Here is a 288,358-nt window from a genome sequence, read left to right as displayed (position 1 = left end):
CAAAGCAGCCTGCTTGTTTGGTACCACATCCACCACCCTCAAAATCCACTCCCTTCACCACCGATGCTCAATACCCTCAATGTGTACAATTTTTTAAGATGCACTTTAGTGACCACCCAGATTTCCTCGACAATAGCTTCCAAACCCCTGGTGACTTCCATCCAGAAGGGCAAGGGCAGCAAATACATGGAAATATCATTACCCGCATGTTCCCCTTCAAGCCCCTCACCATCCTACCGTGGAAATATATTACCTTCCCTTCACTGTCATGGCATCAAAATCCTAAAACTCCCTCCCTAACAACATTGCCAGTCTGCCTACAGCACATGGGGTTGCAACAGTCCAAGTAGGCCCATAAAAATACCAACATCCTAAGAACGCGTTGTTTTAAAATATAACCTTTGTGCTATCAGTCTTTCTTCCATTTTTGGGTCAGGGGTTTCTCGGGAAAATTGAAGGTCTTATATTGACACCTCAGTACAAACTCTATCTCTTCATCATCGACCTCATTACTGTTCCCTGATGATTCACTCCAGCTGACCAGATTGTTGCTTGCCTCAACCTCAAGCTGAAATTGCGACCAGAGATCTTCTACTTTATCAAGGCCAGCTATTTCCACCTCCATGTCAGCTCCATCTCTGACCCGGCCTCAGTTCATTTGTTGCTAAAACCCTTTTTCACCTACAAGCTATCTTGTGCCGATGTTCTCCCTCAGTTGGCATCCCATCCTTCACAGTTGATAACTTCACTCAAAGCCTAGGTCACATCTCACACAATGACCCTGCTTCCGATCACCCCTGCTGACATTTATCTAAAATGGCTCCCATTCTCCATGGTGTCATATTTAAAAGTTTGATTATGTTCAAATCCGTCTATGGCCTCATCCTCTTCCTCATCTCCTCCAATTCTGGCCAACAACAACTTGCGTTTGGACACGTTGACTGAGTACATAACTGCATAGCGGATGAAGTTTTATGTAGACAAATGTGAAGTTATCCACTTTAGTTGTAAAAACAGAAACACAGATTATCTTGATTAGTGATATATTGGGAAAGGGGGAGGTGCAACGAGACTTGGGTGTTTCTGTACACCAGTCACTGGAAATAAACATGAAGATGCAGTAAACAGTAAAGAAGGCAAATAGCCTTAAATAAGGAGAGAATGAGAGTTCAGGAGCAGTGATGCTTTGCTGTAATTGTTTTTTGCCTTGATGAGACCACACCTGCAGTATTATGTGCAGTTTTGATCTTTTTATCTGAGGAAAGATGTTCTGGCTATGGAGAGAGAACAAAAAAGCTTTACTAGACTGAATCCTGGGATGGCATGGCTGACATATAAAGATAGGCTGGTTCAAATGAGGGAGATTCTCAGAGAAACCTATAAAATTGCAACAATTCCCAATGACCAGAATTCCAGAACCAGGGATCACAATCTAAGGATATAGGGTAGGCCATTTCGGATGAGATTGTATGATTGTAACAAGGTCAATCAGCTAGGTGTCATAGAATATGAGTTCACTGATTGGGGCTGTTAATCTGATCCAATGAGGGAGCCAATCGGTTGGGACGATAGGGCAGTGCAGGGTAGTGAGGAGGGTAAAAAGACATCAGGAACTCCAATGTCAGAGACAAAACACCACCAAGCGAGAGAGACAGTTTGATACAAGGGACAGTTTGATGTAAGAACCATGGAAATGGCCCCACATGTGTAGGAGGCATGATCGACACAAGGTCAGGACCAATGGTGCATTAACTTCGGGTAAGTGCAATGGTCCTGAACAAGCACGTGGACCGTATGAAAGTCACGCATGCACAAATGGTGTGGAAACAAAATGTGCCCTGCCCTTGGAACATTTGGAATTGCTGCCTAAATCCGTTCAGTCAAGTGGAGTCCTCTGAATCAGAGGTGGACATGACAAAAGTAGCCGCCTTGATGCCTTTGCTGCCGGAAGAACACAGTGAAATTCTACCAAGACACCCCTGGCACGAGAGGCAAGCACCCATGTGTTACATGCTGCCTGTATTGGACAGTAACTGAGAAGAACCTGACCTGGTGCTAAAACGGCCCAGGAGGCTCTCTAACAAAAACGAATAGCCTACGTCCACAGACTCGGAGAAGAAAGGTTATAGTAATTGTAATGCATTCACCCAACTGGGCCTCATAGAACATAAGTTCCTTGATTGGTGCTGTTAATTCGGTCCAGTCAGGGAGTCCTGGCTGACAGATATAAAGCACATGCCAGAGATACTCTGACAAGTGGCTCTAAACGAGGCAATACTAAAGGATTATTCATGTGTAAATAAAAAGATAAGTTGGTGATGGGATAGTGGTTTCTGAGGAGGTTTATTTCAGAGGTAAGGAGAAATGTCTTCATCCACAGAGTGGAGGACCTGTGGATTTCTCTGTCACAGAAAGCCATTGAAGCCAAAACATTGAATGTTTTCAAGAAAGAGTTAGATATAGCTCTTAGAGCTAAAGGAATAAAAAACAGTGGAGAGAAATTGGGAACAAGAGACTGAGTTGGATGTTCATCCATGATCATAATGAATGGCAGAGCAGGACTAAAGGACGAAATGGCCTATTTTACTGCTTTTTTTCTATATGATGTCCACATAATGAACTTAACATTATAAAATGTTCTTATGGTCTCATAATAATTAAAAAGTGGTATTTAATCTGCACCATTCATGACACGAGGGCAATGAAATAAGGGAAAGCGGCTGATTCAAGGTCAGAGGTCCCCTATAGCCAGGGTGAATTTTTAAAAATCTTCTTGCAGTTTTCTTGTGGGACAGGAGGATTGATCATCTCAGTGGAGAACTGAATTTTCCTCAGTGTGTTCTCTGCACTACATCCCCCACTGAGTACCCTCTTGCCTACTTTGATGAATGGTAGGCGAGCATTTCCTGCCCACCCATATCAAAGTCCTTCTGCCCCACCACATGGAAACTAGGATTCAGTCGAGTCCATGACGCGGTTGTGGCATGGAGGTGAATGTGGCTTAAAATGGCCCTGGTGTGTGAAGCCAACTTGCCTCTCATTTTGCCTTATATACACCACACCCAAACTGCAAGATAAAATGCAGGCTCACAATTAGGACAGTGATTAAAATCAAAGTCTAAAACGAGTTGGGAATATGTGGTGACTGTTGCCATCGGCACAGGGCACAGAAGCATTTCTTACTGTGGCTTCTCCTGGAACATAAAACATTTTAATTCCTCATGTCGTGCCCTCACATAATCACGTAAGTAATTGCTTCTCATTCACAACTAGTCTCATTGGAACCAGATTTTGTCCAGATCGCATACGAGGTTATAAATTGTTAGTCGGAGCTCACAGCTGCCGAGTTCCATGTCACACACTTCCTGTGTATCTTGGCAGATGCTTTACTCCTCTACCCCCCACCAAACACCCGCCCCGGCCCTTAATTGGAAATAGTTTCATGTGTTCAAAGTTCTGGGTTATTTTATCTCTTTTTTTGGGAATAAAAAGAACGGAGGAATGATTCATTAACTGACGAAGAAATCATGATATTCTGATGTCTCACAAGGAAACGCCTGCCAGATTTTGTGGAGTCTCGACAAACACTCATGTTAGTTTCTAAGCAAATTTAGGCTTAAGGCAGGTGAAGCTCCCTGTTCACTGAGGGCCAACCTGCAAGATGTCAGGGTTCAGTGGCTGCCCTGAGCTGCACGGGCTTCGTCACTAACAGGCTTCTTAGTCGTTAACAGGTTCTGCATCACAATGTTAATGGGTTCAAATCCCACTCCAGAGACTTAAGCACAAGAGATAATAGGAACTGCAGATGCTGGAGAATCCGAGATAACAAGGTGTGGAGCTGGATGAACACAGCAGGCCATGCAGCATTTAGGAGCAGGAAAGCTGATATTTCGGGCCTAGACCCTTCATCAAAAAAGCACAAGATCCAGGTTGACTCTCCCGTAGGAGCCCAGTACTATTGGAGGTGCTGTCGCTCCGGGTTGAGATGTGAAAGCAGGGGCCCCATCTGCCCTTTAACGTGGAGGCTAACAAGCATATGGGGTTGTCCCACACAACAACTTGCGATACTATTTTGAGCCCAGCTCAATGTTTGTCCCTGAATTGATCAGCTTATCTGACCACTCCCTTGTTGCTGTTTGTGGGAGGGACCAAGGACCAATTGGCTCTGTATTTCTCACATTGCTTATGCTTCAAAAGAACTTCATTAGCTGGTGGCTGACCTATCAATTATCTTTCCCTTGGTTAAACAGAAGTTTCAACTTGCCCAGTTGCTATGGAGGTTATTGGGAGATGAACTTTAGAGATGATAGCCAAGGTGCTTGGGAACCCTGTTTATAGTACTACCCACACTGCCATACACTCCTCCTCACCTGCTCCGGTTCACTAGACCAGGCTAATGTCAAACTCACTCCCTCAAATGATCCCTTTCCGGATCTCATTCTCATTAGTACAAGCATGGTCCTTCATTTTAGGGTGAGGTCTGTCAAGAAGTGTTCACTATTAACAGTGGTAGTGGCTCTGTACACAGGCAATAAGGACCTCACATACTGATAGGAGATCAAAGCTGAAGAACTGGCTCTGCTGCCTCAATCTGGGCCCACTGTTCACACTGGCTGGAACCATGTTGAAGGTGGAGAGGTCAGGGGCAAATTATATGGCAGGATCATGGCTCACTGCAAATTTAGAGGTGAAGGCATTTTGCAATAAACCAGTGGTTCACAGCTGCCCCAAGCAGAGGTCTGAAGGAGGTACAACGGATTATAAAGTGCAACAATGTTTTCCACCCATGACCCTGTCTCCCATTTTATGGGGGTCATGGAGGCCTAGGGCAGCTTAACTGGCCTTGGGCCTACTTTAGAGTCAGTGGGAGAGTGGTAATGTCATTGAACCCATAACTCAGAGGCTCAGGCAAATGTTCTAGGATGTGGGTTCAAATCCCTTCTTATTAGAGGGTAAAACTGAAATCTGACTTTAAAAAGATGAAATTAAAAGGCAACCAATGGTGACCAGTATCATAAAAACTCATCTGGTTCACTAATTCTATTTAAGGAGGCAAATCTGCCATCCTTATCTGGTCTGCCTAAAAGTGACTCCAGAATGACAGAAACATGATTGGTTCTTAACTGCCCACTGACATAGCCAGGCAAGCCACTCAGTTCAAGGACAATTCAGTACAGGTAATAAATGCTAGGACAGCCGGTGTCACTCATGTCCCACGATAAATTAAAACAAATGTGACCACCACACTCCTGCCACTACTTTGCTATTGAGTAGGGTAAGCCCACTTCACTAGATATGGACACAGATTTCAGAGGAACCCTAGGGGTGAGCATTAAAGAGCTAAAACACTCTGCTGCCCATGACAAGATTGGAAGTCATGACGATGACGATGACCATGTTCAAAGGATCAAACTTTCAGGGTGATAGGAATAGACTGGGGTGGAGGGGGCACTAGAAGAAAGAATTACTCTGCTGACAGCTGGAATGGACTCAATGGTTTCCTTCTGTGCCATAATGACTTTCTGACTCCCTTGAAGGGCAAAGATCAGGAGCTCAGAGGGCAGTAGGGGTGGTGCTGGTGTGATCTTAGCAAGCTAGTAGTGACATTTCTACTTATGAATTAATTGGAAATGTTTTTCAACAAAGTCAAGGAGATTTGTCATGAGACGTGGATGTGTGGGTCCCTCTCTTTTCTTTCCTGACTATTTGTAGGTTTTAACTATCATTCCATCATTTGGCTGACATTTATTCAACAATTTCCAAAATCGTCTCTGATCATAACACCTCCCTCTTTTGTGACTGAAGGAATGGCAGTAATCTTTCGTCATTTTCCAACCTTCCATATGTCAGGTGAATGGGTCTCAGAGTCAAACTTTGGGAGCCCTTCTCAGAAGCACAGAACAATGATATACTTGGTCCCATTGCTCTGGTGAGGAGCATTTACAGAGGCTGCTAAGGAGAGGAAAACATTCACATTCTTTAGGTAAACTTTGCATGAGAGACAGCAAGATGGGGGAGATGCAAGAGGACGCAAGATTATTAAGATGTAAGAATGAATAAGATAACGGGAATAGGTAAGAGAACCTGAGTTGATGCTCTCAGCTCCAGTAGCAATGCAGTGACAAACTGCCAGAGGTGCTGTCTTTCAAATGAGATGTCAGGTCTTCAGCATCCTCAGGGATATGTAAAGATGGAGACCTTATGGCACTATATCAAACAAAGTGTATCTGGCTATCCTTCTTTTATTGTTTGGGAGAAGTTGCTTAACGCAAAATGACTGCTGTGCTCCTCTAGCTAACAGGGTCTTTGAGTCTGCTCCACTATTCAATATGATCATCACTCAACATCCAACTCAGTACAGTGTTCCCGCTTTCTCTCCATGCCCTTTGATCCATTAAGACCTAAGAACTATACTTAACTCCTCCTTGAAAACATTCAACGTTTTGGTCTTAACCACTTTTGGTAGCAAAGAATTCCACAACTGACTACGATCTAGCTGAAGACATTTCTTCTTGCCTCCATCCTAATTGGCATACCCTGTAGCCTTAGATTCTGAACCCCCGTTCTGGATTCCCTGGTCATCAGAAATAGCCTTCTTCCGTTTACCCTGTCAAGTTCTGTTAGAATATTATAATTTTTAATGAGATTCCTCCCTCATTTTGATCAACTCCAGTGAATATTGTGCTAACCAATCCAGTCCTTCTTCATACGGCAGTCCTACCATCCCAGGAATCAATCAGGGACACTGTCAGCCAGCACAAAAGTCATGCATTCCATCTGCGTCATCTTGTAAACAGCAGAGCTGGGCACATTCTATTAACAGGTTACCGTGACGCCTGAATATCCTTTCCCACCGGCAGTTCCCTGTTGCACAAACATACGAATCATAAACAAGTAAGGAATGATTTGTCTTCCCTTGGAGTACACAGGAAATGGAGGCCAAGCTAATCTCACACTGAATCACGGAGTGGAGATCAGAGTTAAATCAGATTTCGGAATAAAACAGATTATGATTCACCCCAATAACACATGCCTGAGGCCACTCACTCTGTTCCAACTCTCTCATCTCACTACTGTCCCACATTATAAAAACAGGCCTTTGTTTGCTGTGGTGGCTCTGCTTTCTTGCTGTTCTGCCCAGTTGACGGCTTGCATGTAAAATTGTTCCAGCTTGCCAGGGTCTTGGAGAGGGTGGACAGAAGTCAGGAAGAAACGATTGACAGAGATTAGGGAGTTTCAGATGAGGCTGAGGCTGCAGTCAGACAATTACTCAGAGGAGATCCAGTTACAATGCTTAGGCACATTTCAGATTGGATGCTGAGTCAGCCTTGACCTGCCAGCTGCCCCAAGCTTGCAGGCCACTCTGAGGTGACAGCCTGTTCATTGGCAGAACTGCTGTTAACCCCTCACATTGCCCAGATGTCTCCTGTTATCGGGTTTGAGAAATCATACATGGTTACAAACATGCAATCCACAGCGGACCATTTGACCCTTCAAACCTACCCTGCCATTCAACAGCTGATCTCATTTTAACCTCAACTCCGCATTCCTGCATACCCAAGGATGACAAATACCAATCTTCATCCACCCCTCACTCCCTTTGTCACCCACAGCTCTGTTTGTTCTTCTTCTAGGATGTGAGCATGTTTAGCTGGGACAGCAATTGTTGACCATCCCTAATTGTCCCAGGAAATGTGCTGAGCTACCTTCTTGAACTGCTGCAACCTAGTTTTTTCTTTCCCTAGCAATAGTTTGACAAAGGTGAGTGGCTTGCTTGGCCATTCGTGAGGGCAGGTCTAGATTAGCTTCCCTACAGTGTAGAAACAGGCTCTTCGGCCCAACAAGTCCACACCGCCCCTTGAAGCATCCCACCCAGACCCATTCCCCTATAACCACACACCCCTGAACACTACGGGCAATTTAGCATGGCCAATCCACCTAACCTGCACATCTTTGGACTGTGAGAGGAAACCGGAGCACTTGGAGGAAACCCATGCAGACACGGGGAGAGGGTGCAAACTCCACAGACAGTCGCCCAAGGTGGGAATCGAACCCGGGTCCCTGGCGCTGTGAGGCTGCAGTGCTAACCACTGAGCCACCGTGCTGCCTCATCGGCAACCATATCATGGTGGGTTTGGAGTGACATGTAGGCCAGGCCATGAAGGTGTGCCTGATTTCCTTTTTTAAAGGCTGCCAGATTTCATGGTCCAATTTAAACTCATGCTTCCGGGCATCTTGTTTCCTCGTCCAGTGATAATACCACAGTGCTCCTACTCCCCAAATCTTCATCATAAGAGTCAGACTCAAATAAGTCTCCCTTTGTTGCCTCATTAGCATCACTTTTCCCACATCGTAATGAAGAAATGTGATCTTGATATTACTTTATAAATGGTTTGTGAACCCATAGAAATATATTTTGAATTTTTAAACAAAACACATTTTTCAATAGTCATTTGACAGGACAGAACCTGAGTACTGCTATGACCACATTTTGTCAAAGTTTTTCAGCTTGCACTCCTCAGGATAATTCACAAGAATATCATTTCACAGGGACAAGCAACATTTTACTGCAAGACAGGAGAGTGCTCTTTGGTTGGTGAGTGGGTTGGTACAGGCATTGTCATGGACAATGCACAAAAATGAATGATGATTGGCAGTCATCTTCCAAGCTTTGTTTTAATTTTAAACTGGGTATTAAATTTTAAACTCTGGTTAATCAGGGCATTGCCCTGAGAAATTAATCAGCTTGAGAAATGTCACCTATTTCATAGAATTGAAACAGTTGCAGTATTTATACATATTCTTTCTGTCCGGAAAGAACAGAACCCGAAGTATTAATACAGGGAGGTGGTGGGGTAGTGGTATTATTGCTGGACTGTTAATCCAGAGACCAAGGTAATTTTCTAGGTACCTGGATTCAAATCCTGCCATGGCAGATGGTGAAATTTGAATTTTCTAACGATGATCATGAATCTATTGTCAATTGTCAGAAAAATCATCAGATTCACGATTGTCCTTTAAGTGAGGGAAACTGCCTTCCTTACCTGGTCTGGACTACATGTGATTCCAGATCCACAGCAATGTGGTTGACTCTGGACTGCTCTCTGGGATGGGTAATAAATGCTGACCAAGCCAGAAACTCCCTCATCCTGTGAACAATTTTTTACAAAATGTAGTTTCCAGACCACACAAGTGCACCACTAAGAACCCAAGTGACAATCGTAAATTGGTTGTCAGTGTAACTATCTGCACAGTCAGGATTATCCTGTGAATGTGGGCCAAAAGGACACTATTCTGAGGAAAAAGCATTGGGTACAGTAATTGTACTGCAAAGACCAGACAGCTCCAATGGAATCATTCAGTCTGAAGGCATTTCAGAGAAAAGTCACAAACCCTAGTTTGTTAGTGGGATGTGGCTGTCATACTTTCAGTGTCAATTAAAATGTGGAGCTGAAGGAGCACAGCAGATCAGACAGCATCCAAGGAGCAGGAAAGTTGATGTTTTGGGTCGGGGCTGGAGAGGGGGAAGGGAGCCCAGAAACAAATAGAGGGAGGGGGTGGGGCTGTGGGAAGTTAGGTGGGATGGTGACAGGTGGATGCAAGTACGGAGTTGTAGAGATTGGTCAATGGAAAGGGTGGGGAGGCTAGGTAAGAAGGAAGATGGACAGCTTGTGACAGGTTAAGGTGGCAGGGATCAGCAAAAGGGTTGGATATGGGATGAGGTCTGGGTGGGGGGAATTTGAAGCTGGTAAATTCTGTGTTGAAGCCATTGGTCATATTTTTTAATGTAGTGACAGAGTTTAACCTGTCTGAAGAGCAACAGTCCATTGGTCCCTCTCTCTTTCTTTGTACTTTCACTCAGTAATGCTTATGAGCTGAAATCCCACTGAAACTCATTTTTACCACTCAAGGGAGATTACTGGAAAGGATTCAATGCAACCTACTTCATCAACTGAGACAAAAGAAATTCAGCTAACTTAGTGTTCCAGGAAGATAACTCAGTGCCAGCAGCTTGTGCATGCTGAATTACTTTAAAATTTAAAACTCTACTTGGGACTACTTGAATTTTTTTTTCACGAGTTCAACTATTACTTTGCAAAGTTCTTTAAAGTTAACAGAATTTTTATCTCTTTGTTTCTTGAAATTAAATGTGCATGTTAGATTTTTTGTACGAAGTGTAGGGCTACATATTTGCATGATGAAAACCATTTATCAGTAATCTTTATATCTTTTCTAAGTTTGTTTTTGGCAATAAACCAGTTATTGGTTGCTGACTCAAGAAACATGAATGTTGCCAATACTGAACCTGACACAGTCTGATACCTGAGATAACAAGGTGTAGAGCTGGATGAACACAGCAGGCCAAGCAGCATCAGAGGAGCAGGGAGGCTGATGTTTCAGGCCTAGACCCTTCTTCAGAAATGACCCTTTTCTGAAGAGGGGTCTAGGCCCGAAACATCAGCCTTTCTGCTCCTCTGATGCTGCTCGGCCTGCTGTGTTCATCCAGCTCTACATCTTGCTATCTCAGATTCTCCAGCATCTGTCCTACGATCTCTGAAACAGTCTGGTACCTATATAATTAATCATATCTCCAACCTGGCTACATTTGTTGTAATCAGTGAAAGAATAGGACTACCAAAAGAAACAATAGCCCCTCCAACTTTAGTTGTAACAACATTCCTTCTCCTCCCTCCAACCCATTGAAGATGGATCTTTCCTACCCTTCCCCTGCTTTCACCTCACCTAACTACAATCTCCCCACATTTGTCAGGCATTTCATCAATTCTCTTTCCAATCAGAGTTCTAATAAAACGTGGCTTTGAATCATTTCATTTAAATTTGGTGCAACCTCCACACAGACAGTCAGAACTCACCCCTACGTGCTTTAATAAGGAAAGCTTGGTCAGCCCAAGAGGGTGGCAAGTGTGAAAAATTTCACAACAGAGCAGACACTTTAGTGAGGTCAGAATTTAAAACATCACTGTGTGGCTTTACTCTGTATCTAATCCTGTGATGTACCTGTTCTGGGAGTGTTTAATGCAGACAGTGTAGGAAGAGCTTATTGCTAACCTCATGCTGTACCTGTACTTGGGAGTGTGTGATGGGGACAGTGTTCAGGAATCTTCACCCTATACCAAACCATTGGCTGTACCCATTCTGGAGCCTTACTCTGTACCTAATCATAGAATCCCTACAGTGTGGAAAGGCGCTTTTTGGTCCATTGAGTTTGTCCAACCCTCCAAACAGCACTCCACACAAACCTCTGTGATCCCTCATCTCCCATGGCTAATCACCCAACCTGCATACCTTTCGACTGTGAGAGAAAACTGGAGCACCTGATGGAAACTCAAGAACACATGCAAACTCTACAGAACCACCCAAGGCTGGAATCCAAATCAGGTCCCTGGTACCATAAGGCAGCAATGCTAACCACTGGCCCACTGTGCCACCCCTAGCTCCGTGCTGTACCCATCCTGGAGTGTTTGATGGAGACAGAATACCCCTGAAGAGGGTTATAACTTAATCTACAGACTCCGATTACAGAAAAGTGTTGGCAGAATTCTCCTGTTGAGAAGGCTGTTTAAACATTGCCTTTTTCTTTAAAGTGCATTTTATGATATTTTCAGTTGTGTCAGCCAGGAGACCAGTGGCCGCATGAATTTATATCCAATTTCAGTTTTGCAGACAGATTTCAGAAATAATTGTGTCATCAAAAAGAAGCTGACAAATCAGGTTCCCATCAAGACTGCATAACATGACTTGAACTTGTACCTCTGAGTTCCAGGAATTGATGTTGCCTAAATCATTACCTCCCATAAGTCAATAGGAGACTGGCAATACAGAGAAATGATCATACTCATCAACTGGTGCTCCACTTCTAAGTGTACAAGCTGAGACAGATCATTTGCAAAAAGATCAAGAATGCGAGGGCACGAATTTCAAGTAATTTGCAAATGTGATGCATGTCAATAAAACATTTTCACACTGAAAGTCTGGAATGCACTTCCTGAAGTGTCATGGAGTCAGGATTTTTTTTAATATTCATTCACAGTATGTGGCTATCACTGGCTAGGCCCAGCATTTATTGTCCATCCCAGTTGCCCAGAAAACTGTTGAGAATCAACCACATTGCTTTGAGCCTGTAACCAAACACAGGCCAGATCATGTAAGGATGGCAAATTTCCTTTCCTAAAAGACATTAGTCAAACAGAAGGACTTTCCCAGACAATCAACAATGCCTACATGATCATAATTAGACTCTTAATTCTAAATTTTTATTGAATTCAAATTCTACCATTTACCATGGCAAGATTTGTACCTGTCTCCCAGAACATTTCCTGGGTCTCTTGATTAATAGTCTAATAGTAATTCCACTAAACTATCAACCCCAATGCATTTAATAGGGCATTTGATGGTTATTCGGATAGGAACAATATGCAATGGTCATAGGGAAAAGGCTGGAAACTGGCACTATGTCATGATGCTGATTTGGGGAGACAGTGCAAACAAAATGGGCCAAATGGCTCCCTTGTACACCATAACACCTATGTGATTCTGCCAGTTTGATTTTTATTTCCTTTCTGGAGCATCAATTGTCTATTGAACAATCAACGGACATGGAGAGTAGGTAGGAATGTGGTTTTGAAGCCCGTGGTCAGCCATTATTGTATTGAATGGTGGAGCTGGCTCAATTGGGCTGGATGGTCTACCTCTTCCCCCATGTCTTACCTCCCCAATTTTACTCACTTCATTTGGTAGTCATATGCCCACAGCTTGATCCTAAGTTCTGGAAATCCCTCCCTAAAACTTTCTCTTAAAGAAGCTCCTTAAAACCTTTCTCTTTGACCAGATAATATTTGACTGGGTGACAAGATTTGTTTGATGAGCAACACCACCCTAAACCAACACAAAGAGACATTTGACATTTCTGGTACATTTCAACAATTTGCATTGCTATAGTACATTCAACGTAGTAAAATGCTCCATGTTGTAAGCAAAATAGCCTATGGCAGAGTGATCAAAGCCAAGAACCAAAACTGAAGAGGTGCTGTACTGATTTGCATGAGGACCAGGTGGATATCTGAGTACCAGATCTCTGAATGAGGTTGTTAACCTGGGCCAATCAAGGATCTCATATTCGATGAGATTGATCTGGCCCTTGTTTCAATCACTACAGGTGCAGAATCTCAGAAGGCTGTAGAAATGGGGGAGGAAAGAGGTGAGTTGGGGAGGGGGGAAGCTGTGAGTGGGTTGCATTTGAACACATTTACTTTAAGAATTTGAGACAAAGTCAGGCTGGGAGCCAATGTAGGTAGGCAAGTTCAGTGGGACAATGGATTTGGTACCAGTCATGACACTGGCAGCAAAGTTTCAGATGTGCTCAACTTTACCAAGGGTGCCAGGCAGATCTAAGGCTTCTTCAGGAATCTTCCTTCCAGCTTACAGATGTTTTCGGCTTTCTAGGCCCCATTTTGTTGATGTTTTTCATCCCTTCCGCTTTTCTTCTGTATTTTTGTACAGGATGGACTGCAGCAACAAAGCAATGGCTCAATCTGCTCTTTCACCTCTGACATGAACAAGACCATTTTTTCCAGGTTACTCACCAAGGGCATGAAGACGATCAAGACTAGACTTACTGGGGCTGTTTTCCTGATGGGAAGAGGAGGTTGAGGGGGAATATGATTGAGGTGTACAAAATTATGAAGACGGTAGATATGAACAAACATTTCCCTTTAATACAGGGATAAATAATGGGGGCTGGGGTCTCAGTTTTAAGGTAATGGGTGGAAGATTGAGAGGGGATTTAAGGTAGAGTTTTCTTTCCCCCAGGTGTGGTGTATCAGGAACTCACTGACTAAAGGGGTACAGGAGGCAGGAACCATCAGTGTATTTAAAAAGAGTTTATATGAGCACTTGAAATCCATTGCATATAAGGCATAGGCTGAGAGCTGGAAAATGTCACTACAATATATAAGAACGTGATGACTGGTATGAATATGATGGGCCAAAGGAAATCTTTCTGTGCTTCATCTGATCTATAAATATGGAACATTGGGATCTTCTCACTCAGGTCTTTCCTTTAGCATCTCTTCCTTCCCATTCTTTGCCTTGTCTCCTCCCTACCTTTCCATTCAGAAGGAAAAAATGTTTTAATAAAACAGCGATACTCGTTCCACCAATGATGCTCATGAGCAGCAACACGTACTATCTACAAGATGCACTGCAGAAATTTCCCAAAGATCCTCAGACAGTATCTTCCAAACCCACAAGCAATTCCATTTAGAAGGACAAGGGCAGCAGATCCATGAAAACGCCGCCTTCCAGTTCCCCTCCAAGCCACTCACCAACCTGAATTGCAAATATATCACTGCTCCTTCACAATCGTTGGGTCAAATCTTGAAATTCCCTTGGCATTGTGGGTCAACCCATAGCAGGTGAACTGCAGCAGTTCAAGAAGACAGCTCATCACCACCTTCTCAAGGGCAAGTAGGGACAGGCAATAAAGGGTGGCCCAGCTAAAAATGCCCACTTCATACAAATGAATAAAGAATAGAATGTACTTTCCACACGACACCTTTATTGGGACATTTATCAGACCAGTATGCAGGTGTCCTAAGGCAAGCTGAGGGAGGACAGAAACCTCCCATACAGCAGGAAGGCAAAAGCTCGCTTGATCTTGGTTTTCAGTACGAGTACAGACCGTGAAAGCGGGACCTCACGATCCTTCTGACCTTTTGGGTTTTAAGCAGGAGGTGTCAGAAAAGTTAGCACAGGGATAACTGCCATGTGACGGCCAAGCGTTCATAGCGACGTCGCTTTTTGATCCTTCGATGTCGGCTCTTCCTATCATTGTGAAGCAGAATTCACCAAGCATTGGATTGTTCACCCACTAATAGGGAACATGAGCTGGGATTAGACCATTGTGAAACAGGTTAGTTTTGCCCCACTGATGATGTGTTGTTGCAATAGTAATCCTGCTCAGTACGAGAGGAACTGCAGGTTCAGACATTTGGTGTATGTGCTTGGCTGAGGAGCCAATGGAGCGAAGCCACCACCTGTGGGATTATGACTGAACATCTCTAAGTGAGAATCCTGCTAAAACGTAACAACACCCTAGCGCCACGGATCTCTGGTTGGCCTGGGATAACCGACTCCGGTCGGTGCGTAGTGCCGCTCGATTCAGGGCAGGAGCATGGCCGTATGGGTGCCGCCTCTCTCCTTTAAACGCACAGCATGCTCGTGGGGAACCTGGTGCTAAATCATTTGTAGACGACCTTTGGGTTCATCACTGCTCTCTACTCCCCTCCACTATTCCAGTTCTCCAGTCCTACTTTGAGCTGCCCCTGCAGTGATGTGGAGACATACCTGAAGCATCACTGGCTTTGCCAGGAACCAGAGAGAGTTAACCCATTGGTGGTGTAGATAGATGATGATAGAGGATTCTGTGCATAACCTCTTAAGCTTTACCTCAGACAGCAGCTGGTGTGCAGATGGCGCTTGACTGCTGTGTGAGGAGGCAAACTGCACCCGCTCTAAGCTGTTGGGTATGGTGAGCCTGAGAAGTTATTGACTAAGACGACAGCCATACCATTTGCCTCTGAAAGATCATTTGATGTTTTCAGTCAACATCTTCCACTTGTGGTGAGGTAGCAATTTATATTCAGAAAAGAATCTGGTTATTTTGCAAACATGAGCTGAGGAGGTCTTGTTTACCTCAGAGTGGACCACATCAAAGACTCACACAGCCCAGTCATGGTCTCAAGTGGCCTCCTGGGACAAGGTGGAAATGCCTGAGATCTCAGCAGGATGGTGCAGCCCACTGTCTCATTGGGCTAACACATGAATGGCACATTACTTACAACCTGTGGAGAGACCCTAGTACCCTCGAGTCATGTTCCATGACATGGCTCCTGAAGCAGCCAAAATTGTCTGTTGTGCCTCTCTCCTCGACAAAGCATCAAAGCCCACAGAGCAGGGTTCGAAGTTGCAAGCCACATACTTGAGGTTTCACCACAACCCAGAAACAAATTTGGTTTCAAAGCATCAAACCAAGTCCCATATCACGAAAGGACAAGTAGTTGCAGAACAGACTTGAGGGGTTCAGCGGCTGACTGTTTCCAAAAATACATTCCTAACCCCTTCTTAACACCCTCCCGTGGTCAATACCTACATAGTCATATATTCAAACTCCTCTCCAGAGTCTTAACCATACAGTCTAGGCCAACACACCTAGTGCAGTGATTCAGATGAGATGTTGAGCTGTGGCCTCCCTGTATGTACTCTACCCCCGATCAACTCCTGTTTCCAATCTCCCAGCAGGCAAGTTCCCTTATCCCATGTCCCTGGCCAAAATCTACCCTCCCAACAAATACACATTACAGATAATCTGATAATTCATCACACTGTGGTTTGTGGAATCTTACTGTGTCTAGAACAATGACAATTTGGTGACTGAAAAACATTCTGGGACATTCTGCAGTGAGGCAGGTTTTATGGTCACAGTGTGGAGCTGGAGGAACACAGCAAGCCAGGCAGCAGAGGAGTAGGAAAATTGATGTTTCGGGTCAGGACCCTTCTTCGGAATTTGGCCAGTTCTGCAATCCTCAGGCCATGTTCTTGGAGGCCAGATGGGGAGGAGCAAGGCTTGCCTTCCACCCCATAAATGGGGGATAACCTTTAAAGCCACCTGAAAGCTCAAGGCCTGATCATAAACGCCTACTATTTTCATGTGGGCCTCCAGGCTCTTGTAGCTAATGCAGGCCTGGCTGGGTGTAAGAGTAGCCTCAGTCATGTCCTACAGAGGAGCGCTTCTCAATCCTCAGCCCCAATCCTTCTCAAATTTATAGCTTGGGTGCAATAAACAATTTTTCACAATTAAAAACATAAACAAAGTTGGAGAGAAGAGACACCTCCATCTTGAAGAATCCTCTCTCCTACATTGTATTCATGATATTTTTAATCAACCTATCCAAATGTGTTTCTGGAAGAGTGGGGCTTGAACGCAAGCTTCCTGGATCACAGATAAGGGCACCACAACAGACCCTTACTGTACATTACAACCTTGTGTTACTTCCAAAATCTGGCTTTGAGAGTCCACCTGCCACATTTTATTGAATGGTCTCCAGGTCAATGAAGGTGGGCGCGGTGGGGAAGGCTCTATGGAAATCCCCAAAGGCAGACACTTTTGACTCAGCCTTCTCCCAAGGCACCCCCTATCCATCCCAGACCCACTCAGGTATGTGATCCAGAAATGGGTCTAAACTCTGCTTATACACCATCCCCCAGAGGGAAAATCCAGTGTTTATGTGGCCATGGTAACCAAATCTAAACCATCTGTGTGCATGCACACCAAGACCGTAAGAGGACCTCCTCCCAAATGGGTTTCTTCTGCTTCTAGATTCTATGGTACTATGAGGATGGACTGTATAGAGTAGGCCCTTATTACCTCAAGTCTGAGAGATTAGCAATGAATTAATTGAGGTGAAAGGATTCCGTTGGGAAGAGAGGGAAAAATGATTCCCTCTGGTAAGGGGAGAGGAGGGCAGGAAGGTGTCCAAAATGATTAAAGCTTAGTTTTAAAAGAAGCTAATGTCAGGAAACACTTCTACAGATAAAAGGGAGAGGAACACTTCCCCAACCCCAATCCAGAACCCACAAAATAAAAGTGAGGTGAAAGGTCAATTGAAAATTACAAAACCAAGCCTGTTGCATTAGAGAATTCATGTTTATAAGAAGGCAGTCAATGTGACAAAGAGTAGTTGTAATTGAATTGAAACAGGGAACAGAAACAAGGGGCTGAATGGCCTCCTCCTGTTCCTTGTAGGGCAGTTTCCAAATTGGTCATCAACAACTGTGTGCTATAAATAAGGAGCTGTTAGTCATTATGATTTCAGTGGGAAAGCATGCTACAAACCCTAAACCTTCCCAGAAATCCCCATAAATGGCCACACACACACACACACACACACACACACACACACACCCCCACACACACACACACACACACACTCGCATAGTGTTTCCCTCAACCTTTCAGCCATCAGCTGACCACTTGCTGCTTTCAAAAAACAAAACACAAGTGCAGGAAGTGTACAAGGTCCATTTCCAAACTGCGTGCAGGGTCTAACAATAGTACAACAGGAAGCGGGAGAGCACATAGGCCCCACGTCTGTTCATGTGGCACATCCTGTCAGCTGACAGAGGCAGCGCTGCACCTGCATTAAATGATGTCTTTTACTCCCTCTTCTTTAACTCAACCAGAGTTAATGACAGGACAATGGTGAAGTCAATCCAGACTTATGCCCACAAGATGTAATTTTAAAATTACTTCATGGTTGACAAATGCTGGCCTAGACATTATTCTGTCTACTGGTCAATGCCAGTCCTAGATATTTTCTAATCAATTTGTTTAGGGATGTTATTACACACTATGGAGCAGATGAGACTTGAATCCAGGCCTTTCAGTCAAAGCTAAGGACATGACCACTGTGCCACATGAACCCTACAATACCACCCCTACATTACAAGTGAAAATTATGGCTAACATGCAAATTCACAAAGCTAACTGAAAAATGCCGTGATGTTGGGATAACTTCACTCATGAATTCAAATCCCACCATGGTAGTTGGCAATGTTTAGTATATTAATGCCTATGAGGAGCAGTGGTAATATCTCTGGGCCAAGAGGTCCAAGTTCAAGTCGCATCTGTCTCAGACATATGTTGTTACCTTCCAAACTAGTTGCTTAGACAGTCTCTTGTAGAAACCTCTTCTAGAAGCCTTTAAGAGATTGTCTCAAAAATAATATAGATGGAATAGTCTGCAAAAAGGTTTTGCGACACAGTAGTAACATAGCAATCTTGGGGCCACGTTCATGTCCCAGATGTGTGTGGGAATAGGTTGACTAAAAATAACTATAATACCATAATAGAAACAATCACAGAGATGCACATTCACCATCCATTACACAGTATATTCCCAGGTTCATGGTCAAACGCCCAGAAGTAAAGTCACAATCCCTAATGTACACTCACACTCCCGGATATACTGTCAAACTCCCAGAAGTAAAGTCACAATCCCTAATGTACACTCACACTCCCGGATATACTGTCAAACTCCCAGAATATACAATTTCAGACAAACTCTCTCCAGCAATTTTTTTTATTTCCCTTGTTCTTTCATTGAATATGGGGTCTACTGTTCAAGACAACATTGACTGCTGCCCCGAACTGACCACAGGGCTGTGAAGAGTCAATCTGCTGCTGTGGGTCTGAGAGGCATATGTAAGCCAAACAGGGAAAGAACAGCACATTTCCTTCCTTAAAGGACATTAGTGAACCAGATGGGCTTTTTACAACAATCAATGATAGCTGTCACATTCACCATTAATAAGACTAATATTTTGATCCCAACTTTTGGTCATGTCAGACAAGTCAAGCTCCAGAGTAGAGATAACAGTGTGGAGCTGGTGGAACACAGCAGCATTTTCAGAAATGGTCCCAACCCTAAACATCAACTTTCCTACTCCTCGGATGCTGCCTGGCTTGCTGTGTTCCTCCAGCTCCACACTGTTATATCTGACTCCAGCATCGGCAGCTCTTACCATCTCAGAGTGGAACTGGCTTGATAGACCATAGTTTAATTTTTTGTTTTCGTTTACTGAGGAGGTAACATCGCCTTAAGTCTTACCAGGCCATAGGACTACTCTCTTGTTGGAAAGATAGTTGGTGATAGTTTAACCTGAGGTTCACCATGCCTCAGGTGACAGCAGTGGTCAATAAGGATAATCCTTCACGGTAACCTGGGCCAGTATAAAAACTGAACTCACACTGTTGGAATCACGTACATTACAAACCAACTACCCAGCCAACTAAGCGAACTGACCCACTTTAGTCTACAGGTGAGTCACTGAACATAGTCATAAGAGATTGTCAGTATACTTTTAACGAGAAAAAGTAATTAATAACACAAAAGTAAAACATAAACCATATACATTAGAAAAGTACTATTAGAACAACTGAATTTCAGGCACTGGAAAGCTTCACTCCTTACTAACACGCATATTGCCACACAAACCTCAGTGAAGACTTATCCCTAATTACACGCTAAAACTCTTTGCTCAGCTACAATGACTACTGTCCGTTTCCTTTCAGCAAATCTCTTTGCATTCATTAAATCTATTTTCTCTCATTAATATCTCTCCCCGGACCATTAAAACAAGCTGCTAACTTGGCTCACTTATTAATATAAATTCCCTGAATCTGTATCTTCAACATCCTTGTAGGGTATCTTCCTCTCTGACAACTCCACAGCCTTCTGCTTCTGGAACTTTCTCCTCACAACTTTTCCCCCACCCTGACTGCTTGGAGACTATGGGCTTCTTCTTTGTGCACTAACCTGCTCGGAACCCCTCTCTCTCTAAGGCTTTTCAAACCCAAGTCAACAAACACCTTCACAATTACCTCCTCAAGTGGTCATTTAGTTGAAATCACATGACTTCTTATGGATGTTGCTTTGACCTCACTGTTCAAAATTAATCTCTATGTGTTAAACAAAAAAAATCAGATTTACACATAACTGAAAAACTGATCTCCTTCCACCTTTGAATCTAATTATCAAATGATAGATTATGAATTACCATCATAGAAGTTTTCAATTCCAGTTAATTTCATTTGCATCCTACCAGCTGTCTTTGTGGGAATCTGAACCTGTGGTTCCCTGCAGCATCAGCCTTCCCCTCTAGACTCCTAGTCTAAGCTCCTGACTCTAGATATTCTATGCAGCAATCACAGCCTTATCAGAACACTAAGTTCTAGTCCACTGTACAAAACCCAAGAGACTGGTGAAGCAGCCTCAGTCATCTTCCATTCTAAATCAGTTTGTTACACTTTCTAAAAAGCCCTTTAAATCAACAGGTTTCTACAATAAAAATTACTTAATTTAAACATTCAAAGATTCCATTTTGTGGGTTTCTGGCTTAGTTATGTTTCATAAGCGAGGACTCCATTCTTCCTCTTGGCTTAACGCCAATGTATTTGTCCAGTTGAAAGTCAACAATCAAAATAACATCAGTAGATTTTGGCTTTCTGTGATAATGTAACACAATAAGCATGAACCCATTCAATAATTCAGTCCACTTTTCTTTCCATTAACTTTGAAGTCAAGGTCGATCGCCATCATTCTTCCAACTTCCCCTCCCCACGCATTCAGAAAGTTAAGAAATTGTGCCCCACTCCAGGGACATGAAGGAATTATTAACCTATTGTCAATGAGTTATCATTGACATGTATAATAACATTTGGGCCAGCGCAGTGGCTCCGTGGTTAGCGCTACTGTCTCACAACACTCAGGAACTCAGGTTCAATCTCAGCCTAGGGTGACTGTCTGCATGAAGTTTGCACGTTCTCCCCATGTCTGCATGGGTTTCTTCCAGGTACTCTGGTTTCCTCCCATAGTCCAAAAATGTACAGGTTATGTGAATTGGCCATGCTAAATTGCCCATAGTGACTGTGATGTGCAGGCTAGGTGGATTAGCTGTGGGAAATGCATGGTTACAGGCATAAGGTGGGGGGGGTGGATCTGAATGGCATGCTGTTCAGACAGTCAGTGCAGACTTGATGAGTCAAATGGCCTGCTTCCACACTGCAGAGATTCTATGATTCATTTGTTCATGTATTATTGTTAACAGCATTATTACATTAAACTCAGTGACACCCACCTCCACCACGTCTGAGGAAGAGTTCCAAAATCAGTAAAGCCTCTCTGGGTCGGTGGTACCTTTAGGGGCAGAAATCTGCCATTCTTATCTGGTCTAACCTATACACGATTTCACAAGAAGACATTCTAGGAGTGTGAGAGGGGTTACAAAACAGCTGTGCTGGGAGTCCCACATAAGAGCAAAGTTGGGAGTATAAGAGTGGGGAGGAGGACATTGTAAGAGTGTAGGAAGGGGCAACATAATTGTGGGGGGGAGGGGTAAGAGTTCAGGAGGAGGGATGTCAGAGTCGGGGAGGTGGGGAGCCTGTAAGAACTGCAGAGGTAAGATCAGTAAAGACCACAAAGGAAGGGACATGTAGACTGGGAGACAGCAGACCTGTAAGAATGGTGGGAGGGACATCTATGTAAGTGGAGACGGCGTAAGGATCTCACATGTGGCTGGGAGCTGACAGGAGGACTAAGCTCATTCAATTTTTCTGGTTGTGTTAATAATATCCAGCAATTAGAACTGGCATGGCCTCTGCCACACTGAACTGTGTGCCCAGAAAACAAAAGGGCTACACCTTCCTATCAGAATTCCCAGTACAACACCCTCAGTCCTGTGCTGACTACCTTCTTTTTCATCATGTCCCATTATCTGTTATGCCTGAAGTTAGATTCCTGACCTTACCATACTCTCTGTTGTATTATTTGTTCTGGAAACTTTAATGATCTCTACCAATTAAACTTTTTCTGTAATCTTCCATGCAAGTGAATCCACCCCTCAACTATTTAGTTTAAAGCCCTATCCAGAGCCCTAATTATGTGATTCGCTAGGACTCTGGTTCCAACATGATTCAGGTGGAGCCCATCCCATCAGAACAGCTTCCCTAATTCTGGTGCCAATATCCCAAGAATTTGAACCAGTTTCTCCCACACCAATCTTTGATCCCAGTGTGAAAAGCAGAAAGCATGGGCCCTACATATTATTATGTATTAAAGATGTGTGTTAGGGTCACATTCTCTCTTTAAGTGAAGTCCTAACAGTGACATCACTTCTGACAAGTTGTCGAAGGGACAAAACTCCCACTTTCAAAGGTCTCCAACAGTGAGATTCCATCATCAAATGAATCCTGGAGCTTCTTTAAAGTGATCCACGACGTCAGACTGTCACTTTAAAGGGATCTCGTTGTTTGGGATATCATTCTGAAGGAATCTAGTTGTTTGGACTGTCATTTTAAAGGGGTCCAGGTGTTTGGCCTGTCACTTTGATGGGTGCCTGTGAGAGATTATACAGCAGAATCCCGACTGATGAAAGTGTTGCAAAATCATCAGCCAGAGGCAGACAGTAAAAATGATAATTAAAAGACAGGTTGGAATTATCTCTAATTATGATTATAATTATGAAAGTGATACTCTTGTGCACAAGATCCAATGTCACAGAAAACTGAATGATCTTTCAAGGAGTCAAACACTAGGAGATCCTGGGGTTTGTGTTGCGTCTTTCATTGTTGTGCGTGCGATTCCCATCAGGGCCTGTGGACAGATAAAGGCCTCTTTCATCAAAGCACCATCACTAGTGTCTCACAATAACACACCCTTGATCTGTAATCATTCACTTCTCTTGTGTTCCTTGATTCCCTCCTAGTTACATCCACATTCCTTTGGAGACATATGAAGGGATTCTAAGTACACAGGTTAATCATTGCCACTGTATTGGTGACTAGGGAGTGGTGGAGGAGGGACAATTTGCTGGGAGGTCAAGAACTAAGACAGGATTGCTTACCTCACAGATGCTTGAACACAGCTGTGACTACATAGTACAAAGGGGAATAGTCCATTTTTTATTCAATCATAGGATGTGGGCATTGATGTCTGGGACATCATTGATAGCCAGTCCCTAATTGCCGTTGAGAAAGTGGCGGTGCGCCACATTTTTGAACCATTGCAGTCTGTTTGGTGTAGGTAGATCCACAATGCTATTAGGGAAGAAACTACAGGATTTTGAGCCAGTAACACTGAAGGAATGGCAATATAGTTCCAAGTCAGGATGGTAAGTGGCTTGGAGGAGAACTCGCAGGTGGTGGTCTTTCCATGTATGTACTGCTCTTGTCCTTCTACATAAAAGTGGTTGGGGATTTGGAAATTCGAAAGACCATTGCTGAATTTTTGCAGTGCACCTTATTAATGGTACACAATACTGTGACAGAGTGTCAGCTGTGGAGGGAGTAAGTGGGTGTGAAAGATGGTGGATGGGCTGCCAAACAAGCAGGCTGCTTTGTCCTGCATGGTGTTGAGCTTGTTTAGTGTTGCTGGAGCTGCACTCTTCCAGGCAAGTTAGAAGTATTCTTTCACACTTCTAAGTTGTGCCTTGTCGATTGGTGGCAAAGTGGCTAGCACTGCTGCCTCACAAAGTCAGGAGTCCAAGATAAATTCCAGCCTTGGACAACTCTGTGTGGATTCTGCACATTCTCCCTGTGTCTGTATAGGTTTCCTCCAGGTGCTCCAGTTTCCTCCTAGAGTCTAAAGATGTATAGGTTTGGTGGATTGGCTACGGGGATAGAATGGAGGGATGGGTCTAGGTGGGATGCTCGTCGGAGGGCTGTAGTGGATTTGATGAGTCAAACGGCCTGTTAGCACACTTTAGGGATTCTATGATAGATGATGGACAGGCTTTGGGGAATCACAAGATGAATTACTTGCCACAGGATTCTTAGCCTCTGATAGGTTTTTTAAAAAATTCATTCATGGGATGAGGGCATCACTGTCTAGGCCAGCATTTATTGCCCATCCTTAAATCCCCAGAGGGCAATTAAGAGTCAACCACATTACTGTGGGGTTACATGAAGCTCAGACCAGGTAAGGATAGCAGTTTCCTTTCCTAAAGGGCCACAGCATTTACATAGCTGAATTACCTCCTGCAGGTATACTTCAAGCCACACACAATCCTTGGAAATATCTCACCATTTGTACACTGTCACTGGGTCAAATCACTGTACTTGCTCTTTAATGTCGCAATTGGTGAACCTGCAACTTGTACGCTGCAGAGGTTCAAAAAGATGGCTCACCACCACCTCCTCAAAGACATTTAGTAATGGGCAATAAATTCTGGTCCAGCCAGCGCATATCCCAGATTAAAAATAATTGTGCATTTGTATAATGCCTTTCACAACCTCACGCTATGTGAAAACACTCCCTCCTGATGGGAGAATCTAGAACGAATCGAATGGCTTTGTTCTGCATGGTATGTCCTTGATATAAAAAGCAGGACAAATCTAACCTGATCAATTACTGTTCCATTAAACTACTCTCGAGCATCAGTAAAGTGATGGAAAGTGTCATCAACAGCATTATTAAGCAACACCTGCTCAGCTATAACCTGCTTAATAATGCCCAGTTGGGGTTCCACCAGGACCACTCAGCTCCTGACCTCATTACACCTTGACATTGATTCAAACATGGACATAACAGCCAAATTCCAGACACAAGATGAGAGTCACAGCCCTTGATACCGAGGATTCGGGGTAGAACATTTAGGCCAGAGCCCTAGAAAAATTGGAATCAATGGGCATCAGGGGGAAACTCTCTGCTGGCTGGAGTCAACCTGCACGCAGGAAGATGGCTGTGGATTTTGGCGGTCAGTCATCTCAGCTCTGGGACATCCTTGTAAGAGTTCCTCAGGATAGTGTCCAAGGCAACCACCTGCAGCTGCTTCATCAATGACCTTCCCTCCAATATAAAGTCAGAGTGGGCATGTTCATCAATGACTGCACAATATATAGCACTATTCATAATTCCTCAGATACTGAAGCTGTCCAAATATCCAGACATGGGCTGAAAAGTGCAAATAATATTCGTGCCACACAAATGCCAGGTAATGACCACCTCAAACAACAGACAATCGAAGCACTGTCCTTGACATTTAATGGTGCTACCATCACAGAATCATCTTCCGTCAACAGCCTTTGGGTTGCCATTCACCAGAAACTCAAATTGATCTCACCACATAAACACAGTGGCTACAAGAGTATGTCAGAGGCTAGGGATGCTGCAGCAAGTAACTCACTGCCTGACTCCCCTGTCCACTATCTACAAGGCACAAGTCATGAGTGTGATGAATGTTCCTCACCAGCCTGGATGAGTGTATCTCCAACAATTCTCAAGAAGCTCGAATTCATCCAGGACAAAGAAGGTCAAGAGCAACAGATATATAGGAACCACCACCACTTTGAAGTTCCCCTCTAATCCACTCATCATTCTGACTTAGAAATATATCACCAGTCCTTCACTGTCACTGGGTCAAAATCTTAGCATTCCCTCCCTTACGGCATTGTTGGTCAACCTATGGCATGTGGATTACAGCAGTTCAAGAAGGCAGCTCATCACCACCTTCTCAAGGGCCACCAGGGATAAATGTTGGCCAATCAAGTACCACATGTGAATAAAAAAGCAATCATTTAATACAGACATGAAGAAGAATTTATTCACTTGAGGTTTGTGAATCTTTGGAAAACTCTATCCCCAGTGGGCAATGGATCATTTCAAAATACCCAAAATCTAGGTAGAATTCTAAGGGTATCAACAGCAATGGGGAACAAGTAGAAGTGGTAGAGGCCAAGATCAGATTGGTCATGATCATAAGGAATGGTGCTGCAGACTCGAGGGGTCAAATGGCCTACTCCTACTGTTATTTCAAATTTTCTTTTAAACCCTACATTGGGAATCACTTGTGGCTGATGCTGATGTAAATCCTCCTCTCTGATGACTGTTGAGCACACCACAACTCTCACATTTCTCACTTAATGGTACCCTCCCTGTTCCTTTACAATGATCTGGCCCTCAGGAGCCAGAGGAATCTTCACCTTGTCAAACCACAAAGGAAATGTAGGTAAAGGGTGAATAGTGAATTGGACACCACTGCTAACATTTTATCTTGATCAGAATCTTCAGCCCATTTATTTGAGCATTTGACAGCAGCAGCTGGATGTGAGCAGATACACAAGACGCTGCTTTGACTCAGCTGTGTCAGGTGTAGACAACTGATAAGGGACTATAGTTTACTGCTTTCGAAAGGCTTTTAAAACCAACACACCATGACAACTCAAATACAGGGTGTTCACCAATTCCCATCTTACTGAGGACATTTGGAAATTATTTCAAACTCAATTGAAGACCAGCTGCAGAATCAGAGGATTCTGTTACGGAACAAAGAGAGAAAGCAAGAAAGGAGAGAGAAAGTGAGAAAGACATTGAGAGACTGAGACAGAAAAAAAACAAAGCATTAAAGAGCAGGATAGACAGAGGTAAGAGACAGATAGAGATTTGAAGAGAGAAGCAAGGGAGCGGGAGGCAAATAAACATGTCGATAGATTTTTTAAAAAAATGCAGACAGAGAAACAGAACTAGAGAGAAAGGGACAGGAAAAGGTGGGGGGAGAGAGTGAAACAGAGAGAGACAGGGAGAGATAAAAAACTGAGACATAGATAAAGAAAACAGCAAGAGGAAAAGGATAGGAAAAGGGCAAGAGGGTAAGACAGGGAGAGTAAAAAGTTAAGACAGTTAAAGAAATAGAGAGAGAGAGAGATAAGCGGAGGTGGGAGAGTGAGAGGCAGAAAAAGACAGAGTCTGATGCAGTGAAGAGATAGAGAAAGGGGGATATAGAGAAAAGACAGACAGGAATATTGAAAAAATGATAGAAACAGAGATTAAAAGAAAAAATTCACATTTAATGCTGGAGGCAGAAAGTGAAATAGAAAAAAGTGACACAGTGAAAGAAAAGGAAGAGTAAACAGACAGAGGTAAGGCAGGAAAGAAAGAAAGAATCCTCATTTAAATTAAAAAAAAACAAATCGAACCATAAATATCCAATGGCACAAAGTCTTCAGGAAACTTTAGGCAGTCATGAGGTCCTGAAAAAGACTGGAAAAGATGTACTAAGGCTGACATACAGCTCATTCCAACGTTCAGACTCAATCCCCAGTGAGCAATGGATCATTGAAAATACCCAAGGTCTAGGTAGAATTCTAGGGGCATCAATTTTTTTCTGATATTGACCTCCACTTGTCCTATAAACTTCAACCCTGACCTGTTTTGGAAGTTGATTGGTCGATTGCTTGGTTTTTGAATCAGTGAGAAGTTGAGATTGCAGAGAGTTAGGGATGAGATGGTACCACTGATAAACACATGCCTTTCAGATTTTCATATCTTGATCAATATAATTTTTGGAAATCTACCAGGTCAAAGCGTGATCCATTTTAATAAAGACTCACCCTTACCCTGCTGAATAAACACCAACTCTGTACAGTTACACAGTGAGTAACTCTTACCCTGCAGAATAAACACCGACTCTGTACAATTACATAGTAACTGACTCTTACCCTGCTCAACAAACAGTGATAATGGGAACTGCAGGTGCTGGAGAATCCGAGACAGCAAAGTGTGCAGCTGGATGAACACAGCAGGCCAAGCAGCATCTTAGGAGCACAAAAGCTGACGTTTTGGGCCTAGGGTCCTTCCTCCCACCCCAAGCCGCACCTCCATCTCCTACCTACTAACCTCATCCCACCTCCTTGACCTGTCCTTCATCCCTGGACTGACCTATCCGCTCCCTACCTCCCCACATATACTCTCCTCTCCACCTATCTTCTTTTCTCTCCATCTTCGGTCCGCCTCCTCCTCTCTCCCTATTTATTCCAGAACCGTCACCCCATCCCCCTCTCTGATGAAGGGTCTAGGCCCGAAACGTCAGCTTTTGTGCTCCTGAGATGCTGCTGGGCCTGCTGTGTTCATCCAGCCTCACATTTCATTATCTTGGATTCTCCAGCTTCTGCAGTTCCCATTATCACTTGTCCTTTACTGATCTGTCCTGAAATCTGGCCACTCCTAATTTGTTGGTGCCTATATGGGAGGGATGCAGCGACACTAATCCAAGTCCGATGGTGAAGAGTGGATCCGGACACTAATCCTTTTCCCATTATATATGTCTGCCTTGCATGCACCAATTCAAACCCCCCCAAATCCACCGCGTAACCCATAAGTTTTTTTTATATGTGCTATGATACTTAATCAAACAGTACTCTCCACCTATTAACCCTTAACCTCAACTATACAGTTAACAAACATATGACCAAAACGTTCGAGAACACAAACTGGCTAAGCAGATACATATGCATACAAACATGCAAATATACATAAACACAAACATGTACACAGGTACACACACACATACACACACAGAAAATATTCTCACAAAGACACAACTCACATGTTCACACAACCATACACACCCACATAACATTTACACAAGCACTCCATTATTCTCACAGATATATATATATCTTCATACACAATCACTTACACATATAGACTAATAAACAAACACATCCATATCTACACACTCACTCACATAAAATGGAACACTTCTGCACTGACTTCAAACTGAACAGAGAGATGCACTCACATATGATCAGAAATAGGATAGGTGTTGTTCATCAAGTTCTGAAGTACATTTGATTCTTTGCTTGAATGAAAAAAATTCCAGAAATGTTTCATGATATGTGCAGTGGTGTCAATCCCCCTGCAGGAACTGTTAATGAAGTGTCTTTTGGAACACTGTGCACCAGAACAGATTGCACAGTGCCTGCCTTCGGCTAATTACACTCCTGGCGTGACTGTGCGTGACAGTGGCAGAGACCCCACTCTATCCCTTCTCTTTTCAAACTGGGGAATGCTGCCAAAAGCCAGCTACGCCTGGGCTGCTTTGTGAACCAATGAGCAGGTGGAGGTATTGGTTTAAAGAAATACCATTCAGTACCCAGAAATCCCACTTAGTTCTTCACAGTAGTGAAAGTACAAAACTCACCTCTAAGGAGGTGAGGGAATAGGGCATCAAGAGAGGAGCAAGTATCAAGAACGGATATGAAGAGGGGCGAATGGGTTGTGGATTGGGGATTTGTTGGAAGAATCCAGTAAGTGCATTTGGGGGAGAAGATGAAGAGTGGAGTTGGGAGGAGAGTGGATGGTATGAATACAGGAGAGAGTATGAGGATAGATATGGGGGAGAGAGGGTGGGCTGTGAATATGGGAGAGAGAGGATTGTTTTGGGTATGAAAGAATGAGTGGAGATAAGGGAAGAGTGGATAGAATGTGGATATGGGAGAGTGAATGGAGTGTGGATGGGGAAAAGATGGAAAGGGGGGAATGGATCGAGTGCGAATATGACAGAGAGAATGGAGCGTGGACATGGGAAAGAGGTCTGAGTGTGGAAATAGGAGAGAGGATGGAATATAGATTTGGGGGAGAGGACGGAATGTGAATGGTAAGGAGTGAATGGAGTGTGAGTAAAGAGGAAGAAGACTGAGTGTATTTATGGGAAAGAGGATAGAACATAGATATGGGGGAAGAGAATGGAGTGTAGATATGGGCTGAAGGTTATGGTGTAGAATCTGGAGAGTGCACAGTATCAGTCATCGACTGACAGAAGGCTAGCGGTGCATGTCAGTGAGAAAACAGCAGCCAACATGGACAACCTACCAAGGTAGAGAATCTGGCTTCACTCACTTGACCCTCAAATCAATTCAAACTCTCCACATCTGACTTTATCCCAGAGAAAGTCACAGAATGAGAGTGAATAAAAACAAACAATTGCCTTTGGTGAAAAAGTAAATACTTTAAACAAACCATCATGTAGCAATCGAACGGCCGGTGAAATAGCTGGTTGATTTGAGGCTGCAAACCACAACTCCTCCTGAATAATGAGTATGTAATTATCAGAGTTGGTAATAATACAAACAATATCCACAACGACCTACTCATGGTTTCCAAAGCATGAGGCAAGCCCAAACTGCTGGAGAACACCTCCTGGTGACTCATGGCTGATGACTAAGCTAGTTAGATCCTCGTAAACAGGAGATCGTCACAGAACGTTTTTATAACGTGTCACCCGAGAGCCTGAAATATAGTTCAGGAGGTGCATGGGTGGGAAGGAGAATAATCTTTTCCTGATGTTGCCATCCAACAGTTTGAACTTTGTGACACAGGCAGTGAGTGGCATAATGAGGGCTGTTCCAAATTTGGATTTTAGGATGTGGGCAAATGCGGACAAAACCAAAATTCATGACCCCACCCCATCACTGTGCTTGAGAAGGTTAGAAGTGAACCTCCTTCTGCAACACTAACCATTGACAGTACCCATAAGACAATAATTATGGTTAGTTTTGTTTACACGCTGAGGACAATTTGAACCATCTCCACAATCGAGTCCTGTCAGAGTGGTTACTCTGCTTAATTCATTTGTGGGATATGGGCATTACCGGCTGGGCCAGCATTTATTGTCTATCCCTTATTGCCCTTGAGAAGGTGGTGGTATGTTACCTTCTTGAACTGCTGCAGTCCATTTGCTGTAGGTAGACCCACAACGTCTTTAGGGAGGGAGTTCCAGAATTTTGACCCAGTGACACTAAAGGTGACCCAGTGACACCTGCAAGTCAGGATGGTGAGTGGCTTGGAGAGGAACTTGCAAGTCATGATACTTCCACGTATCTGCTGCCCTTGTGCTTCTAGATGGTAGAGTTTGTGGGTTTGAAAGGTACTGTTTAAGGAACCTTGGTGAATTTCTACTTTATCCTCGATGGTGTCAAGCTTCTTGAGTGTTGTTAAAGCTGTACTCATCCAGACAAGTTCCGTCACAATTCTGATTTGGGCCTTGTAGATGATAGACAGGTTATGGGGAGTCAGGCAATGAGTTACTCTCTGCAGGATTCTTAGCTTCTGATGTGCCTTCGTTGCCACGGTATTTATGTGGCTAGTCCTGTTCAGTTTCTGGTCAATGCTATTGAATGTCAAAAGGTGATGGTTAGATTCTCTCTCGTTTGAGACAGTCGTTGCCTGACATTTGTGTGGCACTTCTCTGACCAAGCTTGAATATAGTCAAGGCCTTGTTACATTTGGATATAGACTGCCTCAGTACCTAAGGGATGATGAATGGTGGTGAACATGGGGAAAATATTGGTAAACATTCCCACTTCTGACATTATGGCAAAGGGAAGGCCATTGATGAAGCAGCTGAAGATAGTCGGGCTGAGATAAGGGAAATTTTTATTTACTGAGAAGGTTAAGAATCTTTGGAATTCTCTATACAGTGGGCTGCGGAGGCTATGCCATTGAGTAGAGATTGTTAGAATTCAAGTTATCAATGGAGTACAGGTGATGGGGTGAGTGAAAGACACTGAACTGTTTGATCAGTCATGATTGTGTTGAATGGTGAGGTCGGTTTGCTGGGCTAAATGGCCTCCTCCTGTTCAACATTCCTATATACCACAGGCCAGAATTAAATAAAGATTTATATCTTGAAACATTCCACGTCTTGAGAAGGTTACAAAGGTAGGGAAATGGATGAAGTCGCAGAGAAATTTGAAAGCAAAGATGAGAATTTCAAAATGAAAGAGCAGGCAGACCAGGAGCCAATATAAAGTCAATGAGCCCTCTGAATATAAGGCACTCCTTCATTTAATCTAGTGTTCAAAAATCTTGAGGCACCTGGGCAGAGTGAAAAGGAAAAAGTTGATTGTACTCAAAGCACATGGAGTATAAAGACCATCAAGGACCAGATGGACAAAGATTTAGATCTAGGTTTTATTGTCACCTGTGCTCAAGTTTGAGGTACAAGAATACAATGAAAAAAGTGTACAATGTCACCACACATGGCGCCATCTTCAATAGAAAGTACGTAGGTACAAAGTCATAGTTACTGAAATACAGAAATAAAGAAATATGTTAAAATGTACAACACTGGAGTCTTTTAGCATAAAAGTACAAAAATAAAGAAATAATGTTAGAATGTCAAAGATTACAGTCCTTTCTTGAGCAACAGCCCTGCAGATGTTCCAAGCTGGGTTTCCCTAAGAGGATTCTCTCTCCCAACGCTGGGCATGCTTTCATCCTTGCTGGCTAAGACCCGTCCGGGCATGCCAGGCTTCATCGCTGATTGCCAAGATTCAGCTGCTGTCATCCCTCACATCAACGGCTGGTGCTGCCAACCTTTGCTGCCAATCGCAATCAAGGCTACGCTGGGCCCAAGCCAATATCACAATCTTGTCACTATCACTGGCTCCACAGTTCCAGTTTTACAAATGCTTGAGGTCCTCACACGGCGTCCTCTCCTCTGCACTGCTGTCACTCAAAGTCTGTATATAGCCAACTCTCCTCTGCAATGGGCTCACTTGGGGTCCGCGCTGGGCCTACCCTCCTCCACACCAATGTCACTCGAGATCTGTTCTCGACGTACTCTCCTCCACACTCAGCCTACTGTCCTCTGCGCTGGGTTCATTTGAGGTCTGCACTCGGTCCACTATCCTCTGGGCTCGCTCAAGGTCCGCCATCGATGCCATCAGAGCTCAAAACATAAGTAAGAAAAATAGAAGATAGAAAAGAAACGAGAAAGAGAAAGAAAAGCAGTCCGAGCAGACAATCTCCAGCTCAGGAACCCTACTTCGCTGCCATCTTGAAGTGGCCAAATGGCCTGCTGTAAATATTGATGTGTGGCCACAAGGGATAAAGAATTGGATTCTTAAGTCAGCAAAAGAAATATCTGTGGACAATCTTAGAAACAAAATCTGAGATCCCCATACATGGCCATTTGCTGCTGCATCAACTCAAAGAGTTAAAAAGCACAGAACACACCAAATTCTGAAACATGGGGTGGACAGCTGAGAGCATCAGATTGTGCAGAGTTGGTGTGAGACACACCAGCAATCCTATGATGACACCTCACGTCAATGAGTGAGCTTGGGGCAGGCAGCAGCTTGTTTTGGGAACAAGAGGGCCAGAATGTAACTTGTTGGCAGGGCTTGGAATGCATTGAGGGAACAGACAGATAACAAACAAGTTGAGAAAGAGCAAAAACAATTATAATTATATACATAATATATATAGCTATAAATACATACACAAGAGTTATGTGCGTCAATGTACATGTAATAAACATGTACCATAAATGCACTTAAACATCAAGCCATGAGAAAGCAAAACATCCCCCCCTCACCCCCTTTAACTTTTAGGTGGAGAGAAACCATTATCTTGGGTCCCTGCCAGAAAATCTAATCCCGAGGCATTGACTCCATCCCCCAGCAACTGTCTGATGCAAAAATCAACCTATTTGCAACCTTGGAGTCATATTTCATCCCATCATGAGCCTACATCCAAAAATACACACCATCACTAGGGCAGCTTGTACCAACCTGATGACATTCCACCCTCTCCTCAGCTCCTTCAGGCTTGATTATTCAAAAGTGCTGTGGTGCCCACGCTTCATAAACCTGAGCTCACTTGTGATCTGCGCTCAGTCGATTATCTTCTGCATTGGCCTTGCTCAAGGTCCGCCACCAATGCCATCCAAGCTCAAGGTTACCTGTGTCTTTGCTTATGCCATGTCCCATTCAGCTAAGTGTCCCTGAATTTGCAAATGTCCCTGAATTTGCAACTGTATATTGGTTCTTATGCCCGAGTTTCCTAATTTTTATAGACTCAGTCTGGCAACTTCTCCATTTACAGGATGGGAATTGGAAAGGATGTGGCAAAGGACCCAGGGATGAAGGATACGATTATGAATGCGAGTCATAGAATCCTACAGAACAGAATGAGGCCATTCAGTCCAGTGAGGCTGTAATGACCCTCCAAACAGCATCCCACCCAATTTACCACTGATAATCCACATAACCCGCATATTCCTGGACACTATGAGGCAATTTAGCATGGCCAGTCCACCTAAGCTGCACATCTTTGGACTGAGAGGGGAAACCGGAGCATGTAGGGGAAACCCACACAGACACAGGAAGAACATGCAAGCTCCACACACACATTTGTCCAAGGCTGGAATTGAACTGGCAAACAGCTGAGCCACCCTGCGACCCGTAGATATATCGGAGAATTTCAGACTGTTCTCCTTACAGAAGGGTGACAGATTTCATGTTTGAACATAGGACATAATAGCACTGGGCAAGAGTACAAAAGAAAACCATTTGCACTCATGAAAGACTGGGGAAAGAGAGGGCACAGGTTTAAATAATCAACAAAAGGGGCACCACAGAAATATTCTTCATACAGCAAGTGGCAAAGCACTGTTCGAGTATGTGAAGGAGGCAGGTTCCAATCGAGACTTTCAAAATGGAATTGCATTGTAATCTGAAAAGGAAGAACGTGCAGGGTTATGAAAGAGGCTGGGAGAATGGCTCCAGAAGAACTGCTCATTCAGAAAGCAAGCGCAGACGTGATGGGCCAAGCGGCTTGCTTCTACACTGTAAACAAGTCTGTATTCTTGTACTGGGGGATCTCTGCCTTGATCCATGATGAAGGTCAGTGCAAGATCCAAACCACTTCATGAACAAACTTCCATACCCAAAGATTGGAACTCACTGGCACAGAGGACAACTGATTTGGACTGACTTCGCGGAAAGCCAGACTAGCATTTGAGGGAAGATAGGAATATAGGTTCCGACGGTAAATTCAGACGGGCAAAATACAAGGCCCGGTTGGAACATGACACCAATATATAGGCTGGTTGGGCCGAAAGGCTTGTTGCCGTACCGTCTGTCCGAGGTAAAAATTTTCCACATTAATTAGATCCCCAACATGTAGATATAAACTAGCCGCTGGCTTATCTGCAGTAGCTGGCTCCAACTTTCACTCGAAATAATTCCCTCACCAACGGTCGGAAACGCACCCGGAGCGCGGCGGCCATTTTATTCACGTGACTCCTCCTCGTGTCGGCCAACCGTTAACGCCTTTGACAGCGAGGACAGGCTGAACAGTCTTCAATTCATCCTGCACCTGACTCGCATCGTCAAAAAGAATTCTCTCTGGGCCAGGAGGTGAGCTACCGCCCATGTTTAACAGTTTCTAGCGGGAAATCCTGTCCCACCCTTTTGTTTTCCCTCTCCGCACCACTGGATATGGCACTTCGGCGATGATGGGAACTGCAGATGCTGGAGAATCCAAGATAACAAAGTGTGGGGCTGGATGAACACAGCAGGCCAGGCAGCATCTCAGGAGCACAAAAGCTGACGTTTCGGGCCTAGACCCTTCATCAGAAAACGGGGAGGGGGAGAGGGTTCTGAAATAAAGGGGGAGGCGGACCGAAGGTGGATAGAGAAGAGAGGTGGAGAAGAGACAGACAAGTTAAAGGAGCGGGAATGGAGCCTGTAGAGGCGAGTGTGGGTGGGGAGGTAGGGAAGTGGTAGGTCAGTCCGGGGAGGATGGACAGATCAAGGGGACGGGATGAGGTTAGTAGGTAGGAAATGGAGGTGCGGCTTGAGCTGGGAGGAGGGGATAGTTGAGAGGAAGAACAGGTTAGGGAGACGAGGACGAGCCGGGCTGGTTTTGGGATGCACTTGGGGAAGGGGAGATTTTGAAGCTTGTGAAATCCACGTTGATACCTTTGGGTTGCAGGGTTCCCAAACGGAATATGAGTTGCTGTTTCTGCAACCAACGGGTGGCATTGTTGTGGCACTGCAGGAGGCCCATGATGGACATGTCGTACAAGGAATGGGAAGGGGAGTTGAAATGGTTTGCGACAGGGAGGTGCAGTTGTTTATTGCGAACCGAGCATAGGTGTTCTGCAAAGCGGCCCCCAAGCCTCCACTTGGTTTTCCCACATCTGCCATTGTCAACTCATATTCTGCTTGTAAACCCTGCACCCCGATGGTATCAATGTGGATTTCACAAGCTTCAAAATCTCCCTTCCTCCCACTGCATCCCAAAACCAGTCCAGCTTGTCTCCACCTCCCTAACCTGTTCTTCCTCTCACCTATCTCCTCCTCCCACCTCAAGCTGCGCCCCCATCCCCAACCTACTAACCTCATCCTGCCCCCTTGACCTGTGCATCCTCCCCGGACTGACCTATCCCCTTTCTACCTCCCCACCTACACTCACCTCTACAGGCTCCATCCTGGCCCCTTTTAACTTGTCTGTCTCCTCTCCACTTCTTCTCTATGCATCTTCTATCCACCTCCCCCCTCTCCCTATTTATTTCAGAACTCTCTCCCACTCCCCCTTTTCTGATGAAGGGTCTAGGCCCGAAATGTCAGCCTTCCTGCCCCTATGATGCTGCTTGGCCTGCTGTGTTCATCCAGCTCCACACTTTGTTATGCCATTTTGGCGGTGCGTTTCCTCCTTGGTTTCCACCTGATTCCACAACGGGCCAGATCTTATCAGGAAGGGCCATGTTTTTCATGCACTCGCCGTGATTTGATGTTTCGAATCAAGCGTTTGGGAATGCGAGCAGAGACTGATTCTCAATGAACACAATGGGTACACAGTCTGTCTGTTCAGAAAAAAGTATTTGTGGAGTTAATCCAAACTGAAGGGACTTCATTGCACCTTCCAGAGTGTCGAGCAGATGAGAATGCAGCTCACCACCATCTTCTCAAGGGTAATTCGGAACGGTATATAAATGCAGGCCCAGCTACCAACGCCCACATCCCATGAAAGATTTTTTGAAAATGTGATTACCATTTTCCTGAGCCAACACTTATTCCTCTGCATCATTGTAACAGTGCTGTTTGTGAGAGCTTGCTGAACACACATTGGTTTCCAGCATGAAAACAATGGCGACATTTCAAAAGCACTGTAGACTGCAAAGCACTTTGAGAGATTCTCAGATTGTGAGACCACTATAGAATGCAAAGCATTCATTCTTAAATTAGCTGGCCTCAAATACATCAAATCCTGTTAATTTTTGAAACTCATAATTTCATATCTGTAAAATCACTGGGCTCTGCTTCCCAGCGATGGTTCTGCCTCCAATCTCTTACACTGAAACACCTGAGATGTCTAACAGGGAGGAGTAACAACAGTAGATTGAAGTGGCTTTCTTCAAGATTTTGATCATCCCAGTCATACCTCCAAGGTGGGTTGCCACCAAAAGTAAATTCTTTGATTCTTCCATGAGAAGTTGGCATGGCTGACAAGGCCAGCACTTGCTGCCCATCTTTAAGGGTCTTGTTGAGGCACTACAGAAGGCAGTTAAGAGTCTGGAGCTCTGGTTGGTGACAGTAGTGGCTGCAAATTTTTTTCCATCCCTGGGACTGTCATTTAAGCCCCCATCCCAGCTGTCATTGACAATGATTTATGAAAGTGTTATGGGAGCTCTTCTGGTGCAGTGCTAGGGTCCCTACCTCTATGCCAGGAAGCTTGATTCAAGCTCCACCTTCTTAAGAGGTGTGTCATGATGTCTTGTTGGTTAGAAAATATCTATGTGGCACGGTGGCTCAGTGTTTAGCACTGCTGCCTCACAGCACCAGGGACCCGGATTTGATTCCACCGTAATACGACTGTCTGTGTGGAGTTTGCACATTCTCCCCATGTCTGCGTGGGTTTCCACCAGGTGCTCCGGTTTCCTCCCACAGTCCAAAGATATGCTAGTTAGGTGGATTAGCCATGCTAAATTGTCCATTGTGTTCCTGGATGTGCAGGCCAGGTGGGTTAGCCATGGGAAGTGCATGGAAAGGGTGTGGGTCTGGTTGGAATGCTCTTCAGATAGTTCAGTAAGGACCTGCTGGGCCGAGTGGCATTTTTCCACATTTTAGGGATTCTATGATATTTCTATGAACTTGCCATCTTAGGTTGTCAAATTCTAGAGTGGGATTCCATGTCAGAGTATCTGACTCAGAGGCAGGAACATTACTCAGTATACATCAATACCTCCTTCTGTTCGCAATTATAATTTAACATACTCATGCAAAGTTACCACATAGAAGGAGGCCATTCAGCTTATCATGTCTGCACCAAAAAGTTATCTTCAGGTCACTTGCCTACATTCTTCACTGCACATTATTCTTTTGCAAATAATGGCCCACATCCCTCATGGAATCCTTAACTAAACTTGCCACCATCACACTGGCAACAGTGCATTCTTGACGTAACCATTTGCTGCATGAGAATGTTTTTGCTTCTGTCTCCATTGCTTCTTTTGCAAACAACTTAAATCTCTGCCCCGAACCATTCCCACAATAGAAACAGTTTGTCCCTACCTCCTCTGCACAACCCCTTCATGATTTCAAACACTTCAATCAAATCTCCTCTCAGAATTCTCTTCTCCAAGGTGAATAGTCCCAGCTTCTCTAATATATCTTCAAAACTGGAGTATATCATCGCTGGAACCATTCTCAGAAATCTCTAATGCTGTCACATCCTCCCTAAAGCGAGGTGGCCACACTTTTTTTCATTCATGGATTGGGCATCATTGGCTTGGCCATGCCTAATTGCACAGTTAAAAGGCAGCTACATTGTTCTGGGTCTGGAGTCACATGAAGACCAGACCAGGTAAAGTTGGCAGCTTTCCTTCCCTAAAGGACACTAGTAAACTAGATGGATACATTAACAATCTGGATGAAGGAACTGAGGGTATTGTTGCTAAGTTTGCAGATGCCACAAAATTAGGTGGAGGGACAGGTAGTGTTGAGTAAGTGGAAAGTTTGCAGAGGGACTTGAACAGGCTTGGAGAGTGGACAAAGAAGTGGTAGATGGGATACTGTGTGGGAAAATGTGAGGTTATGCACTTTGGTAAGAAGAATAGAGATGTAGACTGTTTTGTAAACAGGAAAAAGCTTTGGAAATATGAAGCACAATGGGACAAGAGAGTCCTGTTTCAGAGTTCTCTTAAGGTTAATATGCAGGCTCAGCGGGCAGTTAGGAAGGCAAATGCAATATTAGCATTCATTTCAAGAGTGCTAGAATACAAGAGCAAAGATGTTCTGCTGAGGCTGTATAAAATTCTGGTTAAACCGCTTATGGAATATTGTGAGCAGTTTTAGGCCCCATTTCTAAGGAAGGATATGCTGGCATTGTAGGTGTTCTAGGGATGAAGGGCTTGTCATGTGATGAGTGTTGAGGATTCTGGATATGTACTCAATCGAGTTGAGAATGATGAGGGGGGATCTCATTGAAAATTACAGAATGCTGAGAGGCCTGGATAGACTGAATATGGAGAAAATGTTCCCAGTAGTAAGCGAGACTAGGACCAAAAGCACAGCCTCAGAGCTCGACTCTTTAGACCTGAGATGAGAACGAATTTCTTTGGCCAGAGGTTGGTGACTCTTTGGAACTCATTTCCACGAAGGGCTGTGAAGACCAAGTCATTGACTGTATTTAAGACAGAGATAGAGCAGTTCTTGAATAGTAAGGGACTCAAGGGTTACAGGGAGAAGACAGGAGAATGGGTTTAAGCAACATATCAGCCATGATTGATTGATGGAGCAGAGTTAAGGGGCCAGGTGGCCTGATTCTGCTCCTATATCTTATGGTCCTGTGGATTTTCCTGACAACTGACAATGGTTGACATTGGACTAACTTATTTTTCCAGGTTTTTATTGACTTGAGATTTCACCATCTGCTGAGGTGGAATTTGAACCATGTCCCCAGAACATTAACTAATTACCAGTCCAGTGACATTACCACTATCTTCTCTGACGGGATGCAATACTGCAGTTCATGCTAAAGTATTTATACAAGTTATACAAGTCTAGCATAAATTTCTTGCAATGGGACTCTGATTAGATCAGCTGTGTTATATTCAGTTCTGTTCTGGAAGGATTTGTGCGTTGGAGGAGGTGCAGTACAAATTCACCCACATAAAAACAGAATTACAGAAGTATTATGGTGGAGAGGAGGCCAGTCAGCCCGTCGCTTAAAATAGTTAAATCATGAAAATAAATTATGTGGACTTGGCTTGGGCCCTTTCAAGCATTAAAGATAATCTAAAGTTAAAGTAATCTAATCAATGTCTTAAAGATGAAGAAAAATTATTTCCTCTGGTAAGCACAGTCAAGAAGAGGAAATAAAATCAGAATTATTCTGCTCAGTGATACAAACAAAAGAACTAGTCACAGAAGTTAGCCATTTTGCTGCTGTAGCCTGCTCTGCCATTCAGTAAGATCATGGCTGGTTTGATTACTCCACATTCTTGCTTACCCCGATAACCTTTCACTCCCTCCTCCCCCTGCTGCAAATCAACAATCTATCTTTGCCTTAAAAAATATTCAAAGACTCTGCTTCCACCCTCCTTTTGAGGAAAAATTTCAAAAATTCATGACGCTCTGGGAAAATATTCACTTTATCTGTATTAAACGGCAACCCCTTCTCAGCATTGACTCCTCATTCTCAATTCTCTTACAAGAGGAAATTTCATTTCCACTTCTACCCTGTGGAGGCCCCTCATGATCTTGCATGTTTCAGTCAAATCACCTGTTCTTCTAAACTGCAGTGAAGATACGTCTAGCCTGTACAACCTTTTCTCAAAAGATAAGCCATTCATTCCAATCTTTCCAATCATAGATCTTTCCTTACCAGCTTCCAACATATTTATATCCTTCCTTAAATAAGGTGACCAATACCGTACTCCAGATGTGATCTCACTAATGCTCTATGGAACTAAAACAGAACCTCCCTACTTTTGTATTCAACTCAAATTAGAATATAGAATAATATTCTATTAGCTTTCCTGATTGATGTCAGAAGGAAAGAATGCTTACATAAAAGGTAGTAGGAATCTGGAACTCTGTCCCTTGAAAGAGTTACTGGATCTTTGAATCAATTGAAATTTCAAAGCAGTTGGTAAGGATTATTATAGAACCAAGGCTGTTAACTGGTATTAAGATACACAGCAAGCATGATCTTATTCCATTACAGAACAAACCTGATGGACTGAAAGGCCTATATGGCTCTGAGAACACATGGCCCACTTTAAGATCATATACTCTATGCTAATTTTGACATACTTGCATAATAAATTCTATTTCTGGAGATGGGTCACTGAACCTGAAACTTTAGCTCTGATTTCTCTCCGCAGATGATGCCAAGCTGCTGAGGTTTTCCAGCAATTTCTGTTTTTGTTTCTATTTACAAATGTGTTTTGAACTCACCCCATGTAAGTGTTATGCTCTTATTAACATCTACATGACAGTGTCCCCACTTGTTCAGAATATACAAGAACTGCGTGACAAGTTTACATGCATAAATGTTAATGTAAGAATCTATAATGAGAAATACCAATAGGATATATGTGCAGAATGAGATTGTGGATACTTTATCATAAACTATAGACACAGCCTTATGAAGTGTCAGGTAAAATATCTATAAAACTTTTACTCACAGAAAGTCAGTACACTGAGTGTAAGTGACAGGCGTGGTGTGTTTGGAGAATAAAGAGAGACGCAGGGTATCTGGACTCATTTGTAAAATTCTTTATTCACTATTTACAATTGTGGTTCTACACATTGCAAACATTCAAAACACAGAGGGCAATACCATTGATATGAGACAACAGGAGCTTTGGTAATACTGAACCAATGCACAACCTGAGGGATCAAAGATTGGTTACACTGTGTATCAAAACAAACTGGAGACTGTATTTGGTTAATCATGAAACACCACTTTGTGTATTCTTGGAAAATAAAAATCAAAAGTCAAAGTGTGCATGTTTGCAAAGAAACCGCCACATCTTAGATCAAGTTGCAGGTGGGTGGGGGCACCATTTTCAAAGTCTATAAACCTTCAGTAATCAACTATGCTGTTTGAACACAAACACAAATTGTTTTAATTTGGCAATGCAGATGAAAAAAGGCTGAAAGCTCACATGTGGGGTGTGATTTAAATACAGTAGATCAGCCTCTTCCTTGCAGTCACTGGCCGTCAAGATCCCCGTACGAGAGCCTCCCCCGACACACACACACACACACACAAAGGATTTCAGAATTCCGTCACTTCAAAAATATTAGGACATGTCAAAAATCTTAGTGCAATTCTAAAAGACTCAAAGTTTTGATCAGGTCAGAGACCCAATGAGGAATATTCCTTCTAACTCACCCTGCACAGTCAGATTAAGGAGAGGGACATTTGTACTTTCTTTCATTGGTGACTTTTTTAACCTTCCCCACTGCCGCCAACATCCACCACCCCCCACCCCCAACCACCACTAACCTTCCCTTTCCCAATGAGCTATGCACATTGAGCCTTCAGCCTGACTGTGTCCCATTGGCTTGTATGACTAACTTGGCCAGGAGAGTCCCAGATCTGTATATTAGGGAGTCTGACAACAAGAAGGAAAGCAACAAATTGCTTCATTGCTACTGTAGCACCTTGGGAAACACTGCTGAACTGATTGTCTGAAGAAGCACTTTCACAGCAAAGTTGACTCTCACCTTATCCTGTGTTTACACTGTCACACCAAGATGTATGAGCACAAAGAACAAATCATTCAAGAGGGCATTGGATGATTATTTAGATAGAAATAGTGTGCAACGGGAAAAAGCAATGGATTGCCACTAGGTAATGACGTTCATTTAATGGGCTGCTGCACGGCTTCCTTGTGCACTGTAATAATTCTGTAATTCTGAAAATCATTCACAGCTCTCAATACTTGGGTCAAACTTTGAACTTATTAAAGCTAAACAGTGAGGAAAAGGAAGAGTTGGATGGGCTCTGAGGGCAACTAGTCATCAACATCAACCCTCTTATCATAGCCCCAACACCAACCCAAACTCCTATTGCATGGATTTGAATCTTAAAATGATGCCTTAGATTTAAGAATTCTATGACTAAAAATGAATTTAATGTTGAGAACACACATTGAGTACAATGCTGCTGTTCCACACATTTTAGAAAATGGCCATATCAGAAAACCTCTTCCTAGGCCTTTTTAAAAATATTTTCTAATCAACCTGACCAGTGATATTACTATTCACCTCTGGGATTTGAAACTGACCTGCTGGCTCAGAGGGAGAGACTCTACTACTACTGTACTACAAGTCACTAATATGATCATTTTTTCCTTAAATATCCCTTTGTCTGTAGCTGTTTTTAATAGTTTCCTCTTTGAGTTCCTGTCTCAGTTATCATTATCAAATGGAACACCCTATAAATGGAATCTATCTTCAAATGGTGAAAAAGAGCCCAAGAAATAAAAATCTAGCCTGATCTGCTGTGCCCACTGATTGTCTCGCTCATGATCTTTTCAGGGTTCATGGTGTGGATGTTGATATGAAAAGGGGAGAATTTTCATTTAAATTGAATCCTGAAAGACCACTGAACTTCTCAAACCATTTTACAGAAACTGAGGTATGTTTTAGTGTAGCCTACCCCAAGAGCAATGGGGGTGGGATACAAATGCTGAAATGTTGAAATGTAGGATATAAGGCAGCTAATTTGTGCACAGCAAGCTCCCACAAACAGCAATGGGAGAATAACTGGATAATGCACTTTGGTAATGTTGCTCGAGGACAGATATTGGCCAGGAAACTGGGGAGAGCTGAAATATCTAGCCAAGCATGCAGGCAGATGCAGTTTCAGTTTAATCTCATCTGAAAGATGGTACCTCTGACAGTGCTGTGTTGCCTCAGTACTGTGCTGGAGAGACAGCATTAATTTTGCAAACTGAAATAGAACTTGAAACCAGAGATCTATGACTCAGAGGCAAGGTTGCTACCAACTGAACCACAGCTTATGCATCCTACTGAAAATATCAAGATATATAATTGTATTGTCAAACAATGAGGCCGTAGAGAAAGTTCATTGTGACCCATTGGAGAAGAAGGAAGGGTTCCATTATATCTACACAATTGCTGTTCCTTTGCGATGATAGTTGCACTGCATCATGGTAACCAGTTGATGGATGTGTACAGGTTTTGCCTATATACCACCAGTCCTCAATTTCTTAAAGTTATTTACCAAGGTGTCAGAGATTTTGTTTTAATAAGATTCAACAATAAAAGAAAGGTAATGCCTGTTTGCTGGCAATTATAATCAAGCTTTAGGTTACCTGGGAGTGTTTTTCACATTCCTCAAATGATCTGTCGACATTAGAACAAACCACACACCTTCTCCAACAGGACAGGCATTTGACAAGGTAAACAACACCAATACTGCTTTTAAAGTAAAACACTTCACCACTTTCCTCCACATACACTGCAGATGCTATGTACAAGTGAAGGTTTTGTGCAAGGTTTCCTAAAAACAGGGGAAGAGAATGGCTTAGTGGTAAGGTTATAACACTAGTAAATCTAAGGTTCAGATTATTATTTGGGGTCATGAGCTCAAATCCCAGCATAAACTGGTCTCAGTTTAAAATATTGCCAATCTTTGGGGGGGGCATATGCTTCATTCAGGGATAATTGAAGAGGAAATCCGCTGCCTTTATCTGGTCTGGCCTACATGTGACTCCAGATCCACAGAAACGTGGGTTACTCTTAACTGCATTCCAAAATGGCCCTTACAAAGCACTCAATTCAAGAGCAATGGCGTTGGGCTACAAATGCTAACCTTGCCAGTCAGTGATGGCTATGACAGAAATGTGAAAAAAACTTGACATCAGCATCAGTCATGGTCCTGAGCCACCAAACCATGGCTCATTAAACACTTGTTGTTCTTAGGCCATTAATAATTCAGTGCTGTCCTAGTAAACCCTATTCCAGCTGTTGATTGCTTGCTAAAGATACTGATTGAAAATAATCTAAGAACACAAGGACGACGAGGCAGCATCTCCTCTGGAAGTCCCTTGCTGTGATATAAGGAATCACTGCCCATGATTAACACGTCATTCGAACAACAAGTGTTAATGATCGTCAGTAACTGAAAAGACACACGTGGTTCACTGACATGGAATGGCGCTTTGTCAATGAGGTGATCTGAGACTATAATTTCGTCAGAAACAGGAAATGCCACTACACTGAACCCACTTTTGAATTTTTGCTGTTCTGTTAGGAGTTTAGCTTCCTTAGGTTGCAGATGGATAGTTGATATTTTGTCTTGAAATGGAAGTATAGCTGCAGAGCAATTATTGTTCAGTTACTAGAAGTGTCACCAGGGTTCTGTACATGTTAAAGTGTTGCAATCGTCTCTGAAACTTGCCCACTTCAACAGGCCCTGACCCTTGGGTTTGACACTTTTCATTTTGGTATCCTTGAGATCACACATAATAACAAACTGCATTCATACGGCCCTTTTTAAGCACAGTAAAACTGTCCTGAAGTGTTTCACTGAAGCAATAACAGAGCAACTTGGGGAGAAACAACATAGTAGCATAGTAGTGATATCACCAGAGCTGGTAATCCAGAGGTCTAGGCTAACGATCTGCAGACATAAGTACGAATGCCATAATAGCATCTGCTGGAATTTAAATTCAATTTCTTTAAATATCTGGAATTGAAAGCTAGTCTCAATAAGGATGACCATGGCAACAATTATTGTCATGAAAACCCATCCAGTTCACTAATGCCCATTAGGGAAGGAAATCTGCCATCCTTACCCGATCTGGTCTACAAGTGACTCTGCCATCCTTACCCGATCTGGTCTACAAGTGACTCCAGACCCATACCAATGTGGCTGACTCTTGAGCATCTTCAAAGGGCAGTTGGGGATGGGCAACAAATCCTGGCCTCACGAGTAATGCTCACATCCCATGAATTAATTTGGTTTAAAAACAAATGATTCCAAATCAGGGGGTGAGAAACTAGGTAAAATGACCAAAAGCTTGGTCAAAAAGGCGGATTTCAAGAAATATAGAGGGAGTTCTAGATTCTAGAATGTAGGCAGGCAAAGGTACAGCCGCAGTGCTAGACAGAACAAAATCCTCATGAGACTTGGAGGAATATCAAGATTCAAGAAGGTTCAACAGCTTAAGCAAGTACAGACATAGTGATGTCCCAAGTCTTGGGAGGGTTAAAGACCTAAACAAATCACCAAACAATGCCATTTTGCTCTTACAGTCACTTCAAACAACCAATTCTTGATCAAATCAAATGCTTGGGTACATTGTGTCAGTGTGGTGCCCAACAGGAACTAACTGCTGCATGTCGGATGGTAAAACAAAATGGGGGCAGGGTTGTAGTCTCTCCATACTTTGGTTGGCAAATCAAACTTCCTTCCTCTCAGTGAGATCTTGGCAACAGAAGCAACAAAGTCTGATTCAATAACTATAATAGCTAATCTCCAAGAGCTTGCGATTTCGAATAAACATGTTGGATTATAACCTGATATTGTGTGACTTCTGACTTTGTCCATCCCAGTCTAACACTGGCACTTCCACATCAGGATTCAATGGCAATACAAAGTAACATTGGGTTACCCACTGTAAAGTCATCACATTCCCTTACAATATCTGTACTCGGTTAGACTGAAAGGTGCGGGAATGGGCGGGGATGAGAGTCAAAGTAATTAAATCCTTTCTATTGCTGCACTAAATGATATGGCTGTTACTAAATGATCGCAGGTGGTTAGGGTGAAGTTCTGCAGTTGCATCATTCAATTATTTAACTCAAGAAGACAAGAAAAAGGAGGAGAAGTCTGTTCAGCCCTTTAAGCATGCTCTGACATTCAATCAGATCATGGCCTTAACTCTACTTTCCCATGTACAACTTAAGAAACTGGGACTCTCTTGTCAATCAACAATCTGTCGAAGTCAGTGTTGAACATATTCAATGACTCAGTCTCCACTGCTCTTTGGGGAAAAGAATTCCAAATGTGAATTTGGAGTAAAAGAATTCACGTCATCTCCATCTTGAACATTGGAGACGACCTATGTATCAGCTCCAATGACTTCAGATCTCAACACACACCAAACACAAAGCCATTAGTCAAATGTCCACCGTTCAACAACTGCCCAGAGGCTGTAGGAATCGATTATCAATCTCCAGGACACTGCTGTTGGCAAACCTGATGAGGTTTTGGTTGGGAGGGGGGGTGGTGGTGGTGTTCAAGGACAAGTCATGTAATGAAATCTCCAGGACTAATTTTAATCATTCTTGGTAACCCAAAAATTCATTAGTCAATGAGTTCATTTTTGCTGATCGAATAAACATTGCTTTTTTTTCTGGATTATTTACTTGCCTGTCTAAAGTCCTTTATGCTTCTCATGTCGTTGTTCTTGGAAGGCTCCTGCCCTCTGGTTTCTGACCTTTGACCATCCAGCAGGAGCAATGAGGTTTACACGTTCCTTGCTAGTGTCACTGCTGCCCATTGATAGCATATCAATGTGCAGCTGGTTCTGAGTGACAATGAGAAATTCATAGTACAAAAAGTGGCAAGATGGTGGTATAATTGTAACATCACTGGTTTGCAAATCCAGAGGCCGAGACCAATGCTGGGACGTAGCAACACATTCCCACTATACTGATTGGTGGAATTTAAATTCATTTCATAAAATTTGGAGTTGAAAGCTAATCATCAGTAATGTCAACAATGAATCATTGATTGTCATAAACACCCGTCAGGTTCACTAAGGTCGTCTAGGGAACAAAATCTCCCATCCTGACCTAATCTGGGCCCAGCATCACAAAGGCCAGATTCACTAAGAATGATAGATGCCCTTCCTTAAAGTGTTTGAATGAAACCAATAGGGTTTTTTTTTCACAACTTACAGTAGTTTTACAATCACTGTTGCTGAGGCCAGTTTTATTAATTGAATTTAAATGTCATCACTCGTAGTGGTGGGATTTGAACCTGTGACCCCAAATTGTTACAAAAACAGAAGTTAGAAAAGCTCAGCAGGTCTGGCAGCATCTGTGAAGAAAAAAATCAGAGTTAAGGTTTCAGGTCTGGTGACCCTTCCCCAGTCCTGACTGACATGCTAAGCATTTCTAGCAACTTCTGTTTTTAGTTTCTGTTGTACAGCATTCACAGTTCTTTTGGTTTTCCCCAAATAGTTAACCTGGGCTGGCTGGATTACTAACCCAGTAGCAGTGGCAGTATGCCACCATCTCCCCTCAAAGTTCCAACAGGGGAATAATCGTTTTAATTTGCCCCTACACATTGCCACACTAAAAGGACATGAAGCTCTGCAGATAAGATGGAGGACAACTTGTTAGGGGGGTGTTGTCCACACACCAGCTTAACCTTCTCAATGTTCGATACTACCAGAACATACAAGAATAAGAAGAATGGGAGAAAGTTAATCACAAACAAACGCTCTCCATCCTTCAACCCAAGAAATACTGTATAAAAGGTCAACTGATGCACAATGTCATCAAGAAACAATTTTTTAGAAACACATACGCTTATTTGGCAGCACATATTTCTTCAGTCAACATGCCAGACTGAGGCCTTTATCCTGTTTGGAGCCCAAGGCACAGAAATAAGTACTCAGAATGGACAGTGTTAACCAGGAGTTTGATCTTCAATCTTCCTGAATAGGCCTATCCCTTCTTATTAGGCCTTCATCCTCAAATGTTGTCTTGATGAAACCCCTTGTTTGATTTGTGTTGAATTGGCTTCATGGTCCTCTTCAAGTTAATGTTGGATGTATTTAGACCATCATGGCGTAACCATCTTTTTTAATGCTGTTATTTTTGCTTTTTGACTCTCCTCTCCTGTCAGGCTATGGCCGAAGGCCCAGTCTTGAAGCAACGCACTCCTCAAAATGCTGCCCAGTGAGCATTAGAAAGTTCACCTAAAGACTCTCTGCCCCATAATCAGCTGCCCAGAATTTTTGAACCAGTTTGGGAGGCAGCTGAATCATTTATTTTATGTCGAAGGACAATGGGACACTTCTATTGTGAAGAGTGCTGTAAGCTTCAAGAGAATTATTGGTCTATGATTCAATGCTGCTTTCAAGGCCAAGAGATCAGGGCCTAGTGTAGAAGGTGACAATTAACAGTACTACAGGATAAACCTGTTCAAAAAGACCCCTAGATTTATAAATTATAGGAATGTTGGTCATTTAAAAATATAAAAACACTGAAATGCAGTCTCCAACTTAGCTGGAGCTGGAATTCTGGAGCCCAGATCGACGTAGACATGAGTCAGACTGTCCAGTGTGGTCTGGCAGGAATTAGTGGACAACATTCTGAATAGAAAAAGACAAACAGAAAGCCTCTATTTTCACACATTAGACATGTGCTGAATATGTCCATGCAGATATAATCCACCTGAAGGCTTGAGTTGGTTCAACTTTGGCTCTAGATTTTGCTGGCACTGGACCGTCTTTGCTAAGTTGGACCTTCAACTGCACTTGCATGACTTCACAACCATGTTGGAGAGTTTCTCCACTTTGGGCTGCCGGCCCACATAATAGAGGATAGGCAGAGGTTCCAGGACATGGGGGACACAGCAAGGGGATGCAGAGCCTCCAGGGTTGTGCAAGTTGTACAGAGCCAAGACCTGTAAAAGAAAGGCGGGGGGGGGGGGGGGGGGGGGAAGAGGGAGAGAGAGAGAGGTGGGAACCTCATTAGTTTTATATGCACAAGCACTGGCATGGACACTCAGGGCCAAGTGGCCTCCAACATGTGGCTGAATGGCCTTTATCTGTGCTGCAATGATTCTATGTCGGGAAGATGTTTCCAATTGTGGAGAGTCTACAAATAGTAGCCTTGAACATCAACAGGAAAGTCAGTTGGGAATTCAGAACAAAATTCATCATGCAGAGAGTGGTGAGAATGTAGACCCACTTGCACAAGGAGCGGCTGTGGTGAAGTAGTATTGATTCATTTAAGAGGACACTGGAGAGACATGGGGCAAAAGGAATAGATTGGTCAGAAGTATGTGTGGAGTATAAACAGCAACATGGTGAATGGCCTGTTTCCTGGTAACGATATTAATAACAAACCCTATCACATTGTTAACAAGCTGTCACGGCTGTAAGAGCATTGTTTGAAATACTTTTGGGCAATCTTAGTCCTGATCTTAGTTCTCAGCTTTGTAAATGGTCTCATTTCTAACTCTGTGCGATATTTGACCTACGAGTGTTTGATAAGGGGTAGTATCACAATCCAAATCCACACCTTGTTATCTCAGAGTTTGATGAGGACAATATAGAGGGTAACAAAAGCAAAGTTGCTGGAAAAGCTCAGCAGGTCCGATTGCATCTATGAAAGAAAAAACCGAGTTAACGTTTCGGAACCGGTGACCCTTCCTCAGAACTGATGGTGGCTGGGAAAACGTCAGTTTACATGAAGAAAATATGGAGGTGGGTGGGGTAGGGCCAAAGAGAGAGAGAAAAACAGTTGAACAGACAAAGGTGTTGCTAACAATCAGGCTGTGAGGGTGAATAGTTATTAATGGGGACTGTTAGTGACTATCAACAGGGGGTGTGTAATGGCAGGTTATGTGATGACAAGGCCTGGTATGTGGGGTAGGTGGCTGGGACATGGGAGATTTTAGGACCTAAAATTATTGAACCAGTGGAGAGAGTACATCACTCTATCTCCCCCTATGTTGTCCATGTCCTGGGTATGTTTGATTGGGACAATGTAAAGAAAGGTTTAGCTTCAGTTTAAAACAATAGGGGATGTTTATGGTGTATCTAACCGTGCACTGTACTAGTCATAGAGTCATCTGACACACAAACAGACCCTTCTGTCCAGCTCATCTTCACCAACCAGATATCCCAAACTGATCTAGTCCCATTTGCCAGCAATTGGCCCATATCCCTCTAAAGCCTTGCGATTAATATACCCATCCAGATGCCTTCTAATTGTTGTAATTGTACCTGCTCCACCACCTCCTGTAGCAGCTTGTCCCATACATGTACCATGTGATACATGAAAAAGTTGCTCCTCAGGTCCTGTTTAAATCTTTCCCCTGTCATCTTGAACCTATGCCTTCTGGTTCTGGACTCCCCTACCCTGAGAAAAAGACCTTGGCTATTCACTCTATTCATGCCCCTCATGATTTTATAAACCTCTACAAAGTCACCCTTTACCCTCCAACACTCCAGGGAAAAAAAGCCCCAAACTATTCAGCCTCTCCCTATAGCTCAAACCCTCCAATTCTGGAAACATCCTTGTAAAACTCTTCTGAACCCTTTCAAGTTTAACAATATCCTTCCTATCTTCGGGTTGTCTGATGGGGACAATGTAGACATGGCTTTACTTTCAGTTTAAAGCAATAGATACTCTGTACCTAACACCAAACTGTTCCTGTCCTGACAGTGTTTGATAAGATAGTGTAGAGGGAATTTCACTCTGTATCCACCTCATGTTGTCCATATCCTGGGAGTGTTTGATGGCGACAGCATAGAGGAAGCTTCATGCAGTATTTAACCTTTTGCTGTATCTGTTCTGGGAGTTGGGCATAATTTTAAAATTAGAATTAGGACTCAATCAGGAAGCATTTCTTTGCATGTAGAGTAATAAGAATCTGGAACTCTGTCCCTCCAAAATCTGGGGCAATTGAAACTTTCAAGACTGATCCTGATAAATGTTGTCAGATCAGACAGTATATATCTACACGGGACAAGAAGATAAATGGAATGATAATGCAGATGAGCAATGATTTCTGTGGACAAAGTAAAATGCTTGAGCGTCTGAATGGCATTCTTCTGTTTCTGTGTAAATGTCTATCGAAGCTGGTGCCTGGCAACAGAAAGAAGCTCCTGATAAGCTGGAAAACCCCAGTTCCATCAGAAACAGAAGGCTGTTAAGTTCAAAGAGACTATACTAGGGAAAGTCAAATATGGTAATGATGTGTGAGGAAATTCCCAGAAATTTCAGCGTGGGGAAAGCCCCTTTATGATCTGCAGTATAAAGTTGGGGCACTTGTTAAATTTAGGCATATTCGAGTTTACGAAGACCAATCTGTCATTATCTGTTTCAAATTTGACTTGAACCATTGCTAACATTTAACTTGTAGTTTCAACTCCCAACATTCAGTTTCTAACCCACATAAAAGCCACATGCACACTAGATTTATGTAACTAAGGTCGCAATATTCTTTTCAATACAAACAAAAATGTCTCTGGACAGTTGTATTCATGAGCCTTTGTCAGAGTACTTATGTTTGTCTCTAACTATGTAATTCGAAATATTAAAGATAAAAGGATAATTTGGGAAAATGCATTGGGATAGCATAGCTAAGAACAGCACAGCAGATGTGATGGGCCAGATGAACTTAGCCTATTCCTATTTTTGATGCTCCAATGTATCAACGTCTATGAGTGCCTGTATGCCAGTGTATTCGCACATCTCTACTAGTGTATAGAGATAACAAGGTGTGTAGCTGGATGAACACAGCAGGCCAAGCAACATCTCAGGACCACAAAAGCTGACGTTTCAGGCCTAGACCCTTCATCAGAGAAAATTCAGAAGAGTCCAGACCCGAAACGTCAGCATTCCTGTTATCCTCCTCTATCTCTACTCAGCAGCTTCTCCTATCTCTACTCGTGTATACTTTTGCTTGTGCCACTGGGCACAGACATCGCTGTGCCAGTGTGTACAAGTGGCTCTGTTCAGTGTGTACAAGTGTCCCTGTGCCAGTGTGTACAGGTCTCTTTGACAGTGGGAACAGATGGCTCTGTGATTTTTGTGTGTCCATCCCATCACACTCAAAGAGTATCATCATTCCATACTAAATCAAACCGGTTCTTTCCCCCAAAAGAGCTATAATCAAAAAAGGTTTACAAACCCAAATCTTTATCGAAATCAAAGCATTCAGCAGATTGAGCTTTCTGAGTAGCATAATTTTGAATATTCAAAATGGAAGTTAATCAAGAAGGAATTTCTCTTCACCATAAGCCTTCTCTTTCAGATGCCTGGCTGCTCGCTGCCTAACCCCTAGTCAGCTCTAATCAGCCTTCAAAATTTTATCTGCAAGTTTCAGAATGAGCCCATCCTTCCTGTGCACAGCACTGGCCTGTTTGCACAACCGATTCATTGCCTTCTATCGCAGGATGAAGATGTCATATTGTCAATCAAAAATGCTGGGCATCAGTTAAATGTTGTATCATATCCATTTCATTCTCATCACTATCTGCAAAAGGCACAAGGGTTTGGATTAGGTGCAGAGGAGGACCTCAGAATTAATTCCCAAATTTAAAATTGCTAACTGAACCCAAAGGCCTGAATCTGACATCAGGTGATTTCATTGAGACTTAAGATAATGATGAGACAACATTATGTTGGTATGGATAAATTTTTCAACTTAATAGGTTGGAAAGGATTAGAGCAATATTTCTAAGCTGTGGAACAGCAGAACCATGTGCACATTTTAAGTGGATGTTCAAAACTTATGTGGAAATAAATGAGGTCTATGAGGTCACCTGGATCCAACTGGAACTTTACTCTGTATCTAACCCATGTTGTACCTATTCTAGGAATGTTTGACATAAGTGTCATGGGAGTGTGTACTGAAACTGCTGCCATTAACTACACTAAAGACAGAACAAAACTGATCTAGTGAGCTGCTGTGCAGTTGTATTTTACAGGTAAAGAGCGATTGTTTGAGACGCTCCTGATACTTACAGTGCTGTACTGGGTGTCCGAGCTCCATATGTATGGACAGGGTCCCATGCAGAAGTTTGCATAGTAGCCTTTGGGCTCATGGATCCACTTCCAGTTGAGATCCTTTCGGAAATCAATGTACATGCGCCGCACACAGCAGTTCTTCTCTTCAGCAGACCTATGATGGTGAATATTATGGAGGGTTTTAGTAAACGCTTCTCTCAGTTTCTCCTTCAGATCACCTGTGTGGTCGGAGAGTGATAGACTGTCCACACCCACAAAATCTCACCCCCTACCTCTCTCTGCAACTTCCACCAACCCTACAACCCTACAAGATCTCTGCACTCTGCCATTGCTGAACCTTTGTGCATCTTCAGTTTTCATTGCTCCACCATGGCTTCAGAGGAGGTGGTGGTGCTGTAGTTGTAATGTTACTGGATTAGTAATGTAGAACCCTAAACTAATGTTCTAGGAACAGGGGTTCAAATTCCATCATGGCAGATGATGAATCTTAACTCAATAAAATTCTGGAATGAAAAGTAGGTCTGATAGAGACTATGTAGCTACTTTTTTTTCTCCCTCAGAGATAGTAAGAACTGCAGATGCTGGAGTCAGAGATAACACAGTATGAAGCCGGAGGAACACAGCAGGCCAGGCAGCATCAAAGGAGCAGGAAAGTTGGCATTTAGGGTCAGGAACCTTCTTCAGAAATGGGGAAGGGGAAGAGAGCTCAGAAATAAATAGAGAGGTGGGGTGGGGCTGGAGAAGGTAGGCAGTGGTGGGGATTGGTCAGTGAGGTGGGAGGAGCAGATAGGTGGGAGAGAAGATGGACAGGTTTTGTCAGGTCAAGGAGACAGGGATGAGAGGGAGGGTTGGTCATCGGATGAGGCCAGGGCTGGGGAGATTTTGAAACTGGTAATATTCACATTTAGGCCATTTGGCTGTAGGCTTCCAAGGCAGAATATGAGGTGCTGCTCCTCCAGTTTGCAGGTGGTGTCGTTGTGACACTGAAGGAAGCCCAGGATGGACATTATCACCCAGGGAGTGGGAGGGGATGTTGAAATGGTTCACGAATGAGAGATGTTGTCGTTTTTTGCAAACAGAGCGCACATGCTCTACAAAGTGGTCTCCCAGCCTCCACTTGGTCTCACTGATGTAGAGGAGACCACAGCGGAAGCAGATGCAACAGACCATATGACGGATGTGCAGATGAACCCCTCTCTAATGTGTAAGGTTTGTGTGGTGCCTTGAATGGAGGTGAGGTGGGAGGTGTAGGGGCAGGTGTAGCACTTTCTGTGGTTGCAGAGAAAGGTGTTGGGGGTGGTGGCGCTAGTTGAGCAGACAAGGGCGTCGCAGAGAAAGCAGACCCTATGAAAGGCAGATAGTGGTGGAGAGCGAAATATATCTTTGGTTGTGGAGACAGATTGTAAGTGGCGGAAGTGGCAGAGAATGATACGTTGGATAGGGAGGTTGATGGGATGATATGTGAGGACAGGAGGATTCTGTCTTTGTTTCTGTTGGGGCAAGGGGATGTGAGGGCAGAGGTGCAGGAAACGCAAGAGATGCTGTTGAGAGCAGATTCAACCACTGAAGGGAGGGAAGTTGCGGTCCTTGAAATAAGACAACATCTGGGATGCTCGAGAGTAGTCCTTGAAATAACAGGACATCTGGGATGTTCGGGAGTGGCTTGAAATCTTCCTATTCATCTGTGGGATGTGGGCATTGGTTGGCTGGCCAGTATTTATTGCTTGTCTCCAGTTGCCCTTGAGAGGATGGTGATGAGTTGCCTTTTTGAACTGCTGCAGTCCACCTGCTGTAGATTGAACTATAATGCCTTTAGGGAGAGAATTCCAGGATTTTGACCCGTGACAATGAAGGAACGGCAATATCTTTCCAAGTCAGGATGGTGAGTGGCTTGGAGGGGAATCTGAAGGTGCCCTTGTCCTTCTAAATGGAAGTGGTCATGTGTTTGGAAGGTGTGGTCTGAGGATCTTTGGTGAATTTCTGCAGTGCATCTTGTAGATAGCACACACTGCTACTGAGCGTCAGTGGTGGAGGGAGTGGATGCAGTGCCAGTCAGGCGGTCTGTTTTGTCCTGGACGGTGTCAAACTTCTTGAGTATTGTTGGGGTTACACTCATCCACGCAAGTGGGGTGTATTCCATCACACTCCCGACTTTTGCCTTATAGATGGTGGACAGGCTTTGAGAAGTCAGGAGTCAGAAAGTTGCAGAAGATGCTCTGGTTCACTAATGCTCTTTAGGGAAGGAAATCCGCTGTCCTGACCCAGTCTGGCCCTACATGGGACTTCAAAGCAATGTTGTTGACTCTTCACAATGAAAGCTGGACTAGGCAGCAATATGCATATTCCATAAATTGAATTTAAAAAAACACTGCCTTCAGTGGCCTGGAGTTTAAACTTGGGATTCTGAACTGCCCTTGCTCCTTCCCTCTTTTTCTGTCCACCTTGAGTGTCTAGCCACTTATACTAATTTCTCCAAGTGTAGCATGGTGCGAAGGATCCAGGCCCGAAACATCAGCCTTCCTGCTCCTCTAATGCTGCTTGGCCTGCTGTGTTCATCCAGCTCTACACCTTGTTATCTGACATTGCCATGAAGTTTCTTCCAGAATTTGCACTGCACCAAAGCAGCTGTATAAATGTGAATTTTTGTTGTACTTACCAGTTGGCCCCTCTTTAACTCAGGTGCCAACTGTGGTCCTCAATTTGAGGCTTAGATCAGCTAATTGCGGGATCTGGAACTCTCGCTTCCAAAAGGCTTTGAATAGGAGGGAGAAGGGGGACAGAAAGATCAAATCCAATTTTCAACCATGAGACGTTTTCTTTAAAATGGTGGGCAACAGTCTCAAGGGATTACAGAGTCATAGATAGAGAAACACATCAGATACAATCCAGTTCACTCTCAGAACAGGATTGATGGGCTGACTGGCCTCCTGCAGCTCCAGGATCAGCAGAAGCTAGGGACTGGAGCTATGGCCTTGGCCTTCTGCCAGGCTTGAATGCAGCATCACGACCAGGAGGTGGCCACCATTGTTTGGACAGTTAAGGGACACCTACGCGAAGCAGTAGTCTGTGTCAAGGTCCCGTTTTCTCCTACTGTGAGTCTCAGCCCTGGTCGAAGGAGTGGACATGATGAGGATGTGTGCCATCTTCCGGTTCCGCTTTGCCAGGGCTTGCAAGTCCCCCCGTGGTGACTCTGCCAAACAGAAGAAAATGATGGAATCCTGAGAGTTCACACATCCTGCCCTATCCGCATCCCAATTTCTATTCCCATCCCCTATCCTCATCCCCATTCCCATCCCCCTTCCCCATCCCTGATTCCATTCCCAACCCTTTTCCCATTCCTATTCCCAAACCCATTTGTATAATTTAACCCCTTTCACTTCCTGGCGTTCCCGTTGCTCTGCCCCATCCAACCCTGCCCCAATAATTAATGCACCAACATGAAACCCAAATGGATTTAAACCAAAAATCAATTCTGTATCAAGTCTCATTTTTAAAATTAGATATTTTTCAAAAATGTTGACAACTTGTATACAACAAGTATCTGGGAATGAGGTACATACAGAAAGAAGTCTATTCAGAGGGGATTTATATCTAAAATAACCAATACCCAGGAGTGAGTTACAGACTGAAGTCTAATTAAGGATTTAATGACTTTACATAACGGGTACCTGGGAGGGAGTTGCAGACTGAAATCTAATTGACAGATTCAGGTTTATTATAGAACAGATATCCAGGAGGGAGTTGCAGATTGGAAGTTGCCACCCAGGTTGACAGGGCTGTTAAGAAGGCTTACAGTGTTTTAGCTTTTATTAATAGAGGGATCGAGTTCCAGAACCAAGAGGTTATGGTGAAGCTGTACACAACTCTGGTGCGGCCGCAGTTCTGGTCACCGCATTATAAGAAGGATGTGGAAGCTTTGGAAAGGGTGCAGAGGAGATTTACTAGGATGTTGCCTGGTATGGAGGGAAGGTCTTACGAGGAAAGACTGAGGGACTTGAGGCTGTTTTCATCAGAGAGAAGAAGGTTGAGAGGTGACTTAATTGAAACATATAAAATAATCAGAGGGTTAGACAGGGTGGATAGGGAGAGCCTTTTTCCTCGGATGGTGACGGCGAGCACGAGGGGGCATAGCTTTAAATTGAGGGGTGAAAGATATAGGAGAGATGTCAGACGTAGTTTCTTTACTCAGAGAGTAGTAAGGGAGTGCAACGCTTTGCCTGCAATGGTAGTAGATTCGCCAACTTTAGGGACATTTAAGTCATCATTGGATAAGCATATGGACATACATGGAATAGTGTAGGTTAGATGGGCTTGAGATCGGTATGACAGGTCGGCACAACATCGAGGGCTGAAGGGTGTGTACTGTGCTGTAATGTTCTATGTATGTAATTGAAGGTTTCAGAGGGTTTGTTATTGAATAACAGATAAGGAGGAGTGAGGTTAACTACCGAGATCTAATCAAGAGGATTTGAGTAGGGGTAGGGATTGGGATTTGAAGCATAGAATAACAAGCACCCCTCTACATTGTACCCATTAAATCACCCTCTACAACCTCTGTCTCACTCACTGTCACACACACATGCGCTCATAATGAATCAACCTCAACAGCTAGGCCACGGTCACTATTTGAGGAACACAACATTAGCTTTTTGGAAAAGTAAAATGATTCATATTATCATGGACAAAGCTGTATTACAGATAGATGGTCTTATTACCATAGAATTTCAGTTGAAGATCTTGATTCTGATTGGAATTCTCACAGGGGCAGTGGACACTGATCTTCAGCTGTTGGTCAGTCTCTGCAAGAAAAAACAGGGTGAGGAAGGAGGCAGTTGTTTGCTGTGTAGAGAGAGTAAAATTCATTGGATAAAAAGATTTTATTTGGGTCACAAATTCAAGATGAAAATTATTGTAGCGTAGCCGACAGCATAGAGGTGTTTCACAATCAATCCTGCTACAATTTAGGGCAAATAGGGTGTCAGCTGAAAAGTTGCATATGTGACAGTGCAGCAGTACCTCAGTACTGCAGTGGAGTGGGGGCTATCAGTCAATTCTGATCTGATCATCTGCTCCTGTGCACCTTTCACATTTGGATGTAAACTCTTGAATCTACAAAAGGGCCACTGGTTGATTTGAGAGTTCGGAATATTTAAATTTAAAGTAATATGGTTGGAAAGAATGTTCATCACACAATTTGTAGCTGCCCTGAGCAGATGGAAACTTGTAGTTCAATGACAGGGTTTCTAACATTCTATGGGAAGCAGAAATCCCAGGAATGAAACAAGAATTAATTAGCGTTATTGATGCACACAAACCACAGAATATATTAACTCACAAGTACGGCTTGGATTTGGAAGAAAGCAAACTCCCAAGCCAATATCCTCATCTGTGCTTGGAGGTGAACACAAGACCAGGAGAAATAGCAGGAGGCCATTCGGCCCCTCAAGTCAACTCCCCCAGTCAATGTGATTATGGCTGATCACCTACTTCAACACTTTTTCTGCACTTTCCCATATCCCTAGGATATCTAATATCTAGAAATCTATCTATCTTTATTTTGAACATACTCAATGATGGAGCCTCTGCAGGTCTCTGGGTTGCAGAATTCAAAAGATTCACTATCTTAAAATGAACAAATTCCTCTTTATCTCAGTCCTAAATGGCCTACCCCTTATTCTGAGACTGTGGCCTCTGATGCTAGCCACCCTGAGATTATTGGCCCAATCTATTTAGTCTTGCGTCATCAGACAACAGCTTCATTCCATATTGAGTTTGGTGAATCTTCATGAAGGCGCTGTGGAATACATGGATCATTAAGTGTAGCACCACACCCCTCAATGGCATCTCTTTATAGGTAGCCCCTCAGTCCTGCAAACCATTCTGGTAAATCCTTTCTGAACGTGGTCTAACTACTTCACACTCTGTCTAAAGTATGGGGCTCAGAATTCTTCATCAGACATTGGAGACCAAACCTGATCCTTTTTTTCCTCCCCAAATGTAAAACTCATACTTCAGGTGCAAAAACACATTTGTTTTTTGCCTGATTCCCAGGTGTGCCACCTCGTTCAAATGGTTTTCAGCTGAGTATTTGCTAAGACACTTCCAAGGGCAGTCCAGAATTAATCCTGATGTCATGAGACAGGAGTTACACATAAGATCAGGTGTGGTAACAATGGAAAACTTCTTCCTCATGGACATCAGTGAACCAGCGGATTTTTGTCTTGAATGACAAGCCAACAGCACCATGATTATGTTTATTGTTACCTGTGTGGTATCTATAACTTATACAAAATTATGTTTAAATCATTAATCTGATTTCAAATGGACTGCTACATCAGTGATATAACCAATAATCCACCATATCGTGTCATTGATTACCACAGAGTAAAGCCTCCACCACACTACTAAACGCCCAATTTCAGCACAAGTTCCCTCTGCATTGTTTAATCGAACAACCCCACTGCTGAGACAATGCAGGGTTAAATACAGAGTAAAGCTTCCTCTACATGGTCCTCATTGAATACTTCCACACAGGTACAGCATTGGGTTAGATACAAAGTAAAGTTCTGTCTACACTGCCCACATCAAACACTCCCAGGACAGGACCGCACAGGTTAGATATAGTGTAAAGTTCTCTCTATTCTGCACCAAACATTTCTGCTGATTTCCCCAATCTCTCAGGTACACCTCACACTGAACTTAATGTTAATGTGCTATGCTGGTCTTTCTTATTCTAGGGGAGATGTTGGTATGTTGTCAATTTCTAGCTAAGTACAGGCAGCCCATGATTATGATGCAAAAAACTTTCCAAACCCACTTCATGCTTGATTCACAGGATCAATGACTTTTTCTGAACTGAAATCTAGTGACTACTCTGTTTAAGACAAAAAAAACATGTCAAGTGAAAGCAGATTCTTCCTCCTATAAGTGTCTGGGTATGCTAAACATTTAGGAGCCTCTGCAGAGTAGTAGGTCAATTATGTGCTAAATACTACTTGATAACTGTGATTTACCTTAAAATAAATGCTACATTTGTCAACAAGTGTCTCAGCATGTGCTATGGTCATAAAATATGCAAATGAACATAAGTCTCCCCATTTTACTCTCTCTGGAAATTGATTTCATCTATGTCTCCTCTTACCTTTATTTAGCAGCCACTCTTTCACTGTCTCTGTCACATCGAACGAGATCCACTCTTCTTCTCCCTTGGTTTTCAGCAGGCGGTTGTCCAGGTATGTGTTGCCATGTGAACCAACCTGAGATAAACAGTACATATGCATCAAGAATAGTCTTGTCTGTGGCTTAAAGCCCACACAACCCCATTATCACCCTGATACCAAATAAACTCATTATACAATGGGAGTTGGTGGCAAAATGGTGATGATACAGTCGAGTCATCAGAAATACATAAGAGAATTGAAATTGAATTACTTAATAATTATAATTACTACAGATCTGAAATATAAAGTGAAACTCAGTAATAGTGCCATGAAGCCACAACTGATAGTAGGAACTACAGATGCTGGAGAATCTGAGATAACAAGCTGTAGAGCTGGATGAACACAGCAGGCCAAGCAGCAGAGGAGCAGGAAAGCTGACATTTTAGGCCTAGACCCTTGCCCGAAACGTCAGCTTTCCTGCTTCTCTGATGCTGCTTAGCCTGCTGTGTTCATGCAGCTCTACACTTTGTTATCTCATGATAAAAACCCATCTGGTTCACCAATGTCCTTCAGGAAGGGAAATCTATCATCTTTACCCAGCCTGCCCTACATATGACTCCAGCTCCACAGTGACATGCTTAATTTTTAACTGTCCTCTGAAATGGCTGAGCATGCCACTCAATTCAAGGTCACTTATTATTTACTTTCATGGCCCCTTCACTTCAGACACCTTCTCCCAATAGTAAAAGCAAGTTTTCTATATCCACCTCTTCTTCATTTAAAGGAACTCTATCACATTATTCCTTTTTCGAGGGTGAAGGGGTACTAACCTATTTTTTTTCTCATGAGAAGTGAATGCCACTGGCTGGACCAGCATTTACTGTTCATTTACTGAGCTTGCAGGTGGTGGTGTTCTCATATATCTGCTGCCTTATCCTTCTATAGAGGTAGAAGTGGCAGGTTTGGAAGGTGCTGTCAGAGGAATCTTGTGGAGTTGCGGCACTGCATCTTGTAGCTGACAAATCTTATTCAGATCTCTTCAGAAAATATTTTAAATGTTCATTGATGGGATGTGAGTGTTGCCGGCAAAGTCCTATGTTTGAAATTCAGCAGTTCTGGTTTGCTGTTGGTCACAAGCTCCCAAAACTGATATAAACAGAGAAACTACTGAGTTATCAACCTGTCCCAATCCCACAGAAAGATTTCAAGTTACAATCAGCATAAACAACTCAAGTTATCAAAGCTATCAAAATAATCTCACACCCAACTATCAGGATCTATGATTCTAGCTATCCCAACTCTATACACAGGTCAACATCACCTAGAGAAAGAAAAATCTTGTATTTTTCTAGAGTCTCTCATAACCTCAGGATGTCCAAAGACCTCTGCAGCCGATGAAGTAATTCAGAAATGTTGTCACTGCATTCAGTTTGCATGCAGCAAGCTTCACAAGCGATAGCCTGATCACAACCAGATGATCTCTGTTGTTGATACTGGTCAAGGGTTAATTATTGGCAAGTGCTTCCATAATCCTCATCAAAAGAATATCTTAGGATCTTTTCTATCTGCTGAGATGTTGCCTCAGTCGAACGTCACAGCTGAAAGATACTTCCAAACGATATACCATGCAATGTCTCATGGTAGCATTCTTGCCTCTGAATCTGAAATGTTCTGGGTTCAAATCTCACTTCAGAACTACAGCAGACAAATCCAGGTTAACAGTGCATTGTTGTAGATGTCATCTTTCGGAGGGCCTCTAAAACCGATGCTCCATCTGCTTTCTTATATGTCAACACAGATCCCATGAGACTACCCCAAAGAGGATCAACGGAGTTATTAAACAACAGATCACTATTGCATTGCTCATTGTGGGAGCTTGCTGTGTGAAGAGTGGCTACTGCATTTCCTACATTATAATGATGACTGTACTTCAAAGTGCTTTGATATGTTCAGTTGTCATGTATGGAGCTATACAAATTCAAATCTTTCTTTTCAATTACGCTGGAATGTTCACCTAAAAGATATGCTGATATCTTTGGGGGTGGGACCTGACCTGTTGACCTGTGCCTGAGAGGTGACAGCATGGGCCTCAGTGTCACAGTCCGGGATGAGAAACTCCTCAATCCATTCCCTCTCTATAACCACATCCAACTGCGCCTCAAATGCTCCCACACAGTCACTCCAATTTGCCCTGGAAAACTATCCTGGTGTGCTGGCTGGAATGTTCCTTGCAGTACCCTTTGTTCTTGCATTTATGAATAATATCTAGGCTGATACATCCTACTGCAGTGCTGAGAGTGTGCAACCACTGTCACAGGTTTCAGATGACGCATTAAACCAGGGTCGCCTGGACTTCTCGGATGGTAATAGATCCCATGGACCTCTTTAAAGAAATCTGTAGTCTGGGCAATTATCCTGCAAGGAGCATCACTAAAAATAGTGTACAAACACAAACCTTTTCTGCTCTAATTTCATCAACCTTACCTCATGGTTCGGAGTCTTCCCTGTGTTTAGTGTCTAAACGCAGAAATTCCACAGCAGAATGATTGACTCACAGCCCTCTGTGATATTAATGCTGGTGTGTTACATCATCACATGACACACAGAAAGATATTACGAAGGAAATGCCACAAATATGTGCTGCAGTGCTCAGTGCACCTCTCCAGGTCATTTACAGTAACAAGACTAAATGTGTACCAGTTTCTTTTGTGGGTGCCACTTCTATTTCATTTGGAATTCATATTGGCTATATTATGCTCAATGCATTTGGAACTGGTTAAGGATGATGAAGTTATCCACTAGTTGCAATACTGGATGAAGAATTCTTGCAATTGTGGTTGCTTTTGGTGGTTTCCTCACTTCATATTTTAATAATGTTTGCTGTCAGTAGATTTAGAAAGACCTCCAATGTCATGGTTTTTATTGCATATTCTACATTGGGTTTTTACCCAAAAATTCTTGGATGTAGTCATTGGGACACAAAAGGAGGAAGTTCGGCCCACTGACCCCATCTTAAATGGCTTCCTTTGGAGCTGTAATTACTTAATAAATTATACTGTAGTTACTTCAACATCTGTGGTTTCTAATTTCAGCCGGGGAAGGGTATTTAAGAGTAACAGCCTAGTTGCGTAGATGGGGTTACAATACATATCAGGAATGATCTAATGGCATGATGGAACAGGCTCGAGAGGCTGAATAGCCACCTACTACGTTTTATATTACCATGGCAACTGCTGTGGCTTCATAACGCTGGAGAGTTCTGTAAAGCAATGTCAAGATTCAGATACATGTCTGGATTCTGGATGCCCTTTGAATACTCGCAGTGGTCTATGTTCCAGTGAATGCAATCTATCACTCAGCAAACAGTCTACTTAAAAAGCACATGACATAGATTTTACAGACTGCTCAGTCTAAAAGGCAGCTATGTGGACTACAGTGAATGGGGCTCCAGACTGAAACTGCAGCAATCTCTCCTGATGAAGGCAAGCTTACTTAGTCATAGAGATCCACAGCATTGAAAAAGGCTCTTCAGCCCATCAAAAACAACTACTTAACTATTCAATACCCATTTTCCAGCTCTTGGCCTATAGTCTTGTAATGCCAAGACATACAAGGGCACATCTAATTATTTCTTAAATGTTGTGAGGGTTTCTATGTCTACCACCCTTACAGGCAGTGACTTTCAGATACCCACCATCCTCTGGATGAAAATATTTTCCTTACATCCCCTCTAAAACTCCTGCTCCCTTACCTTAAATCTATAACCTTGGTCATTGAACCCTCCAACAAGGGAAATGTTTCTTCGTGTCTACCCTGTCAACGCACCTCATAATTTTATACGTCTCTAATTATGCACCATTTCAGTCTCCCCTCCTCTAAGAAAAGCTGCCCCAGTCTATCCAATCTCTCTTCATAACTGAAACTCTCCAACCTGGTCATCCTCCGCAGCATCCTCTCCACTGCAATTACATCCCCGCTATAATATGGATTCCAGGACTGCACACAATACTCTAGCTGCAGCATATTCAACATTTAATCAGTTCCAGCATAACCTTCCCGTTCTTAAACTCTGTGCCTCAGCTAGTAAAAGCAAGTATATACCCATTTGCTTTCTTAACCACTTACTCTAGTTAAATGCAGTTAGTGCAGTACAGCAATATCAATTTTGGGGGTTCGAGTAATTCCAGCCACATTAGCAGGAAAATGATCTCTGTTCTAATCAAGAATTGTACTGTGACCCTGCATAGCAAACTTCGTCCCCATCCTCCTCTCTCCCACCTCTCCTGCTCATTTATCTACAAGCTGACTCCTCACTTTGAATGGGCTCCATTCCCGAAACTGTTCACAAGTCAATTTTTAGATAAGGCAGAGAACAATACAGGATAACATAAAATAGCCATTCATGAGTATGAGGAAATGTTCATATGTTGGATCATTAAAATTAATATTCATACACCCCGTTCGTAAGTATGAGCATTCTGAAGTTGAGTGTTCGTAAATCATGCACTGCTTGTAGTTGTTCTCAATTCTGATAATTGTTCACACCCTGAGCACAAAGTACTGATTGATCTGCTGTATTGTTCAGCATTTTCTCCCTGATAAAAAGTAGATGAAATTATTTATGATTAAAAATGTGTTTGAAATTTTCTGTATCATAATTTATGGCTAATACTGTAGGAATGAAGCTGAGCCTAACAATGGGGACGATTTATTCCTGTAACATTTGTGTGCGCCGAAAGAAAAGCAGTCCCATACTGAAATCTTTCTGAAACTTCTACAGTTCAAAGGATCTGAATCTAGATCTGCTGCAGATACCCAATAATATCATTGTTATCATTTTCATCAAACCACTAACCAACATTTACAGCATGGACTGCAGCGGTTCAAGAAGGCAGCTCACCAGCAACGTTTCAAGGGCAGCAAATGCCGGCCCAACAAGCAAGACCACCATCTGCATGCATATATTTTAAAAATGATCTAGCTGAACAGTGGAGCAGACTCAAGGTGCTAAGTGGCCCATTCCTGCTCCTAATTCCTATGTTCCAACGAGTAGGCAGAGATTTAAGGCCATTAACAAAAGAATTGCAGAGAAAATGAGAGAAATGTTTTTTTCCAGAGTGGCTCACTGTGATCTGGAATACAGATCTGAACAGGTGATGTGGAAGGAGTTTCATACAACTTTTTAAAGGAAATTGGATAAATGTTTGGAAAAAAAGGGGGAAAATTAATTACAACTTTTGGGAAAGGGCCAGCAAAGACACAATGGACCAAATGGACCTCTCTTGAGCTGCAGTGAATCCATGAATGAAAATAGCTTGTGTTGTTCCCAGCTGGGATCCAGCTAACTTTATACAGGCCAAGTGTTTAAACCTGGAATCTCCCTCCAGGATTGACATTTGGAGTTTGAGAGCCCAGGCTGTTCCAAGATGGAATGAGTGCCAACAGCTTCTGTGCAAAACTTCTCTGTATTGACAGAAGCTCGACTGAAGTCAAGAGGGATTGCAGAGGATGCACTCATAGTTCTGGGATTGCTGACAGCGCTTGGAACACTTTCTAACAAGACGTGCTGTGTAAGTTATAAATAGAACTTGGGCACAGAGCCTTCCCATCCTAGGGCTGGAGATGGCCGAGACTAGGGCTTGTGTCTGCCAGTTATCCTGTGTATGTTGGAGGCACAATGGATGAGTGTGTTGCACACTGGGTCTTGGCCTCCGAACTTTGTTTCAAAAGTCCTCTCCTTCGGTGAGCTAAATGATAACTTTCACCACCCGTCCCCTCCAACTCTGGGTGAATATTGCAGCCTGTCACCTCTCCACAGTGGGCACCAGATGTTTGCAAGTTGCAGTGTGTGTTACCATCACATGCAAGGATTGACACAAATGGACTTTGATGGTGGGTCTGCCAATCCACCTCCTCACTGCAACCCTTAATCATCCCGTGGCATAGTCCTGGAGCTGCAGCTCAGCAGGTAGCATCTCTAATGGGAGTCAGAATGTCAGGGGTTCAAGCTCCATGCTGGAGACCTGGGCGTAAAACCTGGGGCAGGTATAGCCAGCACTGTGCTGGGGGAGTTGGATGCTTGTTTTTCAGATATGCTGTTGAACGAGCTCAAAGTTGTCCGTCTGAGGTAGGCATAAAAAAAAATCCCCTGATGCTATTCTAACGATGAACAGGGAGATCTCTGAGGTCATTGCTTCATCCAACATCGAAAGCAAAATTGACAATTTGGTCATTTCCACATTGCTGATTGTGGGATCTTGCGGTGACTAAATCACATGTTACGTTCCCTCCATGACAACAGGGAATATGCATCAAAAGCGTTTAGTTGGCTGTAACGTGCTTTTGAATAAGGGCTCAGAAAAGGGCTCCTGTCCTCTTGTTTAGGACTATATTCACTTCCTGTGGCGGAGTGGGGGGAAAATCATCGAAACCTGTTAAAATCTAACAGAACTAAACAGAGTAAAGGCAGAAGATGTTCCTGATAACTAGGGAGTTCAAAATCATGGGTCACAGTCTAAGGTTATGGAGTAAGCCATTTAGAACTGAAATGAGGAGAAATTCCTTCATCCAGACAGTAGGGAACCTGTGGAATACTCTGCCACCGAATGCGGTCGAGGGCAAAATGTCAATATTTTCAAGAATGAGTTAAGTATATTTAATAGGGCTAAAGGATCAATGGGTATGGGTGGAAAGCAGGAACAGGATACCGATTGGATGATTGGTGGAGCAGGCTGAAAGGACCGAATGGCTCTTATTGCTCCTATTACTATATCTTTATGTTTAAATGAACAAATTTCCTCAGACAACCTCATGAAGTGTCTCCATGGTGGCTTCTTCAGCATCTCCTCTTCCCCAGTGGAGAAAAATTGAACTTCCAATGACCCAATGGGCCACAATGCATTTGAAGCAGAGTCTCAGAAGTCAAAAGGCAACAGCTGCTCCTGCTGTTAGAGATACCTGGTACATAAAAAGGTCACACAGCCCTTGGACCTGTCCCTGCTCTTAACACTGTTTAGTTTCATTTGCCTTGAACCTAAATTTCAATGCAACTAATCACAGGGCCTGTTGCTGGAAACTGAAGCTGCCATGGGTACAAAGTGCATTAACCAACACAGAGGGCACATACCATGAGCATTCAACCCTCTGCCAGCTTTGGGATAACACACAAACCCCCTGCCCAGTGTAGAAACATACCACTCTGTAAATGCTTTATTAGCCAGTCAACTACTCCCAAAGTCTAAATCAGAAAACAGTGTGAGGCAGTCAATGGTGGGTCCACCCAGTTTGGACAAGAGCCCTGAAGTGGGACGCCATTGCCAGATTTGGTAGCGGCTCATGTGGTAGCAACATGTGGGCCTTACCGCAGAGAGAAGGCCCCTTGTACGTCAGGGTCTGGTCAAGTTCCCACCTGTCCCTCTGAAATGCCATTCAGAGATCTCAATGCAGAGAGAGCTGAAGGGAAGATCCCAGAGCTCATTATATCACACAGAAAGTAAACACGACAAAACGTGACTCAGATAATAACCCTCTACTGGAAACTAAGCAATGAGTAACAGTAGCCAGGGGCAGTGGAAAACTCATTGCCATGTGTAGGTACACCTCCCTGTCAGCATCTCTATGTAAAACCACGCAATGAATATAAGAGAATGATTCACCCTGTCTGATCGAGTACAGCCCAAGTGTATCCAGGTTTCAGTTTTTGCAGAGCACCGTGCGGGAGAAATAAACAATTCACAGAATCATGGAAGTATTATGGTGCAAAAGGCAGCCATTTGGCCCATCGCACCTGCATGAGATTGTTAAATTAAAATCATTATCTATGAGGGGCACGGATAGGGTGAATTGCCAAGATCTTTTCCCCAAGGTAGGAGAATTGGAAGCTAGAGGGGCATAGGTTTAAGGTGAGGGGGGAAAAGATAGAAAAGGGATCTAAGGGGCAACTTTTTCAAGCAGGTGGTGGGTGTATGGAATGAGCTGCCGGAGGTGGTGGTGTTTGGTGGGTATAATTACAACATTTAAAAGACATCTGGAAGGGTATATGAACAGGAAATGTTTAAAGAACAAAGAAACCTACAGCACAGGAACAGGCCCTTTGGCCCTCCAAGCCTGCACCGATCAAGATCCTCTGTCTAACCTGTCATCTATTTTCTAACGGTCTGTGTCCATTTGCTCCCCGCCCATCCATGTACCTGTCCAAATATATCTGAAAAGACGCAAACGTGTCTGCGTCTACCACCTCCGCTGGCAACGCGTTCCAGGCACCCAGCACCCACTGTGTGAAGAACTTTCCTCCTCTCACTTTGAACTCATGACCCCTAGTAATTGAGTCCCCCACTCTGGGAAAAGGCTTTTTGCTATCTACCCTGTCTATACCCCTCATGATTTTGTAGACCTCAATCAGATCCCCCTCAATCTCCATCTTTCTAACGAAAATAATCCTAATCTACTCAACCTCTCTTCATAGCTAGCTCCCTCCATACCAGGCAACATCCTGGTGAACCTCCTCTGCACCCTCTCCAAAGCATCCACATCCTTTTGGTAATGTGGTGACCAGAACTGTACACAGTTTATGGGGGCATGAGCCAAATGCTGATTAATGGGACTAGATTAATTTAGGATATCTAGTCAGCATGGATGAGTTGGAGCAAAAGGCTTGTTTCCATGCTGTACATCTCTCTGACTCTATGATTCGAGTGCCAGTCTCCTGCTTTCCCCTTCTCTCCGTACCTTTGCACAATATTTTTATCAAAGTAATCATCCAATGCCTTCTTGAATGCTTGCATTAAATCTGCCTCCACCGCATTTCCTGGTGGTATTTCCATATCATAACTATTGGTGTGTAGAACTTATATTTTCCTCACTTCACCCTTCCTTCTTGTGCACATCATTTTAAACGCAATTTGAAGGCAAAACACAGATGTATTTCTTTTCTTAATCAATCTTAACTCTCTATCTTCTGACACCAGACACTCCATATATGACTCCCTGTCAGCTTTTTCCCCTCTGTATTCTTTGATAGGACGCAGTCTTCATCAACAAGGCCAGTACTTGTTGGCCACCTGAATGGTTTGCCGGCCCATTTTAGAGTTAAGAGTCAACCACATTGCTTTGCATCAGGAGTCACATGTCGGCCAGACTGGGTAAGGACAGCAGATTGCCCTCCCTGAAGGCCATTAGTGAACCAGACAATCGAGGATAGTTTCACAGTTACAATTAAGACTATACTCATGACAGACATAGGAGCAGGAGGCGACCATTCAGCCCTTCGAGCGTGCTCCACCATTCACTAGTTTCATGGCTCTTACTTAGACCAGCTTTTTAATTTCAAATTTAAGAAGTGAATTTAAATTCAACCAACTGCCATGGTGGGATTTGAATCCATGTTCTCCACTCCCAACCACCAGCAAAAGCTTCAGCCTGGGCCTCTGGATCAGCAGTCCAACGACAATACCACTGCATTACCATCTCCTCCCACACCTGTACCGCAAACAGGTAAGTGGGTCTGGCTCATTTCTGTCTGGTACCGTACAGCACCTGAGCATCTCAATGTCGGCTCCTGCACAATGCACCTATAGTGAAAGGGAGTTACTGACTCCACTATGGTATTCACTGTTTCCACTGCAGTCCTGAACCTGGCAATGTTTCATGCTCACAGCACAGTAAACAGAGGTGACAGCCTTGTCATGATTCCTATACAATGCACATACATATCCCCGGGATTTACCTGATAAAGTTCCACCCGCTGCTCTGGAGTAACCGCTACATCCCGGGGCATTCGATAGAGTCGGAACTCAGCTCGATGCAAGGAGGACTCACTGGAAATATCCAAGGAGATGTTGAACCGGTAGTTTTTGTGAGAGGAGTCAGCATCTACACAAAAGCACAGTCAGCAGGTCAGCAAAACATTTAAATAAGAACATTACTGCAGCTATGTTGCCCATTCAATAACAGGTAAAATAGCCAATGTAAACACAAATCATATCCAGGTGGAGCAAGACAGGTACAGGTCAGGGTTAGATACTCAATTAGGAATGTGAATGGAGGGTGATAAAGGGGCTTGGAACCTGTCAGAACAGGGTTCAGGGCCTGTTACAGTGAAGGATCTGAAACAGTTCTAGTAACTGGGCTACAATTCCATTGTGAACATTACTGCCTTAGAGCTCCAGGCCCCCTTTGAGACCCTGACCCCCACTTCAGGAAGCCCTGCTGTGGGTTCATTTATCAGCAGAGTGGATTCGGCAAGGATATTTCCTCTTGTGGGAGAATATAGAACTGGGGTTCATTGTTTTGACAATAAGGGGTCACCAAATTAAAACAGAAATGTGAATTACTTTCTCACAGAGGATCCTCAGAATCCCTACAATGTGGAAGCAGGCCCAAGGCTACACCAACTCTCTGAACAGCATCCCACCCCTACCCTATAACTTGTGTTTTCGCATGGCTGATGCACCTAACCTACACATCCCTGAACACTTTGGGTAATTTAGTATGGCCAATCCACCTAACCTGCACATCTTTGGGCTGTGGGAGGAAACCGGAGCATCCAGCGGAAACCTACACAGTCACAGGGAGAACATTCAAACTCCAACAGACAGTTGTCCAAGGGTGGAATCAGACCCAGGTCCCTGGCACATGGAGGCAGCAGTGCTAACCATTGAACTACTGTGCCACATTGTTGGAACTCTTCCTCAAAAACGGTGGAGGCAGACTCTGAATATTTTTAAGGCAGACATGGATTTTAAGGGTTCATTATTGATAAGCAACAGGGTGAAAGGTTATTGGGGGTAAGTGGGAATGTGGAGTAATCAGATCAGCCAGGATCTTATTGAACAGCTGAGCAGTTTCAAGCAGCCAAATGGCCTACACCTGCTAATTTGTAAAAATTTCTGGTGTTCTCTTCTAATTTATGTCCTAACTTTAAAAGAAAACAATAAAGAATAAATTGGATGGCTTTTGCAGGAAGGGTCACCAATATCCTGGGTGGAAGGTTTGCTAGAGCTCTTCAGGAGGGTTTAAACTAGTTTGGCAGGAGGATGAGAACCAGAGATACAGATCAGAGGATGGAGTAGCCGATGTACAGGCAGATACAGCATGCAGAGAGTCTGTGAGGAAGGACAGACAGTTGAGAAGGCAAAGTTGCAGTCAGTGCAATGGGTTGAAGTGTATCTATTTTAACGCAAGAAGTGTCAGGAATAAGGGTGACAAACTTAGAGCGTGGATCAGTACTTGGAACTACGATGTTGCGGCCACTGCGGAGACTTGGATTAATGGTTGTGGGATTTTCCGGGGTTTAGATGTTTCAAAAGGAGGGAGGTAAAAGAGGTGGGGGAGTGGCATTGCTAATCAGTGATGGCATCACAGCTGCGGAAAGGGAGGTCATCGAGGAGGGTGTGTCCACTGAGTCAGTTTGGGTGAAAATCAGAAACAGTAAAGGAGCAGTCACTTTATTGGGAGTTTTCTATGGAGCCCCCAATAGCAACAAAGACACTGAGGAACAGATTGGAGAAGCAGAATTTGGAAAGGTGCAGAAGTAATAGGGTTGTTGTCATGGGTGACTTCAACTTCCTTAATATAGACTGGAACCTCCTTAGTGCAAATAGTTTGGATGGAACAAATTTCATCAGGTGTGTCCAGGAAAGATTTCTGACTCAATATGTAGATATGCCAACTAGAGGGGTGGCTATATTGGATTTGGTGCTTGGCAATGAACCGGGCTGGGTGTGGGATCTCTCAGTGGGAGAGCATTTTGGTGACAGTGATCACAACTCCCTGACTTTACCATAGTCATGGAGAGGGATAGGAGCAGGCGGTATGGGAAATTATTTAATTGTAGAAGGGGGAATTACAATGTCATTAGGCAAGAACTGCGGAGCATAAAATGGGAACAGATGTTCTCAGGGAAGTGCACAACAGAAATGTGGAGGCTGTTTAGGGAGCAGTTGTTACAAGTACTGGATAAGTTTGTCCCACTAAGGCAAGGAAAGGATGGTAAGCTGAAGGAACCTTGAATAACAAGACATGTGGGACATCTAGTCAAGAGGAAGAAGGAAGCTTACTGAAGGCTGAAGAAGCAAGAGTCAGATATGGCTCTAGAGAGCTGCAAGGTAGCCAGGAAGGAACTCAAGAATGGACTTAGGAGAACGACAAGGGGGTATAAAAAGCCTTGGTGGGTAGGATTAAGGAAAACCCCAAGGTGCTCTATACTATGTGAGGCACAAGAGGATGGCCAGAGTGAGGGTAGGGCCAATCAGGGATAGTAGAGGGAACTTGTGTGCGGAGTCGGAGGAGGTAGGGAGGTCCTAAATGAATACTTTGCTTCAATATTCACCAGTGAGAGGGACCTTGACATTTGTGAGGTCAGCGTGTAACAGGCTGATTTGCTCCAACAGGTTGATGGTAGGAAGGAAGATGTGCTAGAAATTTTGAAAAACATACGAATAGATACATCCCCTGGGTCAGATGTGATATACCGATTACAATGGGAAGCGAGGGAAGAGATTGCTGCACTTTTGGCAGAGTAGTACCAGATGATTGGAGGGTGGCAAATGTTATTCCCTTGTTCAAGAAAGGGAATGGGGTAATCTGGGAATTACAGATCAGTCAGTCTTACTTCTGTAGTGGGCAAATCATTGAAGAGGATTCTGAGAGATAGTATTTATGATTATTTGGAAAAGCACAGTTTGATTCGAAATAGTCAGCATGGCTTCGTGAGGAGCAGGTCATGCCTCACAAGCCTTATTGAATTCTTTGAAGATGTGAGAAGGTCAAATTTGAATGCAGAATACAGGGTTAATGGCAGGATTCTCAGCATGTGGAGGAACAAATGGATCTGGGGTCCACATCCATGGATCCCTCAAAGTTGCTACCCATGTTGATGGGGACGTTAAGAATGTGTATGGCGTGTTGGCTTTCATTGGCAGGGGAATTGAGTTTCAGAGCTGTGAGGTTATACTGCAGCTCTATAAAAACCTGGTTAGACCACACTTGGAATATTGTGTTCAGTTCTGGTCGCCTCATTATAGGAAGGACATGGAAGCGTTAGAAAGGGTGCAGAGGAGATTTACCAGGATGCTGCCTGGACTGAAGGGCAGGTCTTATGAGGGAAAGTTGAGGCAGCTCAGGCTTTTCTCTTTGGAGCGAAGGATGAGAGGTGACTTGATAGAGGTGTACACGATGATGAGACGCATAGGTGGAGTGAATACTCAGACTTTTTCCCAGGGCAGAAATGACTATTACAAGGTGTCATAATTTTAAGGTGATTAGAGGAAGATATAGGTTCTTTACACAGAGTGATGGATGTGTGGCATGTGCTGCCTGCAGTGGTAGTGGAGTCAGATACTTTAGGGACATTTAAGCGACTCTTGGATAGGCACATGGATGATAGTAAAATGTAGGGTGAGCTGGGTAGTTTGACCTGAGAGTAGGATAATAGGTCAGTGCAAAATAGTAGGCTGAAGGGCCTGTACTGTGCTGTACTCTATGTTGTGTGTTCCATTAGCATTGTCAAGCAAAAGGCCTCTGTCTGTATACTGCACATTTGAAGTGAAAGCCTTGTTTCCTGTGCTCCCGGACATGCAGTGAAAGAGGAATAGCTGTAGATGATAAAGCAGGCGCTGTTTCTTTTTAAACTCCTTGCTGAAACAGGAAGCAGAATGACACATGATAACTTGGAGAGGCCGAGCTGTGTGTGGCTCTCAAGAGCCTGAATACGCAGGGTACATTTCACTCACACGTCTGCTGGCAAGGCAGTGATAGCAGGGAACAATGAACTGACTTGAGGATTGGTAATGGACTTACCCGATGGTTCAACACTCCAGTCATTTTATGACACTCATTTTTTAAAAAATCACGAGTTTCTCAGTCTCCAAATCTCCATTAAGGTTATGACTATGGAAAATTATTTCAAATTTACAACCTATGATGAGGCCAATCTGCCTAACTGGTCAATCATGGTCTTCATCCTCCACTTGAGCTCATGCTACAAAGATTCATTAGGCACTAAGACATTGCTCCCCCATCTGGAACAGGAGGCAGGGAGGGCCATAATCTCAGGAGGGGAGATAGTGACCATGTCACGGGACTGGTTGCCTAGAGACTCAAGGTCTAGGGATGTGGGTTCAAACCCCAAACAGCAGCTGATAGAATTTAAAATCAATGAATAAATCTAGGAATTTAAAGCAAGCCTCAATAATGCTGGCTATAACAACTATCATTTGTTGAAAAATCCATCTCACTCCACTAATGCCTTTTAGGGAAAGTAATGTGCTATGCTTACCCAGTCTGGTCTGTACATGACTCCAGACCTGCAGCAATGTGGGTAAATCTTGACTGCCCTCTGAAATGGCCAAGCAAATGACTCAGTACAAGGGGCAATTAGGAATGGGTGACATATCGTTGCCAGTGGCGCCCACATTCCGTGAAAGAATGAACAAAACAAAAAGGGCTGAAATTAGGAGAAATTTCTTCCCTCTAAGGCTTGCAAATTTTTAAAGTTTGCTGATATAGAGGGATGTTGAGCATATAAATGTGGGAAAATTTGATGTCTCAAGGATTCAACATCTATGGGAGTGGGATGGAAATGTGTTGTGGCAAAGGATCAGCCATGATCACAGCGAATGGTGCAAATGGCTTGGAGAGTGCAAGGGGAGCAAGATCTACCCTGCTCCAATTTTCTGCCCAGTTAACATAGAGATAAGCAGGAATTTCTTCCCTCAGAGGGTAGTGAACCTGTGGAATCTTTTACCACAGAAGGCTGTACAAGCTGGGTCATTAAGTATATTCAAGTCTGAGAAGGACAGATATTTAATTAGGAAGGGAATCAAGGGCTATGGGGTAAAGGCAGGAAAGTGGAGTTGAGATGTCATTGAATGGCACACCAGACTTGACAGGCAGAAAGACCTACTTCTGTTTTATCCTTCCAACCATATCAGCATGAACTTCGCTCCTTTTGTATTATTTTACTTCCCTTTATAAATGCATCCTTAAATAATCTTAGTTGAAGTAGATACCAGATAGGCAATGGCCCAGTGATATTTTTGCTAGACAATTAATCAAGAGACCCAAGTAAGGTTTTGGGGACCTGGTTTCGAAGCCTGGCACACAGGTCATGGAATTTGAATCCAATAATAATCTGGAAATAAAATTCCAATGATGACCATGAAACCATCACCAATTGTCAGGATAAACTGTTCTGGTTCACTAATGCCCTTTAGAGAAAGAAATCTGCCATCCTTACTTGATCTTGCCTACCTGTGACTCCAGACCCACAGCTGTGTGTTTGACTCTTAACTGCCCGCTAGGCAATTAGGAATAGGCAATAAATACTGATGCAGCCATGGACACCTACATCCCATGAACGAATTTTTTAAAATTAGCATGTACCAAGAGCCCTTTTGCACAATGGTGTACCTCTGCACTAGAAAGCCCAGATTAAATCCAACCTGCTCTAGAAGTGTCTTTGGTTGATTAGAAAACATCTAGACTAGTGCCCCAGTGAAACATCACAAGATATCACACTGGAGCATTAACAAACATAGTTTTAGGCACTGAGCCATCAAAGGCATTATTAAGGCAGGTGGCAGTTGTTTTATTTTGTGGGATATCTTAAAAGAAGTGGACTTTCAGAGCTTAGTCCCTCAGTAGTTGAAAGCAGAGCCACCAGTTGGAGGAATGATAGAAATCAGGATTATGCAAGAGGCCAAAAGTGGGAAGGAATACTGATGTTGGAGGGTCCTGGAGCTGAAGGGTGCTACGGGGAAAGAAGAAGAATATTGAGACAATGCAGAGTTTGAAGATGAGGGTGAGAATTTTTTGAAGTTGAAAACTTGGAAGTCCAGAAGCCAAGGCAGGTCAGTGACTAGAAGGGTGGCAAATGAAAGGGATTTGAGGGGGCCAAATTAGGACATGGCAGTCAAGTTTTTGATGTTCTTAAGGTTTTGGAAAATGGAAGAGAGGAGACTGGGCAAGAAAACCAACTCTACTTCACCTCTTCCTCATCAAATTTGGGATGGGGCCCAAAAACATCCTTGTTTGTTCAGCAATGAATGACATACAAACAGTGTGACCAAGCATAAGCAGTAGAGGGGGCAACAGAGAGCTGGCAGTTAGGGAGAGTGTTGTGCATACAGTAAATGCCAACTACTACAGTTTCAACTACTGAGGTACTAAGCTCTGAAAGTCCACTTCTTTTAAGATATCCCACAAAATAAAACAACTGCCGCCTGCCTTAATAATGCCTTTGATGGCTCGGTGCCTAAAACTATGTTTGTTAATGCTCCAGTGTGACGTCTTGTGATGTTTCACTGGGGCACTGGTCTAGATGTTTTCTAATCAACCAAAGACACTTCTAGAGCAGGTTGGATTTAAATCTGGGCTTTCTAGTGCAGAGTGTCAAATTTTGATTAATAATTACTCCCATGGAGTGCCTTGGTCGACTGTACAAATGCAAGTTACTGTCGTTGCCACTATGCAATTTCCCGAAATTGATCTACTTCTCCCGTTAAAAAAAGCAGGAAGACGTACTCAGAATAAAACCCAGAAGTTGTCACTCATTTACCAGCTGATTCATTGTCCTCCTGTTTTTGACTGGCCACAGAACACAAACAAAAAATTCCAAGTTAATTCACTGATTAGGTATCACACCAGCCACCCCCACCCCACCCCCAACTTCCCCAAAGTTAAAATTTCCTGCCATTCAATACAAATACTTCTATTCACACTAGCCAATGACCCCAGGCAATTTTATAAAGATGCCCTCATTAACAAGAGGTTCCTCTTGGACTGTTAAATCTCATGATTTTTCTGGATTGGCTCTAATTAATCTATAAATTTAAAAAGGAACATGTTCATTCACAGAGATAATGGGAACTGCAGATGCTGGAGAATCCAAGATAACAAAGTATGGAGCTGGATGAACACAGCAGGCCAAGCAGCATCTCAGGAGCACAAAAGCTCCTTAGATGCTGCTTGGCCTGCTGTGTTCATCCAGCTCCACACTTTGCTCATTCACAACATGGGCGTGAGGTCATCATTTCTACGGGCCGTTCCCATGCCAGATCTCTAGTCTGTCCTGACTTACAGGTAGGAACATCATACATAGGATCAGGAGGATACCGTTCAGCCACTGACCCTGCTCTATTCAATAAGATCAGAGCCAATCTGGTTGTAGTCTCAGCTCCACTTTCCTGCCTGTGTCCCCACCATAACCCTTGCCTTCCATGTCTATCAAAAATCTCACTCAGCCACAACTAAATTCAAGACACAGCTTCCACTGTTCTCTGGGCAAGAGAATTCCACAGACAGACAATCCTCTAATCGAAAAGAATTTCTCCTCATCTGCATGTTAAAAGTGAGGCCCCTTCCTCATAAATGGTGACCTTCTTGTTCCAGTCTCACCCACAAAGGGATCCTCTCAGCATCCATCCTAATGAGTCTCCTCAGGGTCATCTCTCACTCTTGGACACACTTTCCAACACGTGAAAAGTCCAACCTGCACAATCTTTCCCAGGAATGAGGTGAGACAACCTTTTCTTCACTGCTTCTAACACAATGATATCCTTTTCCAAAGAAACATAAACAAATAACACACAAGTACTTTGCCTTCCAAACCAGCCATAACACTTTACGAGCGTGCCATGAAGCGAAATTTGGCAGGTAGTCGCCGTTAATATGTAGAACCTGTAGCAATTGATTTGCACACAGTAAGATCCCAACAAGCAGCAAAGCGATAAACAGTTTTAGGGATGTCAGTTGATGGATAAGTATCATTCGGGACAATTCTGTTTCATTTCACTTTCCAAAGGTTGTGCACTTTGACATTCAACTGAAATGGGGGCCTTCAGTTTAACATGTTAACCCAAGGGGAGCACATCTGACAGGACAGCACTAGAATGCCACACTGGATTCTTGACCCACAATCCTCTGATCCAATGCTGGGAGCACTACCCAGCCATGGCGGAGGGGGGAAGGAGCTCTGTTTCCATTCTGTGGCCCTGGGACTAGGAGTGGAAAGAAAATTCTGCCTCAGCTGCATTAACAGTTCTGGGCATGCTGTACGCATGAATGTTTCATGGAGAAAAGATCAGACTCAGCTAGAATGGTCCCCACAGCTGAATAGCCAGATGATTCAACTAGATTCACAATAAAGAATGGCCAAAAAGGAACCCAAGTGGTTCATTTGGTAATGCTCCTGCCATTGAGATAGAAGATCCTGGGTTCAAGTCCCATTTCAGGACTTGACGGCTATATAAAATGGTACTGTCTGTGGCTTTGGCAGGGTTCTTGTGGCACAATGATAGCGTCCATGTCTCTGAGCCAGGAAGCCCCAGTTTAAACCCCACTTGCCCTTGAGGTACAGAATATTTCTTGAAGATGTTGTTTATAAAATATCTAAAAGGTGGTTTTCCATCTTTAAAGCAAAAAAAATGACTGAAGAAACCAGGGGGCTCTTAGGGAAATCACACGTAAATAGGAATAGAGAGATCAGCCAAGATCTCATCAAGTAACGAAGAAGACCCAAGAAGCTGCTGGACCAACTTCTGCTCCTAATTCTCAAGTGGGTATGGAGCCAGAAAGGCAGGTGGAATTATACCCAAGCTAGAGGGTGTGCCTGGACAGCAGATGAGGAAATTAGGAGGGGGAAGCTCCCTGGTCATTAAGGAACAGCCAGCTTTATTGCTTCAAATTCTCAGGGAACTCCTCATAGCAGGTGGGCAGAATATCAAGCAGCATGAATTCCTAAAAGCGCAGGACTGTAATCTCCTCGTGGACTGTCTTTGTTTCAGCCAATTCATCCACAAACATCCTCTAGTCAATTCAGATAACGTGACTCATCAGTGACTTCAAAGCAACATAGGAATTTGCAGGACAAGGTCAACCTAGCTACTGTTTTCCCGTTCTGATGGCCACATGATAAATTGTTCAGTGATCATGCTATTTAGCAATCAGCCTTACAACAGAAGCAGATATGAGGTAAGAAAAGTCCCAGTGGAGGGGAACTTTTGGAAAAGTTTGATCCAAAAATACCTGTTCCTCCTCTGTGCACTCCTTACACATTACACATCTCAAATTATTTAAACACAGTGTCCCAAATTATTTCACCTGAAATTAAGGTGTTAAACCAGGATTAAAACAGAAAGTGCTGGAGCTCTGCAGCTCCGGCCACATCTTTTGGCTCAGTTCTGAAGAGTGACACCAACCCTGAATTATTAACTGTTTCTCTCTCTACTGATACTGCCAGATCTGCTGAGTTTCTCCAGCATTGTTTTTGTTTTAATTTCAGGTCTCTAGTATCTGTGTTAATGTAAACCTGTGATTCTGTCTGCACTTTCAGGGAAAATGAGCAGGGACATTCACTGTACTCTCCTGGCCAATATCTACTCCTCAATCGACACCGCAACATATGTGGTCCTTTATTACATTCGCTGCTTGTGGGATCTCACTGTACACATTTTTAAAAAGTTATAGCTTTTGGAAAAACACAGTGCACAATTTTAAAGGGGATGCATAACAGAGGGATCTGGATGTATACATGCACAGATCATTAGTAGGACAGGTACAGTAGTTAACAAAGGATGGTGTTCTCAAATAAAAGCAAAATTTAGGAGGCAGCACAGTGGCTCAGTGGCTAGCACTGCTGCATCACAGCACCAGGGACCCGGGTTCGATTCCAGCTGTGAGTGACAGTCTGTGCAAACTCCAGACATTCTCTCACATGTCTGCGTGGTTATTCTTCCGGGTGATCCAGTTTCCTCCCACAATCCAAAGATGTGCAGGTTAGGTCGATCGGCCATGCTAAATTGCCCGTAGTGCCCATTGCAGTCTGGGTCGTATAGCCATGGGAAATAAAGAGTTACAGGAATTGGGTGGGATGCTCTTCAGAGGGTCGATATGAATTCAATGGGCCAAATGGCCTGCTTCAACACTGTAGAGATTCTATGACTCAAAATACATTGAGTCATAGAAATATACAGCACAGAAACAGATCCTTTCATACAATTTGTCCATGCTGACCAGATATCCTAAATAAATCTAGTCCCTAAATCGTTCCTGTTCATATTTAAAAGCTGTAATTGTACCAGCCTCCACCACTTCCTCTGGCAGCTCATTCCTTACACACACCACCCTCTGCATGAGAAAGTTGCCCCTTAGATCTCTTTAATATCTTTCCCCTTTTGCTTTAAGCCTATGTCATCTAGTTTTGAATTCCCCCACCCCAGGAAAAGTCCTGGTCAATTTAACCTATCCGTGATTCTCATGATTTTATAAACCTCAATAAGGACATCCCTCAGCCTTTGAAGCTCCAGGGAAAATCACCCCAGTCTATTCAACCTGTTCCTACAGCTCATATCCTCCAACCCTGGAAACATCCTTGTAAATCTCTTCTCAACCCTTTCACGTTTCACAACATCCTTCTAAGAGCAGGGAGACAAGGATCAGATTCAGTGTTCCAGTAGTGACCTAACCAACATCCTGCACAGCTGAAACGTGACCTCCCAACTCCTATACATAGGATGCTGGAAATGTGAAACAAACACAGAACACTGGAGCAACTCAGCAGCTCTGACAGCATCTGCGAAGAGAAAACAGTTAATGTTTCTAGTCTGGCACGACTCTTCTTCAGAACAAGTGTTCTCAGCTTTATTAAGTGGGGCATAGAGTAAAAGAACAAGGAGATCTTGCTGAATTTGAAAAAGATCCTTGCTAGCCTGCAGGTGGAATATTGTGTGTAGTTGCAGGTGCCACGTTATTAGAAAGATGCAAATGTATTAGTGCAGAAGTGGTTTATAAGATTGGTCCCAGGAATGAGAAATTTCACTTGTGAAGATAAGTTGAAGAAATTGGGACTGGTTTCCTTGGAGAGAAGATGGAGTGAAGTTTCAATAGAAGTTTTCAAAATAATCAGCAGGCTGGACAGATTAGATAGGGAGACGTTGCCACTCATAAAAGAAAAAAAGAAAGAATGAGATGGCATAGGTTTAAAGTGAAGTACAAACAAAACAAGAGTGATGTGAGAAAATATTTTTCCACTCAGTAGTTTTTCCATGAGTAGTTAGGGTCTAGAAAGCAGTGCCTTGAAATGCGATGGATGCAGTTTCAATTGAGGTATTCAAGACAGCATTGGACAATTACTCTAATGGAAATAATGTGCAAGGATATGTGGAAAAGGCAGAAAATTGGCACTAGGTAACAGAACCGGTGCACGCACAATGGGCTGAATGGCCTCCTTCAATTCTGGGATTGGTGTGCAGGTTGCAGGGGAAGGCAACAGACATTCTAACAGTGGATATTCTTCCTTTGTTGGCTCAGTGGCACTTTGGGACAGCTTGTGGTCATGACAGGCACCATATTAACACCATGTCTGGCTAACTCCATATCTGACAGGGATATAGAATGGGGGTCAAAGTGGAGTTGAGGTAGATTGTTAGAGCAGGTCAAGTGGCCTACTCTAGCTCCTAAAACTGATGTCCTTTTCTACCACAATGAGCCTCGATTTAGTGCAATATCCACCAGGCTTGTGATGTGAGAAACAATACACTGAGCCATGCATAATATCCCAAGCAGTTTCAAATATGATCCAAATGTTTATATTTCAAAAGGACGTCTTAACAGAGGAGAAGCTGAGGTATTTGGAGAGGTGGTTTCAGAGCATGGAGCCAAAAACATGGCTAACTAACAGAAATGAATGTATCAGAGCACAGAGTCCGAGTAACAGAGAACATGGGCTGTAGGTGTTACAGAATGAGCTGATGGTTACATGGAATCAGAATTATTTGCCTCACCTTGTTTTTTGTCATTATTTTGCTCTTAGAGAGAATCCATTTGCTCCTTTTCACGCCTTAATTTACACCCATTTTACATCTCTTTCTTCTTCACCATTTGCAACCCTTTTGTCTTTTGCACTGGTCTCTGCCTCTGTCAAAACTAGATTTTAAAAAAAAATTCCCAACACCTTTAGCTTCTGAAGAAGTCATGGTAGACAAACAGGAGGCTGGAAGAACACAGCAGACCAGGCAGCACCTGGAGGTAGGCAGCAGTAAATATTTCAGAAAAGGTTAATACTCGAAATGTTGACTGCTCCTTTCTTCTCGATGCTGCCTGGCCTGCTGTGTACTTTCAGCTTCCTGTCTACCTACCTTGGATTCCATCATCTGCAGTTTTTTTGTCTCTGAAGAAGAGTAATATTGGACTTGAAAGGTTAACTCAGATGCAACCAGACTGGCTGAGTTACTCCAGCATTCTGTGTTTGTATCAGTATTATTTATTTGGGACTAGATATTAATAGCCCATTGAACAACATTATAAACACCCCTTCCATCAGCTGTGGGACTTCAAACACAAAGCTTCAAACCCAGAAGGAAGGATGCGACCTCTGCACTACCAGACCTCCTCTACATAAATGAGGGCACAGTTATATTACTTGGAGCGACACCGGACTGCCTGCTGTCTCATGCCGTTATGACCCTGTGGGGAACAGGTTGTGGTGAGGAGGGCTGACTGGGACCCGTGCTGCCCAGCTGCTGGAATGGGTCTGAGCGCTGGGGCTTCACCTCTCAGGGACCTTGAAACACAACTCAGTCTCAACAAAACTGGCCAGTCGCACAAAGTGAATCGGGGAGGCAATGGCCTAGTGGTACTATCACTGGTCTGTTAATCCAGAGCCCTGGATTTGAATCCTGTCATGGCAGATGGTGGAATTTGAATTCAATAAAAATTATCTAATTATGACCATGAATCTATTGCTGATTTTTGGGAAAAAAATCTCATCTGGTTCACTAATGTCCTTCAGGGAAAGAAACTGCCATCGTTACCTGGTCTGACCTACATGTGATTTCAGACCCACAGCAAATGTGGCTGACTCTGAACTACACTCTGGGCATTTAGGGATGGACAATAAATGCTGCCCGGCCAAGGACACCTTCCTCCCGTTAACGAATAAAGGAAAAAAATTGGAGTCACTGGATAGAGAAATCCGACTGACATCCATCATCAGACAATTGCTGATACCAATCCACAATCGACAGGAGTAGTGGCTGTTAGCAAGCACGAGGGGAAGGGAGGAAAGGTAACCAAAGTAATGGGAATAAGAATCACTTCAAGTTCTTATATTTGGTTTTGAATCCCTTCGGGGTGTCATCCCTTCTCATCTCCTCCAGTACTGCAGCTTTTCTCCAATCATTGCCTCTTATATAAGTTCCATTGATGACTAGCCCTTTAACTGTCTCAGCCCTAAGCTCCAAAGTTTCCCCCTAGCCATCTCTGCCTACTTGGCACTGTCTGCTACTTTAAGAAATTTCTTAATACCTACAACTTGCCAAATGATAACACTTCAAAAATGAAGTATTTTGAAAAAAAGACAAATTTTATCAAAATGTTTTGTCTTATGTTCATCAGGACACTTAGCATGAAAAACAGTTCAAAGGGAAAACCAAAATTCATATTGCACATGAATTCTGTACTAATAAATGAGTACTTGAAAAAATATTTTGCTGTGTGCGCAGCATTTTGCAAAACACTAATTGTGAAAGATGTTACTTAAATGCAGAGGTATTTCTTTCAAGATTTTGATCACTGATGTCATATCTTCTTTCAAGTGTTAGTGTCAAATTTGGGCTGATTATGGTTCAGTGAAGATTTGATTCCATTAGAGAAAGGACTAGTGGTGCATCTAAAAATGTAAGCTCTCATTGAAACTTTCATGCAGGAATAACCTTAGCCCAGGCTTTGTGCCAGTGTCATTGGTGCTGAATATGACTGAGGGTGGGTAAATGGAATGAGGGTTAGTTAGAGCAGGCAGATTTGGGCTTTTAACAGAGATAAAGTTCTTATCCAACTATCACAAGAGAAAAATATACGCTATGAGGGTTGTGAGGAAAGAATTAATGTCTGACATCTTTGAAAGGAGAACAGCCATTGTCTGCGCTTCCAAGAGTGTGGGAGAGAAACATGGTAGCATCAAATGTTTAAGGAACAGATGCTGACCAAAGGGATGATTTGCTCCCAGAAGTGAGACAGAGAGATAGGGAGTTGTCAGACGAAGAGTAATGGAGAATTCCATTAATCACTCAGGGTTAAATGCAGAGTAAAGTGCTACTATTTTGAACTGTAAGTAAAGCTCTCTCTACTTCTTTTTAAAAGCCTCTGTGAAAAAATACAAATTAACAGTTAATGGAAACTTGTACAAGGAAGTGGAAACTTACTAAATTAAAGCACCCTCTGTTTTTTTTAAACACAGAAAATAAGGCTCCCTCTAAGCTTTCCCCATCAAACAATCCCAGGAGAGTTACAGCACAGGGTTAGATACAGAGTAAAGGTTCCTCTACACTGTCTGATTCAAACACTCTCAGGGCAGTTAAACCACAGGTTTGGCCACAAAGTAGAGCTTTTTCTACACTGTCTCTATCAAACAACCCAGGGACATACAGCTTGGGGTTACATATAGAATAAAGCTCCCTCTACAATGAGTCATCATACGCTCACAGAGGGAGTATAGCACAGATCAGACTAACAGTACTCTCTTCCCATGGCCCCTTATCAAATTAATGCCAAATCCTACAAAAGCTAAATTTAAAAATTCAAACACACAAACACTACTGTGTGTACATATAAACATGATGGTACACACAAATATAAACACTGATCATGCAAACACAAAGAATGGATATTGCATTTGCATGCAAACACCAAAGCCCAGAAAACTCAGAGAAGCATGGATAAACACTAACAGACACACGTACAAACAGAGATTTCTAAATGCCAGTCATGCCCGCATACCCCTCACCAGCTGCAGGATCCAGTTACAGTTCACGTGGAGCAGTTACTGAGTACTGTTTGGAATGTCATACCTTATGTACACAAATACATTTCATAAGATTACTGCTGATTGACCCAGACTGTTCGATGTAATGCATGTTTGCACACAACAAAACATCCTCGTCCAAGGCCGCTGCCATTCCAAATTCTACAGAATAAATAGCTGATTGGCAGTTTACACTTTTAAATTTGTGCGCCTGTGTTCAAATCCCTCCACAGCTTCATCTCTGTCTCTCTCTCTCTCTCTCTCTCTAACCTCCTCCAAACTTATAGTCGTGAATTCCTCCAACTTCAAACTCACTCTCACCCATAGCCCTTGCCTATCAGTGGTACCAAGCTCTGAACTTTACTCGTTAAACCATTCCATCTCTACTCATTTGAGACACTCCCTAAAACCTACCTCAAACTTTTAGTCATTTTCCCTAATATATCCAGAGTCATATACAGTGTTAGGCACAAAATAACCACAACAAATACATGTTGTGGTTTTATTGAGAAGAGTCTCCCTGAATTTCCAAATTATGGGTCAGGTCCAAAATGGTTCTGTCACCTTTATCTAACCACTAAGCCCAGAGTGCCAAAGGTAATGGGAAAAGATACAACCTCATCCAAAGAATGATTGTATTCATGCCAAACAGAGCCAGGATTTCTCACCATCAGCATTTCACAAATGTGACTAGGTGCAGTCCTTTTTGTTTCCAAACAACTAGCTCCCCCTAATGTGCTTCTGTGTCCTGTTTCACCCCCTACTAACCAATCAAACACAGCGAAAGGCCCAGCCAATCCAAGTTCTGGGAGACTGGATTGCACTACCAAATAGAGTAGTGAAGACTGTCGATGCATTGACCAGGAAGCTAGAGCAATGCACACAGGAGAAATGAATAGCATAAGCTGATGGGATCAGATGAAGAGGGGCGTGGGGGAAGCTGCTGAGGAGCAAAAACATTGGCATGAACCAGATGGGCAGAATGGCTCATTTCCCTGCAATAATTTTTAAGAAGTTTCATTTCCCTCACCAGTCACTGGGGATGTGGCAATGTCTCAGTCTAAAAGGAAGTTTGATCTACAATTTGCCCAGGAGCTATTTCAAATGTTCAATTTAGTGCAGGAGAGTTGTGCCCCTCCCTGAACAGTAAGGAAGTGTGTGTGTGTGTGTGTGTGTGTGTGTGTGTGTGTGTGTGTGTGTGTGTGTGTGTGAAAGAGAGAGAGAGAGATGGGGGTGGGGCACAGAGGGCATTTACTATCATAAAGGCTGTTATGTAAATACAAGTTCTTGCTGTATTAGTAAAAGGCCAGCTCAATTTTCCCTAACATTTTATATTCAAAAGGAAATAGGGGCTTGCTTTGTTACAACACCTTTCAGAACCACAGGATGTTCCAAAGCACTTTACAGCCAATAAAGGACATATGAAGTCTTGTCAGTGTTTTAATGCAGGAAACTCAGTGTCTAATTTGCACGCAACAAACTTCTACAAACTGTAATGTAATAATGGCCAGGTTTTTTTTTAAGTGAGCAGCATTGATTGAGGAATAAATGTTGTTCAGTGCTACAGGGAAGAACCTCCCCTCTGCTCTTATCCAACATGTTCCCTGGAGTGTTTTACAATCTGCCAAAGGGCAGACTGGGATTCCATTTAACACCTCAACCAAAAGAGGACATCCCTGACATCATCTTGATTTTTGTGCTCAAGTGGAACATAATCCCACAGACTTTCAGGACTAGAGTAGATAAGTGGTACACAGACATGATGGGCCATAGGGTTCTTTATCTGCTGTATACTCCTTGGCAAAGAGGGTTAGTGCTGAGTCACAGCTGACGCTTGATATCCGACACCAAAATTCTGGGCAATTACTTCAGTTGTTTGAGAATTCCCAGTGGAGTGATGTTGGAAGTTGGAACTGGCAACTGAACACTCACAGCAGAAACTGCAGGTGCATGTCTCGGAAATTACTGATAATGTGAATGCCTCGGGCTCACTGCCAGTACCACAGATCCAGAAAAATAACCAACCTGTCAAATTAGTTCTCCTTTCTGCTAGTGGTGGTTGGATATTTTCAAATGGTTTTAAGCCCTGGGCTCAAACAGGTATCAATCCCTACAACAAGCTGAGCAACACTGCTGATTCCAAAAAGATTCAGTTTGACTGCAAACTAATGGAGGAATGGTGGCACAGTGATAATGTCACTGGCCTAATCATCCAAAACCTACTTCTCCCTTCTCTGGAGGAAACACTGGTTCAAATCCCACCAAGGTAGCTAGTGGCAGGCATTAAAAAGAACAGGAGCAAGAAAAGGCTATCCTGCCTTTGAGCCTGCTCTACCATTCAACATCACGTTTGATCATCCAACTCAGTCCCCTTCGTATGCTTCCTCTCCGTTCCCTTTAGCCCTAAAAACTTCCTTCTTGAAAACATTCAATATTTTGCTTCAACTGCTTCTGTGGCAGTGAATTCCACAGGCTCACCACTCTCTGGGTGAAGAAGTTTCTGACACTTAAATTCGGTTCATAAATTCTGGAATATAAAGCTACTCCAGTTATAACCGTTGTTGATTGTGCTCTTCTGATTCACTAATGCCCCCGAGGGAAAGAAATCTGCTGTCCTTCACCTGGTCTGGCCTACATGTGACTCCACATCAACAGCATTGTTTTGTCTATCGTGTACTAACATTCCACTGAAATGGCTAAGCAAGCCATTCTGTTCGAGGGCAGTTAGGGATGAGCAACAAATCCTGGTTTTATCAGCAACACCCAGATCCCATAACCCTTTTCTTAAGAAAGGGATTTGCATTATTCTAAGAGGGAACATGTCAACATCCCCTCTCTTTCTGAAGCTGTAAACCTGGAGTCCCCATCAGTAATGTAGCAGTGGTGGGGTCAGGGAGGCTGGGTCATTTAAGGACAATGCCTTTATCAGCCGTGGACAGCTTTCCGTTTGAGTATTATCTTTGTAAAGGTTAAATGTACCTTTTCTGAGATTTGAAGCCAGAGTGAACCTCTGTAAGGGAAACCTGGGGCGACCATGGATGGGAAGAGTAGCTGATTTCAGCTGGGGGGGGGGAGGTAGAGTGGGGGCAGGGTTGCCAGAGTCAATGTCATGGAGTGGGATGGGGGCTGGGGGCGAATGCAAAAGATGAAATGAGAGGCAAAGGACGGGGGTGGCGGGGGCAGGGAAATAGTGTGACACCCACTGTCCCCTTTCCCACCGCTCGCTGCGTCTGGATTGGAGAGTAAGAGGATGGAGGGATGGGGCTGCGATGCCTCCCGTAGTCGAATAAAACGTACGTCATTCACGCCTGGGGCTGGCGTCTGGAAATACAAGGAGTTGGCTCCGAGCGTGTGGGATGAGCGCTGCTACCTGTGGTCCACGCTCCCGACCCTTCCCCCGGTATGTGTAACCTTTAAAATGCAACATTGTAGTCTCCTAATAAAGGCGAGACTCGCTGCAGATGTTGAAATGGAAGTGGGAGTGGAGACGGGGAGGTCAGAAACTGCTGGAAATACTCAGCAGGTAGCTGGAGAGAATGGAGTTCAAGGTCTACTAATGTCAGCTCTGCTGAATATTCCCAGCATTGTTTTTTTTCTCTCTGAACTCGGTCTGGTATCTGCCAAGGAGCAGACGCTAATGTGGATTCTCAGGGTACTAGAATAGCTGCGTTTGAGGGCCACTTACCCTGACCTCCTCGGTTTCCTGAGTTGTCCTCTAAAGTGTCAAAGCGGTGCACCTCTTTGGCATAATAGTCTGACTGAGTCGCAGCGGTTGCCTGCTGCTGCTCCTTGACCAGGTCACCCAGGAGCTCCTTGGTGCTGTTGTACAGAACCATTACCTCGTTGGTCACTGTCACCTGCTCGGCCTTGGGGGGGCTGGACATCTTGAGTTTGCTGAGGATCTGGCCCCGGATCGCTTCGATCCTCTTCTTCCGGATCTGTTCAATGTCGATGGTCTTGCAAGTGGAGAGGGAGAGAGCGACTGGCAGACTGTCCCACAGGAGAAGCAGGTTGAGAAGAACCGGGAGCTGCATCTTTTTTTTGCCCTGGAACTCAACCGTTGAACTTGGCAGCAGAAAGTGGCAAACTTCCTCTAATTTTCTTTTGCACAATAAATATTTTCTAAAAACAATCTTGTGGCTTGCTCGTAATTAATCAGTTACATTTATAACGGCAGTTCAAGAGGAAAGAGATAATAATGCCAGCTCCGAAGTCCAAACGAGAGTAGCAAATCAGATCTTCATTAGTTTTTCCAGGATGAAATGAGGAACCGGCTTCAAGCTCGCTGAAATACAAATGGATTAGAATCGATACCTTCCGATCTCATGCTAAACAATTCAGAAAACATGTAACTTTGCTGTTGCTTTGATTTACTTCGAAACTCACTTGAGACATTTAAAAAAAGTGATACTTTCTTTTCTATCTTCTTTGAATGTTGCCTCGGCGTTTTGTTAATTTAAATAAAGCACACACACTCCCGAAAGGTCACAGACTGGTGCCGAGGACTCGAAACTGTTGTGGCCAAGAAGTTGTGACTTTATAAAGCCTTACGGGTCTGAAACTCCTCCCAGGAAATAGGTGTGGTGTAACAGCTGTGGTTGACTTGGAGCGTCTCTATTTCAGAATATTTGTAAATTATTTCCTTCAACGGTTCAGAAGCAATAATGTTGTTAAAAAAAGGACACAATTTTCCGGACAGCTAGTCTAAAAGACTGACCTGCTTGCTGATAGAAGATCTGAACTCCTCTCTCCCTCCTCAAATGCTTGTCTGACTTATTCAGAATGTAATATGCCCTGTCACGGTAATGCATCTCCAGTCCACGCTCTGCAACTTTCCAGGGTATCCAAGCAGCTCCCAAATCTGCAATGGACCAGACATTAAGCTGGAGTCGGTACAGGCCCCTCAGATCAGAAAAGGGAGGGCAGGAAGCAGCTCAGCACTGCTGAGCCCAGCAGCCTCTCTCTACACAAATGACTGCATTTCCTTTACTTTTTAGCAACTTTAACGACTGCCCATTGCTACATGTTAACAATCAGTGAACATTCAGCAGTTCTGGTCCGCCTTTCACAAGCTCAGGACGATTGACAAACGATTAAGTGCTTATTTTTGCAGGGCAGCCACCTCCGCTCTAATACAGGAAACGCGGCTGTCAATTTGTGCACAGCAAGCTCCCACGAACAGCAATTATGGTGATCTGTTTTGAGCTATTGGCTGAGGCAAAACAGAACAGGGAGAATGTCCATGCTGCTTCCTCAGAACATTCTATGGGATCTTTTACAGCACCTGAGTGGCAGACAAATCCTTGATTGTAGTATCTCACCTTCTAAGCACTCCACACTCCCCGGCTACCATTCAGAACGGAGCGTGCACCCCATCAGGACTTATCTTTCATGCGAGGCATTAAAATCAAGGCCATTTCTACTTGCTGTGGTATTCCCATGCTTCATCTGGCCTGGGAGCATTTGGGGGGCATTGTAGAGAGAGCTTTCATCTGTATCTAACCCCATGCTGTCCCTGGCCACAGGGTGTTTGATGGGGACAGTATAGATGAAGCTTTACTTTCAGTAAGAGTAATTGAAGATAAGAGTAATTGAAGCTTTATACTGTATCTAACCCCAAATTGTCCCTGATCTGAGAGTGTTCAATGGAGACAGTGTAGAGGTAGCCTTACTCCCCATGCTGTAGCTGTCCTAACAATTGTGAATGAGTTCAACCTCACCCACACTGTCTTCACAGACATCGGGTAGGGCTTGTATAAACATGAAACCTCAGTCATCCACACTCAGCAGAAGTGAAAATCACTGCTCCAAAACAGGCTAACATTGAACAACATTGGAATAGAGTCATTTGCAGCTTAATGCAGTTTATGGGATCTTCCTGTGGGTAACAAATGTCTCATACCTACTTCCAGCCTCACCAGCACGATGTAAAATATGCCGCTGTATATTGCACGAATCAGAAGATGTCAAAATTCACATAATCCTGCTCCCTTTTTTCTCCCCACTTCTCCTCCATGCCCCTGAATGTTCCAGGAAGTTTGGTGTATTGAGGAGCCCTGGCTGCCAGCAAGCTGCTGATCCAACTCAGAGATTCTCTTGTGGTTGTTGAAAAGACACAGAACAAATTCAGAAGCAGAAGGTGCCTCCCAGTTAATGCTTCCAAATTGTTTTGAAACTCCTGACTGCTCACGTAATGAGGGGCTTTCCAACATCACACATTCGCCTATTACACACTATTTCTGCCACTTTCAACTCAGCTCCTGTGCGTTTGCAACTGGTTTCAAATATGAACTGAACCAACACTGGCAATATATTTTTAAATCAAATTTACTCTGCAAAATAATGGAATGTCAGAGTGGATAGCTTTTCAGTTTTGGACCCTGGTGTTAATATCAAACATTCCCAGGACAGATACAACACAGGTTTGGATAAATAGTAAAGCTCCACTATAATATCTTCATCAAACACTTCCAGTGCAGCATGAGGTTAGATACAGAGTAAAGCTCTCACTACACCGTCTCCATCAAACACTCCCAGGACACGTACAGCATGGATTTAGCTACACAGTAAAGCCCCTTTACACTGCCCCATCAAACACTCCCAGGAGAGACCTAGCACATGGTTAGATACAAATTAAAGCTCCTTTTACATTGTCACATTTAACATGGTCATCTACCATTATAGTGTTATACAGCATAGAAATGGACCCTTTGGTCCAACATGTCCATGCCAACCAGATATTATAAACTGATCTTGTCTCATTTGGCCTATATCCCTCTAATCCCTCCCTGTTCATGTACCCATCCAGATGCCTTTTAAATTTAATTGTACCTGCCTCCGCCCCTCCTCTGGCAGCTCTTTCTCTACACATACCACTCTCTGCATGAAAAAATTGCCTCTCAGGTCACTTTAAAACATTTCCCTTCTCACCTTAAACTTATGCCTTCTAGTTTTGGACTCTCCTATTCTGAGAATAAAAACCTTGGATATTCACCTTGTCCGCTCCCTTCATGATTTTATAAACCTCCATTAGGTCATCCCTCAGCCTCTGACACTCAAAGGAAAAAAGGTCCAGCCAATCAGCCTTTCCCAATAGCTCAATCCTGGCAACATTTTTGTACATCTTTTCTGAACCCTTTAAAGTTTAACAACATTTTTCTTATAGCAGGGAGAAAACATTACTTCAAAAGTGGCCTCACCAATGTCCTGTACAATCACAATATGACTTCCCAACTCCTATGCAAAATGCACTGACCAATAAAGGCAAACATGCTAAAAGCCTTCTTCACCACCCCGTCTATTTGCAATTCCACTTTCAAGGAACTGTGCACCTGCACCCCTAGGTCTCTTTATTTGGCAACATTCTCCAGGGCCTTACCACTAACTGTGCCAGTTGTGCCCTGGTTTGCCTTACCAAAATGCAACACCTCACATTTATATAAATTAAACTACATCTGCCACTCTTCAGGCATTCGGCCTATCTGATCAAGGTCCCGTTGTACTCTGAGATAATCGTCTTCACCATCCACCACAACACCAATTTTGGTGTTATCTGCGAACTTACTAACCAAATCTCCTAAACTCACATCTAAATCATTTATGCGTGAAGAGACAGATTGTATTTGACAGTATAGACGAAGCTTTACTTTCAGTTGATAAGAGTAATGGAAGCTTTATTCTGTATCTAACCCCAAATTGTCCCTGATCTGAGAGTGTTGAATGGAGACAGTGTAGAGGTAGCCTTGCTCCCCATGCTGTAGCTGTCCGAACAATTGTGAATGAGTTCAACCTCACCCACACTGTCCTCACAGAACATGGGGTAGGGTTTGTATAAACATGAATTAGCTTCTGCTCACATTCCTATCCACTTGATTTGAGAAGCAGTAGACTCAGCACTGATCCTTGCGGCAGACCATTGGTCACAGGCCTCTATTCAGAAAAACAAACCTCTATCAGCACCGTCTGTCTCCTACCTTCAAACAAATATTGCCACCAGATCCCATGTGATCTAACCTTGCTACTCAATCTACCATGCAGGACCTTGTTGAATGCCTTGCTGAAGTCCACGTAGACAATGTTTACTGGTCTGCATTTATCAGTCTTCTGTGTCATCTCTTCAAAAAACTCAATCAAGTCAGTGAGGCACAATTTCCCATGCACAAATCCATGTTGATTGTTCCTATCAGTCTGTGCCTTTCCAAGTGCAAGTAAACCCTAAGAAGCCTCTCCAACAACATACCCACCACTGACATCAGAGTCACCAGTCTATAGTTTCCTGGCTTTTCCTTACCACCTTTCTTAAATCATGGCACCACATTAGCAACCTTCTAGGCTTCTGGCACCTCATCGGTGGATCCAATATTGTACATGAGCATTAAAATTCCAGGTTTGTTCTGTTCCTCTGGCTTTTGATGGGAGACAAAGTGATTCACAACAGGTCAGAAAACGGCTAGAAAATTATCAACCTACACCACCTATAGTCCAAAAATTAAAACAATTTCAACTTAAGTCATTGAGCTGCAGTACACAGACTACTTTTTCTATGCACTCAATCAGAAACTGGGCTGCAGGTCATTATCAAATACTTCTCTGAAGCATCTGGGAAAATTTGCCTTTTACTAAATACCCAGAGAACTAAGGTCCTCTTCCAACCAGATCCCACAGCTGAATACCTTATTAAGGAGATCTTGGGAAATGTAGACCATTTGTTTGTATATCTTGTGAGATTCCTCATGACAAATGGAAAAATTAAATGACAAATGATAGTGCTGTAATGACATTGGGTTAGTAATCAAATGCAGCTATCTGTCTAACGTTGTGGGGTCATGGGTCCAATTTCCACAATGGTAGATGATGAAATTTGCATTTTAATAAATGTGGAATAAATTGTCTAATGGTAATCATGAAACAATCATTGATTTTGTTAAAATCCCATCCATAACAAAGGAAATTTGCTGTTCTTACCTGGTCTGGCCTACACGTGACTCCAGACCCACAGTAGTGTGGTTGACACTTAATTGTCATCTGGAATGGACAATAAATGCAGGCCTAGCCAGAGTCACCCATATCCTACAAATAACAAATCGTCGCTGAAATATTGTAGCTTAGATATCAGCTGATTGAGGAGATGGGTATTTAAGAATAAGGATCTCACACTGCAATCTAAGGACTTGGTTTACTGGGTAGTAGTGGTACTCACGCTCCTACATGTTTTGGAGAATTTAGCCTTGGCAGAGACCACCAGTGGCACTTCCACATGACCTCCAAATACAACGTTCTCAGTATTAAGGCACTAGTCAGTAAAAACTGGCATTGTTAGTATTCTTAGGTCTGACACCATTGCTCCCAAAGCAACAAATCCAATTGAAATTTTTTCCAGGCAGGAGACTCCCTGGAAGATGGTGGAAACAGTTTAGGGATGTGCTAAAAAGCTTCCCTGAGGAGGTCCTGGCTTGTGAATGAATGAAAAGGAAAAGTTTCAACTGAAATGATCACAAAAACTTCATTGGGAACAGGCAGAGGTGAAGTCTTGGCTTTGGAGCAAGTGCGTAAAACCTCCCAATAACTCCCCTAAGCACTACCACATGTTGCAGAGTCTGCAGATCTCATGTTGGATTTTATCAGCCATCCCAGAATCAAATGAGCCAGAGTGGAAGCAAGACGTCCTTGATCCCAAGGACATGGACAAATCTGCCACATATCAGTCCTCCCAACCCTATAAAATGCCAGTGTAGGTCATAGTGCCCCTACTATGTGGGGAATTCAGTAAATGGACAAGTGGAACTCTTGCAATTGTTGTCTATGGACAGTATTTTGTTCAGGTTGAAGAAACGCACATTCAGCATCAATTTCAGATTTCATGTGTGCAACAGCACCAGGAATCCTAGCACCGGTTGTGTGTTTGAAAGGACTAAGTGATCTGACATTGACTGTATCTAGCTTGTCGCATTTGTGTGCGTGAGAGAAAGAGCGCAAGTGAGAGAGACACATTGGCCATTGCCCATAGAATTACAAATTACCAAACCTTACCCAGCCTGCGACCTAGGCTGACTCCTTTAAAACTACTTCTCCCCCCATATTACCAACAGATCAAGTCAGGCATTATTCACAGGTAACAACATACTGTATCCTGTGACTCACCATATAACAAATGGAAGTGTTAACAGATTTACTGGGAGTGTCACTTGAGAGGTAGTGATGGTGACGGGGAGTTTTAGACTATACAGGAAGGTGTGTGTGCAATGTACAATATTTTTAATATTTTATAGATAGCTGAAGAAAATCAAGTCACGTAGTAAGGCCAAACATGCAAGGCAGCAAGGGCATCAAATGAACAAAAGACAGAAGACTGGATTCAGCCATCAGCGACTTGCATTTACATGCTCTTAATATTGATAAATTCCCCTTAGCAGTGCACAGAAACATAATCAGTCAGATACCTTCTGGCAGTCCCTTCACATGAGGAAGAGGTATGCCACGGAGTGCAGCTTGCAGTAGGCATTTGCAGGTAGACTCTTTTAAATGGGGTGGTTGTTAAGTAGCAGCTACAACACAGAATGACTGACCAGGAAACTCTCCACTCTTATCACCTGCTGATGGTACATCAGGACAATCTGCATTTTGTTCACTGACCTGTTGGCACCATCTGGAACTTATTTTCTGAGGACACCAAGTCCTGGAGTAAGATTCAATCCTGACACTTCTGGCTCAGGTTTCGGGACACCGCCACTGCACCACAAGAGGTCTAAACTGACAGCAAGCTAAAGGACGGGATGTTTTGATGAGTGATCATGAGCTGAGAGAGAAAGGTGGGTTTTAAGGAGCCTTTCAAATGCAGAAAGTAAGGCAGTATTGATAGTTGAATGCCATGAAATGTAGGCTTGAAAAACCCTGGAGAAAGTGGTCCACCTTTTTAAGTGGAGATGTATGAATTTGAAGAAACCATGCAACTTGAGCTCAACACAGGACACAAGAAGGAGCATCAGCCTGTCGGAAAGAGTGGGCGTAGGACACACAAGCAGAGAGAAATGGCCAGCATCACTGTAAATATTTTCCACAAACAGAAAACAGAAAACCAGCAGCTCAAACCATAAAGACTCCAGTGCAAAACTTAGTTCTGCAGACATCGAACCTCCATCCCATTTCAAGATTTTCCCCAGCGTGATCATTGCATTCCCACATGTTTAGCTAATACAACTGCTGACTTTAGAGGAGCTGCAAGATGCACAGCTGTTGTGTGCAACCCATGCACCACCTACAGTTTGTGCTGTGAAAAGTTGGGAACCAAACACTGGAACATAACAGCAGTAGATCATTCGACTATCAAGACTGCTTCACTATTCAATATGATCAGGTTGATCTGGTCTTCAATTTCACATTCCTGCCTGCCTGTTTTCTTTTATTATTCGCACGTGGGATGTTGGTCTTACTAGCTGGGTCAGCATTCATTGCCCATCCAAATTGCATAAACTACATGAACTGGAAAGCGATTCATTGCCAAAAGAGAGGTTGGCAATGAATCGCTTTCCAGTTCATGTAGTTTATTGACACCTAAATGCTGTTAGGGAGTTCCAGTATTTTGATCCAGAGACAGTGAAAAACAGCAATTATATTTCCAAGTTATTATGGTTTGTGGCTTGGAAGGGAGATGGGGGTGGTTGTATTCCCGCTGGCTGCCTTTTGGATGGCAGAAGTGCAGGCTTGGAAGGTGTTGTCAAAGGATGATCAAAAGGGATCCTTTGAGACACTAAAATTCACGATTCAATAGGTAATGGCTTATCCTCAGCCTTAGGTCTATCTTTCCAGCCTCTCCCCTTATCCCTTGCTTCCCTGAGAGCCCAAAAATTTACAACCCTCTGAATGAAGGAATTTCTCCTCGCCTCAGTCCTGAAGGGAACAACCTTTCAGTGCATACCGTGTCGAGCCCCATTGGAATTTGAAATAGACACTGGATTAATCAGAATCGGAGACAAAATGCACCTCAATGATACATAGAGAGATCTTTCCACATGATTCAAACATCAGGCAAGACTCTCTTTATGGGCTGGCCAAAACAAAAAGCACTACAGGATACAGGACAAGAACTGTAATAGGTCAAAGTGGGCCACAAATAGGAAAAAACTGTTAAAAATACTGCAGACAGCAGAAAGACAACATTCCAACAACTAAATTTTCAAAAAAAAACTTTATTGATTTCCTTCTCTTGTAGATTGTATAAGTGGTACATCATAATCAGCACAGAATGCAAACACAGACAAAGTAAGTGCAGGTTATATTCTACATGCTGTATTTAGGAACAGCATGTTATTGAAAGGGGCTTGAATCCAGTCAGTCACAACATACACTGGTTCCTGGTGTGTGACTGCCCCCTTCTGGGCCATTGGACTGGCTGCAATCAAAATCACATGGGGTAAACAAAGGACTTGCATTTATAGAATCATAGAATCCCTACAGTGTGGAAACAGGCCCTTTGGCCCAACAATCCACACCAACCTTCACAGCATCCCACCCAGACCCAGACCCCTAATCTACACATCCTTGAAAGCTATGGGCAATTTAGCATAGCCATTCCACCTAAACTGCTCATTTTTTGGACAGTGGGAGGAAACCCACGCAAACACAAGGAGAATGTGCAAACTCCAAACAGACAGTCGCCTGAGGGTGGAATTAAACCCGGGTCCCTGGCGCTGTGAGGTAGCATTGCTAACCACTCAGCCACCAACTTCTAGATATTTTACTAATTAGCCTACTCAGAGATGTTAGTAAATACCTCTGGCACCGGAGAAACTTGAACCCGGGACTCTGAGCCCAGACGGTGGGACACAATGACTGTTCTCCAAGAACCCCAGCAGTACTTGCATTTCTATTGCGCTTTTCGTCCCAAAGAACATTACAGCTAATAAAGTACTTCTGGAAGTATAGTCACCATTGTAATGTAGGCAATACCACAGCCAATTTTCACAGAACAAGCTCCCTCAAACAGCAGTATGATAAATGAGGAGATATTTTGGGTTTTGAAATGTTGACTGAGGAATAACCATTTGCCAGGACATTGGAGGTAACCCCCATCTCCTCTTTGAAATAGCATGATAGGATCTTTCACATGCATGAGAGGGCAGTAGGAGCCATGGTTTGATGTCTCATTCAAAATATGGCACCTCGGGCAGTGTAGCACTGCCTCGGTACAGCACTGGAATATCAGTCCAGATTTTGGCTCTCACGAACTGGATTGGTGAACGCACATAACAGGTGATAGCTAAACAAATCCAATAGAATTTTAAAAAAGGAGAGATGTAAAATGGACCGCTGAGTCACCTTCACACAGAGTCAAGTTCTTCCAGAATAGGTACAGCACAAGTCTGATGAACATTCAAATTCCTACAAACTAAAATGCACCTGCAGTACTGCATACAGTTTTGGTCTCCTGAGTTAAAAGATGGTTCACCAGACTGATTCTAAAAATTAGGAATTTGTCATTTTTTAAAATTTATTTGTGGATTGTGGGCATGGCAGACTGACTAGCATTTACTCCCTGTTCCTAATGACCCTTCTGAAGTGAGATTGAGCAGTTTTAGTTTATATTCTTTGGAGTTTAGAAGAATGAGAAATCTCACTGAGATATACCAAATGCTAAAGGAGATTGACATAGCAAATGTAAAGAGGAATTTTTCTCATGTTGTCCAGACCTAGCACTAAGCAGAAACTATGTCAAACCTCTTATCATGGATAATTGTAGTACCAGCAGAGTGAGACTTCCAAATCATCAGTCTGAGCCATGCTCAAATAGAATAGACAGTAGATTTATGAAATTAATTTTTCAGTAAGTTTTATAAATGAACAAATTGATTTATTGACTTTGAGTTATATATAATGCACATCACTCTTTCAACATATTATTTTTGCAGTCGATACAGAATAATACATTTCTGCTCAGATGGCAATCTATTTGGGTGTTTGATTATTGCCTGTTCTTAACAATCATTTTATATTGGTTCCCATTTTTACTCCCCACTGCAGTTCTGAGTCCCGATGAAGGGTTATAAACCTGAAACATCAACTTTCTTGCTCTTCTGATGCTGCCTGACCTCCTATGTTCCTCCAGCTTCGCACTGTATTGACCCTGACTCCAACATCTGCTGCTTCTTGCTATCTCCCAGGGAAAGACAGGGAGAGAGAGAGAAAAGACAGAGAAAGAGTCAGTTCCTGAAGGGGCTGAGTCTCACAGGAAACAGTTCTTGAAAAGGATGACTCTGACTCTCACTGGGGACAGTTTCTCAATGACATCAGAACAACAAAACCCTAAATAATTTGACCATAGAAGGTTTCAAACCCAGAACCTTTTAACCATTCCACTTCTTTGGTGGACATTCCGCAGCCACAGAGATAATTCCCAGTAACCCCAAAAAAGAACTGTTAGCTACACTGCACACCTCCGCGCCCCCCCTCGCCCCACCTCTCCACCATCCCCACATCAAATCCTTTAACCCAGGGGTAACCATACCACACAAGCTATGATCCCTCCCAGTATCAGCAGTCAAATGCAGGTTCCTCATTGAGCTTGACATTCCAGTCCACATAGCTGACAAATTGTCATCTGTTTTCATACAATCACAGGATTTAGACTTCACCTATACTGTACAGATTTTAGAAATGACATCCTTTAAATATATAAACTTGATGTGCTGCACCCAAATGGGAGAAACACCAACACAAGGTTACTATGTAAGTCATCAGGTCCAAATAATAACCAATATCAAGCCCACATTGGAAAGATATACAGGCGATTACCAAGAATCATCACAGGCCAGTCCAGCACTGTTATAAATGGAGCTGCCATATAGTGCGGGGAGCAAACACCAAGCTGGAGCCTGACAAAAATGTGCAACGGGAATTTGGTGTGCAATCCAAGGTGACAGAAACTTCTGCAAGGCACGAGGAAAGAAGTGGAGGAAGTCAGGAAGAAGACTGAGGAGAACTGATCAATATCCACCAACCATGACGGCGTCTCTCCCTTGACAATCCATTCAGTATTCCACACCATACTGGTCAAAGTTACGAAGAATGATGCTGAGCTGGAGGTGGACCTTGCCCATGGCCATGGTTTGGAGTCGATAGCGGTCAGCCCCGGTGTAAATGAGGTCACTGTGTTTCAGCTGGGGCCCGCCACCCACAAACATCTGGGAGAGCTGTTCCTGCCAGGTGCCCAGGGGCCGCCAGGTGACGCACTGGATATCATGAGTACCTGGGCTGCTGGGGATGTGGCAGAAACCATAGCCACACAGGTCATTCCTGCCAAAAGAATCCTGGTGCCAGACCTGCAAGTACAGTTTGGGCCAGCCTGAAGCAAAAGATAGGGACAGAATGAATTTGATTTGCTGATTGGAGGCAAGAATCATTATTATTGCTGTTACTGTTGTGAAGACATGATTTCTTCCTTCTCCAATTTATGAAAATACAATACAAAGATACTGGACAGTCTTTGTACCCAGTCAGGAAGCTATTCAACCACAAATTGGAAGTATCAGATAACTCACACACATACGAAATAGGAGCAGGAAGCCATTGGACCTCAAAGCTGCACATTTCAATAAGGGTTAATATTCTACTTTCCCACCCAAACCCTAAATCTCTCAGATCTCCTAGTGCCCAGAATTCTATCATTTCTGTTTCAAATACACTGAAGAACCAAGTTGCTACAATCCTCAGCTGAAGAGAATTCCAAAAGGTGTTCAACCCTCCAATCCATATCTCCTAATCTCAGTCCAAAATGTCTAACCCTCACTCTGAGGCCATGACACCTCTAGTTCTAAACTCATTGCAATAGGGGAAAAATAGCCTTTTGGCATGTGCTCCTGGAGTTTTAGATGTTTCAATGAGATAATATCTCATTCGTCTAAATGCCAGAGAACACAGGTTCAATCTACTCAACATTTCAGCAGGGAATGTGGAGGATGGCGATCAGTAGCAAAGGCCCAGGCACAACTAATGTGCACTGAAGTCAGTTTCAGCCAGTCCAGTCCAACAGACAAGATGGGCTACCCAGACACACAAGATCAGACCTTGAGAGAGATGAATTCTCTGGCCTGGGTGGTTCAGCTACTTTCCAAATAAAGCTGCATCAGCAGAACCAGATTCTCAAAAGTAAACAGTAAGTGATGACATTGGAAACTGAAACAAAAAAAGAGACATCATACTGAAAGCAGGCACTAACGAATGACAGACCATAGAAAGCTGAAGCTGAAACATGGAGTGCCAGACACTCTCAGCAGATTAAGCAGCAGCTAAAAGGGATATTGCAGTATCAGACTCTTGCACTTCATCATCAGAATATCAACTTGAACAGAACAGATGAGACAATGGCGTGGTGGTAATGGCACTGGATGAATAATCCAGAAGCCCAGGCAAATGCTTATGGGTCAGGGGTTCAAATCCCACCACCTCACTGGTTTAATTTGAATTCTTTTAACATTCTATAATATGAAAAGCTTATCTCAATCATGATCACTAGTACTTTCAAAAACAAAACACTCACGGTTGGTGAAGTTTCAATTTAATTAATAAATCTGGAATTTCAAAATACTAAACACTAATCTCAGTGATAACAATCATTAATTGTTGTAAAAGTCCATCTGGTTTATTCATGTCTTTATGGCAAGGAAATCTGCTGTTCTGTCAGCTTCAGTGGGGCAGCACCCACTAGAAATCAAGCCCCATTTTCCCCAGAATTAATAAATATAATAGAAGAGATTCCAGTTATAGGTAAATAGTTTGACAAATAACTTTAGTCAAAACTCTAAAACGTTTACAAACCTCATCCCACGTAGACAGAAAAAAAAAATGGTGTTATTGGTGGAGGGAAAAACTGGGAAAGCAGCTCAATAGTTCCTGATTTGCTAAGATTACTTTTTTGACCTGTCAGGACTTGCTGCTTCTTGACTTCTTCTCTAGGTACTTTTAGGCACAGAGCAACTGGTTCACAAGTTTTAATAAAAGCATCAGCTTAAAGCAATTTGTGCGGCAAAATAAACTGGCTTTCTTCAGGCTTAGGTTTTTTATAAACTGCAGTGGCAAGCACATTTCTATACCTTCCAGAGGTCTGAAACTTCTGGCTATCTCATTCACACACACAAGCTATTCAGCTACCTGGGAGCCAATCACATAATTTTTGGCAGGCAGAAGGTCTTTGTCATCAACAATTAGTCAACGCTGCATAAACCAATCAGACACTTGTTGCCAGATGAATTCACCCTATGCACAAACACTGGTGTCAGTTGCTCTGCAAACTAACTTGCCCCACTGGTTGAATGAACAACAGTGTAAATAGCACATACAGTAAGTGCTTGTAGCTTGCTTTAAAACAAAGTGCAGGAATTCCTTCCATAATTCTTGTCTTCCTTTTCAAAAAAAAAGTGGCCTTGCCAGTGATGCCCATATCCCATGTATTTTAAAAATATGGGTCAATAACCAAGGAACACTGATTTTAAATCATTGGCACAGAAGTTAGGACAAAAGAGCCTCTTTCTATTGTTTAAAAAAAAATGAGTTGTTGTAATCTAGAACTCAGCCTGAAAGGGTAGTGGAGGCAAGTTCAACAGTATTCATATGGGCATCAGAGGTCAGCTCCAAAAGAAGATATTTGCTGCGCTGTGAGGTAAGGGCAGGTGGATTGGGACCAGCTAACCAGTATTAACGAGTGAGTTGCATGGCCTCCTTTTCTACAGCAAGATTCCACAAGATACCCATCAATTTTGATTAATTTCTCTGCCGTTTTCCTTTTCAAACCACAGGCACTCCTTTTTTACCCAAGTAATTGTATCAGCTTGATACAGTTACAAGAACAGACAAAGACCTAAACTACAAAGCTCCAGACTCAGTGAAAGCCTTTCTTGTTTTATGTTTCCTTTAATTAATATTCTTTTTGTGCTTTTGGAATTTGTAACCAAAAAAAAGTGCCGATAATTGCAAACTTACTCGCAGGCAATCTGAACAAAGCACAAAAGCCCATTAACCTCAATTTAGTTATAGAAGGTGACAAGTTTAATTGAGCTTACAGTCCTGGCTCCTTTTCCTGCTGGCAACACAGAACCTGCAAAGGTTAGGACACAAATCTTGAAGCAACATGATAAAATCACTGCTGCTTTGTAGCTAAAAGTTGTCAGTTTTCATTAAAAAAAACACAAATGTTCAGTCAATGAACATTATTAAGGTTGAGTTAGATGCATCTTTTGACACTGAGGGAATCAAAGAGTATTAGGCCAAAACAAGAAAGTGGAACTAATGTGGCAGTTCAACATGAACTTATGAAATAAAGTAAGAAATCTTGCCTATTCCTGCTCCTGTTTGTGTTATTAATTGATTCAATTCTCAATGCAGAAATTCTGGCTCTTTTTACCTCAAGTGTTTTGGATCAGACTACACAGAAACAGACAGGGGGACACATAGAAGTGTGTGTGTGTGCGCATGTGAGAGAGAGAAGAACACACCCACAAAGCCATTGACAGCCAGACACAATTTAACCAACTCTTCAACCACTGATTTCACACAGAGTGAAGGGTCAAACTATACACTGGCTGCAAGAAGGCAGTCCCTGTCCTGACACACAGTACCACTTATCCTTGACACAGTGATAACATATACATTGAAGTTGGCAGATTGTAGGCTCAAATCCCATTCCAGGAACACAAGCACAGGTAGTCTAGACTACAATAACTTAGGATGTCTATAAAATAGACAGCAGATACAGAATAAGGTCAGCATACAGGATTCAAGGAGGGTAATGCCAGGTAAAGAATCCTAAGTTACTTCCCCAGTCCATTATTAACGAACCAGGGATTTTCTTTTTTTGGTATTTTGGGGATGTGAGCATCACTGGCAAGGTCAGTACCATTTTTGACTGCCCTCGGACTGAGCAGCTTGCTAGGCTCTTATTTCTTATCTACTTAATGCACTGATAACACCTAGCTCTAATCAAGGGCATGTTTCTCAATTCCTGTATTGTTCGGTCCTCACGCTCTTTTTCGGACGTTCTGTAACAGGAGCAGAAACCTCCACCAGTTGAACTTTAGAAACATTGAAGCCTGCTTCAAACTCCAACTTGAAGTTACTCACAACAGAAACTAAACCAGACTGTTTCGTGAGCGATAGTTGGAACTGCAGATGCAGGAGAATCTGAGATAACAAGGTGTGGAGCTGGATGAATACAGCAGGCCAAGCAGCATCAGAGGAGCAGGAAGGCTGACTTTTCCGGCCTAGACCCTTCTTCAGAAAAAGGGCCTTCCTGCTCCTCTGATGCTGCTTGGCCTGCTGTGTTCATCCAGCTCCACACCTTGTTATCTCAGACTGTTTGGCATTTGGTGTCCCATTTTACCTCAAGATGAGTTTATGGCTTCACCCCGGTGCTCATTCACCTACTTTGACTCCTGGTCGAGCAATGTAGTGAGTTTAAAATTTTCAAATTTGTTGTCAAATTCCTACATGGCCTTGCCCTTCTTGATCTCTGTAACCTCACTTGCTTTATCTTTGGAGGAGGTCGTGTCACTGGACTAGTAACCCAGAGGACTAAATGTACAACTTAAGAAGACTAGAGTGCATTGTGATTACCTTGAAGGCCTTTGGTTGCATAATGTACATCAACAGGATGTGACCAGTAGGCCATCTCCTGGATTACTGGGTTGTCCACTTGTGTTTGTCCTTCTTTTAAGCCAGAAAGTAGCTTCCAAGCACAGCCTGTAAACATGGGACAGGGAAAGAAAACAGACAATAAATCCAGTAATCTACTGTTACAAAAGAGAAAGGTATTGGTTCATGAAAGCGAAGGATTTATATAACATTTTTTGTTCATGTGGGATGTGGGTACCACTGGCAAGGCTACATTTATTGCTCATTCCTAACTGCCCTTGAACTGAGTGGGTTGCCAAGCCATTTAAGAGGGCAGTTCACAGTTAACCACATTGCTGTGGGTCTGGAGTCATGTGTAGGCCAGCCTACGACGGAAATTTCCTTCCCTAAGGGACATTATTGAACCAAACACAGAGCACTGGAGGAACTCAACAGGTCTTGCCGCATCTGTGGAGACAGAAACGGAGAAAATGTTTTGAGTCTGGAATGACTCTTCTTTAGAATTGGTCTGAATTAATTGAGTTTTTACAACAATCAATGATAGATCATTTTCATGGCTACAATTACAGTAATCAGCATTATTTTGAAGATTTTTATATTTCAGTTTCACTAAATGATTCAAATTTCACAGACTACCATGATGGGACTTGAGCCAGAGTCCCCAAAGCAGTAACCTGTGTCTATGGCATCCTGGCCCAGTGACATTACCACACTTCCACATTTCTTCCTGCTGAACAATTTAAAAAAAAACTTCAATTATCATGGTGGCCAAATGATACAACAGTAACAGAATTGTAGACTAATCTTTCCAGTTGATCATGATGAATTAGTTTAGCAAGCACCTGACATGACAAGGAAAAACTGAGATGGTTCCACTCAAGCAAGCTTACCATATTTAAAGATAACACAGTGTGGAGCTGGAGGAACACAGCAGGCCAGGCAGCATCAGAACAGCAGGACAGCTGACATTTTGGGTTGGGATCCTTCTTCAAATCTGAAGAAGGATTCCAATCCAAAACGTCAGTTCTCCTGCTCCCCTGATGCTGCCTGGCCTGCTGGGTTCCTCCAGCTCCACACTGTGTTATCTCAGACTCCAGCAATGGCAGTTCTTACTATCTCTCACCATATTTAAAGTTTTGGCAAATATCTGTAGCTTGGGTTGTGGATGAGGTTGTTGACTTGCTCACTGAGCTGACTTGTTTTTGTTCATACTTTTTGTCACGATGAGCAACGGACCAGACAGTTTAAATTCCAAGTGGAGTAGAATAACATCGCTTCATCGGTGACTCCACTGATGATGTCACCTAGCATGGTGACAAAACGTCTGAACAAAAAGAAGTCAGCTCAAGTTGGCTTGGTGAGCAAGTCAACAATCTCAAGCTTACCACATCTCTCAAAAGTACTCCTATAACCTAATACAGAACATTATTTTCTCAAAGACATTTTTCTAATTTACACATGGACATCACAAGGCTATGAAAGACAATTTAATGAAGATAAAATATGTTTCTGAGATGTGTTGATTGGAAATTTAAAAAAAAAATCTGCTTGTGGAAAATTTAAACAGACTAGAGCTAATAAATCTGGAAATATAAAGCTAGTGTCAAAAACAGTGACCATGACTACTATTATGCATGGTCATACAAGCCCAGTGATTCTCTATAATGTCCCTTATTGAACAGAATCCTTACTTGGTCTGAACTATAAACCATTTTAAGTCCACGTCTCTAACAGGAATCAAGCAGAGCAGATGCCAGCACCCCTGCTGTACTACCAGGAAATGCAGTTTAGCAGGGAGGTGCTAACAACAGTAATGTTGTAACTTGCGATCCAAAGTATCCCCATACACACTTTGGGGACGTGGTTTCGATCCCATCACAGCAGCTGGTGGAATTTAAATTCCATTAATAAATTTGGACAGTAAATCTAAATAACCCATGATGGTGATTATGAAACTATCATTTTTTGGGGAAGAAAATCTGTTATCCTTACCCATCTGGCCTACATGTGTTTCCAGACCGACAACAACATATTTAACTCTTAACAGCCTTGCAAAATGGTCCGAGCAAGCCCCTCAGTCAAGGGCAATTGGGGATGGGAAACTAATTCTGGCCTTGGCAGATAAACGTAGAAGAAATTAAATGTGGCACATGATACTCATGTTTCTCAACATCCTCCATTCCTCTCCCAACACACACATCAGCAAGAGTCTCACCTGTCTGCAGCCCCCATTTACAGAACAGGCTGTTATGCGGGAAACCACTTGCTCCAACAATCTGTCCGATAATATGCAGCTCAGCCATCTTCCTGCAAAAAAAGAATATTAGGCTATGTACAAACTGCACCCTCAGCCAAACAGAGAGCAATCACACTCCCTGGTATCAAACATTACTTCCATTCTTCTGGCTAAACAGATTTCAGGTCAAGCACCCAACGAACCAGGGAAACATACCCACAGATAAAAATTGTCAAAAATGATTTTTAAAATTGCAAACTCTAAAAGGTATTGTTGAGGGTTAACTCAAATTCCTTCATTCCTTTCAATTCTTTCATTCCTACTCCAAGGTTTTCAGAGCAGGCAAAGCTCAGGAACTCTCAGTTCCTCAAACTACAAATATGCTTTATAAAGTATTTTGAATATGGTTGACATAGGAGGTCATTTGTGTCAGTGCCATCTCTTTCCAACAGCAACTTAGCATGTCCCATTCTCACATAGGCATACAAAGCTTTTCAAATAATTATCCAATTCCAAAGCCTTAAGTGAGTTTGCCTCCACGAAACCGTAGTGCATTCCCGACACTCAGCATGAAAAAAAAATTTTCCTTATGTTTCTTTTGATTCCTTGAAATGCCGGGAGTAGAGGCAATGCCATACAGCAAACTGATTTTTGTTTACAAGTGCTTCAGCACAAATAAGGTCAACAAAAACATAACAAGAGAGGAGTAGGCCATATGGCCTTTCAAACTTGCTCCATCATTCAATATGATCCTGGCCGATGATCCATCTCAGTCCCGTGTTCCTGCTTTCTCCTCATACCCTTTGATCCTTACAGCCCCAAGAACTACATGAAATAATCAATGCAATCAGTTCTTAGGATGGGCCACTCAACTCGAAACGTTAACTCTGGCTTCTCTCCACAGATGCAGCCAGATCTGCTGAGCTTGACAAGCAAATTCTACTTTTGTAATCAATACAATCCATTGTTTCAATGCTGTCCCTGACCTGGGAATGTTTGATTGACACAGTGTTGAGGCTTCAGTTTAATAAGTAAAGGCCGATTTACTCTGCGATTAACCCCAAACTGTTGCCCATATCGTTTTCTGATGGAGAGTAGTGAGTGAAGAAAAGAAACTCAGCAGGTCTCGAAGAATCGGTGGGCAGAGAAACAGTTAACATTTGAATCCAGTGATCTTGCTGGATGTTTTATATTAGCTGTTCTTGTTAATTTAGTTATTCTGGTTATTTTAAACAGACTCCTGCCAGATGTAGGCCCGGTCCTAACCATGATTGACATGCTGACCCACCAATCGGAACGTAGCCACTCGACGGATCAACCAATCAGCATCAAGAAGAGGGGCACTGCGTTTCGCGTGACATCCGTGAAATGTCCCCGTTCCCTTCGTCTTCCTTAATTCTTTATCTCTTGCCCGTAGTCTCGATCTATCTCTCTCTTTCGCTCTCTCCTCCTCTCCCAGTCTTCTTATTCGCTAACTATTTCTCCGCTACCGCCATCGATGCCTCAGCTCTTGGCAACCAAGTATTGTGCTCGCCTATTGGCTGGAACGCAACGGCATTCAGCCAATTGGATATGTATGGGGCGGGGCGAGGTCAAGCATCGGCTGAAAACCCACCCCCATTCCAGAGCTTTTCAACATTCCCCCTCCACCGCCCCCAAACCTCCTCTCACCCCCCAACGTACCCCCTCCACCGCCCCCAAACCTCCTCTCACCCCCCAACGTACCCCCTCCACCGCCCCCAAACCTCCTCTCACCCCCCAACGTACCCCCTCCACCGCCCCCAAACCTCCTCTCACCCCCCAACATTCACCCTCCACCGCCCCCACACCTCCCAACGTACCCCCTCCACCGCCCCCAAACCTCCTCTCACCCCCCAACATTCACCCTCCACCGCCCCCACACCTCCCAACGTACCCCCTCCACCGCCCCCAAACCTCCTCTCACCCCCCAACATTCACCCTCCACCGCCCCCACACCTCCCAACGTACCCCCTCCACCGCCCCCAAACCTCCTCTCACCCCCCAACATTCCCCCTCCACCGCCCCCACACCTCTCGCCACCCCCCAACATTCCCCCTCCACCACCCCCTCTCCTCACCCCCCAATACTCCCCCTCCACCGACCCCTCCTCTCACCCCCAACATTCCCCCTCCAATGCCCCCTCTCACCCCCCAACACTCCCCCTCCACCGACCTATCCTCTCACCCCCAACACTCCCCCTCCACCGTCCCCTCTCCTCTCACCCCCAAACATTTCCCCTCCAACGCCCCCTCTCCTCCTATCACCCCCCAACATCCCCCCTGCACTGACCTATCCTCTCACCCCCAACACTCCCCCTCAATCACCCCTGTCCTCTCTCATCCCAACACTCCCCATCCACCGCCCCCACACCTCCTCTCACTCCCCAACATAACCCCTCCACCGCCCCCGCTCACCCTCCGGCATTTCCCCTCCACCGCCCCCACACCTCCTCTCACCTCCCAACAGTCCCATTCCACTGCCCCACACTTCCTCTCAAACCCCAATACTCCCCCTCCACCACCCCCACTCCTCCTCTAACCCCCCAGCATTTCCGCTCCACTGCCCCACACCTCCTCTCAAACCCCAATACTCCCCATCCACTGCCCGCACACCTCCTCTCATTCCCCCACGACCACCCCCTCTCCTACTCTCACCCCCCAACACTCCGCCTCCACCGCCCCCTCTCCTCTCACCCCCCAACATTCCCCCTCCACCGCCCCCAAACCTCCTCACACCCCCCAACACTTCCCATCCACCGCCGCCACACCTCCTCTCACTCCCAACACTCACCCTCCACCGCCCCCACTCCTCTCACCCCCAACATGCCCCCTCTCCTCCTCAAAAACCCCAACATTCCCCCTCCACCGCCCCCACTCATCCTCTCACAGCCCAACATTCCCGTTCCACCTTTTGTCCTTCACTGCCCCCGCTCCTCCTGTCACACCCCAACATTCCTCCTCCACCTTTAATCCTTCACCACCCCCTCTCCTCTCAGACCCCAACATTCCCCCTCCACTCTTTATCCTTCACCGCCCCCACTCCTCCTCTCACACTCAAACATTCCCCCTCCACTCTTTATCCTTCACCGCCCCCACTCCTCCTCTCACACTCAAACATTCCCGCTCCAGCCTTTATCCTTCACCGCCCCCGCTCCTCCTCTCACACCCCAACATTCCCGCTCCACCCTTTATCCTTCACCACCCCCACTCCTCCTCTCACACCCCAACATTCCCGCTCCAGCCTTTATCCTTCAGCGCCCCTGCTCCTCCTCTCACACCCCAACATACCCCCTCCGCCTTTTAACCTTCACCGCCTCCGCTCCTCCTCTGTCACCCTAACATTCCCACTCCACCCTTTATCCTTCACGGCCCCCGCTCCTCCTCTCACACCCCAACAATCCCCCTTCATCCTCTGTGCTTCACTGCCTCTGCTCCTCCTCTCACACCCCAACATTCCCGCTCCACTCTTTATCCTTCAGCGCCCGCGCTCCTTCTCTCACACCCCAACATTCCCGCTCCACCTTTTATCCTTCACCATCCCCGCTCCTCCTCTCACAGCCCTACATTCCCCATCCACCACCCCCACTCCTCCTCTCGCATCCCGACATTCCTGCTCAACTCTTTATCCTTCACTGCCCCCACTCCTCCTCTCACACTCAAACATTCCCGCTCCAGCCTTTATCCTTCACCACCCCTGCTCCTCCTCTCACACCCCAACATTCCCCCTCCACCGCCCCCGCTCCTCCTCTCACACCCCAACATTCCCCCTCCACCGCCCCTGCTCCTCCTCTCACACCCCAACATTCCCCATCCACTGCCCCCGCTCCTCCTCTCTCACGCCAACATTCCCACTCCACCTTATATCCTTCACCGTCCCCGTTCCTCCTCTCACAGCCCAACATTCCCGCTCCACTCTTTATCCTTCAGCGCCCCCACACCTCCTCTCACACCCAAACATTCCCGCTCCACCCTTTATCCTTCACTGTCCCCGCTCCTCCTCTCACTCCCCAACATTCCCCTTTCCACCTTTTATCCTTCAGCGCCCCCACACCTACTCTCACACCCCAGCATTCCCGTTCCACCCTTTATCTTTCACCGGCCCCATTCCTCCTTTCACTCCAAACATTCCAGCACCCTTTATCCTTCACCGACCCGCTCCTCCTCTTACTCCCCAACATTCCCCTTTCCACCTTTTATCTTTCACCACCCCCGCTCCTTCTCTCACACAGCAACATTCCCACTCCACCTTTTATCCTTCACCATCCCCGCTCCTCCTCTCACAGCCCTACATTCCCCATCCACCACCCCCACTCCTCCTCTCGCACCCCAACATTCCTGCTCAACTCTTTATCCTTCACCACCCGGACTCCTCCTCTCGCACTCCAACATTCCTGCTCCACCCTTTATCCTTCAGCACCCCCACTCCTCCTCTCACACCCCAACATTCCTGCTCCACCCTGTATCCTTCAGCACCCCCACTCCTCCTCTCACACCCCAACATTCCTGCTCCACCCTTTATCCTTCAGCACCCCTGCTCCTCCTCTCTCACCACAACGTTCACTCTTCACCTTTTATCCTTCACCGCCCCCGCTGCTCCTCTCACTCCCCAACATTCCCCTTTCCACCTTTTATCCTTCAGCGCCCCCACACCTCCTCTCACACCCCAGCATTCCCGCTCCACCCTTTATCTTTCACCGGCCCCATTCCTCCTTTCACTCCAAACATTCCAGCACCCTTTATCCTTCACTGACCCGCTCCTCCTCTCACTCCCCAACAATCCCCTTTCCACCTTTTATCTTTCACCGCCCCCACTCCTTCTCTCACACCGCAACATTCCCGCTCCACCTTTTATCCTTCACCATCCCCGTTCCTCCTCTCACAGCCCTACATTCCCCATCCACCACCCCCACTCCTCCTCTCGCACCCCAACATTCCTGCTCAACTCTTTATCCTTCACTGCCCCCACACCTCCTCTCACACCCAACATTCCTGCTCAACTCTTTATCCTTCACCGCCCCCGCTCCTCCTCTCACACCCCAACATTCCCACTCCAGCCTTGATCCTTCACCGCCCTGCTCCTCCTCTGTCACCCCAACATTCCTGCTCCACCCTTTATCCTTCAGCACCCTCGCTCCTCCTCTCTCACCACAACGTTCACTCTTCACCTTTTATCCTTCACCACCCCCGCTGCTCCTCTCACACCCCAACATTCCCGCTCCATCCTTTATCCTTCACCGCCCCCGCTGCTCCTCTCACACCCAAACATCCCGCTCCACCCTTTATCCTTCACCGCCCCCGCTGCTCCTCTCACACCCAAACATTCCTGCTCCACCCTTTATCCTTCACTGCCCTCGCTCCTCCTCTCACACCCCAACATTCCCCCTCCACCTTTTATTGTTCACCACCCCCGCTCCTCCTTTCACACCCCAACATTCCCCCGCCACCCTTTATCCTTCACCGTCCCCGCTCCTCCTCTCACACCCCAATGTTCCCCCTTCCACTTTTTATTCCTCACCGCCCCCACTCCTCGTCTCACATCCCAACATCCCCTCTCCACCTCCCCCATTCTTCCTCCCTGTCTTTTGGGGTGGTTGGTTCTGCTGCCTTATAGTTCCACGGACGCGGGTTCAGTTCCCACCTTCAGGTGACTGTCTGGAGTTTACATACCCGCCCACTCCGTGTCTGTGTGTGTTTTTACTCAGTGTTCCAATTTCCTCCCACGGTCCAAACGTGCAGATTAGCTGGATTGGCCATAGTGTCCCAGGATGTGTAGGCTCAGCGATTAGCTGTTGTTAATGCAGGGTTATGGGAGAAGGGCTGCATCTGGGTGCTATGTTGTTTGGAGAGTCGATGCAGGCTGAACGACTTCTTTCTGCACTGTTGGGATTCTGTGATTCTCCTACATCCCTCTATTTAACCCGTCCGTCTACCCAACCCCATTCTCCCTGTTCCCTCTGCCCTCACCTGTAACCCTCTTCCTGCTTCTCCTCCGTGTCCAAACTATTTTCAAAACTTCTGCCAACCCTTTTCGCATCATGATCTGATCCGAAAATACTTTAAAGGACATCAAGGCTTCCGGTGTGAAACAGATTACAAGAATGCTAGCAGGGATGAGAGGAGTACATTATAAACTAAGAACATGCAATTATAGAGCATCTTCCTTGATCTCTGGACATCCCAATATGCTTTACAGCCAATGAAATAATTTTGGAAGTGTCATCTGTGGTGTGGTAGGGAAATGCACTGGGCACTTTGCATACACGGAATGATAAATAGATCATTGAGCCCGTAGACCCTGTGCCACCACTGAATAGGACCATCTCCAGGTATTCCCAGTTAGCCAAGAAAGAAAGAGCTGCAGGGAAGCATGTAGCCACTCTTTGTCTGCCTCCAGTCATGGGGATGGTTGGGGAAGCATGATGGGTGTCTGTAAAGATACTTTAACCAAGGAGAGAGGGAAGATAGAGATTGTGATTTTTTTTTAAATGTAATGAGCCTGCAACATTTTACTGTAAATTCGTAGATTGTCACTGTACAGAACGTTAGGCTGTCATGTCTGTGTTGGTCAATAAAGATCTGACTACACTAGTACCACATTTCCCTCTCTTTGCCCACAGCCCTGGAGCCATGGCAACATAAGTGAGCACTAAAATACTACTTAAATATTACAAAAGTTTCTGACTCAACTATACTTTCAGGCAGTGAGTTCCAGACTCCCACTCTCTTCCCTCTGGGGAATGTTTCCTCTGTAAATTACTAAACCAGCAGAGTATTAATATCTGTTTCAAAAAATGGAAAGACTCTGAACTATTTTTGTATTTTTGCAAACCTATTTCACTAACAAAATTATTCTTTGAGAAACGTGCAAGAATTCTCTCACAGCCCAACATTCCCGCTCAACTCTCCTCCTAGCTTTCTATCTCTCATATTCAATATATAGCCCATGGTTATTGACCTCTGTACTAATGGAAAAATTACCACCCTTTCTATGCCCTTTATCATCTTATAATCCAATAGCAGATTCCCTCTCAACTTCCACTGCTCCAATGAACAACCCCAGCCTACCCAATCTTTCCTTGTAGCTAAGAATCTCCAGCCCAGCCTGCATTTGGATAACAACAAAAACAAAGTTGCTGGAAAAGCTCAGCAGGTCTGGCAGCATCTGTGAAGGAAGAAACAGAATTAACATTTCAGGTCTGGTGACCCTTCCTCAAAACGGCATCTGGATAAATCTTCTTTCTATCCTATCTACTGCAATCACGTCTGGTAGGTCTCAACAATGAGATCCTTGATTGGGATTGTTATGGGCCAAACAGGAAGGCTGGCTGACAAAGATAAACAGGGGATTCAGAATCTCCTGAGTTCACTGACTTACTTCGAGCTGGCTGGCCGCAGTATACTGTGCACATGTAAACGAGGGGTGACTTGGTGACTGCATACTGACCTCTGTCTTTATTTCGACATCTTTCCTATAATGTGGTGAGCAGAACTGCGCACAGTTCTCCAGCTATTGAGTAACCAGCATTTTATACAGTTTCAGTATAACCTCCTTGCTGATGTATTCAGAGAGGAATGCTCAGCATTGTAGGAACAAGGTTAATAACTTTCTCTACTCCACCAGTGTAAATACCATTGTTTCCTTTCTTATACCTCACACTCATTCTGTCTCTGCTAATGCACCCACATCCCACAAAGACCTGTGCTCTATCACTTTTACTATTACATGGGCATATTCCCTCACTTGCTTTCACCCACCCCATATGTCTGATGCCAAAAGTCCTGCATGCTCTCAGCGCTGCCTAATCAGTCAATTCACCTCACCACCTGCATTACAAATAACAGTGGTGCCACCCATTTTCATCATCTGTAGGATTCTTAGAGAAGAGAAACGAGCTAACACCACCATCTTGGAGAAGGCCAACATACCCAGCATCACCACCACCATCATTAAACAGCAACTCCAATGGATGATCAATGGCCCAACGTGTGCCTCCCATGTGCTCCCAGCTAAAGGAAGGTGAGCACACCCCTGGTGGCCAAAAGAAATGCTTCAAAGATAACATTCAGACCAACCTCAAGAAATTCCATATTATCATCACCAATTGGAAGGACCTGACTACAAACCAGAATCACTGGCGAAACATTGTCCAGTAGGAAGCTATACACCATGAGAACAATATCCGCATGCCGCTGAACAGAAGCGACTATTACGTAAGAAAAGAACGTATCAGTTCGGCCCACCCGCCACAACCTCTAACCACCATGCCCACAATGCAATAGAATCTGTTAATCCCAGATTGGTGTCCAACGTAGAGATCCTTTGGAGTAAGTGCTGAGCTCAAGTTACCAAGGTGCCCACTCTGATTTCCATGTTCCACGGTGCAGTTAGTAAGATGAAGCTAAATGTTATTGAGACGTAATCTTCTTTTATATTACCAGCTGCCTAACCTTCATGTTTCATCTTCTCAACCCTTATTGCTTTTCTTCTCCACCCTTGTCACTTTTTTTAGCTACACTCTGCTGATTTTTAAAGGCTTCCCTATACTCTGGCCTCACACCATCTTTACCACACTATATGCTTTTTCTTTTTTTTAATGTTGACCTTGACTCCCCTTGTCAGCCATGGTTGCCTTGTCCTCTCCTTAGTATGTTTCTTCTTCATTGGGATGAATTTCTGCTGTGCCTCCCGAATTACCCCCAGAAACTCCGGCCATTGCTGTTCAACCATCTTCCCTGCAAGGCTTTGCTGTCAAACTCTGGGCAGTTCTTCTCTCATGAGTTTCTTTACCTTTACTCAATTGTAATACTGTTATATCTGATTTCAACTTCTCCCTCTCAAATTGCAGGGTGAATTCTATCATATTATGGTCGCTGCCCCCTAGGGATTCTGTCACCTATGTTCCCTAATCAAGCCTGCCTCAATACACATCACCAAATCCAAAATTGCATGTTCCTTAGTGGGCTGGTTCTGCTTTTTTATTTAGCCCCTAGCTGCTCATATTCCCTCTTTCATCTTCCCAGCTATATCATTGATACCTACATGGGCCACAACGTGTGGATCTTTCGCCTCCCATCTTCCCCAGCGCTGCTGTCATTACCCCATAAATTTGAACCTGTCTCTCACAAGCCAATCTTTCAGCCGTGTATTTACCTCTTTCTTCTTGTTAATCCTGCACCATTTAACACGTGTTCAGGTGGTAATCTGGACATTAACTTTTTGGCTCTGCTTTTTTGCTTTAGCCACTAGCTGCTCATATTCCCTCAATAGAATCTCTTTCTACCTGTATCTTTTGTACCTACTGTGGCAACTGGATCTTTGTCCTCCCATTCCAAATTTTTCTGCAATCCAAATGAAATATCCTGAACCTTGGCACCAGGCAAGCAACACAGCTTTAGCGACTCTCAATCCTGGCCTCAGAAAATGTGTCTGTTCCCATGACTATACTACCAATTACAACTATATTTCTCTTTTCTCTCCTGTCTTGAATGATTCCCAGTACCATGGTGCTACAGTCAATTTGCTCATCTTCCATATAACACCCCACTTTCATCCCCACAGGGAGCAAGAATCTCAAAACAGCTGAGGCTCCTTCAGCACCACCTCCTGGATCCCTCTACCAGCCCTTGCTCATAGTCGTAACATTTAGTTTTTATAGCATATATGACTAGCTTTGTCCATAGAGCATAAGACTTATAATCTCAGAGTCATGAGTTCAAGACCCATGTTCAGCCCTGTTGTTTATATTAGGGATGTTGTGATACACTGGTAGTGACTCTACCCCTGAGCTAGGAGGCCTAGGTTCAAGTCCTACCTGCCCTGGATGTGTGACATAACCTGTCTGAACAACTTGATTAAAATCTCTAAGTTTACATAAGCAGCCTTAACATAGTTAGACTATCTCAAGGTGCCTCACAGAACTATTGTAAAACAAAGTACGACACCCAGCCATACAAGAGATATTTGATAAGTGACCAAATGCTTCGTCAGAGAGATATATTGTAAGGAATGCCTTGAAGGAAGAAAGCAAATTGGGAGGTGTAGACAGGCAGGTTGGAGCTCAAGCAGCTAAAGGTGAATTAGCTACAGAATAATGCTGCAATAAGGATCAGCTCCTGGAGGGGGATTGAAAACAAGGTAGAAGCCAGTGTAGGTCAGAATGCACAGGGATGATTGAGGAATGGGTTTCATTGTGAGTTAAGACACAGGCGGCAGAGATTTGGATGACTTCAAGTTTATAGTATGTGGGAGAGCGGCTGGGTATTTGTTGGAATACTTGAGGCAAGAGGTAATGAAACCTTGAATAAGGATTTCAACAACAAATGAGTTGAAAAAGGACAATGTCAGGCAATGTTTTGGAGGCAGAAACAGCTGATCCTACAGAAAGCAAAAAGGTGAGGGTGAAAGCTCACCTTAGGATCAAATATGATGCTAAGGTTGCAAACAGACTGGCTCAATCATGGCTAGTTGTCTGGAATCACACGGAGAATATTCAACATAGTGTGTCCATTCCCGAATTATGGACTATTTCCCACCACCCATGTTCCCTTAATTACTATATGTTTGCTCAGCTCCTTGATGGTCCTAAACAACAGAAACCTGGATTAATGTAGCACTTTTGTAATAACATAACACTATCACCTCTTTCATTGTTGACCTACATTGGCTTCCAATCAGCAAAAAGTCTTGATGTTAAAATTCTCATCCTTGTTTTCAAATCCCCCTAGCACATCCTCCCTAACTGACTATTGTCTTCCTTTGCCTGGGGCCTGATGGTGCAGCAGTTATCCTGACTTGACAAGTACTTGACCTCAAGAAACATCAGGAGATACTCAAGCAGGGAATTAAAAGGATGTTCAAGAGGCCAGAAATGGAACTCATGGAATCAGATAAATAGAAACTAAAATAATGGTGACATTCTAGGCTGTCTAGCTGTATATGTAATAGTGTATGAGACAGCTCCAATCCTACCTTTTTCCACCCTCAGTCATGAACTGCACCAACGCTGCTTAGCACTTTAATCATGAGATAGCTTTAGTCAACTCATGCATAGATGACATTCATTAATAGAATATCACATCTAATGAATTATTGACGAATGAACAAGGATTTTTGGGCCTGCTTAGTGACTTGTCTACAGGCACAGGATGCACTGCACCATTTTAAATGGCAAACTTGTCTGGAGATTTCCAAGTAGGATAGCCATGGATCAAAGGCGACAATGTGTAATTGGAGTTCGACCAATGAGGTCAACATGGAAGATCTAGCTTGAGAATTTCTTTTATTGCTTTTCACTTCCAGGCGTCGTCCCAGAAGAGCATCTGGAATACACTGAGAGTCATTTCACCGACTGCCAACATAACCAGTCCTCTCAGTGGCCATGAACCCCTCAAGCAGCGCACTTCAGTGCATGAATACGGCAGAAGTTTATTTACTTCGACAATGTTAAAGCAATTTGATGCAGTTATTATCTGGAAAAGAATGGCTGATCAAAAAAGTGTCCAGTTACTTAGGAAATTGTTCGATGGTTAATCAGCAAACAATCAACAAGCTGTATCAAGTGTGCTAAGTGTTTCCACTTTCCTGCAGTGCTGGAGGACGCTATTCATCCCATCACCTTCATGCTAGCACTTTACAAGAATAACTCACCTAAGTCTACCCCGATGTAGCCCTGCAAATTTATTTCTGCTCAGATAATTATTGAATTCCCTTTTGAAAGCTGTGATTGTATCTGCATCCTCCACTCTCACAGCTAGCGCATTCTCATCCCGGCCACGTGCAATTTTCCTCGATTTAATCTTTGGTTCTCTTGTCAATCATCTAATGTTGGTGTCCTCTGGTTTTTGATTCTTCTGTCAATGGGAACAGATTCTCCCTGTCTGCTCTGTCCAGTGTCTCCATAATTTTGAATACCTCTATTGAACCTGGTCATAGAGACAAAACAGCACTGAAACAGACCCTTAGTCCAACCAGTCCATGCCAACCATGTTGCCAAACTAAACTTGTCCCACCTGTCTGCAATTGGCCCATTTCCCTCCAAACCTTTCGTATTCATGAATTTATCCAAATGTCTTTTAAACATTGTGACTATATCTGCATCCAACAAATTGTCTGGCAGTTCAGTCCACACATGAACTACCCTCTGTGTAAAAAACATTGCCCAATATATACTCTTTAAATCTTTCTCCTGTCATCTTAAAAATATGTCCCCTGGTTTTGGACTCCCCTACCCTAGGAGAAAGACAACTACCATTAACGGTACCTATACTTCTCATTATTTTATAAACTTCCATGAGGTCGCCTCTCAACCTGCTATGTTCCAGTGGAAAATGTCCCAGCCTATCCAGCTTTCCTTTATAACTCAAACCTTCCATACCTGGCAACATCCCAGTAAATCTCTTCTGAACCCTCTCCAGCTTGATAATATCCTTCCTATAACTGCGTGCAGTATTCCAAAAGAGACCTCACCAATGTCCTGTATGGCCTCAATGTGACTTCCCAATGCCTGTGCCCAAAGGACTGTGCAATGAGGGCAAGCGTGTCAAATGCCTTTTTAATCGCCCTGTCTCTATTTGATGCAAACTTCAAAGAATTATGTACCTGCACCCATAAGTCCCTCTGTTCTACAACACTATCCAAGACCCTACCATTAATTGTATAAGCCCTACTGTTGTTTGTTGTACCAAAATGCAATACCTTACATTTATCCAGATTGAACTCTACCATTTTTCAGCCCATTGACCCATTTGATCAAGATCCCATTGTACTCTTAGAAAACCTTCTTCACTGTCTACTACGCCACTAATTTTGGTGCCATCTGCAAATTTACTAACCATGCTTTCTTTATTCTCATCCAAATCATTTATATAAATAGCAAACAAAAGAGGACCCAGAACCAATCCCTGTGGAACACCGCAGGTAACAGGTCTCCAGTGCGAAAAGCAACCCTCCACCATCTGTCTCCTGCCATTAAGACAATTATGTATCCAATTGGCAAGCTGACCCTGAATCCCATGTAAATTTACTAATTAGTTTACCATGCGGAACCTTATCAAAGGCTTTACTAAAATATAAATAAACAATGTTTACTGCTCTGCCACACCAATCCTTTCAGTAATTTCCTCAAAAAAACTCAGTCAAGTTTGTGAGAAACGATTTTCCTTGCACAAAATCATGCTGACTGTCTCTAATCAATCCTTGTCTCTCCAAATGCATATAAATCCTATCTTTAAGAATCGCCTCCAACAACTTACCCGCCATCAATGTCAGACTCACTGGTCTATAGTTTCCAGGTTTCTCCTTATAGCCTTTCTTAAACAATGGTACAACATTAGCCACCCTCCATTAGATAAGGTCCTGGAGATTTATCCACCTTTATATTCTCTTAAACCTCCAAACTTCCTCTTTTGTAATGTAAACTGTTATTAAAACATCAAAGTTTATTTCTCTGCATTCTCTATACGCCATCTCTTTCTCCAAAGTAAAAACTGATGCAAAATATTCATTATCTCTATCATCTCCTGGGACAAAAATGACTTCCTTGATCTTTAAGAGGCCCTATCCTCTCTCTAGTTACCCTTTTGCTATTAATGTATTTGTATGATTTTATAAACCTCATAAGGTCACCCCTCAATCTCCTACACTCCAGGGAAAAAAGGTCTCACCCTTTTCGATCTATTTTTATATCTCAAACCTTCCATTCCCAGCAACACCCTGGTAAATCTTTTCTGAACTCTCTCCAGTTTAATAATATCCTTCCTATAACAGGACAACCAGAACTGCACACATTACTCTAGAAGAGGCCTCACTAATGTCCCGTACAACCTCAACATGATGTCCCAACTCCTGTACTCAAAGATCTCAGCAATGAAGATAAGAGTGCTAAATGCCTTCTTAATCACCCTGTCTATCTGTGATGCAAATTTCCATGAATTACCTGAACCCCAAGATCTCTCTGTTTTACCACAGTATCCAGAGTACTACCATTAATTGTCTGAATCCTGTCCTTCTTTGTATTAACAAAATGCAATACAAGACATTTATCCTAATTAAACACAATCCGTCACTCCTCAACCCACTGACACAATTAATCTTTTTGTAATCTTAGATAACCATCTTCACTGTCCATGATACCACCAATTTTGGTGTCATCTGCAAACTTACTAACCACGTTTCCTATATTGTCATCCAAATCATTTATGTAAATGACAAACAAAAGGAGACCCAGTACTGATACTTGTGAAACACTGCAGGTCACATGCCTTCAGTCCAAAAACAGCCCTCCAGCACCACTCTTTGTCTCCTACCACAAAGTCAATTTTGGATCCAATTGACAAGCTCTCCCTGAATCCCACGTGAACTGAATATAGTCATTAGTCTACCACATAGAAACTTGTTAAAGGCTTTACTAAATTTCAAGTGAACAACATCTAACACTCTGCCCTCATCAATCTGTTTGGTTACATCATCAAAAAACTTAATCAAGCTTGTGAAACACAGGTTTCCTTGCACAAAGATAACAAAGTGTGGGGCTGGATGAACACAGCAGGCCAAGCGGCATCTCAGGAGCACATTATCTCTGATCACAATATTTTCCTTGCACAAAACCATGCTGACTATCCCCAATCAATCCTTGTCTCTCCAAATGCACATAAATCCTATCTTTCTAAATCACCTCCAACAATTTACCCACTACTGATGTCAGACTCACAGGTCTGTAGTTACCAGGTTTCTCCTATAGCCTTTCTTAAACAACGGTACAACGTTAGCTACCCGTCAGTTCTCTTGTACTTTTTCTGCGTTTATAGATGATACTAATATTTCTGAAAGGCGCCCCACAATTTCCTCCACCATATCCTGGGACATGCTTGATCAGGTCCTGGAGATTTATCTGCCTTTATGTTTTCTGAAGCCTCCAACACTTCCTCTTCTATAATGTGAACTGTTTTCAAAACATCACTATTTATTTCCCTGAGTTCTCTGGTCTCTATTTCTTTTTCAACAGTAAAAACTGACATAAAATATTCATTAAATACCTGTCCCATCTCCAAAGCAAAGATGATCTTGTTGATCTTTAAGGCATCCTACTCTATCTCTAGTTGCTCTCTTGCTCTTAATGTATTTGTAGAATCTTTTTGCATTATCTTCAACCTTATCTGCCAACGCTATCTAATTTCCCCTCTTCGCCTTCCTGATTCCTTTCTCTAAAATGCCCCTACATACTTAAGACATTCTGTTGATCCCAGCTGTTTTTATCTAATATATGATTCTTTTTTATTCTGACTAGAACTTCAAAATCTTTATTCATCCATTGTTCTCTAATCTTATCAACCTTGCCTCTCACTCTGACAGGAACATAGTGCCTCTGAATTCTCATTATCACCCTATTGAAGGTCTTCCACTTGTCACTCATCACTTTATGTGCAAACAGGCTACTTTTGAAAATTCTTGTTTCATACCCTTAAAATTTGTGTTACTCCAATTAAGAACTTTAACTTTTATAGAAGATTTACCCTTTTCCGTAACAAATTTAAAACTAATAGTACTATGATCACTAATCCAAAGCGTTCCCCTTTTAACACTTCAGTCACTTGCCCTGTCTTATTTTCCAAGAGAAAGTCAAGTTTTGCTTCTTCTCCAGTCGGAGTTTTTACATGTTGATAAGGAAAATTTTCTTGAACGCATTTAACAAATTCTTCACCATCCGAACCTTTAAAACAATGGCTGAACTAGTCAGTGTTTGGAAAATTAAAATCCGCTGCTAGTAAAACCTTCTGATTCTTACATAAATTTTGAGATCTGTCTACATGCTTGTTTCTCAATTTCCCTCTGACCATAGCGGGGACCGTGGTATAATCCCATCAAGGTGATCATCCCATTCTTGTTTCTAATTTAAACCTATATGTATTTACTAAGTGATCCCTCAGATATATCTTCTCTAATTACAGTTGTAGTATTTTCCTTAATCAAAAATGTTACTCCTCTTGCTTTCTTGCCTCTTTTTCTATCTTTCCTATAACATCTAAAACCCAGAATGTTGAGCTGCTAGTCCTGCCCTTTCCTCAGCCAAACTTCTGTAATAGCTACGACATCCCAGTCCAATGTCCCTGTACATGCCCTGAGTTTATCAGCCTTACCTGTAAGAACTGAAATAAATGCAGTTTAATTCTTTAGAGTTACTTTGTTTACTGACCTGCTCTTGTCTGTCTTTTCTAATTAACTTGCTAGTTTCTGATTCAGAACCATCCTCATCTGTTTCTATTTTCACAGCTACTTAGGAAGCCCCCACCCACCTTCTGTAAAAGTTTGCAGATTCCGAAATAGAACTAGGAAATCTTCCTACTAGAATATTAGTCCCTTTCCAGTTCAGGTGTAGCCTATCCTTTTTGAACAAGTCTTTCCTGTCTCAGCAGAGATCCCAATGATCCAAGAAACCGAATCCCTGAACATTGCACCACCTCTTCAGCCATCAATTTATCCCCCCTATCCTTTTATTCTTTCCCTCATTAGAAGTTGGCACTGGAAGCAAACCGGAGATTACTACTTTTGATGTTGTGTTTTTTAAACTTCTACCTTACCTGTTATACTCACACTGCAAAGCCTTAACCCATTTCCCTAAGTATGTTGTTCCTACCAATGTGTGCAGCAACTTCTGGCTTCTCACTCTCTCCTTTGACAATATGCTTCAAATGTTTTGAGATGTCCTCATCCTGAAAGCAACGTACTATCCTAGACTCATGACACTGACTCAGAATCTCCTGTCTGTGCCCCTGACAGGATAGTTCTAGATAACAATTATTCTTTTAAATCTTGATTTGCCCTGTTTAACATAAGGTTCATTCCTAGTGCCCAAGATCTGACTACCACTTCTACTTTAATCTGAGAGACTATCTCTTTCTGCAGTATCTTCTGCTGGATTGCCTGATTTCCACTCTGCAAAGGTCAATGTTCAGTCTCCTCTCTCTCCCAGATTTCTTTCAGCCCTTTCCATCCCTGGTTCCAAGTTGTTGTGGATTTATTGTTTTGGAATAAGGAATGTCTTGCACATACTATAAATACATTTAAGAGGAAAATGCAAAACACATGAGGGCAATCCTCACTTAACATTTCTCCACTGACATTTTCTCAATTTGGCACTTTTAAAATGCCCTGTTTCCTCAAAATGTGTTGTCAATTCTGCATTATCGTCTTGTAACCATAGTATCATTCAAGGAATAATGAAAACCATCTCACTAGAAAGACAGGCAACCAGAATTAAAAGAGACAGAAAAAAATTGAAAAGGAGAGAGAAAGGGAAACACCCAGAATTGAAGGGAGAGAAGAAGACAGATACTCAGAAGGATAAGAGAGGGAGGTGGAGCATTGACAGGATGCAGAGATGGGCTGAGAGGTGGCAGATGGAGTTCAACCTGGATAAATGCGAGGTGATGCATTTTGGAAGGTCGAATTTGAAAGCTGAGTACAGGATTAAGGATAGGATTCTTGGCAGCGTGGAGGAACAGAGGGATCTTGGTGTGCAGATACATAGATCCCTTAAAATGGCCACCCAAGTGGACAGGGTTGTTAAGAAAGCATATGGTGTTTTGGCTTTCATTAACAGGGGGATTGAGTTTAAGAGTCGTGAGATCTTGTTGCAGCTCTATAAAACTTTGGTTAGACCGCACTTGAATACTGCGTCCAGTTCTGGTCGCCCTATTATAGGAAAGATGTGGATGCTTTGGAGAGGGTTCAGAGGAGGTTTACCAGGATGCTGCCTGGACTGGAGGGCTTATCTTATGAAGAGAGGTTGACTGAGCTCGGACTTTTTTCACTGGAGAAAAGGAGGAGGAGAGGGGACCTAATTGAGGTATACAAGATAATGAGAGGCATAGATAGAGTTGATAGCCAGAGACTATTTCCCAGGGCAGAAATGGCTAGCACGAGGGGTCATAGTTTTAAGCTGGTTGGAGGAAAGTATAGAGGGGATGTCAGAGGCGGGTTCTTTACACAGAGAGTTGTGAGAGCATGGAATGCGTTGCCAGCAGCAGTTGTGGAAGCAAGGTCATTGGGAACATTTAAGAGACTGCTGGACATGCATATGGTCACAGAAATTTGAGGGTGCATACATGAGGATCAATGGTCGGCACAACATTGTGGGCTGAAGGGCCTGTTCTGTGCTGTACTGTTCTATGTTCTATGTTCTATAAAGGGAAAGTGAAGAGTAAACATGAGCCACAAATGCCCAGCAGGTGGTGATAGTGATCCAGCAGCTCTGTCAATCCAATCAACTGATAATTTGTATTTCTGCCATATTCAGCTTAATATAGTGTGCATGCTTTTTCAGTTCGGAATGCACATACTATTTCAGCTTGAGATGCAATATAGCGACTTGTATTTTTGTGTTTCCAGCCAAGAAAAGGCCCAAAGGAACATGACTATAGCTTTAGCATTGATTTCCATGAGAACCTGTGTTTCATTTCAAGTTATTTCACTCAGTGTTTCTGAGCAAATTACTTGTAGCAGTTTTTGTTGAATACAGTTAGTTGAAGAGGGATGGGAGAGGATTTGCACAGGCCGTAAATACCAGCACAGATCGGTTGGGCTGCATGGCCAATATCTGTGCTGAATGTTCTATGTAGTTCACCTAACAGTGTTCTGTCCATTTGCAAATATTTAGATAGCCATCCTTAGACTTTATTGGCCCTTACTTATGTATTAATTTGAACAGTTTATGTTTGCAAATGATCATCAGAAACAGCAGGCATCTGAGCAACACTCCCTGAACCACAATATTCCATCTAATTCCCCCAGTTCAACAGCATTCTTTTAAATAGCATGCGCTAGTTTCCCATTTTAGCCAATTCGATCGAGAATACTCAATGTCTTCAGCTGAAGTAACAGCCTTTCAAGTAGAACTTTACTAAAGCCTATCTGTTAATGCAAGCCCTCAAGCAGATACACAACTGCTGCTTTAATTGATCGCAAGAAAGCAAAATTGTCCGAAACATAAATAAATAGATCTTACACAAAAATAGCAACAAAGTTGGGTAACAAACTTCAGTAACTCTCTTAACAGGATGATTGACTGAGTGGACATTGCGTTCAATTTCATCACGGCGTCTGATATCAAGGTAGAGATCTATTATGTCAGAACATCAGGAAAAAAGTATGAAACAAATCTCAGCACCAACAGAAAAAGTTTGTAATTCACAAATGTTCAACACTCACCATGAGGTGTTTTTTACGTGATGAGGGGCATCGCTGGCTAGGCCAGCATTTGTTGCTCATCCCTAATTGCCCAGAGGGCAGTTAAGAGTCAACCACATTGCTGTGGGTCTGGAGTCACACGTAAGCCAGACCAGGTAAGGATGGCAGTTTCCTTCCCTAAAGGACATTAGTGAACCAGAAGGTGTTTTCTGACAATTGATAATGGATTCACAGTCATCATTAGACTCTTAATTCCAGATATTTATTGAATTCAAATTCCACCATCTGCTGCGGTAGGATTCAAACCCAGGTCCGCAGAACATTATTTGGGTCCCTGAATTAACAGTCCAGCAATAATACCACTAGGCCATCAGCTCTCCCCAAGGTGTTAAAAACATAGTGATTGGTTAGTCCCTTCTATTTAATTTTTCACTGTGAATGTTATTCCCTGTTTGACCAACCAGCATACTCTGACTTTCTATACGTGATGTGTTTAAAGGAGGTCTTGCCTGGCCCAGCAAACCGGCAGCAGCTCTTTTAATGAATTGAGCTGTTCATTGCATGACCCTTCTCTATCTCTACTCCCAGTAGTACTTTCTGTTTCAAATGTTTATCGAATTCTCTGTAGTTGAAAAAGGAGGGAGCACAGGAGTACAGCATTGAGTTAGAGGATTAACTGTGATCAGGAGGAGCAGGCTCGATGAGCCGAATGGCCTACTGTTATAAGACCACATGACATTTAGTCTATTCCACTAGTCAATGAGATCATGGCTGATCTGATAATTCTAACCTCCACTTTTCTGCCTTGTCTCCATATCCCTCAATTCCCCATAATTCTTTATTCCCTAAAAATCTGTCTCTCTCAACCTTGAATATACTTAATGACCCAGCCTCAACAGCCCTCTGCAGTAAAGAATCCCACACATTCATTACTCTCTGAGAGAGGAAAGTCCTACTCACCTCTGTCTTAAATGTGCGAGACTTCATTCCAAGATTATGCCCTGTGATCCTAGACTGTCTCACAAGGGTAAACCAGTTCTCCCCATCTATCCTGGCAACAGCTCTGAAAAGCAGAGATAATGGGAACTGCAGATGCTGGAAAGCATATAGGTTTTAACAAGAGATTGTAAGAGCTGGAGCAGGAAAGAGCAGGAAAGCTTTCCTGCTCCTCTGATGCAGCCTGGCCTATTGTGTTCTTCCAGCTCTACACTGTGTTATCCTAGATTTTAATAAGGTTGCTTCTCAGTCTTTCAAACTCCAGTGAGTACAAGTCCAACCTACACAACCTGTCCTCATAAGACTACTCTTCTTCAGTGGAGTGGTAGTGTTCCTCTGTCTAGATCAGAAGTTCTGGGTGCAAATCCAACAATAGGGCTTGTTAGCCATAGGAGGTGTGTTTGCAATGGGGTCAGACAGGCCGATTATCAGCCTGCAAATACTATGAATCTGCTTGGCAACAGGCATTTAGAGATTGAAAGCCTCCTCTGGTCAGCCATCTTGCAAAAGGCTATGGCCAACGATATGTGTGAACTGACACAACAAAAATGCATGGTCCAAGCCTTAGAAAACAAACCAAAAGAAGGATGGGAGAATACATTTTAAATATTTGCACGCCAACTAGCAACAGGTGGGGGAATGGGACTAAATGTAGCAACTTCTTCACCAAAGTTCACACTTGGCTGTAAAGGTTGTAGTCTTGCTCGCCGAGCCCGTGCGTTCGGTTGCAAACATTTTGTCACCCTGTTAGGTAACATGGTCAGTGCGCCTCTGTGAAGCATTAGTGTTCTATCCCGCTTGTTATTAATAATATGCCTGGGTTTGCTGGGGTGGTTGGCATCACTTCTGGTTCTCTTTTCATTGGTTTGTACACAGGGTCCAGTTCAATGTGTTTATTGATGGAGTTCAGGATGGAATGCCAGGCCTCCAGGAATTACCTGGCGTGCCTCTGTTTGGCTCATGCTATTATGCATGTCTTGTCCCAGTCAAATCCGTGTCCTTCTTTGTCCATGTGTATTGAGACCAGTGAGAATTGGTCATGTCTCTTGGTGCCTAGTTGATGTTTGTGTATCTGTATTGTCAGTTTTCTTCCAGTTTGGCCTAAGTAATGTTTCTCACAGTCCTTGCAGGGTATTGTGTATATTACATTAGTTTTATGGGTCAATGGCTGTCACAGGGTGGTTGTTAGTTTGTGGGCCACTCCGATACCTAGGGGTCTGAGTAGTCATGTGGTCATCTCCGAAACGTTTCTGATGTACAGTTGGGTGATGAGTGTATCTGGCCGTGTTGTGTTTTCTTGTTGTGGTCTCTCACAGAGGAAAAGGCAGATTGTGCTTTTTGGGTATCTATTCCTTTTAAAAACTCAGTGTATGTGCTCCTGTTCTGGTTTGTGCAATTCTGCTTCAGTGAGCAAATCTACAACCTCAACCACAACTAAGCTACAAATCTTCTCAAAAGCCTATGAAAGGATCAAATTGTGATTGGTTGTGATCCAGTCAAGCTACCTTGAGAGTGGTTGAATGATTCCTTTTCTTAACTGCTGATGGCCAAATGATTTCTTTTTGTGAGTGCCTGGGTTTTAAGGTAACCTCAATATCTGTCCGCATGCTTTCTGTACTGATTAATATAGCACTTGAGTTGTCACATCTTTGCAAAGGGAGTCCTCACAGTGGTGAAAAATGCTGTAATCCTTTGGTAATGCAAATTGCTGAAATTGGTCTTGCTGGAGTAATACATCATCTGAAGCACCCTGGCCAAACCAATTGGCTGGATAACAAAGTGTGGAGCTGGATAAACACAGCAGGCCAAGCAGCATCTTAGGAGCACAAAAGCTGACGTTTCATTTCTGGACCCTTCATCAAAAAAGGGGGATGGGGAGAGGGTTCGTGAAATAAGTATGGACAGAGGGGGAGGCGGACCGAAGATGGATAGAGGAGAAGATAGGTGGAGAGGAGAGTATAGGTGGGGAGGTAGGGAGGGGCTAGGTCAGTCCAGGGAGGACAGACAGGTCAAGGGGGCGGGATGAGGTTAGTAGGTGGGAAATGGAGGTGCGGCTTGAGGTGGGAGGAGGGGATAGGTGAGAGGAAGAACAGGTTAGGGAGGCACTGACGAGCTGGGCTGGTGCCAGCCACATCCTGCCTCCTTGACCTGTCCGTCCTCCCCGGACTGACCTATCCCCCCCCACCTCCCCACCTATACTCTCCTCTCCACCTATCTTCTCCTCTATCCATCTTTGGTCCGCCTTCCCCTCTCTCCCTATTTATTTCAGAACCCTCTCCCCATCCCCGTTCTCTGATGAAGGGTCTAGGCCCGAAACTTTCGTGCTCCTGAGATGCTGCTTGGCCTGCTGTGTTCATCCAGCTCCACACTTCGTTATCTTGGATTCTCCAGCATCTGCAGTTCCCATTATCTCTGACCCCAAATCAATTGGCTGACAGGATTTGTCGTTTCAGATATGCTCAGCAGGTTCTGAGAGCCTCAAGCTCCTAGTCACCAGGAAGGGTCAGATGCTCAGCTTTGAATAATCACCCATCAAAGCATCTCTGCTCAGGCTTCGCATTTCACTTCTCCGCTCTTCCGCCATGGAGCAGAGAAAGGGTGATGTTTCAAATTTCAATACTACTCCAAGACACCAGGTAATGCCCTGACCAAAGGCCCCTATCCAGTCTCTCATAGAAATGGCATTCTCACAGAAATGAGACAGCCCACCACAAACCCCGCCACCCTGCCCGCCCCCTAACACCTCCCACCCCCCACCCCAAATCATCATTTCTGCAGCCGGATCTCCACTGTAACTGATTAGCACCAGTTTAGGAAACTTGCACATTTCAATGAGGGCCACCACCAGGAAATATAGAGAGTAGAAACAAGAGTAGGCCATTCAGCCCTTCAAGCCTGCTCCGCCATTCTGTATTATCATGATTGATCATCCAGCTCAGTCTCCTGTTCCCACTCCATCCCTATATCCCTTAATCGCTTTAGTTCTGAGAACTATATCTATATCTTTCTTGAAAGCCTTCAATGTTTTCATCTCACTAGCTTCACGAGGCAGAGAATTCCATTGGCTCACTACTTCTGGGTGAAGAAGTTCTTTCTCATCTCTGTCCTAAACGACTCATCCTTTTTTCTTAGACCATAATTTGTTTTATCTTTTAGCAATTACTTGTTCTATTTGATACTTTACTAAGATTTGCTGAATGGGGCCCATGCTTAGTTCTGCTGTTTAGTTGTGACAAATAGAATGGAGGATTAAAAATATGGTTGGAACAGGACCCTACTATTGAAGTTTACTCTCTTCAATTCCATCTTTCTTAACATTCTGCATTATATGGATGATTCTGTTGGTGTAGTTCATGTAAAACCTTAAAACAACATTTATTCAGGACAGCCTTGCAATTTTCCTTATCCACTAATCACTAACTACATTAACAATTAGACCCTCAAACTAATTGCAAAAAGAATATTATTCCCTAGTTCCTAATTTTACTAGGATGTTGCCTGGTATGGAGGGAAGGTCTTACGAGGAAAGGCTGAGGGACTTGAGGCTGTTTTCATTAGTGAGAAGAAGGTTGAGAGGTGACTTAATTGAAACATATAAAATAATCAGAGGGTTAGACAGGGTGGATAGGGAGAGCCTTTTTCCTAGGATGGTGACGGCGAGCACGAGGGGGCATAGCTTTAAATTGAGGGGTAAAGATATAGGACAGATGTCAGAGGTAGTTTCTTTACTCGGAAAGTAGTAAGGGAATGGAACGCTTTGCCTGCAATGGTAGTAGATTCACCAACTTTAGGTACACTTAAGTCGTCATTGGACAAGCACATGGATGTACATGGAATAGTCTAGGTTAGATGGGCTTGAGATCAGTATGACAGGTCGGCACAACATCGAGGGCCAAAGGGCCTGTACTGTGCTGTAATGTTCTATGTTCTATAACTCTTGGTTCTGGGCTCCTTGGTCATCCTCTCTACAGCTAAACAGTTTAATCCTTTTAGAATTTTATAGGTTTCTACATGACCACCCCTCACTTTTCTAAATGCCAGTGAATATGGTTCCTAACCAATCAAGTCTCTCCTTAAACAGTCAGTTCTGCCATCCCAGGAATTAGTTTGGAAAACCTCCTTTGCACTCCATCCATTGCCATAACATCTTTCCTCAGTTAAGGAGACTAAAACTGCACAATATTTTCTAGGTTTGGTCCCACCATGGCCCTGTACAGCTGCAGGAAGACATCCCTGCTCCTGTACTCAAACCTTCTCACTATGAAGGCCAATATAACATTTACCTTCTTCACCACCTGCTGCACTTGCAAAGTTTACTTTCAGGGGCTGGTGTACAAGGACACCAAAGTCATGTTTCACCTCCCGTTTCCCAATCTACCCCCATTTAGATAATAATCTGCCTTCCTGTTTACATTTATGCTCATTATACTGCTTCTGCCGTGCATTTGTCCATTTACTTAAGGTGTCCAAATCACACTGAAGCTCCTGTGCTCCTCCTCACAGAATACCCTCCCTCTTTGACTTACGTCATCTACAAACTTGGAGATATGTAGTTTACCCATATAAGTAATATTGTTAAGATTGAGAACATTCAGAAGAGATTTACCAGGATGTTGCCGGGTATGGAAGGTTTGAGTTATAGGGAGAGGTTGAATGGGCTGGGACTTTTATGATTGGACTGTAGGAAGTTTGAGAGGCAACCTGATAGAAGTTTATAAAATAAGGAGAGGTATGAATAAAGTTAATTGTAATTGCCTTTTCCCTAGGATGTGGAATTTCGAGACACATTTTTAAAATGAGCAGAGAAAGATGTAGAAAAGACATGCGGGACAATATTTTTATGCAGAGGGTGGTTCATGTATAGAATGAATGTCCTGATGAAGTGGTGGATGTGCATACAGTTACAACATTTAAAAGACATTTGGATAAGTACATGAATAGGAAAGGTTTGGAGGAATATGGGCCAGGAGTAGGCAGGTGGAACTAGTTTGATTTGGGATTATGTTCGGCATGGACTGGTTGGACTGAAGGGTCTATTTCCAAACCGTATGACTCTATGACTCTATCATAGCTGGGGTCCAAGCACTTATCCCTGTGGTACATCGTTGGTCACAGGCTGTCAACTGGAAAAAAACCCTTTCATTCCTTTTTGTTTCCTGTCGGCCAACCAATTCTCAATCCATTTCATTATGCAACCTGTAATACCATACATTTTAACTTTACAAACTAATCTCTCATTAGTACATTATTGAAAGCATTCTGAAAATCTAAGTAAACCACATTCACTGGCTCCTCCTTATCCACTCTACTAGTTATATACTGAAAAAAACTAAAGTATATTTGTCAAGCATGCCTTTTCATTTGTAAATTATTTCTGACTATCCAATCCTGACACTGTTTTCCAAGTGCTCTGCTATTAAATCTTTTCTAATGGATTCCAACATTTTCCACACTACCAATGTCAATCTAACCAGTCTATAATTAACTGCTCTCTTTCTGCCTCCTTCCTTAAATAGTGGGGTTACATTAGATCCCCTGAAATCTGTAGGAACTCTTCCAGAGTATAAGGAATTTTAGAAAATCACCATTAACACACCTTGGGCCACTTCCTTAAGTACCTGGGAAGAAGGTGCTTAGACCCTGAGGATTTATCTGCCTTTAATCTCATTTAGTTTTCCCAATATCATTTCCCTACTAATTTATCTCAATTCTTCCTTCCCATTGCACCCCGAGATCTCCCATATGTTTTGTGATGTTATTTGTGTCTTCCTTTGTGAAGAACAGAGCTAAAGTATGTATTTAATTGGTCGCCATTTCTTTGTGCCTGATTGTAGATTCCCTGTTTCTTTCTGTAGGGGATCTACAACTGTTTTTACCGATCTTTTTCTTTTCACATACCTATAGAAGCAATTACTCTTAATCTGTATGTTCCCTGCAAGCTTACCAAGCGACACAAAACAAGAGGAGGCCATTCAGTTTGCTATTCCATTGGATCATTTCTGATTGTTATCTTAACTCCATCTACCTGTCTTCGCTCCATATCCCTTAATACATTTATTCAACAAAAAGTTATCAATCCCAATTTTGAAATTTTCATTTGACCCTAGCCTGGACAGATTTCAAGGCAATGATGGTGCGTGGTAATGTCACTGAATGTGGGTATATATTTTTGAAGCTGCAAAAGTACACAGGTCAGATTTTTCAATACGAAAACCTGGACTCAAACCCAACCCGCTCCTGTGAGTATTGCATTTTGATAAAACAAACAAGGGCAGGACATATACCATTAAAGGTAGGGCCTTGGGTAGTGTTGAATCCAACAAAGGAGCAATGCTCTAAAAAGCTTGCAATTTCAAATAAATCTGTTAGACTATAAGCTAGTATCGAGTGACTTCTGACTTTGTCCACCCCAGTCCACACTAGCACCTCCACATCACAATTAAAAGTAGAGCCTTGGGTGATGTTGCAGAATAGAGAGAAACCTAATGGTACATAATTCTTTGAAGTTTGCAACAAATACAGATCCGGTGGTTAATAGAACGTAACATAGAACAATACAGCGCAGAACAGGCCCTTCGGCCCTCGATGTTGCGCCGACCTGTGAACTAATCTAAGCCCCTCCCCCTACACTATCCCATCATCATCCATATGCTTATCCAAGGACTGTTTAAATGCCCCTAATGTGGCTGAGTTAACTACATTGGCAGGCAGGGCGTTCCACACCCTTACCACTCTCTGAGTAAAGAACCTGCCTCTGACATCTGTCTTAAATCTGTCACCCCTCAATTCGCATAGCCCCTCAAACCTTTCGTCACAGCTGCAATTTTTAATCCTGACAGACATTCTTATAAAGCTCCTCTGTATACTCTTGAGTGTTTACACCCTTCTTGTAATGCAGTTACGAGAACTGTGTACACAAATCTATCTATGACTTAACCAGTGTCTCGTTCAGATAGAGCATTCCATCCCTATCCACATGTTCAATACCTTACCCCGTGAAGGAAAACATCCCACGTGTTACCTTCGTCGAAAAACCAAAAGAACTGCGGATGCTGTAAACAGAAATTGCTGGAAAATCTCAGCCGGTTTGGCAGCAACTGTGGACACAAATCAGAAATAATGTTTCAGACCAAATTACCCTTTCTCAGAATTTTGGGGATGGCTTCTAATTATGCTCCCCTCTATTTTTCTACGCCCTCCCTCCCCCCGACACAAGAAGGCATTTAGCAAGCTTGCCTTCATTGGTCAGACCTTTGAGTACAGGAGTTGGGACATTATGTTGAAGTTGCACAGAATATTGGCGAGGTCTCTTCTGGATACTGTGCCCAGTTCTGGTTGCCCTGTTATCGGAACGATGTTATTATGCTGAAAAGGACGCATAAGAGATTTACCGGGATGTTGCCAGGAAGGGAGGGTTTGAGTTATATGGAGAGGCTAGATAGGCAGGGACTTCTTTCACTGGAGTGTAGGAGGTTGAGGGGTGACCTTATGGAGGGGTATAAAATAATGAGGGGTGTTGATAATGTGAATGGCGGGTGCCTTTTCTCGAGGGTTGGGGATTTCAAGACTAAAGGCCATATTTTTAGGTGAGAGGAGAAAGATTTTAAAAAGATATGAGAAGCAATATTTTACAGAGTGTGGTACATGTGTGTAATGACCTTCTAGAGGAAGTGGTGGATGTGGGTACAGTTACAATGTTTAAAAGTCATTTGGATAAGTACATGAGTAGGAAGGGTTTAGAGGGATATGGGCCAAGCGCAGGCAGGTGGGATTAGTTTGGTTTGGCATCATGGTCGACGTGGACTGGTTGGATTGAAGGGTCTGTTTCCACACTGTATGACTCGACCAAGAGACACACAAATAAAAAGAGAAAGACATTTAGCCCCTTGACCCTGTGGCTGCAAGCCTGGCTAATGCTCTGGGAACATGTGTCAAATCCCATCAGAAGGAAATGTAATCAATAAATCTGGAATATAAATTAATCTCAATGATGGTGACCAGGACAAATATCATTGACTGATTTAAAAAAAAACACTGGTTTACTAGAGATAGTAGGAACTGCAGATGCTGGAGAATCTGAGATAACAAGGTGTAGAGCTGGATGAACACAGCAGGCCAAGCAGCATCAGAGGAGCAGGAAAGCTTGATGTTTCGGGCCTAGTCTCTTCTTCAGAAATGGGGGAGGGGAAGGGGGTTCTGAAATAAATAGGGAGGTGTGGGAAGCGGACAGAAGATGGATAGAGGAGAAGATAGACCCCAAAATGTCAGCTATCCTGCTCCTCTGACACTGCTTGGCCTGCTGTGTTCATCCAGCTCCACACCTTGTTATCTCAGATTCTCCAGCATCTACCATTTCTACTATCAGAGATAATGGGAACTGTAGATGCTGGAGAATTCCAAGATAATAAAATGCGAGGCTGGATGAACACAGCAGGCCAAGCAGCATCTCAGGAGCACAAAAGCTGACGTTTCGGGCCTAGACCCTTCATCAGAGAGGGGGATGGGGAGAGGGAACTGGAATAAATAGGGAGAGAGGGGGAGGCGGACCGAAGATGGAGAGTAAAGAAGATAGGTGGAGAGAGTGTAGGTGGGGAGGTAGGGAAGGGATAGGTCAGTCCAGGGAAGACGGACAGGTCAAGGAGGTGGGATGAGGTTAGTAGGTAGCTGGAGGTGCGGCTTGGGGTGGGAGGAAGGGATGGGTGAGAGGAAGAACCGGTTAGGGAGGCAGAGACAGGTTGGACTGGTTTTGGGATGCAGTGGGTGGGGGGGAAGAGCTGGGCTGGTTGTGTGGTGCAGTGGGGGGAGGGGATGAACTGGGCTGGTTTAGGGATGCAGTTGGGGAAGGGGAGATTTTGAAACTGGTGAAGTCCACATTGATACCATATGGCTGCAGGGTTCCCAGGCGGAATATGAGTTGCTGTTCCTGCAACCTTCGGGTGGCATCATTGTGGCAGTGCAGGAGGCCCATGATGGACATGTCATAAAGAGAATGGGAGGGGGAGTGGAAATGGTTTGCGACTGGGAGGTGCAGTTGTTTGTTGCGAACTGAGCGGAGGTGTTCTGCAAAGCGGTCTGCAAAGCTTTTGTGCTCCTGAGATGCTGCTTGGCCTGCTGTGTTCATCCAGCCTCGCATTTTATTACCATTTCTACTATCTCTGGTTTACTAATATGCCTGAAGGAAGGAAATCTGCTGCCCTTCCCATAGATTGGAGGCTATATGTGACTCCAGACCCACAGCAATATGGTCGCCTCACCCTGGAGGGGGGACAAATGGCTGGCCTTGACAATGATGCCCACATCTACTGCAACAATGAAAGGCAGAGAGGAATGTTGATGGCGAGGTTGCAAGAGGTCTGGTAGAATGAAGCAATCTTTTACAGACAGAGGGACATTATTTATACTGCAGAATTGGAACATTAGATGCATGTAAAGCATTAACATCCGCTTCGGTGGGGGGGCTGTGGTAATTGTAGTGTTCTGCAATTCCTGGCAGGTATGATTTTTTTTGAATGCAGTAATGAGGCTCGAAGAAATCCTTAATTGCCTACAATCAGCGCTATTCACAGTTTTCATCTTGCAAGTGCCAGCAATTGAAGCTAAAGCCCCCCTGGGCTGAGAGGAAATGTGTTTTACAGCAAATTACAAAATGCCGTGGAACTCAAATCATCCCTGTAGGTGGAAGGAAAATACACTCAGAATAATGTACTTTGTAATTTAGTGACAAAAAAAAATTAATGTCAGAATGTAAGCAAGTATTTGATTGGGAAAGTTAGGGTATCGGGGAGATCTGCTTCGATAAATGCAAAGGTCTGTGGATGCCTGAGATCTGATTGCTGGAGAGAGTCAGCAGGTCTGGCAGCATTTGTAGAAAGAGAAACAGAATTAATGATTCAGGTCCAGTGTGACTTCTACAGAACAGAAGAACTCCAGACTACTAAAATAGGGAGATGCGCTTCTCCAGAATCTAGGAACAGCAAGAAGCCATTCAGCCCTTAAACTTGTTCTCCCTTTCAATAAATCTGTATCTTAACTCCATCCACCCACCTTGGTTCAGTACCCTCATCGAATAAAAATCAATCAGTGTGAGTTTTGAAATTTTCAGTTAACCCATAACGTCTGGAGAACTTTTGTTCATTTTAATTTGATTTGATTTATTATTATCATACGTACGTACGTACAGTGAAAAGTTTTGTTTTGCATGTAGTACAGACAGATCATAACAAACAAAGATTATAGGGTGTTAAAACAGAGTGAAGAATAGAAAGTTACAGCTGAAAAGAAGGTGCACAAAGAGCAAGACTGATATTAAACTTGAAATTTGAAAATGTGGAAGTCTAATAACAGCAGGGAAGAAGCTGGTCTCGAACACATTGGTCTGCGTGATTAAGCTTTTGTGTCTTCTGTCTGACAGATCCTGGGAGAGATTCTAACTGGAGTGTGAGGGGTTTTTGATGATGTTCACTGCCTTCTCAAGGCAGTGGGAAGTATAGATGGAATCAATGGATGGAAGGTTTGCTTGTGTGATAGACTGGGCTGTGTTCACAACTCTCTTCCCTTTTGTGTGAAGAAGTGCTTCTTGACAACAGCTGTAAATGGCCGCCTTGGAGTTTAGCTTTAAGCCACTCCCCCGGCCCCCAAGCTTTTGACTGAACCCTCTAACCTGCAGACATAATTTTTCACTGTCTCCCATGTTCACTCTTGTGCAGCACTTCAATTAGACCTATAATTTTCAATAGTCATGGGGATACAAATCTGGTCTGTCTAATGGAAGGCTTACTGGATCTTTTAAAGGTGCTTTATAAATGTAGCAATTTGTTGTTGAAGTCAAATGGCTTGATTCTGAACCTTGAGCCAGCTCAGTTAGATGGGGTTTGCAGGGAGAAGACAGACTGGAAACTCTTGTCATGGATCTAAAAGAGTTAACTCTGAGGAGTGTCATAAGTATCACCCACTATGATGATATTATATGATCTTGTGGCTAGAACAGCTTGGGATTTCGAAGAAGCGAGATCTAACATCCAGGACCTCCTCAAAGTCTCCGGTATAGTGTCTATCATACCTATGTAACAAGTTGCTGACACACCATTAACTACACCTTGATAATGACAAGAGCGAGATCAGGAAGTGATTTTCCTGTCCCACAGGAGACCATGCAGTTCCCTACACTTAGGGAGAGTGGAGGCAGCAACTTCTACCATGAGCAACAGCTCCCACAGTACAATGAGCTGGCATGGCCATACAACAGACCATGGTGTTGAGATCACCCCAGGTCAGCCGCAATCTTATTGAATAGCAGAGCAGACTCAAAGGGCTGAATGGCCTTCTCCTGTTCCTAGGTCCTGTGTTCCCATCAGCTCTGCATTGATTCCAAATTGCATATTATCAGAGAGTTAGAAGCCATTCAGGTTTTCTGTGCATTTTTAATTGACCTGTTCAGACATGTCATGACACTCCTGTGGGGTAGGAAGGCCTGTTATCTCAAGCCAATATTGTGAAAGGAGTGTTCAACTCATCAGATGAAGGAGGCCTATTGAGGATTTGTGCTTTAGAGATGGGCTAAATTAGTCAGGATAAAAAAAACAGCATTAATTACCAAGAGGACACTGTTATGAGGCTGAGGAAATGCTCCTCAAGCTGGGCCTTGAACCATTTACCTCATTACTTTGCTTTTCCATGCTGCTAATAGCTCCCATTTTGATGCACATACAGATGGAGATAAGGAGAAACTTTTTCCACCAGAGAGAGGTGAATCTATGGAATTCACTGCCACAGAAGGCTGTGGAGGCCAGGTCATTGAATACATTTAAGACTGGAATAGATAGGTTCTTGATTATCAAGGGGATCAAGGGTTACAGGGAGAAAGCAGGAGAATGGGGTTGAGCCATGATTGAATGGCGAGCAGACTCAGTGGGCCAAATGGCCTAATTTCTGCTCCTATGTCTTATTGTCTTATGGTCTTATACTCTGTACGGGGCCAAAGGACTACTCATAACTCACGCATGATGGTGGGGTGTAGCAAAAATGAGAGGAATAGAGAAAGAAGGTAAAAACTAGCTGGAAAATAAAGGAGAAAGAAAAGGAGTGAAATAAGGGATGAAGGCAGATGAATTAAACTGAGGAGACTTGCAGCAGGGGAGATGGAGCAAGGAAGAGTCATAGAGTCATAGAGATGTATAGCATGGAAATAGATCCTTCAGTCCAAATTGTCCATGCCGGCCAGACATTCTAGAGATGGGGAACAGGAGATTACAGAGAAAGTGGGGTTTGTGTTGATAGACAATTTTTTTTATCATCAGTGTAGACTTGATGGGCCAAATGGCTTCTTCTGTACTTAATACTTCACTGATTCGAAAGAGAAAGACTTGGGGCTGGGTCAGTAGAAAGAGAAAAGGAAGCAAGAAGCAGTGGTGATATATGGAGTGGAAAACAGAATGGAGCAAGAGCGATCAAGGAGGTATGGGGAGATAAAGGGCAGATGGAGGGAGAGGGAAAGGACTGTTGTGAGTCAGCATCCCTGAACATTTTCAATGCCTAGAGTCAGACTATGCAGGCAAAATGCTGAGGACTGTTTCTCGTGGCTTATTTTCCCAGGAAGGGGCCATGAAATTGAAGACAGAGTGTATGGAGCACCGCCCCACATCAGGAATCTCTTACTCTCTGGCTGGCAAGTGTTAGAAGGATCACCACAGATCTGACCACGTTATAAAAACACCTTCCTTGACCACCAAAGTCCTGGCCCGGAGGCAGGCATGTCCTTGGAACTGCACGCAGGAAAGTCACCCTCAATCCCACTCCCTCACGGGGTGAGTTAAGGTGAGCTGCCTTTCACCCCTCTGCAAGTTAAGCTTGGGTTGGCCTCTCGTCCTTGCAAGCAGTGAGCAAAGCTGGACAGAAACTTTCAGGTCTTCGTCCCAACTCTGAACCCGCAGCTAGTGCCTGTCTCCAGTACTCCAACATGGCTCCAGGGAACAATCCCTGGCATCCCAGGCTCGAAAGTTAGAACAATCTGCAGCAGTCACCTCCGCAGACAGAAAACAGCCCCGTTCAGTTGGCACATCCCCTAATAACAGTGCCAGAGGAGAGCAGTGTAGGCACTAGGACCAAGGAGGAGCCCCTCACTCAGTGGCAAGTACAGGATTAATTGAAGGGGTAGTTTGGCAAGACTGCCCTTGATGAACGACTGGATTCAAAGGTCTCTATTTCAGAAAACTTTCAACGGCTAAGTCTTGTTGCTGCTCAGGGCTGAGCTCGTTATCACTTGGGTGACGGGAAGCTCGTTCCTGAAGAGGGTTTGTTCAGAGAAACGGTGATCCTGATAGCTGAGCTCATTGCACATCTCTCCTAGCGTCTCCTGGTAAGTCATTCAGTTATCTCTCTGTTCCTTCATCCCTTTGATTCCTAATCAAATTGCCAGCCAACACACATCCCTCCAGCCTGACCCCCACTTCCCAGGCACTTGGTCCATATCCCTGTGGGTTCCTGCACTCCACACCCAAATCCGAGCAGTTACATTCAATGTGCTGAGGGGTTCTTTTTTACCTCCTCTTCAGGCGCTGAGTCTCAGATTTCCGCATCTCCCTGTCGGTGAGAACAATTTCCCCTTAAATCCACTCTCTTGCGTCTTATTCTCAATCTCTTAAGACCGACTCCGCGGCCAAATTGCAGAAAACAAGTTCAACTTGCAGAATCTAAATCGCAGGCAGAAAATGCTGCGAGTGCACAGTGGGTCTGTCGGTGCCTGTATGAGAGTGCGGGAAAGAAAGGCAACGAACAAAATTAGTCTCACCCAGTTCGCAGGACTCCCACATTGTCCCTCTGTTTGGACCCATTCTCTCTATTCCGTTATCGCGTTAATCTCTCTTTTGTAGTTCTAGTTCCTTACTCTCTCTATACCGTCCTGTTAATCCACCTGTTTCTTCTCGCTTTCAATAACAATGTGTTGATGTAGCGTCTAAAATGTGATAAAATACCTCAAGGTATTTCAAGGCAGCTATCATGAAACAAATTTTGACAGCAAACTACAAAAGGAGATTTTAAGTCAAATGGTTAAAGAGGTAATAAAATGTGAGGCTGGATGAACACAGCAGGCCAAGCAGCATCTCAGGAGCACAAAAGCTGAAGGTTGGCTGGTTAAAGAGGTAGATTTTTAAAAGCATCTTAAAAGAGGAAAAGAAGGTAGAGAGACAAAGAGGGGGTGGGGGTTATGTTCTATGCATGTGTGTGTTTGTATGAGATAGTGCGTTTGTATAATTGTCAGACTGCATGTCTGTTTGTGTGATTATGTCTGTATATTCTCATCAGACCTGCTGGGTTTGGGTTTTGAAGGACATGCTGGATAGATAACAAAGGAGCACCTTCTCAGAGATGGGATGCCTTCCTTCTCAATTGTTGCTCTATGCTTTTCACCCATGGCAGTGCCCACTACAGAGCTCTGCGGTATAAAGGAATGTCTTAGTTCTGATAAACAGCCATTGGGTTCGAAATGTTAACTCTGTTTTCTCCCCCACAGATGCTGTCAGGCCTGCTGAGTTCTCTTGCAATTTCTACATTTTTTTTCCAGATCTCCAGCATCTGGAGTTTTTTGTTTTATATTTATCTGTTTACCTCGTCTATCAGTGTGTGATTTTGTGCCTCTGATTTTATGTGTCTGTGTCTGTGTGAATCTATTTCTGTGTGTATCTCTGAACACATGTGAAAGCGTGTGGATGTGAGGGTGTAGTGGTGTGTGTCTGGGTGCCTGACTGCCTGAATTTGTCTCTGCCTGTATCTCTGTGTACAAGTGAAAGTGTGTGAGTATGGTGGTGTGTGTCTGTATCTCTCTATGTGTCTCTGTGAGTATGTCTCTATATGAATTTATGTGGAGGAGTGTGGGTGTTGATTTGCCTGTGTTGGGGGTTATACGTCTATGTGCATTTATCTCTGTGTGTTTGCCAATACAGAAATCTCTGCATGCATGTCTGTGTATGTACTGGGAAGTGTGGGTGTGGGAGTTATATATCTGTGTCTTTCTGTCTCTGTGTGGATGAGTGTGCATGTCGGAGGGTTTGTATGTCTCTCTACATCTGTCTACATGTCGGGTAGTGTAGGTAGAGGAGTGTCACTGTGTGTGGGTGTGTGTATTCATGTGTCTATGTGTCTCTGTGTGAATACATACATGTCTTGATGTTGGGGAGTGTGGTGGAGAGTTATGAGTCTGTATTGGGGTGGGTTCTGTCTCTACATCTGTGTGTGTGTCGGTGTGTTAGTCTGTATGCTGAAGTTATGTCTGGGGATGTATGCTTTTATGCCTGTGCCTCCCTGTGCTGGGGAATGTTGGGTGTGGATATGTAGATGTGGAAGGTGTTGATTGAGTTCCTGTCTCTCGCTACATCTATCTGTTGTTGTGTGGGAGTGTGTAACTGTTTTTTTGCCGAGTTATTTCACTGTTTTTTTCCACCTGCTGACGACTGACTCATGCAGTCTTGTAAAGGCCTCATTATTCACAAGAGTGCTTGGCACAGCTCTGTTAAACTGTACACTCTCTCTCCGCTCTCTGCACTTTCAGCTAATTGAGTCATTGGCGAGATTGCTGGAAATGTGTGCCACACAGAAGAGCGACGGTTTCAGAGGAAAGGTATTTTTGGATATGAATGACAAAGCCTGAAAGAGAGACATAAGCTGGAGTGCAGGATACAGCCAAAAGTGAAAACATGAGGCTGTAGACCTGCTCACTGAGCCTGTGTTTTTGATTGCAGATGCTTTGTCACCCTGCATCGTCAGTGCGCCTGAAGTGAAGCATTGGTGTTCTATCCCGCTTGTTATTTATATGCCTCGGTTTGCTGGAGTGGTTGGCATCATTTCTGGCTCTGTTTCTCAGTGGTTTGTATGTCGGGTCCAGTTCGATGTGTTTGTTAATGGAGTTCTGGTTGGAATGTTAGGCCTTTAGGAATTCCCTGGCGTGTCTCTATTTGGCTCAAGCAATTGTGCAATTCCAGGATTGCGCAAACCAGAACAGGAGCACATACACTGAGTTTTTAAAAGGAATGGATACCCAAAAAGCACAACAAGAAGATGCAACACGGCCAGACATACAAATCACCCTACTGTACATCAGCGGCACATCAGAGGTGGCCAAAAGACTATTCAGATCCCTAAGTATCAGGGTAGTGCTCTAACTAACAAGCAGACTGCGACAGCTACTGACGAATGTAAAGGATCCCATACCCACAACCAATAAAACTACCATAATGCCATGCAAGGACTGTGAGAAGCATTACATTGGCCAAACTGGAAGAAAACTGACACGAACATTAACTAGCCATCAAGAGACATGACCAATTCTCACTGGTCTCAATACAGACGGACAAAGAATGACACGAATTTGACCAGGACAGCACATCCATAATAGCACAAGCCAAACAGAGACACGCCAGGGAATTCCTGGAGGCCTGGCATTCCATCCTGAACTCCATCAATAAACACACTGAACTGGACCCGATATACAAATCACTGAGAAACAGAGCCAGAAGTGATGCTGACCACCCCAGCAAACTGAGGCATATTATTAATAACAAGTGGGACAGAAACCGATGATTCACTGGAGGTGCACTGGCGATGTTACCTAGCAGGCTGAGGAAACATCTGCAACCAAAGACACCCTTCTGAAGAGGGGCCTAGGCCCGAAACATCAGCTTTCCTGCACCTATGATGCTGCTTGGCCTACTGTGTTTATCCAGCTCCACACTTTGTTATCTCATCCCTGACGAGATGGTTGTCTTTTTCTCCTTAACCACATGTCCTTTAAACCTCAACCCCACTTTCCCAAACCTTCTCTAAGGTCACAAACCACCACCCATTGCCCTTACACAAACAGAAGTTGCTGGAAAAGCTCAGCAGATCCAGCAGCATCTGTGGAGAAAAAAATCAGAATTAATGTTTCGGGTCCAGTGACCCTTCCTCAGTATTGGACCCAAAACATTAACTCTACTTTTCTCTTCACAGATGCTGCTGGATCGGCTGAGCTTTTCCAGCAACTTCTGTCTGTCTTCCTGATTTACAGCATCCGCGGTTCTTTCGGTTGTTATTACCCATTGCCCTAAGACTGGGATAACAAAGTGTGTCGCCGAATGAACACAGCAGGTCAAGCAGCATCTTAGGAGCACAAAAGCTGATGTTTCGGGCCTAGACCCTTCATCAGAGAGGGGACTGGGGAAAGGGTTCTGAAATAAATAGGGAGAGAGGGGGAGGTAGACCGAAGATGGATAGAGGAGAAGATAGGTGGAGAGGAGAGTATAGGTGGGGAGGTAGGGAGAGGATAGGTCAGTCCAGGGAGGACGGACAGGTCAAGGAGGCAGGATGAGGTTAGTAGGTGGGAAATGGAGGTGCGGCTTGAGGTGGGAGGACGGGATAGGTGAGACGAAGAACAGGTTAGGGAGGTGGGGACGAGTGGGCTGGTTTTGGGAAGCAGTGGAGGGAGGAGACGAGCTGGGCTGGTTTTGGCATGCAGTGGGGGAAGGGGAGATTTTGAAGCTTGTGAAATCCACATTGATACCATTGGGCTACTGGGTTCCCAAGCGGAATATGAGTTGCTGTTCCTGCAACCTTCAGGTGGCATCATTGTGGCACTGCAGGAGGCCCATGATGGACATGTCGTCTAAGAAATGGGAGGGGAGCTGAAATGGTTCGGGACTGGGAGGTGCAGTTGTTTATTGCGAACCGAACGGAGGTGTTCTGCAAAGTGGTCCCCAAGCCTCCACTTGGTTTCCCCAATGTAGAGGAAGCCACACCGGGTAAAATGGATACAGTATACCACATTGGCAGATATGCAGGTGAACATCTGCTTAATATGGAAAGTCATCTTGGGGCCTGGGATGGGGATGAGGGAGGAGGTGTGGGGGCAAGTGTGGCATTTCCTGCGGTTGCAGGGGAAACTGCTGGGTGTGGTGGGGTTGGAGGGGAGTGTGGAGTGGACAAGGGAATCATGGAGAGAGTGGTCTCTCCGGAAGGCAGACAAGGGTGGGGATGGAAAAATGTCTTGGGTGGTGGGGTTGGATTGTAGATGGCGGAAATGCTGGAGGATGATGCATTGTATCCAGAGGTTGGTGGGGTGGTATGTGAGGATGAGGGGGATTCTCTTAGGGTGATTATTACGGGGGCGGGGTGTGAGGGATGAGTTGAGGGAAATGCGGGAGACACGGTCAAGAGCGTTCTCGACCAAGCCCAGCTCTTCCCCTTCCCCCACTGCATCCCAAAACCAGCCCAGCTCGTCCCCGCCTCCCTAACCTGTTCTTCCTCTCACCTATCCCCTCCTCCCACCTCTAGCCGCACCTCCATTTCCCACCTACTAACCTCATCCCGTCTCCTTGACCTGGCCGTCCTCCCTGGACTGACCTATCCCTTCCCCACCTCCCCACCTATACTCTCCTCTCCAACTATCTTCTCCTCTATCCATCTTCGGTCCGCCTCCCCCTCTCTCCCTATTTATTTCAGAACCCTCTCCCCATCCCCCTCTCTGATGAAGGATCTAGGCCCGAAACATCAGCTTTTGTGCTCCTGAGATGCTGCTTGGCCTGCTGTGTTCATCCAGTTTCACACTTTGTTATCTTGGATTCTCCAGCATCTGCTGTTCCCATTAGCCCCAAGACTGGGTATAGGTTTCCATGGGATTCCTCTTTCAAGGGCTTGCAGACAGTCCAGGCAGTGCCCATTATGGAGCACTGCAATATAAGGAATATCCCCGTTAAAATCACTTTGGACTTTGAAGCATCAACTCTGTCTCACTCTCCACAGATGTTATCAGATCTAGTGAGTTTGTACTTTGAGTTGTTATCACCAGAACAGATTATGTGGCCATTGGTAGATAACAAGGTGTGGAGCTGAATGAACACAGCAGGCCAAGCAGCATCTCAGGAGCACAAAAGCTGATGTTTCGGGCATAGACCCTTCTTCAGAAAATGAACATTTTCTGAAGAAGCGTCTAGGCCTGAAATGTCAGCTTTCCTTCTCCCCTGATGCTGCTTGGCCTGCTGTGTTCATCCAGCTCCACACCTTGCTATCTTGGATTCTCCAGCAATGCAGTTCCCATTACCTCTGTCTATTAGTAGATTGCTGTTTTTGGGAGCTTGCTGAGTGCACATTGGCTGTTGCATGTATGGAGTCATAGAATCACACAGCATAGAAACCGACACTTTGGTTCAACTTGTCCATGTCAATCAGATATCCTAATCCAGTCCCATTTGCCAGCAACTGGCCCATATCCTTCAAAGCCCTTCCTATTCATGTACCCATGCAAATGTTTTAAATGTTGGAACTGTACCAGCCTCCACCACTTCCTCTAGCAGCGCGTTCCATACACAAACGACCATCTGCATGAAAACATTGCCCCTTAGGTCCCTTTTAAATCTTGCCCCTCTCACCGTAAATCGATGCCCCTCTAGTTTTGGACTCCTCTCTCCAGGGAAAACGACTTTGGCTATTCACCTTATTCATGCCCCCCGTGATTTTATAAACCTTGATAAGTTCACCCCTCAGCCTATGGCATTTCAGGCAAAATAGCCCCAGCCGACTCAGCCTCTAACTATAGCTCAAACCCTGTTCTGGTAACATCCACTTGTAATTTTTTCTGAAGCCATTTCTTACATTTAATCAATAGACCCACTTCCAAAAAGCAAAGGATTGATTGTGAAGTGGGCTAGAGCACCAATGTTATTTTCTCATCGACCAGTTCATACTCACCTCTAGAACAGGTGGGATTTAAACCCAGGCATTAGGCTCAGAGGTAGGGTCACTACTACAATGTAGCAGGAGCTCTGAAAACTCTGAAGGTACATCTCTTTTGCTTAACACGGTCAGATATGTTATGAGATTCCCCCAGCACAAGTGAAACTTGAACCCAGACCCTGTGGCCCAAATGCAGGGAAACGTTACATCATGTTACAAGAACCATAATCGCACTATATTCTTTAAGAAAACTTGAAGATTTCAACTGTTCAATTTTTAAGGGAAAAGAAACTTATTTTGTTTAACAGACAATGCAGAGCATCTATTGATATTGGGAGGAAGACACTCTGACAGAATGGAAGATCTGTGTGAGCTACAGAGACCTCTGTTAGGAAACCAGATGAATAGCAAACCGTTTACTCATGTACTGCTTGGTGGAACCTCAGCCCAGGAGGGGCCTATATCTCCCCATGGCTGCTTGCCGATCTGCAGCCAGCGGGGTCTGGGCAACTCTCCCATCAGCATGGACTTCCATTCGGTGCCACAGCTCCTGGACACATGCTCACTGCAGAACACTGTGGAGTCTGTCTACTGTCCAATGCCTCGTGTAGATCCAAGGATCTGGGCAAGCCTCAAACACTGCACCGAGACCACTTTCATTGAGAACAGGCCCGGGGATCAGGAGATCAGAAATTCCATGGAGCCCAAGGTTCTGGAATTGGATGGCAAGGCAAAAGTTCCGACCGTCTCAATTGATGTGGAAGACCTTTCATTTCCGGAGACACAGGTAAATGATTCCATGTTGGGAATGTGGGAAATGTTTTCCCCGATATTCCTGTATCCCTAGATATCTTTACTATTGTATTTAGAAATCTATCAATCTCTGGCTTGAACAGAAGACCATAAGATATCGGAGCAGAATTCGACCATTCGGCCCACTGAGTCTTTTTCACTGTTCAATTATGGCTGCTTTGTTTTTCAACTCCATTCTTCTGCCTTCTCCCTGTAATTTTGATCCCTTTACTAATCAAGAATATATCTATCTCTGTCTTAAATACACTCAATGACTTGGCCTCCATAGCCCTCTAAGGCAATGAGTTCCACAGATTCACCACCCTCCAACTGAAGAAATTCTTCCTTGTCTCAATCCTAAAGGGTCGCCCATTCACCGTGAGGCTGTGCCCTCAGGCCCTAGTCTCTCCTACTAGTGGAAACGTATTCAATGACTGAGCAACTACAGCCCTCCTGACTGAAAAGTAGGGCCTAGGCCTGAAATGTCAGTCTTCCTGCTCCTCTAATGTTGCTTGGCCTGCTGTGTTCATCCAGCTCTCCACCTTGTTATGTCTGAAAAGATGCTTGTTCTAATCTCAATATTTCTTTCAAAGTAACTCTCTGTGCCTGGGAAATTTAAGATATTTTCAGAGTTTGATGAGAGAATTATACTTCTCTCACTCAACATTAAACTCACTTTTATTAATTTATCTTCAAAGCTATTGATTTTTGCAATAATTCCCTAATTATTCACTTCTGTGAAATAAAGCAATAATCCACATGATTGAAATAACTGGGAATTATTTAATTAGTTCCCTTGGGAATACAGTAACATTAGAGAGAAATTTACAGCAGCAAAAACCCGATGAAATCTGTAAGTAGTTTATAAGAGCTCAGGTAGACTGAGAAAAAGAAAGAGGGAAAGGAATGAAAACAGACAGAGCAAAAGAGGAAGAAAGAGAGATTAGATGAAGAGGAAGAAACATAGAAAATAAGAGCAGGAGTAGGCCATTTGGCCCTTTGAGTCTGCAGCACCATTCAATATCAGTCAGACTCATACTGAATGGTGGCACAGGCTTGAAGAGCCGAATGCCCTGCTCCTGCCCTGTCCCAATTTTCAATGTTTCAATATGATCATGGCTGATCATCCAACTCAGCTCCCTGTTCCCATTTTCTGCCCCAAACATTTTGATCCCCTTTTGCCCTAAGAACTATATCTATCTCCTTCTCAAAAGTATTCAATGTTTGGCCTGATCTGCTTTCTGTGGTAGAGAACACCATGTTCTCACCACCCTCTGAGTGAAGAAGTTTCTCTAAACTGGAGATGGTTCAGAAAAGACTTACCAGCATGTGACGTGGAATGGTGGGCTTGAGATATAAAAATAGGTCGGAAAGGCTGGGCAATTTTTCACTAGAGTGTCGGAGATTGAGGGGTGACTTTACTGAAGTTTATAAAATCATGAGAGGCATAGATAGGGTGAATGACAAGGATCTTTTCCCTGTGGGATTTCAAGACTAGAGGGTATATTTTTAACATGAGAGGGGAAAGAAGGAAAAACAACATGAGGAACAACATTTTTACAGAGTGGTGGATGTGTGGAATGAGCTGCCAGAGAAAGTGGTGGAGTTTAAGAGATGTTTGGATAAATTCATAGATAGCAAAAAAGTTTAGAGAGATATGGGCCAAGCACAGGCAGGTTGGACTAGTTTCTTTTGGGAACACGATTGGCATGGACTGGTTAGATGAAAGGGTCTGTTTCCATGCTGTAAGACCCTATAACTCAATGTTAAATGGCCTACCCCTCATCCTTAGACTGTGATTCCTGGTTCTCAACTCCCTGGAATCTGGAACATCCTTCTTGTGTCTACTCTGTCAAGTCCTGTTGGAATTTTATAGATTTCTATAAGATCCCTTCCTCATTCGACAGTGAGAGAGGTAAGAGGAAGAAAGGGAGAGATGGTCAGTTAGAAGAGAGAAAGACAGACAGAGAGAGACAAGGGGACACAGAAAGAAAGAATGAAAGAAACAGAAAGTGATAGACAGACAAAAACAGCAGAAATGAGAAAGAATCGGAAAGATTGAGGCAGAACCTTCCATCTTGCCCTGTGGTGCATTTAGTGTTTGGGACAGGGGTGAATTTAAACAGGCAGAGTATTGGGAGAGACCTCATGTCCTTAATGCTTCAACTAACATTGTTAAAACAGATGATCTAGTCATTGTCACATTTCTCTTTGTGGGAGTCTGCTATGTACAAATTGGTGTTTGTGTTTCCTGTAATAGTGACCACACTTAAAAAGTGTCTCATTGGCTGTCAAGCAGAGTGTCTGCATTCAGGAGATGTGCTATTTAAATGCAAGCCTTTCTTTAGGTACTTTTTACTTTTCCATGATTTAAATTGACAGCACAAGATCAGGACAGATTTAGCTAAGGCTGGTAAAGAATAGCTGTTCCATTCAGCTGATGGTACATACTGAGGAACATCAATTTAAAGTTCTGGGCAAGAGATGCAGTGAGAGTTTGAGGAAGAACTCTCCTACATAGTGAGTGGTAATGGCTCAGAAAGCCAGTCTCTTTTCCTCTCTTTCTAAAACATCTTTGTGTTTATTTACAAATATCAGCTGGGGATGTTTGTAAGTGTAAATTTTTAAGTATTATTGACTATATAAGTTCATCAATTGTTGCATCTTTATTGGATAATTTTTGATTAAATAATAAACCCACAATTCTTTAATAAGAAACTTGGTTGATGGATCCTTTTAAGTTTAAAACCTGATATAGAACCAGGGAGACCTAGAGGTTCAGATACTTGGTTCTTTGAAAGTTGCAACACAGGTAGACAGGGTGATGAAGAGTGTGTTTAGCACACTTGCCTTCATTGCTTAGACCATTGAGTAAAGGAGTTGGGACAATATGTTGAGGTTGTACAGCACATTCATGAGGTCACTGTTGGAGTACTGTGTGCAGTTCTGGTTGCCCAGCCATGGGAAGGATATTATTAAATTGGACATTGTTCAGAAAAGATTTACCAGGATGTTACTCAGACTGGAGGGTTTGAGTTAAAGTGGGAGGCTAGATAGATAGGCTAGGATTCTTTTCAATGGAGTGTAACAGGTTGAAGGGTGACTCATAGAGGTTTATAAAATCATGAGGGGCATAGATAAGGTGAACAGCAAAGGTCTTTTCCCTAGTGTGGGTGAGTTCAAAACCAGAGGGCACATTTTTAAGGAGAGAGGAGAAAAATTTAACAGGGACCTGAGGGACAACTTTTTCACACAGAGTGTGGTTCATATGTGGAATGAGCCGCCAGAGGAAGTGGTAGATGCAGGTGCAGTGACAACATTTAAAAGACATTTGGATGGGTACATGAGTAGGAAAGGTTTAGAGGGATATGAGCCAAAAACAGGCAAATGGGACAAATTTAGTTTGGGAAACTTGGCTGGCATGGACAAGTTGGACTGAAAGAGCTGCTTCCTTGCTGTGTTACTCTATGACTTTATGACTGTGGAACCAGCTACCTATGAACGTGATGGAAGTGGAGATGATCAATTGTTTGGGAATGGGATTGGAACTGGGATTGCTCTGCTCCACTGAGAGCCGGCATGGATTCAATGAGCCGAATGCTTTCCTTAACGACTGCATGGTTCTATTTGCTACTTGTAGGATTTTGCAATGTACCATTCCTTGTTCTCCTGGCCTACACAAGTATCTCATTTGGTTAGTAATTAATTGGCTACATATTGTTTTGGAGTGTCCTGACATGGTACTGTGTTGTTTTGGATGCAGCCTTTTATTCTTCAGGAATAAAAGAATGACTAGAGTATGATTAGGACCAGTCAAGGACAGTAGTGGGAAGTTGTGCGTGGAGTCCGAAGAGATAGGAGAGGCGCTAAATGAATATTTTTTTGTCAGTATTCACCAAGGAAAAAGACAATATTGTCGAGGAGAATACAGAGATACAGGCTATTAGACTAGATGGGTTTGAGGTTCATAAGGAGGAGGTGTTAGCAATTCTGGAAAGTGTGAAAATAGATAAGTCCCCTGGGCCGGATGGGGTTTACCCTTGGATTCTCTGGGAAGCTAGAGAGGAGATTGCAGAGCCTTTGGCTTTGATCTTTATGTCGTCATTGTCTACAGGAATAGTGCCAGAAGACTTGTGGATAGCAAATGTTGTCCCCTTGTTCAAGAAGGGGAGTAGAGAAAACCCTGGTAATTACAGACCAGTGAGCCTTACTTTGGTTGTGGGTAAACTGTTGGAAAGGATTATAAGAGATAGGATTTATAATCATCCAGAAAGGAATAATTTGATTAGGGATAGTCAACACGGTTTTGTGAAGGGGAGGCCGTGCCTCACAAACCTTATTGAGTTCTTTGGGAAGGTGATCAAACAGGTGGATGAAGGTAAAGTGGTTGATGTGGTGTATATGGATTTCTGTAAAGCATTTGATAAGGTTCCCCACGGTAGGCTATTGCAGAAAATATGGAGTCATGGGATTGAGGGTGATTTAGCGGTTTGGATCAGAAATTGGCTTGCTGTAAGAAGACAGAGGGTGGTGGTTGGTGGGAAATGTTCATCCTGGAGACCAGTTACTAGTGGTGTGCCTCAATGATCTGTTTTGGGGCCACTGCTGTTTGTCATTTTTATAAATGACCTGGATGAGGGCGTAGAAGGATGGGTTAGTAAATTTGCGGATGACCCTAAAGTCAGTGAAGTTGTGGATAGTGTGGAAGGATGTTGCAGGTTACAGAGGGACATAGATAAGCTGCAGAGCTGGGCTGAGGTGGCAAATGGAGTTTAATGTGGAAAAGTGTGAGGTGATTCACTTTGGAAGGAGTAACAGGAATACAGAGTACTGGGCTAATGGTAAGATTCTTGGTAGTGTGGAGGTGCAGCAAGATCTCGGTGTCCATGTGCATAGATTCCTGAAAGTTGCCACCCAGGTTGATAGGATTGTTAAGAATGCGTACAGTGTGTTAGGTTTTATTGGTAGAGGGACTGAGTTTCGGAGCCATGAGGTCATTTTGCAGCTGTACAAAACTCTGGTGTGGCCACACTTGGAGAATTGCATACAGTTCTGGTCGCCGCATTAGAGGAAGGATGTGGAAGCACTGGAAAGGGTGCAGAAGAGATTTACCAGGATGTTGCCTGATATAGAGGGAAGGTCTTATGAGGAAAGTCTGAGGGACTTGAGGCTGAGAGAAGAAGGTTAAGAGGCGACTTAATAGAGACATACAAGATGATCAGAGGATTAGATAGGGTTTCGGTGAGAGCCTTTTTCCTCGAATGGTGATGGCTAGCACGAGGGGACATATCTTTAAATTGAGGGGTGATAGATATAGGACAGATGTCAGAGGTAGGTTCTTTACTTAGAGAGTAGTAAGGGCGTGGAATGTCCTGCCTGCAACAGTAGTGGACTCGCCAACTTTAAGGGCATTTAAATGGTCATTGGATATACATATGGATGATAATGGAATAGTGTAGGTTAGACGGGCTTCAGATTGGTTTCACAGGTCGGCGCAACATTGAGGGCTGAACGGCCTGTACTGTGCTGTAATGTTCTGTGTTCCATGTTATATAAATGACTTAATTTTTTGCAATAAACCTTCCTAAAATATATCTTTTCTTTTAAATTCTAACTGTCCTAATTTATGTGTTTGGATATTTTACATGAGCTCAATCGCAACAACACAGAAAACAGAATCACAGAAGTATTACAGCATAGAAGGAGGTCATTTGGCCCATCATGTCTGAACCAGCTCTCCAAGTGAGCATTGTTACCGACTGCTAATTTCCTGTCTTTTCCCTGCAACTTTACACATTATTTCCATCTAAATAATCATTCAATGCCCGCTTAAAGAGGAGCAGGGATGGACCATTCGGCCCCTCAGGCCTATTCAAACATTCGATGCAATCATAATCAATCTTGGGCTTCAGCCTCACTTTCCCACCCACTTCCTGTGACCCTTGATTCCCTGAGACACCAAAAACCCCATCAATCCTTGCCTTAAATATGTTCAACAATAGAGAATCCATAGCTCTCGGGGGTACAGAATTCCAAAGATTCATAACCCTTTGAGTGACTACAACCTTTCCCAGCTCAATCTTAAATGGCTGTTCCAACAGCCAATCTTTTCATTACCATTCTCAATATGACTTGATATCCAGCAAGTCATCCGTAGATACTTTTTCTACATTAAAGCACTATATAACTGCACATCATTGTCGGAGTTTGTGGTGAATTTGAACGTGGACCCATAGGTGAAAACCACTCCTCCATAGTGTCATATTTCACCCTGACAGTATTTGTGGTCACGATGGTCAGAAGCAGCATGGGGCCCAGTGGTTAGCACTGCTGCCTCACAACGCCAGGGACCTGGGTTTGGTTCCACCCTCAGGTGACTTTGTGGAGTTTCCAAGTTCTCCCTGTGTCTGCAAGAGTTTCCTCCAACAGTCCAAAGATGTGCAGGTTAGGGGGATTGATTGTGGGAAATGATGGGTTACAGGGATAATGAAAGTGAGTGGATCTGGGTGGGATGCTCTTTGTGGGGGTCGGTGTGGACTGGATGGGCTGAATGGCCTACTTTTGCCCTGTAGGGATTGTGATTCTGATTCTATGATATTGATGTTGTCACAGAGTAATTACTACAATGACGGAGACAGCGATAGTGACAGTGACAGCACACTCTCATTCAACATTCCCCAGGATTACCTGGGACTTGCCATCTTCTCAATGCTCTGTTGTTTCTGGCCAATGGGAATTGCTGCATTTTACTTATCACAGAAGGTAAGATGCCGTTTTCTTCGTATTCTTGCTGAAGTATTCCAGGTTTCATTTGTGAGAATAGATCACATCAGCGTTTTGTAATCTGGAGTTTAGAAGATTGAGATGCGAACTAATTGAGCTGTTTAATATAACTGAGGGGGTCTTATCTAGCACAGTACGTAGCATCTCTACCTCTGAGCCAGAAGGCCCAAGTTCAGTTCCACACCGAGATTTGACAACAAAGTTGAAAATTAAATAACAAGGAGCTGCGGATGCTGGAAATCAGAAACTGCAGGAAAAGTTCAACAGGCCTGGCAGCATCTATGCAGAGAACTCATTGTTAGTGTTTCAGGTCCAGTGACCCTTCCTCAGAACTCACAGAACATCAGTTCTGAAGAAGCATCACTGGACCTGAAACATTAACTCTGATTTCTCTCCACAGATGCTACCAGACCTGCGCAGCTTTTCCAGCAATTTCTGTTTTTGTCTGTGTTTGAGGTTGAATGCTGATTTGTAAATCTGACCACAAGATGTGGGAGCATTCAGCCCATTTGGGACTGCTCCACCATTCAATAGGTTCATGTCCAATCTGATCATCCTAAATTCCACTTCACGACCTTAATCTTTGATTCAGTTACTGGTCAGTAATCTGTGTATCGGACCCTTGCCTATACTTAATGACCCAACCTCGACAGCCCCCTGCAGTAAAGAATGCCACAGGTTCACTACCCTCAGAGGGGAAATTCCTCATCTCTTCTAACACATCAATCACAGATGGTAAGGGTGGAGAAATTCCTGGTCTGCCCAGATCGAAAGAAATTGGAGCATCTATTGCTGTTACTATTCATAGGTCCTATCTGCAACATGCATATAAGAATGTATGATATCATAGTGACTTGGACTCCTCGGATTTGGCAGATGGAGTCGTGGTGTAGAGCACTGGCTGGCTTCATTGGTTGGATATCTGGCCCATATCAGATTGGTGCCAATTCATGGGTCAACTCAAGCCCATTTTGGGTTCAGTGGATTTGGGACCTGGCCTTTTGCGCTAACTTGACAGAGATTGCTGTGCTGCAGGTTGGACCTGCCCTTAGGCAGAGCACTGAAGAACCTGATTAAAGGTCTTGATACAGAGAAACTACCTCCTCTGCTGGAGGAGTTCCAGGATGTAGGCACACTAATTTGACATGAGAAGTGAACAGTCAAAGCCTGAAGCCAGGCAGCATGCTTTCACACTCAATACAGCAGAAGTCTGGGAGCTCCTCCTTCAAATGTCTGTAGGTTCTGGATGTCAATTAGAGATTTCCAGAGAGATTGATAAGATTTTTATTAATCAATAACAAATATTGCTGGTACAGACTGAATGGACCAAATGGCTTTCCTCTGCACTGTAACAATTCTGTAAACAGATATGGAGCAAGTAAACGGAGCTGAGGTACAAATGAAGTCTGATTGAATAAATGGGCAGTGTCTAGGGCCTGAATGGCCTGCTCTAGCTCCTGAATTCCCAGCTACCTGCTTCATTAAAGGTGAAAGGGCACCTTACTAGAAACATCTCCGCTTCTTGTTGTTGACAGTGTGGAATCGCAGTAGTCAAACTTCATCAGCCATTCAGCTCTTTTAAATGGAATGAAATTCTCCAACTGTGGCCTTTTGAACATGCCCAATTTTAACTACCACACCAATGTCTCTTGAATTTCCTCGGTCAACTTTCCCATTTACGACCTCCTTTAAGATACTTCCTAAAAAGAATTGTGTCTTAATAGCTCATCTTATGTGGCTCACTGTAAAGTTTGTTTTCTGTGAGGCACCTTGGGACGTTTTAACATTGAAGGTGCTATGTAAACATAGGCTGTTGTTGAACAAGCAGCTTCCAATGTCTTCATTCCTCAGGAAATGGAAATAACCTTCACTGCATCTCGGTTTTTGTTCCTTCTATGCAACAATTATCTGTTTGATCTTGTGCCCTGCAGACCAGCAAAGCCACAGCCAAAGGGGACTATCGGCAGGCCAGCTCAGCCTCCAGGAAAGCTCTGTGCACAGCCATCTGTTCTATTGCTCTTGGGGTCTGCACCTACATTGGAGGCATGGTGGCTCTGGTGATATACATGGCAAAGAACGGCCACTCGTAGTACTGGGGCCTGGCATGTGAGCTGAAAGTGACAGGAGAGACTCACTGGACAATTTTCTGACTCCCGCATGGCTGTGATACTAGTCAGTCCATCAGGAGAATCAGCTACCATCTGTCTAAAGATAACCAACACACTTGGCTGCAGGGAATGAATGGAACTCAAGCTCTTTTGTGGAACACCTTGCTACAGTAGTACAGCCATTTCACTGATCCAACAATTGGTTCGATTGACAATAAATGGAAGGATTCACCTTCAGACAGCCTGGACTAAATCCAGGATCAGAGTTCTCCATCATGTTGTATGTTCATAATCATCTGTAACAGAGTTTCAAAAGTCTGATTATGGTTTCAAGTCTCACTCCAGATTTGAGTACACACCCAATGCCAATACTGGGAGCGTAATACACTGCCGGAGCTGTTACCTTTAGAGTGAGATATTAAACTAACACCCGTTCTCAGATGGCTGTAAGAGCTACCATGGCACCATTAAGAACAAGGAAGTTCACCTCGATTGTACTGACTCATGTTTGTGCATCATCTGCTGATCAGAAATAGGTAACCGGGTCATTGTCATGTGGGAGCTTGTGGTACGCAAATTGGCTTGTGTATTTCCCACATAACCACAGTGACTATTTCAAAGCACGTATATGGAGTATAAATATACTGAGATATTGTTAATTCCAAGATGCTAGTTAGAGTGCACCTGCAGTACTTTGTTAGCTTCCAAAACTTGCAAAATATTGGCAGCCAAAGTAAAACATTTCTGGAACTAGAGTGCAACTCCTCTGCAATCAAGCACATTGAAAGCAAACCCACAGGCTCAGCAGACTTTTTCTAGAGCTCTACATCAAGGGCTCATTTTTTTTCTCCTCCCCCCAGTGCCAGAAACAGATACATTAACTGCACTCACTTGCTGCTGCTAATCATTTGGAATAGACTGCAGCAACTAAGATAAGTGCAAGAGCTAAAAACTTTTCGATTTCGAGGCAGGGTGTTTGGCACAGACGTGAATAAAGAACCGGGCAATCTACATTTGAACTAACACTAAATTTACTGAAAGCACTTTTTAAATGAGAAATATGACATCAACTACACTCACTATCATAATATTGCACAAGGTTTTTGTTTGGACATTTCGTTCTGGAGATGTGGGCGTAATTAGCAATGTTGATATTTATGGCTTATCCCTAGTTACCGTTGAGTAGGTAACAATGATGGTTTCCTTCTTAAAGAGTTATTGTCTTTTGTGAAGGTATGTCCATGAGATATTAGAGTGTTAGGGTTTGGACCTAGTGATGAAGAAGGTACTTGATAATACCTTATCCAAATCAGGGGTGTGAGCCATGGTGGTGGTGTTTTCTGTAGACTCACTGACCTTGACCTTCTTGGAGTTTGAGGAGATACTGTGAATAAATCTTTACTAAAAGATGCTGTGTGTCTTGGTAACACCATACAGCTATGGTGGAGGCATAAATTATAATAATCTCTATTAATACCCAACCCCATGGAGGCCATAATATGCATTCACTCTTTCAGGGGGATTTGAGGAACTTTGTTAAACCCAAGCAGAGAATCATAGCTCATGTTGAAGACCAGTCTACATTAAATACAAAAATTACCCCCTTGCAGCTTCACCAGTTTCAATAAGGTCCACTGCTAAATCTTACCCCTACCATACAGCAGTGTTATCCTAGGCATTATGATTTGGATCCCCTGCAACAGAGTGCCCCAGGCAACATGCACCCCAGGGACAGTGAGTGCCCCAGGCAAACCGGTGTGCACATCAGGGTAAGCCAGCAGCCAGGCAGCCCGCACCCTGGCCAAATCAGGGGAGAACAATGCCTCAGGGAACACGCACCCTCGGGAGAGACAGCAGATGGTCAGGCCCCACCTTGGGGATAGTGAGTGCCCTCAGCAAACTGTACCCTGGAGACAGTATCCTGAGTAATGTGCACCCTGGGGTGAGCAGACATCCCGGCTGCCTGTACCCTGGAGACAGTTGGCACCATCAGGATGAAGACAGAAAACTGGCACAAGGCTGCTTTTTCTGAAGGGTCTAGGCCCGAAACGTCAGCCTTCCTGCTCAATCTAATGCTGCTTAGCCTGCTATGTTCATCCAGTTCCACACCTTGTAATATTAAGGCGACTACTCTGTTGCTGAGATACAGAAGGCAGGAACAGCCATTTAAATCTGACATGAAAGTAGTGATCCCAGGGCTGGCATTTAGACCAGATTTGCCAATGACTGCAAATGAATAAACAAACTAGAATTTTATTTGTTGTAACTACTATTTCTGAGACCTGAACAGAATGGAAATTGTAGAATTAGATGAAACAAAACTGTAATTCTTAAGCATTAAACTTTATTTTTAAAAAAGTTACTTCTTCCTGACTCCCAGACACATGCTTTGCACGTATATAACTTACAGCATGTAATGCACTACAGTGCTGAAATAGCTGAGAGTTACTGATTCTCTCAGACCAGCTCAGAATACCCACAGATATTCAAAGGATTGACCAACAGTGATCACGGAGGGCTCAGGACCATGACACAAGCAGAGAATATTCAACACCCTCCACAAGAGACTGTCTGTTGGCTTCATTCTGAACTGGAGGGCTCTTGGCTTTGTTGAAGGTCCTTAGCATTTTACTGCTCCCGCCTCTACTAGTCACTCATTTTTGAGTATTTCCTGCTCACCGAATCCCTGTAGAATTGGAAGATTTTCTCTGCAGCTTTCTGGCACATTGCAACACACTGTTGGAGCTATGTGAAGAGACAAAGAACGTTAGCAACATCGTGGAGATTGCCTTCCCCCACTTCCTAACAGGATTCCAGGCAAAGGGATAGACCACTCTAAAAACTAAACATTAAAGGAAGGCAATAGTACAAATATAAAATATCAGCAGTGATAACAGGCAGCTTGGGATAATTAGAAAACTGTACAGAGCGGAATGGGAAGGCAGGGACTAGCTAAATCACGTCTATTATCCAGAATTTACAGCGCAGAAATAACCTGTTCATCACAACACTTCCACACCTGTCCATACTCTATCTCTGACACCATGTCCAGTTATAAAACTAATATTCCTTATAACTAGCCAAGTACCCCCAAGTTACTGTATATGGGGCTGTGTGAAAAGATTTGAAGGCCCACATACTTTAATGAGCAGACATACTAAATGAAAAAAATTACGAGGCATGTTACTTCCAACTCTCCAAGATCAACGCACACCTCCAATTTTGATCTCTTGTACCTTTTGGACTTTAGATTACCACAGAAAGCCAGTGTCATCAGCTGCCTATTGCCCAAGCACATCTTCCCAAAATCTTGCCAGCTTCCTTTCTTAGATTCACATGCTCTTGCACCAAGCTTCTGGGGTCACCTCTACATTGCTCGGTGTCTCATGTTATTGGTCAACACTACTGCACAAACAATGAAATGTCTGACAATACTTGAAACAGGTTACAAATACAAGCAATCAGTTGTTGTTGCTGGAGTTAATGCTCTATATGAGCTTTTCCCTACCCTCCATCATCTAATCCCATTAACCAAACCTTCAATTCAGTTCTCCCTCATGTGTACGGAGTTTTAATTTACATGCAGTTAATTGCCTCAAAATACTCCACTTTAACTTCCACATTCTGACCATTCTCTTGGTAAATACATTTCTCCAGATCTCTCTATTGAAATGATAACTGACTATTTTATAACTATGTCCCCTTACATTTTGGATTCTCTAGAATCGGAAACAGCTTCTTTACAGCTAATTTATCAAACCCATCAAATGATCAAGATCTCTAGGAAAGTCTCCCTTTTGCCTCATGCTTTTTTGTTGTTGAGAAAACGGAAGAGAGAAGCAACCCATTCAATATTCCCTGATGGTCATAACTTCAGAGTTTCGGTATCATCCTTTTGCACATTCACTGCAAACATGAACGCTCACAGCTGTGCAGTCCGAGTGCAGCTGACCAACCACGCAAGTTTCTTGCCACTTCAAGTCACACTTCAGACCATCTTTTCTGAGAAAGCGGCTGAAGACTGAGAAAGTTCAGAGGTGAGAGAGCAATAAGCCTGCACGCTTGTTAATGAAACCACATGCCGCATTGGCACAGAACTTGTTCACAGCAGAAGACAGAATGCCACACTGCGTGCAACGTTAAGCAGGAAGTGCCCAGAATTCTACCCTGCAGTACTTTACAAATGATCCAGTCTGTGATTCAGCCCATGTACTTGTAGATTATTAAAGGGTAATTAGAACCGACAGATACTGGATTCAGAGAGGCTCTCGTTGCAAGCATATGGAGTTGAGCGAAGAAAACATCAAGAAGAAAAAAACTAAAAAGACTATTTGCACAATTATTAAGATTATTATCCTATGGGTGAAGGCAGTGTTGAGTCACACAGACCTAGCAAGATGCTAAATGCCATCCATGGCCTGTACCCAGTTGGTCAACATCAGCTAGAGGAGGAAACAAGGTCATTACAAACAGCCTCAGCTAATTAAAGTTTCAGTTGGGGCTCAGTTGGTATCACGCTTACTTCGGAATCAGATTGGGTTCAAACTGTACTTCAGGGACTGCAGTACAACATCTCCCAAGGGAAAGGTGCATTGTGGGAGATGCTAATTTATAAATGAGACATTAAAGGGAGGTTGGGGGTCGGGTGGGGATGGGAAGATACGGTGAGGAAGAGGAAGAGACAGAAAAAGCAAGTTTACAATAGTTAACTCTCCCCTCCCCATACCTCAATCCCAAGTGCTTTGTCACTAACCAGGATGGCACAGACCTCTTCAACAACAGGACGAGTGTTCAATTTGATGTTATATCTCTTTAATTTTTAATTATTCATCAAGAGGTTAGTGGGAAGACTGTAGATGAAAAGAAATAATCAAAGCCTTTTCTCTAACAGAATTAATTTGCATTGAAGTGCTAATTACAGCACAATCTAATTAACAGATTTTCACCAGAAGCTAGTGGCCACACCAATATTAGACTTCAACGTTCAGTACAAGTGCTCACTTAGATTTTCAATTCCCTTTTAACCCTTCAACCAGGATGTGCACAATATAATCTACATTGTCAGTGCCCTGTCTACCGTACACCGACACTCTCCAACCAGCACTGTTCTCACATGGCCTTCTCTGACAATGTCTTTACATTTTAACATATGAATTGGAGCCTGCACTGCCATTCAATACAATCATGGCTGTTCTGACTTCTTCACATTCTTGCCTAGTTCTGATAACTTTGCACCTTTTGCCTACAAAAAAAGCCCTGCCTTAAAGATATTCAAAGACTCTGCTTCCACCACCCTCAGGAAGAGTGTTCCAAAGACTCTCAATTCTTGGATAAAAGTAAAATCACCTCATCTCTCGCTTAAATGGCTGATCTCTCATTTTTAATGAGCAACTCCCTAATTCTAGGTTCTCCCACAAGACAAAGCATTCTTTTGACATCCACCCTGTCTAGACCCCGCAAAGATGACTTGCCCATTCCAGGTAAAAAAACCGAAAGAGCTACGGATGATGTAAATCAGAAACAAAAACAGAAGTTTGCTGGAAAAGTTCAGCTGGTCTGGCAGCATCAAAGTTCTGGGGAAGGATCAGTGGACCCAAAGTGTTAACTCTGAATTTTTCCTTCGCAGATGCTGCCACACCAGCTGAACGTTTCCAGCAACTTCTGTAGTAAACTTCTCTGAACTTTAAATTTACATTCTTCTTTTGGAAAAGCTAATACTGTACACAGTACTCAAGAAGCAACATACAACCTCCCGACTTCTGTATTCAATTTTGTTTTCAATAAATGAAAATATTTTATTTGCTTCCTGAATTACTTGCTGTAACTACATAGGAACCTTTTGCAGTTCATGCACTGGATGATTCCTTTGCCTCTCAAAGCTTTGTAATCTTGTACCATTTCAGACCATATGAAATAGAACCAGAAACAGGTCATTCAGTCCCTTGAGCCTGCTCTGCCATTCAATAGGATCATGGTTGACCCGACGTTCCTCATATCCACTTTTCTGCATTTTCCCCTAATTCTTGATACCCCAACTTGTCAAGAATCTATATGAGGCCTAAATATACACATAGACTCTGCTCCCACAGCTCTCTGTGGCAAGGTGATCCAAAGACTCTCAACCTTCCAAGAGAAGAAATTCCTCCTTATCTCAATCTTAAATTGGTGCCCCTTTATTCAGACTATGCTACCAGACTCTCCCATGAGGGGAACATCTCTCAGCATTTACCTTGTCAAGTCCCCTAATAATCCTGTGTATTTCAATGAGATTACCTCTCATTCTTTGAAACTCCAGTGAATGAAATCCCAAACGGTTTAGCCTTCGCTCAAAAGACAATTAGGGGATCATCTTAGTCTCTCCACTGAACTGTCTTCAATGAAATAACATAGATCTCCAAGTAAGGGATTCAAAGCAGCAGAGGCTCAGTGGGTAGCACTGCTGACTCTCAGTGCCAGGGACCTGGGTTCGATTCCAGCCTCAGGTGACTGTGTGTGGAGTTTGCACATTCACCCTGTGTCTGCGTGGGTTTCCTCCCACAGTCAAGATATGCAGGTTACATAGATTGGCCATGCTAAATTGCCCATAGTATCCAGGAATCTACAGGCTAGGTAGATTAGCCATGGGAAATGCAGGGCTACAGGGATAGAGGAGGGGAGTGGGATGAGATGCCCTTCAGGGGGTCGATATGGACTCAAGGGGCCAAATGACCTGCTTCTAATCTGGAGGGATTCTATTGAAGATGATCAGAGGATTAGATAGGATGGACAGTGAGAGCCTTTTTCCGAGGATGATGACATCAGGTTGTATGAGGGGGCATAGCCACAAATTGAGGGGTGATAGATTTAAGACAGATGTCAGAGGCAGGTTCTCTACTCAGAGAGCGGTAAGGACGTGGAATGCCCTGCCTGCCAATGTAGTTAACTCAGCCACTTTAGGGGCATTTAAACAGTCCTTGGATAAGCATATGGATGATGATGGGATAGTGTAGGGGGAGGAGCTTAGATTAGTTCACAGGTTGGCACAACATCAAGGGCCGAAGGGCCTGTTTTGCGCTGTATTGTTCTATGAAAGCTGCTCATTGTACTCCAGATGTGGTCTCACCAGCATCTTGCACAGTTGCAGCAAGACCTCCTTATTCATACACACCAAATCCCTTGAAATAAAGGCCAACATTCCATGAGCCTTCCTGATTACCTGCTGCCTATGTGCTAGTTTTCTATTTTTCATACACAAGTACCCCAAGTCCCTTTGTGTTACAGCTTTCTGCAGTTTTTCTTACTTTAAATAATACTGTTCTTTTGTTCTGCCTTCCAAAATGAACTTCACATTTTCCCACAATATACTGTTTGCCAACTTTTTGTCCACCTGCCTTTCCACCTATTTTTGTGTCATGTACAAATGTGACTACAGTACATTCCCTTCCTTCCTCCAAGTCACTAATCTATATTGTAAACCATTGCGGCCGGAGCAATGATCACTGTGGAACCCCACTGATTACAAGTTGTCAATTTGAAAAAGAACCCCTTATCCCCCCCCGTCTCCCTATTTATCTCAGAACCCCCTTCCCCTCCCCCATTTCTGAAGAAGGGTCTCAACCCGAAACGTCAAATTTTCCTGCTCCTCTGATGCTGCTTGACCTGCTGTGTTCATCCAGCTTCACACCAAGTTATCCGTTATCCCCACTCAATGTTTTCTGTCCATTAGCCAACTTTCTATTCATGACATGCCATTTAAAAAAAAATTTACTTTTTATCCTTTTGCCAAAAATGGAAAATCTGTCATCACCGTACTTTTTACTTCCCTAGACTCACTTTCTGTAGAGCCAATACTCGCTTTGTTAACTAATATTTATAGAAATTGGCTTTATACTTTTAGTTAGCTTTCTCTCCTACTCTAATTTAATCTTCCTTGTTAATCTTTTGAACACTCTTTGCCTTTGTATATTCAGTCCAATCTCTGACTTCCCACCCACCTCTGTGCCATTATACACTTCACCTTTAAGGTTGATACAAGCTTTAATATTTTTAAGTTAACCACAGAATAGGAGTCCTCCTATGCAATTTCTCTTTCTCGTTGGAACGTAACTATTCTATACATTCTGAAATATCCACCACTGCATCTCTATTGACCTATCCCTTACCCTAGTTCCCAGTTCACTTTAGTTCATTCAGATCTACTCGCTTCATAATTGCCTCTAGTCAACTTTAAAACACCAGTCTTAGATCCGCTTGTCTCCTTCAAAATGAATGGAAATCCAACCATATTATGTTCACAGCTACCCTGGAGATATTTTCACTATAGGTTTACTAATTAATCTGACTGCATTACACAATACCAGGTCTAGAGTAGACTGCTCTCCGGTTGACTCTGAAGCATGACGTTCTAAGAACTATCCTACAGTCATTCTATGAACTCATCTAGGCTACTTCTGCCCATCTGATTTTTCAGTCTACATGTAGATTAAATCCACTATGCTGTACCTTTCTAACAAGTTCCCATGATTTCTTCTTTTATACTTTAGCTACTATTAGGGAGTCTGTACACCACTCCCACAACAGATTTCTTGTCTTTATCATTTCTCATCACCTAAAATTGCTTCTACATCCTTGTTTCCTGTGGATCATGCCTCTCTATCATAGTAATGCTATCATTAATTAACAGAACAACCCCTCCACCTTCTCCTAGCTTCTTGCCCTTTCTAAATAAAGTGACCTTCAATATTCAGGTTCCATCGTGCAGTTATTTCACTTTGTGACAGCTGCTGAAATTCAGTGACAATCTGGTTCTGAGCCACAGAAAGCTGGGTGATAGGACCGAGTTTGATCTCTTTCCACTGAATTCAATCCCGTGGCGCATGCTGACCTGTCAACCCTGGTCACTATGGTAACCAGACTGCTTGCACTGATCTATGTTTCCTGGGCTACAATACCTGATAACCCACCCACTCAAAAAAATACCTCAGACAAGGCTTACTCTTGATCAGTACCCAACACGTCTTACTGGTGAGAGTCTGTACATGTCCCTGGGGTGCAGAGTGGAGCACAGCTACAATGCTGCCAAGGTGGACTGTGACACTTCCAAGGAGGAGACATTAAGAATTAGCATGGGAGAAGCAGAGGACGGTATCTGATGCCCATTCAAATTGTAAAGCTGAGAGACATGGTTGAGAGAGAAAAGGGTAAAACATGGAGATTTAGCCTCGCTGTCAAAATTAGATCTTTTCTATGGCTGTTCACGTAGCATCGCCTGGAACAGAGTAGTGTTTAATCTGGTCTGTCATTTAATCTGTAGCTCCAGCATGCACCTGAGGGCAAATATTCAAAAGACATAGTTATGTCTTCAACTCCCAATGAGGGCTTTGGTCTCATTCCCAAACTGTCTTCAGTGGGGAATAAAAGAAATAAATAAAGTTAGAAGAGTAAGGTGGGAAGAGATTCGTGTGAAGCAAAAAAAAACACAATATGGACACTTTTGGCTAAAGGCTTATTCCTGTACTGTATCTTCTGTGTCAGTCTATGATAGATCAAAAAGTTTCTAGAGATGAAAGTTTTTTTAAAAAAAACAAGATATTACCTGATAGTATGGATTTAAAGGTGTTCAAAATCTTAAGCAGAAGGTTTCAGAATTTGGGCTCTGCAACAATTAAGGAATGATAATAAGTCTAAATTGGGTTAATATATTATTTGGAGGTGGTGGGGTTTCCAAATGCTTGTCCTTCCAGACGGAGGTAGTTGTGGATTTGGGAGTGTGCTGCTGCTGAAGATGCATTTGTGAGATGTTTCTTTGCAGCCTGTATAGCATACGCAGTGAAACAGAGGTGTGTGGGTGGTGGAGAGAGTCATGGTTAAAGGTGGTGGTTAGCATCTCAACAAGTCAGCTGTTTTGTTCTTGATGGTGCCCAACTTGAGTGTTGGGAAGCTGCCCTCTCTAGTCACGGCTGGATGCACTTTTGGAAAGCACGAGATGGTAGCCTACTTAGCGCCAAATTTCAGACCTGAAGGACAGTGCTCAGATTGTCAGTTCCTCTTAACTTCTTGTTGTCTGATTTGCTGTAATTGCCAAAATTTGTGCTATATTCTAGATCATTGAAGTTGATGTCAGTGTGTCTAGGCACAGCCTGAAGTGTTATAGATAAACTAACACAACATCCATGGCAGTCATTGAATATGAAATATATAGAGTTCTGCTCCTTTATTACATGGAGTCATAACCCTCTTGTATAATGTCTATGGCCATTCAGCCATAATAGGAAAGTGTAGCTGGCATCAGGATATCACAGAACCCTGTGGAAAGCAACGAAGGCTGTGAGAGATTATTTTTGTTTTTAAAAAACAACATACCTCTTCAACAGAGTATGACCCTTTTGTGGATGACATCAGCAATTGCTTCTTGACACTGTCAATGGAGAATGTCAGAACAGCTGCAGCCTCCTGAAACCAACATGCAATTAGACAGGGAGTTTTCAGCACAGTGTAGCTAGTAACAGTTTCATATAGGATTAACAACATTCAATAATGCTGGTCAAACTGACTTCTCTACATGTAAACCTTTCTCACTGGTGGAACAATGGCAGCTTGGTTCAGCTGGCAACAATGTTGCCCAAATCAGAGGTTATTTGTTTGGATACCACCAGTGCTCCCTCTAAGCTGAGCAGGTGCACAATTGCGCAAAACTCATTGTGCAATATAATACGTTATGCCACGCACAACCAGTGCTTCCTACAAGATACACACATGCACAACCATGCAGCAATGTTAAAGGGACAATGTAGTGCAACAAATAGGCCACACAAAGGAAAACTGATGGTACCTAACGTTGCCTCTAAGCTGCACTCTTGCACAACAGAACAATGCAAGGTAACGAGCAGACACTGTGTATATGGATGTACTCAATCATATAGGAAAAACTAGTATACATGGCATGGTCATTACAAAAAATGAGGTGGGAGGGGAGGTGTGTGTCAATGAGCACATGGATCTAAGCCAGCAGGTTAACTAACACTTAAATGTGGTAGTGAGGGAGTGCGTGCTGACAGGAGGTAGCATATTTCAGATTAAAACCAGGTTCCAAAGACCACGTGGCATGTGCTTCCTAGTGTTTCTCTATCAGTCCAAGTCTCAAGAAACAGACGGACTGGCCACTCATCTAGTTCCAGATTGCGGGGCCTGGCCGCGTGCAAACTGTGTTTGCTACATTACAAAAGGAATTCATTCATTATAAAAGCACTTTGTGATGCCCCGAGGTGGTGATATAAATACAAATTCCTAAATGTAAAGTGGAAGCGTCATTTTCCAGTGCTTCAGGGAGATATTTTTAATTTAATCAGGCGCATTGCCTGCTGAGATCTTACTGCGCTGGTGTTCCACACCACTAACCTTCTCCATCTTCATTGTTGGATCTAAAAGGATGTCTCCGTTGGAGTCAATCACACATGTGATGCCACAGAAAACACTTTTCATCGGCAGCCCAGCGTCCATTAAAGCCATGCAGGCTGCATTTAGACAGCAAGATAGTAGCTATTCCAGTCAGTTAAGGGTCTCTTTGGTGATGGAAGCTTTAAAACAAAAGTTCATGCAACACAGACGAGCAAACCATGGGTCAGGGGAATGAAACCATTTCCAGCATATGTGAACAGTCACAGAGACATACAGCACAGAAACAGCCCCTCAGTCCAACTCATTCGTGCAGTCTAGATAACCTAAATTAATCTAGTCCCATTTGCCAGCATTTGGCCCATATTCATCTAAACCCTTCCTATTCACGTACCCATCCAGATACCTTTAAATTATAATTTAAAACAACATTTTAAATGTTGTAACTGTACCAGCCTCCAGCAGCTCATTCCATACACGCACCACCCTCTGCATGAAAAAGTTGCCCCTTAGGCTTTTTAAAATCATTTCCCTCTCATTTTAAACTTATGCCCCGAGCAAGTTTTGGACTCCCCAGCGTTGGAGAAAAGACCTTGGCAATTCACCCTATCCATGCCCCTCATGATTTAATAAGTCTCTAGATGGTCACTCCTTAGCCTCCAACACTCCAGGGAAAATAGCCCCAGCCTATTTGGCCTCTTCCTTCAGTTCAAACCCTATAACCCAGCAACATCCTTGTTGAGGACGTTAAGCACTGTAAACCATTTTTACTTTATGTATCCTCTCCTCCTTGCTCCACTGAAACCGGGCCACAGAAAACGTTTGTCACCTTTCTCACGTCAAATGTGGCAGGCTGCAAAATTAAAGCTGTGCTGAAGCGCCAGCCATGTTTCAATGGTCAGCATGTTCCCACCGCCACACTATAAAGTTGTGGATTCAGACAAGAGCCCATGGTGAAAATCCAGTGCCTTGTTGAGGTAGCATGGCCCTGTCCGAGGGGCTTGTATTCAGACAAGATGCCAAGCCAAGGTCCTCTCTGTCATAAAAGACTCTATCACACTATTTTGAAGGAAAAAGGACTTCTCACTGGTCCCCTCAATTGGCATCAATAAAGGAGGTTCCTAGTTATCACCATTTCTACCCAAACTGGTTGTGTTAACAGCAAGTAGCATTTCAAAAATTGGCCTGAAGTAATGAAAAGTGCTATATAAATATGTTCTATTTTTGTCCGGATACTTTGTTTGCTTCAACTTGAAACTTTCGCCCTACAAAAACAACACAAGTCACTGTGAGCAACCGTGTCACAGCATCGCTGAGAGGCATTGCAATGGGTGATCTCCTTGTTGATTCTGTGTTAAGGTTTGACCACAGGAGTCGAACTGCCGTCTAAGCAATTGCATACTTTTGACATTTTTCTTTTGGGGGGGGGGGGGGGGGGGGGGGCGGTAGGGTGGCACAGTGGCTGGCACAGCTGTCTCACAGCAGGAGGGACCAGGGTTCAATCCCAGAATTCCAGCCTTGGCCAACTGTCTGTGTGGAGTTTGCACATTCTCCCCATGTCTGTGCGGGTTTCCTCCGGGTGCTCCAGTTTCCTCCATGGTCCAAAGGCGTGTGGGTTAGGTGGATTAGGCATGAAAATACAAGAATAGGGTTGTGAGACTGGGTGGGATGTTGTTTGGAGAGCCGGTGTGCACTTTTTGGGCAGAATGGCCTGTTTCCAAACAGTAAGGATTCTATGACATGACATGACATTTTATAATCACTGTTGTGATGTTAGTGACATACAAGCCAATTTGTGCACAGCTTCTCACAAACAGTGAAGTGATATGACCAGATAACCTATACTGTAGCTCAGGTCACTTCCAAATTAATGCCATTTCACATCTACCTGATAGGCCTGGACTGATCGACCTCTCCAAAAAAATGGCACCTCCAACTCACTATTGCCTTGATTTTTTGAGCTCGCATCCTAAGTGGGGACTTGAACTTAAAACCTACCTTCTGACTCAGAAGCAGGAGTGCTACTCACCCAGCCATAGCTGATTGGATTAACTGGATTAACAATCGTTACAACAGACAATTGCAAGCTGATTGGTGAAAATTGAAACTAGACTCTAATACTTACCTTCCTGATTACCTTATTCACACAGTGCAGCATTATACCCGCTTATTACACAAATCCACGCACTGTCCCAGCAGTCTCACTTTACAAGTGCACTAAGTACCCAATGCCTTTCACCTCCGTATTTTAACAAAATAATTAACACGTTATTAACAGGAACTAGTAGCTCTGGTTGATAACCTGTTTCACTGCTTGAAGGAACAATGCCCACATTTCAAGCTTCTCAAACAGTGATCTAGCTCTGTTAATCTCATTGATAGCCTAAGTGTATCCGTTATCCTCAAGCATCCCCAGTTCAGACCGTTCCAAGAAGCCCACTCCGCAGCTTGCAGTTATATCTCCTCATCTGCAATTGGCACTTAATGCTATGTTTCTGTCAGGTTCTGGAGCTTTTAGCTTCTCCTGAGCACCATTGCCAAGGCACACAGTGAAGTACAGGATGCTTCTATACAGCAATACTGTACTTAATCAGCATCAAATATTGGCGGAGGCAAAATGAGCTTTGGTAATGAGTTAGCATCCTCTATTCTTCACAGTCTATAAACTCTATCCAAAAATTATTGACCCATCACCTGACCTTCACTGGAAATAGAATTCTCACTTTGGTGGTGAAAATCCTTGGCCTTCCCAGCCCAACAACACTCATTTCTGTTATTCTCTAATTTTTGGCCGAGTGTGCATCCCTCATTTCCTTTGCCCACTAGAAGTTTAGCTGCCGAAAGCTCTAAATGCTGGAATTCCATCCTTACACCTCTCTACTTCTGTCCCAAAGCCTAATTTTTGAAAAACTCTTGCATGGGATGTGGATATTCCTGGCTGGGCCACCATTTAATTGCCCTGCCAAAGGTTGTGGTGAGCTACTTTTCTAAACCGCTGCAGTCTGGGAGACGTAGGAACACCCACGCTGCTGTTCCACAATGGTGATCCAGTGATAGCGGAGGAACAGTGATATCTTTCCAAGTCAGGATGGTGAGTAGCTTGGAGGGGATTTTGCAGGTGGCACTGTTCTCTTGTATTTGCTGCCTTTATCCCTCTAAAATTGTAGAGGTCACAGCTTTGAAAAGTGCTGCCAAAGGAGCTTTGGTCAGTTGCTGCAGTGTATGTTGTTGATGGTACACATTGCTGCCACTGTGCCTCAATGGTGGAGGCAGTGCATGTTTAAGGTTGTGCACAGGGTGAAAGTAGGACGCTCTGTCCTTGTTGGTGTGGAGTTTCCCAAGGCTTGCTCAAGTTGCGTTCAACTAGATGAGAACAGTATAGTCTGTTGCACTCCTGAATTGTGCCTTCTAGACAGTGCTCAGGCTTTGGAGAGACAGTAGGTGAGTTATGCACCACAGAATTCCTACAGTCTAACCGGTTCTTGTAGTTGCAGTACACATATGGCTGGTCCCATTCAGTTTCTGGTAAATGTTCAACCTCAGACGTTGCTAATGGGGGATTCAGGGATGTCAATGCGAGTGAATGTTGAGGGGAGTTGGTTAGATTATCTCATGCCATGTCAAGCCTTAACTAACAGCACTTGTCAAGTGTCTTCTAACATTAAAAGCACTACAAAAATCCAAGTTGTTGTTGCTTATGCAGTGTTTGTACCTCCCAAGCCATCAAGGGTGCTTGGAACATGAGTGATTTAGTAAACAGGTTACAAGCTCTGAAATCATTGGTTTTCTTCATTTTTAAAAAAAAATTCAAAAATTTAAGAAATAAAAACTGAATCCTGAAACATTTGCTACGAACTGTTTAAAAATAAATGAGATTATTTAAAGCAGATAATAATACTGGGGATAACAAGCACTTACACCTCCTTCTTCAATGAGTCACTAGCTACCAAAGTGGAACAGCAGGTGAATCATAATTTCTGGCCTCTTTCACTGATAGGGAACAAAAATAAAGTCTATATTTTCCACCATAAACAAAATACGAACAGGCTCTCCTGCACTTGGTGTAAGCAATCGCCACACTGCTCGATCTCCTTCAGCTCCTGGAGGAGGGAGCTGAGATACTGCAAATGCGCAACTAAACAGGTGGGTTAAAACTGTACTGATTGGGTAATTACATGTTGAAGGGCAATTATTGATAAGAATATGGGTTTGCGTGGTGATGGTGGAGGAAGACACCCCCAATCCACGTTGAAATAGCAGCCAACAAATGTTTTGCATCCACCTGGGGGCTGACAGGGACTTTATTTTAAGTGTCAATTGAATTACATTCAACAGGACAGCACAGTACCTGCTAGGTTTGTGATACTCAAGTCACTGTAGTGGGCCCAAAACTCTATTTTGTGACTTAGAGATAGAGGACAGTGTCAAGCACAGAGCCATAGTTCAATGGTTTAATGTACCATTAAGGTGCTCCCTAGTGTACTGGTGAATGTTAAATGGGATGGCATTAGCACAGTGGTGTTATCGCTAGGCTAATCTAGATATGCGGGTAATGTTCTGGAGACCTGGGTTCAAATCCAACTATGGCAGACAGTGAAATGTGAATTCAGTAAAAACATCTGGAAGTAAGAGTGTAATGATGATGATGAAACCCCCGTTGATTGGAAAAATCCATCTGGTTTCACTGATGTCCTTTAGGAAGTAAACTACCATCCTCACCTGATCTGGCCTACATGTGACTTCGACCCACAGCAATGTGGTTGATGCTTAGATGTCCCCAGACAATTAGGGATTGCCAGTGATACCCACATCGCGCAAATTAAATTTTTAAAAATTCATCCCTCAACCAACATTGCCAAAAGGTGATGATTGTGGATGTTTCTTGCCAGTGGTAACCTGACTGCTATGCACCCTACATAAGTGACAACACTTCAAAAAAAAGTGTTTCATTGACTAGGAAGCACTTTGGGTCATTCTGAGGACAGACACTGTTTAAATGTGACGACAGACATTTGCAGTTGGAGTCCGACAGGCTGCCTAAACATCCACTGCTGTTAGGATACAGATCCAGAGTCATGTATGACTTGCAGTACAACTGTGATGGAAGAGCGTGGATGGAGAGCAGTCAGGATGGTGGCTTCGCATGTGTTTCGAATCATCTGTTCTTTGCTCTTCTCAGAGACACCTTTCAAAAAAAAATAGAGAAAAAGGCTTGAGCGAATGTGGCACTTTGCAAAGACACCTGAAATGATCAGTAAAATCAAACTACTGCATTCTACAGTCCAAAACACAAAATTTCTTCCAGGACACCTTTAAGATGCAGCTTGTTCCCAGAGTGCAAAGGTCAACTTTGTCCAGAACTTGAATCGTCATTTTGAGACATCAGCAACAATCCAGTGGTTGTACAGCACAGTAGCGCCATTTTTTAAAAACACATTCCTCTATGAGGGACTCCTTCTTCCCACACAAAAAAAACTGATGCATTCTCTGGGGCCTGCAATAAGTTTTATTTCTCGATTAGAAAGAACCTTCACCAATTGACATTTTGAAGCATTTTTACGCAGTGCATGTTTAAAATTAGGGCGGCTCAGTGGCTAGCAGTGCTGCCTTACGGCACCAGGGACCTGGGTTCAATTCCACCCTCAAGCTACTGTCAGCGTGGAGTTTGCACATTCTCCCTGTATCTGTGTGGGTTTCCTCTTACAGTCCAAAGATGCGCAAGTTAGGTGGATTGGCCATGCTGAAATTGCACAGAGTGTTCAGGGATGTGTAGACTGGAAGGGGGATGAGTTTGGGTGGGATGCTCTGAGTGTCGGTGTGAATTCGTTGGGCCAAAGGATTTGTTTCCACACAGTAGTGATTCTATGAAAATCTAGAATGCAATGGCACGGTGAAAACAAATTCAATTCAAGAGTATTGGATAAGGGTAGAGGTAGCAAGGTACAAGCTCCTGCAGAGCCAGCATGGACCACCTGAAAGATCAAATGGCCTCATTCTGAACAACATTCATTCTACGATGATCTTATTTGGCTCCATTCATCAAAACATTCTGCACCCTCAATGTGGTACCTCCAGTGATTGGGCTGAGAGGCCCAATATCCAACTTGATATTGAAGTATCTCACTTGCATTTATGCAACACTGCAAGCACGAGTACTTCATCCCATCACCCTGGTGCTGCTACACCCTTCAAATTTAAACACTGAAGATAATTTAAGAAGATACTCCTTTGTTTCAGCACATTCTGTGCTGGACTAAACAAAGTCACCATAGTCTTATCAGAACGTAGGGGTTCTCTCTCATTACGGAGACACAATTCTGATAGGGTTGGAGTGAGGAGAGGGGAGGGGTCAAGAAGGAAAAGGTAACCTCAGAGATGGTGGAATTGAACCCTGGCCAGTAGCAGTACTTTGTACTGCACACCAGCCTATGGTAGACTAATTTTCTCTGTACACGAACAGCAGGTCTCGGGAAAAAAGCAAACACTTGGGCTGAGCTCTTATAAAAGAAGTTTACAGCTGGAGGCAACATTTGAGAAGAATCAAAGCTGCTGCCTTAGTAAAACATGCAAACCACACATTACACAAGCAGTGATATTACAGAAGTATAGAGCCAGGTTTCTTTTAAGCTAGGTTCGACAGAGGCTCAGAAGCAATGCAGCTACATGGACATGGCTAGGAACAGATCGTTGCAGAATGTGTGCTGTTCTCTCCGACAGAGTGTGTTCAATGAGGTGGTCAGAGTCTGGGAACCTGTGTTATGTTATTCGCAAATCATTCGGTATTAATGGGAGACCAAATCTGTCACTGGAATGTTGCTTATTATAATAAGCACCCACGTGTGAACTGTAATCAGAGTTGTTATCAGCAGACTAACAATTTTGTTGATAACCAAGCTTTGATTGCTGTTAACCCACCCCTGGACTCCCAGGTTCATGCTTTGTGGCTTTAATTTGAAAAAGTTCCACAAGTCCTTTGTACCCTGCACTATATCAACTGGGCAAACCATTGACTCTTTATTCACTGAGCTTCCACTTCTCCCCTTGACAAAAAAAACACACACACAATGTCTTGAAAAATTCTTGCCGTTTAAGCATGGCTGTTTGCGATCATTCCCCATTTCCAGACTGTTCTCTTCCATAAGTCCGCTGACTTCAAATCTCGTGTATCTCTTCCAGCCATTCAGCAGTCTCAGTACCCCCCTCGCCTGAACAAACTCCCTGATTTCCCCCCCCCCTTGTTGTTTCCCTTTAAAACCTCTCCAACACAATTTTTACTTTGAAATTTATTCTATGATCAGCTTCCTTAATTATTCAGTGGCCCCTGCTACTAATTAATTATATCTAACTCTGTTCATAAGTGAAACTTCTTGTTGTGCACCAAGAAAAATCCTTTAAAATCCAATCTGACCAGCACTGAAATGCTACCAGTGAACCTCAGGCTTGGGGAGCCCTTTACTGCTGTTATTTGTGGGCACTCAATGATCTCTAGCAGGAGTTGAATTAAAATATTGTAATCTTATCACCACAGAGCTATTACCAACTCAGAAATGGTCTAAAAGAGCGCTGATGTATTTAGAATACAAAAAAAACACGCCTTAGATTTCACATTGAACTGGATTCCAATTAGGTGAAAATTATCTGTCAAAGACCATGGCAAACAAACCAATTCCCAAAACACAAAGTACCCATGTAACAACCTCCAACCTCTCAACTTGAAACAACCAGACACACCTCATCAATTCTCCACAATCTTATGGAACTCTGTCTGGAGTTCTAAAGTATTACAGGTGCTCTCATTGAATAATAAGGCTCTACAACAGTGCCAGCACTATCTAATTGCCTGTTAGGGTGGACGTAAAAGACTTAGTGGCACTGCTTTGTGCATTCAAAGAGTAATACCTGAAGGTCTGGCCAACGTCTACCCTCAATCAGCATCTGGTCGTTGTGACATTATTTACTGCATTCGTTACTCTTTTTAAAAAAAAGTAGGCACAATATGGGTGTTAGTCTGTGATGCCAACATGAACATAAGTAGAAGACAAGGGTGCTGCCATTTCAAAGAGTGTTGAAGTGGTCTCTTAACTTAGAGGGTTGAGTCTTTCGAATTCTCTAACCTAGAGGTTTGTGGATGCTCATCATTGGGTATATATTCAAGCTCAAACTGATATGGATTCTAGAAGAATCAAGGGAAATGGGGATCTAGCAGGAAAACAGATTTGAGTTCAAGCATCAGCCATCACTTCATTGAATGGTGAGACAAGCTCAAAGGACTGCAAAGCCTCTGATTTCTTACATTCTTAACCTTATATATGCTTCCTACATCATTCAGATAGCCGAGCATCTTATCCCCAGAACCCTCACACAAACTCCTGTATCTGCCAACATTTCAACAGTCTCATCCCTCTTGCAACTCCAGAGTTTTCATCCAGGAATTTCACAAACTCTTTTTCACAACAAGGATCTGAAACTGTGATCAGAGATAATGGGAACTGTAGATGCTGGAGAATCTGAGATAACAAAGTGTGGAGCTGGATGAACACAGCAGGCCAAGCAGCATCTTAGGAGCAGGAAAGCTGATGTTTCGGGCCTAGACCCTTCATCAGAAAAAGGGGGCTGGGGAGAGGATTCTGAAATAAATAGGGAGAGGGGGGAGGCGGACCGAAGATGGATAGAGGAGAAGATAGGTGGAGAGGAGAGTATAGGTGGGGAGGTAGGGAGGGGATAGGTCAGTCCGTGGAGGATGGACCGGTCAAGGGGGCAGGATGAGGTTAGTAGGTAGGAAAGAGAGGTGTGGCTTGAGGTGGGAGGAGGGGATAGGTGAGAGGAAGAACAGGTTAGGGAGGTGGGGACGAACTGGGCTGTTTTTGTGATGCAGTGGGGGAAGGGGAGATTTTGAAGCTGGGCTGCAGGGTTCCCACGTGGAATATGAGTTGCTGTTCCTGCAACCTACGGGTGGCATCATTATGGCACTGCAGGAGACCCAGGATGGACATGTCATCTGAGGAATGAGAGGGGGGAATTAAAATGATTCGCGATTGGGAGGTGCAGTTGTTTATTGCGAACCGAGCATAGGTGTTCTGCAAAGCAGTCCCCAAGTCTCCGCGTGGTTTCCCCAATATAGAGGAAGCCAAGCCGAATTCAGCAGATGCAGTATACCACACTGGCAGATGTGCAGGTGAACATCTGCTTGATGTGGAAAGTCATCTTGGGGCCTGGGGGAGAGTGGGAGGTGGTGTGGGACCAAGTGTAACATTTCCTGCGATTGCAGGGGAAAGTGCCGGGTGTGGTGGGATTGGAGGTGAGTGCGGAGCGGACAAGGGAGTCGCAGAGAGAGTGGTCTCTCCGGAAGGCAGACAAGGGTGGGGATGGAAAAAATGTCTTTAGTGGTGGGTTCGGATTGTAGATGGCGGAAGTCTTGGAGGATGATGTGTTGTATCCGGAGGTTGGTGGGGTGGTATGTGAGGACTAGGGGGATTCTCTTTTGGCGGTTATTGCGGGGGCAGGGTGTGAGGGATGAGTTGCAGGAAATGCGGGAGACACAGTCAAGGGCGTTCTCGACCACCGCGGTGTGGGGAGTTGCGGTCCTTGAAGAACGAGGTCATCACTTACTTGGCAATCCAACTTTTGGCTTTAGGAGGACATCTAGCGTGGCCTTGTCGAAGATCTCTTTGCTGACTTTTACTTCTGCTGGTCCATACACTGCAGCCAGGACTGTCGTGTCCCCTTAAGTTTACAAAGAAAGCATCCAAAAGGTTGTAAACATAGGTTGGCATTGCTTAGTGGGAGCATTGCAACAAAGGGTTAATGTGACTTTATAGACACAGTTGCTCCTTCACAAGTAAGAAAATTAGCAGAATTTTTAATTAGAAAAAAGCTAGTTCCACATCACTGAGGCATTTACAAGATTTAAAATGGACTGATGTTTAAATAGCTGAACACCTTTCATGACCAAATGGCACCATAAAGCACTTTAGTTACTTTTGATGTGCAGCAACTGTTATGACCTATTGACCAGGGAGACTTTGAGGGAGTTTGACATGGGTGGATGCCAAGAGGATCTTTCTATTCCTGGGAGAACGGAGAACAAAGATCTCTCATTTAAGATGGAGATGAGGATGAATTTCTTTTTCAGAATTCTCTCCCCAGAGAGCAGTCACAGCTGGGTCACTGAATACATTGAAGTTGGAGTTAGGCAGATGTTTGTTTGACAATGGACTCAAAGCTTAAGGGAGATGAGCAGGAAAAATGGAGGTTATGCCCACCAGATTAGTCATGGCCTTATTGACTGGCAGAGCAGGGGTTCATGAACTGAATGGCTTGCTCCTGCTCCTAAATTTTATGTTAAAACATGGACAGTGATAAATTGTGCAAAGCTCCCACAAACAGCAATGTAATAACAAATAGATTGTCCAATTGACATAAATTGTGCACAAGATAGTAGGCAAAATGTTCTTCAATCATAGGTTCTGCTTTAGTTGTGTTGGCATCTCAGTCTAATCTATTTCACCAACATTTCTATGGGTAGTGTTATTGAAATCAAGGATGACCTTCCAAGTTGGCCACCCTGATTATGAAAATTTATCAATGAGAATAATCAAAAGTTGGGTCTTGAAGATTTCAAGTGATGGCAATCCCACCTAATTTGCACACATTTGTTAACAAAGTATAGAGCTAGATGAACACAGCAGGCCAAGCAGCATCTTTGGAGCACAAAAACTGATGTTTCAGGCCTAGACCCTTAGAAACCTGATGAAGGGTCTAGGCCTGAAACGTCAACTTTTGTGCTCCTAAGATGCCACTTGGCCTGCTGTGTTCATCCATCTCTACACTTTGTTATCCCAGATTCTCCAGCATTTGCAGTTCCTACTATCTCTTGCGCATCTTTGTACTGGGGGAGGAAATGGGGCACCCCAAGAAAACTGACACAGACACAGGGAGAATGTGCAAACTCCACACAGACAGTTGCTGGAAGCTGGAATCGAACTTGTATCCCTGGCGCTTTGAAGCGACATGCTAACCACTGAGCCACTGTGCTACACTCAACATGAGATGGTTGGGCCAAATGGACTATGTTCACATTGCCTGCAAGTCACGATGGGCCAAAACTGTAATGATTCTATGATTACATGAGATTAATAAAGGGCAATGGGCACAGCCAAACAGTGATATTGGCTGTGGATAATACAGTGCTGTGGGGAAAGAGAGTCACACAGTAAATATTACCAGTGTATGGAACTGATGCAGAGATATTGAGAGTGTGTGAAACTGTGAGGCTATTTTGAAATTGACACAGGGCCGTGGCGAATGGATAAGAGATGCAAGGAGCAGTGGAGTTAGTTGCGGATCTATACAGAACTTTAGGAGAAATAAATATTCCTATCTAAAAGAAAATATACTGACATTGAACCAGTCCTCAGAAGATCACACAATTGACTCTGGTGTATCAGGGTCGGGGGAGGGGGTTGGTGTGTGAAGATTATCTGACGAGGAGAGGTTGAGTAGGATGGGCTTGAACTCAATGGAGTTTAGCAGAATGAGAAGATAACTTGCTGAAACATCAGAAACGTGGGAGAATGAGAATTGAGTAATTTGAGTGGGAATGCAAGTCTGAGAGTCGGTCAGAAGAGAGACGAATGAATTATAATTTTTCCTTGTTGCTCTAAATGAGCTCCCCATCTGTAATCTCCAGAATCCCAACCCCACACCACCCTCCTCATACCTGCCTTCCCACAGTGAGTGTCCCACATTACAATAAGACTTGGGTAAGCGGGGGGGGGGACAGAGTAGGGTCTGAAAGAGTCTTCCCAAGGTAAAGGGCTAGCACCTACCTTGTGTGAAGCAGGCCGAGCCATCGGGCCTGGACAAGAGACTGTGTTCACTGCCGAAAGGCCGCAGTTGCTGCTGACTCTCAGCACCTACCTCCATCCCAAGCAGCACCGACTGTCAGGCCCCCTCCATTGTTAACTGACGGTGATCTCCACCAATCAGAAACCAGTACATCACAATATTAACCAGTCAAAATCAAGATTGGGTGGGACCTCTAGGCCATGCTCCGCTGGGGGCAGCAGCCCCTCACCAAGGACCCCCATTCTACGGACAACTTACTGTACGCCTTTACACAATAACAGCAAATAAAGCACGTTCCTTTTCAAATTAACCTGCGTGGCTTTTACTGCTGTTCGGTCTCATTGAAGGGGGCCCCGCGCTTGTTGTTGCTCTTCCTCAGAAGGCGGTGATAATGTAGTACAGGCGGCGGCTGGACAGACAGTAAACATGGCGGCGGCTGTCAGGCAGTTGGGAGTAAGATGGAGCGGCTTGTGGAACAGCCGCGTCTCCCGGGCTCAGATCGCCCTCTCCGCGTCTCGGCGTGCCCTATCTACCGGGGTGAGTAATTCCCAGAGCCTGACCAAAGGGTAAAATCACTCTGGGCCGAGGTTCCGGACCACCTCCAGCCGATTGGTCAGGAGAGGGGGTGGGATCCTGGGTCTGGCTAGTCAATGGGTTTTACAACCTAAACATGCAATCGGAGTTTTACTGTGATTCATAACGTAATAGCAGAACTTAACTAGATTTACTGATTGCTTCATTTTAACTGAATAACTGGACGTAAGATTACGAGGCTCACTGATTGCTTCAAAACTTTAAGCTATAAATAATAACTTTCCTGTCTTTCTGCTTCACAATTAATAAATCATAACGGAGACTTTAATCGTCACAATGTCTAAATCATAACTATTGATTCTTTAATGACTTAGAATTCCTAACGTTTTACTGCTGTCTACCTTATTGTGTCATAACCTTACTAGGTGTGCTGCTTGCTTCGTGACTTATCATAAATACTTTTTCATACTTTTTCATTATTCATAACTTACGAATCCGCAACTACTTTCTAAAACAAATTGTTTGTTAATAATCTGGGATGTGAATCCCCCAAATCCTATCATACTGGTTGGGCAATTTTGAATTCAGTTTATTTTCTATATTTATTTATAGTTGTAATGTTATTAATTATAGATGTAATGTAATGGAGAGTGTTACAGGTGAGTGCAGCAATTGTTCAGCCTCCCTCTGCCCTTGACAAGGTATTGGTGAGCTGTCTTATTAAACTGCAGTGTGTGTTGTGTTTGTACATCTGCCGCACTGGTCACTAAGGAAATCCAGAATTTTGCTATAGGTACAGTGAGATATTTTCAAGTCAAGATGGTTTGTGAGTTGAATGGAAACTTGAAGGTGGTCATCTTCCATGCACTGTCAGTTGTTATTCCTCCAAAACTGGAAAAAGTCTGCATTTAAATGTACAAGTTCAGAAATTGCTATCAATGATTCTCTGCTTCTCCATCGGGTACGCTGTTGATTTTCCCAGTTTTGGTACAATTAGAAATCAATTAGTTAGTTTTGCTCTATATAATCCTCAATACAGGTTACATTAAAATGGCAGATGAAAGTGAAAGCAGGTAAGTGTAAAGTGATTCATTTTGAGGAGAATGCAGTGTGGCAATATAAAATGAAGGTTACAGTTTTAAAGGGGAGAATCGGGCTGTGGGGTGGCAGGGGAGTTGCAAAATATATGGGATCTTAGATTTCATAAATGCAGCATAGAGTACAAAGACATGGAAGTTATGAGAGCTGTATAAGTTACTAGTTTGGAGTTTTTCATCCAATTCTCAGCGCCACACTTAAGGCATTTACAGGAATGAGGAAATATAAATTACATTGGAGAAATTGTGTAACATGGACAAGTATGAAGTTGATCACTTTGGCAGAAAAAAATCAGAATCACAGAGTATTGTTTGAAGGGTCATAGATTGGGAACTGGGTGTCTGAAGGGTCTGGGCATCTGTTTTACACTTAAAAAAATGCCCCGAAAGAACAGCAGATGCTGTAAATCAGGAACAAAAACAGAAGATGCTGGAAAAACTCAGCAAGTCTGGCAACATCTGTGAAGAAAAAAATCTGACAGACCTGCTGAGCTTTTCCAGCAACTCCTGTTTTCGATCCTTTTTACACTGTTTTACTGAGCAGTTAGGAAGGAAAATAGTAAGTTAACGTTCATTGCAGGAGTAAGGAAGCCATACTATAACTATACGGGGTTTTGGTTTGACTACATGTGGAATAATGTGCTGTTTTGGTCTCTCTTTACTGAAAAAAATTTGCTGTTGTGGGGAGTACAGTGAAGGTGCACTAATCTGTTTTCTGAAGAAGGACCTAGGCCTGAAGTAAAGATAATAAAATGTGAGGCTGGATGAACACAGCAGGCCAAGCAGCATCTCAGGAGCACAAAAGCTGACGTTTCGGGCCTAGACCCTTCATCAGAGAGGGGGATGGGGGGAGGGAACTGGAATAAATAGGGAGAGAGGGGGAGGCGGACCGAAGATGGAGAGTAAAGAAGATAGGTGGAGAGGGTGTAGGTGGGGAGGTAAGGAGGGGATAGGTCAGTCCAGGGAAGACGGACAGGTCAAGGAGGTGGGATGAGGTTAGTAGGTAGCTGGGGGTGCGGCTTGGGGTGGGAGGAAGGGATGGGTGAGAGGAAGAACCGGTTAGGGAGGCAGAGACAGGTTGGACTGGTTTTGGGATGCAGTGGGTGGGGGGGAAGAGCTGGGCTGGTTGTGTGGTGCAGTGGGGGGAGGGGATGAACTGGGCTGGTTGAGGGATGCAGTGGGGGAAGGGGAGATTTTGAAACTGGTGAAGTCCACATTGATACCATATGGCTGCAGGGTTCCCAGGCGGAATATGAGTTGCTGTTCCTGCAACCTTCGGGTGGCATCATTGTGGCAGTGCAGGAGGCCCATGATGGACATGTCATCAAGAGAATGGGAGGGGGAGTGGAAATGGTTTGCGACTGGGAGGTGCAGTTGTTTGTTGCGAACTGAGCGGAGGTGTTCTGCAAAGCGGTCCCCAAGCCTCCGCTTGGTTTCCCCAATGTAGAGAAAGCCGCACCGGGTACAGTGGATGCAGTATACCACATTGGCAGATGTGCAGGTGAACCTCTGCTTAATGTGGAATGTCATCTTGGGGCCTGGGATGGGGGTGAGGGAGGAGGTGTGGGGACAAGTGTAGCATTTCCTGCGGTTGCAGGGGAAGGTGCCGGGTGTGGTGGGGTTGGAGGGCAGTGTGGAGCGAACAAGGGAGTCACGGAGAGAGTGGTCTCTCCGGAAAGCAGACAGGGGTGGGGATGGAAAAATGTCTTGGGTGGTGGGGTCGGATTGTAAATGGCGGAAGTGTCGGAGGATAATGCGTTGTATCCGGAGGTTGGTAGGGTGGTGTGTGAGAACGAGGGGGACCCTCTTGGGGCGGTTGTGGCGGGGGCGGGGTGTGAGGGATGTGTCGCGGGAAATGCGGGAGACGCGGTCAAGGGCGTTCTCAATCACCGTGGGGGGGAAGTTGCGGTCCTTAAAGAACTTGGACATCTGGGATGTGCGGGAGTGGAATGTCTTATCGTGGGAGCAGATGCGGCGGAGGCGGAGGAATTGGGAATAGGGGATGGAATTTTTGCAGGAGGGTGGGTGGGAGAAGGTGTATTCTAGGTAGCTGTGGGAGTCGGTGGGCTTGTAATGGACATCAGGTACAAGCTGATTGCCTGAGATGGAGACTGAGAGGTCCAGGAAGGTGAGGGATGTGCTGGAGATGGCCCAGGTGAACTGAAGGTTGGGGTGGAAGGTGTTGGTGAAGTGGATGAACTGTTCGAGCTCCTCTGGGGAGCAAGAGGCGGCGCCGATACAGTCATCAATGTACCGGAGGAAGAGGTGGGGTTTGGGGCCTGTGTAGGTGCGGAAGATGGACTGTTCCACGTAACCTACAAAGAGGCAGGCATAGCTGGGGCCCATGCGGGTGCCCATGGCCACCCCCTTAGTCTGTAGGAAGTGGGAGGAGTCAAAAGAGAAGTTGTTGAGTGTGAGGACGAGTTCCGCTAGGCGGATGAGAGTGTCGGTGGAGGGGGCCTGGTCGGGCCTGCGGGACAGGAAGAAGCGGAGGGCCTTGAGGCCATCTCCATGCGGAATGCAGGTGTACAGGGACTGGACGTCCATGGTGAATATGAGGTGTTGGGGGCCAGGGAATTGGAAGTCCTGGAGGAGGTGGAGGGCGTGGGTGGTGTCACGGACATAGGTGGGGAGTTCCTGGACCAAAGGGGAGAAAATGGAGTCCAGATAGGTGGAGATGAGTTCGGTGGGGCAGGAGCAGGCTGAGACGATGGGTCGACCAGGGCAGGCAGGTTTGTGGATTTTGGGAAGGAGATAGAAACGGGCCGTGCGGGGTTGGGGAACAATGAGGTTGGAGGCTGTGGGTGGGAGGTCCCCTGAGGTGATGAGGTCATGAATGGTGTTGGAGATGATGGTTTGGTGCTCGGGTGTGGGGTCATGATCGAGGAGGCGGTAGGAGGTGGTGTCGGAGAGTTGGCGTCTGGCCTCGGCGATGTAGAGGTCAGTACGCCATACTACCACTGCGCCACCCTTGTCTGCGGGTTTGATGGTGAGGTTGGGGTTGGAGCGGAGGGAGCGGAGGGCTGCCCGTTCTGCGGGGGAGAGGTTGGAGTGGGTGAGAGGGGTGGAGAGGTTGAGGCGGTTAATGTCTCGACGGCAGTTGGAGATGAAGAGGTCGAGGGAGGGTAGGAGGCCTGGGGGTGGTGTCCAGGAGGAGGACTTGTGTTGGAAGCGGGTGAAGGGGTCAGTGGAAGGAGGGTTGGGTTCCCGGTTGAAGAAGTAGGCATGCAGGCGAAGACGGCGGAAAAACTGCTCTATGTCCGACCGTGACTGGTATTCGTTGATGTGTGGTTGTAGGGGGACAAAGGTGAGCCCCTTGCTCAGGACTGACCGTTCGTCCTCAGTCAGTGGGAGGTCTTCTCCCTAACCGGTTCTTCCTCTCACCCATCCCTTCCTCCCACCCCAAGCCGCACCCCCAGCTACCTACTAACCTCATCCCACCTCCTTGACCTGTCCGTCTTCCCTGGACTGACCTATCCCCTCCCTACCTCCCCACCTACACCCTCTCCACCTATCTTCTTTACTCTCCATCTTCGGTCCGCCTCCCCCTCTCTCCCTATTTATTCCAGTTCCCTCCCCCCATCCCCCTCTCTGATGAAGGGTCTAGGCCCGAAACGTCAGCTTTTGTGCTCCTGAGATGCTGCTTGGCCTGCTGTGTTCATCCAGCCTCACATTTTATTATCTTGGAATCTCCAGCATCTGCAGTTCCCATTATCTCTCCTAGGCCTGAAGTGTCAGCTTTCCTGTTCCTCTGAGCTGCTTGGCCTGCTGTGTTCATGCAGCTCTATACCTTTGTTATTTCTGATTTCTGGAATGGCAGTTTTTGTCAAATCTGAAGAGATTGGGTAGTCTGGCTTGTGTGGACTGTGCTGGAATTTCGAGGAACAAGAGGGGAATTCAAATAAGATTCTCGTGGGGTTACACAAATTGCATGCAGGGGCTCCAGAACAAGTGGTCATAACTTAGGATATGTGGGATGCAGTTTTGGACTGAGATGAGGAGAAATTTATTCACTCAGAGGGTTTTGAACCTGTGGAATTCTTTACCACAGAAGGCTGCGGAGGCCAAGGCACTGAATATATTTAAGATTTCTACAGTCTAAACATATCAGTTGGAGAGCGCAAGAGTACAACATTGAGCTAGAGGATCAGCCGTGATCAAGTTGAGTGTTGGAATGGGCTCATTGGACAAGTGGCTGAATCCAGCTCCTATTTTCTATATTTCTAAATGATGACAAGTCTGAGGAAGGTGGATAAGGAGAAGCTGTTTCCTATGCTGGAAGGATTGGGAACCAGAGGAAACTGATTTAAAGTCATTGGCAAAGGAAGCAATGATGACATGAAGAGAAACACTTTTATGCAATAATTTATTTGGGATTTGGAGTGGTCTATCTAAGAGTGTGGTCGAGACAGGATCAATCATGGCTTTCAAGAGAGAACTAGAACATTATTTGAAGAGCAAAAATTTGCAAGGACCCCCCCCTCCCCCGCATTGAAAAGGTGAATTGCCCTTGGAAGTGGTTGGCTGAAAGTTCTTCTCTATTTAATTGTTCTACAATCCTAATCTATGATTTTTGTGGAATAGAGCAAAACAATACTTTGTCAAAACTTAATGCTCATAATCAGTACTGAGCAATCTTACTGGCTAAATGTAAAATTACTGCATTATAATAAAAAATTGATCTTGTTTGTATTAAATTTGTTTTTTTTCCATTTCTTTCTTGAACTCATTTGTGTGTCCTAATCTGTTTCACTCCCTGTAAGATCATTTTCAAAAGTGGAGGAAATGAACACTTTTAACCCCCAGCCGCACCTCCATCTACCTACTAGCCTCATCCCACCTCCTTGACCTGTCTGTCTTCCCTGGACTGACCTATCCCCTCTCTACCTCCCCACCTATACTCTCTCCACCTATCTTCTTTTCTCTCCATCTTCGGTCTGCCTCCCCCTCTCTCCCTATTTATTCCAGTTCCCTCTCCCCATCCCCCTCTCTGAAGAAGGGTCTAGGCCCGAAACGTCAGCTTTTGTGCTCCTGAGATGCTGCTTGGCCTGCTGTGTTCATCCAGCCTCACATTTTATTATCTTGGATTCTCCAGCATCTGCAGTTCCCATTATCTCTGATACTACTTTTAACTTCCTGGTGTGCTGTCTCTGAGAATACTTCATTGCAGTTGGCTGATTGCTCTGCTTAATGACATCACTTGTTGGATGTCTAGTGAATCTTTGATTAACACCAGATTCAAATAGATGTTTGAAAATGGGAAATCTGCACAACTCAGGTTGTTCAGGCTTTGTTCGCAGCTTCCTTCATGTCATCACTGAATGCAACATCCAAACTAATATCTGGTCCCTTATTCATCCATTTATGGGCTGTTTGTGGCCTTTCTGTGTGTAAATTAGTTGCTTTGCTTGATTCCAAACAAGGTACAAAATGTACTCCAAATATTGCTAAGTTACTTCATTGACTGCAAACAACAGTTTGCTGTTTGTGGAGATGAAAGGTTAAATTTCACTTTTCATACCTGTTTGCTTAGCATATCTATTCTTACTGTTTAGCACATCGGGGAAATCTTAGGAGTTACATTGAGATCAGAATTATTCACAAACATGTTTAACACCAGCATCTGTGTTTATCTATCCTAAAAAGTTATACATGATGTTTTCAGTTGTTTTTGCATTGTCTTGTTCATTGATCATGAATTCCTTTGGATTGAATTCTGCTAGCTATGATCTATGAGTATAACCCTCATCTATTGTATCTGACAGTTCCACATGTTTAAATGAGGTTACACTTTGGAACCAGTTATTCTGTTCTGAAAGAAAGTGCCTTTCTCAACCAAGAATATCCCTATACCGGTCTGCAGACACTTAAGTACTCTTTAAAGTACAGTTGCTGTAATAATGTAAGACTCATGTGACCAAATTACACACAGCAAGTTCCCACAAATGATTACATGCTAATGACCAGGTCAACACAGTTGGAGGTGGAGGAACACAGCAGGCCAGGCAGCATCACAGGACATTTTGGGTTGGGACCCTTCTTCAGAAAGGGAGCTAGGAAATAAATAGAGCGAGGAGGGGTTGGGCTGGGGAAGGTAGGTGCGATGGTGATAGATGAGTGCAGGTAGGGAGCGGTGGGGATTGGCCAGTGGGATGGGTGGGACAGATACGTGGGAGAGAAGATGAACAGCTTGTGTCGGGTCAAGGATGTGGGAGGGAGGATGGTTGGGGCTGGGGAAAGGTAGGTGGGGTGGTGATAGGTTGAATGCAGGTAGGGGGTAGTGGGATTGGTTGGTAGGAAGGGTAGGGCAGATAGGTGAGGAAGAAGGTGGATAGGTTGTGTCAGGTCGAGGAGATGAGAGGGAGGGTTGGACATGGGGAGATTTTAAAACTGGTGAATTCTATTTTAAGGCCATCAGCTCCCGAGGCAGAATATGAAGTATTGCTCCTCCAGCTCGCATGTGGCATCATTGTGGCACTGGAGGAGGCCCAGGATGGACATATCACTCTGGGTTTAGGAGGGGGAGTTAAAGTGGTCGGCAACCAGAAGGTGTTGTAGTTTTGTCACAGAGTGCAGATACTCCATGAAACAATCTCGGAGTCTATGCTTGGTCTCACCGCTGTAGAGGAGACCACATCGGGAGCAACATATACAGTAGACCAAGTTGGAGGATGTACAGGTGAATCCCTATTGGTTATTAAAGGTTTGCTTTGGGCTTTGGATGGAGGTGAGGGGGGACGTGTAGGGGCAGGTGGAGCACTTTCTCTGGTTACAGGGAAAGGTGCTGGGTGTGGTAGGGTTAGAGGGGAGTGTGGAGCTGATGAGGGAGTCAGAGTGATCAGTCTCTACTAAAGGCAGTTAGTTGTGGGGAGGGAGATGTCTCTTTGGTCATGGGTTCAGATTATAGATGGCAGAAGTGGTGGAGAATGATCTGTTGGATGCGGAGGTTGGTGAGGTAGTATGTAAGGATGAGGGGCATATTTCTTTTTATATTTGTTGGGGACAGTGGTTTTGAGGGCAGAAGTGCTGGAAACGCAAGAGATGCAGTTGAGGGCATTTTTGAATGTTAGCGTGGGGGCGGGGAATTATGGTCCTTGAAATTGGAGGACCTCGGGGATGTCCTGGAGTGGAAGGCTCCTTATAGAGAGCAAATATGGCAAGGTGGAGGAATTGGGGATAAGGGATCAAATTCTGGCAGGAGGGTGGGTGGGAGGAGCGGTAGTCTGGGTAACTGTGGGAGTCGGCGGGCTTGAAATGGATGTCACTTGAGGTGGTTGCCAGAGATGGAGCTGGAGGGGTCCTGGATGGGGAGGGAGGTATTGGAGATGGTCCAGGTGAATTTGAGGTTGTGTTGAAAGATGTTAGTAAAGTTGGTGAACTGCTCAAGCTCCTCATGGAAGCACAAGGCAGTGCCGATACAGTTACCAGTTTAGCGGAGGAAGAGGCAACGGAAGGTGCTAGTGTAATAGTGGAAAAGGAACTGTTCCACATATCTACGAAGAGGGCATAGCTTGGACCCATGCAGGTGCCGATGGCCACCCCCTTAGTTTATAGGAAGCCGGAATCTGTAGATAGTCATTGTTGCAGTTAGGGCCAAATTGGGATGGCCTGAATGTTGTTTAGAGTCCATTGAGGATGATCCAGCTGCATGGGCAGGTGCTGAGAAAGGAGATGTGGCTGTACTACCAGGTTTGTTTAAGTTTGGGGGAGGTGGTGGCCAAATGGTATTATCGCTGGACTGTTAATCCAGAGATTCAGACAATGTTCTGGGGACCCGGGTTCGAATCCTATCACAGCAGGTGGTGGAATTTGAACTCACTCAGTATTTGGAATTATGTATCTAATGATGACAGTGATTCCATTGTTGATTGTTGGAAGAAAAACCTATCCGGTTTGCTAATGTCCTTTAAGGAAAGAAACTGCTATCCTTACCTGGCCTGGCCTACGTGTGACTCCAGACCCACAGCAATGTGGTTGACTCTTAACTGCCCTCTGGGCAATTAGGAATGGGCAATAAGTGCTGCCTGGCCAGCGATGCCCCTCATCCTGTAAATGAATGAATAAAAAAAGTATGTGGTCAAAGAGTTTCAGTGGTTGAGGAGATTACCAGTGGTTTTTAAAGGGAGAGAGTATGTGTGCTGAAAACTTTGAAGTGAGCTGAAGCCACAGTTTATTGGCATCAAATTGGGAGTCAAGGTGACATTCAGGAAGGAGACTGCAGGATACTATAAAAGGCATAACCTTGAGCCAGGACATTTTGTGCAATCTGTGATACCAGATATAAATACACCTCTGATCAGTTTGTTCAGCAATTGGATTTCTGTTAAGAAGAATGCTTTTTGCAGTTGCTGCTGAATTGCACACCGTTTTGGAGACAAGATCTGCTAACATTAGTGTATGTGCAAGGAATGCATTTTTTTGTTCGCCACCACCTATATCCACTCCTGTGAATGTCTGAATTTGATTTTATATATTCGTCAGGTCCACTGCAACTCGGTTGTAGCTGTCCTTTTGTATGTGAAGCAATCTATAGGCTGTTCGACTGTGGACTACGCCGCAGCCCAGCCCAGTGCTGCCCTTGCTTGATGCTCATAAGCATCTACTGTGACTCATTCCCTACCCACTCTTCTAAGCTGGGGCAGTTTTTTAAAAACCCATTTTGTTTGGTGCTAGATGTTCCTGAGTCCAGCATGTCAGCTCTGTCTGCTTCCACCAAATTTAGGCAAGGAGTGTGGAGCAGTGGAGCGTTTGCACAAGACTGCTACTTACAAGAAAGATGTACATTCTGACTGATGTCAGATCCCGAACCCCTGTGCTTTGTGATCTGTATGACACTCAGTCCTACCACACCCTGATTCTAAAATTTCATCAGATCGTATCTTGTGATCTTGAGTAGGAGCAGAAAAAGGCCATTCAACTTATTGATGATAACGAAATGTGAGGCTGGATGAACACAGCAGGCCCAGCAGCATCTCAGGAGCACAAAAGCTGACGTTTCGGGCCTAGACCCTTCATCAGAGAGGGGGATGGGGTGAGGGTTCTGGAATAAATAGGGAGAGAAGGGGAGGCGGACCGAAGATGGAGAGAAAAGAAGGTAGGTGGAGAGGAGAGTATAGGTAGGGAGGGGATAGGTCAGTCCAGGGAAGAGGGACAGGTCAAGGAGGTGGGATGAGGTTAGTAGGTAGGAGATGGAGGTGCGGCTTGGGGTGGGAGGAATGGATGGGTGAGAGGAAGAACAGGTTAGGGAGGCAGAGACAGGTTGGACTGGTTTTGGGATGCAGTGGGTGGGGGGGAAGAGCTGCGCTGGTTGTGTGGTGCAGTGGGGGGAGGGGACGAACTGGGCTGGTTTTGGGATGCGGTGGGGGAAGGGTAGATTTTGAAGCTGGTGAAGTCCACATTGATACCATTGGGCTGCAGGGTTCCCAAGCGGAATATGAGTTGCTGTTCCTGCATCCTTCGGGTGGCATCATTGTGGCACTGCAGGAGGCCCATGATGGACATGTCATCTAAAGAATGGGAGGGGGAGTGGAAATGGTTTGCGACTGGGAGGTGCAGTTGTTTATTGCGAACCGAGCGGTGGTGTTCTGCAAAGCGGTCCCCAAGCCTCTGCTTGGTTTCCCCAATGTAGAGGAAGCCACACCGGCTACAGTGGATGCAGTATACCACATTGGCAGATGTGCAGGTGAACCTCTGCTTCATGTGGAAAGTCATCTTGGGGCCTGGGATAGCGGTGAGGGAGGAGGTGTGGGGGCAAGTGTAGCATTTCCTGCGGTTGCAGGGGAAGGTGCCGGGTGTGGTGGGGTTGGAGGGCAGTGTGGAGCGAACAAGGGAGTCACGGAGAGAGTGGTCTCTCCGGAAAGCAGACAGGGGTGGGGATGGAAAAATGTATTGGGTGGTGGGGTCGGATTGTAGATGGCGGAAGTGTCGGAGGATGATGCATTGTATCTGGAGGTTGGTGGGGTGGTGTGTGAAAATGAGGGGGATCCTCTTTGGGCGGTTGTGGCGGGAGTGGGGTGTGAGGGATGTGTTGCGGGAAATGCGGGAGACGCGGTCAAGGGCATTCTCGACCACTGTGGGGGGCAAGTTGCGGTCCTTGAAGAACTTGGACATCTGGGATGTGCGGGAGTGGAATGCCTCATCGTGGGAGCAGATGCGCCGGAGGCGGAGGAATTGGGAATAGGGGATGGAATTTTTGCAGGAGGGTGTGTGGGAGGAGGTGTATTCTAGGTAGCTGTGGGAGTCGGTGGGCTTGAAATGGACATCAGTTACAAGCTGGTTGCCTGAGATGGAGACTGAGAGATCCAGGAAGGTGAGGAATGTGCTGGAGATGGCCCAGGTGAACTGAAGGTTGGGGTGGAAGGTGTTGGTGAAGTGGATGAACTGTTCGAGCTCCTCTGGGGAGCAAGAGGCGGCGCCGATATAGTCATCAATGTAACGGAGGAAGAGGTGGGGTTTGGGGCCTGTGTAGGTGCGGAAGAGGGACTGTTCCACGTAACCTACAAAGAGGCAGGCATAGCTGGGGCCCATGCGGGTGCCCATGCCCACCCCGTTAGTCTGTAGGAAGTAGGAGGAATCGAAAGAGAAGTTGTTGAGGGTGAGGACGAGTTCGGCTAGGCGGATGAGGGTGTTGGTGGAGGGGGACTGGTCGGGCCTGCGAGACAAGAAGAAGCGGAGGGCGTTGAGACCATCTACATGCGGAATGCAGGTGTATAGGGACTGGATGTCCATGGTGAAAATGAGGTGTTGGGGGCCAGGGAATAGGAAGTCCTGGAGGAGGTGGAGGGCGTGGGTGGTGTCATGGGCGTAGGTAGGGAGTTTCTGGACCAAAGGGGAGAAAATGGAGTCCAGATAGGTGGAGATGAGTTCGGTGGGGCAGGAGCTAGCTGAAACCATCATCTCCAACACCATTCATGACCTCATCACCTTAGGGGACCTCCAATCTCATTGTTCCCCAACCCCGCACGGCCCGTTTCTATCTCCTTCCCAAAATCCACAAACCTGCCTGCCCTGGTCGACCCATCGTCTCAGCCTGCTCCTGCCCCACCGAACTCATCTCCACCTATCTGGACTCCATTTTCTCCCCTTTGGTCCAGGAACTCCCCACCTACGTCAGTGACACCACCCACGCCCTCCACCTCCTCCAGGACTTCCAATTCCCTGGCCCCCAACACCTCATTTTCACCATGGACGTCCAGTCCCTGTACACCTGCATTCTGCATGCAGATGGCCTCAAGGCCCTCTGCTTCTTCCTGTCTCGCAGGCCCGACCAGTCCCCCTCCACCGACACCCTCATCCGCCTAGCTGAACTCGTCCTCACCCTCAACAACTTCTCTTTCGATTCCTCCCACTTCCTACAGACTAACGGGGTGGGCATGGGCACCCGCATGGGGCCCCAGCTATGCCTGTTGTAGGTTACGTGGAACAGTCTCTCTTCCGCACCTACACAGGCCCCAAACCCCACCTCTTCCTCCGTTACATTGATGACTATATCGGCGCCGCCTCTTGCTCCCCAGAGGAGCTCGAACAGTTCATCCACTTCACCAACACCTTCCACCCCAACCTTCAGTTCACCTGGGCCATCTCCAGCACATCCCTCACCTTCCTGGATCTCTCAGTCTCCATCTCAGGCAACCAGCTTGTAACTGATGTCCATTTCAAGCCCACCGACTCCCACAGCTACCTAGAATACACCTCCTCCCACACACCCTCCTGCAAAAATTCCATCCCCTATTCCCAATTCCTCCGCCTCCGGCGCATCTGCTCCCACGATGAGGCATTCCACTCCCGCACATCCCAGATGTCCAAGTTCTTCAAGGACCGCAACTTTCCCCCCACAGTGGTCGAGAACGCCCTTGACCGCGTCTCCCGCATTTCCCACAACACATCCCTCACACCCCGCCCCCGCCGCAACCGCCCAAGGAGGATCCCCCTCGTTCTCACACACCACCCCACCAACCTCCAGATACAATGCATCATCCTTCGACACTTCCGCCATCTACAATCCGACCCCACCACCCAATACATTTTTCCATCCCCACCCCTGTCTGCTTTCCGGAGAGATCACTCTCTCCGTGACTCCCTTGTTCGCTCCACACTGCCCTCCAACCCCACCACACCCGGCACCTTCCCCTGCAACCGCAGGAAATGCTACACCGCCCCCACACCTCCTCCCTCACCCCTATCCCAGGCCCCAAGATGACTTTCCACATGAAGCAGAGGTTCACCTGCACATCTGCCAATGTGGTATACTGCAGCCGGTGTGGCGTCCTCTACATTGGGGAGACCAAGCAGAGGCTTGGGGACTGCTTTGCAGAACGCCTCCGCTCGGTTCGCAATAAACAACTGCACCTCCCAGTCGCAAACCATTTCCACTCCCCCTCCCATTCTTTGGATGACATGTCCATCATGGGCCTCCTGCAGTGCCACAATGATGCCACCCGAAGGATGCAGGAACAGCAACTCATATTCCGCTTGGGAACCCTGCAGCCCAATGGTATCAATGTGGACTTCACCAGCTTCAAAATCTCCCCTTCCCCCACTGCACCGCACAACCAGCCCAGCTCTTCCCCCATCCCCCTCACTGCATCCCAAAACCAGTCCAACATGTCTCTGCCTCCCTAACCTGTTCTTCCTCTCACCCATCCCTTCCTCCCACCCCAAGCCACACCTCCATCTCCTACCTACTAACCTCATCCCACCTCCTTGACCTATCCCCTCCCTACCTCCCCACCTATACTCTCCTCTCCACCTATCCTCTTTTCTCTGCATCTTCGGTCCGCCTCCCCCTCTCTCTCTATTTATTCCAGAACCCTCACTCCATCCCCCTCTCTGATGAAGGGTCTAGGCCCGAAACGTCAGCTTTTGTGCTCCTGAGATGCTGCTTGGCCTGCTGTGTTCATCCAGCCTCACATTTCGTTATCTTGGATTCTCCAGCATCTGCAGTTCCCATTATCACTCATTCAACTTATTGAGTCTGCTCCTTCATTCAATGAGATCATGTCTGATCTGGTGATCCTTAACTCCACTTTCTTACCTTTTCCTGATAACCCATGATTCTCTTAACTGATTAAAAATTTGTCCATCTTAGCCTTGAATATATTTAACAATCCAGCCTTGACAGCCCTCCGCAGTAAATCATTCCACAGGCTTACTACCCTCTGAGAGAAGAAATTTCTTGTTATCTCTGTCTTTAAATGTGCTCTGAAGTTATGCCACTAGTCCTAGGATCTCCCACAAGCAGAAACAGCCTTTTCGTATCTATTGTATCAAGTCCCCTAAGAATCTTGTATGTTTCATTAAGATTGTTCTCATTCTTCTAAATTCCAATGTGTTCAGGCCTAACAAGCTCAACCTCTCCTCTCAATACAGTCCCTCCATTATCTGGCATGAACTTAGATAAAGTCTAGAGAAAGTTCACTAAGACCAGTGTATCTTTCCTTGGATAAGGGGCCTAAAACTGTTCACAGTATTCCAGTTGTGGTCTGACTAGTGCCTTGCATAGTTTTAGCAAAACCTCCATTCTCTTTGAAATAAAGATCTTTTTCTTTCAAATAGCTCAATTGCCTTGCTCCCTCCTAATGCTTGTAATCTTTTCCAGACTTGCAGTTCTACATTTCACCAATTCTGGTGTCTTGTGCATCCCCGGTTTGCAACAGTCCAACATTAGAAGTTATGCCTCCAGCTGCCTATGCCCTAAGCTCTGTAATTCTGTCCCCAAACCCCTCTGTTTCATTATCCATGAAAACTTGTATCTTTAACCAAGTCTTTGATCATCTGACCTAATATTTCCTCATAGTTTGTCACATTTTGCCTGATCCTGAGAAAGCTTTGCTATGCTGAAGGGCTACATAAATGCAAGTTGTTCATGAATTAACAGTGGGTGTCCCAAACTGCCTTCATTGCTGCCCTGTGCCTGCTGAATAAGTGTAAGACTTGTTCCCTCACCACTATGTTTCCCTCTCACATTTCAGTTTGGCTCCGAGCCAAGATTCAAATTGCCTCTTGTCATTGTTCCCTACCCAATTCCCCAGAGAACCTCATTATAACATAGTGTCTGAGAGACAGAAAGAGGGTAGGAAATGATGTGCCAGAAATGGTACTGATGAGTACTTCACTTCCCTCATTGACCTAAGGTCCATTTAATTCAGTCCTACATTCAAGTCTGACTTCATAACTTGACCTGTAACCTCCACAAACATTTTTGAATGAATGTTAGTCAAGGCACTGTGGAGAATTCCCCTGGTCCTCTGGAGATGCTGTGGAAACTTTTATGCTTACCTGAACATACAGATTGGGCTTTTAGTTTAATATCAGAGGAAAGATGTTCTTTGTACATTTAACCAAGTCTTATGAATTGTAATGCCCCCCAGAGGCATTCTTGAGCTATCAAGGAATATGTTTTTGTTCAACCGATTGGGACCATTCATTGGAGTTTATTGCTCTCAATTTTCTCTTTTCCCTAGTTTCTGCTGCCATTGTGCTGTGGACCATACTAGTTCCCAGGCACCATGTCCAGGCAGTCAGTGAGAGCATGAAGAATGTTAGCTAGCTGTTGTATCATTAGGTGAATCACGGTAAAATCCATCCTGTCTCTTCCTTGTGTAGTCACAGGTGCATATTCCAGTCAGAGATAGTAAGAACTGCTTGTGCTGGAGTCTGAGGTAACACAATGTGAAGCTAGAGGGACACAGCAGGCCAGGCAGCACCCGAAGGAGAGGAAAGTTGATGTTCGGGTCCTGAACCAAAACGTCAGCTTTCCTGTTCCTCTGAAGCTGCCTGGCCTGCTGTGTCCCTCTAGCTTCACACTGTGTTACCAGCAAATTCCAGTTGTTTGTTTTATATTCTATTGTCTGAGAAAAACTAGGAACTAAGGAAGGGTCTAGGCCCAAAACGTCAGCCTTCCTGCTCCTCTGATGCTGCTTGGCCTGCTATGTTCATCCAGCTCTACACCTTGTTATCTCAGACTCTCCAGCATCTGCAGTTCCTACTACCTCTAAACTAATTAGCAGTATGCAGTTGTACATGTATGTGTTCCAGTGGGCAACATTCATGACTGTGCTGAAGAGCCAGGTTACATGTGCAACACAACGCTTGCGTAAGCACTGATCTAGCCAGACTGAATGGGATGGTAGAATTGAACAGAGCTGTAAATTTTGCAAGCCTAAATGGCAATGATTTCAAACGGTGTGGGACCAAAAGAAAAGGCAAATTCACAATAGGTGTTGCCAAGAGGAACAGAGCAGTCGACTGTCTCACCCACTCCTTAGCCCAGAGCGTTTACCTGCAATCTATTGTGAAACATTTTCTGCAGTAGATAAACTGGTTCAGTCAAGCATATTAGTTTTGCAATAAATCCCTTGTGTGTACTGCAGGCTGTTATAACCAGCTAATGTTTGCATTCATCACGATACTTTTAAATTATCTAAATTATTTTGAAAAACTGTGTGCAGTGTTTGAGGATGTAGTGACCATCATGCTACAGGGGAAAGTTAGCCAAAGATTAATGCTGTCACCCTAGTTTCATGTTGTAGGCCCAAGATTCACACCAGAGACCTTTTTTAAATTATTCATTGTTTGGATGAGGGTGTTACTGGCCAGGCCACCATTTATTGCCCATCCATAATTAAGCATCAACCACAATGTTTGTGAGTCTGGAGTCACATGTAGGCCAGACCAGGTTAGGATGGCAGCTTCATTCCGTAACAGAAATTAGTGATCCAGTAGGGATTTTTTTATGACAATCAAAATTGTCAACAATCAACAAGGCTTCATGGTCATTGTTAGACTCTTAATTCCAGTTTTTTAAAATTGAATTCAAATGCCATCATCTGCAATGGTGGGATTCAAACCTAAGTCCTCAGAACATTACCTGGGTCCCTGGATTAATAGTCCAACAACAATACCACTAGGCCATCTCCTTCCCTGACCACAATCAACCTGGCACTTCAACAGCTGTACTTTAATGACAGGTTATGTTTGAGACAGTAAACTAAAGCTCCACTTACCCTTTCAGGTGCTGTGACAGTGTTTGAATCTACAAGGAGGTATCGCTTCAATCTGTTGAGCGATTCTGTTCTTTAGGTTCAACCACAGAATCTCCCCTCTGCGTGCAGAATACTGCAGACCCACCCCCTAGAGTGCTGAATCTGTCAGACCTCTTTCAAATGGCCCTCACCCTTCACTTTTGAATCCACCCTCCACCTCCATTATCATGTTGTCGGGCCTAGACACATAGCATAGGATGGTGATGGCAGTGGCTCAGTTCTCCAAGAACCTGGTTTCTCGCTGCCACTGTCCCTTGAGCTAATGTTGATAGGCGCCCCTACTTACTCTCAAATCAATGTATGGGCCCTGCTGCGCCAAGCTAGGCCAATGGCTCCATGCTGACTGAATCACTCCCCTCCTGTCGCCCAGTAATGGTACCAGGTTCCTGGCTCCTCTCACAAAGTCCACAGCTTCTGGTTTTAATGTGTTAGGAGCCCTCACTTTGGGTTCTGGCCTACCCTCCGTCCCCCAGGCTCCTGCAGTGCTCCAGCCTCCCTGTCCTAAACCTGGGCTCTGACCTATTAAGTCGTGAAAGTGCAGAAAGTTACAGCACAGGGGTTTTTGAGTCCTTGTGCATAAATCACAGAAAGGTAGCATATAAGTCCAGCAGGTAATAGGGAAGTCATCTGGAACACTGTGGAGTGAAAGGGAATGGAGTATTGAATTATGGAAATCTTGCTAGAATCACACAAAGTGCTAGTTAGCTGGACTACTGTATAGTTTTGGTCCCCTTATCAAAGGAAAGATATTCTGGCAGTGAGGCAATCCAGAGAACGATCGCTAGGTTTTTCCAGGTGTAAGAATTGCCTTTTTGTTTTTAAAAACTGTGGATTGCAAACGGAAACAACTGTTCTTAAAAGCAGGGATTTGTTAGTATGGCTGCGTGATTTCACAGCAGAAAATTCAGTACCTGCTTTGCACTGTTTCTTGTGGCCATGGATTCTTGCAATGTGAAGACAAGTCAGAAGTGAGGATAATAAAATGTGAGGCTGGATGAACACAGCAGGCCCAGCAGCATCCCAGGAGCACAAAAGCTGACGTTTCGGGCATTGACCCTTCATCAGAGAGGGGGATGGGGTGAGGGTTCTGGAATAATTAGGGAGAGAGGGGGAGGCGGACTGAAGATGGAGAGAAAAGAAGATAGGTGGAGAGGAGAGTATAGGTAGGGAGGGGATAGGTCAGTCCAGGGAAGAGGGACAGGTCAAGGAGGTGGGATGAGGTTAGTAGGTAGGAGATGGAGGTGCGGCTTGGGGTGGGAGGAAGGGATGGGTGAGAGGAAGAACAGGTTAGGGAGGCAGAGACAGGTTGGACTGGTTTTGGGATGCAGTGGGTGGAGGGGAAGAGCAGGGCTGGTTGTGTGGTGCAGTGGGGGGAGGGGACGAACTGGGCTGGTTTTGGGATGCAGTGGGGGAAGGGGAGATTTTGAAGCTGGTGAAGTCCACATTGATACCATTGGGCTGCAGGGTTCCAATGGTATCAATGTGGACTTCACCAGCTTCAAAATCTCCCCTTCCCCCACTGCATCCCAAAACCAGCCCAGTTCGTCCCCTGCCCCCACTGCACCACACAACCAGCCCAGCTCTTCCCCTCCACCCACTGCATCCCAAAACCAGTCCAACCTGTCTCTGCCTCCCTAATCTGTTCTTCCTCTCACCCATCCCTTCCTCCCACCCCAAGCCGCACCTCCATCTCCTACCTACTAACCTCATCCCACCTCCTTGACCTGTCCCTCTTCCCTGGACTGACCTATCTCCTCCCTACCTCCCCACCTATACTCTCCTCTCCACCTATCTTCTTTTCTCTCCATCTTCGGTCCGCCTCCCCCTCTCTCCCTAATTATTCCAGAACCCTCACCCCATCCCCCTCTCTGATGAAGGGTCTAGGCCTGAAACATCAGCTTTTGTGCTGCTTGTCCTGCTGTGTTCATCCAGCCTCACATTTTATTATCTTGGATTCTCCTGCATCTGCAGTTCCCATTATCTCAGAAGTGAGGAATTGTTTTTATAAATGAAGCTGATTTGGTTCTTAGCTAACTGAGCATGGTAAAACTGGAAACAAGTAACCGAGACACAGACACACAAAAGGAGCAAGACACGGAAGGGCTGTTCTCCCCAACATAAGCGGATTGTTCTCTGCAGTAAAAGAAGACCGGTCTTTCTTGCAGTAGCTGCATTGAGCTGTGACTTTTGAATTGATATGTGAGGAACATATTCCAGGTGAATCAGTTGCTTTATGCTTTGTACAGACAGTGGAAGTTTCCAAAAGAAAGACATCTTAATACTAATGTCCTGGCTAGCTGAAGATTCATCATCTTAGCATTGGAACCCAGAAGAAGACAATGAACTGACTTTGCAGTTTTTTTTCCTATTTTTGCTAATAATCTATTTTCCTCCTTTGTTTGTCAGCCTGTAAGTAAGGGGAGGTTATAAAGGTGTGTGTTAGCTAGTGGTGTGATATCCCAAAGGATTGCACTTTTTATTTGTAGTTACGGTCTATTGTATGTAACAAATAATTTTTGTTTAAAACAGAAACCTGGTCTGTGCTTTCTATCAACTTTGGTCTGGAAGTCTAGTAAATTGGAGTAACTTTCTAACAAAATGTGTGTACCTTTATAAAAACACTTCTAACATTTGGTATGACTCCAGGACTGGCAGGGTACGATTTACAGAGTGGTACTCCAGTGGGGTGTAACATCGGGTATGGAGGGACTATCCTATAAATTGTGTAGATTAGGCCTGTGCTCATTGGAATTCACAAGAATGAGAGGAGATCTTATTGAAACTTAAGAGATTCTTAGGAGATAAATATAACAAAGAACTATGGATGCTGCATATCTAAAACAAAAACTGAAATCACTAGAGAAACTCTGCAGATCTGGTTACATATGTGTAGAGAAATCCAAGTTAACTTTTCGAATCTAGTGACCCTTCTCAGGGTCAAGATGTTAAATATTCTTTTCTCCACACGTTACCTCTGAATACAATGGGACCTTGATCAGATGGGCTGAGGAGTGGCAGATGGAGTTTAATTTAGATAAATGTGAGGTGCTACATTTTGCTAGGGCAAATCAGGGCAGGACTTGTGCACTTAATGGTAAGGTCCTAGGGAGTGTTTCTGGACAAAGAGACCTAGGGGTGCGGGTTCATACTTTCCTTGAAAGTGGAGTTGCGAGTAGACAAGATAGTGAAGAAGGCTTTGGCACGCTTGCCTTCAATGGTCAGTGTATTGAGTGCAGAAGTTGGAAGGCCATTTTGTGGCTCTACAGGACATTGATTAGGCCACCTTTGGAAAACTGTGTTCAATTCTGGTCACCCTGCTACAGAAAGGATGTTGTGAAATCTGAAAGGGTTCAGAAAATCTTTACAGGGTTAGAGCTGCAGGGAGAGGCTGAAATGTCTGGGACTACTTTCCTGGAGCATCAGAGGCTGAGGGGGTGACCTTATAGGCATTTATAGAATCGTGAGAGGCACAGATAGGGCGAATAGTCAATATCTTTTCCAAGGGGTAGGGGAATCCAAAAGTAGAAGGCGTAAGGTTTGTGGCAAGAAGGGAAAGATTTAAAAGGGACCTAAGGGACAACTTGTTCACACAGCGTGGTGTCGGTATGGACTAGATTAATTTAGGACAGCTAGTCAGCATGGATAAGTTGGACCGACGGGTCTGTTTCCATGTTGTACGTCTCTGTGACTCTATTTTACCAGGCCTCTTGTGTTTCTACAGCAATTTCTGCTTTGCTTAAGATTTATGGGATCTTGACAGGGTTAATGCAGAAAGTTTCTTTCCCCTTGTGGGAAAGTCTAGGATTAGAGGGTGTATTTTCAGAGTGAAGGATCACCTGCTTGGGGCAGAGATGAGGAGGAATTTCTTTTCAGAGGAAAGTGAATTTGTAGAATTCTTTATTGCAGATAGCTAGGTCACTGAGCATATTCAAGGCTGATATAGACTGATTTTTTTTTAATCAGTAAGGAAATTGAGGGTTATGGGGAAAAGGCAGCAAAACGGAATTGAGGATTACCCGATCAGCCATGATTTCATTTCGTGGAAGAAAAAACTTGATGGACTGAATGGCCTACTTCTGCTCCTATGTCTTATGGTTTTCTATGTTTTGAAGAAGAAATGGGATGGTCTACTTGCTCTCCTGGCTAACATGGTTTTTGAAAAAGGGATTATTTGATCCATTTCCTTATTTTTGTTGTTTTTGAGAACTTGATGTGTGTAATTTCCTCCATTAGCACTTCATTGACCAAAATGTGCTCTGGGATGTCCTGAGGTGCTTTATGAAGAAAACACAGCTGTTTGAAGGAACAAATAGACCCATTTTTCCTTCATTCTCCTGTATATCCAGTTCCCTTGTGGAAGTGACTACTATGTTTGCTCTCACTAACGTTACAGATGGTGCATTCCACACAATTGTCCCAAACTTCAAAAAATCATCTCTTCCTTTCATTTTCTTCCGTTAACTACTTATAATTTTTGTTCTGTAGTTACTGATGCTTATTATTTTATGCATTCATAGGATGTGGAGTATTGTAAACAAGGGCAGCATTTATTGCCCATACCTAATTGTCCTGGAGGAGATGATGGTGAGCTGCCATCATGAACTGCTGCAGTTCTTGGGTATAGGGACACCCACAGTGTTGTCTGGAGGGCAGTTCCAAAATTTGATCTGGTAACTACACGAAGGAATTGTACAATAGTTCCAATTCAGCATGGTGTTTGGCTCAAAGATGAACATGCCGGGATTAATGTTACCCATGCATCTGCTGCCCTTTTCCTTCAGGATGGTAGACATTGTCAGCTGTTGGGACAACCTTGATGCTTTATCACGATGCATCTTGTATGTGACATACATTTCTGCCATTGTGTGCCACTGGTGAAGTGAGTAAATATCGAAGCTGCTGAATGAGGTACCAATACCGTGGGCTGCTTTATCCTCTGTGATCAGAGATAATGGGAACTGCAGATGCTGGAGAATCCAAGATAATAAAGTGTGGAACTGGATGAACACAGCAGGCCCAGCAGCATCTTAGGAGCACAAAAGTTGACATTTCGGGCCTAGACACTTCTTCAGAAAAGAGGGATTGGGAGAGGATTCTGAAATAAATAGGCAGAGAGGGGGAGGTGGACCGAAGATGGATAGAGGAGAAGATAGGTGGAGAGGAGAGTGGAGGTGGGGGGTCGTGATAGGTCAGTCCAGGGAGGACGGACAGGGCTAGGGGGCGGGATGAGATTTGTAGGTAGGAAATGGAGGTGCGACTTGAGGTGGGAGGAGGTGATAGGTGAGAGGAAGAACAGGTTAGGGAGGTGGGGATGAGCTGGGCTGGTTTTGGGATGCAGTTGGGGGAGGGGAGATTTTGAAGCTGGTGAAATCCACATTGATACTATGGGCTGCAGGGTTCCCAAGCGGAATATGAGTTGCTGATGCCACCTGAAGGTTGCAGGAACATTACAGCACTGCAGGAGACCCAGGATGGACATGTCATCTAAGGAATGGGAGGGAGAGTTAAAATGGTTCGCGACTGGGAGGAGCAGTTGTTTATTGCGAACCGAGCGGAGGTGTTCTGCAAAGCGGTCCCCAAGCCTCCGCTTGGTTTCCCCAATGTAGAGGAAGCCACAATGGGTATAGCGGATATAGGATACCAAATTGGCGGATGTGCAGGTGAACATCTGCTTGATGTGGAAAGCCATCTTGGGGCCTGGGATGGGGGTGAGGGAGGAGGTATGGGGGCAAGTGTAGCACTTCCTGCGGTTGCAGGGGAAAGTGCCGGGTGTGGTGGGGTTGGAGGGGAGTGTGGAGCGGACAAGGGAGTCACGGAGAGAGTGGTCTCTCTGGAAGGCAGACAAAGGTGGGGATGGAAAAATGTCTTTGGTAGTGGGGTCGGATTGTAGATGGCAGAAGTGTCGGAGGATGATGCGTTGTATCTGGATGTTGGTGGGGTGGTATGTGAGGACTAGGAGGATTCTCTTTTGGTGGTTATTGTGGGGTCAGGGTGTGAGGGATGAGTTCCAGTAAATGCGAGAGACACAGTCGAGGGCGTTCTCTACCACCGCGGAGAGGAAGTTGTGGTCCTTGCAGAATGAGGACATCTGGGAATCATGAGAGTAGAATGCCTCATCCAGGGAGCAGGTATGGTGAAGGTGAAGGAATTGGGAATAGGGGATGAAATTTTTGCAGGGAGGTGGGTGGGAGGAGGTGTATCTACATCCCCGATTCCCAATTCCTTCGCCTCTGCCGTTGCTGGCTGCTTTTTTCCCTGGATCCTCTTTATGCATCATTGGGTAAAGAGGAGATCACACTGAGCAGTTTCAGTTGGGAGATGCCTCAATAATTGATGCAGTAACTATAGAACACCCTTTTTCTTGCACATTGTCACAATTTTGCATCTCTTTTTTTTTGACACGACACTTCCTTGTAGAGTCTGAGCAGTTTGTGGAGATGCTGCGGGTGTGCTAGTTTCCTGAGTTCAGGCAGCATAGAGGCAGGACTTGAAACAAACATATCAATAGCTTTGCTAAGCTCCTGCACTGTGGGGTTCATCATCTAGCTCTTCCATGAGAGGCAGGTAGCCTTTTCGTGGTACTTAGGATCTCCTCAGTGACAACTCGAATATGAGAACAGACAGGCTCCAGCACAATGATACTAGCCTCAAATCAGTCAGCACTGTCCTGCTCTTGCTTACCATTATTTTGAGAGTGTAGTATTGTAAATGTTGTCTCAAAATTATTCCATTTGTGTGAGAACACCAGAGAACACCTGTTCACTTGAGTCACAGACTGTTAGATTATATCTGGGTAGACAAAGTGGCTGGCTGCTTTTGAAATGAGGATGCCAATTCTGTTTTGAATGGCAGAACTTTGTGTTGCTCTGGTGAGTGAGCTGGTATCACAGTCATCACAGTATGTGTTCAGAAAGTCATAGCTGATGAATAGATCTAGTTGGTGTTGGCGAATCTTGGATATCTCCAGGATGTCTTGTACCATGGTTTGTTCTGGGAAAAATGTTTGCTTACTCAAAGCTCACACTAAAGTAGTTTCTGTCAGTCCTTAGTTTTTCATCACAGGCTGTGATGTTTGAGGCAGAAGGGATATGCACCAGTGAGAATTTCAACATGTGAACATGCGTATGGATTAGGCACAGGAGAAGGCACTGACTCTTCAATCTATAGTTCAGGGCTGATCTGATTACTCCGCATTCCTGCTTATCCCCGATAACCCCCTTTCTTTTAAGAGCCTGTCTCCCACTGCTTAAAAATATTCAAAGATCCTGTTTCCACCTTGTCTTGAAGAGACTCCCAGCACAGACAACCCTCCGTGAGGATAAAAATTTCTCCTCAAGCATATCTCAAATGAGCAACCCCTTATTTTTAAACAATGATGCTGGTTCTGGATATTTCCAGGAGAAGAAACATCCTGTCCACTAGGGACCTGTCAAGACTTCACAGGATCTTGTATGTTGCAACCAAGTCATTCTGGTCACCTCTCACTTTTCTAAATGCCACCAAAAACAAGTGTAGCCCACCCAACCTTTCCTCCTAAGAAAACCTGTTTATTTCAGGCATTAGTCTGATAAGCATTGTCTGAAATTATTCCAAACACTTGCAACCTTTCTTCAGCAAAGGGACCAATACTGTACTCAGTATAGCTATGAGCTCACTAATGCCCCATTTAACTGAAGCAGTACATTCTACTTTTACATGATGCACAATTTACACAATTCCCCTCGCAATAAATGATACCATTCTGTTTGCTTTCCTAACTACCCACTATTTCTGCTTACTCACCTTTTGCAATTCATGCACTAGGGCACCCAAATTCCTCTGCATCTGCCACCTCTCACCGTTTAATGACTTTTTTTATTCCCTCTGCCAAAATGGATAAATACACTTTCTCCTAAAGTATACGCCATTTGTAAAATGTTTGTCCATTCACTTAACCTACCTATATAACTTTGTATCTGCTTGCTGTCCTCTTCACAACTTACTTTCTGACCCACCTTTGCATCAGCAGAAAATTTAGCAACCATATTTTCAGTTCTTTCATCCAAGTTCCTTATATAAATGGATAAAATGCTGAGGCACTAATTCTAGAGACATACAACTGTCTGGCCAACCAGAAAATGACCAATTTATGTCAAGTAAAGATGCTCTGACTTAGAAATTCTGCTGATTATGAGATCAGGCTCCTGATAGACTGGTCTTTCACCTCTGTAGAGGAGCACAGCTTTGGAGCATGGGTACCTTTGTTGTTAACTAGTCTTGTTTTGAGTTGAATGTTGATTGGAGAGAACATGTTCTGAGCCATTTATGAAGGTTCTATTAAGAGTAGAACGTTCTTTACATCAAAGCCTATGCTTTCTTTAGATGTTTCTTTGAATTCTTCAAGTTTCAAATGAACTCTCAATGCATTTCTTTGTCTTCAGCTCCTGGCAAGACCGGTCTGTTGCAATGAAGCAATGTTAATATTTAGCCGACCATGTGACTTGTAGTTATCGACAAGCCATAAGTCACTTGTCAGCCCTGTGCATGTGTCCTGTCATTGCAATTTTCCAATTGAAGAGATGGCGTCTTCCTTCTTTTCTATCTTCCAACATCCAGCTTCTTCCAATCTTTTTTGCAATCTGGTACCCCTCTTTAATATCATCTCCTGGTGCACTCTCCTCCCACAAACACTACCAAATGACCCACAAGCAAATTGGTCGTGGCTGTTTTCAGGTGCATGGTGTCCAGACTGTGTAGGTCCCACCTCCCTCAAGACTGATATCAGTGTCTTTAAAAACCTAAAGCTCTCCCTCTTGCACCATGTCTCCAGTCAAGCATCCATCTGTTCCGTCCTCCCATTTCTGTACTGTCATGTACGTGGAGTCTGTAGGTTACTATTTTTGAGTGCTGTTTGCTCATTTATGACCCACCACCCTATGCCTAAAACATCACTTCTATTGGCCTATGTCTTTGGTGCTCATGTGGACCATGACCTCTGGCTGTTCACCTACCCTCTTCAAGGTGTTCGACAGCCGTGTCCTTTTGCTGAAAATACGTGGAAAATGTAGGCAAATTCATCCCCTAAAGCTTCCAAAATAGCCAGGAAAATTCCATGCATGACAAATCAGAGGATGGTTATCTTTGTAAGAAATGTCAATAGGATCTATGAACAGTTGCTCCACCAGTCACAGGCTGGTTTTGTCTTGCATTTGCTGCTGATAGGATCACCATGAATCTGTGAGCAGTAAGTGAGGGAAGAGACTTTCCATCTGCAAAGTCTATGAAGGGAGATGGGGGAGGAGAGGAGCTTGCAAAGGAGGGGGAGGCTGCAGGGAAAATGGGGAATGAAGAGCAGGTGAGGGAGACAAGTTGCAGGGGATGGCTTAGAAGGGGTGGAAGCTGGGAAGTTGTTTCTGTTAGGCAGGGATACTAGGACCCGTGGGCACAGCCTTAAAATTAGAGGGGGTAAATTTAAAACGGAAATGAGACGACATTTCTTCAGCCAGAGAGTGGTGGGCTTTTGGAATTCATTGCCACGGAGTGCAGTGGAGGCCGGGACGTTAGATGCCTTCAAGGCAGAGATCGACAAATTCTTGATCTCACAAGGAATCAAGGGCTACGGGGAGAGTCCAGGGAAGTGGAGTTGAAATGCCCATCAGCCATCATTAAATGGCGGAGTGGACTTGATGGGCCGAATGGCCTTACTTCCACTCCTATGTCTTATTGTTTTATGGTCTTATGATTGGTGAAGGAAGCTTCAAGTTTGGGGGTGGGTCTGAGAGAAAGGTTGCAGATGAGAGAGAACAATTTTTTAAACATATCAAACAAGGAAAACTCAGCTAACTAGAAGCCAGGAAAACATGAGGTCACTGAAGTAATTAACAACTTACAATGAATGTGGAATGTCTGGAGGAGCTGGTATTTCAGGAAAAGTATAGTTCATGCTTTTCCTGTAATTAACACTGTGTTAAATGTTAAATTTAAATTTGAGTTTGAGATCTGACCTGACTAAAATCAAGTTCTGGTGTATTTCACAGAAATTCTGACCTGCTTCACATTATACCCAAGATAACACGGTGTAGAGCTGGATGAACACAGCAGGCCAAGCAGCATCAGAGGAGCAGGAAAGCTGACGTTTCGGGTCTGGACCCTTCCTCAGAAACATTAAAAATGGCAGCTTTTCTGCTCTTCGGATGCTGCTTGGCCTGCTGTGTTCATCCAGCTCTACACCTTGTTATCTCATGTTCTCCAACATCGACAGTTCCTATTATCTTTCACATTTATACCCAGTCTGCTTTGCTATGAACTTGGTCTGGTTCACACAACAGCCAGTCTGCTTCATAGTAATCTCTACCTGCTTCGGAGACTATTGTCTGCTTCACTCTTCTCCTGGTTTGCTTTGCCATGATCCTGGTCAGTTTCTCACAGCTCCCAGCCTGTTTCACAGTTATTCTGAATGTTTTCACACCCCTCCTAACCTGCTTCACACCCCTTCCTCTTATTCTGTGCAATGGGGTGACTCTATACTTGTACATGTTATGTAATAAATCCACTTTCTCTAATATCCTGGAAAATGTAATATATTTTTGTGTGGACATATATCTCTTGCATTGATACATTTTTTAAAAAAACATTTATTTAACAATAAGCCTGGCATGATTTTCCATCACTGCCTCTAATGATCTCTTCCTTCTTTGTCTTCAGAATGCAGTTCACCAGCAGCAGTTCACGTCCTTGGATGAGAAACCCCAATTCCCAGGAGCATCAGCAGAGTTTGTGGACAAGTTGGAGTTCATTCAGCCCAATGTCATATCCGGTATCCCCATTTATCGGGTGATGGACCGGCGAGGACAGATCATGAACCCAGATGAAGACCCCAAGGTACACTGTCACAGTTATAGTCATAGTGTCATAATCGATGTGTTCTTCTGTTGTTTTTCTTATCACAGAATTGTCATTCTCATGCTAGATTGGTAACAAGTGTAGGATTGATTTGAAAATTTCAACCAAATTTTTTAATAAACAAATTGATGACTTATGATCACAGAGCAACTTGTGTGTACATTCTTATTCTAGCATGTTGCTGCCTGGCCACCTCATTGGTGCTGGTCTTTGGTATCATCCTGGTCCTTGAACTATTAACATACTCTTCGTGTGACTGCTGTTGTGTTCCTGCATTATTTGGAATTAAAGCAATGATAGTTTCCATTCTTTGCAATTTAGAGTGAAAAGGCTTCTCCTAGTCAGTTTACTAGAAGCAATTTCATGACAGCCCAGTGGGTAGTGATGTTGCCTTGTTTTATTCTCTATTCATTTATGCGATGTGGACATTGCAAGTTGAACAAACATTTATTGTCTTCCAGTGTTTGACCTTGAGAAAGTGCTGGTCAGCTGTCTTCTTGAACTGGACTTCCATTTGACTTGAAGTAGACCTTCCTGGCAAGCAGGAAGTTCCAGGAAAGGCGATGTTAAATTTCCAGGTCTGGATGATGAATGGCTTGGAGAGGAACTTGCAGGTGATGGTGTTCCCAAGTGTCTGCTGCTGTTATCCTTCTAAGATGATAGTGTTAGTGGGTTTGGAAGGTGCTGTCCGAACAACCTTGGTGAACTTCTGTAGATGATACACACTGTTGCTATGGAGCATCAAAACAGTAGAAGGACTGGATGTTTGTGGACCTGGTACCAGTCGGAGGGGCTGCCATGTCTTGTATGATGTCAGCTTTTTGAATGTTTTTGGTGCTGCACCCATCCGGGCAAGTGGGGAGAATTCGATCACATCCTGATTTGTGCTGTGTAGATGGTGGACACACTCTGGGAGAGTCCAGAGGTGAGCTTTCTGCCTCTGACATGCAATTGTACGCACATTATTTATATTGCTAGACCATTTCAGTTTCTGATCGATGGCAACTCTCAGGATGTTGATAATGGGGAATTCAGCACTGATGATGCTATTGAATGTCAAAGGGTGATGGTTGGATTCTCTCTTATTGGAGATGGTCATTTCCTGGCACTTACATTGCAGGAATGTTGCCTGCTACTTGTCAGCCTAAACCTAGATGTTGTTCAGATCATGTTGCTTTGAACTTGGACTACTTCAACAGCTGAGCAATTCCAAATGGTGTTGAATCTTGTGCAATTTTCAACAAGCATTCTCACTTCTGACCTTATGACTGAGGGGATGACGTTGATGAAGTAGCTGAAGATGGTTGGGCTGAGGATTCCAGCCTGTGGAACTCCTGCAGCTGTGGTGACTGACGTCAAACTACTGCAACCATCATCTTTTGTGCTGAGTACAACTCCAACTAGCCCAGAATTTTCCTCCCATTCCCATTGACTCTTGGGAGCATCTTGTTGTCAAGTGAGAAACTTTCAACAGGATTGTGTAACCTAAGCAGTTAACTGCAAACTTGCTGCAGAGTCCTGTGTTGAAAATAGCCACTTGGGAGATGTATCAAAAGGAAATGAAATCACAGAAGAGCCATGCATAAAAATGGCAATATTCATAGTGGATTAGGGTCTGTGAAAAAGATGGTTCTTGTACAGTGTGTAATAAACATGGTGTACCACTGAGGGACTCACCTTTCTCAAAAAGAGTTAGGAACAGATTCTTTGAATATTTTTAATATTCAAGATAGATTTATTCTTGGAAAACAAGGCGGTGAAAGTTTACTATTGTTCGGTGGAGGTATGGAGTTGAAGTTACAGTCAGAACAGCTGCGGTCTTATTAAATGGCAGAGTAGGAGGAGCTAAAGCCCTACATCTGCTCCTAACTGGTAAGTACCCAGTTAAAACAAAACAAAGAACTGTACATGCTAGAGATCTGAAACAAACAAAAACAGAAGTTGCTGGACAAACTCAGCACGTCTGGCAGCATCTGTGGAGAGAAGACAGACTTAACATTTCAAATCACGTGAAAGAAAGGGCATTGGACTCAATGTCAATAAAATGTGGAGCTAGAAAAGCGTAGCGGGTCAGTCAGCATTCGAGGAGTAGCGAAGTCAACATTTTGGGCAGAAACCCTTGGTCAGGACTGATGAAGGGTTTTGGCCTGTAACGTAGACTTCCCTGCTCATCAGATGCTGTCTGACCCACTGTGCTTTTCCAGCTCCACATCTATTGACTCTAGCTTTCAGCATCTGCAGTCCTTACTGTCTCCAAGTCACTGGACTCAATGTTAACCACTTTCTCTCCACAGATACTGCCAGACCTGCTGAATTTCTCCAGCAATTTCTGATTTTGTTTGGATATTCTCGTTTTAAGTTTGTGTTGGTTTGCTTAGATGCTAATCCTACTGCTCAGGTATTTTTGTTCAGATAGTGCAGTTTGCTAATCTTGCTGGACTACTTTTGGAATGGTTAAAAGCCCCAATGAATACATTAAAATGTTAAAGATTTGTTGAACTGAGAAATGACAACTGACCACCAGATGGCATCAGTGTCTTATATTATCATAGCATTCTTTTCTTGTAGCAAAAATGTCAGGGCCATCCTCCCAGATGTTAGATTTGGAAATATTTGATTGTTTACCTTGTCACCAGTAAATCTGGTTTGGGTGTCTGAGGAAAATACTATTAAATTGCATTCTATAAATTGCAGTGTCTCACTCCATTCCAGGCAGCCCCATACAAAAGCTTCCTGTTTCAGTGGTAGTTGGTGGCACCGGAGTGTTTCCTGCCACTGTATTGGAAGTGAAACCTGGTACAGGAGATGGCATGGATGGGTACCTAGAACCAGAGGTCACGACCCACTCCATCCATAAGCACGTGCATCATTGTGCAGCCGATGTATACTTGCTGTCCTGCTCACTATTTCCCTGGCTACCTCACCACTAACCCTTCCCTGCCCTCCTCTCAGTCAGCTCCCACCTCCCTCAGTTGCGAGGAATGGTTAGCAGCGAGGGAGCAAGGTGGTGAGTGGGAGAGAGACAGGAGTGGGCTGGTTGGGGGAGTAACAGCCAAGTGTTTGGAATAGGGAAGCGAGCAAATCCCTACCTCAGGTTTTGAGCTGAATTGATCTGAAACATTTGGAGGGAAAAAGACATATTATGGAGGCTATGCATGTTCCAATATTTTATGCATTTGCTCAATATTATGAATGTTCCTGTCCTTTGATACAGAAATCTACCTGCAGTATCGCTGGCTGTGTTGCCATAGGCACTGCCACTGTGTAAGGTTGAGTCTGTTGCCATTGCAATGGCAAGATATTTGAGCAAAGTTTAACAATGATCGAAACCCCGAAATGCAAATGATTGGGAATAGCAACAAAATGTGACAAGCAGCAAATCCGATATGCTGTCGAACCCGTTTCTGAACTGCTAATTGAGGAAACACAAGTTCACTTACCACCAGGGTAAGTTTTGGGAGGGTAAAAAGCTGGGATCAGCAAAAGTGACTGTGAAGTTGGCAGAGTGTGGATAAAAATCCAACTGGTTCAGTCATGCCCGTTAGGGAAGACTGCTGTCCTTTCCCAATCTGTGTCTACCTTCTGTCTAATTTTTCCATGCTGCATAGAGCCTGTTTGCTGCAGTGCATGGTAAGTTTCAGGTTGTTGCATGGCTGCACACTCATGCAGCTGAAAGGTCACATGACTCCCATCTCACATCATTTGCCTCTTAACTACCCTAAAAGTAAGATGGTGTACCAAGTCACTGCTTTGTTGGTTGTGTTGTTAAAAGATGCACAGACAATGAGCATTATTTGATTTAGAACAGGGAGCACATTTAAAGACGTTCTACAGGGATACGGAGGTCTTATTCAGAAGGCAGAAGATGCTGCATCCTGTGGATACATCTGCTGTCAAGGCAAAGAGCAAAGAGTAGCCTTGTTTCACAGTGGTTTGCATGTATTCAATGCAGCATTTATATCAAACAGTCACGCAATGGTTCAAGAAGAACCTGCACAGAACAACTAGGGGATAGACAATATAGATAACTATGCGCACGTCTGAAGAGTAAATATATTAGACATAGTATAAAGTACAGTGTTCCAGGCCAGGGGCCCCAATTTTTTTACAGCCACAACTCTCCCACAGTTGGAGCCAATTGAATTGGCACTCTAGATCTGGTAGCAAGTTGATTCAGGAATAAATCTTCTTCTTTGTTGGCCTCAGATATATAATAGTAGTATTGTAGAACAGTGACAATTGAAACTTGAAATGAACTAGAGATGGGGTGGATTCAGGAGGGGGACATGTAGACTTACAAAGAAAAAGGCAATTATTTTGATAATGAGTGGGACAGGAAGGTGAGAATGTTCTACATGCATAAAATTTTAAAAAAGCAGATAGGATCACGGCAGATAAAATCGTGTTAAAACAAGTGGTCCTTTACTTAACCACACTAATAATCAGAACAAAGTAAATGAATTAGTGATGCAAATAGAGGTTAAGGAGTATGATCTCACAAGGACAAATTCGGGAACTTGTATTCAGGAGTACATATGTGCCTCTTCTAAAGGACAGACAGCAAGCATGCAAAGATGTTTGTGATTTGGACAAGTTAAGTAGAGGGCAAATGCTTAACAGATGAAGTGTAATGTAGATATATGTGAAGTTGTCAAGAATGGTTGCAAAAACAGGAAGGCAGATTATTATCTGAATGGTTATGGATTGAGAAATGAGACCTGTGTCCTTGAACACCAGTTGCTGAACGTGAGCACAATGGTGCAGTAGGTAATGAAAAGGGCAAATGGTATGTTGGCCTTCATTATGAGAGGAGTTGAATAAAGCAGCAGCAATGTCTTGCTGCTGTTAGAGAGACAGCACCTGGAGTATTATGTGCAGATTTGATCTCCTTATCTGAGGAGGGACATTCTGGCTATGGAAGAAGTGCAACAAAGGTGTACCAGGCTGATTCCTGGGATGGCAGGACTGACATCTGAAGAAAGACTGGATTGACAAGGACTTTATTCACTCGAGTGCGGAAGAATGAGCGAGAGATATCATAGAAACCAGTAAAATTCTAACAGGTCTTGACAGAATTTCTGATGACTTGGGAGCCCCAAACCAGGGGTCACAGTCTAAGGATACAAGTTAGCCATTTAGGGCTGACATAAGGAGAAATTTCTTACCAAGAAAATGGTGAGCCTGTGGAATTCTGTCCCACAGAAAGCAGTTAAGGCCAAAACATTGAGTATTAGGACCAAAGGAATCAGGGGGTGTAGAGCAAATGTGGGAACTGATTTGGTTGATCAGCCATGATCATATGGAATGGTGGAGGAGGTTTGAACGGCCAAATAGCCTACTCTTATTCCTACTTTCTATGTTTCTCTGAAGGGAAGGGTGGTGGGGTAGCTTCATTAGTGCGGGATGGAAAAATGTTGATAGCAGGGATTGATCTAGAACTGGATAATGTAGAAGCCACGTAGTTGAAGGTATGAAATAGCAAGGGGAAGAAAATACTGGAGTGAGAAGTTTGTAGGCTCCCCATCAGTAACTGTTATATAGTACAGTGAATAAATCATGAGATTATAAGGTCGTATAAAACAAAGGCAGTACTCAAACAATAAAACAATTTGATTAAATAAATCAAATTAACAGAGGTAACCACAAAGAAGAATTCATTAGGACAGTTTCTTGGAATACTATCTTGTGAATCCAACAAGGATCAGGCTGTTGTAGATCTAGTAATGCATAACAAGGCAGATTTAAAAAATCGTCTGAGTACGAGTTCCCTTACAGAACCTTAACATGGTAGAATTTAACATTGAGAGTAAGGTACTTGGGTCTGAAACAACTGCTCTAATCTTAAAAAAAGTGGGTAATTACATAGGAACAAGGGTAAAGTTGGCTGGAGTTGATGGGGAAAGTTTAGTAAAAGAGTTCAGAAGCAATGGCAGTAGTTATAATGTAATTTATTAAACCTGCCTTATTTCACGTTATTGGATCCAAAATTACCTGATTTCTGGCCAAATCCACAAAATCACAACTTCACTTTCAATAACAAAACCTACAGACAAACCAACGGTACACCCATGGGATCTCCGATATCAGGGTTCTTAGCAGAGGCAGTAATGCAGAGACTCGAACAAACAGCTCTGCCAATCATCCAACCCAAACTTTGGGTCCGCTATGTGGATGACACCTTTGTCATCACTAAACAAAACAAATTAGAGGAAACCTTCAAGACCATCAATAATACCCTTTACTGGCATAACATTCACAAAAGAGGAGGAAAACAACAGCAAACTGCCATTCCTAGATGTCACAGTAGAGCGAACAGCCAATGGGGAACTTCAAACCAGCGTCTACAGGAAAACAACACATACGGACCAAATACTGAACTACAGGAGCAACCATCCCAACACCCACAAACGAAGCTGCATTAGAACATTATTCCAACGAGCCACCACACACTGCAGCACAGAGGAACTACGCAGAGCAGAGGAAAATCACCTATACAGCGTATTCAAAAAGAATGGGTACCCTATGAACACAGTCCACCGATTTCTCAGCAACAAACCCAAACAGACAAAACGGGCTCAGAAACCATAACCACTCTCCCCTACATCAAAGACATTTCCGAAATGACTGCCAGACTACTCGGACCCCTTGGCATCAGGGTAGCCCACAAACCCACCAACACACTAAAACAGCAGCTAATGAACTTAAAAGACCCTATACAGACAACACATAAAACAAACGTCATCTACAAAATACCTTGCAAGAACTGTGACAAACACTACATTGGACAAACTGGCAGGAAGCTAGCCACCAGGATACGTGAACATCAACTAGCCACAAAACGACATGACCCACTATCATTCGTATCCTTACATACAGATAAGGAAAGCCACCACTTTGATTGGGACAAAACATCCATCCTAGGACAAGCCAAACAGAGACACGCATGAGAATTCCTAGAAGCATGGCATTCCAACCGGAATTCCATCAACAAACACACTGACTTGGAGCCAATCTACCATCCCCTGAGAAAAAGAACAGGAAATGACATCACCAACCCAAGGAAACCTAACCAGATAAATAGAAAGCGGGACATAACACCAGCGCTTCGTTGGAGGCTCACTGATGATGTTACCTAGAATGGTGACGAACCGTCTGAAAACTAACCTTCCAGCTCAGCGAGCAAACTCACATCCAGAACAAAATCATGTTCCAGGAACCTCTCCCAATGCGCTGTATGAACTCTTCCATGTGATTGCCTCTGCCTCTGTCAATCTGATTTGACTAAATAATAAATCAATTTGATAAAAGTATACTGCATCCACTGTACCCGGTGTGGCTTCCTCTACATTGGGGAAACCAAGCGGAGGCTTGGAGACTGCTTTGCAGAACACCTCCGCTCAGTTCGCAACAAACAACTGCACCTCCCAGTCGCAAACCATTTCCACTCCCCCTCCCATTCTCTAGATGACATGTCCATCATGGGCCTCCTGCAGTGCCACAATGATGCCACCTGAAGGTTGCAGGAACAGCAACTCCTATTCCGCCTGGGAACCCTGCAGCCTAATGGTATTAATGTGGACTTCACCAGTTTCAAAATCTCCCCTTCCCCTACAGCATCCCTAAACCAGCCCAGCTCTTCCCCCCCACCCACTGCATCCCAAAACCAGTCCAACCTGTCTCTGCCTCCCTAACCTGTTCTTCCTCTCACCCATCCCTTCCTCCCACCCCAAGCCGCACCCCCATCTACCTACTAACCTCATCCCACCTCCTTGACCTGTCCGTCTTCCCTGGACTGACCTATCCCCTCCCTACCTCCCCACCTATACTCTCTCCACCTATCTTCTTTTCTCTCCATCTTCGTCCGCCTCCCCCTCTCTCCCTATTTATTCCAGTTCCCTCTCCCCATCCCCCTCTCTGATGAAGGGTCTAGGCCCGAAACATCAGCTTTTGTGCTCCTGAGATGCTGCTTGGCCTGCTGTGTTCATCCAGCCTCACATTTTATCATCTTGGAATTCTCCAGCATCTGCAGTTCCCATTATCTTTGATAAAAGTCAGTCTTGATTAGTGTGCTCCCTTAATTTTACAAGTCCTCATTATCTATTTGCAAATATAGTCAGAAGTATATACATTACTGTTAGAAAGCAATATTTTAATAGTCTCATGGAGTAATGCCATTTTGAACTGCCGTCACTCCTGCTGTGCTAGTGATGATTGGCCCTGAAAACCTCCCATAGCTCTCCTCATAATTTTAATGAGCCAGTTCCTCCGACTAGTCAGAGATTTAATCAAGAGATCTTCAGCAATAGAAAACCCTTCAAAGAAACAAACCTTGAATGGCATGGCATAGCTTGCATTTTATTAAATCCTTAGTCACACAGTGGCAGCTGTTTTATTGGGGCAGCATGGTGGGAGTGTATAGCACTGCTGCCTCACAGCATCAGGGAAGTGGGTTCAATTCCACCCTTGGGCGACTGTCTGTGTGGAGTTTGCACATTCTCCCTGTCTGCGTGGGTTTCCTTTGGGTGCTCTGGTTTGCTCCCACAGTCCAAAGATGTGCAGGCCAGATGAACTCGCCCTGCTAAATTGCCCATAGTGTTCAGGGATGTGTAGATGAGGTGAGTTTATAGGGGGATGTGTCTGGGAGGGATGCTCTGTGTGTCAGTGTGGACTTGTTGGGCTGAATGGCCTGTTTCCACTCTGTCGGGATGCTATGATTATCTTGTGATTTATTCACTGACCTATGAAACAGCTACTGTTGGGGAGGAGGGGGCTGTAAACTACTCCTGCCAATGTCATCTTCTCCTTGTCACTTATTAACCTCAAAGCAGCTAATAAGACATGTTGAAAAGGAAATGCTGTCAATGACCAAGAATGTGAATGACTGGTGGAAAGATGGTTATCTAAAAAAATTACACGAATGTCATAATGGGTTTCTTCAAAAATAAGTCAAAGTTGTGATTTTATTTCTCCGCTGTTCAGTAATTGATGTCTAGAAACCTAAATACTGGTTATGACTAAGTAGCTGATGCCTTTAAAATCCTTGGATGCGATGCTTCAGGTCCAGGGACTTACTGGCCTTTAGCTGCATTAGTTTCCCTCGTCATGGTTACTGTGTTTGTTTATTTTCTCTCTCCCCACCCCCAACTTTAGTCCCTAGATTATTTGTGATTATAATGACATTTCTGCATTGGCTATTTAGATTTTTTGTCATACTTCCTTGCAATGTAATTATTAATTGGTCAACCTGACTGTTACATGTCTTTCCCAATTGTTTTCAGAATGTATAACTTTAAACATTCAGTCTTGTGTGTGATTATTAATTTGGAAAATTATGGATGACTTGCAGGGGTGAAGTTGAAAGCCGAGACATTATTGGAATGTGTAAAGGTTAAGCAAATTGTAATGCTGTGTCACTCTTTTCTATCTTTCAAATCGGCAGTTTTGCATCATAGACCTTGAACGATGATAAACTGTTCTGGAACTCTTACAAAAATAATTATCAAAAAAATTTAAGAGGTAGAAAATAAATCCTGGGAGCAAACTAGTGAGTACTATAAAAAGGGACAGTAAGAACTTTTTAAAAATATGAGAATGGATAGAGGCCAGAGTGATCATAAGAGAACAAATCTGGGGAAATAATAGTAGGAAAGCAGAAAATGGTAGATAAGTTGAATAAATAATTTGTCTCAGTCTTCATGATAGAGGGCACAAGTAGCATCACACAAATACTAAATCTAGGGACTAAAGTTGGGGAACGGGAGAAAATAAACACAGTAACCATGACGAGGGAAACTAATAGAGCGAAAGTCCTCTGGACCTGATGCAATGCATCTAAGGATTTTAAAGGAAGCAGCTACAGAGATAGTAGCGCTAGCAGTAATCGCCCAAGAATCTTTACATTCTAGAAAAGGATTGCACAGAAGAGATGGAACCATTCTGTTCATCTAGCCTATGTCTTTAATCCCATTGCTCTGCTCTTTGCCTGCAGTCCTGAAAAGTGTTTTCTTTAAAAAAAAATGTTGTGCTAACATAGATTGGGTCTTGAAAATACATTTTGTCTGTAAAGTCTAATTCAGTTCTGTCCATCTCAGGTGTGGCATCCCAGTTTTTTTTAGTTTTAACTTGTTTTCCTCCTTGAAGGATCCGAAAACTCTCAGTGCAGTAACGTTAAGATTTAAATTAAAGATAACAAAGTGTGTAGCTGGATGAACACAGCAGGCCAAACAGCATCTCAGGAGCACAAAAGTTGACATTTTGGGCCTAGACCCTTCATCAGAAAAGGGGGATGGGGAGAGGGTTCTGAAATAAATAGGGAGAGAAGGGGGAGGCGGACCGAAGATGAATAGAGGAGAAGATAGGTGGAGAGGAGAGTACAGGTGGGGAGGGGAGGACGGACAGGTCAAGGAGGCGGGATGAGGTTGGTAGGTGGGAAATGGAGGTGCGGCTTGAGGTGGGAGGAGGGGATGGGTGAGAGGAAGAACAGGTTAGGGAGGCAGGGACAAGCTGGGCTGGTTTGGTGATGCAGTGCGGGGAGGGTCGAGCTGGGCTGGTTTTGGGATGCAGTGGGGGAGGGGGAGATTTTGAAGCTTGTGAAGTCCACATTGATACCATTGGGCTGCAGGGTTCCCAAGCGGAATATGAGTTGCTGTTCCTGCAACCTTTGGGTGGCATCATTGTGGCACTGCAGGAGGCCCACGATGGACATGTCGTCTAAGGAATGGGAGCGGGAGTTAAAATGGTTTGCGACTGGGAGGTGCAGTTGTTTATTGCGAACCGAGTGAAGGTGTTCTGCAAAGCGGTCCCCAAGCCTCCGCTTGGTTTCCCCGATGTAGAGGAAGCCACACCGGGTACGGTGGATACAGTATACCACATTGGCAGATGTGCAGGTGAACATCTGCTTAATATGGAAACTCATCTTGCGGCCTGGGATGGGCTGAGGGAGGAGGTATGGGGGCAAGTGTAGCACTTCCTGTGGTTGCAGGGGAAGGTACCAGGTGTGGTGGGGTTGGAAGGGAGTGTGGAGCGGACAAGGGAGTTGCGGAAGGCAGACAGGGGTGGGGATGGAAAAATGTCTTGGGTGGTCCACTGCATCCCAAAACCAGCCCAGCTCGTCCCCTCCCCCGACTGCATCACCAAACCAGCCCAGCTCGTCCCTGCCTCCCTAACCTGTTCTTCCTCTCACCTATCCCCTCCTCCCACCTCAAGCCGCACCTCTATTTCCCACCTACCAACCTCATCCTGCCTCCTTGACCTGTCCGTCCTCCCCTCCCCACCTCCCAACCTGTACTCTCTTCTCCTCTACCCATCTTCGGTCCACCTCCCCCTCTCTCCCTATTTATTTCAGAACCCTCTCCCCATCCCCCTTTTCTGATGAAGGGTCTAAGCCTGAAACATCAGCTTTTGTGCTCTTAAGATGCTGTTTGGCCTGCTGTGTTCATCCAGCTACACACTTTGTTATCTTGAATTCTCCAGCATCTGCAGTTATCTCTGATTAAGATTTAAATTGCTATTTTTGCTGATGGTGTTAAGCTTTCTGTTCAGACATCTGCTTCCACTGTTCTTGCATCAGTTTTATTCTTCACTACCGCTCTGCTTCCTGCAGTTGCCTAAGGACATGGTGCTGAAGTTCTATCAGAAGATGACACTGCTGAACACAATGGATCGCATTCTGTATGAGTCCCAGCGACAGGTAAACAGTGCAAGGCGTTGAGAGGAATGGGATATTCTACGTGCTTTGTCACTGAGCTGCTAATTAGTTTGACCCTGAGTATAGTAATGTAAGTTGTCAGTCTGGTGCAGAACTGAGGATGTGCTGGACTGTCTGTGATACCATCTTTTAGATAAGCTGTTAAACTGCCCCCTCAGGTGGGTGTCACAGATTCCTTGGAGCACTAAGAAGAGCAGGGGAGGTTATTCCTGGTATGTTTTCAAATCTTTAGAAGCCCTGAGCTGACTTAGTGTTCATCTCATTGAAGCAATCTCTTGGTCAAATTTTTTTTAAAAATCAGATATATTATCAACCAGCAGAGTTTCACATAAACTCTGCTATAACCCAGGCAATCTTGTTTATATACATCCAGCACAAGTTTTGGATAGAAGAGGACATGACTTGTCTTGCAGCGTTTGGAATCTGGTCATAAACATGCCTTCTGCCTCTATTGAGTTGGTCAGTTATTTTTACCATGCTGTTCTTGCAACTAACCACTCCCATACCAAATCAAATTCAATCTGTGGTTATCCTACCCTGAGGAAACATCCCTGGACCAATCAGATATAAATAAGTGTGAACCTCAGGCCTTTTTTTGCATTCACTACTGATTTACCTTGTCTTGTATCTGAAGGCTGCTATATCTGGATTTGGCTGTTTGAACAGGCTTCAGCATTCATTTTGAGTGCGCAAGCAGTCTTGGAGATTTCATCATCTTTTTGTTGATGCAAAGAAGTTGCCACAAACTTGTTTTTCCCATTATCCTTCTATTCTGGTATCAGTTTTTATCTTGCCTCTCTGCACTTTTCTCTTTCACTGTACCGTGAAGGGGCACTGAGTAGAGTTTTGTTACAGACCTTACATCCTGGATGTTTATCTCTTCATCAAAGACAATAAACAAATTCCTTGGCTGTTATAACATTGCCGTTTGTGGAAGTGAGTGTGTGCATATTTGCAGCCCTGTATCTAAAATTAACACAGTAACTGTACTTTTTACAGTACATTTACTAGTTTTGCAGTGCTTTGTAGCTTCATGAAGTGCGTGAAAGGTGTTGTATAAATTCAAGAGTTTGGCACAGTGAGATCTATCCTGCCACTGTTGTGGTGCAGTTCACTGGCCTGTGCAATAGTTAGACACTCTGCTTATTTTACAGGGCCGCATAACCTTTTATATGACCAACTATGGTGAAGAGGGCACACATATTGGCAGTGCTGCCGCACTGGAATCCAATGACATGGTGTTTGGGCAGTACAGGGAAGCAGGTAAGTGAAATGTGAAGCCAGTAATCAGGGCAATGTAGTCTGCTGACAGAATGTCTATGTGCACTGGGGCTTCACACCATAAGACCTGACGTTCTATTGGTTCCACAGTTAGGAATATTACTCGAGGCTTCACTGAACAGCTAAGCCCTTCTATAAACCATTGGTTGGGCCTCAATTGGAACACTCTGTTGCATTCTTAAGGTATCACACTCTACTCAAGATGCCAGTGCCCTCAGAGGATGCAGAATGCATTTACTCAATTACTTCATTTATATTGAGAAGCTGGGGTTGTTCTTCCTTGGAACAGTGATAGTTAATAGGAATTTTAGTGGGAGGGATTCTAAATTTTGAAGGATTTCCTTGAATTATTCCACAGAAAATCTTTATTCATGAACGTGAGTTATTAAGCAGAGGACACTGGTTAACATAATTGACAAAATAACTTGAGGAGCAATGAGGATTTTTCCATTCAGTGAGTTGTATGTAACGAGTTGAAATGATCTGGAAAACTCTGGCTGAAAGAGTGGTGGAAGTTGCCTCAATTGTAACCTGCAAAATGAAAATGGAAAAATTGATAGCATTGTAGACCAGGAAGAGGGACTAACTTGGTAACTCTGTCAAAGAGAGAATATGGGCATGATGGGCTGAATGGTCTCCTCCTGTATTATAAGATTCTATTTTTAGCTTTCCCAGGAGAGGTTCAGTGGGCAGCGCCAGTTAGAGGGGAAACTTCCCAGGCCTTCTGTTTTGCAATGCCACAGTATAAGGATGATCCAACAGTGCTATTGTACTCCCCTGTCTCTTCCAAATGGGCAGCATTGACATAGTTGTAATGTCAGTGGCCTAGTAAAACAGAGACCAAAGCTACTGCTCTGGGGCAAGGTTTCACAGCAGATGGTGAAATTTGAATTAAATTAATAAGTTTGGTGGTCCATTGGTAATTGCAGAACTATTACTGATTGTTGTAAAACCCCCACCCAATATTCTTTAGGCAAGGAAATCTGTCAAGCTTACCTGGTCTGGCCCGCATATGACTCCAGACCCATAGCGATCTGGTCGACTCTTAACTGCCGTATGAAGTGGCCTAGCCATATGAAACCTAAGAGAAGGAGTGAAACTGATTGGATCACTGCACATCAGTCTAGGCACCAGAAATGACAGTGGCAAACCTAACTCTTTTGTTCCTGAAAAGTCCTCCTTACTAATCTCTAAGGGCTTGTGTTAAAATTGAGAAACGAGGTTAGACGATCGACGGTCTAACATAGCCATACTGTCAGAATCGTACCTTACACACAATTTCCCAGACACCACCATCATGGAGTGTGTAATGGCTCACCATCAGGACAGACCTGCCAGAAATGGCAGCGCCGTAATATAGTCAGGAGGTTTCCCAAGACAATGCCCTCAGCATTGACTTCACGAAGTCTCATGGCATCAGGTGAATTGTGGTCAAAGTATCTTCCTGCTAATTATCACTTACCTCAGCTGATGTATTACTATACCTTTATGTTGAATACCAATTGGAGGAAAATTTAGGGGTGATGAAGGCACATAATGTTCTATGTTTTGAGGATTTCAGTACCTCACCATGAGCGGTGAGATAGCACCACTAGCTACCAAGCTGAGTCCAAAAGAACATAGCTACATTGGGTCTGCAGAAGATGGTGAGGGAACTGACAAGAAGGAAAAATACTCTTGCCCTCATCCTCACCACTCTGCTTGCCAGACATACACCTGTCCATGACAACATCAGTAAGAGTGACCACAAAGTAGTCCTTGTGAAGGTGAGGTCTCTTCCTTGCATTGTGGATATTGTCCATTGGACTGTGTGATACTATCATTATACTAAATTGAACAGACTTCAAAAGCATCCAGAAACTCAAAACCGTGGGCCATCAGCAGCTGCAGAATTATATTCAGATACAACCTGTAACATCATGGCTTGACATATTCCCCCATTCTAGCAATGCCACCACACCGGGGGGATCAATCTTGGTTTAGTGAAGTGGTCGGGAGGGCTTGCCAGAGCACCAACAGGCATATTTAAAAATGAGGTATCAACCTGGTAAAGCTCTGTCAGAGGATTATTTGCGTGCCTAATGGGTTGAAATGGTATTGTATAGATATGGCTGAGTGATCTCACAGCCAACAGATCAGATATAAGCTCTGCAAGAAAAGGCTGCACAATATTCCTATCCTCAGTGATGTGGGAGCACAGCATAGCCTTGCAAAAGACAAACCTGAAGTATTTGTCCATCTCCAGCCAGAATTGCCAAGTGAGTGATCCATCTCAGCCTCCTTCTGGGGTTCCAAGCATCACAGATGCCAGTCTTTAATCAACACTGTTCAGTCCATGTGATACTAAAAATGCTTGAAGGTACTGGATACTGAAAAGGCAATGTAGTCTGATAACATTCCAGCAGTAGTATTGAAGACTTGTACTCCAGAACTTGCTGTGCCCCTCGCCAAGCTGTTGGGCATAACTACAATATTGGCATCTATCCAGCAATATGGAAAATTGCTTAAGTATGTCTTGTTCACAAAGACCAAGACAAATACAGTGCAGCCAGTTATCAGCCCATCATTCTGCTCTTGATCATCAATAAAATGATGAAAGTGGTCATCGGCAGTGCTATCAAGTGGCACATATCAGAAATAAGCTGCTCACTGATGCTCGGTTTGAGTTCTGCCAGGGCTACTTAGCTCTTGACCTGATTCTGACCTTGGTCTAAACAGGGACAAAAAAGCTGAGTTCCAGAGGTAAGGTGGAAGTGATTTACCCTGGACATCAAGGCAATATTTGACCAAGTGCGGCATCAAGAAGCCCAGCATAACTGAAGTCAATGGGAATCGGTGGAGAGGAAACTCTAGTTTGATTAGAGTCACACCTAGCACAAAAGAAGATAGTTGTGGTTATTGGAGATCACTCATCTCAGTCCCAGGATATCTCTGGAGTTCCTCAGGATAGTGTCCTAGGCCCAACTATATCCCGCTGCATCACCGTTGGCCTTTATTCAGACACAACAAGACCTTGACAACATCCAGATGTGGTTTGATAAATGGCAAGTAACATTTACAACACCCTAGGGCCATGCAACGACAATCCCAAACACGAGAGAAGTTAACCATCTCTCCTAGACATCAATCACATCCTTGTGACTAGATCCCTCACTGTCAACAGCCTGGGGCCACCATTTACCAGAAACTACTGGACCAACCATAAAAATACCACAAATTCAAAAGCAGATCAGAAGCTCTGTAGGAAGTAACTTGCCTCCTGTCTCCCCAGTGCCAGTCTACCACCTCGAAAGCACAAGCCATGAGTATGATGGGATACTCCTAACTTGCCTGGATGAGTGCAGTCCAACAACATTCATGAAGCTCAATAATTCAGCACATAATGGTTCATTTCATTGACACCCCATCCACTAACCTTCAACTTTTACTCCCTCTTCCACTGGTGTACACTGACTGGAATGTGTACTAGCACCTTTGTCAGAATTTTTCAATCTCATGAATAGACCACCAACAAGGACAAGGCCAGCAGGTGCCTGGTAAGACAACTACCTGGAAATCCCTCTCCCAGACACACTCCCAGGCTTGAAACTGAATCACCGTTCCTTCACTGACACAGAGTCAAAACCCTGAAACTGTCTTCCTAAACACTCTATGGCTGTACATGCACCTCAAGGACTGCAGCAGTTCAAAACGGCAGCTGACCACCAACTTCTGAAGGGCAATTAACGATTGGCAATAAATTCTGGTTTAGCCAGCTCACATTCTGTGAATGAGTACAAATAGTGTTGGGGTCCGGAATGTACTGCCTGAGACTAGCAGAAGCAGATTCAGTCGAAGCTTCCGAAGGAACTATAGCCTATGAAATAGAACAGTATGCAGGGTTACATGGAGAATGCAGGAGAGTGGCATTATGTGAGATGTTTATTCGGAGGGCCATTGCAGATGTGATAGGCTGAATAGCCACCTGTACTGTAATATACACAATACTTATTATTTCCTATCCACCCTCCTCTATTCTGAATACTCAGAAACCATGCAGTGTTCACTGTCTTATTTTTTTAGCGATTTTCATACCTGAATTGTCAGCCTTATTTACTGACTGGGAATTAGAATAATTGGATTTTTTATGGGACTGGAGCACATAATCTGGACTGACAGATACTGCACTGACAGAGTCTTACCCTTTGGGTGAGATATTTCAACCAGACCCTCCCTACTTGCTTCAGAAGTTCTGATGAGTCAGAACGATTCCACAGTGCAATTGGAGGAAGAGCAGGGTGCTCTCCCAGCATCCCAGCCAACACCCCTCCCCACTGCAGTTGTTCATCTTGTAATTCATTTGTGCACTGTTTGTGGGATCTTGCTGTGCATATATCGTCTACATTCTAACAACAGCAGCTAGGCCTCTGATTTATTCATTAGTCACCAGTTGCTTCATTGGAACCCTGGAGAGATGGTGAAGCACTGCATAACTGCTGGCTGTCATTTCGCTAACCTGCTTATTCTTTTCCTGTTGCCTAGGTGTCTTAATGTACAGAGGCTTCCCGCTGGAACTGTTCATGGCACAGTGCTATGCCAGTGCCAGAGATGTGGGTAAAGGACGTCAGATGCCTGTTCACTATGGCAGCAAGGATCTCCATTTTGTTACAATCTCATCTCCTTTGGCAACGCAAATACCGCAGGGTAAGAATTTACATACTAAACATTACCTTCACACTCTCTCAGCCTTCATTTATTATTTTCCTCCTTACCACCTGACTCACTTCTAAAGTCAAGTGTGGTTGTAAAATATTTTGCCACCTAAGCAGAGAATTTCCACCAAGCAGATTATGTTTAGATCTCCCGTTTGGTTCTGCTAGCAACATTTTTTTGATCAGCATTTTACTGGGGATTGCCACAAGATTCTAAGCAGAACAAACTGGAAGCTAAAAATGTGGCCTCCAGCAGTCAAGCATTCACAAGAGCCCTCCTGGGTTGCAGGACCTTTTCTGTACCAGACTTATGTACTTTCCCTGTCCTTTCCATCAGGTACCATGCCTGTCCTTTCTCCTCTTCTCCAAATCAGGCGTAGTGCCTTAAATTCCATTGCCACTGCCTTCACCCCTCACTCCTCCTTTCCCAAGTACAGTGCTATTCCCCTAGCTCCCCCACAGCTAGGGATTGCCCTCAGCTAGCTCGTGTGCTCACTCTTGTTGTGTTGGTGAGTGCAGCATTCTGTCTTTGGAGACCTATTTTCTCTTTGTTCTGCAGATGGATATTACTGCTCTGTGTGCCCCTTGATGATCGATCTATCTGTTCCTTAGGCCAGAGCAAAACTGTCTTGGCAAGGTAGGAGTCAGGAGCAGGCACAGGCACAGACAGTCAGCCCCAAGATTGATTGATCAATTCTTCACTAATATTGTTCTTCCACCCTGTAGATGCCAGCGCAATCAATATCTCCTGTTCAAATTCCCTGACAACATGCCTGCTTTTTGCTTTCAGCTGTCGGGGCTGCATATGCTTACAAAGTGAGTCAGGAGGACCGTGCAGTCATCTGCTACTTTGGAGAGGGCGCTGCAAGCGAAGGGGATGCTCATGCTGGTTTCAACTTTTCAGCCACTCTAGAATGTCCCATCATATTCTTCTGCAGGAACAATGGCTACGCAATCTCAACACCAACCCATGAGCAATACAGAGGAGATGGCATTGGTAGGTACTGGGACCAGAGTAGAGAGGCAAATCCAACAAACTTTTTATTAACTGGCACCTATGGGACCAGGAGTGTACCGATTTGATCAAGAGGTCCACATTATCAATGTAGAAATGCACACTGGGTAATAGAAACGCAACATATCACTGTTATACTTTATTTGCAGCATAAACCACTTAAATGCAGCCTTGCCTTAAATCAAACTTGCTGTCAGAGAGCCTTCTCACTCATGCCCTCAGCTGACTACTAGAACCTTGCAATAGTACAGTAAATTTCCAGTATTTCAGGTGTATAATTTCTGCCTGTTTGTTGAGAGTGTCAGTTCATAAGATGCTGGTTAAAACAAAGTTCGCTCTGTCATAAATATCAATCAAATCAAAAAACGATACTGGATGTTAGGAAGCCATTCAGCTCATCATTTCTGTAACATCTTGCTGAAAAAGTGATCCACTTGGTCCCACTGCTCTTGCTTGCAGCCTTACAATTTTGTTCTTTTTTCAGATATTTATTAAATTCCCAGCTTCCACCTTTTTCAAGCAGGCACACACCACGGCTCAACATGGCTCACTGCACTTAAAACAAAAAGTCCAGCTTTGCACATCCTTTTCCCAGTCATCTTAAAACTCTGTCCTCTGGTTGAAGATTCTGGTGCCAATAGAAACAGTTTCACCTTTATTTTCTCTTATCCAAAGCCTTCAAGATTTTGAATGCCTTCTCTCAAATGTACTGTTAACCTTCTCTGCTTTAAGGAGAATAAGCCTAGCTTCTCCAGTCCATCCAACTAACTGAAGTCCATACCCATTCCAAGATCTTCATAACCTTCAAGTTTGGTGCCCAGAATATTGGGAGTGAAGTACAGTGATGATAGATCAGGTGGACTGGAGTTGGTGCCTTTCCCTGTACACCTGCCTGTTTTTAAGCTTTATCGAAGTCAATGAAATATAATATTGAGCAGGGGAATAAAACAGGCCCCCAAGACCCCTCTCTCCAAACCTGACTTGAACCAACCTGACCCATTGCCATTATGTGGGTTAGGTCAAAATTGAGACTAAACTGTTAGAATGGATCCTTTGGATCTCAGGAATTGTCTGCATTGGTTAACACCTTCCCTCTCTCCCAATAGCTGCCAGAGGCCCTGGTTATGGGATAATTTCCATCAGAGTGGACGGGAATGATGTCTTTGCTGTTTATAATGCTACCAAAGAGGCAAGGCGCAGAGCAGTGGCAGAAAACCAACCCTTCCTCATCGAGGCCATGACTTACAGGTAAACATACTCGATGCTAGCTTGTTAATGGTATCTGTTAATGATTTAAGTTGACAAACAATACAAACTCTTTAATAGTTTCTACTGGGTACATAAACCGGATGGACAAATCCAGTCCTTCAATGCCAAAATTAGAGGGAGGGACAGTGAATGCTAAGGGCGCTGGGCAGGGAGACCGGGAGAGCACAGAGGACCCAGGCAGAGAAAAGGAGGGAGGGCACAGAGGTCTGGGTACAGAGAGAGGGAGCCCGGGGGCCCAGGCAGAGCGAAAGAGAGAGGGAGTGAGGATGGGCACATCGGGCCTGGGCGAAGGGAAGGAGGAGGGGCTGAGGCAGAGAAAGAGAGAGTGGGCACAGGCAGAGAGAGAGACAGGCTGCAGAGGCCCCAAACAGAGAGGAAGAGTAGCTGCACATGTTTACATTTTAATTTTTTTTAAATTTTACAACTAATTTAGTTTACCAATATAGATATTTTATAATAGGTAAATAGGTATTTCAACTTGCAGGGTATAATGTTTCAGTTGCTTCTCTGATGGGAGAGCTTGCACAGAATCTAATCATAGCCTGTACTTTAGCTTTAATAAACAAAAGTCTGATTTGCTTAAAAACATTTCTGTTAATGTTACACCTTGCAAGAACACAACAACAAATTCAAGTGAGAACCTGCAGTATTTTTGAGGCACTTCAGAACCTTTGTTTATATTAAACACACAAAATTTTCCATTAAGTTTCCATTACTGTTCTGTAATGAATCTGTCTCAGCTCAATAAACATATTGCTGTTAATGAGCTGAGCCAACATTTCACACTGTCAAAACACAGAAGTTTACCTCTCCAAGCTCAGGACAATATACCTGTTTGAGTAACTGAGGCATATAGACTATGATCTGAGGACATTTTGAGATCCCATTGAGGCAGCCGGGAAGTTAAATTCCATTAATTGAATAAGTCTAGGCTGAAAGGCTCGTATTCTTAATGGTGACCATGATATTATCCCGTTGTTTCACTGGTGACCATTCGGGAAGGAAGTCTGATGTCCTTGCCCAGACTGGCCTGTGTGTGACTTCTGAGCCAAGCGAAGTGGCTGATTCTTAACTACCGAGTAAGTATTCAGTTGTGTTCAAGGAGGCAGCTCACCAACACTTTTTCTAAGGACAGTTAGGGATCAGGAATAAATGCTGTCCTTGCCAGTAATATGCACACTCCTTGAATAAATATTAAAAGCTTCACAGGTCATAAGATCAGTTGTTATCCCCCACACGCATCCTACCTGAAGTCACACTTCATTCACTGATCCATTGCTAGGAATCTCCTCACAAGTTGTTTAAACCATTCATGGACAATGTTCAGTTTTTCTCACCATCAGCCCCAGGAGAGTGAGATTTCTAGGTGGAAGCATTTGTATCACACCAGTTGGAGTTTATCTTGAGTTAACTGGAACCCTGGGACAGATGGCAGATGCCTTATTGAGGTCGTAGACATGCTTGCTAAGCCAGTGGGTTTGGTTGCAAACATTTCATCAACCTGCTAGGTAATATTTTCAGTATGCCTCTGGTGAAGCATCAGTGTTCTGTCCTGCTTGTTATTTATATGCCTCAGTTTGCTGGGGTTTGGCCCATGTAGTGTTTCTCACAGTCCTTGCATGGTATTTTGTACATTACCCAGTTTCACTGGTCTTGGGTGTGGGATCCTTTATGTTCATCAGTTGCTGTTGTAGGATGGTTGTTGGTTTGAGCGCTACTTTGATCCCTAGGGGTTTGAATCTTGTGGCCATCTCTGAAATTTCCTTGATGTATGGTAGAGTGATTAGTGTTGTGATCTGTCTCAAAAGTAATGGTGGATTGTGCTTTTCGCATATCCATTCCTTTTGAAGACTCCGTATAAGTGCTCTTGTTCAGCTTTGTGTAATTCCAGGTTACTGGAGTGGGTTGTGGCTCGTTGGAATAGTGTCCTGATGCTGCTCCATTTATGGGCATTGGTGGTTGCAAGTGTAACTGAGTATCTGGGCCATATGTGTAAGCTTTCTATATACGCTAGTCTGGAGTTCCCTGTTATTTTTGCATGCTACCATTATGTCCAGAAGGGTAGTCAGTTGTTGTTCTCTTCTTTTTTCGTGAATGTTATCCAAGTAAGGATGTTGTTTGTGTTAGTGGGTTTCTTCTAGTTTTGTGCATTTAATAATCATGAAGGTGTCATCTGCATATCAGATCCAAAGTTTGGGTTGTATAGCAGGGAGCACTGTTCGTTCTAAACTTTGCATTACTGCTTCTGCAATCAGTCCTGTTATTGGGGATCCCATTGGTGTTCCATTGATTTGTTTGTATATACAGTTACTGAACGTGAAGGGGGTTGTGAGGCACAGATCTAGTAGTTTCATGGTTGTGTCCTTATTGATGATGTTGATGTCCTGGGTTGCCTGCCTACTTGATTTTTCCAGCAGTGTGGCAATTGTTTCTTTGGCTAGGTTGATGTTTATGGATGTAAAATGTGCTGTTACATCAAAGGATGTCATCATCTTGTCCTCTTCTATTCCAGTGTCCTTGATAATGTTGAGGAATTCTTGAGATAAGCGGATGAAGTGGGTAGTGTCGTCCACTTTGGCAAGTCTATATATTGGTGTACCTGGCAGTGAGTCAGGAGGTCTGAGGAGGACCCCCGGTTTGTGTACCTTGGAGAGCCCATAGAATTGGCGTGTGTTGATCCCTCTGGCTTCATTTTTTGGTAGTCTATCTTGCTGATGTCTCTTGAGTTGTGACCAGCCATCAAGAGACGTGACCAGTTCTCACCTGTTTCACTACCCTTGGACAACAAGGGACATGAATTTAACTGGGACGACATCCATAATCCCACAAGCCAAACAAAGACACACCAGGGAACTCCTGGAGGCCCGGTATTCCAACTGGAACTCCATCAACAAACACGTTGAATTAGACCCCTGTGTACAAACCGCTGAGAAACAGAACCGCAAGTAATACCAACTACCCCAGCAAACCAAGGCATTTAAATAACAAGCGGGACAGAACACTGATGCTTCATTGGAGGCGCACTGATGACGTTACCTAGCAGGGTGACGAAACATTTGCAACCAAACCCACCGGATCAATGAGCAAGCCTACAACCTCATCCACAACCCAAGCTACAAATCTTCTTGAAAACTTTAGATGACTTACTGACCCTGATCTTGCACCAGGAAGCTTTTGAACTGTCTGCCAATAACACAGCTGCTCCTAGTACACCACCTCTGTTTTGCATAAATGAAAGACATTAACGTGTACAACCATAAAGCATGAACGATATTGTTTAACCACTGCAATTTTTTCCTTTCCTTGCCCCCTTTTCACATTTTTCTGTCACCTTGCCCCTCCCTGTCTTTGCAACCTCCAGACATGCTCTGTGATCTCTGCATTCCTCCAATTCTGTCATTTTGTATAGCCCCAGTTTCAGTTACTCCACACATTTAATTGTACCTTCAGTTGCAAAAGCACAAAGCTCTGAAATTCCTTCCCTAAGCATTTCCCAACTCTGCCTTTCTCTCTTTTAAGCCAGACTTTCAAATACACCTCTTTGATAAATTGTTGGTCACCTACTTATGTGACTAAATGTTAAACTTTACATTATAACTCTCCTGAAGGTGCCTAGGGTTGTTTTACTACACTAAGAGGTACTTGTGTTAATGGAAGCTTTTATTGAATGTGTGGTATACCTAATCCCCCCCTAGATAATTAATAATGTTCATTATGTTCCAGGAACATAGCTGCAGAAAACAATAAATGAACAGATAACACGAAAGAGAGCTAGAAATTAGGAGGAATTATTCTGCACATTGCTGATTTTCCTTGCCCTGCCCTGTTCAGCTGTTTAAGGATTCTGGGTTTCTCAGTAGTTTTTCAGTTTGAAAGTTCATTTCTTGCTTTGTGCTTCTCAAAGAGATACAGTTGGTGACACATTACTTTATTCCACTAGCTTATTTTATCTTATTTAAGGGCATCACTAATTAGGCCAACATTTATTGCCCTAATTACCCTGGAGAAGGTGGTGGTGAGCATCCTTCTTAAACTACCGCATTCCATGGAGTGTAGGTACACTTTCAGAACTCCAGGGAAGAGAACTGAGGGTTAGAGATAATGAGAACTGCAGATGCTGGAGAATTCCAAGATAATAAAATGTGAGGCTGGATGAACACAGCAGGCCAAGCAGCATCTCAGGAGCACAAAAGCTGACGTTTCGGGCCTAGACCCTTCATCAGAGAGGGGGATGGGGAGAGGGAACTGGAATAAATAGGGAGAGAGGGGGAGGCGGACCGAAGATGGAGAGTAAAGAAGATAGGTGGGGAGGTAGGGAGGGGATAGGTCAGCCCAGGGAAGACGGACAGGTCAAGGAGGTGGGATGAGGTTAGTAGGTAGATGGGGGTGCGGCTTGGGGTGGGAGGAAGGGATGGGTGAGAGGAAGAACCGGTTAGGGAGGCAGAGACAGGTTGGACTGGTTTTGGGATGCAGTGGGTGGGGGGGAAGAGCTGGGCTGGTTGTGTGGTGCAGTGGGGGGAGGGGACGAACTGGGCTGGTTTAGGGATGCAGTAGGGGAAGGGGAGATTTTGAAACTGGTGAAGTCCACATTGATACCATTAGGCTGCAGGGTTCCCAGGTGGAATATGAGTTGCTGTTCCTGCAGCCTTCGGGTGGCATCATTGTGGCAGTGCAGGAGGCCCATGATGGACATGTCATCTAGAGAATGGGAGGGGGAGTGGAAATGGTTTGCGACTGGGAGGTGCAGTTGTTTGTTGCGAACTGAGCGGAGGTGTTCTGCAAAGCGGTCTCCAAGCCTCCGCTTGGTTTCCCCAATGTAGAGGAAGCCGCACCGGGTACAATGGATGCAGTATACCGCATTGGCAGATGGGGGTTTTCCAGGATTTTCAGCCAATGTGAAGGATCTAGTTCCAAATCACGATGATGAGAAATTTGTAGCGGTTGGTGTTCCCAAGTATCTGCCAGTCTTCCTAGCTGGTAGAGATGTGTTTGGAAAGTGCTGTTGAAGGAACTATGGTGAGGTACACACTGTCGCTATTACGCATCAGTGGAGGAGAAAGTGAACATTGGAGGTTCTGAATGGATGCCACACGAGCAAGCTGCTTGGTTCTGGATGGTCTCAATCTTCTTGACTCTTAATGAAGCTATACTCATCAGGCGAATGGAAAGTAATCCATCTCTCTCCTGACTTTGGGACAGACACTGGGAATACAGCAGATTTATTATTCACCGCACGATTCTCTATCTCTAACCAGCTCTTGCAGCCACAATATGGCTGGGCCAGTACAGTTTCTAATCAATGAAATTTGCATTTCCAAGAACAGGCAAATGATGTGTACCTTTGCTGCAAGAAGCAGAAGTCTAATTCAGAAGTTGTGCACCATGCTTTTTGAGGAAGCTGAATAAAATTACATTTAAGTCAACTCAGTGGAAGATCCAACCACAGGCTTTTGGTGACTCCCTTCACAGACACCCAGTTTCTGACAGCTATATGAGATCTGTGTCTGACCAACAAACATTGTGTCATTTACAGCATCCCTAATGCAACCAGGGAACTGCCCAGCTGCAAACTGTGGCAATGCTGGCTGCCGCAGTACCTGCAGTTCTATCTGAGGTAGTTGGCACACAGCAGCTTTATACTGGTTTACGAGAATTTGTGCCATAAGGAAAATAGAATTAAAGTCAAATCTGTTCACATTTCCTTGTCAAGGCTTTGGAGCAGCGCATAAGTGTTTCTGGAATTGTCCCAGGGATTAAATAGCTTGGAGTGACTGCAGAGGCTGGGGTTGTTGTCTCTAGAGCAAAGAAGGCTGTTGGAGTTAATAGAGGTACTTTAAAATCATGAACGTTTGAGAGTAAGTAAAGTTTCCAGTGACTGATGAGAGAAAACAGCCATAAAGTGATTGACAAATGAGTTGTTGGTGACATCAGGAAGAATCTTCTTGTTCAGTGAGGGATTTTAAGGTTTGGAATATCGTGCTGAATATTGTCACGAAAACAGATTTTATGGTAGCTTTCAAAAAGGAGTTGAGTAAATAGGATAAAACCTTGCAGAAATATGGTAAAAGAGGGGAGGAATGGGCCAAATTGTGTTGCTGTTAGCACCAGCATAGTTCTGTACTACGAATCCCATACTCTCCTCCACACACCAGATATTGAGTCTGCATTTTGCTTTCAAACCAAATATCTTACATTTTGCTTTGACATCAATGCGCTAAGCCGCAGAATAAGCTCAAGTAGGTAATAGTTTTACACCTTCCTCTTGGTGCCACATTCTGTGAACACTACCTTGGGAAAGCTGGTTGTGGTGGGTTAAGGTACGAATCATTTTCTTAAAGAGTTGTTTAAAACTATCCTAGACCAACAGAATGACAGTCTGAGTGCTCTACTGGATGCAAGGTGTTATGATCCCAACAGGACAGAGGAACCAATTATAACTTCTGGTTTCAAAATCAATCCTAAATCTACAAAAATAAAACTTGACCTCAATTTCTGTTATTTCAGTATTTATATTACAACTTGTATATTAAATAGCATACAGATATGAAGAAGGGTAGATCCATTCCAAATTGCTGAATATCCTTTCCATGCTTATGGCGATTAATTTCAGCCAAAATCCTTCACAGCTCTGAATGTTCAGAGCTAATAGAATTCCAGCTCCTTTTCTTTTGAAGATTTATCCTCCAATCCTCATCTGATAGCTTCATCCAACCAGCCTAAGTTTCACCAAAATGGTGCACTTCTGCAGAAGCTTCTCAGGCCTGCTCACAACAGTCTTGATATCATGAATTGGATCCCCAGAGATCCCGTAATCTGCACTCTGTGATAAACCCATGCACTGTATAGCCAGTTCATACTTACTAGTAACTTGAAGTAAGGGAAAGTGCTACAATTCCCTTCCATTTGTCTGTTGCCAACTTCAGGATACAACCGCCATTTTCTTCTGGCTTAGCTGTGCTACTCCTTTGCTGATGGAGAACCTGATCACGTGGGTGCTGCCATAAAGGGGTCCCTTACAGATCACATGCTCTGTCAAGTCTCTGTCCTCGGTCCTCAATCTCTTGGTGACAACTTTGTCAGTTTTCCCCACTCACTGCCCAAGGCTTCATTTCCCATGCCCGTCGAACCCATCTTTTTGAGCAAGGTAGCGCTTTGCCTGGAATCTTCTCTGCAGAGCTGCTACCACCTTTTATAAACTTGACCTCAAACAAAATTCTGCTACCCATATCCTAACTGACACCAAGTCACTGTCAGTGCCTGCATTCTCTCTCATTTTCTAGTTGCTGCACGGACCTCTGTAATTCGTACACAGCAGCAACTTCCAGTGTGGGAAGTCCATGGGTGTCAGTTGGTGACTGCAAGTTCTCCAACTGGCTAGAGTGATCATCACTGTGCTCGCTGATCTACCATCAGTCCTCAGATTGAAAATTCTCAACCTTGTATTCAAATCTCTTTCCCTCCAAGTTCCTTCACTTTCATAACCCACTTAGAAATCTGCATTTCTCCAATTTTTGATTTTAACTGTCCCACCATTGCCAGCCATGGTTTCCTTCTCTGGAAACCCAATCCTAAACCTGTTTGCTCATCCTTTGAAGCCTTTTTTTTAAAACTAACAAGCTTTTAGTCACCTCTTTTGTCACAAAGTCAGTTCATATGAATTACCTTAGGCCATTAGGTTCAGCGGTTTGAAAGAAAAGACCTCAGTCCTGCGGTCTGGGCTAGCCCTGACCCAGGAAGCGATACAGGCAGTAGACTGTATGCTGTTTGTTAACGCAAATACACAACAGATGTCCTGTTTGTCTTTGTTGAGTAAGTAGTTTGATCTACTCATTAAATATTAATTCAACATCATTCCCATGCTCCACCTTCAGTCTCTATTCTGAAATGTCACCATGCTGTGAAACATTAATAATGCACCTCTTGGGTGGTCAAACACAATCGTTAGAGGTTGCTGTGACTTAGCAACCAGCTGTCAATTGTATCATAGCACCTTGTCCATTGCAACCTATTTTTAAAATAAGAACAAAGGTAAAGTAAGGACAAAGAGCGCAAGGTTAGTCACCAGCGCACGCAGAGCCTTGCTTGCACATATATGGTGAAGGATCCTTGTTGCACTGGTTTCAATAACACTCCCTGACTTTTCTCTAATCAAATACCCTTTGATCAATTGTCATTTCTCACAAGAATCAGCTGATTGTTATCTCTCCTGCTCACAGAGGCACTGGGTCCATTTTCTGTGATCGAAGAGCTGAGATCGCCCCAAATTGCACTGTTATGCAAACAGTAGAAATACCCTCACATCTGAGGCTGAGGGTTGAAGCTTCACTGCAGGACCCTTAAGTAGTGCTGAGGGAGTGCTTTGTTGCAGAGGTGTACCACCTTTGAAGGTGATGTGAGATCAAGGCTCAGTCTGCGTGTTCAGTATTCTCACTGTAAAATATTCAGCTGCTTCAGAGCAACAGTGAATTCTCCTGGCCTCTTGAGCAATATTCCTTCCTTTGCCATTAACTACCAGTTCAGTTCACTGCTGTGCCTGCACCTTCCTTATTACCGAAAGTCTGTGTTATGGCTAGGCTTGGACTTGTTGGGAAGTCACTGAGTACTGAGTGTTTGATAAAGTGCTGTCCGTTTTTCCAGTGGAGCAAAATAGAAAACTTGAGGTCAGAATTGGTCTTCAGATCGGTATGACAGGTCAGCACAACATCGAGGGCTGAAGGGCCTGTACTGTGCTGTAATGTTCTATGAAAATTGACCTGGTGTGTGCAATATTTAGTTATTTGCTACAAGCTACCTAAAGGTAAAGACAACCTACCTCATGCCCCTTTAACCTATAATGTTTGCTGGACAGACACTAGAATAGAACACTGATTCCTTTCTCATTCCTTCTTTTTATCCGAAACCAAAAAGGCAGACCCAGCAACTAATGGTATTACAAACATCATATTTGTAATAATAGCACCTTTCAAATCCACCAATCCAACAATAAAATGTAGGCAATCATTTGCTTTTGAAGTTAGATCCTGTCAGAGGCGTAAATTTGAGCACCATAAAAATAATGAGACGAAGGATCAGGTAATCTGTTTACTGTCATGATTGAAAGGGAGCTCTCTTTTTTATGGCGTTGTACAATCTTTCATGTCTATTTGAATTGTTAAGTTAATCCATGGTTCAATGTCTGATCTGATAGATGGTACTTCTGATAATGCAGCTTTCTCTCATTACGACAGTGCAGTGTCAGCCTCACATTCCCACTGTTGACAATCTGCACTGTACTTGAACTGCTGAATCCCCCTGTTGGATCTTCACAGGGACAGTAGGCTGGCTTTAAATTCACCAGTCCAGATCTGATACAGTCAATCATTGAAAGAAAGGCTTGTATTTATGTGGTGTTTTTCTCACCCTCAATCCTTACGAAACATTTTAGACCCCACATAAGAAATGTGGCAGCCAGTTTCTACGCAGGAATCTCCCATAAGCAACGACGTGAAAACAAAATAATTTGTTTTATGTTGTAAGGTGTGTTGGAAATATTGACCAGGACACCAGACAGCTTTCGTGCTCATCATTAAACTGGAAAGGATGTAAAAGGAGATTCTCAAGGAAGTTACTGAGACTGGAAGTTTTGAGTTAAAGGGATAGGCTGGGACTTTTGTTCCCTGGAGCATAGGCGGCTGAGAGGTAATCTTAGAAGTTTATAAAAAGGGCCGTAGATAAGGTGACTAGCCAAGACCTTTTAGGGAAAAGATCAGAGGGTGGTGTGTATATGGAGAAAGAGATAATAAAGTGTGGAGCTGGATGAACACAGCAGGCCAAGCAGCATGTTAGGAGAACAAAAGCTGACGTTTTGGGCCTAGACCCTTGGTCAGAAAAGGGGGAGGGGGAGAGGGTTCTGAAATAAATAGGGAGAGAGGGGGAGGCAGATTGAAGATGGATAGAGGAGAAGATAGGTGGAGGGGAGACAGACAAGTTAAAGAGGTGGGGATGGAGCCAGTAAAGGCGAGCGTAGGTGGGGAGGGGATAGGTCAGCCCGGGGAGGACGGACAGGTCAAGGGGGTGGGATGAGGTTAGTAGGTAGGAAATGAAGTTGCAGCTTGAGGTGGGAGGAGGGGATAGGTGAGAGGAAGAACAGGTTAGGGAAGTGGGGACGAGCTGGGCTGGTTTTGGGATGCAGTGGTGGGAGGAGAGATTTTTGCGTCTTGTGTGTGTATATGGAATGAGCTTCTAGAGGAAGTGGAAGGTGCAGGTACAGTTACAACATTTAAAAAACATTAGGACAGGTAAGTGGATAAGAAAGATTTGGAAGGATATGGGCCATACACAGACAAAGGGACTAGTTCAGTTTAGGAAACCTGCTCAGCTGGTTTGGTTGGATGAGTTGAGCCAAAGGACCTGTTTCCTGTATGACTGTATGAACACTCAGGGTTAACGTGTCACCCAACGGCCTGCAGCATATGTCACCCTAGATTATGGGCCCTTGATTCAGCAGTGGGACTCGAACCCGCAATCTTCAGACTCATAGGTGCAAATGCTAGCCATTCATCCACAATGTCATAGTTAACGGAGCTCACGTACCCAGCTATTAGATTACTGCAATTGGACTCGGGCAGAAGAGGCAAAACATCAGCCACGCTTCCTTCTTCCAGTTCTAGGGACCCTAGCTGCACTATCCACAAGAATTCAGCCGTGATAAGGCAGCTTTCTGGGTGCTCATTGCTGCAGCATCATACAGTTACAAGAGATAGCAGATGATGTGCCTGTGTAAATATATTCCAAGCAGGAAGAAGGGTGGGGCTTTGTATCCACAACTAATTGCAGAATTGCATCCTAAATCTCTCCAGGATAGGCCACCACAGTACCAGTGATGACAGCTCAGCCTATCGATCTGTAGATGAAGTAAACTACTGGGACAAACAGGACCACCCCATCTCGAGGCTCCGACACTACATGGTGAACAAGGGCTGGTGGGATGAGGAGCAGGAAAAAGCTTGGAGGAAGCAGTCCAGGAAACGGGTAGGTATTACCACTGACTTTGTTCAGCACAAAATATATAGTAAACCCTTCCCAATAAACTAACAGAATCCACGCTTCATCTTGTCCTTTGTTGGAATGTCCTAAGGATGAGACAGGCTCTATAACAATGCAAAGATTTTTTTTATAGTCTTTCACATTGAATTGGAACTCAGTACTGCATTCTAATTGAATCAGGTTTGTAAACCCATGATTTTGACAATAGATGATGGGATTCACATTTTGTATTGTATATTGTGTTATTCAGCCACACCATGCTGGCAAGCTAGCTCACATTTATGAATAATACTTGATCCTTGTGATCCCTAGATTTGTTTTGATTTCCTAAAGGAGCAAGAGTGTTTTTTTGATTCTCTCTTATCAGATGTATGCTTCAATTTTTTTCTCTTTTGTTTTTAAACCTCTATATATGAGATTATGTGACTGTAAGAGCCCTGGAGTGAGCAGTCATGTCCTGACCGCCAAATTTCATGCCAGGCTTGATCAGTCAGCTAACTGAGATCTAGCAGGGTAATGGCAAGTCAGCTGATCAGTGAGCTCATCCTCTGCAGCAGTTGCAGCAGGAGCTCTGAGGGAACGAAGAGATTTTGGATTTCTTGGCTTGTCCACATCACTTAAAGTCAGAAGACAGCATGTGATCAATAAGACTAATGGAATGTTGGCTTTTATCTCAGGGAAGCCATAATACAAGGGCAAGGAAGAATTGCTTCAGTTGTAGCAAGCATTCTGGTGCAAGTCACGGGTTACTAGAGTGAGAGCATTTAAAATACTGGCATTAATTCCAGTTGAAAAGAAACCCCGCCTACAATAACATGTGGTACTTTGCATGTGTATATTCATTTAGCATCTACCAGCAGTTACAGCAACCAAAAAAAAAATTCACACACACTGAGATAGTAGGAACTGCAGATGCTGGAAAATCTGGCATAAGGACATGTAGAGCTGGATGAACACAGACGGCATCAGAGGAGCAGGAAAGCTGATGTTTCGGGCCTAGAACCTTCTTCAGAAAAAGCACTCCATCTTTTTGTCTTGCCAACAAATAACTGCACAAGAGGGCCTAAGCCACACAAGCATGAGTACTGAGATTACGTACCAATTCCAGTGACTGTTGCTCCATTTCTATTTGTGAATCAGAAATGCAAACAGCTGGCTTGCAGCGTCTGCTTATGTGTGGGGCACAGAACCAGGATCAGGCACCAGTGGAGCATTGCTCCGTTTTGGCCATCACATCTCAGGACGGGCATTTGTCTTGGAAGTAGCTACAAGACTGGTTCACGAGAATACTGTGGGAGCTTAAAGCATTAAGTTATGAGAATAGGTTGCATAAACACTTGTTGGGCTGAAGGACCTCTTTCCACACTGTAGGGATTCTATGATTCCATGAACACAAGACATAAGGTATTTGCGGATGGAACGATGGGTGAGTGAGTGAGCAAACATCTAGAAAACAGAGTGTAATGTAGAAAATGTGAAATTGATCACATTGGTAGAAAGAATGAGGAAGCAGAGTGTTACTTAAACAATGAATGATTGAGAAATTCTGAGGTTCTAACGCCCAAGTGTCAAAATGTTAGTATGCAAGTACAGCATGTGACCAAGAGGGCTGATAGGGTGCTGTCCTTTATTATGAGAGTTAGTGAACATAAAAGTAAGGATATTATGCTGCAGTTACACTGAATGTTGGTGAATTTACATCGAGATACTGTTTTGTGTGTGCCATTTTGCTGTCCTCCTTTACAGAAGGACGCTAATGCCGGAGAGGCACTTGTATGTAAGATCCTGAATGATCTCGACAAAGTGGACATGGAAAGGATATTTCCACTTGTTCAGTCCAGAACTAGGGGGCACTGTTTTATAAATGAGGGACTGCCCTTTCAGGACAGAGATGAAGAGTTTTTTTCTGTCTCAGAGACTTTGGAACTCATTGCTTCAGAAAGTGGTGGAGGCAAGATAATTAAATATTTTTAAGACCTAGGGTGGATAGATTCTTGTTAAGAAAGGAATTGAAGGTTATCGGAGGGTAGATGGGAATGTGAAATTTGAAACACAAACAATTCAGCCTTGATCTAATTGGCAGAGCAAGATCAAGAGGTCTGCTTGTGCTCCTGTTCAGTATGTTCAAATGTAAGCATGTCTTGAAGTCAGAAGGTGAAGAGTTTGAGGAGATAAAGGGGTGGATACAGAAATCCTGCTTCCCTGGTACAGCAGTCCAGACAACAGGGCATCTTTGGAGAGAAATGAAGAAGGGTCACTGGACCGGAAACATTAACTCTGATTTCTCTCCACAGATGCTGCTGGACTCAATTAGAATCCCTTCGGTCCAACAAGTCCACACTGAACCTCAGAACATCCCACCCAGACCCATCCCCTATAACCCCCCTCATCCTCACATCCCTGAACACTATGGGCAATTTAGCACAGCCAATCCACCTAACCTGCACATCTTTGGACTGTGGAAGGAAACCGGAGCACCCGGAGGAAACCCACGCAGACACTGGGAGAATGTGCAAACTTTACACAGACAGTCACCAGAGGGTGGAATTGAACCCGGGTCCCTGGTGCTGTGAGGCAGCACTGATAACCACCGAGACATAGTGCCGCCCTACTTGCTGAGTTTTCTAGAATATTCTGTTTTTGTTTCTGATTTCCAGCATCTGCAGTTCTTTTGGTTTTCCCCTCAGGAACCTCAGAGCAGCTGCATAGCTTAAAGGAAACACTGGTCTTTCTAGGATCTGAGGAGGGGGAGAGTGGCAACGGTGTCATAGGAAACCCTTTTTTTCAGTGGTTTCAAGCATTGCTGACAAGATTGACATTTGTTGTTATCCTTAATTCTACGTGTTAATGAACTGCCTTTTTGGATTGTTACAGACCATGGTGGCTCACTGGTTAGCACTGCTGCCTCACTGCACCAGGGATACAGGTTCAGTTCCACCCCCCGGGTGACTGTCCACGTGGAGTTTGCACATACTCCCTGTGCCTGCGAGGGTTTCCTTCCACAAGCCAAATTGCCCCATAGTGTTCAGGGATGTGCAGGCTACGTGGGTTAGATATGGGAACCACAGGGTTGTGGGGATGGACTAGGGGTTTGGATCTGGGTGGGAAATTCTTCAGAGGGTCAGTTTGGACTCATTGGAATGAATGGCATGCTTCCACACTGTAGGGATTTTAAGTGGCATAGGTACACCCTGCAGTGGAGGTTTGTAACATCTGTGTAGCTTTCTAGGTTGGTTTGGAGGGCAGTTAAAAGTCCACACTGCTGAGGGTCTGAGTCGCATAGAGGCCAAACCAAGTGAAATGAGAGTCATGTTGAAATGTTAACTTTGTTTCTGTCTTCACAATTGCTGAGCTCATCTAGCAATCTGACATAAAAACAGATTTTTAGTACCTGCAGTATTTTACAATACAGAGCTGGGAGATATATATATTTAGAAAAAACATTCTTACTGAGGTGGTATTATTGTTTGGCGAGTGATATTCTGTAAAATGGCAATACACCATGCACTGTAACTAAAACAGTTCCTTTGCTGCAGGATGTGATAACAGTGAATGTGTTAGCCTTCAGACCCAGCATTCAATCATTTCCCTTCACCTAGAGCTCCAATCAAGAGTTTGCTATGTGGACCACAGCAATGACGCTTCCTTTTAACTTCTCGATCTTACAGTTGTGGCCTCTGTTACTCAAAACTGCGTAGGACCAGGGTCTCTCATACTGGCTATCTAGCTGGCAGATATAATGTCGGCCTTCAGTGGCCTGAGTGAATTCTGTGCTTGCTGACAACAACCCAGAGTTTCAAACAGGGCAATACAATGTAATTGTTGTCAGAGGTCTGACATGCCCAGGCACCTAACCTCAGCAAGAAACACAAGAAGCAGAGGAAAAAGTTGAAAGTCAGCTGCAGGTCCAGTGGCTCTGAATAGGAAATTGCTACTTCTGGATTATATGTGAGAGAGGGAGAGTGAATGTCGTGCCACTATTATGCCACCCCTGCAATGGGAGTGTAGGTGGGAGCATGTTGTTCTCTGCACTCCATCAAAGGGTGGTTTAACAGCAATGTCAGTGGATCCTAGGGATCCACAGATGCTGCAGGTTTGAAGCACAGAATACATTTTAAACCCAAGAAAGGAGGTTCCTCAGTGATGACACTGGAAAAATGCCATCCATTTAACCAATAGATTCTGACTCTGCAATTTCTTTTGCCAGGTCATGGAAGCCTTTGAGGAGGCTGAACGGGCGCTGAAACCAAAACTGGATCACATCTTCACTGACGTGTATGAAGAGACCCCAGTCAGCCTCCAGAAACAACAGGAGGCACTGCAAAGGCACTTAAAGATGTATGGGGAGCATTACCCCATCGACCATTATGAGAAATAGATGGACTGTCTGCCGCATCCTCCCCCGCCCCCCACACACCCACTCCCACAAGTCTGCCTGCCTATGAATTTCTGTTTCATGTCCTGTCACAAAAGCTACTCACCTTCCCCCCCCCCACCCCCGCTTCCCAATCCCCACTTCACCCCACCCTCTCTTCCCCCCTCAACCTCTAATCAGAGTGCTCTGTTAGTAAGGTTTATAGGAATTTGATGTTGTACTCCATGAAATCCTGGTCTTCCGTGATCACCTCATCCCAAACATGGGAATGATGTCATTGAGAGGTCATTTCAAATGAAGCACTGTGTGTGATGATCAGTCACCCAGGAGCAGGGTGAATGTTGTAGCATTTCAGGACATCAGAATTATTCAGTGCTGTCTGCTTACAGAAAGGGAGGAGGAGACAGTGGAAACTCAAGAGCTGTGAGAATAGGCTGATTGTCCCTTCTGGGTTTCAATGCTCTGTCAGTTCCAGGAGGTTGAGCTATAAATAGAGCTCTGTGGGGGAAGTGGCCTGTTCTATTCACTCATGTGTTTGATCTGCAGTGTGAATTTATCTTCTCAGTCGCACAAATTCACTAGCTAAGGGTTTGCAATGGTGCTGTTTTGGCTTGTGGTATGTAGCTGGATGAGAGCAATAATCCCTCTTGACCATTACCTAACCTTTCAGTTTCCTCAATGTACTCATCTGCAATATTAGCAAGTGATTCTCTGGGTTCTCCAGAAAACCTTGTGAGTTAAGTACTGAGCCTCGGAACCAATACACCCCACCCAGCCTGTACGAAATAGCATAAATGCAATCTTGACCAGTGAGCAGGGTAGGCTGGTCACTGGCCTTGTTGCTCCTAAGCTTTCTGCAGGACTTTGACATGGCTGTAAATGTACACACAGCAGTAATGCACATGTCTGCCACCAGCACTACCTACTCTACATTGCTGCTGTAATACTCTGAGATGATTTTTTTTGCTGAAGATCGGATCTTTTCGCATTTTCTCTAAAGCAAAAATGTTGTTCCTGGTGTTTAAAATCCAATTTACATCTCACTTTTATTATGGTTTAGTTGGATGCTGCAAATGTTTTGTTTGTCAAATAGGATATGGTTTAAATCACTTTCGGAAAGGGCTTCCTTGCACACACAGACTCACTTGTAGCTATTTAATGACCAAGATCAAATCCTCCTGAAATCATAGCATCTTGGATTTATGGACTAGATCTTAAATTTGACTTGTGTCACAGAGTTTGGAAGGACTGGAGCAGGATAGGGAGGCACTGGTATTCAATCACTGACCATGATTGACCCTCTTGTAGGGAATCAATCAACCTCATTTCCTGGAAGAGTACACAGGTGGGGGAGGTCCACAACAGCATCCCTTTGTTAATGTTTCTTCAACTGGTGTTTATTTACAAATAAGAAGTTGATGCAGGTCACTTCTTCAGTGCTGTCCATATGAATTTCATCAATAAACACCGTGATTATTAGTGTAACAGTCTGTGGAGTTGCCAGATTTGTGCATCAGTTAATAAAAAGCTGCAGGTTGCAGTTAACTTCTGGGGTGTTGTCAGTCCTGCTAATTGTGGTTACAGATGTAGATTCATAAGTCAGAGATGTACGGCACAGAAGCAGATCCTTCTATCCATCTCGTCCATGCCGACCAACTATCCCAAATTAATCTCGCCCTTTATACCAGCATTTGGCCCATATCTCTCTAAACCCTTCCTATTCATATGCAGGTTGTAATGCACCTACCAGCTCCCGTATTAGATCTAATGTGTCATTTCTAGCTGACCAGGCCTCTAAGATAGGCCCTGCTGTCTATGGTAATAGTTGTTTGATAAACTGGGCATTATATTTCTTATGTGCTTTCATGGGATGTGGGTGTCTCTGTTACCCATCTTTACTCTTGAACTGAGTGATTGTTCAGGCCATTTTAACTTCAATAGTGGGGTGGCTCAGTGGTTAGCGCTGCTACCTTAGAGCACCAGGAACCCAGGTTCATTTCCACCCTTGGGCAACTCTGTGGAGTTTACGCATTCTCCCTGTGCCTGTGTGGGTTTCCTCCCACAGTCCAAAGATGTGCAGTTTAGGTGGATTGGCCTTGCTAAAATGCCCTTGAGTGCTCAGGGATGTGCAGGCAGATGGGTTAGTGAGGGGATGTGTAGGGTTACAGGAACAGATTTGGGGGGATGGATCTGGTTGGGATGCTTTTCGGAGGGTCAGCCTGGACTCAATGGGCTGAATGGCCTGCTTCCACACTCTCTCTGCATTCTATGATTCTACAATTTCAGAAGGCATCTAAGATTCTGCCACTTCACTGGAGTTAAATGAAGGCTGGACAGGCTAAGGATGGGAGATTTCCAACCTTAAAAGACATTAGTAAACTAATGGTTAGCAGTTCATTGGTTGCCGTTAATGAGATTAATTTCAGACATACTTATTAAATTTTAAATTTCAACAGCAGGCATCGTGAACCCACACCCTCTGGGTTATCACTACTCCACTGCCTCTGCATCATGGAATTAGCACTCTGGGAAAACAGCATAAGAGCGTAAGAACTAGGAGCAGGAGTAGGCCATCCGGCCCCTTTAGGCCCCACCATTTAATAAGATCATGGCTGATCTTTGAGACTCAGCTCCACTTACCCGCCCACTCACAATAACCCTTAATTCCTTCACTGTTCAACAACTTGCCTTAAAAACTTCTAGGGAGGTAGGTTCAGCCACTTTACTGGACAGAGAATTCCACAAATTCACAACCCTTGGATGAAGAAGTTCCTCCTGACCTCAGTCCTACATCTGCTTCCCTTTATTTTGAGGCGATGCCCTCTAGTCCTAGTTTCACCTGCTAGCGGAAACAACCTCCCCGCCTCCACTTTACCTATTCCCTTCATAATCTTATATGTTTCTATAAGAACTCCCCTTATTCTTCTGAATTCTGGTGAGTATAATCCAAGTCTACTCAGTCTCTCCTCATAATCCAACCCTCTCAACTCTGGAATCAACCGAATGAATCTCCTCTACACCCCCCTCCAGTGCTAGTATATCTCTTTGCAAGTAAGGAGACCAAAACTGCACATAGCACTCCAGGTGTGGCTTCACCAGGACCCGATACAGCTGCAGCATAGCCTCCCTGTTTTTTAAACTCCGTCCATCTGGCAATGGCAGACAAAATTCCATTTGCCTTTTCAATTACCTGCTGTACCTGCAATCCCACTTTTAGTGATTCATGCACAAGTACACCCAAGTCCCTCTGCATAGCAGCATGCTGCAATTTTTTACCATTTAAAACATAGTCCATTTTGCTGTTATTCCTACCAAAATGGATGCCCTCACACTTATCAACATTGTACTCCATCTGCCCGCTCATTTAGACTATCTATTATCCCTCTGCAGACTTTCAGTGTCTTCTGTACACTTTGCTCTACCACTCACCTTAGTGTCAGCTCCAAATTTTGACACAGGACACTTAGTGCCCAGCTCCAAATCATCTATATAAATTGTAAACAATAGAGGTCCCAACACTGATCCCTGAGGCACACCACTAGCCACTGCCAACCAGAAAAACGCCCATTTGCCCCTACTGTCTGCTTTCTACTGGTCGACCAATCCTCTATCCATGCCAATACACTACATTATCTTCTGTAGCAGCCTTTGGTGTGGCACCTTGTTAAATGCCTTCTGGAAATCCAGATACACCACATCCACAGGTTCCCCATTGTCCACCATGCAAGTGATGTCCTCAAAGAATTCCACCAAATTAATTAAACATGACCCACTCTTCAAGAACCCATGCTGGGTGTTCCCAATGGGATAATTTATATCCAGATGTCTTGCTATTTCTTCCTTAATGATAGATTCAAGCATTTTCCCCACTACCGAAGTTAAGCTGACTGACCTGTAGTTACCTGCTTTTTGTCTCCTTCCTTTTTTAAACAGTGGCGTCACATTGGCTGTTTTCCAATCTGTGAGACCACCTAAGTAGACCAGTGCTCCAGACTGAACTTCACAATTTTAAGAGGAAGTATGCAGGGGGAGGGGTCAGCTCAGTGAAGGTATGTCTTTGTGGGTGATTCACTCCACCCTAACTCCTCTCATTTCTCCCATGTCGTGTGTACTTTATGGTAAGCAGCTCTAATGTCAAACTGTGAAGTATTCTGTAACAATGTAATGTTATACAGCAGGATGTATTCATCTCCCAAGAGATGCTGGCTGCTTTCTTTGCTGAGCTAGTAACAAAAAAGGACATAGGACTGTAAATTCTAGCTGTGGAATCACATGCTTTGTGGAGAGGATCACTTTCACAGTATTGTGATCACAAGGCACAGACATTCTCTCTTCCTGCAGGCTCCATGCTCTCCTCCATTTCCAATAGTCCATCAGCCTGTCTCATTGTGTTTTTTTCCTCATAACAGTAAAATGAGTAATGTTAATGCACTATCCTATTACATTATTGTGTCCAAGTCAGAAGTTTGTCATTGCAAGTCCCACTCCAGCAAAAACACTGTATCCTGATGTATTGACAGACTCTGTGTATTGCAAGTCATTTCATTCCATAATGGATTACTGTGTTAGTGTTACGGAAGTGGCTGGTCTCCTCTGATGGCCACCATCAATGTAATTCAGAGGGCATGGGACAAGCTGGTGATTATTTGGCTAGAGCCTGGAGCCATTGATATTACAGAAGATTCCACATTTGTGCAGATCTGATTGTTGGTTTATGGTGTCAGAACTCTGCTCAATGTTGCTGACCTGTGGTAAATTACAGACTGCACAAGTTGTTGACAGCTCTGGAAATTTGCTTAATTCTTTTGCCTGCGTCTCTGGGTTCTGCTGTCGTCATTGAAAGGAGACATTGCTGGCACACAAAATGACACAAACAAGCTGGTGTTAGGATTCCCTACAGCACTTACCACAAATGGCAGATATGATTTAAACAACTTTCTTAAAGAGTCCTACTGCAATTATCAATAAAGGACTTTCTAACCAGCTTTCTATTTTGCTCACCACATCCCACCTCGTCTTCCCATCTGTATGTGTAATTTGTTTATAAACCCAGATTTTCTCTTCCTAAAAGATTAATCTGGTTTGTGTACTAGGCAAAGGTCTATTTTGACTGAATGGAAACAAATATCACAAAAATTCCCCAGGGATCTTTACAATCTTCCTTGTTTGCAGTACCTGACCTCCCTATTAACAATGCTGGTCAAACACTGCACTGTGAACTACAAACATCAAAACACTTTGTTCCTTTTTGACTCTCATTTTCCGTTTTAATTTGGCCGGTGATGTTGTAAACTCTCTGTCAGAAAACTGTCAATATGAAATTCCCCTGGATCCTGCTTTGATTTTTTTTTGGCACACTAGCAGTGTGTTTTGCAGCTGTTAACACAAGCTGTTAACTAAGGAGATCTGATAGATGATAGCATAGCTGTAGAATTGAGAGCTGTTTCGTTGATGTGGGACTCGGAGCGGAGAAAGGGTTTGATTAACTAATGTTCACGCTGAGTGTTGAACTAGAAGCAGCAGAACAAATCCCAGCTTCAAATTTATCTTCAAAAATGCTGTTACAAAACAATGTTATAGCTACATGTTTAATCATTGCTTTTTTTAAAAATAAAAATCAAAAGACAGTGAAAAAATGTGCAATCTTACGTGAGTGTTAAGGGTGCTGGTTGGTAATGCTGGTTCTGAAGGACAGTGAAGGTAATGACTGAGGGTGTCTTTTTATACAGAGGTTCTAGCTAATTTTGGGGTTGTTGTAATGTCTCCAATCTTCTGGATTTAATTCTTACTGGCTGTAGAGCTGAATTAAATACCTTTCTGTCACAATGTTAGTCAAATTAAACTTCCTTGTGTCATTGTGTTTCATTCCTTCAGACAGGCAACTAAAAGTATTTTTGAGCTCGATAAAAGAATGTGAAGGTACTGGTATTGGACTGGGATGAACAAAGTCAGAAATCACACGACACCAGGTTTATTTGAAATCACAAGCTTTCGGAGCGCTGTTCCTTTGTCAGCTGACAGAGGAGCAGTTCTCTGAAAGCTTGTGATTTCAAATAAACCTGTTAGCCTATAACTTAGTGTTGTGTGTCTTCTGAAGAAAGACAGAAGTGCTTGAGGTGATTTTAACAGTTTCTAGAGCTAGGGTGAGTCTCTGGAATTTTCAAACATGTGGCACAAAGTCTGTCCCAAGTATTGGGAATCTAAGCTCTCTCAAATTGTGACCTGTGGTGTCTTGCAAACAGCTTTGTAACTACAGAAATTACTCTGAAGGGGAGCCACAAGAATGCTATGCACTTTGATCAGGTATTCTGCAAGTGCGTAACCTATTCAAACGTGACTTATTTCAGCAGTGCAGGCAAAAAAAAAGCCAGTTGTTGCTGTGATGAAATGTGAAAATATTAAAGATTGTATATTTCACTGCTTGTGTCTGTTTTCGTTTATAGTCCTTGTGGTTTTAGAGAATGTATGTTTGTAAAATGGTCATTTTACTGCCCTAATGACTTGGATCCTGAGAAATCAAATCTTACCACAGCAATTGAATTTCAATTCTGTCAATTTTTTTTAGAAAAGTTAGCATCAAGCAATTAAGGCCATAAAACTGCCAATTTATCGTAATAGCTTGTGTCATTTAGGGAGGAAAATTCAGCCTTCACACCACATGACCGCAGAGACACAGCAATGTGTTGGGACCTTAACTGCTCTCTGAATGAGCCCAGGCAAGAAAAGATATCTTTCCAGGACATATAGGGATGGGAGTAAACTGCTACACCACAGTCTCCTCCCACTTGTGGTTGAGCTTAAAATATTAACAAAGTGTGGACAACCAAACAAAGGGACTCGACAGAGCCTTGTGAATTGAGGAGATTATTTTTGAGAGGAATGTCTCCACCTTTCAGTATAATGAAATGACTTGTGAAACATCTGTAATAAAGTCCTTCGACAGTTTTTGATCATGGAACAATGATCTTTAGCATAAAAGCTGCTGCAATGGGGAAGAACAGAGAGAGAGAAACAGAGTACACATTCACAAGAAGCCATATGAACAAAAACAGGTTTGCAGCAGAGACTGGGAGTGAAAGAGCTTTGCTGCTGCTTTGGTTTGGATATGTTACCATCAAGATACTCGTTAGCTGCATTAAGGCAGTTCTGCAGGAAGTACTGTTCAAGTTTCCAGGGACTCGAATGAAATACAACTGCTGGTTGAAACTGATTCACTTTAGCTGAAAAAGTTAGAAATCTTATGTGCCAGATGCTGAGTGGGAGATCTTTGGAACCACATGTAATGCAACACATCTACAGCAATTGACGCTGGTGTCTGTGATTTTGTGGGCCATATAATTGTGTCAGTTATTGAAAGTGAAATGTTCATTTTTATGTATGATTTGCCTGTGATCAGCTTGTACTTTCAGTGATTGTAAATGTTCTCCATTGAATAATATAAACAAACATTCAAGTAAGACATCAATAAGCAGACATAATAAAATACATAGATTTTAATCAAATAACCAATTTAATTAACAAATAACAAAAAAGAACCTTTAGTAATCTCTGGTCACATTCTGTCACTGGTTTGGTGCAGTTCAGCATCAAAATCTTTCTCAACCTCCTTCTTGGTGACTCATTAATTTCTCCCCAGCGTAATCTCACAGATGAAGAACATCTAGGTATTCCTTTTACTGAACCTACCCAGCCACTTATTTATCCTTCTCAGGATGTTGAACCCTCCCTAGTACATTGGCACAATGGCCAAAAAGCAGATGGCCATTATCGACCAAGAGGTGAGAATATATAGGAAACGTTATTTGAAGGGGACCCATAATACAACTGACGAAATCTAATTTTTGCCTTGCCTGTACCCCATCTGGCTGCATTGGGGCAGAGGAGCTGGTGTCAAAAACTCTTCTGAATCAAAGTACAGGGTCATTTGGTTCTTTGGACAGTACATCCCTATCAAGGCTATAATTTCTTCACCCATCCCTGCTTGCCCTTGAAATGGTGGAAAGAATTGTCTACCTGTTTGAGCCACATCCTGAATGGATCTCGAACCCAAAGCTTCTGCCTCATAGACAGGGCAGCTGCCTGCTGAATCACATGATTACTTTGATGAGCTACAAACAGAGGCCATACAAGGAGCCAGTGACTCTACAAAAAGCTAAGAAGCAGGCAGGTAGCAAGTTCAATTCAATCTGTCTTGAAGGACACAACCTTTTCAAAGATTCTTCCTTAAACTATTTTTTGAAGAAGGGTCCCAACCTGAAACGTTAACTTTCCTGCTCCTCTGATGCTGCCTGGCTTCCTGTGCTCCTCCAACTCCATACTGCGTTATCTCTTCCTTAAGCTGGTGGTTCTTATTCCTCTTTTTATTAAGCAAGTGGGAAGAACTCCCAGGCTAACTACCAGCTTAGATCATATCACAAATGCTCCTGCCGTAGCCGTCATAGCCTGATGTGGGATCAAACCTAGTGCATCTGACCAAGAGGCAGGGACACTACCTCTGCACCTCAAGACCACCCAGAAACATTCTATAAAAGCACACTTTTTAAAAAAATCAACCTGATCAGAGATGTTATGACACACCTCTAGTGCAGCAGGGACTTGAATCAAGGCCTCCTAGCTCAGAGTGGAGACACTACCATTGCACCACAAGAGCCCCTACACAATAACGTTGTGTTCTTCTAAGAGATCTTCCAATGAACCTGTTCAGAGATGTTAGTCCATACTCTGGAGCAGGTGGGATTTGAGTCTAGGCTTCCTGAATCAGAGGTACGGGCATTACCACTGTGCAACAAGGCATCCCAGATTTGCCTCTTATATCACACAGAAAGTGTACTTCCAGTTATATATCATTTGCTTTCCAATTATACCTCTAATTGCAAAAAATGCTGCCGCCTCTCAGCAGAACAAGCAGCACTTGTAAAGAAAGTTATCACACGAGTTGGACGACCTTTCATCAGAACTGGAAGAGCTGAAGAGTATCTGATTGATATTGAAGCATCCATACCCTGTTAGCTTGAGCTTCACCTTTTGCAGGCATGTCTTTTATACCATCAGCTTTCAGAGAGTGGAAAATTCCTCCTATTTTCAGGAATCTGCAGCTCCGACAGGGAAGAAAACAAAGTAGGAGTCAATGGGAATCTTTCAGAAAACCACTTCACAGCTGATGCTTTTGGGAAAGGATGATCGTCCCCTTGGCTGTAGGCATGGGAGGGGGAAGACACTAGCACTTGAGGTCTGGGCTGTGCAGAGCTCTCCAGAGTAGGGTTGTTTGCCTGGGGCTGCGCTGATGGACGAGGATCAGTTTGGTGTGGGCGCAGGGATTGTTTCGTTCCTTGGGCTCAATGTCGAATGTCTGGAAGCCCGGGTGATGCAGTGAGCTGACCTCGAGTGCCATGAAGCACATTCCAGTGAAAACATCATCGATGGGGAAGAATGGGATATAGTGAGAGATGATGTAGAGTGATCTGACCAGATTCCCCGAGTACAGGAACCCCCCACCCCCAGCGTAAGCTGGGTAGGCCCCATCGTAGAAGGATTTGGGAATGCTGTACTTGCTTTTCTTGTCTCGGAGTGGCGTGGCGTTCATGATGGTCTGTCCAACATAGATCTGTGTGGTCTTGTTGCCCAACGACTTCAAATACGCTACCATGACGGGTGTGTTAACAAAGACATCATCATCCCCCTTGAAGATGTACCGGACATGCGGGCAGTGGACTGTGGCCCACTTGAGGAACAGGTAGTCTTTCAAGGTGAGGTTAAACAGGGTGTCTTTGAACTCCCACTGGAGAAGATCCCCGTACAGCCTGTTCTCCAATTCCAGCAGCCTCCAGAGGTCAGGGCCATCACCCATGTTGGACACCGAGCCCAGGAGGAAGATGGTACGGACCTGGACACCCTCCACGGTGCCCTCTTTACCCCAGGTCTCGCGGATGGCCTGCCTTCTCTCAAAGTTCGCGGCTATGGACTTGATCACGAGGAGCAAGAAGGTGCTACTATCGCACTTGTCTGGTTGGTTGATTCGCTGGAGGTAGTCCTTGCAGTTCATGTAGCGCACAAAGTCTCCATGGGACTCAGAGAAGGAGTAGGCCTCGAGCACCGCAGGCCCCATCCCGGCCTCCATGCAGTTTGACGAGGGGCTGTAGGAGGAGGTGCCATTGAGCCACAGGTGGTCGAGCAGCTGGAACATCTGGTGCTGCCTGTGGTTCCAGAAACTGTTCTTCTCAGGGATAAATCTCCTGAAACTGGAAGAAATGTTGATTAGAGAGATCTTGCGTTCATTAGTGGCCAGGCTGGGATAGGAGACGTTTGTAACATTCAGGCTATAATTGTAGATGTATACTCTCTGCACAGGAGCTTGTATCAGGTCTTTAGAATGCCAACTCAGAAGAACATGGAGCACACAAAGACCTAACAGAGCCATCACTGCTAGGCGTAGCTTGGAGTGTGCCATTCCCCTCTTTAACCTGAAATGGGAATGAGAAAGCATTAGAACAAAGTTCTCATCCAAATGTACAACAATTTCAATTTATATAGCACAGTAAAAGGAACCTTTCCAAAACAAAATTTCTACAACAAGTCCATGTAGGGCAGGAGGGCACAGCTTCAGTAGTGCTAGGGTTTTAAAGAATATCTCAAGTCAAGTGATACAGCTTTTCAAAGCTCAGGGCCCAACGGCAGAGCAGTGGAAAGCAGGGATACTCAGAAGGCCAGGGTTAGAGAAGCACAGATATTTCAGAGGGTAGTGGGACTGGAGGAAGTTACAGGTGAGACTGTGGAGGGATTCAGACAACAGGTCTGGAATACATTCCCCACCCACTCAGCATCCAAATGGTACATTAGAATGCAAGTCTAATTTACATTTGCCCCTCGAAATATGGTGATCACACTGGAATCCAGAGGGGAGGGGAGATGACCTTTTGGCTCCTGTGCCTCAGTTCTGCATTAAAATGGTCGTTTAGGACCATATGATCTATATTGCTTAGAAGTGGTAAGAACCTGACTAAATTCAACAAAATATCGATATTTCTTAAAGACCAGGACAGGACTGACTCTGGCTGTACACCACCCCAGCCTATATGTATAATCAAGGGCTAAAGGATGGTAATTCCAGGGAAAGGGATCATCCATACCAGACTGAGAGGTGGAATTTCTTCACACAAAGGATTGCAAATTCAGAATTCTCCACTCTGGGGAGCTGTGGATTTTCAGTCATTGGGTATATTTAAGACATTTTTAAATTGTAATGGGTATGGCAGGAAGCTAGGAGTTGAAATAAAAGATTGGCCATGATGAGGTTGTTGACTTGCTCACCAAGCTGACTTATTTTCGTAAAGACGTTTTATCACCATGCTAGGTAACATCATCAGTGGAGTCTCCAATGAAGCATGTTATTCTACTCCACTTGGAATTTATACCGTTATGGTGAGTAGTGTCATTTCCAGTTTTCATGAATTTCATCTCCGCGAATACATTGTTGATGAGGTAGTGGGTCTCTTCTAGTTTGTTGCGTTTAGTAATGTCAAATGTGTCGTCTATATATCGGATCCACAGCTTAGGTTGAATGTAGGACAGGGTGGTGTATTCTAGTCTTTGCATGACTGCCTCTGCAATGAGTCCATAGATGAGTGACCCCATGGATGTGCCATTGATCTGTTTGTATATGTGACCAGTAAAGATGAAGTGTGTGGTGAGACACAAGTCTAGTAGTTTCAGTACACTGTCATTAATGATGGAGTTGCTGGCCTGCATTCCTGCTTCCTCTAGTAATGTGGCCAGTGTTTCTTTTGGTTATTGGGACATCGATTGATGTGAATAAAGCTGTGACACAAAGGATACCATAATCTCCTCATCACTGATTTTTATGTTCTTGAGGTTATTGAGCAATTCTTGGATTGAGTGGATGGAATGCAGTGATCCATTGACTAGGTGTTTCCGGAAATGACACTACTCACCAGAACGGACCGGACAGTATAAATTCCAAAGGGAATCGAACAACATCACTTCATCGGAGGCCTCACTTCATCGGAGTTCTTTAAGTTTGTTTAGAGGGTGTGGTGGAGATTAACATCTCTGCCTGAAAAGGTGGTACTTAATTAAATCATCGTAACATGAGGAAAGTTCCCTAAAATATACTTGGGAGTGTTGTAATCTAGATGGTGATGAAACATCTGAATGAGAGCAAGCCAGCTCGGCACGCAAGTCAACAACATCATCCGCAACCTGATCTACAAATCTTTGCTAAAACTTTAACGTGGCCATGGCGTTAGTAAACGGCAGAATAGGTTTCAGTGACAGTGTGGCCGACTCCTGATCTTCTCTCTTACAGTTTTGCTACATACTTTCACCATTATTTTCAAAGATCTGCTAATATGGAGAACGGGTCCTCACAGTTAGCAAACTCTGAGCCAAAAGCTCATTACAGTTCCCCAGCTGAGGAATCCACTGCAAACTTCCCACATCTTAGGTTTCCTGCTCCCCAGTGTGTGTTCAGCAGTGTGAAATTATAACAATTTCCTGATGAAAACACAGTAAGAGCACAGTGGCTCAGTGGTTAGCGTGGCTGGCTCACAGCACCAGGGACCTAGGCTCGATTGTAGCCTCGGACGACTGTCTGTGCGGAGTTTGCACATTCTCGCAGTGTGGCTGCATGGGTTTCCTCCAAAAGTGCAAAGATGTGCAGGTTAGGTAGATTGGCCATGCTAAATTGTGCTGTGGAGTCTAGGGAATGTGCAGGTTAGCTGTCGGAAATGCAGGGTTACATGGGTTGGATCTGGGTGGGATGCTGTTTGGAGGGTTGGTGTGGACACAATGGGCCAAATGGCCTACTTCCACATTGTGGGGGTTCTATGATTCTATGTCGCTACTGCAGTGAAAAGTCTTCTCAATCAATACATGTCACATGCTGAATGTTTCCTAAACCCACAGTGGGCCCTAGGAAGAGGAGGCTGTGGAGCTGTGGGAATGTCACTGGCTAATGCCCTGGGGTTTTGAGTTTAAACCCTACCATGGGCGATGGTGAAATCTAAATTCAGTCAAAGTCTGAAATGAAAAGATGAATGATGGCAACTGTCATAAAAAAACCCTTCTGGCTCGCTAAAGGGAAGGAAATCTGCCATCCTTACTCAATCAGGCCTATGTGTGACTCCAGACCCTCAGTAACATAGGGGTGACACTTTAACTGCCCTCTGAAATGCTTGAGCATGAGGCTGAGTTCCAGGGCAATTGGGGACGGCCAATAAATACTGACCCGACTGGTGACATCCCACATTTTGTGTGAACTCACATTTGAATCGATAATATTTAAGATACGATTCCAAATTCCAGGTCAAGTTGACACATTTGTCTCTTATGTTTACAATTTTTTCAAGAAAAATTGTTCTGTATCAGACAGTTATCCAGAAATCAGGGAAGGAGATGGAAGTCAGGAGCAGACTCTCATGATATAAGCTCACAATGAACAAGAGTTGATGAAGAACTTCACTGCAAGTGAATTCTTGGGATAAATCTCAGAGACCTTGAGATGTTATTGGGATAACATCCCATTGATTTCCATATTCTCTATAATTTAATGCTCTTTATCGAGGATCCTGGGATTGTATTCATTAGAGTTTAGAAGGTTGAGGGGATATCTAATAAAAACTTACAAGATGGCTTGAAAAGGGTGGACGCTGGGAAGTTGTTTCCGTTAGGTGGGGAGACTAGGACCCGTGGGCACAGCCTTAGAATTAGAGGGGATAAATTTAAAACAAAAATGAGGAGACATTTCTTCAGCCAGAGTGTGGTGGGCTTGTGGAATTCATTGCCACGGAGCGCAGTGGAGACCAGGACGTTAAATGTCTTCAAGGCAGAGATTGATAAATTCTTGATCTCACAAGGAATCAAGGGCTACGGGGAGAGTGCAGGGAAGTGGAGTTGAAATGCCCATCAGCCATGATTAAATGGCAGAGTGGATTCAATGGGCCAAATGGCCTTACTTCCACTCCTATGTCTTATGGTCTTATCTGCTTACACAGAGGTATGCAGACACTGCCTTAAAACTTCTTGCCCAACTAGAATTAGGTGTAAAACTTTGTAAATCCCTTTCTTCCTGCACAGGGGTATGTGGAAACTGTCTCAAATAAGATTAAGTGGGAAGCATTTGTGAGGTGTGAGACTTCAGAAATTCTGTAAATTATGTAACTTCTGTTTCTGCTAAAGGGGCCAGGGCACTGACTTTTGTTCAAGCCAGACACTTTGGCGGCTTGAAATTACATTCTGTCACTTCGGCAACTTGAAATCGCCTCCTGCCATTAGCAGCCACTTTGCAAACAATCAATACTGTATCCTGCCCCCTTTCTGTTTTCGATGTAGTAATTGTTTGTGTATTATGTCATTGCCCGATGTAGTGATTGTTTCATGTAACATGCCATTGAGATGTAAAATTGCTTTACGTGTTATGGACCTGATAAGGTGGAAAAAGCAGGGACTGTCCACTGCTCAGGGACAAGCACTCACGAGACTCTGCACTCTGTGCCGGGTTGAGTACAATGATCCTCCAGAGCTTGTACTTGCTTTGTAATAAAGGATTTTTCTAAACAGGTCAGTGTCTTGTCATTGCGTCAAGACCGCGAGGGTCTCCGAAAACAAACCTAACATTTGGCGCAGCGAGCAGGGTTCCAACATGCACAGCAGTCCTACGTGGAGGACTGAATAAGTGATCATTCGAGTGTCGGTGGAGTGAGACGGACGGGCCCGCAAGGTACGGTTCATCTTGGTCTCTCTCACTAACCTGCCACCCCTGTGACCCCTCGTCCCTGCGTGGCTCTGTACTGACGGAAACCCGAGATGACTCATGGTCTTGAACACTGCTAAATCCTAACACTTGGAGTTCGAGTCCCCAGGCTAGTAAAGAAATCCGGGAGGTTGGAGTCCCCCAGTGGCCGGGATTAGATTCCCGAGATCAGGTAACTGGGAAAATCCGGGAGGTTAGAGTCCCCCGGTGGCCGGGGTTAGAGTCCCCAGGTCAGGTAATTGGGAAAACCCAAGAGGTTAGAGTCCCCTGGTGGCCGGGGTTAGATTCCCGAGATCAGGTACCTGAAAAATCCGGGAGGTTAGAGTCCCCCAGTGGCCAGGGTTAGAGTCCCCAGGTCAGGTAACTGGAAAAATCCGGGAGGGTAGAGTCCCCAGGTCAGGTAAAATTGGTAAAGTAAGTCCGGCGATAGGGTTAGTATAAGATTGGTAAAGTAGAATAAGTGTTCAGACGTAGTATAGGATAGTTACCGTGTCTGTCTGTCTCAACCACCCTGCCTTAGACCGGTTGTTAAGAGGGGAAATCCCCCACGCGAAGCTCAGGACCCTGAAGTGGATGTTGAGACTAAGGACACTGGTGTAGTGTATAGAAATAAGTAAAAAGTATAAGTGCTAAAAATGGGACAAGCGTTAGATAAGTCGGGTGTCAGAGCCCCTTTACATCGGTTATGCCGGGATGACCGTGAAAATAAAGTACAGTACAGACATCTGCCAGCATGCCTAAACAAAAAATTGGGAAATGAGAATTGGCCATTGGGGGGGAACGTGGGATATAGATCGATGTACTAAAGCAGAAGAGGCAGGATGGACATGTAATGCAGGAAGCAAATGGAAAGGGTTAGTGTCATTCTGGAGAAAGAGAGCTGAGGAGCTGACTGAGAAACCAAAACTGGCCAGTTGGGTGGATAATGCACATGGGAGAGGATTAGTGCCTGTGATAGTGAGGGGCATTCAAGCGAACCTTACAGCAGCCGGTAGATGTTACCAAAGTGCTAGAGTGCAAATCCAAACCCGGGGAGGTCGGCCCTGATTTCTGGGACCGTTTCTGCTCCATCTAAGCCACCGATGCTGGTGAAACTGCAGGGAATCCCTCACCACAGTTCAATGCTCTTTTGCTGCAGTGTATACCTCAGGCTGTGGCAGTGACTATTCGTACTAATAACATGGATTGGCCGGATAATACACGTCCCCAGATGAGAAAGGCCATAACTTATTACTGGAGCACTGCTGAGGAATCCAAACCGACCAGGGTCAAGTATGACATGGTGCAGCGTCTCCCGCGCCAACCCAGGTCCAAAAACCCCACACTTCCAGTGCCAGACTTTGAATTAGCGAGGGCATATCAAACAGATCCCCAGTACTGTGTCCCTGGCTGGGTCGACAATTCGAGTAACGGATTTGTCACCCATCCACATGGTCCTACTGCTCCTCATTATGGAGTGCCATACGCACCCACTCCCCCGTTCCGTAGACCCAGTGCCCCTCTGCCGCGAGGCGGAACACCCCACTCTGCCCCTGGATGTTTTAACTGTGGCAGTCGGGATCACTGGATGAGGACTTGTCCTCAAAATCCCAAGGAAGAAGACAACCTTTTTCCACTAGTAATCCTTTTTCAGCCTGACTACCTTCACCCCATACTCTGCCCGTTTTAACTCGAGATCCGGAGGACAAACCTATTGTCAATCTAACTGTACAAGGTGTAGCAATTCCTTTTATGATTGATACTGTGGCCATGACATCTCTGCTGGATGCTTCATGTGTACAGCGATACGGGTTTAAGCTGTCGCCCGCCTCAGTAAGCCTTAGCGGACTCACTGGGCAGGAAAACACATACCCTTTAACAGAACAGTTGTTCAATTTGGCCCTCAAACCTGCATTATTCAGTTTGCCCAGACCCTCAGTTTGGGAGTTAATTTAGCGGGGAGAGATTTGTTGTGCCTTCTTCAAATTCAACGAGGGCATTAGCATAAAAAGTGACTCGATTAAGCGACAGTTTTGGGCTCATTGATCGCCACAATGGTGGACAATTGGCTTATCCCCTTGTGATTTCACCCCTTCTCTACAGATCCCCAGCCCTCATGTTACCTTGAACTGTGACCTACAGGCGCTTCCCGTGCATTGGCTGCTATCTATGCCCCCTATCTCGGATCAAGTTTATCTGTTACTATTACAGGGTGTATGAGGGAAAGGAAGGATCTGCGTTTCTGGTGGAGGTGCCACCCCACCTGTGGCACCAATCGGGTCAGGTGTCCCCTCACCTCACGCTGACCGTGAACACCGGCTGTAGGGCTAAGTCCTTGGGATTTCTAGCATACCACTTGATCCAACAGTCAGACCCGGAAGTGAAGGGTCATTCACAGCAGGTGGCCGATGGTCTCATTACGTATTATAGTGACCCTTTTATTGCCTTTGGGCCGTTACATCACCACCACCCTCTGAGGACCCTTCTCCAGGCCTGTGATCTGTTTCCACGCATGAGGTGGGATGTACTCCGGTCACCCCCATAAGAATACAGGTAATCCCGGGAGCACCCTTACCCTCGATACCTCAGTACCCCCACAAACCTGAGGCAGCGGAAGGAATAATCTCCCTGATCGATTCACTCCTCCAACAAGGTATATTGGTCCCTTGTCAATCACCTTGCAATACCCCTGTAAATGGCTCCCTAATGTAATCAGAGGTAATGAGAACTGCAGATGCTGGAGAATCCAACTTAACAAAGTGTGAAGCTGGATGAACACAGCAGGCCAAGCAGCATCTTTAATGTAACTTTGCTTACCAAACTCCTAACCCTTTGGCTTCTTGTAAAGCCCCTAAAACCTTCACCCTGTCTAACAAACAACAGTCAGCCTTTACAGACTTAAAACCAGCCCGTGCTGCTTCCCCAGTTTGGGGAAGACCTTTACATGACCGGCCTTTCCAGCTATATGCTAATGTTCTGGATGGGTGCGCTATGGGGGTATTGATACAGACTCACGGCAATCGCAAACAACCGGTTGCCTACTACTCTACCCACCTGGACTCTGTAGCTCAGGGATTACCCCCTTGTTTCCAGCTTCTTCCTGCGCTTTATTCTTTAATCACTGCAGCCTCTAATGTTACTCTCCACCAGCCTCTTACCGTCTATACCTCACATGCCATTGTAGCCCTCCTCACATCCCACCAGGCTCAACACCTTACCCAGGCACATTTAAGCCGCTGCAAAGTGGCACTCCTTAACAATCCCCTCTTGACGTTCTCTTTCCGCTCCACTATTAACCCAGCCACGTTTCTGAGTGCCCCCCCCACCCGAAGATGAGTTCTTAGACCCCCCACATGACTGCCTACTAAGGAACCAATTTCTAACCTCTCCCCGCCTGGACCTTACTGACGTCCCACTCCCTTCTCCGGGCCTTATCCTGTTTGTTGATGGCAGTTCCTCCATGTCTCCCTTGGGTACACCCCTCTCTGGATACGCGATTGTCGATGCTGCCTCCACGTGAGAATCGGCGGTGTTTGACCCCCCCCGGTGCCTGCTCAGAAAGCAGAACTTTTTGCCTGTACCCGTGCTTGTATCCTAGCCTCAGGGAAGTCAGCGAATATTTACACCGACTCTCGGTATGCCTTTGGAGTCTCCCACCACTTTGGCCAGCTGTGATCTCAGCGTGGGTTTTTAACATCCTGAGGTGACCCATCCAGAATTCCCTGTGTGTTAAAAACCTTCTCCAGGCAGCCCTCCTCCCTGAATAATTGCTACTATCAAATGCGCTGCCCATGACTCTGATGATTCTGTAGTTACTCAGGGAAACGCTCGGGCTGATCAGGCTGCCAAACAGGCTGCTGCAGACCAAATTTTTATTATACCCTCTATGAATAAGCAGGTGGTAAATCACACGCCTCCTTCAGCTAAGACAGCCATGTCAGATATAGTCACTGTTCAGCACTTACAGGGGGCACACGCCTGCTTCTGAAAAGGATATTTGGAAGGCGCATGGATGTTTGCATTCTGCGTCCTCAGGCTTTTGGGTTTCCCCAGTCGGCCAAGTGTGTGTACCTGATGCTTTGTTACCTATGCTTGTTAACTGTCTGCATTCTGACACCCACCTTGGCAAGGAGGGAATGCGTGGTATTATGCTCCGTACCTGGTGGCACCCTAGGCGCATACAGCATCATGTCTCACATGCCAGCAAAACAATGTTGGTCAGGGGGTGAGATGCTCACCAGGAGAAAGACCCTTGCCAGGTGGACCATTTGAATGCATTCAGCTAGATTTTATTGAATTACCACACATAAACTGTTATAAATATTATAAACGACAAATAACAAAGCCTCAACAGTTGTAAAATTATTATTAACTGAAATAATACCAAGGTTTGGAGTGCCTCGCCAAATTAGTTCGGATAACGGCCCTCACTTTGTGGGAAAGATTAATAAGGAACTGTGTGATGCATTATGCATACAACAGCAATTCCACTGTGCCTCCCACCCCCGGGCGGCAGGGATAGTGGAAAGAGCTAACAGAACACTGAAAGCAAAATTGATCAAGTTGACATTACAGACCAGCCTTAACTGGTTAAATGTTTTGCCCCTAGCTTTGTATCACATGCGAATAACACCCCATTCTACTACCGGACTCTCGGCAGCAGAAATAGTCTATGGCCGACCCAGCAGAACACCCCGGGATGCCAATAGCAGCCCACCCACCCAAATCGACCTGAATGTGATGGGAGATGAAATGCAAAGGTATTTCTAACATCATCTGTAAAGTTTTTCCAATCACAAGTGAAGTACACCTTCAGACATCCACAGGCACCAGACCAAGATCTTCAGGACCAGGATCACTCTTCATGGCCACAAATCAGAGATTTCGTACTTGTCCGGGACTGGGATTGTCCCAAGCTCGGACCAAGGTGGAAAGGACCATTTCAAGTGCTTCTTCAAACTCCGACGGCTCTTAAAAGGACAGAATCACTGGATCCACATAAGTGACTGCAAACGATGGATTCCCTTATCAGCTTGCAATTAACCATTGGACTGAGTATTATTCTGACCGTGCATGGCCAGTAGGACAATCTGTTTTATTGAACACAACCAGCTGCATGGGAATTGGACATTGTGTTACCCGCCGGCACAGTCTGTAGAGGTGTTATTTGTGGCAACACCAGGCTGGAACCATAGCCATCTCTATGAAGTAGAGTATTCTGGTAAGCCTTGCAGAGGGGAGAGAGGAACGTGGACAAGAGGTGTGCAGGGTAGGTGCGTGGAATTGGTAGTTAATGGCCCCTCGGACTGTATTGGCACTAAACCTAAGCATGGGAACGAAGAGACTAACTGTACAAATCCCAACAGCTATCCATTTTGCTTTAATGGAACTGGGACTTGTTGTGTGCATACTCTAGTCACTAATCACCCCCATAATGTTTCCTGGCCCCATCGGTGCGTGAAAAGAACTTGCACAACTAAGGGAGCGCTGTTGAACTGTCCCTGTTTAGAATCTAAGCCAACAACTGTGACCCGGGGCACACAGTGGACTTGTGGGGATTGTAATGGAACCCATGTAGAAATCCGTTAACTCCACAGATTTCCATCTATATAAGGGTCAGTCCTCCTGGAATAGCTAGCATGGAATACATGAATCTGTTACCTGCTACTGGGCTAAGAAGGGATTCATCTTCCACCTTAACAGGACCTTCACAACTGCCACTCCAACTCTGCCGGTGCTGTTTGCTGTTGGGACCATTGGGACCCTCACAGTCCCTTGTCCCCAACAAGCACAAACTCAACGGCGAATTGTCACACGCTTCCTGAGCCGGGAGTTTTGTGCTGCATGGCAGGACCCGATTGCCTTGGGATACAGCTTTCTGGGAACTGTCAGGTTGGGAGGCTCCCCAGGGGTGGCGGCTGCAAAACAAAATTGAAATTACCTTGTAAGTAGACTCACCACCCTGGGAAACAGCACAATGACAGCATTGGATGCAGTCAACCAAGAATTAGCCGAACTTCAGCTCTGTGCTCAGCAAACCCGGTATGCAGTGGACTATCAACTGGCTCAGCAAGGAGGAGTATGCACTATTATAGGGGACAAGCGCATTACCCACGTCACCAACGAGTCCTACAATATTCCCCAGGCTATCCAAGCCATACAGGGGCAGATGGAACAGTACAGAGAGGGACCCCGTTTGGAGGGGGGGGCTTAAGGGCGGTTCTTGGAGCTCATACCTACTACAAGGGTTAGTCCTAATAGTTATCATAGATGTCTGCTGTATATTTACGTATGCCTGAACTCTTGCTGCAGACTTGTGTTTGACAAACTAGCAGCTCCCTTCTGAGCCCTGATGTAGGTTATCATGAAATGATAAAAGGAGGGAATGAGATGTTATTGGGATAACATCCCATTGATTATTCTCTTGTAAAGTAACGCTCGTTATCTGCTTACACAGAGGTATGCAGACACTGCCTTAAAACTTTCTGCCCGACTGGAATTAGGTGTAAAACTTTGTAAATCTTTATCTTCCCACACAGGGGTATGCGGAAACTGTCTCAAATAAGACTAAGTGGGAAGCATTTGTAGAGGAGATAATGGGAACTGCAGATGCTGGAGATTCCAAGATAATAAAATGTGAGGCTGGATGAACACAGCAGGCCAAGCAGCATCTCAGGAGCACAAAAGCTGACGTTTCGGGCCTAGACCCTTCATCAGAGAGGGGGATGGGGGGAGGGAACTGGAATAAATAGGGAGAGAGGGGGAGGCGGACCGAAGATGGAGAGTAAAGAAGATAGGTGGAGAGGGTGTAGGTGGGGAGGTAGGGAGGGGATAGGTCAGTCCGGGGAAGACGGACAGGTCAAGGAGGTGGGATGAGGTTAGTAGGTAGCTGGGGGTGCGGCTTGGGGTGGGAGGAAGGGATGGGTGAGAGGAAGAACCGGTTAGGGAGGCAGAGACAGGTTGGACTGGTTTTGGGATGCAGTGGGTGGGGGGGAAGAGCTGGGCTGGTTGTGTGGTGCAGTGGGGGGAGGGGATGAACTGGGCTGGTTTAGGGATGCAGTGGGGGAAGGGGAGATTTTGAAACTGGTGAAGTCCACATTGATACCATATGGCTGCAGGGTTCCCAGGCGGAATATGAGTTGCTGTTCCTGCAACCTTCGGGTGGCATCATTGTGGCAGTGCAGGAGGCCCATGATGGACATGTCATCAAGAGAATGGGAGGGGGAGTGGAAATGGTTTGCGACTGGGAGGTGCAGTTGTTTGTTGCGAACTGAGCGGAGGTGTTCTGCAAAGCGGTCCCCAAGCCTCCGCTTGGTTTCCCCAATGTAGAGGAAGCCGCACCGGGTACAGTGGATGCAGTATACCACATTGGCAGATGTGCAGGTGAACCTCTGCCCCAAGATGACATTCCACATTAAGCAGAGGTTCACCTGCACATCTGCCAATGTGGTATACTGCATCCACTGTACCCGGTGCGGCTTCCTCTACATTGGGGAAACCAAGCGGAGGCTTGGGGACTGCTTTGCAGAACACCTCCGCTCAGTTCGCAACAAACAACTGCACCTCCCAGTCGCAAACCATTTCCACTCCCCCTCCCATTCTCTTGATGACATGTCCATCATGGGCCTCCTGCACTGCCACAATGATGCCACCCGAAGGTTGCAGGAACAGCAACTCATATTCCGCCTGGGAACCCTGCAGCCATATGGTATCAATGTGGACTTCACCAGTTTCAAAATCTCCCCTTCCCCCACTGCATCCCTAAACCAGCCCAGTTCATCCCCTCCCCCCACTGCACCACACAACCAGCCCAGCTCTTCCCCCCCACCCACTGCATCCCAAAACCAGTCCAACCTGTCTCTGCCTCCCTAACCGGTTCTTCCTCTCACCCATCCCTTCCTCCCACCCCAAGCCGCACCCCCAGCTACCTACTAACCTCATCCCACCTCCTTGACCTGTCCGTCTTCCCTGGACTGACCTATCCCCTCCCTACCTCCCCACCTACACCCTCTCCACCTATCTTCTTTACTCTCCATCTTCGGTCCGCCTCCCCCTCTCTCCCTATTTATTCCAGTTCCCTCCCCCCATCCCCCTCTCTGATGAAGGGTCTAGGCCCGAAACGTCAGCTTTTGTGCTCCTGAGATGCTGCTTGGCCTGCTGTGTTCATCCAGCCTCACATTTTATTATCTTAGCATTTGTAGAGGTGTGAGACTTCAGAAATCCTGTAAAGTATGCAACTTCTGTTTCTGCTAAAGGGGCCGGGGCACTGACTTTTGTTCAAGCCAGACACTTTGGCGGCTTGAAATTACATTCTGTCACTTCGGCAACTTGAAATCGCCTCCTGCCATTAGCAGCCACTTTGCAAACAATCAATACTGTATCCTGCCCCCTTTCTGTTTTCGATGTAGTAATTGTTTGTGTATTATGTCATTGCCCGATGTAGTGATTGTTTCATGGAACATGCCGTTGTGAGATGTAAAGTTGCTTTATGTGTTATGGACCTGATAAGGTGGAAAAAGCGGGGACTGTCCATTTGCGACTGAATCGCTTACGAGAGTCTGCAATCTGTGCCGGGTTGAGTACAGCGATCCTCCAGACCTTGTACTTGCTTTGTAATAAAGGATTTGTGTTTTTCTAAACAGGTCAGTGTCTTGTCATTGCGTCAAGACTGTGAGGGTCTCCGAAAACGAACCTAACAATTGGCGCTGAGTAATGAGCTAAACGGCCTCCTTTTGTGGTTCTAAATGTTACAGATGCCTCGCCGAAACTGAGCACAGAAACATCTCACAAACAAGAAGTAAGGTGAATCAACAGTTTTTAATCTGATTTTGGGTGAGTTCGCACAGAGGCGTATATATATATGTATATCCAGAGGCTGGGACACTGTAATAAATTGTTCACATATGAGTTATTTTACACTGACTCAACAGTGCAGCTCTCCCACACCGCTGTAGTGTGGTACCCATTACCCTATTGTTTGTCCCACCAAACCTACCTGGCTCACCCACCACAACTGCCTACTCATTCACCTGTTCTTTGAACTGCAGGATACATTTCTAAAAGCTTTTCAATGTATGAGTGAATGGATATATACTAGAAAACTGGCAGATAGAGGCATAAAAGGGTGGGGAGAGGGGATCTTGGCTCCTCCCTGCTTCGCAGAGGAATTCAGTTCCCAGAACACTCCACATTTCTTAAGAAGACGGCATTGGGAATGCTGACCAAAAACGCAGAGCTCAGTCAAAACTCAAAGCAGAGCAGCAATTGGACAGTAATTGCTGCGTGTGGGAGCTCACGAGAGGATGCATTGGCAGTGAAGCGCCGCAAGCTTTCCAAAGGTCACAGAAGGTGTTATATAAAATCCTCTTTTTTTCCATATAAATTAGTTTAAAATCTAGAGCTTTTCATGATCACACTAGAATATGTAAGAGTGTGTGTGTGAATTGGTCCATGCACACGTGTGTGTGTGTGCGCGCACCAGATGTCTCAAAGCACCTAACAGCCAATGAAATTTTTAAACATTTTTTAGTACAGTCACGGCTGTAACATAGGAAGTGAAGCAACCTCAAACAGTCATGTTACAATGATCAGATAATCTGTTGGATGGGTAAACACTGACTAGGACACTACAGAGAACAATCCTCTTCAATATTGTAGCCTGGGATCTTTACAATCCATCAGGAAGCCTTGGTTTAACATCAACAGTGCAGCACTGCCTCAGTCTCAGCCTTCCTTTTGTGTTTAAACTGTGCTAGGAGTCATGAAGCTGGAAGCCTGTGACTCGGAGAAGTTAGTGTTACCAACTGACACGGGGGATACTGAAAGCAACAAATGCTGGAGGTCACAGTAGGTCAGACAGCTGGAGAGAGAGCAGGCTAACGTTTCGAGTCAAGATGACTTTTCATCAGAGCTGAAGTGAAATATGGAGGAGGCAACAATTATACTTTGTTGGGGTGTGGGGGGTGTTCGTGTGGGGCACAGAGCGCTGGGGGAGAGAAGATGTTGATAGTTCAGATGAAGTGATCGGAATGTGAGAATGGCAGAACAATGGCGTGACTACTTGCCAGGCTTGAAAGGACAGACAGTCCCACTGGGAAGGGAAGGGAGAGAGGACGTGGTAATGGAGAATGTAACAAATAAAGATAAAAGAAAGGGAAGAAACACCATCCCATTTAATCTGAACTATCAACATCAACAGGGGCAGCACAGGGTTAGATACAGAGTAAAGCTCCCTCTACACTGTCCCCATCAAACACTCCCAGGGCAGGGACAGCACTGGGTCAGATACAGGGTAAAGCTCCTTCTACACTGTCCCCATAAAATGCTCCCAGGGACAGGGACAGCACGAGGTTAGACACAGAGCAAAGCTCCTTCTACACTGTCTCTCATCAAACACTCCCAGGACAGGGACAGAACAGGGTTAGATACAGAGTAAAGCTCCCTTTACACTGTCCCCATCAAACACTCCCAGGACAGGGACAGCACGGGGTTAGATACAGAGTAAAGCTCCCTCTACACCGTCCCCATCAAACACTCCCAGGACAGGGACAGCTCGGGGTTAGATACAGAGTAAAGCTCTCTCTCCACTGTCTCCATCAAACACTCCCAGGACAGGGACAGCTCAGGGTTAGATACAGAGTAAAGGTCCCTCTACACTGTCTCCCATCAAACACTCCCAGGACAGGGACAGCACGGGGTTAGATATAAAGAGTTTCTCCCTTTGCCTCATCATTATCCATCACATCATTCTTGGAATAAAACCACTCCCTTCCTTTCCGGCGTTCCTGCATTTTCATCCTATCACTCTGATAGGTTAGCGTTTACTGCCTGTCCTTAATTGTTTTCGAGGGGGTGGTGAGATTGGGGCCAACCTTTCGGACAGGCTGTAGTGAAGGTACACGTGCAGGGGAGTTCCAGGAACAAACGTGACTCCCATCACCAATTTACCACCACAGCCTGATATGGATCAGTGCTGGAACCACTGTGGCTGCATGAACACATCACAGACTGACCTGCAGAAAGTGACTCACCTCCTGGCCAAGGCTATAGTCACCTAGGTGAGAGGGTATTCGTTACAGATGTAATGGAATATCCTCCCATTTGTCTCTCTGACAGTCACCCCGCCTTGCCCTCTCATATCCATGGGATCACTCCACAGAATATAAGGCCCAAATAAAGGGGTCTACATAAATTTATAAAAATGACAAAACGTATCTAAAGAAAGAAAGAGAAACAAAGTAGAAATTAAGATTGGCACCGGAAGGGAGGCACACGAGAGAACAAATAAAATCAAACAGCAGAAGTAAAGTGTGTGAAGACTGCCAGGAGGTGAGAATAGTCTACTTCCAGAAACTTGATGAAAAACATCTGAAGGGTATTTAATGAACTGGTCTCCTAAGCTCCAGTGAGTGGAGTCCCAACCTGTTTAATGTTTGCTCATAAAATAATCCCTCCCCATAGAGGATCATCTTGCTGAACCTTCCCTGAACTACCTCTGATGAAATCATATCTTTCCTCAAAATAAAGGGAGACCAAAACTTCTCACAATATTCAGACAGGAACAGCACAGTGTTAGATTCAGAGGAATATTCCCTCTACACTGTCCCCATTAGAGGGTCATCTTCTCTGAAGGCTTAGGACACTCAAAAGGGGCTAAAGATTGTGCGAAGGAGCAGCAGAATAGAGATAAGGGTTAAATTATGAGGAGGAACAGTTGAATGGAAAAGGCTTACAAGCTTTCCTATAAAATGGCAAGGCAGTGTCTAATCCAGGCAGTAAAAGATGGTGAGATAACAAGGTGTGGAGCTGGATGAACACAGCAGGCCGAGCAGCATCAGAGGAGCAGGAAAGCTGACGTTTCCTATCAGAAATATCAGCTTTCCTGTTCCTCTAGAGCTGCTTGGCCTGCTGTGTTCATCCAGCTCTACACCGTGTTATCTCAGATTCTCCAGCATCTGCAGTTCCTACTAGCAATAAAAGATGGTTATGGGTTTGGCACAGGGAGGCTATTTCCTCCTGTCTCCTGTGGGGATTTGTACAAGGACGATGTTTAACAATGAAAACTGAAGCAAGGGCAACAGTTTAATCTCAAGAAGCACTCTATCGTCACAAAACTACGTAGCCAACAAAATCACAAAGAAAGAAGCATTCAGGCTCAGTGGCACAGGGGTTGGTGCGTGCGTGTGAGTGAGTGAGGGAGAGTGAGAGAGAGAGAGGGTGAGAGCGAGTGAGAGATGGTGAGGGGGCGAGCGCGGCCTATAGGGCGTGTATGGATGGATTGTGAATCTCAGGAATATTGCACGGTATCTGCTGAGTTGATGAGTGTACATTCAACAATACATATCTATGAGATTGCTCCCTCAGTCTTCTTGTGGACCCCTCACAAAGAAATTAGGGAGATGGGACATAAAATTGGAGAACATCTTGTGGGGTTGCCATTTGTCAGAAACTGAATGGGTCAAGCAATTTAAATGCGGTGACTACAACAGCAGGTCAGAGCCTGACAACTTTGCAGCGAGCAACTCACCTCCTGACTCCCCAAACCCTGCCCACCATCTACATGACACAAGTCAGGAATGTGATGGAATAATCCCCACTTGCTTGAACGGGTGCAGTTCCAACAACTCTCATGAAGCTCAACACCATCCAAGGCAAAGCAGCTCACTTGACTGGCATCCCATCTACTCCCTTCAATATTCATTGCCTCCAATGTAATGCTCAATAGCAGATACAAGATGCACTGCATTAACTCACTAAGGCTCTATCAACAGAAACTAACAAACCCACAACCTTTGCCATCTAGAAGGACAATGGCAGCAAACACTTGGGAACACCAACCCCTGCAAGTTCCCCTCTAAGCTACACACCATCCTGACTTGGAAATATATCGCTCCTTCACTACCACTGGGTCACAATCCCCCCACCCTACAGTGGATGCCCCTACACTAATGGACTGTGCAGTTCAAGAAGATAGTTCACGAGCAACTACTCAACAGCAATTAAGGAGGGGCGATAAATATTGGCCATTGCTACTAACACCTATATTCTGAGAAACAGATATTAATTGTGTTTCATTGGGACCGTGAGTGCAGAGCAGATATCATTTGATTTACAAGCAGTAGGAAGCTGCTATGATCAACACAAGCCAACTGTGATGAGAAACACAATAGCGCTCACTATGAGTGTCAGCATGACACAGAGAGGCCACTCAGCCCATTGAATCTGTGCTGGTCCAACTCTCCAAGATGTTGATGGGTGAAAAGACAAACTGACATTGCTGGATATGTATTCTCTCGCCTCACAAAACTTCACTTTTACAATTCTCTATCACACTCCTGCTTAAACCTCTCAATTGCTTCACCCCTCCCTATACTTCTAACTTTACTTATACAATTTGAATAAGTTACATGAACATTGAAACAGAGTTAATATTTACATAAGATGAAAATGAAAATGAAATCAGCTTTTAATACAGTGTGTGATTCACCACATTAACAATGACTAGTATTTAATCGCTAGTCACTACATGTTGACACACTCCCTACATTAACAGGCCAAAGCTATTTTTTATTCAGTTTCCAGCCCTTAGCTCCAATATCTCTCCACCTTGATTCTCTTCTCCTTTAAAACCTTCTAGCATTTGGTATACATTTCCCCAAGACACACTGTGTGTTATGCCCAATTCCCAGCCGTGTGTGCCACATTAACCAAGAGGCAGGAAGTCAGACCACCCTCACCCTATTGGGACGCACTTGAGACAATCCAGGCATTTTCATAGCTGCGTGTCAGCATCCTCTGACAACACCGCATTCCCCTAGTGCCGCTGTCAAACAAGTTAGCTGGGATTTTGCAGGATCCTTTCAGCAGTCACCTTGGGAGAACTGTTACATACGGCCTTTGGTGCCATGTCAGTTTGATCGGAACATCCACTGGTCAAGTAAGAAGAGAGATAGACCATTCGGGCCTTTGAAACTTCTCACCCACTCGATTAAATGAAAGCTGCTATATTCCATTCATACCCCTCAATGGCAACTATTGATTTCAATCTTGAAAATTTTATTTGGCTCTCAGCAAACACAGCCTGATGGAAAATTTCACAGTCTTCCACTGTGAGAAAATTCTTGATTTCACTGTTAAGTGGCTGAATTTTAATATTCTCACCAAAGGAGATAGCATATCTACACCATGAAAACTCTTTAATGGATTCTGCCTTGGTATTAAAGTGAGGTTTGTGCGTTCCATCACTGTAACCCACTCTATCCCCATGGGGCCAACAGTGCAAGGTTCTAAACTGCAGGCAGGGTCAAGTCAAGGACGCATCTGTACTCTGGTACAGAGTAAAGTTTTTCCAAAACTTAGTTTTTTTGATTGTCTTTTATACCTGTTCATTAACGTTTAGATTCATAGAATCCCTACAGCATGGAAACAGGCCATTCAGCCCAACAAATCCACACTGCCCTTCCAAAGTGCATCCCACTCAAACTCATTCCCCCACCCATGGATTTCCCAACATCTAACACACCTAACCTAAACATCCCTGGGCACAAGGGACAATTTAGCATGGACGATCCACCTACCCAGTCTTTGGACTGTGGGAGGAAATCGGAGCACCCGGAGGAAACCCACGCAGACACAGGGAGAACATGTAAACTCCACAGAGACAGCTGCCCAAGGCTGGAATCGAACCCTGGTGCTGTGAGGCAGCAGTGCTAACCAGTGAGCCACTGTGCCACAATGCATGTACACAGGCACCTAAATCTCTTTGATCTTGCACAACTCCGAGCAAATATTCTGATTTCTCCTCCTTGAAGATGAGGTAATCCTTCTCCATTTGGATGCTGGCTCCTATAGTTCTGGCCATCACTTAATCTGCCAGTGCCCCTCTTGTTGCTTTATGCTCCCTCTGTACAAGTTCCTCTGCCCCTCAATTTACCATGCTGTGCAGATTTGCAGCAGGAAATAGAATTAGTACATCCATGTCATTAATGGACAGAGCGGATTGTTAAGGCCTCTGTTCACCTTCCTCAGAAATATTATAGATCACATCCCACCTTTTGCAGAACACGGACTGCTTCCACACTCTCAGTTTCTTATCTCCAATAGCATGGTCTTCTCTGCAAAATCTGATCACATGATTTCTAGAAGTGAAGCCTCTGACAAATGGTGTTCCACAGAGATTGGTGCCGGGTCCACTTTTGTTTGTCATTAATATAAATGATTTGGATGAGATATAGGAGGCACGGTGAGTATGTTTGCAGATGACACCAAAATTGGTGGTATAGTGAACAGTGAAGAAGATTGTCTAAGATTACAAAGAGATCTTGATCAGTTGGGCAATGGGCTGAAGAATGGCAGATGGACAAATGCGAGGTATTACATTTTGGTAAAACAAACGAGAGCAGGACTTATACAGTTAAAGTAGGTCCCTGGTAGAGTTGTAGAACAGGAGAGACCTAAGGGTTTAGGTACATAATTCTTTGAAGTTTGTGCCACATACAGATAAGGTGGTTAAGAAGGCATTTAGCACACTTGCCTTCATTGCTCAGAATTTTGAGTACAGAAGTTGAGACACCATGTTCAGGTTGTACAGGATGTTGGTGAGACCTTTTTCTGGAGTACCACAAATATTGTGTACAGTTCTGGTCACCACACTACCAGGAGGATGTGGATGCTTTGAAGAGGGTACAGAAAAGGTTTATCAGGACATTGCCTGGTATGGGGGATGTTGGCTATGAAGAAAGGTTAGCTAGACTGGCGTTGTTTTCACTGGAACACAGGAAGTTGAGGGGCGCCTTGACAGAAATTTATAAGATCATGAATGGCATGGATGAAGTGGAAAGTATCTTTCTTCAGGGTGGAGGGGTCAATTACTAGGGGACACAGGTTCAAGGTTCGAGGTGGGGTATGGGAGTGGGATTCAAAAGATGTGCGAGGCATGTTTTTCACACGAAGGGTGGTGAGTGCTCGGAACACACTGCCAGAGGAGGTGATGGAAGCAGGCAAAATAGCAATGTTCAAGAAGCCCCTAGACAAATACACAAATGGGAAGGCAATAGAGGGATATGGATCCCTAAGTGAAGGCAGTTTTAGCGTGGAAGGGCAAAATGTGTCGGCACAGGCTTGGGTGGCCAAAGGGCCTGTTCCTGTGCTGTACTGTTCTTTGTTCTGCTGTCCGGTTCTGGTCGTCCTGTTATAGGAAGGATATTATTAAGCTGGAGACAGTTCAGAAGAGGTTTACCAGGATGTTGGCAGGAATAGCAGATTTAAGTTATAAGGAGGGGCTGGATTGGCTGGGACTTTTTTCACTGGAGTATAGGAGGTTGAGGGGGTGACCTAATAGAGGTTTATAAAATCATGAAGGGTATAGATAATGTGAATGGCAGATGTCTTTTCCATAGGGTGGGCAATTTCAAGACTGGGGGGCACATTTTTAAGGTGAGAGGAGAAAGATTTAAAAAAGGCATGAGGGGTGATTTTTTTTTTACACAGAGAGTGGCTCATGTGTGGAATGACCTTCCAGAGGAAGTGGTGGACGCAGGTACAGTTACAATGTTTAAAAGACATTTCGATAATAAATAAGAAATGTTTGGAGGGGCATAGGAAAGTATACACAGGTGGGACTAGCTTAGTTTGGGATTATAGTCAGCATGGACAAGGTGGACCAAAGGGTCCATTTCCACGCTGTATGATTAATTCTGTTTAAACACATCCCTCTCTGGCCCTCTCTGGCCTGCCAGTTGTCTCCTTAAATAGGACAATTAGGTTAATCAGACTTGACCTATACTTTGCAATTCTGCGTTGACTCCCTCTGGTCAGATCATACTAGTTAATGTACTCAGTCACTCTGACCCTGACTATAATAGATTGCAGTGATTTCCTCAAAGTTGACATAAACTTACAAATTCACCTCTTTCTTTCTCATGCTTCTTAAAATTACAATGAATAATTTCAGAATCTGGAGTTTTGAAAAATTAAGACATACATCTCTGAATTTCTTTCACTCCCTTGGTCTCAACCCAAAACATTTCCTGCTCCTCTGATGCTGCTTGGCTTGCTGTGTTCATCCAGCTCTACACCTTGTTATCACAAAGATTTTATTTTATATTTGCCGATGGGATATGGGTATAACTGGTAAAACTAAATTATTATCCTTCTTAAGTCACGCAGAAGGTAGTTGGGAGCCAACAACATTTGCTGTGGGTCTGGAATTGTGAATAAGCCAGCCTGGGTAAGGATGGCAGATTTATTTCCCTAATGGCAAATTTATCGTTGAACCAGATGGGCTTTTCTGATAGTTCACAATGGTTGTCATTAGACCAAGCTTTTAGTAAATTCAGATTGCACCATCTGACATGGTGAAAGGCAATGGCTCTATTGTGTTATAAGGGCAGAGCCAAATTGGAATAGAAATACTTAAACAAATGCAAAAGACCATGAAATTCCAATATGCATGACAATTTGCCCCCTTAACTAAATCCACAAGATTTCATGTATGGAATGCACTTTATCCATTTTCTTCACTGTGAAAATTGACATGAAGTACTCATCTAACTAATCCATTATGGCCGTAACTGTATCGATCTTCAATAGTGCGTTCTCAGCACTGACAATGAAGAGCGTCGCCAAAGTTTGAAAACTGCAGCTATGATAGGATGGGCTAGCACTGTTTCCCTTAGGATGGAAGAGACATGAGTGGTGGCTGAATCGAGGTGTACAAAATCTTTAGGAGGCTTGAACAGAGTGGACAACGAAGACCTCTTTCCCAATGGCAGAGGGGTCACAATTACAAGGGGGCACAGGTTGGCAAAGCTAAGAGTGAACATGAGAAAACTCTTTTTCACCCTGGCAGCAGTGGGTGGCCTGCAATCCACTGCCCAGTTTGGTGGTTGAGACAGGAACTCTCAAACCATTTTAGAGGAAATAGGCTCTGCACCTGAAGCTCTGGAGCTTACGAGGCTACAGACCAGGTGCTGGGGAGATGGATCAGAATTGGTGGTTAGTTTATTATGTTGTCACAGGCAAGATGGCCTCTTTCGGTACTGTACCTTTTCTATATAATTACAAAAGCATCTACTCATCACATTAAAGCTCCCAATAGATTTTCTCCCGCCCCATCATAGAGGGTGGTCCACGTGTGGAATGAACTACCAGAGGAAGAGTTGATGCTGGTACAGTTAGCACATTTAAAAGACATTCAGGTAAGTGCATGATTAGGAAGGGTTCAGGGAGAAATGGGCCAAACGCAGACAAATGGGACTGGTTCAGTTTGGGAACCTTGGTCGGTATGGACAAGTTGGACTGAAAGATCTGTTTCTGTGCTTTGTGACTGGAGGATGACGATGATATTCCTTTTCTCATCTCTAACATCTTTGTATCTTTTAAGTAATTGTCACTCATGTTGGGATTTCAGGGTCTTCTGTATTTGTGTAAATATTTTTATTCTGGTTTGGCACTGCCCTAATAACACCATTAACTTTTTGAGATATCGTACTGGTTTTCCATTGTGCAAAACATTTTGGTCTTAGCATCTGAACATCCCTTCCTAATGCATTGGTCTCTCGCTCTCTCTCTACCTAGCTTTCCGCCTTTTAAGATATTTCTCAAAATCGATGACTTTGACTAAATGTTTGGGTGATCTGACACATGTAGTAAATTTTTGTTAAAAAGACTTTTCACTAATCAACCTTTTTCAGCATGTAATGACATACTTCCATGGCAAATGGCACTTGAACCCACACCTACTGATCAGAGGTACATGACTGCTGTACCTCGAGAGCCCTTCAAATGTTGTTTTACTACGTTCCTAAGAAGAACATGCTATTCGGTGAAAAGACACTATTTATAAATAAAAGTTTTTGCCAAGCTTCTCATTGTTTGCTTGGAGATTTGCAGATAAACAGGGGAGGTGATCACACAATGGTATAACTATTAGACTTTTAATCCGGAGACCTGGGCTCATATCTTACTACGGCAGACTTTGAATCCAAATAAAATAGTCAAATTAAGAGTCTAATCAAGATGTGAAACCAATGTCAGGGAAGAAAAACACACCTGGTTCACGAATGGACAGTCTTTAGGGAAGCCTGTTAGAAAATGCTATCTGCTGCCCTCACCTAGTTCTGGTCTACATGTGACTCCAGACCCACAGCAATGTGGTTGACTCTTAACTGCCTCACTAGGCAATTAGGGATGGGCAATAAATGCTGCCTGGCCAGTGATGCCCTCATCCCTTGAATAAGTTTTTAAAAGCCTAAAGTATTCTTGGCAGCATTGTGGCTCTGTGATTAGCAGTGCTGCCTCACCAGGGACCCGGTACAATTCCACCCTCGGGCAGCTGTGTGGACTCTGCACACTCTCCCCATGTCTGCGTGGGTTCCCTCTGGGTACTCCAGTCTCCCCACCAAGTCCAAAGATGCGCAGGTTAGGTGGACTGGCCATCTTAAATTGCCCACAGTGTCCAGGGATGAGCAGGCTAGGTGAGTTAGCCATGGAGAATGCAGGTTCAGGGGGATTCAATTGCCAGTCACATTATTTTCTAGCATTGTGCCATGACGTCTTTTCGTCCAATTACAGCCCTGTGAAATTCCAAAAGATATTTGGAACGAAAGGCATTTTATAAATGAAATTTGCTGTTGCTCTTGTTCATTACTCATCACTAAATCCAGTACAGTATGACTGAATTTCTTGCTAATCCAAAAAATATTGTCCTGGAAAATTGCTCCAAGGACATTCCAAACGTTAATTACAATAAACACACTTGAACCCACACCTACTGATCAGAAATCCATGACCGTTGTACTTCAAGAGCCCTCAAATATTGTTTTACTATGTTCCTAAGAAGCACATGCTATTCGGTGAAAGGGCACTACTTACAAATAAAAATTTTTGCTTTGCTTCTCATTGCTGGCTTGGAGATTTCCTCGCGAACACGGACAAAAACATATCTCAGGCTGCTTGATACTTTCAGTGTGCACGGAAATCCTATTTATTCATGTTGGTTGCCGTAGTGACAAAATGGATATCATCAGAGGTCAACAAATGGATTGACCCCCAGCTCCTGCCCCAGTTCGAGGCCTGGGTGAGGGGCTGCCAGGGTGTGTCACTGACACTGGGTCTATCAGGCTTTGGTCCCATAGACACCACCTCCTCCAGGACTGGGGGAGGGCTGTAACTCTAAGCACAGCTCCTTTTTTTAAAGTTTGTTTTCAGTACTCGAGCTGATTTCCTTGATTTCTCAGAGCAGAAATTAGCTGTTTTAAATTTTTGTTTTGTTTTTGGGATTTAAAAAAAACTTAATAAAATCATGAGGGACATTAATAGAGTGAACAGCCAAGGAGAGGGCAAAGATTTAAAAGGGACAAAAGGGGCAAATTATTCACGCTGATGGTGCTGCATTTATGGAACGAACTGCCAGAGGAGGTGATGATAGATTAGGTTAGATTAGATTCCCTACAGTGTGGAAACAGGCCCTTTGGTCCAACTAGTCCACACCACCCCAGGTTCTCACTTGTCCGTTTTTTAAACACAGGAAGTAGTTAAGTGCCTGGAATGCATTGCCAGGGGAGATGGTAAAAGCAGATATACAACAGCATTGTTTAAGAGGCATCTGGACAGATACACAAATAGAGGGGGAATAGAGGGATACAGGCTGCATAGAAGCAAAGGGTTTTTTTTGGTTTAGAAAGGCATCCTGAGTCAGGGCAGGCTTGTTGGGCAAAATGGCATGTTCCTTTGCTGCACCGCTGTTAGTTCTTCGATGGTGGTGTTGAATTGGCAAACACAAAAGGAAATTCGACCTCTCCCAAGTGTGGGGTTTTAACAGGAACTGTCTGATCTAATCCCTCTTCCTAAATATTCTTTCCACTCTTACATGATCCATCTCTTTGACCCATTACTGGTGGCTCCTGATTTCAACATGAATCTCCTCTCCGAAGATTTCCCTTTCTAAGGTCAGATATTTGGTCAAGCCTTTGGCATCCAATCTTTGACTTTCTGCACTCCTTTGGGTTTTTTTTTAAAGCACTATATAAATGCAGGTATGAAGGCAAAACACTGCAGATGCTGGAGATCTGAGGGAAAAAGAAGTGCGAGAGAGACCGAGCCAGTCTAGCAGCGTCCGTGGGCAGAAAGAGAGAAAACCAGTCAAAACACTTCTAGACCCTTCCTCAGAGCACCTCAGTTCTGAAGGAGCGTCTTACTGTCTGGGGACATTGTGTTGGGGGGAGAAAGACATACAGATGCTGCCTCAACTGCTGAGTTTCTCCAAGATAATAAAATGTGAGGCTGGATGAACACAGCAGGCCAAGCAGCATCTCAGAAGTGCTCCTGAGATGCTGCTGGACCTGCTGTGTTCATCCAGCCTCACATTTTATTATCTTGGAATTCTCCAGCATCTGCAGTTCCCATTATCTGCTGAGTTTCTCCAGCCTTCTCCGTGTTTCACAGAATCCATCCACCCGCCCCCCCCCCCTCCCCCCACAGTGTGGAAGCAGGTCATTGGGCCCAACCGAGTCCACACCGACCCTCTGAAGAGCATCCCACCCATCCTATCCCTGTAACCGTGGTTGTTTCAACTCTTTATCGGACAGCCTTTTGCACTGAGGGGTTAGGCTCTGCCTTTCAATAGCGCCCTGTGACAGTCACAGAATATCCCCTAGACTGCCCTTGAAATCCAACTCTTTCAATTTCATCCACAAGGACTGTAACCTCGGAGTCCAACACCTCTCGGCCCCCTCTCTCTCTGGAAACAAACCTTCCCAGGATCTTGTGCGTGGTGCTTATGGAGCGCTCGACCACACTACGGGCTCCTTCCGCTGAATTCCATTTGTTCTGAACCCCTTCCCCACACGAGTGAGAGAGAGAACAAAGAGAAATGAAGGCGAACGAAAGGAATGACGGGGGGTGGGGGGAAGCGGGGGAAGGAAGGTTAAGGGGTTAGAGGAGACAATCCGCAATAGAGAGGGGATCGGCAATAACTTTTGACGAATAATTATTGGAAAACACATCAGGGAACTGCCTGGTCGTTCACCTACACCATGAGTGTTCCCAACAGCAAAGGGCTTTTCTCTAGATTGCACTGGAGTTATTCGTGTTGCAAAGTCTTCCCCCCCACCCAACATCCAGGACATCACTCCCCCCCACCACCCCCAAAGTTTCAAATGCAGCAACCACACCCCAGATGTAACAAGACTCCTCGCCTGTTCACATCAGGATTGATCCTGGGCTCTCTCCGCCTGTAGTACCGCTCACTCACGAGGAAAGGACTTTCGCCTCCAGTCTGCTGTTCCACTCCACTCTCAATGTTTCTCCCTCTGACACCGGCAGTGGCACTCAGGATGGGCAGGGAAACCGAAGCGACTGAAATCTCACACACACAAACCCTCAGCCACAGGGACTATGCACAAAACGGGTGCAAATTACATTTTTCGTTTTGTCAGTCCCTTAGCACTGAAATTCCATTCCACTTCAGCTCAGTTCCCCTCCAGTCTGACGTCAGCTTCCTCTCAGCCTGTACCCAAGGTTAGACTCCACCTATTAACTACAGTTTTACAGCCTCTAGTGTTCAGGTAGCTGTGTGCCATTCTGTTACGTTGCTCTAGATTATAATATACCCGCCATCCACTTTTGTGTCTTTCTTTTTAAAAAAAAGCTACTCAAGTTGTCACCAACTGCTGCTGAACTGATGCTTATAGTACTCCAGGCGCTGTAGTGACTGCAGAATCTGCAATATTTACCAGTGTGTTCTCAGGGCTCTATGTCAGTGTGTTGGTGTCAGTGCCCAGTCCTGTTTCTGGGGGATGTGACTAAATAACTAAAACTCATGATCCAAACTGGCTGTGGCCGGGGTTCACTGTGCATTGCCAGGGCATAAACCAAGACCACCTCCGTCCAACTTATCAAAATCAGGTGACTTCTGACCTCTGCCCCCGGAATGGGTGGCACGATGACTCAGTGGTTAGCACTGCTGCCTGCATGGTGCCAGAGATCCGGGTTCGATTCCAAAACCACACAATCTGTGTGGAGTTTGCACATGTTCCCTGTGTCTGTGTGGGTTTCCTCTGGGTGCACCAGTTTCCACTGTCCAGAGATGTGCAGGTTAGGGTAGATTGGCCATGCTAAATTGCCCGTAGTGTTCAGGGATGTGCAGACTAGGCGGGGTAGCCGTGGGAAATGCAGGATTATAGGGATGGGGTTGGGTCTGGGTGGAATGCTTTTTGGAGGGTTGGTGTGGATTTGATGAGCTGAAAAGCCTGTTTCCACACTGTAGGGATTCTATGTGAGAGACTGGGACAAGGACAGGCAACTATGCCCCTTACGCCAGCCCTAGTCGACCCTTTGTGATCCTAACTCCTGTTTCCTCTCTGTCCTTAACCCTTGACTCCCTCGTAGATCACAAACCTGGCCTCTTGGGGGAAAGGTTAAAAATCTTACAGCATTAATTCAAAGATTGTTATTTTTTCAAAGGGTTGTTATAATGGAGCTCTCTGCTTTCCCAGCCAATATTAATCCATCCAGCAGCATCACTAATAGAAGTTTATCTAGATATGATTGCATTGTTGAGGCTTGCTGTGCCAAAATTGACAACTTTGACCCAGGGCTTGCCATATGTAAAAGAGCACACTGGGCAAATTTGAAGGTTGACACTCCTCTGAGTTTATGCACATTGATTGATTACTGCAAAGATGTTTAACTATTAAATGTCTGAACACTCTGAGGAACAGAGGATGTAACAGCAAAAGTAACCTATTCAGCATTTTAACCATGCTGTGCCATTCAATAGCAGCTTGGCTGTCCTGTTTGTGCTCCCGACTCCACCCCATAACTCTTAACTCCCTGGTCTACCAACAACCTGTCCTACTCAGCCTTAAATATATTCAGTGACTATGGAAATGCTTTGATCTGAATTGTGTTCATAACTAGTGCTGTATAAGTGGAAATTCTTTTAGAGACATAGCTAGGGTAGAGACCTTCTCCTTCATAGAGGGATCACTAATGGGGCATGGGGTACAGTTTTAAGGCAAGGAGTAGGAAGTTTACAGGCGATTTAAGGAGAACTCTTTTCAGCCAATGAGTGGTCATAGATCATAAAACCCCTACAGTGTGGAAAAAGGCCCTTCAGCCCAACAAGTCCACACTAAGAAGTTGTTGGATGATCTCTTGAAACACCATAGCATACCAGGCTATTGGTTGAATGCCAGCAAATGGGATTGGAATAGGTGCTTGATGACTGCTTGGGCACAAATGGAAGGAAGGGCCTCACATGGTGCTGTAAAAAGATCTACAACCCAACCTTCATCGTTTTTTTAGGGAGGAGAATTCTGTGAACTAATGGCCTTCTTGGCTTTGCAAAACACAAAGCCAACACATCATTGGATGTGGAGGGGTCAGTTAGCTCAGACAGTGCAGGATAATGCAAATGCCATGGGTTCGATCCCTGTACCATCAAAACATTGCCTCCTCACATTGCAACATGCAACTGGTGCTTTTCAAGCTGTGGATAACTGATTCTTACCCTGTGATGGAGAGAGCTACCTCCATTCCTTTATGGACCAAATCTGATTACTGTTCTTGCAACAAATCTTTCCCTTTAATTTCAAAAATACTTATCCATTGAAAAAATCTTTGTATGTACACAATATCACAAATGCAGTTCAATTCTGTACTGTAATGTCTCAAGTAAACAAACAAACACTGGAGTTTGACTCAATCCTAACAAACCAAAGACATCTCCAATTCATACAATAGTATATTTACAAATATTTGAGGCACTGGGAGGGTCCAATAACTGAACAGATTCACATTTGCCTTCAGCAGGAAGACCTCAGACAGTGGCCTTTCCCCACTGCACCTTGGCAGCAGCTGCCCATCTTTAGTGTATCCCTCAGCACATAGTCCTGGACCTTGGAATGTGCCAATCTGCAACACTCAGTCAGGGTCAACTCCTTGCTTCGGAACACCAAGTTTCGAGCCGATCAAAGAGTGTCTTTAACCGAGTTGATGGTCCCCTAGGTGCGGTTGGTGTTTGTCTCAGTGTACAGCGTGGGGAACAGACCATAGAGCACAGAGTCCTGCATCATAGAGCTACTTGGGACGAACATCGATAAAAACCACTGCATCTTTCTCCAGGCCTGTTCGCAAAGGCACATTCCAGAAGGATATGTGTAACAGTTTTAACCCCGTCCCCCCCACCGAAGCTGTTTTGAGGGCAGCGTGCAGTGGCGCAGACTGATTGGACGTATAAGAAGGATCTCACAGGTAATGTACTTCTCACCACCAGCCAAGCACAGCCTTGGTGCTTGTGAGAAAGCTCTGGTGATGAGGCATTCTGCCAAATAACTTTGACAGTCTGCTCAGGGAACTAAGCAACAGGATGTATTCTGTTTCCCTCAGGGTCTCAAGGATGCTATTTGCAGACCACTTCCTGATGGACCTATGGCCAAAGGCATTTTTCTTTGCAAATTTATCCATGAAGGACAAGAGGTACTGAATGGTCTGTTCATTCAGCAAATTGCACAAGGAGTTTGGCTGCTAAAACACAAATAGATTATTAACTTGGCCAAACATCAAGGGATGCTGGGTACCTTGTGCACCACAATCCTGTATGGATTACTGTGATGGGAGTTTCCATTTTTTATACATAAAATGCACACAATGGCTTTCACAGGCTCCCCTGACAACAAGCATATACAACTTATGTAAGTGTTTACATTTAAACTTCATTTGCATAAGCTCCTTTCCATTCGATAATGGGGAAATGTAGCAGGATCGCTGACTTGGCCAAACAGCACGAGACACTGGGTACGTTGGCACGGCTAAAACACAGAAGTCACAAAACCCACACACCAGATGCAGTGAAGCAGCCAAATGCTAACGACACTAGCAAAATGTAAAAGACAACAGTTATCCTGGACAGACACCCCCAACAACTTATCCACTAAACAATGGAAGGGCCAAGCAGCAAGACACTGGGTCCTGCTACTCAAAGAAACATAAAAATGATTGACGATGTTTCAAACTATTAAGTATGTCTCCCCAGTTGGCCCAAAACTGTAGAAAGTTATAGAAAACCATTCAAAAAGGTATAAAAATAGGGTTCACCTGCAGACCAATGTCTTGAATCCTTTTGGATCTTTTGAGGAGACCAGCGTGGCAAAAGGTAGAGACCCTCAGAGAGAGAGGAAGAAAAAAAGTGGCTTCATAGTCCTACAGAGAGAGAGAGAGAGAGAGAGTGGCTGTGCAAATGTACAAGACACTTGGGAAGAGATAATGGGAACTGCAGATGCTGGAGTCTGAGATAACAAGGTGTGGAGCTGGAGGAACACAGCAGGCCAGGCAGCATCAGAGGAGCAGGAAGGCTGATGTTTTGGGTCTGGACACTGGGGAAGTTTTGTAAGCTTAAGGGGCCAAATAGGATTAGAGAGAGGAACAAAAACAGAAGTTGCTGGAAAAGCTCAGCAGGTCTGGCAGCATCTGTGAGGAAAAAATCAGAGTTAACAATTCAGGTCTGGTGACCCTTTCTCAGAACAAAACATCCCAGGCTATCCAAACTTTCTCTGTAACTTAAACCTTCCATACCTGGCAACATCCTGGTAAACCTGTTCTGTACCACCTCCAGCTTAATAATATCCTTCCTTTAACTGGGCGACCAGTACTTGACACAGTACTCCAGAAGAAGCCTCACCAATGTCCTGTACAACCTCAACATGACTTCCCAATGGCTATAGTGAAAGGACTGAGCAATGAAGGCAAGCATGCCAAACGCCTTTTTAACCACCTTGTCTATATGTGATGCAAACATCAAAGAATTATGTACCTGTGCCCCATGCCCCTCTGTTCTACAACATTATCCAAGGAAACAACTTTTCTGTTTAGAAGGAGTAGAGAATTTGGCAGCTGTTGACGTCGCTGCCCACTGTATCGCTCTGATCGAAATGACTGCTAGGTATTTTAAAGAACAAGGAACCTGAGGGTGGGTCAGGGACCCAGGGATAGATGTAATACACAGGTGTGAGAAACTCTACAGTCAGACCAATGGAAGGGATTGAAGATCTACCTCTGGTTAGTGTTAGAAAGGATCACCATGCTGTGGTTTGAAATGTCTAAGACATACAGAGGCTGCAACAAGAATTTCGCTGAAGCCTTATCCCAACTATAGCCACTTCCCATACCTAATAACATGGAAGAGAAATCCAATAAAGGACCCAGCAAAATGGGACAGGTGTCCCCTCGTCTGACTTAAGACGACACTCTCAGACAATGGCTTTTCAAAAAGTGGCCCAAATCAGGATTCTGTAGCAGCCCAGGCTGGCCCTGGACCATGGGTTCCACAGCTCAAGACATTTGGCGAGAAACACACAACGAGTGAAGAAAGAAGGCTGCTAAAATAAATAGCATGCAGCCTAGAACATACCCACCACCAACCAGCTGATTAGAGCACTGCAGGAGCTGTTAGAAATCACTACTGATGAATTCGGAAAGTTAAAACATGTAGTTAAAGAGCAGCACGCCAGAATACAGGATTCATATGGGACAGTTGCAGTCACAATTGGAAAGAGCCTGGCCTATTGAGAGGAGGGCCATTAGGGACCAAGAGGCAGCCTCAGTGTACAATGACAAGCTGGAACAACAGTGTAGGGAGCTCCAAGCAGCTGTATTGGCTCTGTAAGCCTGCAAATGTAGAGCAATGCACATCAGGCTCTAGTAGTAAGGAACATTCAAAGTGCCCAATACAATCTCTAGCAAACCAGATCTCTGCCCAGAATTTGGTAATGTGTGCTTTCAGGGCCCTATCTCCCTATGAGATAACAAGAAACCCCTAGACCCTTTCTGATGAAGGGTCCAGGCCTGAAACGTCAGCTTTCCTGCTCCTCTGATGCTGCTTGGCCTGCTGTGTTCATCCAGGTCCACACCTTGTTATCTTGGATTCTCCAGCATCTGCGGTTCTGCAAATTATTTTCTTTTGCATGCCTGTGCCACTATTCATTACAGCACAGCAGGTACTGTTAGAGCACAGTCAGGAACACTGGACACATTTAACATCTAACCATCATAACATGTAAGAAATATTTAGCTGTGCACTTGTGACGCCAAGTTATACAAAGTTACGGGCCAAGTGCTGGAAGATGGGATTAAAATGGTCAGGTCGTTGTTTATGACTGGCACAGACTCCATGGGGTTTTTTTCTGTGTTGTAGGCTTTCATGACCATACACAATCTGATTTTCGACCTAAGTCCCTGAGGACTATTCATTGTCAGAATGTTTCCCGGGGAAGCGGAACCTTGTGTTCCTCAGAACCTGCCTGTGCTGCTACTAGGCATTTTAAACAGGGGAAATCTGTTGTCAAACGATGATTTGCTCCAATAAATATCCTCCACGTTGCTCTCCATCCCTCATTGCCCAACAATTCAGGAGTGGTGCTGGGTGGTGTTAAGGATTCCAATTATTCCCAGTGACAAATTCGATGACCTTTGAAGTTAAGAACATTGGAAGTATAAAAAGAAGGTATTTGGATGGGGGGGTTATCATGACACTCTCTCATATGCTGTGGAGGGTCCAGGGTGTGGGATATTGAACCCGAGGTGATCAAAAAGACATCCATCTGCTTTTGCTCTGTTTACTTTTCCAGGATGTTCCATTCCAAGCCACACACCATCTGGGCTTAGAAGGAACTATATTGGCCATTCCTTCAAAATCCTCAAATTCCCTCCCTAGGGGCATTGAGCACAGAAGCAGTTCACCATCACCTTCTCAAGGACAACTAGGGAAGGGCAACAAATGCTGGTCCAGTCGGTGACACCCATGTCCCGGAAGTAAATTTTAGAAAATTACATTCTACCAACCCAAAAAACGACTGTGCTAATGTTTCATAACAGGTCCAGCTATCATGGAATTGTCTTGGAAGCTCTTGTGTTCGGATCAAGGCCCGGACAATGTCGAGATAGTCTGGTAGTTGGTGTGCAACAAATGCCTCAAGTTAAAAAAGAATCACACACGGGAATCTTACTTTCCTCAGATGAAGTCCTGCATTGTCAAGTTTCTCACTGGCAACCCCAACAGTGATAGACAAAACAAAGAACCTCAGATGCTGGAAATCTGAAACGAATGCAGAGAATGCGGAGAAACTCAGCAGGTCTGGCAGCACCTGTGGAGAGAGGGAAACCGAGCTAACATT

General features: G+C 44.2%; 6 protein-coding genes across 11 annotated transcripts; 2 read left to right on the top strand and 4 right to left on the bottom strand.

Moving 5' to 3' along the window:
- Positions 1-42,412: 42,412 nt before the first annotated feature.
- LOC125447772 (transforming growth factor beta-3 proprotein-like) lies at positions 42,413-90,568 on the bottom strand. 2 transcript variants are annotated; one of them, XM_048522467.2, is made up of 8 exons: positions 90,257-90,568; positions 89,556-90,155; positions 70,799-70,944; positions 61,056-61,170; positions 58,630-58,713; positions 56,966-57,104; positions 53,912-54,068; positions 42,413-49,835 (listed from the first exon to the last, which is right to left on the bottom strand). In XM_048522467.2, exons 2-8 carry the CDS (start codon positions 89,902-89,904, stop codon positions 49,677-49,679), a joined length of 1,149 nt encoding a protein of 382 aa, XP_048378424.1. In that variant the 5' UTR covers positions 89,905-90,155; positions 90,257-90,568; the 3' UTR covers positions 42,413-49,676. The 2 variants fall into 2 exon arrangements, with proteins under 2 accessions (XP_048378424.1, XP_059496895.1); XM_059640912.1 differs by having other exon boundaries at positions 89,556-90,568.
- Positions 90,569-98,039: 7,471 nt separating this feature from the next.
- On the bottom strand, positions 98,040-109,258 carry b9d2 (B9 domain containing 2). Of its 2 annotated transcripts, none has more exons than XM_048522674.2 (4): positions 109,012-109,258; positions 107,703-107,794; positions 105,470-105,595; positions 98,040-101,207 (listed from the first exon to the last, which is right to left on the bottom strand). In XM_048522674.2, exons 2-4 carry the CDS (start codon positions 107,788-107,790, stop codon positions 100,894-100,896), a joined length of 528 nt encoding a protein of 175 aa, XP_048378631.1. In that variant the 5' UTR covers positions 107,791-107,794; positions 109,012-109,258; the 3' UTR covers positions 98,040-100,893. The 2 variants fall into 2 exon arrangements, with proteins under 2 accessions (XP_048378631.1, XP_048378632.1); XM_048522675.2 differs by having other exon boundaries at positions 107,703-107,790.
- Positions 109,259-140,876: 31,618 nt separating this feature from the next.
- tmem91 (transmembrane protein 91) lies at positions 140,877-159,655 on the top strand. The gene is made up of 4 exons (XM_048522359.2): positions 140,877-141,276; positions 147,929-148,407; positions 155,025-155,174; positions 157,127-159,655. The coding sequence occupies exons 2-4, from the start codon at positions 147,976-147,978 to the stop codon at positions 157,283-157,285; spliced, it is 741 nt and encodes a 246-aa protein (XP_048378316.1). The 5' UTR covers positions 140,877-141,276; positions 147,929-147,975; the 3' UTR covers positions 157,286-159,655.
- Positions 159,626-180,647, bottom strand: exosc5 (exosome component 5). The gene is made up of 6 exons (XM_048522360.1): positions 180,505-180,647; positions 178,286-178,399; positions 173,740-173,861; positions 168,680-168,820; positions 167,645-167,734; positions 159,626-160,048 (listed from the first exon to the last, which is right to left on the bottom strand). Exons 1-6 carry the CDS (start codon positions 180,599-180,601, stop codon positions 159,950-159,952), a joined length of 663 nt encoding a protein of 220 aa, XP_048378317.1. The 5' UTR covers positions 180,602-180,647; the 3' UTR covers positions 159,626-159,949.
- Positions 180,648-180,755: 108 nt separating this feature from the next.
- On the top strand, positions 180,756-250,858 carry bckdha (branched chain keto acid dehydrogenase E1 subunit alpha). The gene is made up of 9 exons (XM_048522358.2): positions 180,756-181,060; positions 208,881-209,057; positions 220,681-220,767; positions 221,940-222,048; positions 226,588-226,749; positions 227,548-227,754; positions 228,879-229,020; positions 239,880-240,051; positions 244,274-250,858. The coding sequence occupies exons 1-9, from the start codon at positions 180,950-180,952 to the stop codon at positions 244,442-244,444; spliced, it is 1,338 nt and encodes a 445-aa protein (XP_048378315.1). The 5' UTR covers positions 180,756-180,949; the 3' UTR covers positions 244,445-250,858.
- Positions 250,859-251,916: 1,058 nt separating this feature from the next.
- On the bottom strand, positions 251,917-281,699 carry LOC125447741 (N-acetyllactosaminide beta-1,3-N-acetylglucosaminyltransferase 2-like). 4 transcript variants are annotated; one of them, XM_048522407.1, is made up of 2 exons: positions 281,360-281,699; positions 251,917-254,901 (listed from the first exon to the last, which is right to left on the bottom strand). In XM_048522407.1, the coding sequence occupies exon 2, from the start codon at positions 254,886-254,888 to the stop codon at positions 253,659-253,661; it is 1,230 nt and encodes a 409-aa protein (XP_048378364.1). In that variant the 5' UTR covers positions 254,889-254,901; positions 281,360-281,699; the 3' UTR covers positions 251,917-253,658. The 4 variants fall into 4 exon arrangements, with proteins under 4 accessions (XP_048378364.1, XP_048378362.1, XP_048378363.1 ...); XM_048522405.2 differs by having other exon boundaries at positions 281,384-281,698; XM_048522406.1 differs by lacking the exon at positions 281,360-281,699 and adding an exon at positions 264,849-265,102.
- Between the last annotated feature and the right edge of the window lie 6,659 nt (positions 281,700-288,358).

The sequence above is a fragment of the Stegostoma tigrinum genome, chromosome 39, assembly GCF_030684315.1.
Source record: "Stegostoma tigrinum isolate sSteTig4 chromosome 39, sSteTig4.hap1, whole genome shotgun sequence".
In the NCBI taxonomy this organism is placed as follows: Eukaryota; Metazoa; Chordata; class Chondrichthyes; order Orectolobiformes; family Stegostomatidae; genus Stegostoma; species Stegostoma tigrinum.
This window is presented reverse-complemented; position numbering and strand designations above follow the sequence as displayed.

Bases quoted from the DNA above. Each gene is read 5' to 3' on its own strand.
- LOC125447772 (XM_059640912.1), bottom strand. From the start codon at position 89,904: ATGCAGCTCCCGGTTCTTCTCAACCTGCTTCTCCTGTGGGACAGTCTG. The intron at 57,105-58,629 runs GTAATAAGACCA...TCTGTTTGGCAG, and splicing joins TCTTCAACTGAAATTCTATG to AGTCACCACGGGGGGACTTG. The intron at 49,836-53,911 runs GTAAGTATCAGG...TTTCTTTTACAG, and splicing joins CGGACACCCAGTACAGCACT to GTCTTGGCTCTGTACAACTT.
- b9d2 (XM_048522674.2), bottom strand. From the start codon at position 107,790: ATGGCTGAGCTGCATATTATCGGACAGATTGTTGGAGCAAGTGGTTTC. The intron at 105,596-107,702 runs GTGAGACTCTTG...CCATGTTTACAG, and splicing joins TAAATGGGGGCTGCAGACAG to GCTGTGCTTGGAAGCTACTT. The intron at 101,208-105,469 runs GTAATCACAATG...CTTTTGCTTCAG, and splicing joins TGCAACCAAAGGCCTTCAAG to GCTGGCCCAAACTGTACTTG.
- tmem91 (XM_048522359.2), top strand. From the start codon at position 147,976: ATGGAAGATCTGTGTGAGCTACAGAGACCTCTGTTAGGAAACCAGATG. The intron at 148,408-155,024 runs GTAAATGATTCC...ATGTTGTCACAG, and splicing joins TTTCATTTCCGGAGACACAG to AGTAATTACTACAATGACGG. The intron at 155,175-157,126 runs GTAAGATGCCGT...TGTGCCCTGCAG, and splicing joins CATTTTACTTATCACAGAAG to ACCAGCAAAGCCACAGCCAA.
- exosc5 (XM_048522360.1), bottom strand. From the start codon at position 180,601: ATGGAGGTAGGTGCTGAGAGTCAGCAGCAACTGCGGCCTTTCGGCAGT. The intron at 167,735-168,679 runs GTTAGTGGTGTG...TGTTGGTTTCAG, and splicing joins CAACAATGAAGATGGAGAAG to GAGGCTGCAGCTGTTCTGAC. The intron at 160,049-167,644 runs GTATGTTGTTTT...CTCTTCACATAG, and splicing joins GGTCATACTCTGTTGAAGAG to CTCCAACAGTGTGTTGCAAT.
- bckdha (XM_048522358.2), top strand. From the start codon at position 180,950: ATGGCGGCGGCTGTCAGGCAGTTGGGAGTAAGATGGAGCGGCTTGTGG. The intron at 209,058-220,680 runs GTACACTGTCAC...TGCTTCCTGCAG, and splicing joins ACCCAGATGAAGACCCCAAG to TTGCCTAAGGACATGGTGCT. The intron at 240,052-244,273 runs GTAGGTATTACC...TTCTTTTGCCAG, and splicing joins GGAAGCAGTCCAGGAAACGG to GTCATGGAAGCCTTTGAGGA.
- LOC125447741 (XM_048522407.1), bottom strand. From the start codon at position 254,888: ATGGCACACTCCAAGCTACGCCTAGCAGTGATGGCTCTGTTAGGTCTT.